This window comes from Heptranchias perlo, chromosome 34 (assembly GCF_035084215.1).
Source record: "Heptranchias perlo isolate sHepPer1 chromosome 34, sHepPer1.hap1, whole genome shotgun sequence".
Classification (NCBI taxonomy): Eukaryota; Metazoa; Chordata; class Chondrichthyes; order Hexanchiformes; family Hexanchidae; genus Heptranchias; species Heptranchias perlo.
Genome location: NC_090358.1, coordinates 25679239 through 25967596, shown reverse-complemented (window position 1 = coordinate 25967596; position 288358 = coordinate 25679239). Strand labels below are relative to the sequence as shown.

The window sequence follows — 288358 nt, the reverse complement described above, 5'->3', positions numbered from 1 at the left end:
CCTAGAAGGGCAGCAAGTACAGCATTGAAGAAGTCAACAATGGGTGATAAAGAGGTGGATAAGAGTTTCAGCAGCAACGGAGGTGAGGTAAAAGCAGAGATGGACAATGTTGTAGAGGGGAAAAGTGGTCTTGATTGAAATCTGAGGAGATAATTGGTGAGATCATGAAATGTGGATCATTCACATCATTTGAAGAATGAAGACCCTACAAGGTAGATACTCTACCTTTACTCTTAATTTAGCATCCTTTCTCCACCACAGGAATCTACCATAGTACAAGAGCTAAAAGTACAGTCAGCCTTGGCTCAGTGGTAGCTTTCTGAGTCAGAAGGTTGTGGGTCAAGCTCCATGTAATCTGGCCTGACACTTCAGAGCAGTACTGAGGGAGTTTTCAGATGAGACGTTAAACCGAAGCCACGTCTGCCCTCTTAGGTGGATGTAAAAGATCACATGGCACTATTCAAAGAAGAGCAGAGGAATTCTCAAAGTGTCTTGCCCAACAATTATCCCTCAACCAACATCACTAAATCGGATTATCTTGTCATCTATCTCAGTGTCGATAGAAATTGTTGACTAGCCACAGCTGTCTATGGCAACACTGTTTTAGCCACATGCAATAATTTTAGCGGAAAACACCTTACACTACAATACAGGTAAATTTACTTCACTTGTATGTTTACTTAACAAACATCTATCACCCTTCAGTAACCAATGAAGAAAAGCAGTCACTACAAAAAACATTAACACTCTGCTTTTCATCTTACCAACAAATGCACAAAAAGGTTTAAGTTCACATGCATAAGCCGTGCGAATATGAGTATTGAGATCACATGCCCAACAATGATGTCTAATACTCATTTTTTATTTAATCAGAAATGCAATTAGCAGCACCTGGAATCCCAATTAACCACATGTAGCTAGTGGCTAATGTATTGGACAACACTACTCTATCTCAATGCTGTTTGTGGCACCTTGCTGTGTGCAAAATGGCTGCTGCGTTTGCCTACATAACAATAGTGACTGCACTTCAAAAGTAATTCATTGGCTGTGAAGCACTTTGAGATGTTGAGGATTTGAAAGGCACTATATAAATGCAAGTTCTTCCGTTTTTAAAAACACCAGAGGCCAGAATAGATTTCAGGGGGGGACGGGGGAGGCTCCTGCAAAGCAACCAAAACATCAGCTGCCTGAAAGTATCATTTGACAGATCCAGTCATGTGTTGGGAAAATCTAGATATTAACACTTGGTAAATATGTAAGGATTACACCATCTGATACTTTTGAAAATATAAATCAATGAGAAAGATTGCGAGGTGTCCAAAAAGCCACTGTACAATTGGTGGAATGACTTTAACTTGACCAGGGTTTCTTCCCTACATGATAGCAGTGAAGAATATCCTTTACTCTCTATTTAGCTCTCTGCTGGTGGTCATTGGTTTGCCTCAGTTCTTTCAGCCATACAAAATAAACAGCATCTTAGACTTCTGAGCATGGGTGACAGGTTAGCTTAGAGCACCTAACGGCGCTTCACCTCTGGTGTAGTGAAGAAAAGAGAACAGCTTCTTGACTCAAACGAAATTCAAAAACCTTTGACAGAAACTCTGGGCATGTCCTAAGGACTGCCTGATCCAAATGCAAGGTTGGACCTGCAGTTTGTGAACTCTGCAATCCAAGGCTAAAGCTAACAGCATAAAAGTCACATGCTCAAAGAGATTGAAATAGTAACTACTTTACCTCTGTTTTGCAAAGATTTAAATTAAGGCTCCAAATAAGAATAGCTGAAGACCTCTCAGAACTCAACTTCCAAAAACATTATGCACAATGGAATAAAAATGGGTGATTCTCTAGGGAACTGTAGTATGTACATGAACAGAACTTGATCTTAAACAATTTCAAATGGATGCTGGAGATATTCCAGGATGCCTCACAAGGTAAGGCTACCGTAGAATCATAGAAGCTTCAGAGCACAAGGAGGCCATTTGGCCCACTTGTGTCTCTGGCAACTTTTTGGTAGAGCAGTCCAAAACTAATTCCACTGCTGCACACTTCCCATAGCATCTGCTTCAAATATTTTTCCACTGAATAAAATTTTCCACATGGCAGATTCAAATCTAGATCACTTCTCCCACAAATAAAGGTTAAACCTCAGGACAAAATCTTAAATGGGACTGTGCACACCTGACTAATCAATAACTGCTGCTCCGTTTGATCGATTGTTACCAACTTCTCTGGTACGGACATCTCATGTGCCACCCCCCGTTTGACGCTGCCAGAACATTCACCACCAGCATGGAAGAGGCCACGAGGCAGTCCCATAACAAGATGGGATAACAACATTAAAGTGCTCCTTAACAGCATGGGCCTTACTGCCGATGAGGCACAAGTGAGAGCCCTGAACTGTAACGGTTGGAAGAAGCTGGTAGCAGCAACATCCTCTTATGGATAAGGCCTCTAGACCATGGTGCTATAGGCCACAATATTGGATGCCTTACATGAAATAGTCGAGGTATTCACTGCCAGTGTAGACTCTCGTCCAAGAATCATCCTTTCAGCATCCAGGCTATCAACTGGAAAGTCTTTGGGTTTGGATATAATATTTGGCCCGTCAACAGTGGCAGAAGATTGTCTGCTATATAGTTGTGGAATCCTGGCCAGATTGTCCAAGAAACATGATTTGGCTAATGGGGAGTTACCAGTGACTTTTGCACCCATCTTTTGCATCACCCATGACCAGAAAAAGGAGGCACCTTCCAACCTCCAGGCTGACAGGCCCTCTGCCCTTGATTAAAAACACAGGAACTGATGATTGTCCAGCGAGGCAAAAGACCAATCTCTGGCTATCCTCTTACCTTGAATTATCTATTGAATCACCTCCATGTGAATCTTCCAATTGTGAGGGTGGATCAGGATATGACTAAATGCCACTGCTAAGTGTTGGACCAATGGTTCAGGCACAAGCGAGTCAGTTGGATTACATCCCCCAGAAGACTGGAGAGTGACACTCTTCTGGTTTGTTGACATATCAGACTAATGTTGTGCTGTTTCCCAGATACATTGTTTTGTCCTGCATCAGGATCGGCCTCAATTGCAAGAAGTTAATATGGTAAACTGTTCCCATGTTGATTCGCACTGTGTCTATACCAGCTGAGACTGACCTTCCCTCCATGTTAGGAATGTGTCTGTTGTTATCAGCTGTGGGGCAAGTTGCTACTTGGTGATCTGTCAGAGTTCAAGCTTTTGCAACATTCTCTTGTTAAAATGGCCCAGTGACAGTTTTCATAAGCAAACTGTGCCCTTCAACATCTGAAATCTGTCTCTATCACTCCACCTTTGCAGAACTAGCACAGCCTGGATATAACAATTAACCCTGATTGCGGTAACTTACACAGTGGATTTTACGGAGGATTTCTACCAAGCCTTCAGTTTCTTTGAAGATGGATAATATCACATGCTAACCTAATCTGTATACAGTAATATAAATCATCAAATTTATTTACAATTAACTGACAACAGCAAAATAATGTAGGCAAATAATGTGGGAGTGGGAGAGGGGTGCATGTCTGCACGGAAAAATTTGGAAAGAACATAAGAACATAAGAAATAGGAGCAGGAGTTGGCCATGCGGCCCCTCGAGCCTGCTCCGCCATTCAATCAGATCATGGCTGATCTTCAATTTCAACTCCACTTTCCTGCCCGATCCCTATATCCCTCGATTCCCCTAGAGTCCAAAAATGTATCTATCTCAGCCTTGAATATACTCAATGACACAGCATTCACAGCCCTTTGGGGTAGAGAATTCCAAAGATTCACAACCCTCTGAGTGAAGAAATGCCTCCTTATCTCAGTCTTAAATGGCCGACCCCTTATCCTGAGACTATGCCCTCCGGTTCTAGACTCTCCAGCCAGGAGAAAACAACCTCTCAGCCTCTACCCTGTCAAGCCTCCTCAGAATCTTATATGTTTCAATGAGATCACCTCTCATTCTTCTGAACTCCAGAGAGTATAGGCCCATTCTACTCTACCTCTTCTCATAGGACAACCCTCTCATCCCAGGAATTAATCCAGTGAACCTTCAATGCACCGCCTCCAAGGCAAGTATATCCTTCCTTAGATAAGGAGACCAAAACTGTATGCAGTATTCCAGGTGAGGTCTCACCAAAGCCCTGTACAATTGTAGCAACACTTCCTTACTTTTGTACTCCAACCCCCTTCAAAAAGAAGTTTGTAAGAGTTTTGCTCAGAGATAGCGAATTAAGTGTTTTTGGAGTGGTTCTTGGAAAAGTGTTTCTCATGTTTAAATTTGGGATTTTTATACATAATCTTGCTGCCTATTTTGTTTTTTCTCCCTAAATGCTGTGAGTACTCTCTCTCAAGCACATAGAAATAAAAGAAATGCAGATACATAACCATTTGGAATAAATTACAAATGATAAAGAACTAAACAATACCAAATATCAAATTTTCATGTAACATACCAAACAACCACTTGAATAATGTAACTTACATTGTTTTCTCAGTTACCTCAGAAAACGTTGAAACGTTCATGTTTTACCCAGCTCATCGATGTGCAGGAATGGAGGAGGGGGGCAAAGCTTACAAACATCAAGGCTGGGCGTGCTCTGTAAGTAGCCAGTTTTGCTATCAGTCAGGAGTTGTAGCCTGTTACCTGAGTTGAGTCTCATCAGTGACAGCGACAACTCTAGAAACCCTCACAATTTCAATTCGCAGGTTTCACAGAGGGATAAGGCTCTCCAATGGAAAATGATGGAGGTATTTCAGAAAAAAAACTTCTCATCACCTGCCCTAATCTCGCCTTCTTTGGCTTGGCATCCATTTTCCTCCTGCCTCTGTGAAGTGCCTGGGGATGTTTTTCTACAATAAAGGCTCCGTAGAAATGAAAGTTGTTGTTGTGGTACTAATAGTGTGCACTGCCCCTTGTTTTTCATGATATTGAGCACCAACTTTTTTTTTATTCATTCATGGGATGTGGGCGTCGCTGGCAAGGCCAGCATTTATTGCCCATCCCTAATTGCCCTCGAGAAGGTGGTGGTGAGCTGTCTTCTTGAACAGCTGCAGTCCGTGTGGTGAAGGTTCTCCCACAGTGCTGTTAGGAAGGGAGTTCCAGGATTTTGACTCAGCGACGATGAAGGAACGGCGATATATTTCCAAGTCAGGTGTGTGACTTGGAGGGGAACATGCAGGTGGTGTTGTTCCCATGTGCCTGCTGCCCTTGTCCTTCTAGGTGGTAGAGGTCGCGGGTTTGGGAGGTGCTGTTGAAGAAGCCTTAGCGAGTTGCTGCAGTGCATCCTGTGGATGGTACACACTGCAGCCACAGTGCGTCGGTGGTGAAGGGAGTGAATGTTTAGGGTGGTGGATGGGGTGCCAATCAAGTGGGCTGCTTTATCCTGGATGGTGTCGCACTTCTTGAGTGTTGTTGGAGCTGCACTCATCCAGGCAAATGGAGAGTATACCATCACACTCCTGACTTGTGCCTTGGTGAGGGCAAGTCACTGGCAATACCTAGCTTTAAAAAAAATCAAGTGAAATGGGGCAAGCTATGTTATCATGTTTGGGTGAGAAACATTTGAGGCATTAGTTGTACCCATCAACAACAGTGGATCGGAAACTGCATTTTGCATAATGCTTAAAGCCTTTTCAGAAGTTGGTGTGGAAATTTCATCCCAACTTTTACGGGTACTTGGTACTTCTAATGCAAGCAGCGTAACATATCTGCGTGGGCCAAATGTCCAATGATGCATTAATGCCCAACAAGCCTACTGAGGTAGCACTCATTGTGCTGAGTATTTAAATTTAAACTATTACATCAAGCCTCCTTTGTTTCTGTTTCTGCCTACTGCTTTTTTTGTTACTTACTCCCTTTATGGCTGCCTTAGAAAGCACATGATTGGGCTCATGGTGCGGCCAAGTGATCTATTTGAAAGCACTATCTGAACTGAGTCTGTAAATATGCCAACACGAATGCTTTTTCTTGCATTGTGAGCCAAAAAGGACAGCAATTCGATCATTTGTTGCTTTTTTGAAGTTTGTTGGCTGGTATTAATCAGTGCCAACGCCTCAAATCCTAATGATGACCAGATTGTTCTTTTGAAGTGCATTGGAAAGTGTCAACACCCTGAGTTCCGAACTAGAAACCTGAAAAGAGAGAAATGTGTGAACTGGCAAATTAAAAAATGAAACATGCAAATTGTGATGGCCTATCTAATCTGACCTAAAAAGTGCAATAACACTGAAGAACTAATCTAATTCGACATGGGGAAATGCAACACAAAGAGCAGAGAAAACCAGCCTTTCAGCTGTGGATACTTGAACCAGCGCTATTGCATTGAGTCTGCGATATATAGGAGTAGGAGGCTGCCTGCAGAGATAACACCCGTGACATCTCCGACATCATTTGTTACATATGCTCAAATGTGGTTGCCATTGAGCCAATCAAACTAGGTTCAACTCCTATTGTGTAAGGAGGATGCTAAATAAAGAATAATATGGTTCTATTGTTGGCACTAAAAAGCTAAATTACAATATTAGCTTCACCTGAAAATAGAATAAAAATTCCTTGGTGACTTAGTTTCCAATGGCACTGAGCCATACAGGCCAAGAGGTCTCATTTTTGATCCCTGATCTGTGCTGAGTTCATTTCAGGTGCGACAGCAGTGGGAACCGAACAACTGGCCTCTCTGGGTGCATGGGGGTGGGGGCAAAGGAAGGAAAAAATCAGCCAGGTCTTCATCCAGATCACCATCCAATTACTTCTGCCACAAAGTCCATTGGACTTGATTGTGAAGCCCCTTGCAGTTAAATATCCTGCCTCATGTCTAGGCTTACTTGGGTACAGTGCGGGTGAGTTACTGGCACCTGTTGAACTGAACCCTAGCATTAATCATTGCCTTTAGCAGAGAAAGAAATAAAGGGGAGAAAATTTGATTGGGGGGCGGGGGGGGTGAAGAGAAGAGAATGATGGCTCTGGGGAGGTCATAATTCAAAAACCAGAACCAGCAGATCCCACTAACAATATCTGAAGTTAATTAATTATGTGTTCCAAATATATTATAATAATATAAGCAGCAAAAGTACAGCACTATTGATGCTTGTAAGTTTACTTATGCTAAACAAAAAATGGACGTTCTCCCACTCATGCTTCAGTGTCAGCGTCAAGGCAGATATAGTTAAATTCCTGGCTCAGATATAGTTTCCTCTACTCTGTCCTAGCTATGTGCCTTAATTCCAGCCTCGGAAACATCAACGTGACTTCCAATTCAACATACTGTTGCGGTCTCTAATTGACAATTATTAATCACTGCCAAACAGCTTGCTCCTGAAAACTATACTCGGTAGAACATTAATAAGTTGGCTGCTAAGGAAATATGGCGTACATCTGCTGCTGTATAACCTATTGTAATGCGCAATTTGAGTAGTTTCCTTGGTTTTAATTTGACTTTACACATTATACAATTGGTGGTGTCATGAGATTATAACAGCATTCAGCTCATTCTGATCTCCACTGTTTGTTAACCCGGTAAACAGTTTTCTAGTAAAGTGCATCCCTTTAAAAATATTTAGAGGGGTTTTATTAAGATAGTGCAGCAGCTGGGCAAAGTTTTCCCCATTTCTTTAAACAGATCCATTAAATTCTGAAAAGCAAAGTAAATGCGAAAAGTTACAAATTGTCTTGTGTAATCCTGGAACAATCGGTCCTGGTTTAATATTTCTTGCACCAACACAATGTTTCTCCCACAACACAGTTGGCTTCAGATTTTTGCCAGCTCGTGATTTAATACATTTCATCTTGTGGCTGTGTATCTACAGCCACGCCTCTCCTAATGTCTCCTTCTTTGGCTTGGTGTCAATTTTTGTCTGATAATGCCTCTGTGAGGGGCCTTGGCACATTTTCCTACATTAAAGGCGTTATATAAATGCAAGTTATTGTTGTTACTGTTAAAACAGTGTTAGTGAGATGAAGGCACAGAGCTTGAAATAGTCAAGTGAAAAAATAAACAGATAAATAAGAGCCTTCCAAATGATCCAACTTCTGTTACTTAAAATGCAGTCAACATTTAAACACACCAGTGGCACTTCTCAGTAAGTTCATAGAATCATAGAATGGTTACAGCACAGAAGGAGGCCATTCAGCTCATCGAGCCCGTGCCGGCTCTTCGTAAGAGCAATCCGTAGCCCTGCAAATTTTTTCCCTTCAAGTGTTTATCCAATTCCTTCTTGAAAGCCACGATTGAACTGAGGCCGATTGGACGATTTGCTGTTTTATGCTATGCAACATGTCTGCTACTGCAGCCCTCTCCTTGAGATTGGCGAAACTTGTATTATTTAAAATACTATTGAGTATATTCACTTTAAATATACGCATTGACTGTTTTACTGCTGGGGAAACCCTATGATCAAATTCCTCTCTGCCGCCACAAGATTCCCCTCCCCGTGGCCCCCCCCCCCACCATGACACCACATGCAGTATGCATATAGCTTGCTATTGCAAAGCAATTTCCATTTCTACCACAATTAGTCAGCACAGCACAGCACCAAAATATTAAAGTGGAATTCTTTCCTTACTCATCTCTAAAAATACCGCACAATACTCCCTGCTTAAATCTCTCAAAGACCTGATAGTGAAGATCTGCACTCATTTCATAAGCAAAAAATTAAAATATATGTATTTAGTCTTGCACAATTAATTTGTAAATAATTAATGAATTTGCACATCATTCCCAATTAGGGACTGATAGCATCTTATATACCAACAGATCCCTTAGAACAAGGGAGACGTTGCCATAGCCAGTTATATTTTTAACTCTAGAGCAGCTCAAATTCATGTCATGTGTCAATTTATTTCCATCAAATTTATACTATATGTAAATTTATTTTCCCTGCTGCAGAACATCTTTGGGTTGGGTTGGGATGGAGGAGGCGTGTTGGAGCAAAATCCTCCTTTCTGAATCTAATGACAGTGTCCCTAGTGATCTTCAAGGCTAGTCACTGATCTGGACTATTCTGAGGATGCTTGCCAGTCACACTACTGTGAGTGCACTATAGACCTCCAAACAGTCAGAGGGAAATAGGAGAGCAAATATGTAGGCAAATTTCTGAGAAGTGCAAAAACAGTAGGGCAGTAATAGTAGGGGATTTCAACTACCCTAATATTAACTGGGACACAAACAGTATGAAGGGTATAGAGGGCGCAAAATTCTTAAATTGCATTCAGGAGAACTTTTTTAGCCAGTACGTAGCAAGCCCAACAAGAGTGAGGGCAGTTCTGGACTTAGTTTCAGGAAATAAGGCTGGGCAGGTGGAAGGAGTATCAGTGGGAGAGCATTTTGGTGGTAGTGATCATAATTCAGTTAGTTTTGGCATTGTTATGGAAAAGGACAAAGATAGAACAGGAGTTAAAGTTCTCAATTGGGGAAGGCCAATTTTACTAAGCTAGGAAGTGATTTAGCAAAAGTGGACTAAAAACACCTACTTGAAGGTAAATCAATGTCAGAGCAGTGGGAGGCATTCAAGGGGGAGATTCAAGGGGTGCAGAGTAAACATGTTCCACGAAGAAAAAGGGTGGGGCTGCCAAATCTAGAGCCCCCTGGATGTCAAGGAGCATACAGGGTAAGATAAGGCAGAAAAGGAAAGCTTATGTCAGATACCGAGAACTCAATACTACAGAAAGCCTAGAAGAGTATAAAAAATGCAGGGGTGAAATTAAAAAGGAAATTAGGAAAGCAAAGAGAGAGCATGAAAAAATATTGGCAAGTAAAATCAAGGGAAAACCCAAAGGTGTTTTATAAATACATTAAGAGCAAGAGGATAACTAAGGAAAGAGTAGGGCCTATTAGAGACCAAAAAGGTAAACTATGTGTGGAGGCGGAAGATGTTGGTATGGTTCTTAATGAATACTTTGCGTCTGCCTTCACAAAAGAGAGGGACGATGCAGGCATTGTAGTTAAGGAGGAAGACTGTGAAATATTGGATGGAATAAACATAGTGAGAGAGGAAGTATTAAGGAGATTAGCATCTTTGAAAGTAGATAAATCACCAGGGCCGGATGAAATGTATCCCAGGCAGTTAAAAGAAGCAAGGGAGGAAATAGCAGAGGCTCTGACTATTTTTCAATCCTCACTGGATACAAGTGTGGTGCTGGAGGAGTGGAGGACTGCTAACGTAGTACCATTGTTTAAAAAGGGAGCAAGGGATAGACCGAGTAATTACAGGCCAGTCAATCTAACCTCGGTAAATTATTGGAATCAATTCTGAGGGGCAGGATAAATCATCACTTAGAAAGGCACGGGTTAATCAAGGACAGTCAGCATGGATTTGTTAAAGGCAGGTCGTGTCTGACTAACTTGATTGAATTTTTTGAGGTGGTAACAAGGAGGGTCGATGAGGGTAGTGCATTTGATGTAGTCTACATGGATTTTAGCAACTGAAACTATATAAAACACTGGTTAAGCCACAGCTTGAAAACTGCGTACAGATCTGGTCACCACATTACAGGAAGGATGTAGTTGCACTAGAGAGGATACAGACGAGATTTACGAGGATGTCGCCAGGATTGGAGAATTTTAGCTATGAGGAAAGATTGGATAGACTGGGGTTGTTCTCTTTGGAACAGAGGCGGCTGAGGGGAGATTTAATTGAGGTGTAAAAAATTATGAGGGGCCCTAGATAGATTGGATAGGAAGAACCTATTTCCATTAGCAGACATGTCAATAACCAGGGGGCATAGATTTAAAGTAATTGGTAGAAGGATTAGAGGGGAGCTGAGGAAAAATGTTTCCACCCAGAGAATGATGGAGGTCTGGAACTCACTGCCTGAAAGGGTGGTAGAGGCAGAAACCCTCAAACTCATTTAAAAAGTACCTGGATGTGCACCTGAAGTTCCTATAAGGCTACAAACTAAATGCTGGAACGTGGGATTAGGCTAGGTGGCTCATTTTCAGCAGCGTGGACACGATGGGCTGAATGGTCTCCTTCTGTGCTGTAAATTTTCCATGATTCTATGATTTCTTTTATTTTCCCCTGGGGCTGTCAGCTAATTTGCCGCTTTGAAGCAATCCTGATAAACCTCCCACATTGATGGGGTGGGGTTTCCTGAGCTAGCAAGATAATGGCTTGACGTCCTTGATCAGCTGTATGACAGCAGGGAGCTCTAATCATGAGGTTTCTGCAGAACAAGGTGCCACTTTGAAGGTGCTGATTCTTCCCATTACCTCCAGATACACCACCTTCTTTTTGATGAAAAGGTCAAGGCCCACATTACTAGGTCTTGGGTAACACTGGAGGATTTCCTGTCTTTCAATTCAGTGGATGAGAAACTAACCACTTTACTTTATTCCAGTATTACTTTAATGAGCCTGGTGACCAAGCACTTAAAGAATGCTAGAGATCAGGCCTAAACACTGACATTACCGAAGAGCAATGGGAAACTATATGGGCTGGATCATGCTGGAACAGGGCATCACACGGCATGTCCTGTTAGTTAGACTTTTCTCTGCAGCCTTCAGCTCAAAATCTTTTTGCGCTGTAACTTGCTGGAAGTGCGAGCTGATAATGGTGCGGCGAGGGCAATGGGGCATCTGGGATCTCAGTGAACGACGGGACCAACAGGTCTACCTCCTTAACCAATGAGAAAGAAACAGAGGAACGACTGAGGAGGAGTCAAATCATGTACAGAAAGAGGAATAAAAAGAGGGAAAGAAAGATTAAGAGAGGAAAAAAAAGAGAAAGGAAAAGTAAGATTTAAAAAAAAATTGACATTTTTTAAATCTCTAAGAACAATTTACCACCTGAAGGAATAAGACTCCACAGTTTAAACTGTTCAATTTCTGGGCTAGAGAGGTTGATTGCCACTACATTAACAATTATTGCATCATTAAAAATGTACTTGTGCTGTTAATTACCAGACTTAACTCTCTGCGGTGAGTTTAATGGAAATTAATGTGCAAATCCAGCAAATTCTTAAAAATAACGGGGAGGCTATGGATGAGATGCAGTTTGTGCAAAGCAAAGAGCGGAGTGGCGTAAATCGACCAGCAATTTCTGGAGATTCACTACTCACGCCGTATTTCTTGATCCCCTAACCTTGCTGATCGATTTGCACATTGCATGTGTCGTTAACACGCCGTTACTTTTCTAGCAAGATCTGGCCCAATATGTACAGTTCCAACCTTATGACAGCTAGTAACCACTTGAGAGAGATAAAGCCAAGATTCTGCCTTGCTTTTATCATACTGCCATACGATTGTGTAAGGGAAACATCTCTTCATTCTCAAATACACGCAACAAGGGTTGTAGCCAGATTGGAAGACTCGTACATATTTTCTGTTCCTGCTCCCTGATTTACTCTTACTGAACAAGAAGTCTTAAGCAAATTGCTGCCATAACTGGAATCGTAGGAGGTAACCTTATGACATGGATTGGTAATTGGTTGGGAGGTAGGAGACGGATAAAGAGGGATAAAGAGAATGTACACTGATTGACAGGATGTGACAAGTGGTGTTCCCCAGGGATCTGTACTGGAGCCTCAGATTTTCACCATATACATCAATGACTTGGATGACGGAATAGAGAGATATATATCCAAGTTTGCAAATGGCACTAAGTTAGGAGGCCAGTGAATTGTGTAAATGGGAGCAGGAAATTACAAGGGGACAGAGACAGATTGAGTGGGCAAAACTGTGGCAGATGGAGTTCAATGTGGGGCGATGTGTGGTCATTCATTTGGATCCAAGAAAGACAAATTGGAATATTTTCTAAATAGCAAGAGACTAGGAACTATTTTACCATCGGGCCATGATCCTGCCCTCACCTGACACCCCAAGGTGGCAGCCGTGGCTCAGTGGTGGCACTCTCGCCAGAGTCAGAAGGTTGTGGGTTCAAGTCCCATTCCAGAGACTTGAGTACAAAATCTAGGCTAGCACTTCTGTGCAGTAGTGAAGGAATGCTGCACTGTCAGAGGTGCCATCTTTCGAATGAGACATTAAACCAAGGCCTCTCAGGTAGTCGTAAAAGATCCCAAAGCACTATTTCCAAGAAGAGCAGGGGAGTTCTCCCCGGTATCCTGGCCAATATTTAACCCTCAACCAACATCACTAAAACAGATTATCTGGTCATTATATCATTGCTGTCTGTGGGATCTTGCTGTGCACAAATTGGCTGCCACGTTTCCTACATTACAACAGTGCCTACACTTCAAAAGTACTTTACTGGTTGTAAAGCGCATTGGAACATTCTAAGGTCATGAAAGGCATTATATAAATGCAAGTCTTTCTTTCTTTTTCTTTCATATACACATCCACTTCCAGCAGGGCTCCTGGAGTGATAACTCTGGCAGATTTTCCCCTCCCTGACCCAGAGGTACTGACGCCAGTCGTAATGTATCAGTTGAGGTCAGCTAGCCGCAACATAAGGTGGGGGTCGAACCTGGGATCTTCGTGGCCTCTATGATGTTGCGATTCAATACTTGGCTCTGGGTGGAATAAGCACCCATTACCTGACAATAGCCAAATCTGAAAAAATGATACATCCCCATGTCTCTGTAAGGACAGATTCCTAGAGTACTGTAAGTGAAACATGCATAGACCTTTTTTTTTTAAAGAGCCTTTTCATACCTCCTAAATATCTCTGCAAACACCAGGACTGAGGAGTTGAGAGGTTTTTATAATTGGAAGCTGTATATTTGCAAATGGACTCTCTCGCCCTTAAATATGGGATGTTTTGCTGGCAAGAGAGGGGAGCGATATCTTAACAATTGTGAAATTTGTGTTCATCAAAGTGAAAAGTGTTAGTGTCAGGATTGGAGCACCTTCCATTTTGGCCATCCAGTTTCTGCATCAACCAGGTCATGTACAGCATGGTTAAAACCCCGGTCCGGATGGATTGTATCTGGCATATTAAAAGAAGTGAGTGAAGAGATAGAAGAGGCACTATTACATATATAAAAAAATTCATTAGGAAAAGGAACAGTGCCAGAGGACTGGTGGATAGCTAATGTGATTCCTATATTTAAAAGAGATGGAACCAGTCCAATAGACCAATATAGACCAATTAGCTTAACGTCGGAGGTCAAAGCTGTGATAGAAAAACATCTAGAAACCGAAAGTATTATAAAGAATAGTAAGCACAGATTTCAGAAGGGAAGGGCATACTTGACCAACCAAATTGAATTCTTTGAAGAAGTAACAGAAAATGTAGACAACAGTAACGCAGATGTAATATATTTGGATTTTCAAAAGGCCTTCGATAAGGTATCGCATAGTAGACTCGTGACTAAGGTCAGAGCATGTGGAGTCAGGGGTCAAGTAGCAGACAGTAAGCTGGCTACAAAGCAGAAAACAGAGAATAGGGGTTAAAGGCAGTTACTCAGACTGGCAAAAGGCAGGAGGTGGTGTTCCACAAGGATCGGTGCTGGGACCACTGTTATTCACCACTTACATAAATAATTTAGAATCGGGAATCAGAAGTACAATTTCAAAATTTGCGGACGACATCAAATTGGGGGAGTATTGTTAATACCGAGGAGGACCGCGACAAAATACAGGAAGACATTAATAAACTTGCAGAATGGGCGTGCAATTGACAAATGAATTTCAATATAGATAAGTGTGAGGTATTACACTTTGGTAGGAAGAATAAGGGGGCCATATACTGCTTGGATAATAAGAGTCTAAATGGGGTAGAGGAGCAGAGGGATCTGGGGGTACAGATACATAAATCACTAAAAGTAGCGACGCAGGTTGATAAGGCCATAAAAAAGCAAACCAAGCACTAGGGTTCATTTCTAGAAGGATAGAATTGAAAAGCAGAAAAGTTATGATAAACTTGTATAGAACCTTGGTTAGACTTGGAGTACTATGAACAGTTCTGGTCTCCATCTTATAAAAAGGATATCAAGGCACTGGAGAAGGTACAAAAAAGATTTACTAGGATGATACCAGAACTGAGAGGTTATATCCATCAGGAAAGATTGAGCAGGCTCGGGCTCTTTTCTCTAGAAAAAAGACTGAGAGGTGATCGGATAAAGGTCTCTAAGTTTATGAAAGGGTTTGATAGGGTAGACGTCGAGAAGATGTTCCCACTTGCGGGGGAGACCAGAACTAGAGGCCATAAATATAAGATAGTCACTAATAAATTCAATAGGTCATTCAGGAGAAACTTCTTTACCCAGAGAGTGGAATTTGCTACAACAAGAGTAGTTGTGGCAAATAGCATAAATGCATTTAAGGGGAAGCTAGATAAACACATGAGGGAGAAAGGAATAGAAGGATATGCTGATAGGGTGAGATGAAGTAGGGAGGGAGGAGGCTCGTGTGGAGCATAGACACCGGCATGGACTAGTTGGGCTGAATGGCCTGTTTCTGTGCTGCACATTCTATGTAGTTCTATGTAACTCCATTGGAAAAGCCTAAATACCGGAGAAAAGAAAGGAACGATGGAGATGGTACAGAGGAAGTGTGTTCACAACTGAAGTAGGCTCAGAGTCTGAATAATTGGACCAACCCACTTCCTGTCTTGCATACTGGCCTGGAATCAGCTGTCAAAAAAACAGTGAGGCTACTGACGCTCGCCATTAATTATGCGCAAATCACACAGCAACTTTAGACGAGGGCAGATGCGAGGTTAAACCTGAAAATCCGAAAGTTGCTGTCCGAGATACGATGCTCCGTTGTTAGCTTCGCGAAAATGACATCTCGGTGTCTGCCTCACCATTGAAATACATTGAACAACGTGACGTTCCTGTATTTGCGCGGTAGATACGAACTAAACTCGCCACAGAAAGTTAGGCTTGTCCGTTTCAGTCTAAGTACCGCTTTTAACGGCGGGGTAAGTGTTAATTACTGCTAAATAACCTCTCTGGCACTGAAAATTAACTATTACAAGTGTGGAATCTCACTCCTTCAGGTATTAATTGTTGTTGGAGATTTTTTTAAAAACATAAATTAATTTTTTTTTAAACTTTTCCTTTCTGTCTCTTTCAATCCAATCTTTCTTTCTCTCTCTGTACCTGATTTGACATTGAATTCACCCACTCTAGTTTACACTTCCTTCTCAGTCCTTACGTTGTTAATTTCACAATCCTTCAATCTGATTGGTTAAGATGGTACATAGTTGCTCGTCGAGCTGTTTCCATCTCTCACTTCCAGCGCAAAATATCAAGGCGATTAAACGGGCAAAGGCGGGTCTAACTAACGGCGGGCGCTGCTCGTTGACCAGCAACAGCAAATTCTGGGCCATTATGTCAATCCAACCCCTTGAGTGTGCAACAGCCTAGCAGCACTCAACCAATTAGCATCCTTTAAGATAGGTGTGTCACACTTCATGTTTCAAAAACACTGCAAAGTCTTTCCACTGCACAGCCTCGTTCTAAATCTCGATACAAGCGAATAATCTTTGGGATGTCAAACTCTCATAAAGGATGATTTAAAGAACAGAGTTCAGAGACTGTGTTTACATATTCATTTGTATAGTGAAGTCTACTAAAGCAAGAAGAAACGCAATGGAGTAAATCATGAAATGATTATAAAACAGCATTGTGGATTATGCACTTTTTAATCACAAAACACAAATACTGTTCCTTCGGAGGTTAATATATGTTCGGTGGATTCATCTGAATATTAATTTTGTTAATTTATGCAATGTAGCTTTTGTGTTACTGCTTTCCTTTTGCTTCTCCTGTAAAATTATTTCTCATTTTTTTTTCCACTGCCTTTCGAATGAGATATCAAACCAAAGTCCCATCTGCCCTCTCAGGTAGACGTAAAAGATTCTATGGCACTATTTCAAAGAAAGGCGGTGGAGTTCTCCCCAGCATCCTGGCCAATATTTATCCCTCAATCAACATCACTAAAACAGATGACTTGGTCATTATAATATTGCTGCTTGTGGGATCTTGCTGTGCACAAATTGGCTGCAGCGTTTCCTACATTACAACGGTGATTACACTTCAAAAGTACTTAATTGGCTGTAAAGTGCTTTGGGATGGAGGTCGTGAAAGGCACTATATAAATGCAAATCTTTCATTCTTTCATTTGCACAGCTGGCTTCCATTGTTTCTCTCCACTCGCTGACTCAGATCATAAGTGTGATTTCCCCGGTACCAAAACCCTTAACAATAACAACTGATAACAATTAAGCTTGCCAACTGCGAGGGAAATCTGCAGGTACAAAAGGTCCCAGAACCCCCTAGCTATCAGCTGGGCCCCTGTCGTTCCCATTAATGTGTGTGTTGTTTGCCAATCCTGACTCAAGTTCCTCTCTGTTGGCTGTCTTCTGGCTCTGCTCCTGACTCTTTCCCTTCTTGGTTCATGCTATTGCCTACCTCTCCCCCCCCCCAAACAGATCCCCCAGTCCACCTGCACCATTCCCTTGTTGATTCCCTATCCGGCTGCCACACCAGGCTCAAGTTCTCCTGAAGAGGCCACTGTGTCTGCTGTGCCCACTGCTGGCTCTTGAGATGCCATGCAAGCTGCCTCTCTCTCCTGTCACCCACCACATTCCCTGGGGGTAAACTTCCCACAACTTCCTCCTAGCCCCTCTGACCACTTCAGTGGGTCACCCACTGCCTGGATATTTTGCATCACCCTGCAAAATGGCCATGCTCTGAGAAAAAGACGTTCTCAATCCAGAACCTCATCTGAGATGAGTGCACCAACATCACACAACTGACCAAAACCTGGCTCATAGACATTGATTCCTTCCTCACCCTCTTCCCCCACACGTTCCAATATGTCCCCGCGCTACGTACCATGGCAACATAATGAAGTTCATCTGTGGGTGCCATCTTGTCGTGTCTTCTTACCTCTCCTGTACTTTCCTCATGTTTGGATAACTTACTTCACTGCCCACCCAAGACCACCAGGAACTTCCTTGCTGAAATGTGAAGGGTATTGGTAGAGTAAATAAGGAGAAACTGTTTTCATTGGCAGGAGGGTTTGTAACCAGACGACACAGATTTAAGGTAATTGGCAGAATCTGAAGGGAGATGAAGAGAATTTTTTTTTAATGCAGTGAATTGTTATGATCTGGAATGCGCTGCCTGAAAGGGTGGTGGAAGCAGTTTCAATAGTAACTTTCAAAATGGAATTGAATAAATACTTGAAAAGGAAAAATTTACCGGGCTATGTGGAAAGGGCAGGGGAGTGGATACCTCTTTCAAAAAGCCGGACCAGGCATGATTGGCTGAATGGCCTCCTTCTGTGCTGTAAGATTCTATGATTCCACATCATGCTCTGTCTGCCCTCACTTAGCTTTTGCACCGAGCATTCACCACTTCATTTTTGGTGACTTCAACCTTCAGCTAAACTCAACCTCACACTACATGTCAACCCTTCCACTGACACCCATGACGATCCCTGAATCTTACCTTAGCTCACTTGGTGGCAGTCACCTCTGGGGTTGTGGGTTCAAATCCCAATCCAGGACTATATTTTACATAAATACTGGCATAATCTCTGTATTGCTTTCTTTAATTGTATTACTTTATCATTGTATAAGTCAACGACATAGGTTGGGGGCTGTGTAAAAATAATGTTTATTTTTAATTTTCTTCACCCTCCTGTCCTGAAGGCTTCCTTCCCCACATAAGAATGCACAGAATCAGAAAAGACCATGGTGGTCCAACTGGCCATCCCAGTGACTAGTAAATATCATATCACACTCTCACATTCTTCAGCAAATTTTCTCCAGGTACATATCCAATCTTCTCTTGCATTTACTGACACAATCAGCCCCCACTGACTCCCTGGACAGGCACAGGCATGATGGGCCGAATGGCCTCCTTCTATGCTATAAGGTTCTATGACAGTCAACTCCATATGTTCATCACTCTCTGTATAAACTAGTTAAATCTAAATTCTTCATCCTTCCTTTTCTGAGTTTAAGGCAACACCATCTTCTTGTAGAATGGGTGACTATGTTAAACATATTGATGTTTATCTTGTCTATACTCTTTAGGATCTTGAATACTTCTATAAAATCACACCTGAACCTTCTCTTTACTAGTGTAAACATTCCCAATCTCTACACTCTGCATCTATTCCAGTACCAAGACCTCTTTCTTTCACCTCTACCCCTATGGAGACCCTAATCCATGCCTTTATTACTTCAGGACTCAAGTTCCAATGCTCTTCTTGCCTCAGAACCTAAAACTTTACCCAGATTGTCATGGCCCAAGTCCTCCCCCACACTCCCATCATCCCTATTCTTGAAAATTCCTTTCAGCTTCCCCTGCACCAGTAGATTGACTGTACAATCCTCCTTCTCGTTTTTTAAATTCCACCATGACCTTACCTCACACCTACCATCTCTGCCAGTTGTATGTCCCTACACACACCCTCTGCTCCTCCAACAGATTACTCCTCATTCCCCATTCCCTTTGCTCCATCATCAATGGCCATTTTATCAGCCACCATGCATGTCTCTCAAACTCCACCTTGCCACATTTCTACCTGCCCTTCAACAGACCCCTTAAAACATTTCTCTTTGTGCTTTTGCTCCCCCTGAACTTCTGTTTGTTTCCTTTTCTCTCCTGCTCACTGTTTACAGTTCTCTTCCCGCTGTCCTCCGAGGCGTTATTCTCTCCATGGGGAACGACATACAAATATAAGTTGTAGATCATCAGGAAATGGGAGAAATATCTCCTATTGAATTGTGAGAACTGAATGTGCAGTCACTAGATCATCAAGGATTCAATAATACACCATAGGAAACAGGCACATAATCAAGATCACCTCTAAAAATTAAGTGATCCCAGACAGTTTATGTTTTAGGAAGCTGTGAAAGTGATCGCACCAGGTTTCTAGTGTAATGCTGACATTATGGGCCTGGAGCCGGGAAGGGAGAGTGGGGGGGGAAGATAATCAGACATGAAATCTGGAAGTGAAGTTGGTGGGTCAGAATCTGCGATCGCGACCTTAATGAAGGCAATAAATTTTACTTACAAGTTTTGCGCCCGGCAGCCAGCCTGATTGACAGGCTGGCTGGCTGTCGGGCGGGAATCGGAGGCAGAGATCGTGGGCCGTAGAGGACATGGGGGGGGCCCATTAAGGACATTATGGGCTGGGAAGTGATCAGGTTGCCAGAAGATCGGAGGACGCCATAGAGAAGATCGGAGGTCGGGAGGAGTCAGAGGTATGGAGGGGTCTTCAGCCATCCTGGGGGGGGGGGGGGGGTGGGGGGAAGGTCGTCCGATCGTGGGTGGCCAATCGCACCAGGTGAGCTTGTTGGTCCTGGATGAAGCACTCCTGCTTCTCCAGGCCCACGAGCAGTGCAATATGGATCCGGCCCTTCCCGCCTGCTTTCACCTGCCGAAAATCAGAAGCAACAGGAGACCCGTTCAGGTAAGGTTAAATTTGTTTCATCTTTATAATACACAAAAAAATTAAGTGCCTCAAGTGTTTAAAGTGCCTAAATTATTCCTTTAACTATCAGCCTGCAGGCTTTAAGTAGGGACGGGACTTCTGGGTTTCTGTTGCGCACACATCCAAATACGCCTGGGTTAAACCCGGAAGTGAACGTGTTGGAGCCAGGATGCGGTCCCGCTCCAAAAATCAACTATGTTTACTGCCCACCCGCCTCCAACTCACCTGTTCCTTGGGGTTAAAATTACCCTCTATGACCCTGTTCTGATGGCTCAGTGGCAGGAAGCAATGGGTAATGGTCTTTGTGACTGGAAAGCTGTTTCCAGTGGGGCTCCACAGAGCTCAGTACTCGGACCCTTGCCTTTTGTGGTATATATTAATGATTTAGACTTAAATGTAGGGGGCATGATTAAGAAATTTGCAGATGATACAAAAATTGGCTGTGTGGTTGATAGTGAGGAGGAAAGCTGGAGACTGCAGGAAGATATTAATGGACTGGTCAGGTGGGCAGAAGTGACAAATGGAATTCAATCTGGAGAAGTGTGAGGTAATGCATTTGGGGACGTCAAACACTACCCTGAAGGTGATAGTGGCAGGTACCCTCATCACATTTAAAAAATACCTGGATATGCACTTGAAGTGCGATATCCTACAGGACTACGGACCAAGTGCTGGAAAGTGGGATTAGGCTGGGTAGCTCTTTTTCAGCCGGCACAGACATGATGGGCCAAATAGCCTCCTTCTGTGCCGTAAATTTTTCTATGTTTCTAAAAGCAGGATCAATACCAATTGTCTCCACAGTTGCTTGCAAGCTATGACCATCTCTTCTCCAACTCCCCCAAAACAACTTGCCACACTTTCTAAATGCAAGTAGAAAGTCAAAAACCATTGCACAATTTAACAAAATTAAAAGATATGCTATTTTCTTCCATGTCAATTTCCATTACATTTAGACAACTGTGGTCATAGGTGTTTATGTTTTTCTGTACCCCTCTCCATTACCTCAAGTCAAATTCTTTTCAAATCTATAGATACATTGACAGTGACGCTGATCACCCCATAACATTTCTGAAAGTGACCGGGGGAGAAAAAACATGATGAAGAAGCCATAAAGATGGCTGTTCTGGTTACACTTATGAACTACTGTAAGATGACTGCTAAGCAGGTGTAACAAAGTACCTGTAGCTAAGGACATTATAATACTCGAGTAACAGAGCTGGCAGTCAGGTTATGCTGCTGGCTTCCATTTTGCTGTCTGGCAGGAAAAACACAGCTGTGTATGTGTACTTGCATCCTAATGCTGGTTAAATTTTAATGTTAGCAGAGATCACATGTTCTTTGTTAACATTAAGATTCAAGGGCTTCCCTGCCTGTTCAGCAAGTTTACCCAGTGAGTAGCTGACCCATTTAAGCCAGGAAAGTTCCATGTTCAATCCCTAGTCTGTGCTGAGTTAGCTGATCTCACCATGTGTGGCTATAGGGGTACATTTGGGCTAAGTGTCCCAGGGTTATGGTGGGGGCATAGGTACAGGAGCAGGCCATTAAGCTCCTCGAGCCTGCTCCGTCATTCAATTGATCATGGCTGATCTGTATCTTAACTTCATTCACCCACCTTGCTTCTCTATCCCTTAACACCTTTTCCTAACAAAAATTATCAATCTCAATTTTGAAATTTTCAATTCACCTAACCGCAACAGCTTTTTGGGAGAGTTCCAGATTTTCACTACCCTTTGAGTGAAGAAGTGCTTTCTGATTTTTTTGTGTGTGCGTGCGTCAGATGGGTCGGATAGACATGGTTGACCAGCTCACTGCTCAAGTTCACATGAAAAATGGCTACTGGGGTGAGGTGCCAGAGAGCAAATAGCATCTGTGGAACAATACCCCAGCAATACTTTCAGAAGAGGACAACACAACACTGAAGAGAAACTCAAAAAAAAGTTTCCGCAGATCATCTGGGACATTTTAAAACTTCACTTTGCACCTGACTGCTGTCATACTGCAGTGGTTATGAAGGCAAACTCCCTCAGTACCACCCCTCCGACAGCGCAGCGATCCCTTGGTGCCGCCCCTCTGACAGTGCAGCACCTCCTCGGTACCGATCCTCCGACAGCACAGCACTCCCTCGGTACTGGTCCTCTGACAGTGCAGCACTCCCTCGGTACCGATCCTCCGACAGTGCAGCACTCCCTCAGTATTGATCCTCCGACAGCACAGCACTCCCTCGGTACTGGTCCTCTGACAGTGCAGCACTCCCTCGGTACCGATCCTCCGACAGTGCAGCACTCCCTCAGTACCGATCCTCCGACAGTGCAGCACTCCCTCAGTACCGATCCTCCGACAGCACAGCACTCCCTCGGTACCGATCCTCCGACAGTGCAGCACTCCCTCAGTACCGATCCTCCGACAGCGCAGCGCTCCCTCGGTACCGATCCTCCGACAGTGCAGCGCTCCCTCGGTACCGATCCTCCGACAGCGCAGCGCTCCCTCGGTACCGATCCTCCGACAGCGCAGCGCTCCCTCGGTACCGATCCTCCGACAGCGCAGCGCTCCCTCGGTACCGATCCTCCGACAGCGCAGCGCTCCCTCGGTACTGATCCTCCGACAGCGCAGCGCTCCCTCGGTACCGATCCTCCGACAGTGCCGCACTCCCTCAGTACTGCAATGAACTATCAGTCTAGATTTATGTCTAGGGAGTGGGGACTTGAACCAACGACCTTCTGACTCAGAGGCGAGAATGCGACCAACTGAGCCATGGAAATGTAGATTACATAACCATTTGGAATAAATTACAAAATAAGAATTAAACAATGGCAGATGTGAAGTGTTCATGTCACGCTGCAGGGTAAGTGCAGCACTGGGACTGCCTGTTGTTTAGTATCCGGGGGTGGGGGGAATGAGCGGCAGGCGAGTGCCGCAGGGAGCCTGGGCCCGTGGGCCCACAACTCCGCGAGGCGAGGCGAGGCGCAGAGCCGCCGCCTCCACACCCCACTCACAGTGACACCGCGGCCCCATTAATCACCGAGAATCATCTGCTTTAACTCACTCTGGCGCTCCCGCCTACAGCAGCCTCTCCACCTCTCGCCTCCTTTCCCCCCCCCGCCCCCCCGTTACCATTGGCAACGGCGGAAGTTCCAATGCCGCGGGTCGAAGGGCAAAAACGCCGTCGGTTGCCGGGGGAACGGAGCGGTCTGTTGCTAGGACGCCGCGGTCGCCGGCAGAGCTTCGCCGGCCTCCCGCATTTCAAAAGACATTTCCTCCAACTCGTCGCAGCCACGAAATAGTTTGCTGAAATGGGCGAAAGGACGTACAACTCCTCGGTTCTGCTCCACAACTGGTTTGAAGACATTGCCCTGGATCAGGTGAGGATGCTGAGTGTGTGGGGACGGCCCGCTAGAGCTTCACATCTGGGGAGGAAAGCTCTAACCTTATCCCCCCCCAACACTAACCCCATTACTCTAACCACTAACCCAACTCCAAACCTCTAACCCCATCCCCAACCCCAACTCCTAAACCTAACACCAGCCCTTAATCCCAACTCCTAACCCCAATTCTAACACCCTCGCCCCAAACCGAAATCCCCAGTACGAAACCTGAAATTTTGCAGTGTCATAGAATCTTACAGCACAGAAGGAGGCCATTCGGCCCATCGTGCCCGTGCTGGCTCTTTGAAAGAGCTGTCCAATTTAGTCCTGCACCCCTGCTTTTTTCCCATAACCCTGCAAATTAGTCCTCTTCACGTGCATGTCTGATTGCCTTTTGAAAGTCGCTGTGGAATCTGATTCCACCGCCCTTACAGGTGGTGCGTTCCAGACCTTAACAACCCTCAGTGTGAAAAAATTTCTCCTAATTTCTGCTCTAGTTTTTTTGCTAATTATTTTAAATCTATGACCTCTGGCTACCGACCCACATGCTAGAGGAAACAGTTTCTCCCTACTTGCCCTATCAAATCCCCTCATTATTTTGCATACCTCTATTAGGTCTCCCCTTAACCTTCTCTGCCCTAAGGAGAACAATCCCAGCTTCTCCAATCTCTCCACATGACTGAAGTCCCTCAACCCTGGTATCATCCTGGTAAACCTCCTCTGCACCCTCTCCAAGGCCTTGATATCCATCCTAAAGTGTGGTGCTCAGAATTGTACACAGTACTCCAACTGAGGCCTAGCTGGTGATTTGTAAAGGTTTAGCATGACTTCCTTGCTTTTGTATTCAATGCCCCTATTTACAATACCAACTATCCCGTACACTTCCTTAACCGTCTTATCAACTTGTCCTGCCATCTTCAAAGATTTGTGAATGTGCACTCCCAGGTCCCTCTGCTCTCACACCCCTCTCAAAATAGGACCATTAGATTATACTGCCTCTCCATGTTGTTCCTCCCAAAGTGCATCACTTCACACTTATCGGCATTAAATTGCATCTGCCATGTGTCTGCCCATTTTACCAGTCTGTCCATGTCCTCCTGAAGTCTGCTACTAACCTCCTCACTATTTACTGCGTTGCCAAGTTTTGTAACATCCGCAAACTTCAAAATTATACTCCCTGTGCCCAAGCCAAGATCATTTATATATAACAAAAAAAGCAATGATCCCAATACCGACCCCTGGGGGACCCCACTGCATACTTCACTCCAGTCAGAAAAACATCCATTCACCACTACTCTCTGCCTCCTATCCCTTAGCCAATTACATACGCAATTTACCATCGTCCCGTTAGTACCATGTGCTTCTATTTTCTGAATAAGTCTGTTATGTGGTACTTTATCAAATGCCTTTTGAAAGTCCATATATACAACATCTACTGCACTACCTTCATCAACCCTCTCTGTTACTGCATCAAATATCTCAATCAGGTTATTCAGGCACGATTTGCCTTTAACCAATCCATTCTGGATGTCCCTTATTAACCCATGCTTCTCCAAGTGAGAATTAATTTTGTCCTCGACAATGGTCTCTAGTAGTTTTCCCACCACTGATGTTAATCTGATTGGCCTGTAGTTACCAGGTTTATTCCGCTCCCCTTTTTTGAACAGGGGTGTAACATTTGCAATCCTCCAGTCCTCTGGCACCACTCCCATATCCAAGGAGGATTGAAAGATTGTGGTCAGAGCTTCTGCTACCTCCACCCTAGCTTCCCTCAGCAACCTAGGATGCATTCCATCTGGACCAGATGACTTGTTAACTTTGAGTGATGTCAACCTTTTTAGCATCTCCTTTCTATCTATTTTTATCCTATCCAATATCTCTGCTCCCTCTTCGACTGTGACATTAACTTTATCCTCTTCTTTTGTGAAGACAGATGTAAAGTCCTCATTCAGTACCTCAGTCATGCCCTCTGCCTCCACAAGAAGATTTCCTTTTTTGTCCCTAATCGGCCCCACCATTCCTTTAACTATCCTTTTACTTTTTATATGTTTATAATAGATATTTGGGTTCCCTTTTATGTTACCCACTAATCTTTTCTCACATTCCCTATTTGCTCTTCTTATATCCTTTTTCAATGTCCCCCTGCACTCTCTGTATTCTGCCTGATTTTCTACTGTATTCTGTACCTGATAATTGTCATAAACCTCCTTTTTCTATTTTGTTTTAACCTTTATATCCTTTGTCATCCAGGTAGCTCAAGCTTTGCAGGCCCATCTTTCCTGGTTTGTACCTGAACTATCTCCACCTTCACGATCTGCCATTGCTCATTTACTGTTTTCTTGGCCGATCTTTGTTTCCAGTCCACCTGTGCTAGATCCCTTTTCAAATCACTGAAATTGGCTCTCTTCCATAGAATCATAGAAATTTAAGGCACAGAAGGAGGCCATTCAGCCCATCATGTCTGCGCCGGCTGAGAAAGAGCTACCCAGCCTAATCCCAGTTTCCAACTCTTGGTCCATAGCCTTGTAGGTTGCGGTACTTCAAGTGCACATCCAAGTACTTTTTAAATGCGATGAGGGTTTCTGCCTCTACTATCCTTTCAGGCAATGAGTTCCAGACCCCCAACCACCCTCTGGGTGAAACATTTCTCCTCAACTCCCCTCTAATCCTTCTATCAATTACTTTAAATCTATGCCCCCTGATTATTGACCTCTCTGCTAAGGGAAATAGGTCCTTCCTATCCACTCTGTCTAGGCCCCTCATAATTTTGTACACCTTAATGAAGTCTCCCCTCAGCCTCTTCTGCTCCAAGGAAAACAACCCCGGCCTATCCAATCTCTCCTCATAGCTGCAATTTTCAAGCCCTGGCAACATTCTTGTAAATCTTCTCTGCACTCTCTCCAGAGCAATTACGTCCTTCCTGCAATGTGGTGACCAGAACTGCGCACAATACTCCAGCTGTGGCCTTACCAGCGTTTTGTACAGTTCCATCATTACATCCCTGCTTTTGTACTCTATACCTTGACTAATAACGGAGAGCATTCCGTATGCTTTCTTTACAACCTTATCTACCTGTACTGCCACCTTCAGGGACCTGTGCACATGCACTCCAAGGTCCCTCACTTCCTCTACCCATCTCAATATATTCCCTTTTACTGTTTGCCCTCCCTAAGTGCATTACCTCACAGCTAAAATTCTCCAGTCCTGGCAACATCCTCGTAAATCTCCTTTCTAGTGCAATCACATCTTTCCTGTAATGTGGTGACCAGAACTGTACGCAGTACTCAAGCTGTGGCCTCACTAGTGTTTTATACAGTTCTAGCATAACTTCCCTGCTCTTATATTCTATACCTCAGCTAATAAAGTAAAGTATCCCGTATGCCTTCTTAACCACCTGTCCTGCTACCTTCAGGGATCTGTGGACATGCACTTCAAGGATCCTCTCTTCCCCTAATCCTCTCAGTATCCTCCCATTTATTGTGTATTCCCTTGCTGTGTTTGCCCTCCCCAAATGCATTACCTCACACTTCTCTGGATTGAATTTCATTTGCCACATTTCTGCCCACCTGACCAGTCCATTGATATATTCCTGTAGTCTACAGCTTCCTTCCTCACTATCAACAACAAAACTTCTATATCTGCAAGCTTCTTGATCATGGCCCCTACATTTAAGTCTAAATTATTGATATGTACTGCAAAAAGCAAGGGCCCTAGTACTGAGCCCTGTGGAACTCCACTGGAAACATCCTTCCAGTCACAAAAACACCCGTCGACCATTACCCTTTGCTTCCTGCCACTGAGCAAATTCTGGATCCAACTTGCCACTTTGCCTTGGATCCCATGGGCTTTTACTTTTCTGACCAGTCTGCCATGTGGGACCATGTCAAAAGCCTTGCTAAAATCCATGTAGACTACATCAAATGCACTATCCTCATCGACTCTCCTTGTTACTTTCTCAAAAAATTCAATCAAGTTAGTCAGACATGACCTTGCCTTAACAAATCCATGCCGACTGTCCTTATTAATCCGTGCCTTTCTAAATAACGATTAATACTATCCCTCAGAATTTTTTCCAGTAATTGCCCACCACCAAGGTTAGGTTGACTGGCCTATAATTACTTGGTCTATCCCTTTCTCCCTTTTTAGACATCTTAAACGTTTGCAGTCCTTCAGTCCTCTGGCACCAGGATTGGAAAATGATGGTCAGTGCTTTCACTATTTCCTCCCTTGCTTCTCTTAACAACCTTGGATACATTTCATCCAGACCTGCCGATTTATCTACTTTCAAGGATGCTAAACCCCTTAATATTTCCTCTCTCACTATGTTTATCCCATCCAATATTTCACACTCCTCCTCCTTAACAATGTCTGAATTGTCCCCCTCTTTTGTGAAGACAGACACAAAGGGCTCGATATTAGGAGGGAGGCGGGTTGGCAGCGGGGGGTCGACTGGACGCGTGGGTAACGGGCCCAGTGAATTTGGGGTGCTCCGCACGCGATCGCAGCCTAATTGAAGGCACTTAGCATGGCTTCCGGGTTTCCCCTTCCAGACCTGTGCAGCGGGCGCCCTGCACACCCACATCAAAGGCTGTCAGCAGGAGGAGCCCTATTTAAAGGGGCAGTCCTCCAATGCTCCTCCTGCAGCAAAGAACCAATTTTGGATCATTGAGCAGGCCAGAGGCAAGGCTGCTCCAAGGTTCTCTGACTCCTCACTCCAGGTGCTGCTCGATGGGGTGAGGAGGAGGAGGGAAATTTTTTTGCCATCGGATGGGAGGAGGTGTCCTCCCTCCGCCACCAAGAAGGCCTGGCTGGAGGTGGCCGAGGAGGTCACCAGCAGCGGCATTGTGTCCAGAACCTGGGTCCAGTCCAGGAAGCGATTTAATGACCTAACCAGGTCAGCCAAAGTGAGTATACTTACGCATTCTCCCACACTCTGTCTTCCACATCACCTGCACCACCACACAACTCCTTCTGCACTGCCACCACAACGCTCTCGCATCACTCCTCACATCCACTCAACCATCATCCTCACCTTGCCTGCACTTACTCACCAGTTCCCATTCAAACATTACCACGCAACCCAATCCTCATACAATCTCATGGCTATGTCTCACATGCACCCGCCCACGCATCTCCCTCACACTCACCCCCACCCACACCAATGCATGCAGCGTGTCACCATGCAACCATCACTCAATCACACCTCTGTGTTTTGCCTTGATAGGAGAAGAGATGCCAGAATGCCCAGGAGAGGGCAAGGACCAGAGGGGGCCCGCCACACCAGGTGGTCTTAACAGATGCGGAGCAGCAGGCACTCGAAATAAACTGGACGCTGGAGTGCCTGTCCGTGGCAGACGCCGAAACTGGGAGTGCACAAACGGCTGGTGACAGAAATCTAACACTCAGCACTCATGATAGCGAATGATCTTAGCATCACTTGGCATCTGCAGCACCTCAACATTTGTCCACATGCTTAATATTGCTTTCTGTTCTCTTGCAGGGCCATCTGCGAGCGCCGTGACGGCGGAGGGCGATTCCTCAGAGGACCTGCCAGCCTCTAAGGGTGCATCGTCACATCTGAGGCAGCCATCCACCAGCGCAGATACACACACCTCGGTGGGTCCCCGTCCTCACTTAGTTGGGCTTGCACATGGTGAGTCACCACGCACATGTGAGCACGAGCAGACCCTGGTGGCAGGGGCAGCCGTGGAGAGTCTGCGTCGGTGGGAGCACTCTTCTCCAGGCTCTGCTCAGCTGGACCCAGATGCTGAACCTTGGGGGCCAGCCGAGAAAAGGAGAGTCATCGAGGGCCAGCAGCACATCGCCGAGGTACTGGAACAGTTGCCACGCGCACTCTCCACAATCGCGCAGAGGATGGAGGAGTCCAACTCCTGCATGAGTGGAATACTGTCACATGGGCGTGAAGACATCTCTGAGATAGTGTCGCGGGTAGGTGCGGGAATGTCTGCGATGGAGGAAAGGCTAGCCTCCATCGAGCTTCAAGCACGGCTTAACAATGAGTCCATTCAGGCCCTGACAATGGCCGTTCGGATTCAGGGTGAGCAACATTCTGCCACCTTAAACAGGCTGACAGATACCTTACAACTGGCCTTCCAAGTCTTCACACAAGTCCTCCAAACTGCCATCCAGCAGAGTGAAAGGAGTGATGTGGGCCTGGGCCAGAAGAGGGATGATGATGAAAGGGGACATGGAAGTGGGGACACCACTCAAAGCGCTCCCACGTCTCACCCGTTGCCCCCCTCTCAACCAGTACCCGCAATGCTGCCCCCTCCCCACGTGGCTGAGGTGGAGCAGTCTTTGGAGGAGCCCTCACGTGCACCGAAACCCAGAGGGCGTCCGCGCAAAGCATCTCATCGGTCAGGGCATGGACAAGAGCAACCTGCCACTACCTCTGCTGAAGCCACAGGGGTAGCACCACATCGGGGTTCCCGTAAACGTAAGGCAAAAGTTTTGTGAGCACAAAGGGGGTGCACAAGGGTGTAAGACAAAATGTCATGTTTTTGATTTACTTTTGTTTGTTTTGCAAAAAATCATAAAAAATTGTTATCACCACCACTGCCACATCTTTGCAAATCATGTCTGGTTTGTGCAATAATGCCCTTTCCTGAGGATCACCATGAAGACCCACAACTGATGCTACCCATTGTGTCACTGCAGAGTGGGTGTAGGTGTATTTGCAGGGCTCTTTTGTGCAGGCGACTGAGAGACGCCGGCGATGTCCCCGGTGGCACCCTGGAAGGATGTGGAGGAGAATTGTTGAGGGCAGTGGTGACGTTGACAGCGATAGGTAAGAAGATGGTGCTCGGGCCAGCCGGGAGCAGCTCGGCATGAAGGAGGCTGCAGATGACCACTCTGAGCCTCCGTGTGCACTTCTGCTCAGAGAGGTCCAGGAAGCTGAGCCTCGGTCTGTGGACCCTGTGGCGAGGGTAATGCCTTCTGTGACGCATCTCTCTCTGCGGTTACCCTCCCTCCTGCTGTGCAGGTGGATGTGTCACAGCACTGTGTTGTGGAGCTCCACGTGTCAGAGGTGAACTGCATGGCCGGTGAGGCTGGTGAAGCTGTTCGTCCTCCAAGGAGGTCATGACTGCATCTATGGCGGCCCCTATCTGGAAGATGTACATTTGAGGGGGTCCGCAAGGTAGGTAAATGTGTCTGCACACCGGGGTTGTGGTTGCAAGTTGGTGAATTTTAGTTTTAGGAGGAGGGTGGTGCAAGCCAAAATTTGTCCAAAGTGACAGAGTGGCCTCCTGCAATGAGTGAGGGTCTCCCCACCCCCCCACCTGTCAAATGGACCTTTGCAGCTGCCACAGGCTGGTGGCTGCAACACGTCCATTTCAACTGGGAGTGTTTCCCCCAATATGTGAAACACTCTCAGTTTAGATGAAAATCCCAGCCCTCCTAAAATATCCTATAAATCAGGTCTCCTAACAACCTGAAGTATCAAAATAATTGCCTTAAGTGGGATCCCGCTGGCTTTAATTGCCGGCGGGAGTCCCGCATGCGGGGGCTGCGTGCGCATCTAAGTGCGTCACTGGGGAACCTGGAAGTGGGTGGCTTGGAGCCGGGCTCTGGACCCGCCCAGGGAATCCCCAATTTTCGGACCCCCCCCCCCCCGGCCACGAACGCACCCACTCGGACGTCCGAAAACCAAGCCCAAAGTATTTATTAAGAACCATACCCACGTCTTACGCCTCCACACACAGGTTAGCTTTTCGGTCTCTAATAGGCCCTACTCTTTCCTTAGTTACCCTCTTGCTCTTTATCTTTGGGTTTTCTTTGATTTTACTTGCCAATATTTTGTCATGCCCTCTCTTTGCTTTCCTAATTTCCTTTTTAATTTCAGCCCTGTACTTTCTATACTCCTCTAGGCTTTCTGCATTATTGAGCTCTCGGTATCTGACATAAGCTTCCCTTTTTTGTCTTATCCTACCCTGTATGCTCCTTGACATCCAGGGGGCTCTAGATTTGGGAGTCCCACCCTTTTTCTTTGTGGGAACATATTTGCTCTGAACCCTCATTATCTCCTCCTTCAATGCCTCCCACTGCACTGACACTGATTTACCTTCACATAGCTGTTTCCAGTCCACTTTTGCCAAATCACAGCTCAGCTTAGTAAAATTGGCCTTTCCCCTGTTGAGAACTTTTACTCCTGATCTATCTTTGTCCTTTTCCATAACTACGCTAAATCTAACTGAATTATGATCACTGCCACCAAAATGCTCTCCCACTGATACCCCTTCCATCTGCCCAGCTTCATTCCCTAAAACTAAGTCCAGAACTGCCCCCTCTCATTTTTAAAAATTCATTCATGGGATATGGGCGTCACTGGCAAGGTCAGCATTTATTGCCCATCCCTAATTGTCCTTGAGAAGGTGGTGGTGAGCTGCCTTCTTGAACTTCTGCTGTCCGTGTGGTGAAGGTTCTCCCACAGTGCTGTTAGGTAGGGAGTTCCAGGATTTTGACCCAGCGACAATGAAGGGCATGTTATGTACTGGCTAAAAAAGTTCTCCTGAATGCATTTTAAGAATTCTGCGCCCTTTTACTCTGATTCTATCCCAGTTAATATTAGGATTGTTGAAATCCTCTTCTGTTACTGCCCTATTGCTTTTGCACTTCTCCGAAATTTGCCTATATATTTGCTCTTCTATCTCCCTCTGACTGTTTGGGCGTCCAGAGTACACTCCCAGCACTGTGATTGCACCTTTTTTGTTCTTCAGTTCAACCCATACGGCCTCATTTGATGATCCTTCTAACTTTTCATGCCTCACAGCTGTAATTGTTTCTTTAACCAATATTGCGACCCCCTCCCCACCTCCTTTTTTATTCCCCTTTCTATCTCATTTGAAAACCCTGTAGGGATGGGTATTTTCACCGTTGATTTTTCTTTGTCCCTTTCCATAACTACTTTAAACCTAATTATATGATCACTATTACCCAGATGTTCTCCCAATGAAATGCACTCCACTTGCCCTACTTCATTCCCCAGAACTAGATCCAGCACTGCTTCCTCTCTCGTTGGACTAGAAACATACTAATTAAGAAACTTCTTAAGAATTCTTCACCCTCCTTGCCTTTTACTCTGTATTTTCTCCAATCTATATTGGGGTAATTGAAGTCCCCTATTGTTACTGCGCAATTGTCATTGTGACATTATCGATGATGCAGGTCAATCGCATTGTCAACAGTCACTCAGTTTTATATATATATATATATATAAAATGCAGTTACTTGTGCTTTGATTGGGCATTTTTAGCTCCACTAATACTTGCATTCATATAGCGCCTTCATTATACAAAGTAAAATGAAGTGAAATGTGGTCAAATTAAGTCAAATGAAGTGGAATGGCGTCAAATGAAATCAAATGAAGTGAAATAAGAACATATCAGCATAAGATCATAAGAAATAGGTGCAGGAGTAGGCTATACGGCTCTTTGCCCTTCACAAAAAGGGGTCAGGAAGATGGGCGCTGAGCCAGGGAAGGAGAGTTTAAGATGGGAGGGCAAAATCTTGGTCCAAGAGATGGGTTTTGAGAAGGTTTCTAAAGGCGGAGAGAGTTGGAAAGGTTTAGGGAGCGAGTTCTGGACAGCAAGACCAGTTGAAGGCTCTGCCACCAATGCTGGGAGCGAGGGAGAAGGGGATAGACAGAAGGTGTGACTTATAATACAAAATAGGATACGTCCAGCGGCAACAGCATTGTCAATAGTGGTTTCCAACCCTAACCGCTAATCCTAAATGTAAACTGTGCAGCGCCAATAACGGAATATGGGACAGACTGGTGTCAATAATCATTGTGATGGCACAGACGATGCAGGTCGGCTGCATTGTCAATAGTCACCAATATAAAATAGTGCAAAAATGTATGCTAGTGGGCCTAATTCCAATGAGGATAATGCGATCCACTTCACCAGGGGTCCCCACAAAGCAAAGTGCTCCGGAAGGCAAATATAACTGGCTGCTTCTGGCAATGATGGGTTCTGTTAGAGGCCATTTTCTCTGCCTGAATTTTTTGAATTGCTGACCTCTACGTGTTTCCCCTCACATCCAATATGTAGATTTGTAGCCAGAAAAGTTCAGATTGAAACTTTAGTGCGATTGTGCATCTTAAGCTGTGCAGAAGTTGCCACCAGTGGTCTTGATCCAACTTATAATGTAAACAACAACATTATGTAGCCCCTTTAATGTAGGAAAATGTCCCATGGTGCTTCACAGGAGCATAATCAGACAAATAATAGACAAAAGGAGATATTAGGAGGGGTGATTAAAAGCTTGGACAAAGAAGTAGGTTTTAAGGAGGGTGTTAAAAGAAGAGAGAGGTTGGAGAGGTGAAGTGGTTTAGGGAGGGAATTCCAGAGCTTTGGGCCCAGATGGCTAAAGGCACAGGCAGCTATGCTGGGCCAAAGGGAGTGGGCGATGCGAAAGAGGCCAGAATTGGAGGAACACAGATTTCTCAGAGGGTTGGAGGAGGTTACAGACATAGGGATTGGCGAATCCATGGAGGGATTTGAACACGAGGATGAAAATTTTAAATTTGATGCATTAGTGGACCGGGAGCAAGTGTAGGTCATTGAGCACAGGGGTGATGGGTGAACAGGACTTGGTACATGTTTAGATACAGGTAGCAGAATTTTGGATGAGCTCAAGTTTATGGAGGATGGAAGATGGGAGGCTGGCAATGGAATAGTCGAGTCTGGAGGTAACAAAAGCATGGATGAGGGTTTCAGCAGCAGATGGGCTGAGACAGGCAATGTTCTGGAGGTGGAAGTAGGCGGTCTTTGGGATGGATAGGATAAGTAGTCAGAAGCTTAGCTCAAGGTCAAATAGGACGCCAAGGTTGCAAACAGTCTGGTTCAGCCCCAGACAGTGGCTGGAAAGGTGATGGAATCAGTGGCAAGAGACCAGAGTTTGTGGCAGGGGCCGAAGACAATGTTTAATTGTAGGACGTCAGGCTTATCCAGGACAGGATATCGGACAGGCAGGCTGACAACGTGGAGGCAGTTGAGGGTCGAGAGAGGTGGTGGTGAGGTAGAGCTGGGTGTCTTCAGCGTACACGTGGAACCTGACGTGATGTCTTCGGAAGATGCTGCCGAGGGCACAAATCGTTGAAGGTGGCAAGGCAGGTTGAGAAAGTGGTTAAAAAAGTATACGGGATCCTGGGCTTTATAAATAGAGGTATAGAGTACAAAAGTATGGGAGTCATGATGAACCTTTATAAAATACTGGTTCAGCCACAACTGGAGTATAGTGTCCAGTTCTGGGCACCACACTTCAGGAAAGATGTAAAGGCCTTAGAAAGGGTGCAAAAGAGATTTACTAGAATGATTCCAGAGATGAGAGACTTTAGTTACATGAATAGACTGGAAAAGCTGGGGTTGTTCTCCTTGGTACAGAGACGGTTGCGAGGAGATTAGATAGAGGTATTCAAATCATGAAGGGTCTAGACAGAGTAGATAGAGAGAAATTGTTCCCATTGGCGAAAGGGTCAAGGACCAGAGGACATAGATTCAAAGTGATTGGCAAAAGAACCAAGGGTGACTTGAGGAAAAACTTTTTTACACTGCGAGTGGTTAGGATCTGGAATGCACTGCCTGAGGGGATGGTGGAGACAGATTCAATCATGGCCTTCAAAAGGGAATTTGATAAGTACTTGAAAGGAAAACATTTGCAGGGCTACGGGGATAGGGCGGGGGAGTGGGACTAGCTGGATTGCTCGTGCATAAAGCCGGCGCAGACTCGATGGGCCGAATGGCCTCCTTCCGTGCTCTAACCTTTCTATGATTCTATGAGGGGCAGCGTGTAGATGAGAAATAGGAGGGGGCCAAGGATAGATCCTTGGGGGACTCTACAGGTAATGGTGCGGGAGTGGGAAGAGAAGCCATTGCAGGAGATTCATTGGCTATGACTGGATAGGAACCAGGCGAAGGCAGTCTCACAGCGGGATAATGGAGGAGAGAGGGGTTAAAGGAGGATGGTGTGGTCAACTGTGCCAAAAACTGCAGACAGGTCAAGAATAATGAGGAGGGATGTTTCACCATGGTCACGGTCACATAGGACTTCAATTAGGGTCGCTTTAGTGCTGTGGCAATGGTAGAAACTTGATTGGAGAGGTTCAAACATGGAAAACATGAGAGAAAGGTGGCCACAGATTTGGAGGCGACAGCACATTTAAGGACTTTGGAGAGGAAAGGGAGGTTGGAGATGGGGAGGTAATTTGCAAGGACAGAGGGGTCAAGGTTGGGTTTTTTGAGGAGGTAGGTAATGACATCAGATTTGAAAGGGAGCGGGACAGTACCTGAGGCAAGGGAACTGCCTACAATATCAGCTAAGATGGGGGCCAGGAAGGGAAGTTGGGTGGTCAGCAGTTTGGTGGGAATAGGGTCGAGAGAGCAGGAGGTGGGTCGCGTGGACAAGATGAGCTCGGAGTGGGCATGAGGGGAGATAGGAGAGAAACTAGAGAAAGATGGAATTCAGGGCCAGGGCAGGAGGTAAGCTTGGCTTGACGGGCAAGGGAAAGGGAGGGATGCGGCAGAGGCAGCTGAACGAATAGTCTCAATCTTAATGACAAAGAAGTCCATGGGCTCCCCGCACTTGTTGTTGGAGGTGAGGGTGGTGGGGGCAGGGGTGAATTATACAGGATGAATTAATTCACCAGCAGCCTCACCACATTGCAGAACCAGTGGAAGTGGTTTTACAATACGGTGAAGCTGCTGGTGCTTTGAATTTCAGTAACAAACTTACATAAGAACATAAGAAATAGGAGCAGGAGTAGGCCAATCGGCCCTTCGAGCCTGCTCCGCCATTTAATAAGATCATGGCTGATCTGATCCTAACCTCAAATCTAAATTCATGTCCAATTTCCTGCCCGCTCCCCGTAACCCCTAATTCCCTTCACTTCCAGGAAACTGTCTATTTCTGCTTTGAATTTATTCAATGATGTAGCTTCCACAGCTTCCTGGGGCAGCAAATTCCACAGACCCACCACCCTCTGAGTGAAGAAGTTTCCCCTCATCTCAGTTTTGAAGGAGCAGCCCCTTATTCTAAGATTATGCCCCCTAGTTCTAGTTTCACCCATTTTTGGGAACATCCTCACCGCATCCACCCGATCAAGCCCCTTCACAATCTTATATGTTTCAATAAGATCGCCTCTCATTCTTCTGAACTCCAATGAGTAGAGTCCCAATCTACTCAACCTCTCCTCATATGTCCGCCCCCTCATCCCCGGGATTAACCGAGTGAACCTTCTTTGTACTCCTCGAGAGCAAGTATGTCTTTTCTTAAGTATGGAGACCAAAACTGTATGCAGTATTCCAGGTGCGGTCTCACCAATACCTTATATAACTGCAGCAATACCTCCCTGTTTTTATATTCTATCCCCCTAGCAATAAAAGCCAACATTCCGTTGGCCTTCTTGATCACCTGCTGCACTTGCATACTAACTTTTTGATTTTCTTGCACGAGGACCCCCAGATCCCTTTGTACTGCAGTACTTTCCAGTCTCTTGCCATCAAGATAATAACTTGCTCTCAGGTTATGCACTTTGACAGGAAAAACCACACATTTTCCAATATTGTATTTAATTTGCCAAATCTCCGCCCACTCACCCAGCCTGTCAATATCCCCCTGCAGGTTTTTTATGTCCTCCTCACTCTCTACTTTCCCTCCCATCTTTGTATCATCTGCAAACTTCGATATGTTACGAATGTAGATGGTCCCTATACTCACCAATAAGAACGGAACTAACCATTAATTTTGGTATTTTGAAAAAGTGTCTCATACAACATCATCATGTTACTACGATCACTGTCCTTAATTAGTACTTAATCTATTTTGAGCTCCAAGACCTGTTTTTTGATTCAATTCCCTTTTAACAGAAAGCACATTGGAGAAACTGTCAGATACAATTTTTATCCAACTTCATCGTATGCTATTCAATCAAATCCACCAATGAGTCTTTGAGTGTTTAATTCCTCACTTCAGCTTTTTGGAACGTGTTAAAGAGTTTAAACAGAAAATAGTTGTGTGTGCACCAACCACAAACTATAGGTGGAACATACCCATTACCAAATGTTCAATTCATCAAATTTCCGTAACAGTATATTTAATTGCAGAAACAAGAGAGCACGTAGTGGAATGTAAAGTCTGTAGTCGTCTGACCAAGATATACTTTGTATATTTTGAATTTTGGTAATGGACATAATTAACGTCGGCGTGTACATCCCTGTGTTAGTACAATTTGGGATGTTTTACTGAATTTGCAATAGTTTAAATAGTATTGTGACATCATACAGTGTGCCCAGTGTTCATACAAATGCCACATTCACTCAGACAGTGAGTCTGTATAATATTATCATGGTATCATATCATAGTAGGTACAGCACAGGAGGAGGCCATTCGGCCCATCGTGCCTGTGCCGGCTCTTTGAAAGAGCTATCCAATTAGTCCCATTCCCCTGCTCTTTCCCCATAGTCTTGTAAATTTTTTCCCTTTGAGTATTTATCTATTTCCCTTTTGAAAGTTACTGGTGAATCGCTTCCACCATCCTTTCTGGCAGTGCATTCCAAATCATTACAACTCGCTGCGTAAAAAGTGTTTCCTCATGTCGCCTCTGGCTCTTTTGCCGATCACCTTAAATCTGTGTCATAAGAACATAAGAACATAAGAAATAGGAGCAGGAGTAGGCCAATCGGCCCCTCGAGCCTGCTCCGCCATTCAATAAGATCATGGCTGATCTGATCCTAACCTCAAATCTAAATTCATGTCCAATTTCCTGCCCGCTCCCCATAACCCCTAATTCCCTTCACTTCCAGGAAACTGTCTATTTCTGCTTTGAATTTATTCAATGATGTAGCTTCCACAGCTTCCTGGGGCAGCAAATTCCACAGACCTACCACCCTCTGAGTGAAGAAGTTTCTCCTCATCTCAGTTTTGAAAGAGCAGCCCCTTATTCTAAGATTATGCCCCCTAGTTCTAGTTTCACCCATCCTTGGGAACATCCTTACCGCATCCACCCGATCAAGCCCCTTCACAATCTTATATGTTTCAATAAGATCGCCTCTCATTCTTCTGAACTCCAATGAGTAGAGTCCCAATCTACTCAACCTCTCCTCATATGTCCACCCCCTCATCCCCGGGATTAACCGAGTGAACCTTCTTTGTACTGCCTCGAGAGCAAGTATGTCTTTTCTTAAGTGTCCTCTGGTTACCGACTCTTCTGCCATTTGGAAACAGTCTCTCCCTATTTACTCTGTCAAAACCATTCATGATTTGAATACCTCTACCAAAACTCCCCTTAACCTTTTCTGTTCTAAGGAGAACAACTCCAGCCTCTCTAGTCTCTCCACATAACTGAAGTCCATCGTCCCTGGTACCATTCTTGTAAATCTTTTCTGCACCCTCTCTAAGGCCTTAATATCCTTGCTAAAGTGCGGTGCCCAGAATTGAAGTTCTTTGGAATTGGAAATTCTTTGTCTGCATTCATATCTTAATATTTTTCTTCTTCCTGTTCCATGTTGATGGCACAAGAGACAGCCAATTTCTTCCACTGCTTTTACATCCAGCAGATTGTGCTCTGGGCTTTTCTGTAACAATGACCCTTCTTTTTAATGTGGGCAGGTTGTTAGCCTGACTCACAACCTGCTACAAGGGGATGCTGCTCCATTCCCATCAGGCGCGAGTCCTGTACTGAATGTCTTCCCAGTATTCAGAGGCTGGAGCTCTGGTCTCCACTTGCTGGGGCTATCTGGAGTGGGGTTCGAACCCATAACCATTGGACTCAGAGGTGGGCGTGCTATCACTGAGCCAAGGCTCACTCCCAGCTTAATGTTTAGTTTTAAAAAGCAGATGTTCTCACCTTTACAATTGTGAACCATACCATTTTATCTTGCGTATGGAAGCTTTTAAAATCCTCAATTTTTTGCAGCCTTTAAATTGTTTAAAACTGCTTCATATGCAGCATTAAACCAACATTTGACGACTTGCGCACGGACTCCATCTAGTGGCTTTACATCATGGCATCATAAAAAATGATTCAGAGGGAGTCATTTTCTGAGCACTTACCTGCAGTGAGGAACTTTGCCATCTGCCAACATATAGCAAAAACTCTTATTTTTTTATTCGTTCATGGGATGTGGGCGTCGCTGGCAAGGCCGGCATTTATTGCCCATCCCTAATTGGCCCAACCATCTTCAGCTGCTTCATCAATGACCTTCCCTTCATCATAAGGTCAGAAATGGGGATGTTCGCTGATGATTGCACAGTGTTCAATTCCATTCGCAACCCCTCAGATAATGAAGCAGTCCGTGCCCGCATGCAGCAAGACCTGGACAACATCCAGGCTTGGGCGGATAAGTGGCAAGTAACATTCGCGCCAGACAAGTGCCAGGCAATGACCATCTCCAACAAGAGAGAGTCTAACCACCTCCCCATGACATTCAACGGCATTACCATCACCGAATCCCCCACCATCAACATCCTGGGGGTCACCATTGACCAGAAACTTAACTGGACCAGCCACATAAATATTGTGGCTACAAGAGCAGATCAGAGGCTGGGTATTCTGTGGTGAGTGACTCACCTCCTGACTCCCCAAATCCTTTCCACCATCTACATTCACAAGTCAGGAGTGCGATGGAATACTCTCCACTTGCCTGGATGAGTGCAGCTCCAACAACACTCAAGAAGCTTGACACTATCCAGGACAAAGCAGCCCGCTTGATCGGCACCCCATCCACCACCTTAAACATTCACTCCCTTCACCACCGGCGCACAGTGGCTGCAGTGTGTACCATCCACAGGATGCCCTGCAGCAACTCGCCAAGGCTTCTTCGACAGTACCTCCCAAACCCGCGACCTCTGCAACCTAGAAGGACAAGGGCAGCAAGCACATGGGAACAACACCACCTGCACGTTCCCCTCCAAGTCATGCACCATCCCAACTTGGAAATATATCGCAGATCCTTCATCATCGCTGGGTCAAAATCCTGGAACTCCCTTCCTAACAGCACTGTGGGAGAACCTTCAACACACGGACAGCAGCGGTTCAAGAAGGCGTCTCACCACTACCTTCTCAAGGGCAATTAGGGATGGGCAATAAATGCTGGCCTCGCCAGCAACGCCCACATCCCATGAATGAATAAAAAAAAATCACATACTTTAATTTTCAGGCCCATGTCTGTCTAACTTTTGTTTCCTATCAGGGAGGGAACCAGTCAGCTACCTTTGGTGGTCTGAATCTATAACCATTTGTGATTTAAGTGAGAGAACTTGAGTGCCTATTGGGATAGAAAGTTCAAATAAAGCAGTCTCTTAATCACAATTTGTTTTGGTCGGCTGGGTTTTAGACATGCACAAAATCTCCAAACCAATCTACTGTGAATTCCACACAGATAGAATTTCTGTTTGTTCATTATGGAGTGCACTGTCTCCCCAGTGGCATGCACTTCTTTTACCCAAGTCTAGAGGCCTTAAGGGGCTGGTTAGTAAAGGGACCCCTAAATATGTCATCGCTGGGTCAAAATCCTGGAACTCCCTACCTAACAGCACTGTGGGAGAACCTTCACCACACGGACTGCAGTGGTTCAAGAGGGTGACTCACCACCACCTTCTCAAGGGCAATTAGGGGTGGGCAATAAATGCTGGCCTCGCCAGCGACGCCCACGTCCCATGAACAAATAAAAAAAATATGTGCATGGGTAGTACTGGAGTTTAACCAGCTAAATCTGCACACCTTGCCAGCACAGAGCACTGGCAAGCTCCGCGCTGTCCAGTTAGCATCACTGTCTATTAGGGCATTGGTTTGTGGGGCTATCTGGAATTGAGCAAGAAGAATTCCAGTACCCAGCAGAAAAACATTATCAAGAGATGCAACATGAAAAACAGTGAAAGCACTTACATTCAGGGAAGACATCAGTTACATTGGAAGCATTTTATACTAAACTTTTAGCTAAATACTAAATTTTTTACACTTTAAAACTATCAGCTACAGCCAAAACAGTCAAGCTTGCAAGAATCTCAGGGCCACTCAGTAATGATTGTTCTGCTGCACCTCCTTGTTGCTGCCTCCTGCTCCATGCCCCTTTAATTAGCCTCAGACCTTTAAGGCCTGAGATGTGCTCAAACTTCCTGTCACCAGGGTGGCCTGCTCCATTTGTGTGCCTCCACAAGTGCACAAAGTCCATTCTTCCATCCCAGTGAGCACCAGTTCTTTCCGCTCACATTGCCTGAGCAGCGCACCGCCCAGGAAAATCAGCGTCGATATGTTATCAACCCCAGATTTCTTGCAACATTGTCTTTAACTGGTTCTACCGCATCTCTAGTGGACATATCTAGTGGACACCCATTTTCCTTTCAGCGTGCAGTACTTTACAGTTACATCTGTCTCTATTCCACCCGTTTATAGATTATATCTTAACTCCTTTTGTAGACCCCTGGGTAACCAATACTACCCAGGTTAGTATTGCCTGTAAATTTAAACAATCGTTAGTGAGTTTCTGAATCCAAGTCGAGTTAATGACTGGGAGGGGCACGAGGCAGTGATCGGGAGGGGGCGGAGGCAGTGATCGGGAGGGGGCGGAGGCAGTGATCGGGAGGGGGCGGAGGCAGTGATCGGGAGGGGGCGGAGGCAGTGATCGGGTGGGGGGCCGAGGCAGTGATCGGGAGGGGGCGGAGGCAGTGATCGGGAGGGGGCGGAGGCAGTGATCGGGAGGGGGCGGAGGCAGTGATCGGGAGGGGGCGGAGGCAGTGATCGGGAGGGGGCGGAGGCAGTGATCGGGAGGGGGCGGAGGCAGTGATCGGGAGGGGGCGGAGGCAGTGATCGGGAGGGGGCGGAGGCAGTGATCGGGAGGGGGCGGAGGCAGTGATCGGGAGGGGGCGGAGGCAGTGATCGGGAGGGGGCGGAGGCAGTGATCGGGAGGGGGCGGAGGCAGTGATCGGGTGGGGATCGAGGCAGTGATCGGGTGGGGGTCGAGGCAGTGATCGGTTGGGGGCCGAGGCAGTGATCGGGTGGGGGGCCGAGGCAGTGATCGGGTGGGGGTCGAGGCAGTGATCGGGTGGGGGGTCGAGGCAGTGATCGGGTGGGGGGCCGAGGCAGTGATCGGGTGGGGGTCGAGGCAGTGATCGGTTGGGGGGTCGTGGCAGTGATCTGGTGGGGGTCGAGGCAGTGATCGGTTGGGGGGTCGTGGCAGTGATCGGTTGGGGGCCGAGGCAGTGATCGGGTGGGGGGTCGAGGCAGTGATCGGGTGGGGGGCCGAGGCAGTGATCGGGTGGGGGTCGAGGCAGTGATCGGTTGGGGGGTCGTGGCAGTGATCTGGTGGGGGTCGAGGCAGTGATCGGTTGGGGGGTCGTGGCAGTGATCGGTTGGGGGGTCGAGGCAGTGATCAGGTGGGGGGCCGAGGCAGTGATCGGGTGGGGGTCGAGGCAGTGATCAGTTGGGGGGTCGTGGCAGTGATCTGGTGGGGGTCGAGGCAGTGATCGGTTGGGGGCCGAGGCAGTGATCGGTTGGGGGTCGAGGCAGTGATCGGGTGGGGGTCGATGCAGTGATCGGGTGGGGGGCCGAGGCAGTGATCGGGTGGGGGGTCGAGGCAGTGATCGGGTGGGGGGTCGAGGCAGTGATCGGGTGGGGGGCCGAGGCAGTGATCGGGTGGGGGGCCGAGGCAGTGATCGGGTGGGGGTCGAGGCAGTGATCGGTTGGGGGGTCGTGGCAGTGATCTGGTGGGGGCCGAGGCAGTGATCGGTTGGGGGTCGAGGCAGTGATCGGGTTGGGGGTCGAGGCAGTGATCGGGTGGGGGGTCGAGGCTGCGATCGGGTGGGGGGTCAAGGCAGTGATAGGGTTGGGGGTGACCAGGGGCCAGCAACTGCCTGTGGTTTTAATGTGGAGCTGGGAGGAGCACTCCTGCACCTCCCAGCTCCGTATTCAGGTAAGTATTTTAAAAAACATACCTTTTCAGAGGCACTTTAAGGACCATCGGTTAGGCTGCATGTAATCTAGTTTCCTTGAATGCAGCAGGCCCAGCGCTGTCTGCGATTGGGGCAAACCAATTTGTTAAAGGAGATATCAAACAGGTGTAAGACACTTTTTTGCATATGTAAAGGAGCTAATGCCTGTTTCAGGCGCAGGCCCTGGACGCCTGTTTTGATGCCTATACCAATATGGTGGGCGGCGCACTTCCATCTCAGAATGTGCGCATGCCGCCCACCATATTAGACAAGCGGCATGCGCACATTGGCACCCATTTTGTGCCTGTCCGAGCACAGCGTCATCCAATTTCTAGGCTAGTGTTTCTGAATATTCAGAATCTCTTTTGGAAATATGCTGCCGTACAATTATGTCTTGATGAAACTGAGGCCTTGTAAAAGTACCAATTTGGGCTAGTCTTTGCTCACTATTGGACCTAATTCTGTAAATGTTGGTAATGCTTTGATTATTGATCTATTCATTTCTTCCTTGGAGGAAAATCTCGCGAGTCATTCATCTGAGTATGGATAGGCATGCAGCCATTTAAATGTAGATGTGCTGCTATTATTTGATTTCTCAACATTCTTATACTGAAGCAAAGCCACTACAGTCTCTGCCTGCATTTCGGAACAAAGGAACTTCTTTGGCATTCTTAAATCACAGGATATGCATAACTGAAGTTTGATGGGAACAAGAAAGGCGATCTGGCATCATTATCATCACCATCTGGGTAGATTGCTTGAATAATTGTGGGGTAGAATGATCACTTCAAAATGTTCCTTTGAGCTTTTTAATTTCTCTTATCTTTATACTGTGCGCTTGTTACTTCTACTGCTCACAGTGACCCCTTTGTGTGACTGATGCAACATTGCCTTTGTACTGCATGAAAACCCTTTTGAGATGCAATGTTATTCTTTTAAAATGGCCTGTTTAATTCAAGTTACCACAGCAATATTTTTTCAAATCAAAAAATCAAAAAAAAACCTGTAAGTGCTGGAAATCGGAAAAGAGAAAATGCTGGAAATATACAATAGATCACTTAACATCTGGGGAGAGAGCAGAGAGGTTTATTCCTCGGGCCAGGCTGTTCAGAGTAATTTTTCTACTTCCACTGTTGTTACTTTGCTCGTCTCCGCCCTTACCTCAGCCCACCTGCCGCTGAAGCCCTCATCCATACCTTTGTCACCCCCCCAGACTTGACTATTCCAATGGCCTCCCATGCTTCTTCCTCTGGAAACTTCAGCTCATCCAAAACTCTGCTGCCTGTAACCGATCAAAGAAATCAATGGAAAGGAAAATTGCGAGAGATGTAAAACGGGCTGCCGACTCATTGTCATCTATTTTACACTATCGCACAAAGTCAAGGTCACCCCATTTTGTGGTGGCTTTTGGTCATACAGCCACAGCTTTGTGCGCTACTATATTCAGGTGAGGTGTGATGTGTCCTTCATGCTTAGTGCTTGAGCTATGTGGGGACTGTTACTGATATCCTGAAACTTAGCCTTTGTTAATGAAAATATTGAGCTCCAGACTATGAGCACAATAGTCCATGTGCTTCATTTTATAAATTGTAGAGCATTAGGAAAAGTCAAGGAAGAGAAAAGGCCATTTGGCCCACTTAAATTCAATCATCTGTTACTTCACCTAGCCGAGCATCCAATTCCATTTTGAACACCTCTAATGTATTTGACTCCGCTGTTTTACCTGGCAGATTATTCTGAGCATTCATCACCTTTTGATTAAGAAGAATAACGAACTTGCATTTATATAGCACCTTCCACATCTTCCGGACATCCCAAAGTAATTCACAGCCAATGAGTTTCTTTGAAATGTAGTCACTGTTTTGTAGGCAAATGCAGCAGCTAATTTGCATACAGCAAGGTTCCGCAAAAGCAAATGGGATAAATGACCAGTTAATTTGTGTCGGTGATGTTGATTAATGAAGCGATATTGGTCAGGACATCAGGAGAACTCCCTGTTCTTCTTTGAAAATGTGCACGATAGACATTTTTTTCTAATATCTTTTAAATGTTCCTTTCCACCAATTTCAATTTATGTCCTTAGATCCGACTGGCCTGATTTACCCTGGAGTAATATTCTGGGTTCACCCAGTCTACCTTTAATAATTTCTATACCTCGATGAGGTCCTCTCAGACCTTTTCTCTAGATTGGAGAGGGTGTAGAGGAGATTTACCTGAATTATACCAGGGATGAGGGACTTCAGTTACGTGGAGAGATTGGAGAAGAGAAATTTAAAAGGAGATTTAATAGAGATGTTCACAATTCTGAGGGGTTTTGATAGAGTAAATAAGGAGAAACTGTTTCCACTGGTGGGAGAGTCAGTAACCAGAGGACAAAAGAGAATTTTTTTATGCAGCAAGTTGTTATGATCTGGAATGTACTACCTGAAAGGGTGGTGGAAGCAGATTCAATAGTAAGTTTCAAAAGGGAATTGAATATATATTTGAAAAGGTGGGACTATCATTCTGTAATTGCAGAGCATCAGCTTCTTTAATCTTTTCTCAAAGGTCGTCCTTTTGCACTTGGGATCAGTTTTATTGCACTTCTTTGCAACTTTGCCAATACACATATGTCCTCTTTGATGCATTTTGCTCTGAATTTCTGTCTGTTTTAGGCAGTCAACAGAGAAAAATGCATTCCTAAAGGCTCCAGCTAAAATCTGCCACAAAAAACCATACCTGAATTCTCCTTCCATAAAAGTGCCAGTTCCTTTTTAGCCCACAAGCCTGTCCCACCATATTGGATAAGGCTTCTCTGTAAGCGCCCAGACCGTACGGCGGAACTATGGAAAATACTGAATAACTTATTCAAATTAGAGCCCTGTGCTTCATGGAGGACCCTTTTCTGATTTTGGTATGTCCCAGTGCCTGACTCACCATGTGCTAAACTCGCCCAGCAATTCGTGGCAGAAAGGACCCTTCACCAGTGCTATTTAAAGGGATCGTGCAGGTTATTTTTAGAGGTTAGTTGCTGGTTTATCATTTCAGGCTGCTGGTTAACTTCTGAAGCATTCCTGGCTGTGATTCCGGAAGCCACTAATGTCCTTAACAGCTCTTCCTGGTGTCTTGATGCTATTCTGTCACATACTCCAGGGTGTTTAGTAGGTCATGAGAGACTTCCTGCAGTGTGTTACAGTGCAGTTATTGGACTCCTCCCACTTCTCCATCATCTCAACCATAAACATGGAAACCGTCTCCAATGCCTGCATATGAGATCAATGCTCCTGAATCGTTGTTCTTTTGAAGACTGGGCTCCTTAGATCTGGGTCCCCGGGCTCCTCGGTCGAGGGCAATGTCCGTGGAGGAATGGCACTCTCCCTTTCTTCCAGTCCCAGGTCCTCACTCTCGCTTAGTGCGCAGTAATTCGCTAGTGACACTTTGTCTGACTTTCTAACTAATTCCTTGCAAGTGGGTGTCTCTGTGCTAGTGGTTGTACAGGTAAGGTACCAGGATGGAGAGTTGGTAAGAACATGGCAGCAGTTGTTGATCTGGAAGTGCCCAGGAGGTCATTGGAGTGGATGGCCTCTTCCTCCAAGACACCCCAACGATATGAAAGACAGAAGAGCTTGTTTAGCTGTGCACACAGTGACATTTGCCCTCGAAGAAATAGAGGTCTTAGTGTAAGAGCATTACAATATTTTAAGAAAGCCCAAGAAGTTGAAACAACGTATGCTGAGCCTTGCCCAGCCTTTACCAACTTTCTCTTGCCAGCTCACCTCCAACTTCACTCTCTCCTACATTCTCACCTGTCCATCTTCCTATTAAATCTAACACCTCATCTTAATCTAAAAAAACCTCTTAAACTAACACCTTCTTTCCTGTGGACTTGGAGGGTTGAAATTGGACATGGTTGGGACCCAGAAACAGGCAGTATCGCATCGGTCGCCCGTTAGACCCCTGTCCCCGATATTCAGCCTCATTGAATTCAATAGAAATGAGTATCGGGTGTGTGGTATAATGGGAGGCAAAAGTGATTCCACCTGTTTTGAGTCCCCGCCCATGGCCAATTTCACCCCAAGGGTTTTCAGTGATGGTGGTCCTTCCGCAGTTGTCCTTCTTTCCCGAGGCTACTGCTCCTTCTGCCATCTTGCTGAGAAGTGATATTGCTCTTCAACTGGCTACAGACTTTTAATGGCAGCACCAGAACCGTATCCCCCACGCCTAGCAGCCATAAACCAGCATAGGGTGGTTTTCTGGCCTCCAAATCGCCCTGAATGGCTAATGAGGGTTCTGGGAGGAAATTGTGAGGGGTTAGTGGTGGTTTCAAATGGGTATTAGGATTGCCTTGCCCCAAACCTGCCAATGGGAGGGAAATCCAGGCCATGGAGCGCAAAAATTGTACACAGTACTCCAAGTGGTGTAAAGTTTTATTCATGGGCCCTAAAAATGCAGAACACAATTTTTTTTAATATCTTACAGGATCTTCTTAAAGACTTTATGTACAGGAAAGAACGAGGGGAGCTTCTGATACAGAAGATGGGCTCTTACAAAGAAACTCTACTGAATAAGGTGAATTAACTGTTTCAAACTTAAGATTTTTGTTTCCGAGAGAGAGTCATTTTCATCAGTTAATGATCACAGTTGTTATAGAATCATCTCATGGTACCTGTATCAAATACAGCATAAATAACCTGTATTGTACTTTATAACCCCGCAGCTTGGTATAAATCAGTATTATTCACTGAAACAAGTTGCTATTTAAATCCATTTAGTTTTAGAGGCATTAAAATGGGCAGTTATATGTCAGCTGGCCATTTGTTGGCATTACAGGTTGGCAGGGCCAGGATCAATGCTCGTATTGTTAAAATGTTTAAAATCAGTCTTCATTTCTCCTATAATCTTGGGTATGATTGTGTGCCTGTTACAATTTGGGCTTCCTCCCACCAGTTTCAGCTTGTGCTCACAGCAGACAGGCAGTTTTCCTAAGCAGATCAAATCTCCTATGAAGTGAAACCTGCGCCATGAAAGGTATACCGTCCCGGGACTAACATTTACCCTTTAATTGCAGTACAATGTACCAAAGGTTACGTGGTCTACCCACCATGCTCTCCTGCCTGCTCTGAAAGGTGGAAATACCGAGCACACACTAAGATCCACTTTAAGTGCCCTCGCCTGACGTTAATGTTAACAGGAAAAGCGGTGCTGGCAAGCCACTCAATAGTCAGCCGGTGCCACTGGCTCAGAAAATTATAATAGGGAGAAGCGATATGGCGCCCCAGGATCCGGAAGTGTCGTTGAGCCGCTGTCTATGCTGGGTTCATCCCACTGGTCAGGTCCCTTAGCAGCAGGGAGACTAAGGCCAAGGAAATTCACAGTGTGGGAATCCCTCAACCTCCATCCCACCTCCGCCTCCTCCGATATCACGGGCCATGTTTGGGACAGGTGAAGGTTGTGTCCGCCATAGTCCCCATCGGGAATTACCGGCACCACGCATTCGAGGTGGAAACCTGCCGTTTCCAGTCCGGCTCCATTGGGCTACCTGCACCCGACTTTTGCCAGGAATTCACTACTGGGGCCAAAGATTTTCAGCCCCAGCAAGTTACTGACGGTACAAATACTTAGAAAGCAACAAAGACTGAATCAGGTCTCAACATATATATAAAAAAATACAGAAATATTCTCTATTTGACGCAGGAGGAAAAGCAGGTGCCCATGTGTCAATTTGGTGGGGGGCGGGGGTTGGGTGGGAGAGGGGGAAATCAAATGTTGGATAAACTATCTTTTAAAACCTTTTTGGATGTTTTTGGAGTACTCAGAACAATTTTGGTTCCTAACTTTTCCCCCCTATTGTTTAACAGCAGATGTAGCAAGAAAATTTTATGATCATGAAGCTTTCATTTACTTTATATTGGAACTCAACAATCTGTGTCTTAAATCTATCTTTTAGAATTTGCTTATATCATATAAAGGATCTCCAAGCTTTAAACGGATGAAATCTTACATTTGGATCTAACATGTTTTTTTGAAGTTGCAGCATATTTTATGAGGGAATAGAGAAGAGAGGAGTAATTAAAGCACAATGCACAGCCATAAAAGGATGGGATGTTTTCTATAATCATTCATAGATAGGACAGTATTCATAAAAGTGACCATTAAAGTGTTGTGTTTATGCCAAAAAGTTAAGGCCCAACTCTTCGATGGCTCAGCTATTTAAAGGAGTGTGAGCAACAAAGCCACACAGACCAGAAAGGTCCCAGATTCAATCAATGCTCTGTGCTAAGATGGCTTATCTTAGGGTGGTAGAATTGGACTTTTCATCTTTGGGTTAGGAAGGGGAAACATCAGTCATGGTTCCCGCTCCTTGTAGTGGGGGGGTGAATTTTAACTCATCTGCTAAGCGGAAACCGGGTTGGGGGACAGTTAAAATGCAACGGGAGACTTACCTGCTGGCCTCTTGCCCTGATCCTAATTTTAAATTGCAGGAGCCAAGGACACCCACCCAAAGCCTTGTTTAAATATGCAGATTGGGCTGCGATGACGTCATCGGAGTCCGACTGCAATCTTAACTCCAGGCCTACATGCCAGGCCAAATCATTGGATCAGGTCCCCAGTGACGGCCTCCTGCCGCCCAAAATCCCGCTCCCACCTCCGGGCCGCTTAGCTCTTCCCGCCGGGTTCAGGTGGGAGACTGTCTCTGATTATGCAGATGAGGCCTCGGAGTTAAAATCTCCTGGGTCTCATGCTGCGGTGTGCCGGAGGGCTTCCTGTCCGCCTTGCCCCCGACTGCACCGTTCCCGCTCATCCTTAAAATTCTCCCCCCCCCCCCCCCCACCCACCCGCTTATTTCTATTGAGCGATCCCTCCTGCAATTGTGCATATGTGGATGTCAAGTGAGGACAAGACCAAGCTTGGCTGTGATACCGTCCAATAGTCTGCCAATGGAAGAACCATAGGACTTGACTGCACAGAAGGGAGCCAATTGGTCCTTTGTGTCTGTGCTGGCTCTTAGCTAGGGCAATCCAAAACTAATCCTACTGCCCTGCCTTCTCTCCATAGCCCTGTATCGTCCTCTGTTAAATACATTCATCCACATTTCCCTTAAAAGATGCGATGATCTCTGCCTCAGCTTCTCCCTGTGGCAAAGTATTCCATGCTCCCAATAACTTCAACAATGCTCGCTATCCAGGCTCACAGCTATGGGGCACTGGGACCTGTGGCGCTGTACTCTAACAAGGAGTCAACACCTCAAGAAAGGAGATAGGCAGGGAAGAAAATCCAAATGAACACAACTGTGACTGACAATACCCCCTCAATTGTCAACTTTCAGTCTGGTTCAGTGATAGCACTCTCACCTCTAATCAAAAAGCTGTGTGTTTGAGCCCTACTCCAGGATTTGAGCACATAATCTAGGCTGCCACTTCAGTAAAGGAGTATCAGAGGTATGGGGTGTGCACTGTCAGAGGTATGGGGGGTTAAATTGGATAATCCCTAAAAAATGGGCGTGGGGATCGCAGTATGCGATTAACCCATTCATTGAGTTGCAGGCGGTATGTTAAATTGGTGCTGCCTGCTGTTTTACATGATTGCTGCGTGCAGCCAGCGCTACCTGCGCTGTTCATTACCTGCACGCATCAGCAGGGGGCCCTATATCACGAGTGGCTAGCGCTACTTAAAGGCAGCCTGCACCTCTTAAAGGAGATAAAATTGAACAATTTCAGCTTCTGCTGATTGGCTTATTCACATTCTGTACTGAGTCTACAAAACAAAGGGTAAAACCTTGGGATAGCTGAAAGCCTCATCAAAGCTTCTGCTAAGCTTGGAAAATACAACAAAGTACAATTGTGCTGAACATGCAGGGGGAAATCTTAATCTCATTCTAAGCTTGTGGTAATTGTAAACAATTTTACAACACCAAGTTATAGTCCAGCAATTTTATTTTAAATTCACAAGCTTTCGGAGATTTTCTCCTTCCTCAGGCAAATGTTTTGCCTGAGGAAGGAGAAAATCTCCGAAAGCTTGTGAATTTAAAATAAAATTGCTGGACTATAACTTGGTGTTGTAAAATTGTTTACAATTGTCAACCCCAGTCCATCACCGGCATCTCCACATCATAAGCTTGTGGTAGGCATTTAATAAGTGAGGTAAAAGGCTTCAGGCTACCAAAATTACAGCAAAAACATTGACAGTGTTCATAGTAATATACATTGGCATTTGTCTGCTTAATTTTTATTTTAATAAACCCTTTAACCAGTATTCATAGACTGTATGGCTTAATTTAAAAAGGAATAAAAGTTTGCTTATATCACAGCGGTGAATGTAATGCCAGTGTGATTAGTCACTTTTCTTTCCTAGTCTCACACATGCTTTTGTCCCCTTTACACAATAACTCAATGACTATGCAGACCAAGAAGGAGCCAGGTTTACCCCAGTCTATGTTGAATTAGCTGAGAAGGTAGTGGTAATGCTCCAATTGGCCTTAGTTTCACTTAGTCCCTTGCTTGTGTGGATGGTGAGTATAGAGCTAAGTTCAGAGTTGATGGCCATCACAGTTAAATAGCAGATGGAATCATTGCCCAATTGACTCATGAAGAGCTGCTAGTTGGACTTCCGGGACATCACAGCAGTCCAGCAATCTGTTCTCCAACAGATCACCAGGATTGCTGAGGCGCCGCCCCAGGAGAGTGGCAGTGGCTTCATGGAAGAGGAACCTGCTGTCCTCTCTCAGGATGACGGCATTCCTGCTTCCACCCCTGCCACTCTGCCAGTGCCCTTGCTGTTGCCTGTCAGCCAGCCAGCCCAGACTGCTGCAGCCCAGGCTGAGATGGTGCAGTCTGAAGTCGGGCCCTCTAGGCCCAGAGCTGCTCGAGGTTGTCTCCAAGGCCATCTGCACGCTCCTCAATTGAAGGTCAGCAGCCTTCCACCACCCATGCTGCAGCTGCTGGGGAAGCACCTCATGGGAGCACTAGGAAAATTAAAGGCACACGAAAGACAGGCACTAAGGGAACGCACAAGGGTGAATGGTTTCATTTTATATGCATAATTTAATGAGTGAATTGATAAAATTGGGTTTGAATTTGCATTTGGTTTTGGTAGTGGTTTTTATTTCTGCAGTGAGCTTAGGGTGGAACCAATATGTGTTGTCAGAGAGAGGATGATGCGATAGTCAGTGACAGAGGAAAGGTAAGGTGTGTGGGACTGTTGGTGAATGGGGAGGTGTAGCTGAGGTTTCTGGTATCGCTCATGAATATTCTGATCACGCAGAGCCCTGGCAGACACGGCCTGTCTACATTGTAGCCTCCCTTCCTCTTCCTCTTCCTCCGCTTGCTCTTGTGCTTCCTGCTCCTCCTCCTCCCTTTTCTAGCAGCTTGTCCTGCTCTGCGCGGCCTCTCTTCATTGGGTGGAGTGTGGAGTTGCAAAATGGCAGCAGTGGCTTCAAATCAGCGTTGCACATTGACTCGCGTCATAATCTTCCTATTCTGCATACTGCCAGCTGTCATTAGGTGCGCGTGCGCATACCCCTTTACCAAGATGGCGTCCTGCGTAATTCCTGTCGGAAGTGTGCACTCGCATCTCAGACCCCATTTTCGAGTCTTAGTTGACCACATAGCGCCTAAAAAATGGGCGCTACACGGTCCAATTTAACCCTCTTGGTCTTTCGGATGAGGTATTAAACTGAGTCTGCCTACTCAAATGGATGTAAAAGATCCCATGCACTATTCAAAGGAGAGCATGGAGACCCAGTGTCCTGGCCATCTTTATTCCTCAACCAACACTGCCAAAAACAAATTACCTGGTCATTTATCTCATTGCTGTTTGTGGGACATTTCTGTGGGAGAATTGGCTGCCAAATCTGCCTATGTAACAACAGTGACTATGTTTCAAAAGTAATCGATTGGCTGTGAAGCACATGTCCTGAGGACCTGAGTAATCTCATTGGTAACCTTCAGAAGTAGAACATAGCACAGATGAGTGAAGTTGTTTTCACCAAGCTAAGGCTAAAGGCCATTTGTGGTATTTGCAAGGCCATTCTTTGAGGAACCCTATCTGCAAAGGGACATTGATGCATTGGGGAGAGCTTAGAGAACAATAGGAATGACACCAGGAGCCAAACTAAAGCGTTATGAGGATAGGCTAATAGAACTGAATCTGCTTGCCCGTACAGTTCTGCGCTTTACCTGTCTCCTCTCCTCAAGCGCTGACATGTTTTGATATGGTTCTGTGAGCATTGACCATTAGGTACCCTGTTCAAATGACATTGAACATTGACATGCCAGTCAAGCATTAGAACCAAGCTTGATCCCGGTCTTACCCAATGTCCACAGATATGCACTTTCCAGCAGACATTATTAGATGGAAAATCAGGAATGATAAACATGGCTACTTTACCCCTCCCTTTCTGAGACTAATTGCAGTGGCTGTATCACTCTGACCTGACATCAGCTTATGCAGCATAGACCAAAGGTGAGGTGAGAATTTCTGCCCATGACATCAAGGCAGCATTCGACCGAGCGTGACATCAAAGATCCCTAGTAAAAGTGAAGTAAGTAGTGATCAGGGGAAAACTCTCCAGTGGTTGGAGTCATACCTGGCACTAAGGAAGATGGTTGTGGTCGTTGGAGGCCAATCATCTCAAACCCAGAATATTGCTGCAGGAGTTTCTCAGGGCAACGTCCTAAGTCCAACTATCTTCATCAGTGACCTTCCCTCCATCAGAAGGTCAGAAGTGGGGCTGTTCACTGATGATTGCACAGTGTTCAGCTCCATTCGCAATTCCTCAGATATTGAAGCAGTTCATGACCACATGCAGCAAAGACCTGGACAACATCCAAGCTTGGGCTGATAAGTGGCAATTAGTATTCATGCCACACAAGTGTCAGGCAGTGATCATCCCCAACAAGAGAGAGCATCACCACCTCCCTTGACATTTAATGACATTACCATCACCGGGTCCCCCACTATCAACATCCTGAGGGTCACCATTGACCAGAAACTCAACTGGACCAGCCACATAAATGCCATGTCTACTCAAGCAGATCTGGGTATTCTGCAATTGACTACCTGAGCATTGGCCTTAAAGGATTAACAGTTAAGCATCGCAGCCTTGTTCCAGACCCCAGACTATCTGTGAGCAACATCATGGGAGACCAATTTGTTATATATTACACCTCTGTGAAGTGCCTTGGATGTTTTTCTGCTATAAGCACTATTTAAATGCGATGCAAATTATTGGTACTATGATGTCATTACCTGGAAATTGATTGTTAATTATATGAGTAAATAAACTTGCCACAATCATTAATCCTTCACAGTAGACATTATCATGCACCAACAGCACAAGGGGACTGGCCCATCACTTTCCACTATTACTGCTGCAATCAGGGAATCAAAGGATTCAAAACTGAATAAAATGACCTCCATGAAATTCATAGTGTGATAAAACTAAATAAATAGCCCAGGCTCCACTTTCACAATTCATGACATCATGTGACATCAAATCCTTGTAATAAATTCCAGGCAGCCATTATTTTAGATTTATTTCACATTAGACATCATTACCTGCATTAACAAGTAGTTTTCTTCTAATTTATTTAGACTGAGCTTGCCAAAAGCCGCGATGGATATGTTCATTTTGGTGACATGGTGTTACTTATTAATCCTGGTACTGTAAACAAAAATGCGGCCAACCTCCATTTACCTCGTAGCCCCATGGCATTGACTCTGAATGTCGATCAAAGCAGATTCATGGCAAGTTCACGAGTTGAATCACCATGTGATGTGTGTGGCAGCTTGGAGTTAACCCCCTGTATCAGAAATACCTTTGTTATTACAAGGTGAGGAGACTGATTTTTAATTCTGTCAAATATGATTGTTCTGTATTAAGAAAAGCTGCTGCTCTGTTAACAGCCAATCTTTTATGTAAAAGGTTTTCGTACAATAATGATTATAGTAACTGCGCTACAGTTGCTACAGTCTACATTTAATTCAAAGTTGCTTAATTTAAATTCATTTGAATTGAAATTGTGCAAAAAAAAAGGCCTCGTGCTATTTTATTAAAATTACTTAATTCTTACTATAGATAATTCAGTTGTTTTTTTTGAGTAAAAACAACTTTGAATCAACAAGAGTAGACTATATTATGTAAGCTGCTCGCGCCGCAACTACATCACAGAGCTACAATAGAAATACATAAAAACTGCAGTCAGCAGCATAACTTTGTTAAAAACATTCAGTAATCCACACATTTGTATTTTGAAGTGACACAGGTTGAAGTATTAGTACTGTTCATGTGACTGAGGAAAACAATAAATATAGTTTGGCGCAGTGACACAGCACATCAGCGCCTTAACCTATTGTCCTGTCAAATGGTAGGAGGCAGGTTCACAGCCTCTGTGTGAGGCTCCAATTTCGATTATGCCAGGAGGTAAAAAAAATTGAGCCGGGGCCAGCCATTTTTCCACATGGAGGAGATAATCGACATTCAATGGCATTACCATCGCCGAATCCCCCACCAACAACATCCTGGGGGGTCACCATTGACCAAAAACTCAACTGGCCATATAAGTGCAATGGCTACTAGAGCAGACCAGAGGGTGGGTATTCTGCGGTGAGTGTCTCACCTCCTGACTCCCCAAAACCTCTGCACCACCTAGAAGGCACAAGTCAGGCGTGTGATGGAATACTCTCCACTTGCCTGGATGGGTGCAGCTACAACAACACTCAAGAAGCTCGACACCATTCAGGACGAAGCAGTCCGCTTGATTGGCAGTCCATCCACCTCCTTAAACATCCACTCCCTCCACCACTGGCGCACCGTGGCTGCAGAGTGTGCTGTCTAAAGGATGTATTGCAACAACTGGCCAAGGCTTCTTCAGCAGCACCTCCCAAACCCACGACCTCCACCACCCAGAAAGACAAGGGCAGCAGGTGCATGGGAACATCATCACATCCCAGTTTCCTTCTAAGTTACGCACCATCCTGATTTCAACGTCACTGGGTCAAACTCCTGGAACTCCCTACCTAAGAACATAGGAACAGGAGTAGGCCATTCAGCCCCTCGTGCCTGCTCCACCATTTGATAAGATCATGGCTGATCTGTGATCTAACTCCATATACCCGCCTTTGGCCCATATCCCTTAATACCTTTGATTGCCAAAAAGCTATCTACCTCAGATTTAAATTTAGCAATTGAGCTAGTATCAATTGCTGTTTGCGGAAGAGAGTTCCAAACTTTGACTACCCTTTGTGTGTAGAAATGTTTTTTAATCTCGCTCCTGAAAGGTCTGGCTCTAATTTTTAGACTGTGCCCCCTACTCCTAGAATCCCCAACCAGCGGAAATAGTTTCTCTCTATCCACCCTATCCGTTCCCCTTAATATCTTATAAACTTCGATCAGATCACCCCTTAACCTTCGAAACTCCAGAGAATACAACCCCAATTTGTGTAATCTCTCCTCATAACTTAACCCTTGAAGTCCAGGTATCATTCTAGTAAACCTACGCTGCACTCCCTCCAAGGCCAATATGTCCTTCTGAAGGTGCGGTGCCCAGAACTGCTCACAGTACTCCAGCATTGTGGGAGTACCTTCACCACACGGACTCCAGTGGTTCAAAAAGAAGGTGGTTCACCACCACCTTCTCAAGGGCAACTGGGGCAGTAAATGCCGGCCTTGTTAGCATCACCTGTTTCCCGAGGATGAATTAAAAAAAAATATAGGCTGCTCACAAGCAGCCAGGGAAGCTTTATTGGCAGAGGTTCAGGAGCAGTTCGCCTAGCTTTCTTTGGCCAGGAAGAGATCTAAAGAAAAGGGGAGAACACTAGTGAAGAATTATGTTTTAAAAATATTTGAAGAAATGTATATATTTGCATACAATGAATAGTCAGTAAGCCAGGCAAGGCAGATCCGCCCAAATCCAATGCATTAAAAGTAATTCACGCTTTGTTGGTTTGACCCAGACACTTTTTTAACTTAAATTGACTGCAGTCCATGCACTTCTGAAATAATTGTCCTTTATTGGATTTCTGGATTACGAAGATTCCGTTAGTTTTACCAACTTTAGAAGGCAGCCGATGTCTCAGTTTAAATGGGGTGTCAGACTTTGATTTCCAGACTCACGTTGGTAGATGTAGAGATTCTTTAGAATAACCCCCATCAATGGCAATTCCACAGAACAATGCTAGTTGGACAAGTGTAGCAAGGCATAGTGGGAGCTATGAGTGCCGGTCTTAGTTGCTCCATCTTTGGCCTAATTTCTTTTGTTTACGGTATATATCATTAAAGATGCTAATATTGTACTGCTTCTGGTTATGGGACACATATACTTTTCTTGGTTACAACAGTCGTTGGGCAAACTAGATAAGTGAGGCAGAATGGATCAGTCCACTATAAGTGACTTGCATTGTAACCTTTTTAAAATGACAACATATTTGTGTTGTATAAAACAGCTTCTGAAGTAGATAGTAATGTAGCTTGGATTTAAGTAAAATCCTAAGCTGATTGATAAAATACATTGTAACATTACACTTTTATTGGCTGTATGAAATATAAATGTTTGCATTTTGTAGACTCACACTAATCATTTTGTTTGTCAGTCTTGATGGCAGTTGTGTTGGTGACCCTCTCCGATATGGACAGAGCTTTGCCCTCAGAACAATGGAAGGGATTGCTGGGCAGGTACATTAACTCGTGATTTGCAGTAGATTTCTGATCAGTTTCCAAAATCTAACATAGTTCATATAACAAACTGATTGCCGCCTGTAAGAATAAACAGAGGATGTAGTTGTGGATGAATGCTTTATTATTTATCCTCATGACCATTGCATTAAGCCACAAACGATTTTCTTTTACAGCTGTATCTGACTAGTGATCTCAAATTATTTCTGAAGTTTGCCAAAAAATCTCGGATGCAGCTAGTGAATTTGACAGACCAGCTCTCATTTCTGAATAGTTGGCAGGTCCTGTACTTGGACCCACAGATGCGCCTTGAATACGACGGATACCCAGTGCTAGTATGTACATTTTAAAATTATTCTGTGTTTTATTAAGGATGGTTCTTTAAACCAATTGTTATAATCCCCTTCAATATTATAAAGAGTAAAGATTTTCTATGATTTACAATTTGTATTATAGGATTCCCGAGTAGGGTACTTTATAAGATGTTCTGATAATAGGTAATCATAAAACAGATTCTAGATCTGCCAAATGCTTATAAACTGAACATTATAGGGAGCTAATGTCAGACATTTAAATAGAACCATAGAAGGGACCCATTACTGTATCTGCTGACTCTGTGTCAGAACGATCCAAAGCTAATCTCACGTGCTCTCCCCACGGCTCTGCATCTTCCTCTGCTTCAAATTATTATGTATTCAGGGCTATCAAAACTGCACAAATTCTAGGAGTGAGATTTTTAGTTGTGAGTCAGCTGCATAGCTGAGGTGTTGCTTTGTGCCAAAAACATGGGTAAAGGTAGAAAGCTGCACCCATTATGTGGATCTATCCATTAATCCAAGTTCAGTGTCCTATTATTGTTGATGCTGCTGCTTTAAGTTAATTATGTTTTTAGTTACTGTTTAAAGACCAAATCACCTTCCTGGTAGCTATAGAAAGAAGAACATTCAGCCAATCACCCATTATAAGTCGCCTGGAAGAAGGGATGCCATACCAGAAAGGATTGGCATTGATCGTAGTATAAAAGTCAAAGTTTGAAGTCAAAAAGTAAAGCTTTTAAACCAAGAAAGTTAAGCATTTAAAAGTTAAAACGATCATTGGTGCCTGATTGTTCCACCATTCACATTCACATTCACTAGAACCAATGCTTTTCTTGATATATATTAATGACTTGGACTTGGGTGAACAGGGCACAATTTCAAAATTTGCAGATGACTCAAAACTTGGAAGTGTAGTGAACAGTGAGGAGGATAGTGATAGATTTCAAGAGGACATAGACAGGCTGGTGGAATGGGCGGACACGTGGCAGATGAAATTTATCGCAGAGAAGTGCAAAGTGATACATTTTGGTAGGAAGAACGAAGAGAGGCAATATAAACTAAATGGTACAATTCTAAAGGGGGTGCAGGAACAGAGAGACCTGGGGGTATATGTGCACAGGTCATTGAAGGTGGCAGGGCAGGTTGAGAAAGCGGTTAAAAAAGCATATGGGATCCTGGGCTTTATAAATAGAGGCATAGAGTACAAAAGCAAGGAAGTCATAATGAACCTTTATAAAACACTGGTTCAGCCACAACTGGAGTATTGTGTCCAGTTCTGGGCACCGCACTTTAGGAAGGGTGTAAAGGCCTTAGAGATGGTGCAGAAAAGATTTACAAGAATGATTCCAGGGATGAGGGACTTCAGTTACGTGGATAGACTAGAGAAGCTGGGGTTGTTCTCCTTAGAGCAGAGAAGGTTGAGAGGATATTTGATAGAGATGATCAAAATCATGTGGGGTCTAGACAGAGTAGATAGAGAGAAACTGTTCCCATTGGCAGAAGGTCAAAATTAGTATCCACTTGGAGAAGCAAGGATTAATCAGGGATAGTCAACATGGCTTTGTCAAGGGAAGATCATGTCTGACTAATTTGATTGAATTTTTTGAGGGGGTGACTAGGCGTGTGGATGAGGGTAACGCAGTGGATGTGGTATACATGGATTTCAGTAAGGCCTTCGATAAAGTCCCGCACAGGAGACTGGTCAAGAAGGTATGAGCCCATGGAATCCAGGGTGCCTTGGCACTTTGGATACAAAACTGGCTTAGTGGCAGAAGGCAGAGGGTGATGGTCGAAGGTTGTTTTTGTGACTGGAAGCCTGTGGCCAGTGGGGTACCACAGGGATCGGTGCTGGGTCCCTTGCTGTTTGTGGTCTACATTAACGACTTGGATATGAATGTAAAAGGTATGATCAGTAAGTTCGCTGATGATACAAAAATTGGTAGGGTGGTAAATAGCGAGGAGGATAGCCTCAGTCTGCAGGACGATATAGATGGGTTGGTCAGATGGGCGGAACAGTGGCAAATGGAATTTAACCCGGAAAAGTGCGAGGTGATGCACTTTGGAGGGACTAACAAGGCAAGGGAATACACAATGAATGGGAGGACCCTAGGCAAGACAGAGGGTCAGAGGGATCTTGGTGTGCAAGTTCACAGATCCCTGAAGGCGGCGGAACAGGTAGATAAGGTGGTAAAGAAGGCATATGGGATACTTGCCTTTATTAGCCGAGGCATAGAATATAAGAGCAAGGAGGTTATGATGGAGCTGTATAAAACACTGGTTAGGCCACAGCTGGAGTACTGTGTGCAGTTCTGGTCGCCACACTACAGGAAGGATGTGATCGCTTTGGAGAGGGTGCAGAGGAGATTCACCAGGATGTTACCAGGGCTGGAGCGCTTCAGCTATGATGAGAGACTGGGAAGATTGGGTTTGTTTTCCTTGGAGCAGAGGAGGCTGAGGGGGGACATGATTGAGGTGTACAAAATTATGAGGGGCACAGATAGGATGGATACTAAGGAGCTTTTTCCCTTCGTTGAGGGTTCTATAACAAGGGGGTATAGATTCAAGGTAAAAGGCGGGAGGTTTAGAGGGGATTTGAGAGGGAACTTTTTCACCCAGAGGGTGGTTGGAGTCTGGAACTCACTGCCTGAAAGGGTTGTGGAGGCAGGAACCCTCACAACATTCAAGAAGCATTTGGATGAGCACTTGAAATGCCATAGCATACAAGGCTACGGACCAAATGCTGGAATATGGGATTAGATTAGACAGGGCTTGATGGCCGGCGCGGACACGATGGGCCGAAGGGCCTCTATCCGTGCTGTATAACTCTATGACTCTATGACTCTAAGGTCGAGAACCAGAGGACACAGACTTAAGCTGATTGGCAAAAGAACCAAAGGCGACATGAGGAAAAACTTTTTTACGCAGCGAGTGGTTATGATCTGGAATGCATTGCCTGAAAGGGTGGTGGAGGCAGATTCAATCATGGCTTTCAAAAGGGAACTGGATGAGTACTTGAAGGGAAAAAAATTGCAGGGCTATGGTGAAAGGGTGGTGGAGTGGGACTAGCTGGATTGCTCTTGCAGAGAGCTGGCATGGACGCGATGGGCCGAATTGCCTCCTTCTGTGCTGTAACCATTCTATGATTCTATAATGATTGAAAAGATCTGACTATTTTGTCAGCTATTTTCAAACATTAAAAATCACACTAGTAGTGGGAGGCAGTGAACAGCATTCCAATGCATGGAGCTGAGGGGTTTGTTGAGCATATCAACAGCTCTAGAAGTATTGTGGCAAGTTGAGAGTCAAAGTCTAGGCAATTGAGAAACGGTCGTAAGTGGGTTGGCAGAGAACCTTTTCCATGGGTAGATGCAGAAGAAAGTGGGATTGATGAAGGATAGTGGATATGGGTGGTAACGGATACAAGTAAGTGAACGGAACTAGCCTTACTGGTGGTCAAGATCACAGGGATAGAGAGGTCAGGGGAGATGCCAAGGTTATGGGTGTGACCATGAATTTTGACAAGAATTTATATGGAAGGAAATGGTTTAGAGAGCATAGTTTGGTGGTGAATTCAGAGCCAATAGTGTGTGCCATAAAGGGCTCTGCCTTAGATGCCAAGGGAGGAACAGATGCGGGTGGTGGGCACACTCACGGAATCGAGCATGGCCCAGCAGCAGAGAGTAAGTAGGCAAAGGAGTGATGGCGGGTCAGGGCAGGTTGATGTCAGAGAGGGGTGTTGATAAAAGATGGCATGGCTGGGCAAGAGGAAAAAGAGCAGAGACGAGAGCAGAGCCTAAGGAAAGTCGGAGAAGAGGAATAGTAGTAGAGGGCTCTGGTCTGGATTCATAACCAAGGTGTGCCCACAAGTGGATACAAATAAGTCCTGAATTGCATAGGTGTGGTGGAGGTAATGATGTACCTTTAACCTGTGTTTATCTCCCTTCACAAGCCATCTGGCTGCTGTCAAAAGTGGTGCTAGCATTACTGTTGCTTTCTTACACTATGACAAATTTTCCTCTTGCTAACTCAGTCCTAATTTTGTAAAAAAAACAAAACTGCTGTAAAAGTAAAACTATAAAAATGAGTGGATAATGATACAAATGCTACATAACTATGGCAACCTGACTACTTTTTGACTGCATTATCTAAATTGCCACTTCAGTGTAGTGCTGATGGACTGCTGCATTGTTGGTGGTGCCAACATTCAGATGAGACATTAAAGCATGGTCCCGTCTGCCTACGTAGCTAGACATAAAAGATTCCATGGTGCAATTTGAAGAACAGGGCGTTCTCTTGATGTCCTGGCCAACCTCCCTCAGCCAACACCACCAAACAGATTTACTGGTCATTTATCTCATTTGCTGTTTGTGGGATCTTTGTTGTGAAACACTTTGGGATGTTCTGAGGACATAAAGTGCATTGTAAATTCAAGTTCTTTATTACCAGGGATGTCTGATCTGTTTGGAAAGTTGTAAACATCATATTTTGCCATTGTTGAATCTATTCCCACTGAACACCTGACCACCCAACCTTTCTTCCTGACCTCAAGCTAGCTGATATTCTAAATGGATCCCTCTCCTCAGCACTGCCCCTTCCCCCTTTCAGAACCTCCATCATCACCCCCTTGTTAAAAAAACAGACCCTTGACCTCTCTGTCCTCACTAATTACTGCCTCATCTCCAATCTCTTCTTCTCTACAAGGTCTTTGATCATGTTGTTGGCTCTCAGATCTATGCCTAACTCTCCCGCAACTCCCTGTTTGAATCTCTCCAATCAGATTTCCACCCCTCCTACAGCACCAAAATGCCACTCTGTGATCATGACTGTGGTTCATTATCCCTTCTTGTCCTCCCCAGCGCCTTGCAGCCTCCATCATGGTCAACCACGCTATCCTTCAACACCTCTACTCTGTTATTCAGCTTGGTGGGATGTCCCTTGCTTGGTTCCATTCTTATCATATCTTGGGTATCTCTAGCAATGGCTCCTCCCCCGACTCTTGCAACAGCACCTTAGAAATTCCCCCAAGCGTCTATCCTTAGCTCCCTCCTCTTCCTCATCTCCATGCTAGCCCTTGGTGACATCATCTACACACATGTGGTCAGCTTGCACATGTACGTCCATGACGCCGAACTCGACCTCTCCACCACCTCCCTCGCCCCTCCACTGCCTCTGTGCCATCAGACTGTTTATCCGACATCAATTGTTAGCTGAGCTGTAATTTCTTCTAACTAATCGGGAAGACTGATGCCATTGTCTTTGGCCACTGCCACAAGCACTGCACCCTCACCACTGACTCCATCCCCCTCCCTGGATGCACAAGACTGTTTGCAACCTTAGCATCCTATTCGACCCTGAGCTGAATTTCTGACCCCAGGTCCTCTGCATCATAATAACTTCCTACTTGCTAGTCTGTAACATCGTCCATCTCTTCCACTACCTCAAACCATCTGCCATTAAAACTTTCATTCTTACCTTTGTCACCTCCACACTCAGTTACTCCAATGCTCGCTTCGCTGGGCTCTTATCCTCCACCCTTCACCTCTGAATCCTATTCCACATCTAGCCCTGCTCACCCATCACTCCTGTCCCCACTGACCTTCATGGGCACCTGGTACCCCCATACCTCAAATCTAAAGTTCTCATCCTTGCATTTAAATCCCTCCATGGCCTCGCCTCTCTTTTATCTCTGTAACCCCCTCCGGTCCTACAACAAACTCTCCCCTGTACTCGTTCTGCCCCTGACTCCGGTCTCTTTTGTACCTGCCCCTTCCTATTGCCCCACCATTGGCAGCAGTGCCTTCAGCTGCTAGGGTCTTGCTCTCTGGAATTCTCTCTCTGTCTCCATCTCCCTCTCCTCCTTTAAGATTCTCCTTTTAACCCACCTCTTTGACAAACCTTTTGGTTACTCTTCCTAATCTCAGCTTCTTGCCTGGCATTAATTTTTCCTTATGTAGCTTGGAAATTTTTCTGTGTTAAAGCTCCTATATAAATTCCATTTATTGTTGATGATGATTAAAGTTTTTAACTTGAAGGCCTCGATCTCTCCCAAGAAACTGGGTTTAGTCTTGATTTTTTTGCCAAGAGCTGTGACTCTGTGAGCTGAATTCGGTTTGTTCAGTCTGAGCATGTGCAGTGTACCTACTTGGCCAATGTGTGTCAGTACTGTTCAGTCAGCTGTACGAATAGGATTTTCTTTTTTTGCCCGTTAGCCCTTTCTGCTCAATAGCTTTTCTTCAAATAATTTAGAAAACAAGAGGACAAATTTCCAAACCTTCACTGGGATTTAAAAAAAAATAAAACAGTATGTGTATTTGTGTATGTGTGAGAAAGATTAAAAATTAGAATTTTCTGATTACACAAATTTTAGCTATTGTTTTGTGTTTTATAAATTTAGGATGTGTTTAAGTTGAGGGGGAGAGAAAGACACACAGGCCCCAATATTACCAGGGAGGCGAGATGGCAGCGGGGGCGGGGCGAGTGGGCGTGTGGGTAACCCGCCCAGTAAAATCCGTCCGTTCCCCACGCGATCGCGGGTAAATTGAAAGCACTTACCATGGCTTCCGGGTGTCCCGTCGTCAACCTGTGCAGTGGGCGGACTGCGCACCCGCATCACAGGCTGTCAGCTGGAGGAGCCCTATTTAAAGGGGCAGTCCTCCAATGCTGCTCCTGCAGCAAACAACCAAAAGTACAGAATGGAGCAGACCAGGGGAAAAGCTGCTCCCAGATTTACCGATGCCTCACTCCAGGTCCTACTGGATGGGGTGAGGAGGAGGAGGGATATTTTCTACCCAGCGGACGGGAGGAAGTGGCCTGTCTCGGCCACCAAGAAGGCCTGGCTCGAGGTCGCAGAGGAGGTCACCAGCAGCAGCAACGTCTCCCGCACATGGATCCAGTGCAGGAAGCGCTTCAATGACCTAACTAGGTCAGCCAAAGTGAGTATACTTACTCATTCTCCTACATTCTGTCTTCCACATCACCGTCCCCACTCCACAACTCTTTCTGCACTGCCAACACTACTCTATCACATCATTCCTCATACCCACTCAAACCTGATCCTCAACTTACCTGCACTGACTCACCTCCCCAGTACTCATCCCACTGTCACAGGGACGTGAGGGCATCTCTGAGATAGTGTCACGGGTAAGTGCGGGAATGTCTGCGATGGAGGAAAGGCTAGCCTCCATCGAACTTCAACCACGGCTCACCAATGAGTCCACTGAGGCCCTGACAATGGCCCTTCGGACTCAGGGTGAGCAACTTTCTGCCGCCTTAAACAGGCAGGTAAATACTCTGGCACAGGCCTTAAAAGGCTTCACACATGTCCTCCAAACTGTCGTCCAGTAGGGTGGTAGGAGTGATGTGGGCCTGGCCCAGGAGAGGGGTGATAGCTAAAGGGGATGTGGAAGTGGGGACGCCATTCAAAGCACTCCCACGTCTCACCCGTTGCCCCCCTCTCAACCAGTACCCGCAAGGCTGCCTGCTCTCCAGGTGGCTGAGTCTGCCCCTGCGCAGGTGCAGGTGGAGCAGTCTTTGGAGGGGCCCTCATGGGCACCGAAACCCAAAGGGTGTAGGCCCAAAGCATCTAATCGGTCAGGGCATGAACAATAGCAACCTGCCACTACCCCTGCTGCAGCCACAGGGGAAGCACCACGTAGGAATACTCGTAAGCGTAAGGCAAAGGTTTTATGAGCACAAAGGGGATGCACAAGGGTATTTGACGGTTTGTCATGTTTTTTATTTATATTTGATTTTTGTTAGTGGCACATTAAATATTATTATTGTCACCACTGCTGCCAAGTCTTGGCCATTCTTGACTGGCTTGTGTAATAAGTCCCTTTCATGAGGTTCACCATGAACACCCACACTTGATGCCACCCATTGGGTCACCCTACAGTGGGTGTATGTGTAGTTGCACGACTGTTTTGTGCAGGTGCCTGTGGCGCAGCACTGTGTTGTGGAGCTCCACGTGGCAGAGGTGGACGGCGTGCCTGGCGAGGCTGGTGATGTTGCTCGTCCTCGGATGAAGTGATGAATGCAGCTATGGCGCCTCCCATCCTGACGGTGTGAGTTTGAGGGGGTCCGCAAAGTAGGTAAATGTGTTTGCACAGCAGAGTTTAGGGTATAAATTAATAATTTTGAGTGGAAAGACAAAGGTGTTGTGGCCAATACTTTGTCTGAAGTGACAGAGTTGCCCTGCTGCAATACATGAGGCTTTCCCCCCACCTGTCAAATAATCCTTTGCATCTCCCACTGGCTGCTGGCTGAAACATGTCTGTTCCAACAGAGAGTGTTTCCCACAGCACGGGAAACTCGTGGAGGATCCTTCAAAATTGCACCCCTGCCAAAATCTCCACTCAATGAGGTTTGTCAAGTATCTAAATAACTATGTGAAGTAGCATCCCGCCGGCTTTAATTGCCAGTGGGAGTCCCGCATGCAGGAGCTGTGCGCGCACCTGAACGCGTCACTGGGGATCCCGGAAGTCAGCGGGTTGGAGCCGGGCTCCGAACCAGCTCCAGAATTCCTCCATTGTAGGAGCCCCCAACACACCGGCTCGGCCATCCAAAAATGGGCCCCACAGACACTGAGGTCAGAGAGAGTGAGACTGGGATCAGAGGGAAAGAAAGAGAGGGGATGACAGAGGAGAGAGAGTGTGTCTTTCTTCATTTAATGTTACTTCAGTTTTCAAAAAAAGTTGACGTTTGAACCCAATTAATTAGCCCTGATTTTACTTGGAGCGGGAATCAGGCAGGGTGGGGGTGGGGCGGGAGGGAGTGGCTGATGCAAGCGGCTAACCGTCCTGACCTCGAAAGCATGAGGCCCATGAGATGTTAACTCTCGGACCTCATCTGCATGCCCCCCCCCCACCCACCCCCCCGCCCCCGGCAATTTTGCGCCCAAAACCAGCGGCAAGTGGCAGCTGACTGGGAACACAATGTCGGGAGGGAGGAGGCCACCACCGGGGACCGAAGGAACGGTCCCCAGAACTCAGGTAAGTCGTGGGATGGGGGTTTCAGGAGGGCTTCGTAATCGTCAGCGTGGAGGGATGGTGGGGGTGGGGGGTGGTGGGTGGTGGTGGAAACCCAGGGCAGAGGTGTTCTAAACTTTCCTTGTGGGGCCAGGAGGAACACTCCTGGTCCTCCTGGCCCCACAGGGAAAGTCAAATAAAGTAAAAATAGATGACTTTTTTGGACCTCTTTAGGACCTAACTCATCTTCTCACTAGATGGACCTGGTGGGAAAGCCATAGCCATTTCCCCACTCAGGGGCATGGTTAAAATAGCAGTCAGGCCCCAATGCCATCGGAGTCTGATCTGCAAATTTGAAGAAGGACCCCGCTGGTTTCAAGTAGGTCTCCTTCTCGCCTGCTCAGAAGAGCATGTTAAAATTTTGGCCTGTTGGATTGGTGTGGGACATCAGTCCCACGTGCGACTTTAACTGCCTGCTCACCTGGTTTCGGCAGAGCGAGCAGGGTTAAAAATCATCCCCGTTATCTCACCTGTGTTTTGTTAACAGTTAGAAAAAGTCAATGCGAATCACTTACATCTATAAGATATGGATTCTAATTTCTAACTCCTATGGGAAAGAGGGGAAGAGAGAGAGAAATATATAAGTAGAGAGAAAGGCAAGCAAGTAGTTTTTTTTCCTCATTCTAATTTGATTTTTAAATTTTGAAAGCAAACACAAGGGGGATAATTTTAACCCCAAAGAACAGGTGTGTTGGGGATGGGTGGGAGGTAAAAATTATAGTTTTTTGGAGAGGGACCGTAACCCGGCTCCAAAGTGCCCACTTCCAGGTTTAACACAGGCATGTTTGGATGCACACGCATCCGAAACCCTGAAGTCCCGTCCCCACTTAATGATGGCGGGCGGATTGTTAAAGGGGCAATGTACCTCATTCCCATAACTGAGGCACTTAATTTTTTGTGTATTAAACAGGTAAAACAAATTTAACCTTACCTGCACAGGTTTCCCACCGTTTCCGATTCTCAATAGGCGAGAAGGGCTGGATCCATGAGGTGAGTGCCTTTATTGCACTGCTTGTGGGCCCGGAGGAGCAGGAGCGCTTCATCCAGGTCCAACAAGCTCACCTGGCGCGATTGGAGCCAGCGGTCACCCCTCCCCCCCCCCAAACCGCGATTGGCTGACCCCCACCCCCCCCAGATGGTGGACCCCCCCAATCGTCTCCAACGCCCCCCAACCAAGATCTTCTCCACGGCCCACGATCTCTCTCCTCTCTCCTCTCCAATTCGCGTCTCCTTTCCCTCCCGAGAGGCAGCCAGCCTGTCAATCTGACTGGCTGTCGCATGGGAAACCTGGAAGCACAAATACTTACCTTTAATTGAGTTGCGATCGCAGATCGCAATGCATTCACTTGACTTCCAGATTCCCCACGCAAACATCTACCCACCCGCTAGGTTCCCGGCTCCGAGCTAAAATCATCAAAGTCTCTGTGAGCAAAACAGATAGGAAGGCAGGGGAAGAGGCCTCTGGCCTCTAACCTCTAGCCACCTCCGTGGGTGGAAGCGAGTGGGATTTGAAGGACTGGATGGAGGGTTAAGGGTGAGGCAAGTGACAGTGGAGCAAGGGGGAGGGCAGGATACAGGGCTTGAGTGGGTAGTTCAAAGGGGAAGAGGTAGGGGTAGTGATGGGAATAAGGAGTTGGTAGGAAGATAAATGCATAGTGGGAAGGTTAAAGGATAGGGGTTGCGATGGAACTGAATGGGTGGAGAGAATCACAAGTGATTGGGGGAGGTATGGGAAGGGAGCCACTGAGGGCCACATTTTCTCCACAACCCACACCCCAAATGCAGTCTGCAGTCCTGGTAGTTTCTTTCCCCGCCAACACCATGCCATGTTTCAGTGGAAAAGAAAATCGGGCTCGTTGCAAATTGGGCTGCTGATTCACCATCAACCCATTTCGTGCTACTGGTGTTGACCAATTTCACCCCTCCCCGTGTAAACTGCTTTGAAAGAAAACAATTGCATTTATATGGCTCTTATCACATCTTCAGCTTCAAACCCAATAAATTACTTTTCGAAGTGTAGCCACTATTATGTAGGCAAACACAGCAGCCAATTTGCACACAGGTCCCAGAACAGCAAATTAAGCTGCTTTTGATGATGTTGGGATAAATATTGGCCAGGACACCTCCTTGCTCTCTTTCGAATAATGCCGTAGGATCATCTACATCCTGAACAGGCAGATGAAGTCTCAGTTTAATGTCTCATCAAAGGACAGCACCTCACAATGCACCACTCCCTCAGTATTCCACTATGTGTTAGAATAGCTTACAGTCTACTCTCGATAACTTACAATCATTTTGTGTGTTACAAAAAAATTGAATTATCCAATAGTTTGAATTAAGCACCACAAATAGCACAGTAAAGTGGGAATATTAGTGCTAAAAGAATCGAATTATTTGAGAGTTGTATGTGCTGATGTCTTGGAGTGGGGTTTGAACCAACATTGTTTAGAGGTGAGCATGCTGGCAAGTGTGCTAACCTAACACTTGAGATGCTTTGTTAGGAAAGGATTTACATAAACACAAGTATTATTAAGATCCCTGAATTTAAAAGAACTAAAAATGCCATCACATCCAAGAAATTCAGTGCAATGAATTAGCTTCAAGGTGTCATAGAATATATTAACAAATGCCGTTCTAATCTCATTATTATGGGAAATGTGCCAGCTACTGAAATGTTCATTCATATTTTTAGTAAAATGAATAATCCCTCGCCAATAAAGTACATTAGGAGATGTTTTACTTAGTCCTCATTGTACTATATATTGGATTTATTACTTTATTGCTTTTGATTTCTCTAGGCAAATGAAAAAGTAATTATCAACCATACCCGCACAAACCAGGCTTTAGCAGCTCTCCAGAAGCACTCCTTCTGGTAAGTATTTGTTTACCAAAAGACCAACCGTGAGTGATCATTTCTACAGGTTCACATTATGAATTTATTTGTATTAACTGACAGTCTCAATAGAAACATAGAAACAGGAGTAGGCATCCAGCCCCTCGAGCCTGTTCTGCCATTCAATTAGATCATGGCTGATCTGTCACTTAACTCCAACTACACACCTTGGTTCCGTAACCCTTAACACCCTTACCGAACAAAAATTGATTAATCTCAGTTTTTAAATTTTCAATTGACCCCCAGCTTCAACAGCTTTTTGGGGTGGACAAATGTAAGGAATCTTACAACACCAGGTTATAGTCCAACAATTTTATTTTAAAATCAGTCCATCACCGGCATCTCCACATCATAGCTTTTTGGGGGAGAGAGTTCTAGATTTCCATTATCCTTTGTGTGAAGAAATGCTCACTGACATCACCTCTGAATGGCCTAGCTCTAATTTTAAGTTATGCCCCCTTATTCTGGACTCTCTACCAACAACAGCAACAACAATAACTTGCATTTATATAGCGCCTTTAATGTGGTAAAATGTCCCAAAGCGTTTCACAGGAGCGTTATCAAACAAAATTTGACACCAAGCCACATAAGGAGATATTAGGACAGGTGACCGAAAGCTTGGTCAAAGGTTTTAAGGAGCATCTTAAAGGAGGATAGAGAGGTGGAGAAGTTTATGGAGGGAATTCCAGAGCTTAGGGCCTAGGCAGCTGAAGGCATGGCCGCCAATGGTGGAGCGATTAAAATCAGGGATGCGCAAGAGGCAAGAATTGGAGGAACGCAGATATTTCGGAGGGTTGTAGCGCTGGAGGAGGTTATAGAGGTGGGGAGCGGCGAGGCCATGGAGGGATTTGAAATCAAGGATGAGAATTTTAAAATCGAGGCGTTGCCGGACCCGGAACCAATGTAGGTCAGCGAACACGGGTGATGGGTGACCAGGACATGGTGCAAGATAGGATACGGCAGCAGAGTTTGGATGAGCTCAAGTTTATGGATGGTGGAAGATGGGAGACCAGCCAAGAGAGCATTGGAATAGTCAAGTCTAAAGGTATCAAAGGCATGGATGAGGGTTTCAACAGCAGATGAGCTAGGGCAGGGGCAGAGTCACGCTCCCCTCCAAGTCACATACCACCCTGACTTGGAAATATATTGCTGTTCTTTCATCGTCGCTGGGTCAAAATCCTGGAACTCCCTACCAGCAGCACTGTGGGAGAACCTTCACCACACGGACTGCAGCGGTTCAAGAAGGCGGCTCACCACCACCTTCTCAAGGGTAATTAGGGATGGGCAATAAATGCTGGCCTTAAGCCAGCGACGCCCACATCCCATGAATGAATAAAAAAAAGAGGCGGGCGATGTTACAGAGGTGGAAGTAGGCGGTCTTGGTGATGGAGTGAATATGTGGTCGGAAGCTCATCTCAGGGTCAAATAGGACGTCAGGATTGCGAACGGTCTGGTTCAACCTCAGACAGTGGCCAGGGAGAGGGATGGAGTCGGTGGCTGGGGAATGGGGATTGTGGCGGGGTCCGAAGACAATGGCTTCGGTCTTCCCAATATTTAGTTGGAGGACATTATTCTCATCCAGTCCTGAATATCAGACAAGCATTATAGAGTTTATAATTAAGGATAGAGTGACTGAACATTTTGAAAATTTTCAGCTGATCAGAGAGAGCCAGCATGGATTTGTAAAGCGTAGGTCATGCCTGACGAACCTGATTGAATTTTTTGAAGAGGTGACTAAAGTAGCGGACGGGTAAATGTCTATGGATGTTGTTTATATAGACTTCCAGAAGGCATTTGATAAAGTCCCTCATAAGAGACTGTTGGCTAAAGTTGAAGCTCGTGGAATTGAAGGCAAATTATTGACCTGGTTTGGAAATTGGCTGAGCAGCAAGAGACAGAGAATAGAGATAATGGGCAAGTACTCAAATTGGCAGGATGTGACTAGTGGGTCCCACAGGGATCTGTGTTGGAGCCTCAACTACATTGCATTTATTAACGACTTAGATAACGGGATAGAGAGCCACATATCCAAGTTTGCCGATGACACAAGGATAGGCAGCATTGTAAGCAGTGTAAATGGAAGCATAAAATTACAGAGGGATATTAATAGATTAAGTGAATGGGTAAAACTGTGACAAATGGATTTCAATGTAGGCAAGTGTGAGGTCATCCACTTTGACCCAAAAAGGATAGATCAGAGTATTTTCTAAATGGTGAAAAGCTTGAAACAGTGGAGGTCCAAAGAGACTTAGGGGTCCATGTACATAGATCATTAAAATATCATGGACAGGTACTGAAAATAATCAAAAAGGCTAATGGAATACTGGCCTTTATATCTAGAGGACTAGAATACAAGAAGTTATGCCATAACTATTCAAAGCCCTGGTTAGACCACACCTGGAGCACTGTGTTCAGTTCTGGGCAGCGCACCTTAGGAAGGATACATTGGCCTTGGAGGGAGTGCAGCGTAGATTTACTAGAATAATACCTGGACTTCAAGGGTTAAATTACGAGGAGAGATTACAAACTAGGGTCATATTCCCTGGAATTTAGAAGATTAAGGGGTGATTTGATCGAAGTTTTTAAGATATAAAGGGGAACTGATAGGGTACATAAAGAGAAACTATTTCCGCTGTTTGGGGAGTCTAGGACTAGGGGACATATCCTAAAAATTAGAGCCAGGACTTTCAGGAGTGAAGTTAGGAAACACTTCTACACGCAGAGGGTGGTAGAAGTTTGGAACTCTCTCCGCAAACGGCAGTTGATGCTAGCTCAATTGTTAATTTTAAATCTAAGATTAATAGATTTTTGTTAACCAAAGACATTGGGCGGATTTATGGAGTTAGGTCACAGATCAACCATGATCTCATTGAATGGCAGAACAGGCTCGAGGAGCTAAATGGCCTACTCCTGTTCCTATGTTCCTAAGAAGTGTGACAAATCAGGGAAAGTGAAGGGGTCGAGGGAGTTGGTGGTGAGGTAGAATTGGGTGTCGTCAGCGTACATGTGGAACCTGACGTGTTTTCAGATAATTTTGCCGAGGGGCAGCATGTAGATGAGAAATAGGAGGGGGCTGGGGATAGATCCTTGGGGGACTCCAGAGGTAACGGTGCGGGAGCAGGAAGAGAATCCATTGGAGATGAATCTCTGGCTACGACTGGATAGATAAGAATGGAACCAGGCAAGCAAAGTCCCACCCAGCTGGACGACAGAGGAGAGGCATTGGAGGAGGATGGTGTGGTCAACCGTGTCAAAGGTTGCTGACAGGTCGAGAAGGATGAGGAGGGATAGTTTACCACGGTCACAGTCACATAGGATGTCATTTGTGACTTTGATAAGGGCCGTTTCAGTGCTGTGGCAGGGACAGAAATCTGATTGGACAGATTCAAACATGGAGTTGCGGGAAAGATGGGCACAGATTTGGGAGGCGACAACACATTCAAGTACCTTGGAGAGGAAATGGAGGTTGGAGATGGGGCGGTAGTTTGCAAGGACAGAGGGGTCGAAGGTGGGTTTTTTGAGGAGGGGGGTGATTTCCGGAAGATTTGAAGGGGAGGGGGTCAGTGCCTGAGGAGATGGAACCGTTAACAATGGGGGCCAGGAAGGGAAGTTAGGTGGTCAACAGTTTGGTGAGAATAGGGTCGAGGGAGCAGGAGGTGGATCTCATGGTCAAGATGAGCTCAGTGAGGGCATGAGAGGAGATAAAGAAACTAGAGAAAGATACGAGTTCAGGGCTAGGTCAGGGAAATATTTTCTCTCTCGCCTATCAACTTTAATCGTCTTAAACACCTCAATTAGATCACCCCTCAATCTTCTATACTCAAGGGAATACAAGCCTATCCTATGCAACTTGTCCTCATAATTTAACCCTTTCAGCCCGGTATCATTCTAGCGAATCTGCGCTGCACCCCCTTCCTGAGGTGCGGTGCCCAGAACTGAACGCAGTACTCTAGATGGGGTCTAACCAGAACTTCATATAACTGTAGCATAACCTCCACCCCTTTGTATTCCAGCCCCCTTGAGATAAAGGCCAACATTGCATTAGCCTTTTTAATTAATTTTTTGTGCCTGTCCACAAGCTTTAAGTGATTTCTGTACATGGACTCCTAAATCCCTCTGCTCCTCCACAGTCCCTAGCTTCTTGCCATTTAGAAAATACTCTGATCTATCTTTCTTAGGTCCAAAGTGGATGACTTCACACTTCCCCACATTGAACTCCATCTGCCCACAGCTTTACCCAATCATTTAATCTATCAATGTCCCTTTGCAACTTTCTGATCCCATCTACACTATTTACTATGCCACCCAACTTGGTGCCTTCAGCAAACTTGAATATACGACTCTCTATTCCTTCATCCAAGTCATTTATAAATATAATGAAAAGCTGAGGCCTCAGTATAGATCCCTGGGGGTCACCACTGGTCACATCCTGCCAATTTGAGTACATGCCCGTTATCCCTACTCTCTCTCTCCTGCCTCCTAACCAATTCCCTATCCATGTCAATAAGTTGCCTCCAATACCATGCTTTTGTTAAAAGTTTCTTATGTGGAACCTTCTGGAAGTCCATCTAAATAACATCAGTAGACACTCCCTTATCTACCACGTTAGTTACCTCCTCAAAAGATTCAACTAGGTTTGTTAGACATGACTTATTCTTCACAAATCCATGCTGGCTCTCTCTGATTAGTTCATAATTGTCCAAGGGCTCAGTCACTCTGTCCCTAATAATACTCTTATCGTGTAGATTCAATTTTAAGCTGGAATGGTTTACAGGCGGGTGGGGGAGCGGAGAGCAGGGCAAGTGCAAAGCACGCTCACTGATCTAGATTTCAGGCCTGAGGTATTTAATGTTTTCTTTTTTAGTTACACTTTGGACACTTTGAAGTGTGATGGATGCAATATACAGGTAGGGTCTCCTCATTAGCATGGGCCGTAACAGCTCAGTGGGGCAGAAACCCATAACACAAAATCTGTCACTAACTGTTCATGATTGGTCACCTATTAAAAATGAATGGAAGAGCCACGCAAGCCCAATTGTGTGAAAAAGGCTTCACCCCCGCCAACATTTTGCTGAAGAAGAAAACCATCACCCTTGAGTTCACGAATGGTCAAATCTAAACCGCTCAGAATACTTTGTGTACTATTTACAGGGCAGCGTTTGGAAGAGAGTTTGAAATCACTACCCACACCTTCCTTGATAGCCATCGAGTTGAAGAAGACTTGAACCATTGGGTTATTGTCACTGGGAATCCCTCCATCCCACACGGCACCATGTTTCAAGCGCCTCCACCAATTTGTGATGACCCAGAACCAAAGAGCAAGCGGAGTCCGGGCCCATCTGACTGCACCAATCAAGTAAGAAGTGACTCCCACTTGTTATCATAAGGAGCTTTAGCTAATATACCTCCTGATCGACCATGATTCATCTGAATAGGAAAGCATCACTCCCCCCTTCTCCCCTCCCCCAGCCTGAAACTCTGTAACCAACTTTGGCAATTCCATATCTGAGCCTCGTTTGCAAGGAATATTATCAACCATAGAACATTTGTGAAAGCTGCAAGCTTCTGCCATTTCATGTAAAATGTCATCACGTTCAATGTTGAGCATTTCTAAAGTGATCAAAACACAATAAAATACAGGAAAAGACAGGCAAAGATTAAATAAGGACAAATGTAGAAGTGTATGATTGCATTTATTCTTTTAATAAATCAGCTAATTGTCCAAGAGAAATTGTTGTGTATTTTGCATTCTTCAATCCATGCAAGTTGAATAGCCGTATTCACACCGAGGGAATGTAGTAAAATGGGATCACGTTGAGGGGATTTGACTTTGTCGATAATGGGCTGTCAATGAGGATTCCTTACAATTGACCTCAGCTCTTAACAGTGAATAATCAATTAGGTTCCCCGTTACTGATTGCTATCAGGTGAGCACACCCCCTCCCCCCACTGGAAATTGTGTAGGTGTCAGGTGAATGTAAGGAATCTTACAACACCAGGTTATAGTCCAACAGTTTTATTTTAAAATCACAAGCTTCCGGAGATTATCTCCTTCGTCAGGTGAGTGAGTGAAAGGTTCTCAAATCGCATATCTTATATTAGGCTGGGACACGCTCACACCAATCAAAGGTGTTGTTGGTGTTCAGACAGGTTAGCCACGGAAAACAGTACTGAATACACAATGGGTCAGATTACAAAGCCAGAGAGAGAAAGAGACCCGAAAGGCAGTGAGAGAGAGAGAGAGAGAGAGAGAGAATGTCCAGTTGTATTAAAAAGAGATAACTTTTTTTTTCCCCTGCTGGTGGGGTTACGTGTAGCGTGACATGAACCCAAGATCCCGGTTGAGGCCGTCCTCATGGGTGCGGAACTTGGCTATCAATTTCTGCTCGACGATTTTGCGTTGTCGTGTGTCTCGAAGGCCGCCTTGGAGAACACTTACCCGAAGATCGGTGGCTGAATGTCCTTGACTGCTAAAGTATTCCCTGACTGGGAGGGAACCCTCCTGTCTGGCGATTGTTGCGCGGTGTCCGTTCATCCGTTGTCGCAGTGTCTGCATGGTCTCGCCAATGTACCATGCTCCGTGGCATCCTTTCTTGCAACGTATGAGGTAGACAACGTTGGCCAAGTCACAGGAGTATGAACCATGTACCTGGTGGGTGGTGTCCTCTCGTGTGATGGTGGTATCTGTGTCGATGATCTGGCATGTCTTGCAGAGGTTGCCGTGGCAGGGTTGTGTGGTGTCGTGGACGCTGTTCTCCTGAAAGCTGGGTAATTTGCTGCGAACGATGGTCTGTTTGAGGTTGGGTGGCTGTTTGAAGGCGAGTAGTGGAGGCGTGGGGATGGCCTTAGCGAGGTGTTCGTCGTCATCGATGATATGTTGAAGGCTGCGGAGAACATGGCGTAGTTTCTCCGCTCCGGGGAAGTACTGGACGACGAAGGGTACTCTGTTGGTTGCGTCCCGTGTTTGTCTTCTGAGGAGGTCTATGCGATTCTTCGCTGTGGCCCGTCGGAACTGTCGATCGACAAGTCGAGCGTCATATCCCGTTCTTATGAGGGCGTCTTTCAGCATCTGTAGGTGTCCATCGCGTTCCTCCTCATCTGAGCAGATCCTGTGTATTCATAGGGCCTGTCCATAGGGGATGGCCTCTTTGACGTGGTTAGGGTGGAAGCTGGAAAAGTGGAGCATCGTGAGGTTGTCCATGGGCTTGCGGTAGAGTGAGGTGCTGAGGTGCCCGTCTTTGATGGAGATTTGTGTGTCCAAGAAAGAAACCGATTCTGAGGAGTAGTCCATGGTGAGTTTGATGGTGGGATGGAACTTGTTGATGTTATCGTGTAGTCTCTTCAGTGATTCTTCGCCGTGGGTCCATAGGAAGAAAATGGATGAACGGACACCGAACAACAATCGCCAGACAGGAGGGTTCCCTCCCAGTCGGGGAACACTTTAGCAGTCAAGGACATTCAGCCACCGATCTTCGGGTAAGCGTTCTCCAAGGCGGCCTTCGAGACACACGACAACGCAAAATCGTCGAGCAGAAATTGATAGCCAAGTTCCGCACCCATGAGGACGGCCTCAACCGGGATCTTGGGTTCATGTCACGCTAAACGTAACCCCACCAGCAGGGGAAAAAAAAAGTTATCTCTTTTTAATACAACTGGACATTCTCTCTCTCTCTCTCTCTGCCTTTCGGGTCTCTTTCTCTCTCTGGCTTTGTAATCTGACCCATTGTGTATTCAATACTGTTTTCCGTGGCTAACCTGTCTGAACACCGACGACACCTTTGATTGGTGTGAGCGAGTCCCAGATATGCGATTTGAGAACCTTTCACTCACTCATCTGACGAAGGAGATAATCTCCAAAAGTTTGTGATTTTAAAATAAAACTGTTGGACTATAACCTGGTGTTGTAAGATTCCTTACATTTGTCCACCCCAGTCCATCACCGGCATCTCCACCTCGTGTCAGGTGAAGGCAGAATTGACTGGGAGAAACAAAAACTATATAAGATTCCTGCTGCTTGATCCATTGATCCTGCATTCCCAGTTACATAGAATTACATAGAATGTACAGCACAGAAACAGGCCATTCAGCCCAGCAGGTCCATGCTGGAGTTTATGCTCCACACGAGCCTCCTCCCACCACTATTCATCTCACCCTATCAACATAGTTTTCTATTCCTTTCTCCCTTATGTGTTTATTTAGCTTCCACTTAATTACATCTATGTTATTCGCCTCAACTACTCCATGTGATAGTGTGTTCCACATTCTAACCATTCTTTGGGTAAAGAAGTTTCTCCTGAATTCCCTATTGGATTTATTAGTGACTATCTTATATTTGTGGCCGCTAGTTTTGGTCTCCCGTCTCTACGTCTACCCTATCGAATCCTTTAATAATCTTAAAGACTGCTATCAGGTCACCCCTCAGCCTTCTTTCTTCTAGAGAAAAGAACCTCAGCCTGTTCAATCTTTCCTGATAGGTATAAAGTTGAATGGGAGCACAGTTTGGAGAATCAACACTACAGTGTTGTAGCCCTATCTCTAACCTGTGTTCCCATCGAGCAGCGCTCTCCGTTGGGAGCACAGGCCTACTGAATTTATCCTTATTTGTGAGAGATTTGGTTAATTCAAAAAGTTATGCAGGACTGAAAGCTTGTTTTTCATATTATAGAAAAAAAGACTTGTATTTTTGTTAGGCAAGGGCATTAAGGGTTACGGAACCGAGGCGGGTAGATGGAGTTAAGATACAGTTCAACCATGAACTAATTGAATGGCGGAACAGGCTCGAGGGGCTGAATCGCCTACTCCTGTTCCAATGTATTTATACAGCGCCTTTCACAACCTCAGGACGTCCCAAAGGGCTTTACAGCCAAAGAAATACTTTTGAAATGTAATCACTGTTGTAATGTAGGAAGCATGGCAGCCAATTTGCGCACAGCAAGGTCCCACAAACAACAATGTAATAATGACCTGATAATCTAGTTTAGTGATGTCGGCAAGGGCACTGGAGAACTCTGCTGCTCTTCCTCAAAATACTGTCATGTGATCTTTTACCTCCACCTGAGAGGGCAGACGGGGCCTCAGTTTAATGTTTCGTCCGAAGGATGGCACCTCTGACAGTGCAGCACTCCCTATCATAAGTCATCTCCACATCATAAGTACTGCACAGAAGCTTAGATTTTGTGCTCATATCTCTGGAGTGGGGCTTGAACCCATAATCTTCCTGACTCCAGAAGCAAGAGTGCTACCACTGAGCCAAGGCTGACACCTGATTAATGAAACTGTGACAGCATTTATACTAATAATGCTGGTAACACTACTTCTGTACTTTTTCTGTTACAAATAATAGAAAGTGATTAAACCTTTATTTAATTGCAGGATTTACTAGTGTTACTGTTAATAGGATCAAAATACCTGGGTGATTGTGGCCACCTCAAATTCTCTCTTTGCACCAACACTGTACACCAAAACAAATCCCAGCCAATGTTAAAATACAGGGCAATAAATGTTGCCAGGGTGGAAATGCTTTCTGCAGTTCCTGCTACTAGCCACATGATGTTGCCAGTTTCTTGTTTTAAAATTCAGAGCTGGAAATTAGAGCATGAGAAACTGAAGGCGTACAGAGAAAGAAAAACAGATAGACAGGAAGACAAACAGAAAAACAATGAGAGACAGAAGGAATCATGGACTAGTACAGAAGCAGAGAGACAGTTACAGGAAGAGAGAAATACAATGTTAAAATAATTGTCCTTGAGCAATTTGGACAGTAAAATGTTTTACAGTTTGAAATATTTCTCAAACTTTTCTAATTGATATTATGCATCAGAAAAGGCCAGAAAGCTCAGCTAGTTAACACATTGAGGAGTTGTGCAGTAAAGACCAGAAAAATTCCAGGCAGAATCGCCAACATGTGCTGAGGTAGTTAATATCAGTCGAGATAGTTGTACTATAATTGGCTCTACATTAGCCTCAGTGCAACTGGCTGAGGGAAGAGAAAATTTATTATGGTTTACACTTCTGATCACTATCCAGAGACCCCCCGCTGGATGTGCGTACGGAAGAACATTGGGTGAGGATAGAAACTTGCTCTGCTGTGATGCTCCACACAGTTGAATAGCCTTACTATTTAAGCTCCCACATGAAGAATGGCCACCAGGACAAAATAGTAGATTAATAGGGTACCTGAATCTAAGCAAACGCATCCTATCAAGCAGTCAGGTGCTTGCTCTGCTCCATTAATGTATTCATTTGTTGCTGTGCCTACTGCTCCATTTATTTATTAATTTGTTGCTGTGTCTCCTGCTTTATGAATTTATTAATCTGTTGTTGTGCCTGCTGCTCTTTGAATTTATTGATTCATCAGTGTGTACTGGTCCATTAATTCATTGGTGCCTACTGCTCCATTCATTTGTTGCTGTGCTCGATCCTCCATGAATTAATTTGTTTACTGGTCCATTGATTTCTTCATTAGTTGTTCTTCCCAGTCTCCATTAATATATTGATTGTTGGTGTGACTGCTGCTCTTTGAACTTATTGATTCACTTGTGCCCGCTACTGTATTAATGTATTAATCATTAGTGCTTGCTACTTAATTAATTTATTATTTTGTTGCTGCACTCCATTTATTTATTGGTGTCTCCACTGCTCTATGAATTTGCTGTATGAATTGAATGGTGCCTGCTGTTCAGTTCATTTATTGATTTGTTTGTGTGCCTGCTGCTCCATTAATTTTTTTTGGTGTGCCCACTGGTCCATAAATAAATTAATTTACTACGATCCACTTCTCCATTAATTTGCTGGTGCCATTTCTATACTAATTTAATTCACTGATGCCCACTTCTCTCTTAATTTACTAATTCAGCAGAATGATACTGGGGCTAAAAGGGTTATGTTTGAGGACAGGTTGCATAGACTAGGCTTGTAATCCCTTGAATATAGAAGATTAAGGGGGTAATCTAATTGAAGTGCTTAAGATGATTAAAGGATTTGATAGGGTAGATAGAGAGGAACTATTTTGTCTAGTGGGAGAGTCCAGTACAAGGGGGCACAACCTTAAAATTAGAGCTAGGCCGTTCAGGGATGATGTCAGGAAGCACTTCTTCACACAAAGGGTAGTGGAAATCTGGAACTCTCTCCCCCCTTAAAAGCTGTTGAGGCTGGGGGTCAATTGAAAATTTCAAAACTGAGATTGATAGATTTTTGTTAGGCAAGGTTATTAAGGGTTACGGAACCAAGGTGGGTAGGTGGAGTTAAGATACAGATCAGCCATGATCTAATTGAATGGGGGAACAGGCTCGAGGGGCTGAATGGTCTGCTCCTGTTCCAATGTTCCTAATTAGCCGGTGCCCACTGCTTTATGAATTTATTGATTCAATAGTGTCTGCTGCTTCATTAATTTAGTAATCACCAGTGCCACTTAGCTGTGCTGCAGTGTTCATAAGTATCTTTTCATTGTTAATGAGTCATATGCCTGGGATTTGTGTTGGTTTCAGTGGGTTCTGCTTTTCTGTTGTGATTGAATGTTCTCAAGAAAAAACATTTTGTTCTAATTTAAGTTCTCCAGTTTATTCCGATATTTTAAAAAAATTTCCACGTTATTCTATTAGTAGCTTCTGTATCTTCCACAATTTTAAGGGTGTACTGTCATTGCATTTGTTGGGACATTGGGTAGATCTTGACTTGGTCCCATAGTATAAAACAGGTGATAGCGCGTCACCAGCACTGTAGATAAAAATCAGGAGGGATGTAAAACAGACTGCCGACTCACTATCACCCACTTTACACTATCACCCATTTTACACTATCACCCATTTTACACTATCACCCACTTTACACTATTGCACAAAGTCAAGGTCTACCCCATTGAGCTAAAACTTTTCAACGCTGCACAGGTCTTGACTCCCTGTGTACAACACCACAGGATATCAACCAGTTATATATCAAAAGTCTTACATATTGTGTGTACTTCTTGTGACACTTTCCCAAACACGCTTTCTCTGTCTTACTTTTTCCATCACACCTTGTTGATTGGCTCAAAGTAATACAGCAAGAAAGAGGTAAGGAGCGTCTGAATCAGGGGTGAGAAAAGTAGTTGGAAAACTACCAATGGGAAGCTACTATAAAAGCAACCAATCTGAATGACCTGTCTGGAGACTTTACCAATAAAAGAAAGAAGATGAACCAATCAACTCACTCAAAATGTTGTAGGAAAATTAACTGAAGATTCTGATGGATTGTTAACAAAACTTTGAAAGGACGAGAGTTTAGCTCAAAACTGGCTTTAGTGTTAGGCTTTACAAGATGGTCAAAATATGTAGTCAGATTCTTCAGTGCAAATAAAGGCAATGTTCAGGGAAAGCCTTTTGATGTCTAGGCTGCCAGAAAAATATTAAGATCTAGATGTACCATCACAAGGACTGGCCTGTAAGATTAAATTAAAGGACAGAATTTCCCTATTAAATCTGCAGCCCATTTTTGACTTAAGCCACACCCACTGCAGATCTACCCCGAGATACCAGAAACGTCTAGTAGAAAAGAAAGACTTGCATTTCTATAATGCCTTTCACGGCCTCAGGGTGTCCCAAAGTGCTTTACCGCCAATGATGTACTTTCGAAGTGTAGTCACTGTTGTAATGTAGGAAACTAGGGCACAACTCTAGCTGGGAGATTGTAAAGTATTATAAAGACTGGGAGATTTTGCGGAAATTAATTGGTGAGAAGCTGAGAGAACCTTGAAACCTTGAACTGGTCGTTCCGCCAAGTAGCTCCCAGGAACTGATAAGCAGGTCATTTCTGTAAGAAACCAGCTAGAACTAGCAGAATGACAGGTCATTCATCTAAGAAACTAATTAGTCTGAAACTGAGTTAGAGTGCCTGAAATTGAGTGACAGAGTGCCTGAAATTGAGACCCAGGGTATTTATGAGGAAACGGAGCAAACACATGGGACCTGAAACTGTGAGTAAAACTGACTAAGAACAAAGTAGGATGCCTGAAATCAACTAGCCAAGTTAGTTTGACTAGAAACCAGCAGAGTATTTATGAAAAATCAAATTTGAGAGAGTAGTTTTTGAAAGAAATTAGCTGTGAAACTCAAACTGAGTGAGTAGTATTCGGTGTTTGCACAGAACAGGGTACAAATATGAGTATTTATAACCAAAGTTTGACCCTTGATAAGGGTAAATGAAAGAAAGAGCTTGCTTTCATACAGTGCCTTTCACAACCTCAGGTCGCCCCAAAGCACTTTACAGCCAGTTAAGTACATTTGAAGTGTAGTCACTATTGTAATGTAGGGAAACGTGGCAGCCAATTTGCACATAGCAAGGTCCCACAAACAGTAATGTGATAATGACCAGATAATCTGTTTTAGTGATGTTGGTTGAGGGATAAGGACACTGGAGAGAACTCCCCTGCTCCTCTTCAAAATAGTGTCATGGGATCTTTTACATCCACCTGAGAGGGCAGCGGGGCCTCGGTTTAACGTCTCATCCGAAGGACAGATGTTTTACATTTAACATGGACTGTCCTCTGTTAGTGTACCAAGGTAGACTGGTTATTTAGCATTGACAGAATGTTAACCTTGTCATCAGAATTGTATTGTTAATAAAAAAAATGACATTAGTTTGTAATTTCTCTGTCTAGCTTCTTCTTTGAAAGTTCAGCAAGACAAAGCTGACTCATTCAATCAGGGGTACATTATGGGGTAGATTTTCACCTTCACTGCGTGGGGTGTAATCTGGAGGGTTGTATAACGGGCAGGCAATCCGTTCTGCCAGATAACCACTCAGGAGGTGAAGATGACATCTATCCCTATGCGTCCAAAGAAAGGGGGCTTAGCTTGTGTAAATTGTTAGCATAAATTGACCTGGTTAATGTAAGACAGCTCAAGTGAGTCAAAATTCCCTAGACATGGATAATACCCTCCAGACAGTCCTTTAATGAGGGGTTGGATAATTGTCTGGTGCCGTGCAATTAATGTCCTCTTGCAAAGTTTACAGGTTTAACTATCAACAATTTTCTCCAATTTTATTGAGGATTTATTCATCCTGGATGGTGAAAGGATCCATTTCTTATAATCTTTCTTTCTTACAAGGTTCTTTCAAAATATTTTCATCCGCTATTTTCTTTCTCAGCAACTGAAATTTTACATTTGGATACAAACACATTTAAACTTAATTATAAAGTTTTGGGAAAATGGTCAAAAGATCCAGAAACATGAGAACCTTCACCTTGCCACATGCTTTCAGTTGTTATTCGCAGCTAGTTAATTCAAGAAAGCCACTGGGGGCAATTAAAGCTGGTCAGAGATGAGCACTACCTGGCAGCTTAAACAAAGGGAAAGATTTTCTTGTTCACACTCCCCCAAGAGCTGTGACAGGATATCCTAACTTGCAAGATTTACAAAGGCCAAAGTGAGAATTTGCCTCGATGCAACATTATTGCACGATCTCAGGACTTCCCAAAGCGATGGAGTACTTTTGAATTATAGTCACTGTTGTAATGTAGGAAATGAGGTAGCCAATTTGCACACAACAAGGTCCCACAAACAGCAATGTGATAAATGATCAGATCACCTGTTTAAGTGATGTTGGTTGAGGGATAAATATTGGCCAGGACATTGGGAGAACTCCCCTGCTCTTCCTCAAAATAGTGCCATGGGATCTTTTACGTCCACCTGAGAGGGTAGATGGGGCCTGTTTTAACATCTCATCCAAAAGACGGCACCTCTGACTGTGCAGCATTCCCTCAGTACCACACTGGAGTGTCAGCCTAGAATTTTTTGCACAAGCCTCTGAGGTGGGGCTTAAACCCACAACCGTCTAGCTCAGAGGCGAGAGTGCTACCCACTGAGCCATAGCTGACTCAATGGGCTCGATATTAGCAGGGCAGCGGGTTCTCAGCGGGGGGTCGACTGGGCACGTGGGTAACGTGCCCAGTGAAATCAGTGTGCTCCGCAAGGAATCGCAGGCTAATTGGAGCCACTTACCTGTGCTTCCGGGTTTCCCGCTGGTAAGCTGCGCGGCGGGCGGACTGCGCATGTGCAGCAAGGTCTGTCTGCTGGAGGAGCCCTATTTAAAGGGGCAGTCCTCCATTGACTGAGGCTGCAGAAAATAGGAAAAATTACAGCATGGAGCAGCCCAGGGGGAAGGCTGCTTCCAGGTTTAATGATGCCTCACTCCAGGTATCATTAGATGGGGTGAGGAGGAGTGGGAGGACAGAGATCTTCCCCCCAGCGGGCGGGAGGAAGCAGCCTGTCTCTGCCACCAGGAAGGCCTGGCTCGAGGTGGCAGAGGAGGTCACCAGCACCACCAACATATCACGCACCTGCATACAGTACAGGAGGTGCTCCAATGACCTCAGTAGGTCAGCCGAATTGAGTACACTTACTCATTCCCCTACACTCCGTCTGCCACATCACCGCCCCCCACCCCACATCTCCTTCTGCACTGCCAACACTACTCTGTCACATCACCCCTCACACCCACTCAAAGCTCTTCCTCATCTTACCTGCACTTACTCACCTCACCAGTACTCATCCCACCACTACCACTCAACCCAATCCTCATACAATCTCATGGCTCTATCTCATACTCACCCTCTCATGCATCTCTTTCACGGTCAGCCTCACTCAACCTGCCACTACCTGTGCTGCAGCCACAGGGCATGCATCAGATATGTGCAGTAAGAAGCGTAAGGCAAACATGTCGTGAGCATGAAGGGGATGCACAAGGGTGTTTGAAGGTTTGTCATGGTGTTTACCTATAATTAATTTCTGATCAACTCATATAATATATTATATTGTCACCACTACTGCCACGTCTTTGCAAATCTTGTCTGGTTTGTGCAATAATGCTCTTTCCTGAGGATCACTATGAAGACCCACACCTGATGCCACCCATTGTGTCACTGCAGAGTGGGTGTAGGTGTATTTGCAGGGCTCTTTTGTGCAGCCGACTGAGAGACGTTGGCGATGTCCCCGGTGGCACCCTGGAAGGATGCGGAGGAGAGGTTGTTGAGGGCAGTGGTGACTTTGACAGCGACAGGTAAGAAGATGGTGCTCGGGCCAGCCGGGAGCAGCTCGGCATGAAGGAGGCTGCAGATGTCCACGACTACATGTCGAGTGACTCTGAGCCTCCATGTGCACTGCTGCTCAGAGAGGAACAGGAAGCTGAGCCTCGGTCTGTGGACCCTGTGGCGAGGGTAGTGCCCCCTGCGAAACATCTCTCTCTGCGATTGCCCTCCCTCCTGCTGTGCAGGTGGATGTGTCACAGCACTGTGTTGTGGAGCTCCACATGTCAGAGGTGGACGGCGTGGCCGGCGAGGCTGGTGATGCTGTTCGCCCTCCGAGGAGGTCATGACTGCAGCTACGGTGGCCCCCATCCGGAAGATGTACATCTGAGGGGGTCCGCAAGGTAGGTAAATGTGTCTGGACACCGGGGTAAGTGTGAAAGTTGGTGAATTTTATTGTTAGGAGGAGGGTGGTGGAGGCCAAACTTTGTCCAAAGTGACAGAGTGGCCTCCTGCAATGAGTGAGGGTCTCCCCCCTCCCAGCTGTCAAATGGACCTTTGCAGCTGCCACAGGCTGGTGGCTGCAACACGTCCATTCCAACTGGGAGTGTTTCCCCCAGTACGGGAAACAGTCTCAGTTCATTGCAAAATCCCACCCCTCCTAAAATATCAGCTCAATCAGGTCTGTAAACAACCTGAAGTACCTGTTTAAGTACTTTAAGTGGCACCCCGCCGGCTTTAATTACCGGCGGGAGTCCCACATGCGGGGGCTGTGCGCGCATGTCAGCGTGTCACTGGGGAACCCGGAAGTGGGCGGGTTGGAGCCGGGCTCTGGACCCGCCCCGGGAATCCCCAATTTTCGCAGCCTCCCCGCCACGAACGCACCCGATCGCGGGTGCTAAAATCGAGCCCAATGTTGAAAACAATCTAAAGAGGTCTGGTGTTCAAGGGGTTAATTAATTGACCTGGCTTATTTATTCAGGAATCTAATAATCAGGCCTTTATAAATCTCTCACTAACATAAGCATCTTTCTGTGACCAGATATAAATTATCAATGAAAGGAATTCAGAGAAAATGGCATTTTTTTCACTTGACTGTGTGCTTTACTATATAAGTTAAAATACGCCATTCCTTTAGGAAATGGAACATTGTGTGTGACAGCGCCTGCTTCAGGGCACGAGCTCTACACAGTGATGTAAGAATATTATCACAAACAACACAGTTGATGCTGCAAACTAACGTGAAGAAAGACCATATGCTAATTTTCACCTGGGGCAATTTTCGAACCTTTTAAACAGTAAAGGCTTTATGATCTCCCTGTGCTGTTCATTGTGCAAGTATGAGGCATCCTTAAATTAGATGTAATTCCAAAACAGTCCTGCCCGTATCCTATTCTCGCTCGCCCATCAGCCTGGTCCTTGCTGACCTACATTGGCTGCTGGTCCCCCAATGCTTTAAATTTAGAATCCTCAGCCTCACGTTTAAATCCTTCCATGGCCTTGCACCTCCCTATCTCTGTAATCTCCTTCAGCCCTACAACCCCACCCAAACTCTGTGCCTCTCTGGCCGTTTGTGCACCTCCCCCCCACCCACTCTTCGCCCCACCATTGGCAGCCGAGTCTTCAGTCATCCAGGCTCAATGCTCTGGAATTCCCACCTTAAACTCCTCCGCCTCTCCAACTCCCCTCTCCTTGTTTAAGATTCTCCTTAAAACCCACATCTTTGACCAATCTTTTGTTTACTCCTCCTAATCTCTCTGTCTTCGCCTCAGCGTCCACTTTTGTCTGATTACGCCTCTGTGAAGCACCTTGGGACATTTCTTCTATGTTAAAGGCGCTATATAAATGCAGGTTGTTGTTGTAATAGTTAATGAACTTTGTTTCAAGAGGGTCTTGGTACTTTGGTAAGAATTCATCATTATTTAAATATTTCTATTTATTTTTTTATTCGTTCACGGGATGTGGGCGTCGCTGGCGAGGCCGGCATTTATTGCCCATCCCTAATTGCCCTTGAGAAGGTGGTGGTGAGCCGCCTTCTTGAACCGCTGCAGTCCGTGTGGTGAAGGTTCTCCCACAATGCTGTTAGGTAGGGAATTCCAGGATTTTGACCCAGCGACGATGAAGGAACGGCAATATATTTCCAAGTCGGGATGGTGTGTGACTTGGAGGGGAACGTGCAGGTGGTGTTGTTCCCATGTGCCTGCTGCCCTTGTCCTTCTAGGTTGTAGAGGTCGCGGGTTTGGGAGGTGCTGTCGAAGAAGCCTTGGCGAGTTGCTGCAGTGCATCCTGTGGATGGTACACACTGCAGCAACTGTGCGCCGGTGGTGAAGGGAGTGAATGTTTAGGGTGGTGGATGGGGTGCCATTCAAATGGGATGCTTTGTCCTGGGTGGTGTTGAGCTTCTTGAGTGTTGTTGGAGCTGCACCCATCCAGGCAAGTGGAGAGTATTCCATCACACTCGTGTCTTGTGTCTTGTAGATGGTGGAAAGGCTTTGGGGAGTCAGGCGGTGAGTCACTCGCCGCAGAATACCCAGCCTCTGACCTACTCTTGTAGCCACAGTATTTATGTGCCTGGTCCAGTTAAGTTTCTGTTCAATGGTGACCCCCAGGATGTTGATGGTGGGGGATTCGGCGATGGTAATGCCGTTGAATGTCAAGGGGAGGTGGTTAGACTCTCTCTTGTTGGAGATGGTCATTGCCTGGCACTTGTCTGGTGCGAATGTTACTTGCCACCTATCAGCCCAAGCCTGGATGTTGTCCAGGTCTTGCTGCATGCGGGCACAGACTGCTTCATTATCTGAGGGGTTGTGAATGGAACTGAACACTGTGCAATCATCAGCGAACATCCCCATTTCTGACCTTATGATGGAGGGAAGGTCATTGATGAAGCAGCTGAAGATGGTTGGGCCTAGGACACTGCCCTGAGGAACTCTGCAACAATGTCCTGGGGCTGAGATGATTGGCCTCCAACAATTTGCATGAAGGGGGCGTGCCATAACTCTCTTCTGGCTAAATCACCTATTAAACATTTGGATATGGTAGCCTAGTGGTTTTGGCACTGGACTAAGAACCCAGAGTGAGTTAAAGTCCCAACCAATAAATTTGAGACCTAGGAGTAAATTTTAACCCGGAGTCGAGAAGAGCGCGTGAGCGGGGGAATTCCTGACGGGAAACCCAGAAGTACAGGTTTCCTGGATGTCCTTACAATTTTAATGTAAGGACGTCTTTTATTTTTTTTTGTCGGTTTCCTGCCCGACAGGCCGGCCAGATTGACAGGCTGGCCACCAGTCGGACGGCAGAGCAGCCAGGAAGCAGATGCTAGAAGGTAAGTCTTAAATGGGGGAGGGGGGGCTCGGGGACAGGAGTCATTGGCGGGGGGGGGCAGGACTCATCACGGGGTCAGTCATCAGGGGGAGTCATCGGGGCGAGTCATAGGGGGTCTGGGTCATCAGGGGGGCCGGTCATCAGGGGGTCAGGAGTCATCAGGTTTGGGTTGGAGATCCAGTGGGGGGGGGGTTAGAGATCGTCAGGGGGGTCGGGGGTCACCGGGGGGGTCAGAGATCATGAGGGCGATTGAAGATCATGTGGGGGTTCGGGGGGGTCACTGGGCGGTGGGGTTGGAGATCCTGGTGTGGGGTCAGACCTGAGGGGGATCGGAGATCATTGCGGGGGGTGGTTGGCAGATCGCGCGTGTGGGATCGCTGCAGGTAAGCTTGTTGGGCCTGGGGGAAACACTCCTTCTCCTTCCAGCCCACAAGCAGTGCAATAAAGGCACTTACCTGCTGATCCGGGCCTTCTCGCCTCCTCTTACGTGGCGTGAAGCAGAAGGCCCAGGAATCCCGGCCCACAGGAGTTAAAAATAAAAAAGCTATCAAAATGGAGGCCCGCAGCCTCCTTAAAAGCTTCCACTGACTGACCCGCCTCCTGAGAATGGGTTGGTCCTCCACCCCCTGACCCGCCTCCTGAGAATGGGTTGGTCCTCCACCCCCTGACCCGCCTCCTGAGAATGGGTTGGTCCTCCACCCCCTGACCCGCCTCCTGAGAATGGGTTGGTCCTCCACCCCCTGACCCGCCTCCTGAGAATGGGTTGGTCCTCCACCCCCTGACCCGCCTCCTGAGAATGGGTTGGTCCTCCACCCCCTGACCCGCCTCCTGAGAATGGGTTGGTCCTCCACCCCCTGACCCGCCTCCTGAGAATGGGTTGGTCCTCCACCCCCTGACCCGCCTCCTGAGAATGGGTTGGTCCTCCACCCCCTGACCCGCCTCCTGAGAATGGGTTGGTCCTGCACCCCCTGACCCACCAACGTTAAAACCGGAAGTGGACGAGTTGGGGACGGATTTTAGTTTTTTACAATTTTTGCCTTCCCACCAGCCCCCAACCCACCTGTTCGTGGGGTTAAAATTTAGGCCCTTGTGCCAGAATATAACCATGAAAGTTTGCGGGTTGTAAAAGCCAAGCTGGTTCACTAATATCTTTCCGCGAAGGGAGCCTGCCACTCTTACTTGGTGCTGGCCTATATGTGACTCCAGTTGCACCCTATGTGGTTGACACTTAATGCTCTCAGAGCAACTGGGGAAGGGCAACAAATGGGGCAGGAAATAATCATTAAGGAAAAGGTTGGTAAGGTACTGTGGGTATGACAAAGTGGGGCTTTGTTATCAATCAATGCGCAAAAAAAGAGACCGCAATATGGCGAGTGAATTTCCTTGCTATATTTTCGGTGGGTGATATCGTGGCCTTGGAAAAGGTTCAGAGGAGAGCTATGAAAATGATTCATGGCTTAAAGAACCGTAGTTACTCAGATAGGCTTAAGGAGCTGGGTCTATTTACTCTCGAGCAACGTAGGCTTAGAGACGACCTGACAGGTTTATAAAATAATGAGAGGGCTGGATAGCGTCCCTATCGATAGATTATTCCAGTTTGCCAGATTGAGGGGGACCAGGGGACATGTGTTTAAACTATTTAAGAGTAGGAATAGACTGGGTGTTGGGCGGTTCTACTTTTCCCAGGGAGTAGTGAACCTCTGGAATGTGTTGCTGGCTGGTGTGGTGGGTGCTGACTCTCTGCCTTCGAGAGGGAGCTGGACTGGTTGCTGACTGGGGCAGAGATCGCATCATATTGCTTCACACTGTCTTTGATAGGCTCAGACCACCGGCAGATTTTCCATACCCCCCTCTCCCCCTCCAATACCCCATTCGTAGTGAGGTAATTGGTTGAGACGTGGGAGACAGAGAGTAGGGATAAAGGGAACGTTCTCTGATTGGCGGATGTGTCAAATGTTCCCCAGGGATCTGAATGGGACCTCAGCTTTTCACCATTTATATCAATGACTTGGATGAAGGAATAGAGAGTTTCATATCCAAGTTTGCAGATGACACGACGTTAAGAGGCACAGTAAGTTGTGCAGATGGGAGCAGGAAGTTACAAAGGGACATGGACAGATTAAGTGAATGGGCAAAACAGTGACAGATGGAGTTTAACATGGGGAGGTGTGAGGTCATCCGATTTGGATCTGAGAAAGATAAATCGGAATATTTTCTTAATGGTGAGAGACTAGGAATTGTGGAGGAGCAAAGGGATTTGGGTGCCCAGGTACACAAATCACTAACAGCTAGTGCACAGATGCAAAAAGTAATCAAAAAGACTAATGGAATGTTCCCTTTATCTCAAAGGTGTTGAAATACAAAAGTGAGGAAGTGATGCTTCAGTTGTACAGAACCTTGGTTAGACCCCAACTGGTTTGCTGTGTTCAGTTTTGGGCACCGCACCCCTTGGAGGGGGTACAGCACAGATTCAGCAGAATTATACCAGGGCTTAAAGAGTTAAATTATGAGAATAGGTTGTATAAATTTGGTTTATATTCCCTTGAGTTCAGAAGGTTGAGGGTGATCCAATTGAGATGTTTAAATTAATAAAGGGATTCAATAGGGTAGATTACAGAGGAACTATTTCTACTGGTGGGGCAATCCAGAACAAATGAGGCATAATTTTAAAATTGGAGCTACACAAAGGGTAGTGGAGATCTGATTGTTGAAAGGACCATGAGGTCTTAAAGGTAAAGTTTCACTGCTTGGACAGATTGGGAGGGGCTCTGCAGTGTGCTCCGGATCGTGCATAACAAATAGTTGCAGTCTGCTGTCTGCTGTGCTCTTCAGAACTTTGCCATTCAAAAGGGGCGGACTTTGATATTTCTGGTGAGGAGGCCCTGGACCTGATGGAACCAGAACTAAATGGAGGAGGGCACCATGGGGACCTGCACTCAGAGGACTCCTCAGTGGCTGGTGCAAAGGGCATCAGTGCACATCTCATCACTGAAGTCTTCCCTTCTCTGTAACAAAGTCTATCTATGACACCAGCACCTTACCTCCTTCTCCCCCATTTTCAAATAAAAAGACACTCCCTCAATCCACTGCCCAGCCTACAACATGACAACACATCAGCACTCTTTGCCCCTACATGAGTGTTCCAGTGATCATCACGAGTGAACAACTCAACACCAAGTAAGGGACTGGTGTCCTGTATAACTCTAAGCTCCATGAATAACAAGGCGCCATGTCAGTGCACATTGTCCTTTAGTACAATGAAGCCCAAAGCGAACAGAAGCCAACCTACTCTTTCCTAACACAGTACTTCCCCTGGGTGGCTCCACATGCTTTTCTATCACCTATTCTAGTGTTTCTCCTGGGTACAACCTAGGATTGCGAGAGGTGGTTGGCTGCTCGTGCTCTACCAGATGATCACGGGACTGAGGTGGCCTTCTCTTCATGCCAGCTTGTTCCTGCCAGGGAGCCGCGGAATCTCTGGAGCTTGTCCCTGGGCTGCCTGGTGTCGCCTACCGTGATCCCCAGCCGTGGTGCTCTGAGGCTGAAGGCTAGAGGCTTGGCATGTGCTGCTGTCCTTGGAGGCGGCAGTATTAGGCAGGTTATCTCCAGCAGTTGCCATTCCACTGACCCATGAATCTGTGTCCCCACTAATCAGGGGGATGACTGGTCAACACCAGCTACCAGATGCTGTAAGCTCTAAGAGACACTAATATGCATCACGATCACCATGGTCTTAAATCCGCTACCCAGGTCGCTCTCTATTCTCTCGCCTGTTGCCACCAGAGCTGCCAACTGTGCGCTTCCGCGGAGCTGGAGACAGTGAGTGGTCCCTGGCCGCTTGTTAAATGGCAGTCTGTTGCTGATTCCAATGAAGCTGCCACACACTCTATTAGTGCCTACAGTGGAGACAAAGCTTCCTTGTAGCTGCTACAAATGAGAACTGTAGATGCGAGTCACACTGCCAGTTGCTGTATATCCTCAGAGACTGAGCCCAGAGCCTGTATGTAGGTACAATGGGGGTCATTTTAACCAAACTCACCGGGCAGGAATCCCATGGGATTGGGAAGAACGTCGGTTTTACACTCCGCCCGATATTACTCTCTATTGACTTCAGTGGAAAGTAATATCAGGTGGGAAATAAAACCAGCGTTGCACCCGACCCCGTCAGTTTTCCGACGGGCGAGTTAGGTTAAAATTGCCCCATTAATATTGTTCCTCGAGCATCCTTCCTTTTCTGGTGAGTACCCATGAATTCAGGGGCCCACGACTCTGAAACTGTTGGTAACCTTCTCAATCTCCGTTGGGAACACTTTCCATCCTCCGATTCCCACATGATTTGTGAATCACCCGATGCCACATCCTCACCGACACTATCGAATTGCCCCTGGGTGAAAGTATCTGAGCTGGTGCATGGGAGTGAAGAATCAAGTGATGCAGAGGCTGAGTTGGAGGGGATTAAGGCAAACTAACAGGAGGGAAGAGGTCTGTATGGGAACTTTTGGGTGGGCTTCAGTCTATCTTCATCTTCATCTTCCTCTTCATCATCATCCTCTTTGTCTTCCTCATAATAATCAAAGTTGACATGGAGGTAGTTGTGCTTGTGCTGTTGTTCCTCCTCCTTCTCCTCATCATCATCATCTTCCTCCCGCTGCTCCCCCAGTTGCAGTGATGGATCTGCAGGAAGGAAGGTACAAGCTAAGAATGGGTGGGTATCACCCTCTTGGGATAAAGGAGACAGAGAAGGGGGTGGAAGCTTTTGCCATTATCGATCTCCACAGGGATCCCAGGGCAACAGTGCAAGTGTTGGTGCCTGCGATATGTCGCTGATCTCGCCATCGCCCATGGCAAGAGCAGAGTATCTCCCCACGAGCCTTCTCTTCGTTGGGCATGAGTTGTTTTAAGGTGAGGATGTCCCTCTGCTGACCTACCTTTCGCAAGCATTGTGCACCAATTTTCACCTGCAAGAAGACTGAGTAAATGAGATGAAGGCTGACATTTGAGCAGTGGGAGAGCACAAGTAATAGATGGGGGGGGGGTGGTGTATCACCCTGTTAAAGTGGAGGAAGGGGTTTATAGGGTTGTGCGTGTAAGTAATTGCTCTTAGGGAAGATGGGCAACCTGAATGCAGGATTCGGAGTTCAAGCTCCTCTTAACCAGAGTGCATTGTAAAAAGTTCCATGTACAAGTGTTCATTTACGAGGGTGAAGAGTGCACTGCTGCCCAGGGTGGGCAAGAAAGAAAAGGGAGAGTGTCTAGTGGTGTTACCTTGCCTGCCCTGTTGAGATCATTGAACTTCTTGCGACAATGGCCTGTATTCCTGCGGGTGAGCGAATTGTCACTCAGTGCCAGTGCCACCTCATTCCAGGTGGCATAAATGAGAGTCCTGGCGGGTTTTCTGGCAAAGATACCCAGGCGTCTGTGCTTCCTCAGCTCTGTTTCCTTCAGGAAGGTCTGGGAGCCCGAGCCTGTAATATTCTGTGTTCTTCTGCCTGGGCGCCATCTCCTGCTGCCGTGTTTGGCTGCTTGATCCAGCAGTTCCTGCTGTAGGCATTCTGGGAAAGCATGATTAAAAGATTGATGAGACGTGCGGTGAAGTTATCTGAGAGTCAAGTGCGTGAGCCAACCTCTGCTCCTTCTTTACCTGGTTGTCCCCCTGCTGAAATGTTCAGCCTGAACTGTTTCTTTAAAGGCTGCACTATAAATTCCATCCACTTCAGCAGATTACACCCTTTTTACAAGGGATTTACACCAATCACGGCTCCAATGGGTATGCAAATGTGCTGCCCAGGAAACTCGTGTAAATACCTCTCCAGACCGTCGGTGTAAAAGCAGCGCAAATCACTGTGAGGAAATTCACCCCCACATTGGAACCTGATATACAAACATATGAAAATGATGGGAGGAAAAGACCAGCTGGTCCATTAAGCCTGCCCCACACTCATGATGGCTGGAGCATCACGGCTATTCACATCCTACCTCACCCCCCCCCCCCACCCCACCGCAGCCACGTAATCTCCTGGGAGAGGCAAAAAAAAGAGAAAAACCCAAGGTCAATAAAGGAAAAAAATTCCAAAAAATTCCTCTCTGATCCCCTCAGGCGATCTTTTCTACAAAAAAAGATAAGAACAGATTTCAAGCTGTACTTGTTTAAGAAAATATGTAACAAATCGACCAGGAAAGGCAATGTGGCCCAGCCACGATATTCTCTGCCCAGACCATGTACAGTTTGTCCTCTCATTGACTACAGCCAATCCACTCCAGCATCCTGAGAGAGGTAATAACCACACATAAAAAACATCCCCCTCAAAGGGTGGGAATCTAACCATACAACAGACATTAAACTCTGATTAGTTGCATTCCCCAGATGACACATCAATTGTTATAAGATGGATAGCCAGGGGGTGAAGGATAGAATACTGGAGCCTGGTCTTCAGTTGCTTCCAAGCCTTTATTCACACAGCTCCACATTTACACCCACACCACACCCGAGATCTTATAAATGTATACAGAGAGAGTTCCCAATTGATACCCACCACCTGAATACAATTAACACTAATTAATATAATTCACATGTATACAATTAACATCAATGAGCCCTATAAGTCAGGAGCCATTGTGTTCCATAAAGTAGGGATGTCCAACATCTGATCTTCAAAGTCCAGACAGCTCAGTCCCATTTGTTCTTATATTTCTTAAATGATGGTTTTCCATGTTTGAGTTTCATGGATCAGGAAGTCTGGATGGGGGTGTATTTAGCAGCATTGGGGGCTAAATCCTAAATCAGACACCAAGATCTGATAGCATCAGCAACTTGAGATATATGGTATTTAATGGGAGCATTGATTTAAACTTTATATGTAATCCACAAGGCTCCATGGTATGGTCCTTATGCAACCCAGAATGGAGTTACTCAATACATTATTGATCACTTTCACAAGGAGTGTATTCACATGTCCACTGCTCCGAGATGGGGCTGGGTAGATGGGAGGTTCCTTTTAGCCTCTGGTGTTGCTTCAGATTTGTTACTTTGTACTCATGCAATCACAGACTAGATCTGTTTACATCTACAATATCTATTCCTCTCATCGTTTTAAAGAATTATTTCCATCTCAACCCTCTTTTTCTCCTGTGAAAAAATATCAACTTTTAGGAGCTAAATTCTGGAATAACCCTTGTCCTTCTCTGAATTCCCCTCAGTGCATCAGCATCCTTTGGAAGGTAAGGTTCCCAAAGTGTGCACAACAGGGGTAATTTTGTGAGGTTTGTTAGTCTCAGGCTGTAGTAATAGATAAGGAGGTACAGATAAAGGGGTTAGTTGATTGCCTTCAAAGTGAGAGAACTGAAGCAGCAACAAGATTTCTGCAATGTTTTTTGTCACCATGTACTTTATATGGACAAGAGTCAGTGCGAAATGACAATCTCCATGTCAGAGAACATACTCCCATCTCTGACATGCCATAATCCACTGGACCAACAAATACCTACAATGCAGTCCACCGTGGAGGGAATGGCCTCTGCAATTGCAGTTGCTGTACTGTCTCACTGCCTGTCTAACATTTTTGTGATGTGGAGATGCCGGTGATGGACTGGGGTGGACAAATGTAAGGAGTCGTACAACACCAGGTTATAGTCCAACAGCTTTATTTGAAATCACAAGCTTTCGGTGCTTAGCTCCTACATCACCTGACGAAGGAGCTAAGCACCGAAAGCTTGTGATTTCAAATAAAGCTGTTGGACTATAACCTGGTGTTGTACGACTCCTTACATTTAACATTTTTGTGGATGTCAGAACGTCCTCCAACTCATCATTAGCAAATCCCATACAGTTCTCACCCTAACCCCAACTTCCCTCTCTGACTGCTTGCTTAGGCTGAACTAAATAAGCCTGAATAGGGACAGATTTACATCGGCTCACCCTAACCCTGCTTTACCTGAAGACTGCAGTTGGACTTGAGTCCCTGAGGGGACCTCCTGCATATTGCTGGTAAGTTGCCGATACTGTTCACCACAGGCTACATGCTTATTACAGTGCATGGTTACAAGCTATGAGGACCTCCCTTTACAATGGCTGCCCTGGAGAGGTCAGTGAACTTTTTCCAGTATTGAGGAATCGTGCGAGGGCCGCTGAAGGTGGTACTCAGGCCAGGGCCACCTCCTTCCATTGGGTCTGGATCGTGCTCCACGTGGTCCTAAGACTTGCCAACTCTGGTTGGATGTATTCTGGGAGGTTTCATCACATGATCTCCTGCCTCCAACAGCCCTGCCCCCAATGCTCCCGCCATTGGTTGCCCGACACGTCCATCCAAGCAGCTCACTGCCTTCCCAATCAATTGAAAAGAATCACCCGATTGGATGATTCTTGACTGTCAATCAATGACAAAAATACGCTTTTTTAAAAATGCACCTATGTCTTTTCTCCCGAGTTGCTCGCACTTGTGTCCAGGAGATTAATCTTTAATTCCTTTAGACTCCAGGATAACCCAGGATGGTTGGCAAATCCTGGTGATTCTCCTTCAACAGTAACAGCTCAGCTGAAGTGTTTTTCAAATTTGGGGACTCAGTGCCCTGAAAGGAAGGGAAAGGATTTGCATTTCTATAGCGCCTTTCACAACCTCAGGACGTCCCTAAATGCTTTACAGTCAATGAAGTTCTTTTGAAGTGTAGTCACTGTTGTAATGTAGGAAACACGGAAGCCAATTTGCGCACAGCAAGATTCCACAAACAGCAATGTGATAATAACCAGATAATCTGTTTTAATGAAGTTGGTTGAGGGATAAATATTGGCCAGGATACTGAGGAGAACTCCCTGCTCTTCTTCAAAATAATGCCATGGGATCTTTTACATCCACCTGAGAGGGCAGACAGGGCCTCAATTAAATGTCTCATCCGAAAGAAGGCACCTTCGACAGTGCAGCACTCCCTCAGTACTACACTGGACTGTCAGCCTGGAATATGTGCTGAAGTCCTGGAGTGGGGCTTGAACCCACAACCTTCTGCCTCAGAGATAAGAGTGTTGCTACTGAGCCATGAAGCAACATCCTCAGTCATTGAAATGAGATAAATTCTCACAGGCGCAAAATGTCTGTCTTGGCTTCTTTCAGTTGCTGCGCCAACACACTTACAGAGGTCGGGTCACCAGTCCGAGCATAAAGATGGGAGAGCAGTTCATCGAGGGGGCTCTCCTGCAACAGGACGCAGTGTTAACGTAAATATAAAAGCGCCTGTTGCTTTCAAAACCCCACAGCCTCCAATAACTGCTTGTAATATCATACACAACATAGCATCTCAAACAGCACTCTGCATCAGTAGAAAAGTCACGCTGTTAATAGAAATCCGGACAGCACTTAGATTGCAGAAGTTAGGAAAGGTGACTGAAGGCTTGATCAAAGAGATAGGTTTTAAAGGGGCTTTTGTGGATGGGGAAAGATGTAGCAAAGTGGAGGGGAAGAGTTCCAGAGAGAAGGGGCGTAATGGCTGAAGGGTCGACTGTCAATTGTGGATTTGGGAGGAGGGGTCTTAAGGTACTCTAAGCCAGCGTAGGATAAGCAGGGAGGAACCAGGGTTGTGAGCTATGCTGTAGGGCTTAAGGATATTGAAGAGGTAGGGTGGGGTGAGACTAGGGACAGATTTGAGGATGAGGATTTCAAAATCAATGGGATGGGGATGCGAAGGTCAACAAGGACAGGGGAGATGGTTGAGCAGGAACGGTGGGATTTTGGTTGAGTTGGAGTTTGTAAAGGGGCAAGGGCAGAATGTCAGTGAGGATCAAACCAGGAAATGATGAAGAGTGGATGAAAGTATCAACAGCAGTGGGGGTGAAGCAGGCAATACTATGGAACCGGATCTGGGTAGTCTAATCGATGGAGAGAACGTGGAGTTTGAAGCTCAGACACCTGTTCAGCCCGGCCAGTTAATCTGTTGCAGGTGCTGCTGCGTAAGGCTGTACTGTTGGCCAGGACACTAGGAGAACTCCCTGCTCTTCTTCGAATGGTACTAGGAGATCTTTAAGATCACCAGAACAAGCTGTCAATCAAAAGATGCCACCTTTAACAGTGCAGCATTCCCTCAGCATTACACTGAAGTGTCACATGATGGGGTATCAAGGCCCTGGAGAAGGTCCAGAAGAAAGCAACCAATATGATTTCCAGTCTTAGGGTTCTTAGTTATCAGGATAGGCTCAGTTAATAATAAGTGCCAGGCAATGACCATCTCCAACAAGAGAGAGTCTAACCACCTCCCCTTGACATTCAACGGCATTACCATCGCCGAATCCCCCACCATCAACATCCTGGGGGTCACCATTGACCAGAAACTTAACTGGACCAGCCATATAAATACTGTGGCTACGAGAGCAGGTCAGAGGCTGGGTATTCTGCGGCGAGTGACTCACATCCTGACTCCCCAAAGCCTTTCCACCACCTACAAGGCACAAGTCAGGAGTGTGATGGAATACTCTCCACTTGCCTGGATGAGTGCAGCTCCAACAACACTCAAGAAGCTCGACACCATCCAAAATAAAGCAGCCCGCTTGATTGGCACCCCATCCACCACCCTAAACATTCACTCCCTTCACCACCGGCGCACTGTGGCTGCAGTGTGTACCATCCACAGGATGCACTGCAGCAACTCGCAAAGGCTTCTTCGACAGCACCTCCCAAACCCGTGACCTCTACCACCTAGAAGGACAAGAGCAGCAGGCGCATGGGAACAACACCACCTGCACGTTCCCCTCCAAGTCACACACCATCCCGACTTGGAAATATATCGCCGTTCCTTCATTGTCGCTGGGTCAAAATCCTGGAACTCCCTTCCTAACAGCACTGTGGGAGAACCGTCACCACACGGACTGCAGCGGTTCAAGAAGGCGGCTCACCACCACCTTCTCAAGGGCAATTAGGGATGGGCAATAAATGCTGGCCTCGCCAGCGACGCCCACATCCCGTGAACGAATAAAAAAAAAATAGAGACTTTTACATTGGAGAAATGTAGACATAGAGGAGATCTGATTGAGGTTTTAGAATGATGAAGGGAATAGATTCTGTCCAAGTGGATAGATTATTTGTGCTAGATAGATATGGGAGAACTAGGAGGTTGTGTGACTGGGGTGTGGGGGAAAGGGGCCTAGATCAAGTCTTGGGAAATTAAGGACACTGAACATGCCCGGACTGAACATGCTCAGACTGACCAGACAAATTCAACTCACAGAATCACAGCTCTGAGCAAAAGTATCATGTCCAAACCCAGGGTTTTTGGGAGAGGCTGAGGCCCTCAATTATTTTTTTTAATGAAGGCATTAAAAGATACAAAAGACAAGTCATTAGATAAATGTAATACATTTATTGTGAAATATGCAATTTTTGTTTTTTTGTTTTGTTTAAACACTTGTTTGGGACATTAAAACTTTCAGTTACTGAAAAAACATGGCAGATAAAAAAAATTACAGAAAACATTTTGAGTAATTTGTGGGAACCCAGTGGTCAGATTGTGCAATTGCAGGAGAAGTTTACATAAGAAAAACCCATTATAAATGTTGACATTTTAAGTTATTATACAAGAAAGTTGACACAAAAAAGTGTTGCCAAAACATGACAACATGAAGTCAAGTTGTGCAGACAGGAAATGCACTCAGATGTAAGATTGTTAAGATATTATAGAAATATCGGGGGAATTTTAACTGCCAGAGCATTGGGCCAGCCGAACGCATGGACAGACCGTCTGGTAAAGTCAGCGGGAGGCCCGGTCCAATTTAATGGCTGGGCCTCATTGAAATGCAATTGATGAGCTGCCTGCCTGAAACGAGCATCCAGAGGCAACTCGTTGGGTTACGGCCGGTGTAATATCCTGGAGGGTGCCTGACCAACAGTTGGGTAAGTTGTCGGGAGGCGTTTGGGAGGGTACCGGGAGCGAGGTGGGGCGGGGGGGGGGGGGGGGAGTCCAGGGTGGCAGCAGCCCGAAATCCTGCTCCTCTTGGCCCCTCAAAAATAAGTTTGTTAACCTAATTGGTTATTTAAACAGGAGCAGTAACTTGTCTCACCATAGTGTATTTATGCTGAATTAATCATATTTTGCCCCCTCCCCACTGCTGAAATGTTAAGTTTCCACATTTTAAATGAACCCTCAGAAATCTCTGACCCACCTGAAATAACGAAATGAGGTTGGGCTGAATGGCTGGCAGTGGGATTTCTGGGGTGACAGTGGGTCTGGGTCGTAGTGTGGTTTCAGTACTCTCTCTCCCTTTCTCTCTCTGCTTCTCTCTCTCTCTGCTTCTTTCTCTCTCTCTCACTGTCTCTCACTCACTCTCTCTCCCTCACACTCCCTCTCCCTCTCCCTTCTCTCTTTCCTTCTCTCTCGCTCTGCTCTCTCTCTCTTCCCCTCTCTCTCACATTCCTCTCCCTCTTCCATTCTCTCTTCTTCTCTGCTTATCTCACTCTCTCTTTTTCTCTCTCTCTCTGTTTATCTCACTCTCTCTCTCTCATTCTCTCTCTCTCACTGTCTCTCTCTCATTCTCTCTCTCTCCTTCCCCTCTCTTCCCTTCTCTCTCTGCTTATCTCTCTCTCTCAATCTCTCTCTCCCTTCTCTCTTTGTTTATCTCAGCCTCTCTCTCACTGTCTTTCTCTTACTCTCTCACTCTCTCTCTCCCTCTCCATCTCCCTCTCCCCCTCTCTCTTCCCTTCTCTCTTGCTCTACTTCTCTCTCTCTCTTCCCCTTTCTCTCTCTGCTTCTCTCTCTCTCTGCTTATGTCACTTTCTCTCTCTCACTGCCTCTTTCTTTCACTCTCTCACCATCTCCCTCCCTCTCTCTCTCCCCTTCTCTCTCTGCTTCTCTCTCTCTCGCTCTGCTTATCTCACTCTCTCTCTCTCACTGACTCTCTCTCTCTTCCCCTCTCTCTCTCTTGCTCTCTGCTTCTCTCATTGCTTGTCTGACCCTCTCTCTCACTCTCCCTCTCCCCTTTCTCTCTTCCCTTCTCTCTCTCCCCCCTCTCTCTCACTCTCTCTCCCTCTCTCTCTTCCCCTTTCTCTCTCTTTTCCTCAGAAGCCAGGCCAGAGGAGAGAGCACTACTGATAAATCTTAAGTTGTATAGAGTTCTCCAATGTAGGCCTGTACAGCCAGGCTTGGCCTGATCAGTAAACAGCACAGCTTGACCTGAGCTGAAATCAGTAAGGCAGGGTCCAGGGACAAGAGGGAGCAGATAGGCCTAGGGTGCAGTGTCAGAGTTAGGCTGGGAGTGAGGGATTGATCCTTGATAACCGATGATAATGGGCATGACTTTGGCCTGGAAAAACGAGTGGGTTATGGGCGCGGGGGCAGTAACAATTGCAAAAATCTAAAACCTTCCCCCAACCTGCCTCAACCCGCCCATTTCCAGTTTTCACGGGGGCTGGACGAGGGGCAGGCGACCAACCCGCTCTTAGGAGGTGAGTTGGGCATTAAAAGCTTTTAAGGAGGCTTCAGGCCTCCATTCTCAAAGCTGATTTGATTTTAGCCCCTGGGGGGGCGGGATTCCCAGGCTTTCTCCTTCATGCCATGTGAGAGGAGGCAAGAAGGGCCGAAGCTGCAGGAAAATGCCTTTATAGCACAGCTTGTGGGCCCGGAGGAGCAGGACTGCTTCCCCCAGGCCCAACAAGCCTACCTGCAGTGACCCCCCCAACAATCTCCAACTCCCCCCACGATCTCTGACCCCCCCCATGATCTCCGACACTCCCATGATCTCTAATCCCCTGCAAACTCCAACCCCACGATGACCCCTGGCCCTGACCCCCCAATGACTGACCTCCCTGATGACTGACCCCCCCGATGACTGCCCCCCATCCTGATGACCAACAGCCCCCCCGTTGACCGACCCCCTGGTGACCCCTGACCCCCCCAGTGACCCCCGACCCTCCTCCTCACCGATGACCTCCCCCCAATCTCCCCCTGATCACGTCCCTTTCCTGGCTCTTCTCCCGTCCGACTGAGAGCCAGCCTGTCAATCAGGGAAACTGGCAAAAAAGAAAAAAATGACGTCCTTATGACAAAATCGTGAGGACATCTGGGAAACCCTTACTTCAGGAATTTCACCTCCACACCCTTCCTGGCTCCGGGCTAAAATCATGCCCAATGTATTAAATCAAATGGTTACAACAGTCACTCAGGTCACAGATCCATGAGCTCACTGTGAGAGGACACTCAATCATTTTAAAGAGGCAGATAGATTGTAGATCACCAAATAAGACACTTTTATGGATGCAGAAAGCCAGTTACTGTCATTAAAATGTCATATACATGGGATGAAAAGGATAGGAATAAAGTAGCATGGAGCACCCAGGTATTCATCCTGTCAGGCAGGGGAGAGGGAGGGTGCTTCGTAGATTCAACATTTCCCATCTGAAGCCATGGGTTGACAGTGGCATGCCTTCCTGACTAACTGTAGGCCATTTCACAATGAGAACCAGGAGCCATTATATCTAGGGTTGCCAACCCTTAAGGATTGTCCTGGAGTCTCCAGGAATTAAAGGTTAATCTTCAGGACACTGCTGCAAACAACCCAGGAGAAAAATCATATGGGTATTAAAAATATTTTTGTTTTTCTTTAAATCTTCTTTAAACATTTTTGTTTGTTAGTTATAAAAAATATTGGAGATGGGAAAGAAGCCTGTTTGACTGACAGTCAATCATCCAATCGAGTAACAAAGAACCTATTTGTTTTCCGATTGGTGGGGGAAGGCGGGGCACCGTAAGGATGGACATGTTGGCGACCAATGACGGGAGTGTGGGGGCAGGGCAGTTGGAGATGGGAGGTCATGTGATGAACCCTCCAGGAACACATCCAACCAGAGTTGGCAACCCTACCTCTGGATCAGAGGAGGGAGAAGAAGGAAGAGTGTGAAAGGGAAGGAATTGAGTCCTTCAAATTTGGCCAAGGCAGGTTAAGGAGTCGCAAGGGAGATGGATTCGTACCTTGGCTGCCAATTTGCATCAGTCCGGCTTAGAAGGCTCAGCAGGGCGGACCCTGTGTCGGTGAAGGAGGCTTAGTGTTGACAAGTTACAGGCAGCAAGTCAGGGACGGGAGCATAACCGAAGGAATGTGTCTTGTTTCAGCTTCAAGCGTGAAACTGTTTTACTTTGACTATACAGTTTCACAGCATGTTGACCCCACAGACTCTGACAGGAAGCCCACCCAAATGTGATTTTAACCTGGAGGACGGGGATAAATATCAGTGCAGGAAGAGGCAATTGACGTTATTTTACTGGCAACTTTTCACCTGCAGCTGTACAATCAGCCTGCAGAAACATTCTCGCAAAGAGTAATGAGGAGGCTCAATGACCAGTCCGTAAATCAGGAGGCCGAGAGACTCGGAAAGTCTAATAGACAACCTCGAGTAATCCCTGATATGAGCAGAGTCAGCTGGCAAGTGTCAATAGACATGAAAGGATAATGAACATTTAACAGAGCTGAGCCAAGTATTAATAAAAGTCTTGATATAAGCAGGGGATTTCAAGTGTGGTCTAACAGTTGGACAACATCACATAAATACCCATAAACCCATAAATATCCTGGAAAGGTTTGTAACTGTGCACTGCAGTTCCAAACCTACTGTGGAGCACAGTGAACACATCTCTCCATGATATGACTGTTATCTGCAGGTTATAATATGCTGGAGCCAGATAACAAATAATTCAAATGGTTGAATGAGACATTAAACCGAGGCCCCGTCTGCCCACTCAGGTGGCCGTAAAAGATCCCATGGAACTATTTCAAAGAAGAGAAGGGGAGTTCTCCCTGGTGCCTTGGCCAATATTTGAAGTCTCATCCAAAAGACAGCACCTGTGACGATGCAGCACTCCTGCAGTAGATAATATACTCCTGGAGTGGAGCTTAATCCCATGACCTTCTGACTCAGAGGCAAGAGTGCAACCACTGAGCCAAGGCTGACGCTTGAGTTATCTGGGAAGGACACTGAAGTGGTCGGTGTGAGTGGGGTCAAGAAGCAGTAGGAAATATTTCTGCAAAAGAGAAGGGATTGAGGGATATGGCGAGAAGGAGGGGTTGATCTGAGGGAGTCGGAGAGGAATTTTGCAAAGTAGTTTTTCCCTTATTGGCCCTGGGTTCTTTTTTCTCTGCTAGGAGACTACATGGCTGAGGGGTTGGATGGGAGGTGGCGGGGGGGGGGGGGGAGGGAGGAACTGTTTAGTCATGGTGGTCTGGCCATCGTGGTGTGGGGCAGGCTCGATCAACCAGTTGGTCTTTTCCTGCCCGTCAATTTTGTATGTTTGTATGTAAAAAGGAGCAGTTTGTTTGGCAACTGGAAGTTTTGGGAACAGGACTTTTCCTGTTCCCAAAACTTCCAGTTGCCTATTTGTTTCCTTGCTTTTTGACTCAATGCTGTGGGCAAACTGCAACCACAATCACAGCCTGGACTCACCTAGGCCGATACACAGAGTCCAGAATGGACCTTAAAGGCGAATAAGGCTGAGAGTGAACTTCTGCTGCATCTGACACAGGAGGCAACATGGGGTCTGGGTGGGGACAAGCTTCACTCGAATAAAATAAATTATTTTTAAGAAAGTGGCAGAAAGCTCCATCAACAGCCCAGTTAGTAAGCGCATTGTGGAACTGAACTACCCAGAAGATCCCAGGCTCAGTCCCCATTCTGTATTGAGGCAGCTGGTCTCAGCCAGGGTGACAGTAGGAGTTCTCGAATTGGCCTCAGCTCCCCTGGGCTAGGGAGGAAGATAAGCAGCCAGGGTTCCTGCTCCTGATCACTATTCAGTGACCTCCGCTGAAAAGTGGGCATGGAGTTGCTCTGAGGACAAGATTGACTTTGGCTGTGAAGTACACCATAGCTGAATAGTCTGCTGACACTCTTTGTCACTTGGGTTGGAACTTTACTCCATCAAAATCCTGCACCTTCAGTAAAGAAGGGAGTAAATCGGGGGAGGGGGAATGAGAACCAAATGGTGGAGGTGGCTTACCTGCAAAGCATCCAGTCGTCCTATTGACAGATCACAATCATAGAGCTTAGCGTGACAGGAGCACACATCAGGAACGTGGGGTTGGAGGACAGGGCGTCTGGTTCATGTCCCGATCAAACTCCCTATCTCTGTAACCTCCTCCAACCCTACAACCCTCCGAGATCTCTGTGTTCCTCCAATTCTGGCCTCTAGCGCATTCCTAATTCTAATTGTTCTACCATTGCCGGCCGTACCTTCAGCTGCCTAGGCCCTATACCTCTCCGCCTCTCTACCTTTCTCTCCTCCTTTAAGATGCTCCTTAAAACCTTCCTCTTTGACCAAGCTTTTGGTCACCTGTCCTAATATCTCCTTATGTGCCTCAGTGTCAAACAATGTTTGATAACGCTCCTGTAAAGCGCCTTGGGATGTTTTACTATGTTAAAGGCACTATATAAATGCAAGTTGTTGTCGTTGTTTAAGAACACTATTGGTCGATGCCTGTGGACAGGCTAGAGGCTGGAGGCTGGTGTCTAGTGTGAGGATTCATTCAGAAATCTATAGGTGCCAGTCGGAATCAGCAATGGCCCTTTGGGTTGGAAAATTGCAAATGTCACTCCATTATTTAAGAAGGGATGGAGAGAGAAACCAGAAAACCACAGATCTGTTGGTTTAACATCAGTTGTGGGGAAGTTACTGGAATCTATCATCCAAGACAGAGTAACGGAACACATGGACAAGTATCAGCGAGTCGGCATAGATTTGCGAAGGGTAGGTTATGTTTGACTGATCTAATTCAATTTTTGAAGAGGTCACTAGCATGGTGGATAAGGGAGGGAATATGGATGTTGTCTATATGAACTTCCAGAAGACATTTGATAAATTTCCACACAAGGAATTATTATCAAAAATGAGAGCGTATGGATTTGGAGGTAACCTTAGGACATGGGCTGGGAGGTAGGAGACAGAGAGTTGGGATAAAGGGAACACTCTTTGATTGCCAGAATGTGCCAAGTGGTGTTCCCCAGGGATCTGTACTGGGGCCTCAGCTTTTCACCATATCTATCAATGACTTGGATGAAGGAATAGAGAGTTGTATATCCAGGTTTGCAGATGACACCAAGTTAGGAGGCACAGTAAGTTGTGTAGATGGGAGCAGGAAGTTACAAATCGACAGAGACAGATTAAGTGAGTGGGTAAAACTGTGGCAGATGGAGTTCAATGTGAGGAAGTGTAAGGTCATCCATTATGGATCCAAGAAAGACAACTCGGAATATTTTCTCAATGGCAAAAGATTAGGAACCGTGGAGAAGCAAAAGGATTTGGATGTCCAATCACTAAAAGCTAATGCACAGGTACAAAAAGTAATCAAAAAGGCTATTGAAATGTTGCCTTTATCTTAAAGGGGCTGGAATACAAAGGGGAGGAAGCTATGCTTTAGTTGTACAGAACCGTCTAGAGAACTCAGTGGTAGCACTCTCGCCCCTAAGTCAGAAGGGATTGGATCAAATCCTACTACAAAGAGTTGAGCACATAATCTAGCTGGCATTTCAGTGTAGTACTGAGGGAGTGCTGCACTTTCGGAGGTGCTATCTTTTTGGATGAGATGTTAAACCATGTCTGCCCTCTCAGGTGGAGTTCTCCCAGTGTTTTGTCCAATATTTATCCCCCACCAACACCTAAAACAGATGATCTGGTTTTTTAATCTCATTGTTGTCTGTGGGACTTTGCCGTCTGCAAATTGGCTGCTGCATTTCCCTACATTGTAACAGTGACTATACTTCAAAAAGTACTTAATTGGCTGTAAAGCTCTTTGGGACGTCCTGAGGTTGTGAAAGGCGCTATATAAATGCAAGTCTTTCTTACTGCATTCCATTTTGGGAACCGCACCGCAGGGAGGATATATTGGCCTTGGAGGGGGTGCAGCACAGATTCACCAGAATGATATTGGGGCTTAAGGTATTAAATTGTGAGGACAGGTTATATAAACTTGGTTTGTATTCCCTTGAGTTTAGAAGGTTGAGAGGTGCTCTGATCGAGGCATTTAAAGTGATAAAGGGATTCGATAGGGCAGATAGAGAAAAAGTATTTCCTCTGGTCAGGGAACCCAGAACAAGGGGGTAAAATCTTAAAATTAGAGCCAGGACATTTAGGGGTGATATCAGGAAGCATTTTTTCACACAAAGGGTAGTGGAAATCTGGAATTCTCTTTTCCCCCAAAAGGTTGTGGATGCTTGGGGTCAATTGAAATTTTCAAGACTGAGATAGGCACATTTTTGTTGGGTAAGGGTATCAAGGGATATGGAGCAAAGGTGGGTAAATGGGGTTGAAGTACAGATCAGCCATGATCTGCTTGAATGGAGGAAGAGGTTTGAGGGGCTGAATGGCCTGCTCATGTTCCTATGTTCCCATGATGCTGAGACTTTATAATAAATGTGTTCTTGGGATGTGGGTGACACTGGCAAGGCTGCATTTATTGCCCATCACTAGTTTCCCTGAGGACATTAATAACCAACCAGGTGGTGTGGGACTGGAGTCACGTGTAGGCCAGGCCAGGTAGGGGTGGAAAGTTCCCTTTCCCTGAGGGGCATTACAACAATCTGCCAGCTTGTATGATCATTTTCTGGTGCCAGCCTACTTCACAACTTGCCATGATGGGACGATGGGCTCACACCCTCTGGGTGCCCAGTCCAGCACATCTGCCATGAGGCTACCAACCCCAAACATGATGAACTCTGTGCCATTAAAGGGGTAATTTTCTGAACTTGTGCTCCTGATTGGCAGCTTCGCCCTCTCTCTGTGAGCAAAGCTTTCTGCCAGGAGCACAAAGTCAAAAAAGTTACCTCTTAAACAGTCTATTTTAATAAAGCGTGGCTCAGCATTGCAACAAAGATTACTTATTTACAATTTACATTTGCTTCTGGTGCGTGTTCATTCAGCAAGGGGTTGAAGCAGGTAAACCTTCTCAAATCATGACCTAAAATATATCTAAACGTTCCGAAGAGCAGACTGATCCTCAGTGCAACAGCAGTGGAAATTTGTTATTGTTCATTTTGGTTCTTCAATATCTATAATATATTAAAGTCCTGGGCGTAGCATATAGCACTTACTTCCTGTGACACATTCCCTGTGACACCTGTGCTGTCACATAAAGCAGCATGGAAGCGATTTTCAACTCCCGGCCTCCCGTTTCCAGCCTGAAAAAAGCGGGTGTCTGGCAGTAGTACCTTGTGGGGCTGGGGGGGGGGGGCATATCGGTCACCCAGGGTCGCCAACCCTCCAGGATTGTCCTGGAGTCTCCAGGAATGAAAGATTAATCTCCAGGACACTGCTGGGAGCAACACCCGGGAGAAAACTCATAGGAGCATTACAACAAAAAAGGTGGGCTTTTTTCCATTTTCTTTGAACACTTTCATTTCTTAATTATAAAAATATTATAAACAATTTTACAACACCAAGTTATAGTCCAGCAATTTTATTTTAAATTCACAAGCTTTCGGAGGCTTCCTCCTTCGTCAGGTCATTTACCTGACGAAGGAGGAAGCCTCCGAAAGCTTGTGAATTTAAAATAAAATTGCTGGACTATAACTTGGTGTTGTAAAATTGTTTACAATTGTCAACCCCAGTCCATCACCGGCATCTCCACATCATAAAAATATTAGAGATGGGGACAAAAAGCCGGTTGAGTGGGCGGGGCAGTGATGTGATTAAACCTCCAGGAATATGACTAACCAGAGTTGGCGACCTAACCCCACTGGTGCCCAATGCCAGCCTGATGCAATTTTTAAGCATGCCTGTAAATGAGTGAGCAACCTGCCTGTCTGAAACAGGTGGGAGGCTGCTCAAATATGCAAATAGGGTCCGCCCATTTATACCAGGTGGAAAGTGGCCTAACCAGCGGTCCTTTAAGGGACCATTAGAGGCTGCTCAGAACACGGCCCAGGAAATCTTTAATTTTTATTTTTGTGGGGCCAGGGGGGGCAGGAGCGCTCACCCTGGGCCCACAAAGAAACACTGGCCCGCTGCCGGATCGATCGTGGCCTCCGCTTGGTGCCCGCAGCTCGCCGGTGGCATTTAAATTAGGCCCGAACCGAAAGAGGGCAGGAAAAGTCAACCAAGTGGATTTGGGGTCATATGTAAGCCAGACTGAGTCAGGTCCCCTTCCCTGAGGGACATTAGTGAACCAGTTTGGGTTTTTATGACAATCCGGCAAGTTTCATGGTCATTTTATCTGGTGCCAGCCCACAAATTACCAGATTTATGGAATTCAATTTCACAACTTACACCAGTAGGATTTGAACTCATGACCTCTGGATTGTGAGACCATAGACTGCTGCAACTGATTATGAAAACTAAGTTGCACCAAGCCAGGTCATCTTCACTGTAACGTGCAGCCATAGAAATGACCAATGCATCTCAGATAATCAGCAAACCTGTTCCCTAATTTGTCTCCTGCTCACTCCTACTCGACAATGATAACACTATTGCTGCTCTGCTGACAAGTTCCTTCATCTGACAGGGATACTGAGTTGGTGAAAATGATTTATTGATAAGGCATGTTTTCTGTTCCTCAACTATTTTCCCCCCAAAAATTATTGTCATAGATTACTGATTAATTTGTTGCAGAATTTCTCCATTTGTAGATTATGGTGAAATCACTATAGAGCAGGGATGTCTAAACTGAGACCGGTAAGCCACATACGGAGAACTCTGCATTTCTCCAATTCTGGCCTCTCGTGCCTCCCCCATTCCCTTTGCCCCACCATTGGCGGCCGTGCTTTCAGCCCTAATGTTGGAGTCTCAGTAAAGGAAGATATAGTTGAGATATTGGATGGGCTAAAAATTGATAAAGAAGAGGTACTAGAAAGGCTGGCTGTACTTAAAGTAGATAAGTCACCCAGTCTGGATGGGATGCATCCTAGGTTGCTGAGGGAAGTTAGAGTGGAAATTGCGGAGGTACTGGCCATAATCTTCCAAACATCCATTGATACGGGGGTGGTGCCAGAGGACTGGAGAATTGCAAATGTTACACCCTTGTTCAAAAAAGGGTGTAAGGATAAACCCAGCAACTATAGGCCAGTCAATTTAACCTCAGTGGAGGGCAATCTTTTAGAAATGATAATCCAGGACAGAATTAACAGTCACTTGGATGAATATGGATTGATTAGGGAAAGCCAGCACGGATTTGTTAAAGACAAATCGTGTTTAACTAACCTGATAGAGTTTTTTGATGAGGTAACAGAGAGGGTAGATGAGGGCAGTGTAGTTGATGTGATGTATACGGACTTTCAAAAGTTTGATAAAGTGCCGCATGGTAGGCTTATCATCAAGATTGCAACCCATGGAATAAAGGGGGTAGTAGCAACATGGATACAGAATTGGGTAAGTGACAGGAATCAAAGAGTAGTAATGAACAGTTGTTTTTCGTATGGAGGGAGGTGTACAGTGGTCGGTGCTGGGACCACTGCTTTTCTTGATATAAATTAATGACTTGGACTTGGGTGTACAGGGCACAATTTCAAAATTTGCAGATGACACAAAACTTAGAAGGGTAGTGAACAATGAGAAGGATAGTGATTGACTTCAAGAGGAGATAGACAGGCTGGTGGGTTAGGATAGACACATGGCAGATGAAATTTAGCGCAGAAAAATGCGAAGTGATACATTTCGGTAGGAAGAACGAGGAGAGGCAATGTAAACTAGAGGGCACAATTCTAAAAGGGGTACAGGAACAGAGAGATCTGGGGGTATATGTGTACAAATTGTTGAAGGTGGCAGGGCAGGTTGAGAAAGCAGTTAAAAAAGCATACGGGATCCTGGACTTTATAAATAGAGGCATAGAGTACAAAAGTATGGAAGTCATGATGAACCTTTATAAAACACTGGTTCGGTCACAACTGGAGTATTGTGTCCAGTTCTGGGCACCGCACTTTAGGAAAGATGTGAAGGCCTTAGAGAGGGTGCAGAAGAGATTTACTAGAATGATTCCAGGGATGAGGGACTGTAGCTACGTGGATAGACTGGAGAAGCTGGGGTTGTTCTCCTTAGAACAGAGAAGGTTGAGAGGAGGTTGATAGAGGTGTTTAAAATCATGAAGGGTCTAGACAGAATAGATAGGGAGAAACTGTTCCCATTGGCAGAAGGGTCAAGAACCAGAGGACATAGATTTAAGGTGATTGGCAAAAGAACCAAAAGTGACACGAGGAAAAACTTTTTTACGCAGCGAGTGGTTAGGATCTGGAATGCACTGCCCGAGGGGGTGGTGGAGGCAGATTCAATCATGGCTTTCAAAAGGGAACTGGATAAGTACTTGAAAGTAAAAGATTTGCAGGGCTACGGGAATAGGGCGGGGGAGTGGGACTAGCTGAATTGCTCTTGCATAGAGCAGGCACGGACTCGATGGGCCGAATGGCCTCCTTCCGTGCTGTAACTTTTCTATGATTCTATGGTTCTATTCCAAGCTCTGGAATTCCCTCTCTAAACCTCTCCATCGCCCACTCGTCCTTTAAGACGTTCCTTAAAATCTACCTCTCTGACCATGGTCACCCCTCCAAATATCTTCTCCTTGCGCTCGGCTTCAATTTTTGTCTGATTGCGCTCCCCTGAAGCGCCTTGGAATGTTTTACTGCGTAATAGGCGCTATATAAATGCAAGTTGTTACTATGACCCCTTGAATCCTGGATATTTGGTCTTCTTAACCCCATTTGTGCTTGTATTTCTTATTGACTGATTTGTCCTGTTTGAATTCTGAGGGCCTGGAGGTTTGACAAAGGTTGTTCTTAGTGCTGTAGCCTCAATGGTGGATAAATCCTAAATTGGAACCTCAAGATTTGTTAGTATTAGCAGCTGAAAATATGTGAAAATTAGTGGGAACATTGAATTAAAATTGTAGAGGCAACTTTCCCAGCTGAGAATGTACATTGGACATTTGGCTACTCTCTGCCCCATATGGTCAGACAGTTGTTGGCAGTATATACCTGAATTTGTGATTTACTATCCCAGTGGGTGAGGCTCCCAGCCAGGAGCATGAAGTCAGAGATTCATCTCTTATATGTGGCTCTCACAGCTCGATGGCAGACACCTCTGCGACTCAACACAGACAAGACGTTTGGAGACCTCGGCTAAAGAGCAACTCATTGACAGTCATAGCACTGGGTGAAACGTAGTCGTTAAAGGGGCCAAGAATGAGGGGCCATAGATACAGGATTAAAACGTAAGAGATTTAGAACTTATTTACACAGAGAGTTGTGAGGATGTGGAGTTCACTTCCAGGATCAGTGGTTGAGGCGGAAACTGAGGGTGAATTTGGTCTTTGCCAGTAGTGCGAATCGGGCCCATAGCGAATCGCAGCCCGCTTTACATCACGCCTGATTTCCTTATCCGTTGAAGTCAGTTCAGGCGTGGTGTAAAACTGGCTGCTGATTCGCTATGGGCTCGATTCGCTCTACTGGTAAACTCCAATACCGCCCCCCCGCCCAACATTTTGTCAAGATGAGGTCGGATGAAGGGAAAAGGGTTAAAGTGGTAGGGGAACAGGGCGGGTAAACGTGATTGGACGTATTTGCTCGCGTGGAGCGTAAATGCCGACACAGACTGGTCGGGCCGAATGGCCTGTTTCCTTCTTGTAACTTCTGTGTATTTCTATGTGAGCTCCTATTAAGGCAAACCTCGGCCTGTGGAAACTTAAATAGGAGCAGGAAAAAAAATCCATTTTGGATTTACAAAGTATTTTCCTGTCTAACTTTGTATTTTATACATGACAAGAATATGGTGTTAATTGTGGGTGAATTTATAAGGTACAGTATACCACTGATATAACTACGAGTAATGTTGTACACTATGCAATAACTGACTTCCTTTTTAAAAAAAATTACATCTCCAAGGAACAATATATCACAAATTGTGTCTTAAGTTAGTAACGGAACATCATTTTGCCTGCTCAATAATTTGACTTTTTTCCACTAAGAGTACATGATTGGTTTCAGTGTTCCCTCTGCATGTGGCAGACTGACTGAATCACACCTCTGTGCTCGGTCTGTTTGCTTTGGGCTGTCTTTCTATGTTGTAATTCACAGCAGGCGTACCACTACATAGAGTTTATTCAGAAACATCTGCCCAGAAGTGCTCTGGCGAACTCTATGAAAGGCGTTATTTACTTGTGTTAAACAAGCCCAGTTGACGGGTGTGTTTCAAATTCCCAGATGAATGATTTGCATTATGGGCCAGAAACATAGGTGAGGTGTTTATACCCCCGTCATACTGATGAAATAAGCACAACACGGGGAGCAACTGTTGCACAGGACAGAAAGTTTCAAGTTATACTGAGAATGTTGACAAACTTTTCACGATCCGACAATACAGAGTTAAAGCTTTTGGTATTTTGGAGTCAGATATACGTCAGTGAAAGTCCCAGGGAGAGGCTGTGGTCTCTCATTCGCAGAAACAGGGCCACAATTCAGTCCAGGCACAGTAAAATAACAGAGCTCTTTCATACCCAGCCGCCGTTAAGTGGGGAATGGGTAATTGGAACAGCCCAATCTAAATCATACAAGACCTCTGACTAGGATAAAAAAAAAAATAACCTCAATTTCTGTTCAGGCTTTCTGCAACCATCACTCTTAACTAGAGTTCAGCCAGAGGAAAGTAAGCTTGAGCATTGCCCTCAGATCTGCTGCAACAGGGGTCAAACAGAAGCAGGAGAGGAATTACTGCTGATGGTCGATGAAATCATCCAAACGATGGTAAAGAGAGGTGCTGGTTAAGTTTGAGACCTGCGAGGGTAAGTCAAATTCTGAATGTTCTTTCATAGTACTTACTGTGGACCTATTTGTTTTGGAAACTGAATGAACAGATTTGGTTTATTGTAAGCATATTGGAGGGCTCACACATCGCTGTAATACTTATACTGTATAAATGTGGTGTGGATGTAAGGGTTATGGATCACAGGATCACCAGGATCGGACTGGGTCGGACAGGCTGATTTCAAAGTCCGCTCTCTACTAACAGCTGCCTATGTAAAAGTACAGAGACTGACAGAGGAGGAGAGGTTGCACCAAGCACTTGCCTGATTCTCTTAGCTGTCTGTCCAATAACCTTTTTTTAAAATGTGCTTTTATTATAAAAATTGAATATAGTGACCATTTCTTTTTGATATACTGAATTTCGTTCTCTGACCCTGCAATTTTCTCTGCTTGTCTTCCGACTTTTGGATGAGATGTTAAACCGAGGCCCTGTCTACCTGTTCAGGCGGATGTAAAAGATCCCGTGTCACGTTTCTGAAGTGGAGGGAGTGTCCTGGCCAACATTCCTCCCTTAATCAACACCACCAAAAACAGATTGACCAGTCATTTATCTCATTGCTGTTTGTGGGACCTTGCTGTGCACAAATTAGCTGCCACATTTGCATACATAGCAGTAACATAGAAACATAGAAAATAGGATCAGGAGTAGGCCATTCGGCCCTTCGAGCCTGCTCCGCCATTCAATATGATCATGGCTGATCCTCTATCTCAGTACCATATTCCCGCTCTCTCCCCATACCCTTTGATGCCGTTTGTGTCTAGAAATCTATCTAGCTCATTCTTAAAGTGAATTGGCCTCCACAGCCTTCTGTGATAGGGAATTCCACAGGTTCACCACCCTCTGAGTGAAGAAATTTCTCCTCATCTCAGTTCTAAATGTCCTACCCCGTATCCTGAGACTGTGACCCCTCGTTCTGGACACCCCCCCCCAGCCAGGGGAAACATCCTCCCTGCATCCAGTCTGTCTAGCCCTGTCAGAATTTTATATGTTTCAATGAGACAAGCACTTCAAAAGCACTTCATTGGCTGTGAAGCACTTTGGGATGTCCTGAGGACATGAAAGGCTCTGTATAAAGGCAAGGCTTTTTATCTCTTTACTTCTGACGCATTGCCTTTAGTTCCACAGGAACCCAAGTTATCATCCTTCACATGTGACTCTTGAAGTGTTGGTGGGCCATTCCACTGTGGCAGACGTTATCTCCAATCAGGATCCAGTACTCACCCACACTTCCTGCAGGGGTGGTTGGGTAGTAATCAGAAGTTTGGACCCCTGGCTCGTTCTTCCTCTCCATAGTCTGGGACGCTGAGCCTAATTGTAGTTTCCCTGTCACCGTAGCTAATTCAGTATAGACCAACTATCAAATGGGAAACTGCATAGGCCAAGGATCCAACCAGGGCTCTCTATGATCGGATGTAAAGTACTTTGGGACGTCCTGAGGTCGTGAAAGACGTATTATAAATGCAAATCTTTCTTTTAGTTTTTATCTGTGTGGGTCAGCACCACCCATATTTTGTTTTGCCCCTTCCAGGAGATCGCATGGCTCTGGATGGGTAGGGAGTGTCTCGACCCGATGCACAAGAGCATTACCACTGTATGGGACAGGCTAAATGGACCTGCTGGTCTTTTCCTGTCCGACATTTCTCGTATGTTTGTATGTTTGTATTTACTCACTAGGTTACTGAGGAATTGCATGCTCTTCACTTTGAAAAGATTTTTGGGGAACATAGGAACATAGGAACAGGAGCAGGCCATTCGGCCCCTTGAGCTTGTTCCACCATTCAATTAGATCATGGCTGATCTGTATCTCAATTCCATTTACCCGCCTTGGATCCGTATCCTTTAATAACCTTGCCTAACAAAAATCTATCAATCCCAGTTTCTAAATTTTCAATTGACCCCCAGCATCAACAGTTTTTTGGGGGAGACAGTTCCAGATTTCCTCTACCCTTTGTGTGAAGAAATGCTTCCTGACATCACCCCTGAACGGCCTGGCTCTAATTTTAAGGTTATGCCCCCTTGTTCTGGACTCCCCCACCTGAGGAAATAGTTTCTCTCTATTTAACCCATCAACTCCTTTAATCATCTTAATGTTTGTGCCAAACTCCCAGTGTGGAGCTTAGATTGTCCAATTGGTGTTGGTTTAACAGTGGCAATAACCCATTGTTCTTAAATTTATTACCGCCGGCATTAAAATAATGCAGATTGGAAAATCTTTACAAGTTATTATGGTATAGTTTGATTTTAGCTTACTTAACTTATTAAATTGATATTTTACGTACGTTTACTGAAACATATCTGGTTGACATGCCCATTATTCAGAGCACAGCCAACCTATATAAATACAGATGGACAAACATTAACATATCACTCTTTTGATGTAGGGGTAGACCCTGACTGTGTGCGATAGTGTGAAACGGGTGATAGTGAGTCAGCCGCCCGTTTTACATCAAATCAATGGAAATACATTTTTTTTTTTTTTTTTTCACATCGTTCACCTGACGAAGGAGGAAGCCTCCGAAAGCTTGTGAATTTAAAATAAAATTGCTGGACTATAACTTGGTGTTGTAAAATTGTTTACAGAAATAAAAATCAGGAGAGATGTAAAACAGGCTGCCGATTTACTATAAGAACATAAGAAGTAGGAGCAGGAGTAGGCCACACGGCCCCTCGAGCCTGCTCCGCCATTCAATCAGATCATGGCTGATCTTCGACCTCAACTCTACTTTCCTGCCCGATCCCCATATCCCTTGATTTCCCTAGAGTCCAGAAATCTATCTATCTCAGCCTTGAATATATTCAATGACTGAGCATCCACAGTCCTCTAGGGTAGAGAATTCCAAAGATTCACATCCCTCTGAGTGAAGAAATTCCTCCTTGTCTCCTTGTCTTTAATGGCCGACCCCTTATCCTGTGACTGTGCCCCCTAGTTCTAGATTCTCCAGTCAGTGGAAACAACCAAACAACCTCTCAGCCTCTACCCTGTCAAGCCCCCATATAATCTTATATGCTTCAATTAGATCACCTCTCATTCTTCTAAACTCCAGAGAGTATAGGCCCATTCTACTCAACCTCGCCTCATAGGATAATCCTCTCATCCCAGGAATTAACCTAGTGAACCTTCGCTGTATCACCTCTAAGGCAAGTATATCCTTCCTTAGATAAGGAGACCAAAACTATATGCAGCACTCCAGGTGAGGTCTCACCAAAGCCCTGTATAATTGTAGTAAGACTTCTTTACTTTTGTGCTCCAACCCCCTTGCACTAAAGGCCACCAATCCATTTGTTTACCTAATTGCTTGCTGTACCTGCATGTTAACTTTTTGTGTTTCTTGTACCAGGACACCCAAGTCTCTCTGAACACCAAAATTTAATAGTTTCTCACCATTTAAAAAACATTCTGTTTTTCTATTCTTCCTACCAAAGTGAATAACCTCACATTTCCCCACATTATTCTCCATCTGCCACCTTCTCGCCCACTCACTTAACCTGTCTATATCCCTTTGCAGACTCTTTGTGTCCTCCTCGCAGCTTACTTTCTCACTTAGCTTTGTATCGTCAGCAAACTTGGATACATTACACTCAGTCCCTTCATCTAAGTCATTAATGACGATTGTAAATAGCTGAGGCCCGAGCACTGATTCTTGCGACACCCCACTAGTTACAGCCTGCCAGCCTGAAAATGACCCGTTTATCCCTACTCTCTGTTTTCTGTCCGTTAACCAATCCTCTATCCGTGCTAATATGTTACCCCCAACTCCATGAGCCCTTATCTAGTGTAGCAACTTTTTATGTGGCACCTTATCGAATGCGTTTTGAAAACTCAAATATACTACATACACTGGTTCCCCTTTATTTACCCTGTTAGTTACACCCTCAAAAAACTCTAATTATGACCCGTTTTACACTATCGCACAAAATCAGGATCTACCCCACAGACTTGAGCTGGTAAAGAGGATTTTTAAATTATTATTCATTCACGGGATGTGGGCATTACTGGCATGGCTGCAATTTATTGCCCATCCCTAGTTACCCTGAGAAGCAGTGTGATGCAACTGACTGGCTTGCTAGGCCATTTCAGAGGGCAGTTAAGAGTCATGTTGGTGTGGGACTGGAGTCACATATAGGGCAGACTGGGTAAGGATGACAGGGTGCCTTCCCTAAAGGACATTTGTGAACCAGTTGGGTTTTTTACAACAATCCAATAACTTCATGGTCACTATTACTGATGCCAGCTTTTTATTTCCACAATTTTTAAACTTCCATGGATGGGATGTGAACTCACATTCTCTGTGATTACTAGTCTCGTAACATAACCACTACATTACCATACCTACGTTTAATCCACATGGTCATATATTAAACCATGAGAAAGCATTATTTCCACTTGGCAGAAACCAAATTCAGATTCGGGTAGTTATCATGTCAATACTGCAAAATGGGACTCAGTTTACAGAGAAAAGGGACTTGAACCTGCAATGTGCTGGAAGCAGTGACTGTACATCAACATCCACTCTACATTGTGTTAACTTTGTGAATTCACTTTTTACAACAACTTGCATTTATATAGAGCCTTTAATATAGAATAATGTGTCACGGTCCTCCATGGAGGCCAGGAGATGCTAAGTCAAAGAAAGGGCTATTAGGAGGGGGGGGACCAAGAAGCTTTTTTACATAGGTAGGTTTTAAGGAGGGCCTTAAAGGAGGAGAGGGAGTTGGAGAGGCAGAGGGGTTTCGGGAGGGAATTCCAGAGCATGTGGCTGAAGGGAGGGGGGTGATGCACGAGTACCTGGAGTCAGAGGAATGGGAAGTTCAAGGGGAGGGGAGGGGAGGGTTGTACTGCTGCAGGAAGTTACAGAGTCAGGGATGGGTGAGGCCATGTAGTGATTTGAAGAAAAGGACACGAATTTTAAGATGTTGGGGGACCGGGAGCCAATGTAATCAGCAAGAGCGGGGGGTGCTGGGCAGGATAGGGTACGAAAATCAGAGTTTCAGATGAGCTGAAATTTATGGAGGGTGGAGGATTGGAGGCCGGCCAGGAGAGCAGTGGAATTGTGGAGTCTGGAGGTGACAAAGACTTTAATTGATAGCAAACAATTAACAGGAGTGAGCAGCAATGAAACAGCAATGAGCAGAATTAGTGAGACACACTGTAATAAGATGGACTTTGCAAGTGTTGATTGATAGGAGTAAGCAACTAACAAGGCTTTAGTGAGGACTGCAGTTATACTGCACTGCGAGGTAGATGTTCAACTTACCGCCTGGGTGATTTGCCCGCCGTTATAGAAACCTGATTTTCACTTCTATTAGAATCAATGGGAATGAAAATGGGGAACTTTCTATAACGGGAGCCCAATCTGTAACGCCAGTTTCACGCCCAAGTGGCAAGTTGAAATCTACCCCTACCAGTGTAAGACTGAGTGAAACTATAAACTGTAGAATACAGAGCGCACATGGAAGCACCCTAGATATACCACGGGCTGTGCCTGGCCGTGCCTCTGTGTAATACACACACACACACACACACACACACACACGGAGCTCCACAGACCCCTTGGATACTTATTGGATAGGAGAGTGTAGGTGGCATCATCCATTTTCTCATCACACTGAACTGGAGTTATACTACATGCAGTGCCAAGTCCGAGAGGTGTGAGACAACCTCTGTGAAGCAATGTCACACCAATTGATTTTAGTGTGTTCTGGAGTTGGACCAGAATAGAAAGAAGAAAGAAAGAACTTGCATTTATATAGCGCCTTTCACGACCTCTGGACATCCCAAAGCGGTTTACAGCCAATGAAGTACTTTTGAAGTGTAGTCAATGTTGTAATGTAGGAAATGCGGCTATCAATTTGCGCACAGCAAGATCCCACAAACAGTAATGTGATAATGACCAGATAATCTGTTTGTTAATGTTGTTGGTTGAGTGATAAATATTGGCCAGGACACCGGGGAGAATTCCTCTGCTCTTCTTCAAAATAGTGCCATGGGATCTTTTACGTCCACCTGAGAGGGCAGACGGGGCCTTGGTTTAACGTCTCATCTGAAAGGTGGATCAGGACTTGACTCTTGAGTCAATCTGCTACTTTTACATCTGTCTTTGCCCTCGTCAACATTTATCCCTCAAGCAAAACGGATGAACCGGTTATACATCTCACTGCTCTTTGTGGGATCTTGCTGTGCACCCATTGGTTGCCACTTTTTCCTACGTAACAACAGTGACTGTACTTCGAATGTAAGTTTGAGTGAAGTGCTTTGTGACATCTCTGAGACATGTGATAAGGCTCCATATAAATTCCTTGTTTTCAAAATGCAAGTAAAACCGCTCCCAGTGATATGAAGTGCCTGTACAGCCGCAGCAATTGACAAATGAAAAGTGGCCCACAACACATCAAATCATGAAAGTGAAGTTAACATCCAGGACATACAACTTTCACCTGTGAGAGGAGGAGAACACATTCTGTAGCTCAGTGAATCAGCAGTGTTATATCGCGGGCAAAAGGCCTCGGTATCTTTAAACAGGAAACGCACGCCTTGCTTTCCACAGCCAGTTCTCTTGTGACTGAAAAGCACCTTAAATAAATCAAACTACAATTTTCCAGAAAGTGCATTTTCGGGTGGAGACAAGCCCGAGCAGCCAGAGTGTTTCATTGAGACAGCAGTGAGCCTGTGACTGGATGAATCATCAGTTGTTTTATAGGCTCCTGTTACAGGTCTGGTACATTTATGGCTCCAAACTTAGCACTGGGGAGAAGCTGAAAAGTAGCGTGACATGGAGATTTACAAACCAGACGCCTGCTGTAATTAGCGTGATTTTAAATACAGAAATAAATGAACTTTTAAAAGAAAGGACTTGCATTTATATCGCACCTTTCACGACTTCAGGACGTCCCAAACGCTTAACAGCCAATGAATTACTTTTGCAGTGTAGTCACTGTTGTTATGTAGGGAAACACAGCAGCCAATTTTGCACAGCAAGATCCAACAAACAGCAATGTGATAAATGACCTGATAATCTGTTTTTATCGAAGAACAGCAGGGGAGCCCTTTCTTTTAAAAGTTCATTTATTTCTTTATTTAAAATCACACTAATTACGGCAGATACTGCTTTGGGACGTCCCGTGAAAGGCGCTGTATGAATGAAAGTCTTTCTTTCTTTACCTCACCTGCCACCTCAGGTATCGGAAAATCGTTGCCGCCATTTTTCGCTTTGGGTTGGCAGCAGGCGAGGTATATTACCGCTGGCACGGACTGGGAAAATGTACCCCGTAATGTAAATGCAGTCTGAATCCAGAATCAGGGCCTGAGCTCTCACTGGACTGAAGCAGAGTGAGGCTTCTTGAAGAAAGAGTCAGTTGGCGGAGTCCAGCACGTGAGTGCAAAAGACAAGGCTGAAGCGTTTGCAACCATCTTCAGCCAGAAGTGCCGAGTGGATGATCCATCTCAGCCTCCTCCCGATATCCCCACCATCACAGAAGCCAGTCTTCGACCAATTCGATTCACTCCACGTGATATCAAGAAACGGCTGAGTGCACTGGATACAGCAAAGGCTATGGGCCCCGACAACATCCCAGCTGTAGTGCTGAAGACTTGTGCTCCAGAACTAGCTGCGCCTCTAGCCAAGCTGTTCCAGTACAGCTACAACACTGGCATCTACCCGACAATGTGGAAAATTGCCCAGGTATGTCCTGTCCACAAAAAGCAGGACAAATCCAATCCGGCCAATTACCGCCCCATCAGTCTACTCTCAATCATCAGCAAAGTGATGGAAGGTGTCGTCGACAGTGCTATCAAGCGGCACTTACTCACCAATAACCTGCTCACCGATGCTCAGTTTGGGTTCTGCCAGGACCACTCGGCTCCAGACCTCATTATAGCCTTGGTCCAAACATGGACAAAAGAGCTGAATTCCAGAGGTGAGGTGAGAGTGACTGCCCTTGACATCAAGGCAGCATTTGACCGAGTGTGGCACCAAGGAGCCCTAGTAAAATTGAAGTCAATGGGAATCAGGGGGAAAACTCTCCAGTGGCTGGAGTCATACCTAGCACAAAGGAAGATGGTAGTGGTTGTTGGAGGACAATCATCTCAGCCCCAGGGCATTGCTGCAGGAGTTCCTCAGGGCAGTGTCCTTGGCCCAACCATCTTCAGCTGCTTCATCAATGACCTTCCCTCCATCATAAGGTCAGAAATGGGGATGTTCGCTGATGACTGCACAGTGTTCAGTTCCATTCGCAACCCCTCAGATAATGAAGCAGTCCGAGCCCGCATGCAGCAAGACCTGGACAACATCCAGGCTTGGGCTGATAAGTGGCAAGTAACATTCGCGCCAGATAAGTGCCAGGCAATGACCATCTCCAACAAGAGAGAGTCTAACCACCTCCCCTTGACATTCAACGGCATTACCATCGCTGAATCCCCCACCATCAACATCCTGGGGGTCACCATTGATCAGAAACTTAACTGGACCAGCCATATAAATACTGTGGCTACGAGAGCAGGTCAGAGGCTGGGCATTCTGCGGCGAGTGACTCACCTCCTGACTCCCCAAAGCCTTTCCACCATCTACAAGGCACAAGTCAGGAGTGTGATGGAATACTCTCCACTTGCCTGGATGAGTGCAGCTCCAACAACACTCAAGAAGCTCGACACCATCCAAGATAAAGCAGCCCGCTTGATTGGCACCCCATCCACCACCCTAAACATTCACTCCCTTCACCACCGGCGCACAGTGGCTGCAGTGTGTACCATCCACAGGATGCACTGCAGCAACTCGCCAAGGCTTCTTCGACAGCACTTCCCAAACCCGCGACCTCTACCACCTAGAAGGACAAGAGCAGCAGGCGCATGGGAACAACACCACCTGCACGTTCCCCTCCAAGTCACACACCATCCCGACTCGGAAATATATCGCCGTTCCTTCATCGTCGCTGGGTCAAAATCCTGGAACTCCCTTCCTAACAGCACTGTGGGAGAACCTTCACCACACGGACTGCAGCGGTTCAAGAAGGCGGCTCACCACCACCTTCTCGAGGGCAATTAGGGATGGGCAATAAATGCCGGCCTCGCCAGCGACGTCCACATCCCATGAACGAATAAAAAAAAAAGTTTGGGCCTTGACAACCAAGTGTTGGCGCGAAGCCGAGGCTGCTTTACATCATCACTAAACCTAAGCGTGGAAATGCACCCTGAGATTGTACCTGTAATCCTACACTGACCCATCTAGTGTACAATATTTAATTGTGTGTACAGGCAGGACCTCGGAGGGGGGGGAACATTCAACTTCATGGGGGGCGTAAAATGGGCGGTAGCGAATCAGTCACCCGTTATATGCCCCGTCTTACTTTCCTTCCCATTGACTTCAAGGGCAGGGCAACACTAGGTATCTATTGGACAGTTCCAGTTGTAATAAATTGGATAGCCCGGTGGTGAAGGATAGAATACTAGAGCCTAATCTTCAGTTGCTTCCAAGCCTTTATTATCAGAGATCCCCATTACACACACAGCACCCCCTAGATAAGCTCTCTCCTATAAATGGACACAAGAGAGTCCCCAGTTGATTCGCACCACCTGAATACAATTAACACTAATTGATATAAATCACATGGATATAATTAACACCAGTACCCCAGTGAGTCCTGTCCCCCCCCTTGATACCCCTGTGGATGTTCACCCATTTCTCTCTTTACACTATCCCTGTGTCCTGAACTGCCCAACACCGCCTCTTGTGTGAGCACATTGTGGAGAGTACAATCCAGAACCCCGTTCACCCTCTCCGAGGCTGTGGAGTGAGGCCACTTGCTGCTTGAGTTCAGAGACCCACCCTGATCCAGAGATTCAGTTTTCCAGCACTTAGTGTAGATGATCCACATCAAGATCATTAATAAAAATAGTAAACGGCAATGGTCTGAATGCCGTTCCCTGCGGGACAACACTGGGGACCAGTCTCCAAACAGATCCAAATCCAACTACAACCACTCTCTGCCTGCGAGCTTTCAGCCAGTTCTTAATCCAGCGCATTAGATCGCCACTAATACTGGAGGCTTTCATCTTGTAGAGAAGCCTTTTATAAGGAACCTTATCAAAAGCCTCATACACAATCTGTAGATTGAGGGAGTGGAAGCCATTCCTGTTGAGGAAGTTGAGGGGGTTTCTCTGTGGGAGCTCACAAAGCATCGTCGGTGCTTTGTATTGTGCCCTGAACCTTGGGGAAACTGACAACCCACTGGAACTGGATTGGCGTATCTCGCTGCTGCCTTGCTGTGATGCCAAAGATGATGAATTTGCCAGCTCTCCTGTAAGGTGCATCAGTCACTTGATGAATGTGGGCCCGCACTGCAGCCTGGCTGATGTAGCAGAGATCGCCTGTGGCTGCCTGAAATGGGCCTGTGTCATAAAAGATAGTGAGGTGGTCACCTTCATAGCCAGAGAGAGAGAGAGCAGGTGTGGGCAGGTCCTCATGCAGCAGGTGGCAAAGCGACCCCATTGCACTCGTTATACACATCTCCTCAATAAGGCTCTCATGACCTGAATTGCCTGTATATTCTATGGGGTTTGGGGGGTGGGGTCATCCATTTCCTTAAATGGTACCTGACTGCTCCTTCTCCTTCATGATAATGGCAGACAAGGAGATGTCCTTAAGGAACGGCCATACCCACTCCTGAGCAGCCCTCACTGTTGGGTATTGGGGGAGACTGAGAAGCCCTCACTGTTGGGTATTGGGGGAGACTGAGCAGCCCTCACTGTTGGGTATTGGGGGAGACTGAGCAGCCCTCAATGTTGGGTATCGGGGGGGACTGAGAAGCCCTCACTGTTGGGTATTGGGGGAGACTGAGCAGCCCTCACTGTTGGGTATTGGGGGAGACTGAGCAGCCCTCAATGTTGGGTATTGGGGGAGACTGAGCAGCCCTCAATGTTGGGTATTGGGGGAGACTGAGCAGCCCTCAATGTTGGGTATCGGGGGGACTGAGCAGCCCTCAATGTTGGGTATCGGGGGGGGACTGAGAAGCCCTCACTGTTGGGTATTGGGGGAGACTGAGCAGCCCTCACTGTTGGGTATCGGGGGGACTGAGCAGCCCTCAATGTTGGGTATCGGGGGGGACTGAGAATCTCCTGGTGGTCACACACTCAGAAGCAAGTCCGGGTTTGTGTGGGCCGAATGCCACAAAAGTTGTGGCAAAAAGTAATTCCCAGCTGCAGAAATCACCGCTAAAACTCTCCAGGCCTCAGACACTCCTCGCCTCCACCTGGCTCAGCTGATCCTGGCAATAGCCGCACCTTATAACTCCCCGTCTAACAGACATGGACTACACTCCGAGTGTAAAAGCAGGAAACTCAGAGTGCCATTGGGCCTCATTATAATATATGTAAATGAGTTCATTCAGGACACAGTGGGCGGGTCGAGGGAAGGGCCAAAAAATACAAGGGAATTCGGGATTGGGGAGTGATAGAATTTGAGGCAGGTACAACGGAATTCAGGAGGGGGACAGAATTTGAGGCAGGTAACCAGCGTAAATGGCTCCTGCTCCATTTTGCTGGCAAAAAAATGTTACTCGCCCGTATGACATACCAAAGTTACACCAGAAACAGCATGGAATTTCCAGCCTTCTGTCCAAGCTGAGTTTTGCACATGGTCCTGAACAGCTTGACTGTGCAAATGTGGAGTAAATGTGATCAAAATATCACGTCTAACTGTTTTATAGGACTGTCTGTCACTCATGCTGTACCAGGCACAGTGCCCTCTGGAATGGAAGTTCCTCCAATTTAATTCAAATTGAATGCGGCCTTGTTCAATTTATTGGGTTGACATACGCCTTCCTGTTTAGCGGTCACAATGGCACATTGCCCACAGAGAGGAAACTTTTACAAAATTCCACCTGTGGATGGAGTGAAACACACAGCAGGCACTGAGTCATCAGATTTCCTTCGACATCCTATTTTACAGTTGGCACCATCATGCAGGTAGAATGTTTTAAAGAAAGAAAGACCTCGCATTTATATAGCGCCTTTCGCTGCCTCAGGACGTCCCAAAGTGCTTCGCAGCCAATGAAGTACTTTTTGAAGTGTAGTCACTGTTCTGATGTAGGACACGTGGCCGGCAATTTGCGCACAGCAAGATCCCACAAACAGCAATGAGATACATGACCGGATAATGTGGTTTAGTGATGTTGGCTGAGGGACAAATGTTGGCCAGGACACCGGGGAGAAGTCCCCCTGATTTTATAGGTTTGTAGGCCAATCCTCAATTGGTAAGAATCCTGTCACAAAAAGCTAATTTCACAATTTAAGTTAAAATAATAGACCTCAAACATCCTGGAGTCAGGAAAAATAAATAAAACATTAACTGAATGATTAAGAGATCGAAACCTTGGAGCTTATAGACAGAATGGCATTTCTTTTGATTTGTGATAGGGGGAGACAAGCATTTGAGGACTGTGCATGTGGCATTGACGAACTAAAGTAAGAGATATAGGGGGTGGGGTTGGGGATAATCAGCCTTTTAAAGTGGAGGAAGGAGTTTTAAGGTTGCACATGCAGGTAATTGGGGGAGATGGGTAGCCATAGAGTGAGATTCTGAGTTAGTGCCCCCTTTAACCAAAGAGTATTGTGAAGGGTTAGTTGTACTACTGTTATTTTTAGAGGATGAGGAGTGTGCTGGTGCTAAGGAAGGAAAAGGAGAGTGGCCAGTGTGTTACTTTGCCTGCCCTGGTCAGGTTGTTGAATTTTTTGCGGCACTGGTCTGCAGTCCTGGGGGTGACAGGAGTTGGCAATCAGTGTCAGTGCCAGTGCCACCTCCCTGCACGTGGCACGAGTGACGCTTTTGGTAGGATTCCTGCCAGGTACGCCCAGCACTCTGTCTCTCCTCTGCTCTATTTCATCCAACAGGGTTTGCAGGTCGGACCTTTAATGAAATTGTGGTATCTTCTCTGTCCCACTGCCTTCTTGGGCTGCCTCGCCCAGGTTTTCCTGTGTTAGACAATCTTGAAAAGTGGCACAAAAACAGTCATGAGACGTCCAGTCAAGTTGACGGACAGCAAACTCACTGAGCCAAGCACTGTTCCTTATTTACCTGCTGCCACCATGACTTGATGGTGCAATTGTCAGCCAGAATTGAATTCAATAAACCTGATAGTTGTTGGATTGGCACCAGAAAATGACCAAGAAAAGCTTTCAGATTGTCATAAAAACCCAACTGGTTCACTAATGTCCTTCAGAGAAGGGAACTTGCCACCCAACCTGTTCTGGTCCACATATATCTCCAATCCCACATTACATGGTTGACTCTTAATGCCCTCAGGGACGGGTAATCACTATTGACTTGCCAGCATTGCCCACATCCCAAAAACAAATTTATAAAGAAAATGGCATTTTAAAGGCTGCACTCTAATTTGCATCCACCCCAGCACATTTCTCCTGTTTTACACTGGTTTTACGCCAATCACTACTCGAAAGGATAACCAAATAAGCTGATCCATGAAACTCCAGTGTAAATACATCGGCGAGCACAACTCACTTTCCATTGGCTGCGTGGACTCTCTAAGCCAGAAGTATTTATATCAAACCAGCAACGATTAGTCAATTCACCGAATCTGAACTGAAGACCCTCTGATTGCTTGTTTCCACTACCTGTATATTGGGAGAGTAAATAACTTTAAAAGAAAACCTGTAAGGCTAATTTTTAATTCATTTCAGATAATACAGCCATGCTGAACCATAGGGGAAGCTCAAGTATGAAAAGTAATTAAAGACAGCGATTTGAAAGTTAGTCTCCAACATTGCAGCCTTTCCCGTTCACTATACTGAAGTATCGGCCTAGATTATGGGCTCAAACCCCAGTACTTAGCTTGGATCCAAAACCTTCTGACCCAGAGCTGAGACTGAACCAAACTGACCACTGTATAGAAGCTTGCCCTTCTTCTTGTTCTCTTTTCCCACAGTGACCCACAGCTCAGCTTCTGTTCTACTTGTAACATTATCAAATCTCCCATATCCCGCACAGCGAAAGAAAAAGAAAGAACTTGCATTTATATAGCGCCTTTCACCACCTCAAGACGTCCCAATGCACTTTACAGCCAATTAAGTACTTTTGAAGTGTAGTCACTGTTGTAATGTAGGAAACGCAGCCAATTTGCGCACAGCGAGATCCCACAAACAGCAATGTGATAATGACCAAATCATCTGTTTTAGGTGTTGGTTGAGGGATAAATATTGGCCGGGACACCAGGGAGAACTCCCATGCTCTTCGTTGAAAGAGTGCCGCGGGATCTTTTACATCCACTTGAGAGGATAGACGGGGCCTCAGTTTTACGTCTCATTTGAAAGGCAGCACCTCAGACAGTGCAACACTTCCTCAGTACTGGGAGTGTCAGCCTAGATTTTGTGCTCAAGGCTCTGGAGTGAGACTTGACCCCACAATCTTCTGACTCAGACGCGAGATGGCTAACATAGAATCATAGAATCTTACAGCACAGAAAGAGGCCATTCATCCCATCGTGTCTATGCCAGCTCCTTGAAAGAGCAATCCAATTGGTTCAACTCCTATCTATGTCTTGCTAACTAATCTTGCCTTCATGCATTGTGCTTTCTTATGCTTATTTACTGTGCGATGTACGGACTCTATATGAGGCAGATTTGCAAGATGAGGCTTTCAGATCCAGAGACTTACCCGTGAAGGTCAGTGTGCCTGAGTTGCAGCGTTCCTTATTTTTAATGACCAAAAAATACAGAGCGCCATGAATCGAATGTACTAAACTACCCTCCCAATTACCCAGTCGGTGCTCCCAGCTAATCAGGATCTCTGCCAGGTGCCTTGTCTTGCAAACCTTGCCCCTATATGAACTCTACCACAACAACAATAACTTGCGTTTATATAGCACCTTTAACGTAGTAAAACGTCCCAAGGTGCTTCACAGGAGCGTAATCAAACAAAATTTCACACCGAGCCACATAAAGAGGTATTAGGACATGTGACCAAAAGCTTGATCAAAGAGATAGGTTTTAAGGAGTGTCTTAAAGGAGAAGAGAGAGGTAGCGAGGCGGGGAGGTTTAGGGAGGGAATTCCAGAATGTAGGGCCTAGGCAGCTGAAGGCACGGCCGCCAATGGTGGAGTGATGGAAATTGGGGATGCGCAAGAGGCCAGGATGTGTGGAACGCAGAGATCTCAGAGGGTTGTAGGGCTGGAGAGATAGGGAGGGGTGAGGCCTTGAAGGGATTTGAACATAAGGATGAGACTTTTAAATTCAAGGTGTTGTCGGACCAGGAGCCAGTGTAGGTCAGTGAGCACAGGGGTGATGGGAGAACGGGACTTGATGCAAGTTAGGATACGGGCAGCAGAGTTTTGGATGAGTTCAAGTTTATGGAGGGTGGAAGGTGGGAGGCCGGCCAGGAGATCATTGGAATAGTCGAGTGTGGAGGTAACAAAGTTAATGGATGAGAGTTTCAGCAGCCATTGGGCTGAAGCAAGGGCAGAGACGGGCGATGTTACAGTGGTAGAAGTAGGCGGTCTTGGTGATGGAGAGGATATGGAGTCAGAAGCTCAGCTCAGGGTCAGATAGGATGCTGAGGTTGTGAATAGTTTGGTTCAGCCTCAGTCAGTGGCCAGGAGATAGAGTCGATGGCTAGGGAATGGAGTTTGTGGCAGTGACTGAAGACAATGGCTTCGGTCTTCCTAATATTTAATTGGAGAAGGACGTCATAAAGTGCTTTACAGCCAATGAAGTACTTTCGAAGTGTAGTCATTGTTGTAATGTAGGAAACGTGGCAGCCAATTTGAGCACAGCAAGATCCCACAAACAGCAATATGATAAATGACCAGATATTCTGTTTTAGTGTTATTGGTTGAGGGGTAAATATTGGCCGGGACACCAGGGAGAACTCCCCTGCTCTTCTTCGAAATAGTGCCATAGGATCTTTTATGTTCACTGAGAGGACAGATGAAGCCCCCGTTTAACGTTTCATCTGAAAGATGCCACCTCCGACAACGCAGCACTCCCTCAGCACTCCACTGAAGTGTCAGCCTAGATTTTGTGCTCAAGTACCTGGAGTGGGAATTGAGCCCACGACCTTTTGACTCAGAGCACCACTACTGAGCCAAGCATCCCTTTCACAGAATGTCTCCTGACTGAAAGTCCTGCATCTGATCCCCAAAGGTCACCATGAGAAAATCCAGAGTACTTATGCATCTCTACCATTCGAACCTGGCCAACTGCCCACCACCTACACCCCACCCTCTAGCTCCCATAGCCAGCTCAAGGGATTGGGGAGCACTACAAGAGTTGCTGTACAGTCCCCGCTGCTCTGACTGAAGGAGCGATATTATTCTGGGGGTTTTAGGGTACGCACCCCCTGGATCTGTGCATCTTAAGGCATATGTATAGAAGACTATAATCTATTTTATTCACAGACCTCTTGCACGCGCAGTCGTTGGGGTAGATTCTAACCAGCAGTTGGTCGACCGGCAAATCCCGCCAGCCCGACTCTCAATAGTTCCGACAACATTTTAAGGGCCAGGCCTCATTAGCAGCAGGCCGGCAGACTGCTGACGCAAATCGACGCCCTGGAGGAGCCCGGCAGGTCCAGGCTGTACCAATATCGGGCCAGCTCCGGGCCGTACCAATATCAGGCAATAGGCCAGCTTCGGGCAGTGCCAATATCGGGCCAGCTCCAGGCCGTGCCAATATCGGGCCAGCTCCGGGCCGTGCCAATATCGGGCCAGCTCCGGGCCGTGCCAATATCGGGCCAGCTCCGGGCCATGCCAATATCGGGCCAGCTCCAGGCCGTGCCAATATTAGGCACCCAGCTCCGGGCCGGAGGAAGGTAGGTCCATGGGGGGGTGGGGGGGGCAGGTAGACCCGGTGCAGTGGTGGCCGAGGCTGGTTTGTGACGAGCACTCCTGCTCCTCCCGGCCCGACAAAACAAAGTAAGACTTTCCCCTGGGCTCCTCTTCAGCTGGACCACCAATACGATGTCACAGGAGTCCGATTTTCAGACTACTGCCACTCCATTTCCGCAGGGTGGGAGCCCTCAATATATACCCCCTAGAATATTACAGCGCAGAAAGAGGCCACACTCTCACAATCCTCTCTCGTAGTATCCCTCACGTACTCTGTCCAGCTCACAACCCCTCAAACATCTGTCTCACTAACAATCCTCTGGCACTCACACTTGCAATCTCGAATTTAAGTGCAGAAGGAGGCCATTCAGCCCATCTTCCATGCTGTCTCCCACTTACTTGCATATTCTCTCTTATGTAGTCTGTCAAGCTCACAATCTTCTTTCACACTCTTACGCTCACACTCTCCCTCATACACACAGTCCTATTGGCCACACACTCTTGTACACTCGCGCACGCTCCTCAGACATATCCTCTTTCACATACATGCAATCCCCTTTCACATATACTCAAAATCTTCTTGTATTCTCTCTCACAATGCTTCTCTTGCATGGTCTATCTGGTGAATGTGAAGCAGTATGTGATACACCCCTTCAAGGATGAGAGCGAAAGAGGATAAAGAAAAGATTTATTGAGAAATAGCTTTTAAAAAGAGAAAGAAAGAGTGAGTACCTGCTTCAGGAACAGCGATTTCATTGTAAAAGGTTCTTTGATCAGTTTGTTTATTACTCACTGTCAGGATTTGGTTTATAAGCTTTTTCTGCATAAGGACTAAGGTTTTGGGGTAACGTCTCCCTAATGTCTGATGTGAAGTGAAATGAGAAACTCGTTTAGAGAGAACACCTTTACGAGTTAGTTAGGGACGGCCCTCAGCAAAATCCTCCTGTCTGACGAGTAATCTTCACTCGAAACTAGACGCCACGGAATCCTCTTTAGCTGCTTCTTTTACTTGATCTTTTCAACAAATAAAACCGCACAGCGCTGCACGTTATGGGCTGTAATAAATCCTTATAATCGTGGCAGCTTGAACTCGTTAAAAGGAAAAGTTCCTGGATCAACACAGCTGAAGGAAACTAAAGATGCACCAGGGTCACCGAAACAGTCACAGCGCCAGCTGAGGGACTGTGGGGCAGCAGACAGCGGAGGGTTCCATTTTTATCACGGGGAGGGGAGGAGCCGTGACCTAACCCATTCGCAATTTTTCCAGGTAGGTGGGGGGAGGCAAGTCCTTCTCATTCCCCACCATCCCGCCTCCTAGGAACATAGGAACAGGAGTAGGCCATTCAGCCCCTCGAACCTGTTCTGCCATTCAAGTAGATCATGGCTGATCTGTATCTTAACTCCATCTACCCGCCTTGGTTCCATATCCTTTAATACCCTTACCCAACAAAAATTTAGAAATCTCAGTTTTGAAATTTTCAATTGACCCCCAGCCTCAACAACATTTTGGGAGAGAGAGTTCGATATTTCCACTACCCTTTGTGTGAAGAAGTGCTTCCTGACATCATCTCTGTACAGCCTAGCTCTAATTTTAAGGTAATACCTCCTTGTTCTGGATTCCCCCACTGGAGGAAATAGTTTCTCTCTATCTACCCTATCAAATCCTTTAATCATCTTAAAACACCTCAATTAAATCACCTCTTAATCGTCTATACTCAAGGGAACACGTCTAGTCTATGCAACCTTCTACAGAAGACAGAGGGTGGTTGTAGAGGGTTGTTTTTCAAACTGGAGGCCTGTGACCAGCGGTGTGCCTCAGGGATCGGTGCTGGGTCCGCTGTTATTTGTTATTTATATTAATGATTTGGATGAGAATTTAGGAGGCATGGTTAGTAAGTTTGCAGATGACACCAAGATTGGTGGCATTGTGGACAGTGAAGAAGGTTATCTAGGATTGCAATGGGATCTTGATAAATTGGGCCAGTGGGCCGATGAATGGCAGATGGAGTTTAATTTAGATAAATGTGAGGTGATGCATTTTGGTAGATCGAATCAGGCCAGGACCTACTCCGTTAATGGTAGGGCGTTGGGGAGAGTTATAGAACAAAGAGATCTAGGAGTACAGGTTCATAGCTCCTTGAAAGTGGAGTCACAGGTGGATAGGGTGGTGAAGAAGGCATTCAGCTTGCTTGGTTTCATTGGTCAGAACATTGAATACAGGAATTGGGATGTCTTGTTGAAGTTGTACAAGACATTAGTAAGGCCACACTTGGAATACTGTGTACAGTTCTGGTCACCCTATTATAGAAAGGATATTATTAAACTAGAAAGAGTGCAGAAAAGATTTACTAGGATGCTACCGGTACTTGATGGTTTGACTTATAGGGAGAGGTTAGATAGACTGGGACTTTTTTCCCTGGAGAGTAGGAGGTTAAGGGGTGATCTTATAGAAGTCTATAAAATAATGAGGGGCATAGATAAGGTCGATAGTCAAAATCTTTTTCCAAAGGTAGGGGAGTCTAATACGAGGGGGCATAGATTTAAGGTGAGAGGGGAGAGATACAAAAGGATCCAGAGGGACAATTTTTTCACTCAAAGGGTGGTGAGTGTCTGGAACGAGCTGCCAGAGGCAGTAGTAGAGGCGGGTACAATTTTGTCTTTTAAAAAGCATTTGGACAGTTACATGGGTAAGATGGGTATAGAGGGATATGGGCCAAGTGCAGGCAATTGGGACTAGCTTAGTGGTATAAACTGGGCGACATGGACATGTTGGGCCGAAGGGCCTGTTTCCATGTTGTAAACTTCTATGATTCTATGATTCTATGATTCTAACCTGACCTCGTAATTTAACTCTTTTAGCCCTGGTATCATTCTGGTGAATCTGCACTGCACCCCCTCCAAGGATAATATATCCTTCTTGAGGTGCGGTGCCCAGAACTGGATCACAGTATCTCCAGATGGGGTCTAACCAGAGCTCTGTACAGCTGTAACATAACTTCCTCTCCTTTGTACTCCAGCCTCGTTGAGATAATGGCCAACATTAGCCTTTTAAATTATTTTTTGTTCCTGTCCTGTCCTGCCCTCCCTTCCATGTTTGGGCTAAAGTTGAGACTTACTTCATTCCACTGCCCCCCACCCCCCAAAAAAAAACGTTGTCCTGTGTACGACCCATTGCAGTTTAAATTCTGCTGTGGCTTTCTTTGGTTTCGAGGGCACCTCATACCTGTAGGATTCACAGATGTCCTAATGTTGCCTTGGATCACGATAACCATGTCTCAATATATACCTGTGAAGAAATCTCCAACCCTCTTCCAAACCATGTGATTTTCCAGTTCTTTTTGGGAGGAGTTAACCAGCACAGGATGCTCCATTTATCCACTGATTTCTACACAGACCTGACTGCTACGTTCTTGAGTCTTTTCAAGTTTCAGCCGTGGCTCAGTGGGTAACACTCTCACCTCTGAGTCAGAAGGTCATAGGTTCAAATCACACTCTAGAAACTTGAACATATAATCCAGGCTGATAGTCCTAGTGCAGTACTGATGGAGCGCTGCACTGTCAGAGGTACCGTCTTTCAGATGAAACGTTAAACCGAGGCCCCGTCTGCCCTCTCAGGTAAACATAAAAGATCCCATGGCACTACTTGAGAAAGAGCATGGGAGTTCTCCCCAATGTCTTGGCCAACATTTATCCCTCAACCAACACCTAAAACAAATGAGCTGATCATTTATTTCATTGCTGTTTGTGAGAGCTTGCAGTGTGCAAATTGGCTGCCATGTTTCTTACATTATAACTGACTACACTTCAAAAGTACTTAATTGTCTGTAAAGCGCTTTGGAACGTCCTGAGGCCGTGAAAAGCGTTATATAAATACAAGTCTTTCTTTCTTTCTTACCCTAGATTATGTTGGCTCTCATATCTTAGATAACTCTGAACTCCCCAAACCTATGAGAGTTTCTATCCTTACTTCAAGATCTTAGAATCATAGAATCATAGAAGTTACAACATGGAAACAGGCCCTTCGGCCCAACATGTCCATGTCGCCCAGTTTATACCACTAAGCTAGTCCCAATTGCCTGCACTTGGCCCATATCCCTCTATACCCATCTTACCCATGTAACTGTCCAAATGCTTTTTAAAAGACAAAATTGTACCCGCCTCTACTACTGCCTCTGGCAGCTCGTTCCAGACACTCACCACCCTTTGAGTGAAAAAAATTGCCCCTCTGGACCCTTTTGTATCTCTCCCCTCTCACCTTAAATCTATGCCCCCTCGTTATAGACTCCCCTACCTTTGGGAAAAGATTTTGACTATCTTAGGTAAGCTTATACTAACAAGCCTGGGAAACAAACAGTAAACTCACACTGGTAATTGCTATTAGCTAGCGGACTGAGTCATCAATAGTGTTATCAAGCTACATACTTCACTACGATATCACTATATACTTCACTATATTTTTTTTTCAAAAAATATACTTTATTCATAAAATTTGCAACAATACATACAATACAATTGTCATATCACATTCCAAACGTACACAATACAGATTATACAATTTGCAGGTTCAATGAACACATTGGACATAATTACAGTTCATGACACTCTAGGGTGCCTCATTGCATCACAATCAATACAGATGATTCATTACAGATTCATTACAGGTACATTACATTTCATTACATAAGTTTGAATTTTACATTCTGCCCGAGGGGGTTTTTCCCTGATTGCAGCCCCTCGGTATACAATGGCGGGAAGGCTCTAAACGGTTGCCTTTCCCCACAGAGCCTTTGCGGTGGCCGCACCCAGCTTGAGTGCATCCCTGAGCACGTAGTCCTGGACCTTGGAATGTGCCCATCTGCAACACTCAGTCGAGGACAGCTCCTTGCACTGGAAGACCAGCAAGTTTTGGGCAGACCAAAGGGCGTCTTTCACCGAGCTGATGGTCTTCCAGCAGCAGTTGATGTCTGTCTCGGTGTGCGTCCCCGGGAACAGCCCGTAGAGCACAGAGTCCTGTGTTACGGAACTGCTCGGGATGAACCTGGACAGATACCCCTGCATCTCTCTCCAAACCTTCTTTGCAAAGGCACATTCCAGAAGGAGATGGGTGACGGTCTCGTCTCCACCGCAGCCTCCTCGGGGACGCTGAGACTCCAGGAGTGCATGAAGGAACTGACGGGAAGGGCCCTTCTCACCACCAGCCAAGCTAGGTCTTGGTGCTTGCTTGAAAGCTCTGGCGATGAGGCATTCTGCCAAATAACATTGACAGTCTGCTCGGGGAACCAACCGACAGGATCCACCGTCTCCTTTTCCCGCAGGGTCTCGAGGACGTTTCGTGCGGACCACTTGTGGTCAAAGGTATTTTTCTGCACAAACTTTTCCACGAAGGACAGGTGGGGCGGAACGGTACAATTTCACTACTTCACTATATCACTATATACTTCACTATATCACTATATACTTCACTAGATCACAACATGCTTCACTATATCACTATATACTTCACTAGATCACAACATGCTTCACTATATCACTACATACTTCAACAGTGCCCCTCTCCCCTGTGATCTCTCCACTGAGCAGGACAAGAGTAGCAAATTCCCATCTAAGACACACACCATCCTGACTTGGACATATTTAGGCATTCTTTCAATGTCGCTGGGTCGATATCCTAGAATTCCTCACCTAACAGCACTGTGGGAGCACCTTCACCACTCGGACTGCAGCGGTTCAAACACCACCACCTTCTCAGGGCAACTGGGGATGGGCAATAAATGTGGATTCAGGCTGTATTCATATTCCATATTCTATAAATGTGGCCGTGGCCAGTGTTGTTCACTTCCTGAGAACAAATTTAAAAGAGTACTTGTCCTCTACCTCCATAAGCTCCCACTCCAGTCTTTGAAATTGTTAACGCAGCACATTTTAGGTTTAAAATATTAAACAAATTTATTTTACAAATAATGAATAAGCACATAAGTAACAGTTATCAATTATATATTAAAAATGTTAAATGGGTTGCAACATTCCATTTCAAAATGCATTGAAGACTCCAGTCAGGCTTTGTGTGGCAAAACCCAGAGGAAACATGTCTGCCTTTACCCGCAGTACCATTCCCACCTCTAGGTGAAGCTGTGATGGGAGTTGCCAATGCAGATGTCTCCTTCTTTTGATCTCCCACATTGACTCAATTTTTTGACGTTTTCTCCTAACCAGCAGAAAGCATTGGCCCCTTCCCCTCCTTTTCCCTATGCCTCTACTCTTCTCCTCTACCTCTCATATGCCACTCTCTTCATTCCCCCACCGGTCCCTATACCATTCCTTTTCCCTCTGCCCTCTCACTTCCACGTCCCCTAACACTGTCCCCATCCCCACTCCTTTCCTCCTCCTCTCCTCTTCGTTCTTTCCCTTCTCTCCTCCCCTTCCTCCCTCACCTCCACTTCCCTCTCACATCATCTTCCCCTTCATCCTCCCATCTCTCACCCTTCCTTTCCCTTTTCCCTGTCCCCAGACCTGCCTTTCCCCTCCTCTTTCTCCCTCTATCCTATCCCCCTCCCCTCCCTCTCCCATCCTCTCCAGCTTTCCCCTCCTCTCCCTCTCCTCTCCTCTGCCCTCTCCCCCCTCTGCTCCCTCCTTCCCCTTCCCTCTCTCTCCTCCTCTTTCCCTCATCACCCTCTCTCTTCCTCTCCTCTACCCCCAGATCTCGATGCTATGGTTAGAATATAAATACAGCCTGAATCCAAAGTCAGGGTCCAACCCGACACCAGGATGAAGTGGGGTGAGAGGAGTGAACACTGCATGGAAAAGGGAATCTCACTTAGCTTCAACTGGGCATCAGTTTGAGCTGTAGCATTTTATTTAAGCCCCAAGTTTAACATTGTTACAAAGTGGTTTTAGCATCGAACCAACACTAGACTTGATATGTACAGATGCAAACAATATCTAAACTCCTATCACTGATGTACAATATTGAAGCCTTGACACAAGTTGGAGCTGCACTCCTCCACGCCCTGAGCCATTGTGAGCAAACTCGCTGGCAGGCTGCCCAGTGCATCTAGCATTTCTCGGTGTCTGCCCACCAGCCTTCTTCTGTAGCCTGGGCCCTCGAAGTCAGCAGCTGAGTCCTCTGCAGCAGAGCGAGTGTGTGATGTCGCCCTCCGGTGAGTTGCCACCTGTGGATCCTATCCCCCTGCCCTAGCTCCTGCGCACTTATGCCCGGTGATTCACCATGTGAAGACCACCTCTTTAGCCTAACCTCTAAAGTACTCGTGGTGCCAGTCTCTGAGCTGATGGTTACGAGGGTGAGATCGAGTGACGGTGCATCTTCAGGAAGGCTGGCCTCCTCTTCCTCCACTGGCAGAGGGGTGTCAACATTTTCAACGCCTGAAATGAAAGAGAGGGACAAGGGTTAGCTTCTGGTGTGAAGGGAGAACAGAGAGAGAGAGAAGTGGCTGCAGTTTGTCATGCAGAGTGTGTCGGGTGAGATAGAAGTAAGAAGGGAACAAGAAGATGAGGATGTGAAGAAACCCTGTGCGATGTCTCCTCCAGCGTTGCCGCTCACCACGGCCATGACTCTCCACCTGCCTGTGATGGCCAGCATGCTTTCTTCCCCAGGGGAGAGGGTGTGGAGGCAGGCTCGGCCTCCTCCGGTGCCAGCCTCCTGGCGCAGATCGTGGGCAGCTTTCTCCTGCAAGACAGGAGAGTGTTAGTGACATCTTTGTGAGGTGTTTAGACAATGTGCCTATTATAATGGAATAGCTGGTATGCAGTGTGTAAGATGTGAGGTGCAGGGAAGTGAGCGTTACAATAGTGGTGAGTGTGAGGAGAAGGAAGTGGAGTGAAGTGTGGTGCAGTGATTGTAGGAGAGTGACGGAAAGCTGGAGAGGAGAGTATTGTAAGGCTGGAGGTGTGAGCAGAGAGTAAGGGAGCTGTAGTCTTACCTTGACAACTCCGGTGAGGGCATTGAACTTTTACCAGCAGTGCAACCATGTACTGGGAGCTAAGCTCCCGGCATTAACCTCCTCGGCAACCTCTTCTCACTGGTGGCAGAGGACTTTCTACCCACTGTGGGGGGGGGGGGGTGTGGTGGTGGTGGGGGGGAGAGGATCTCCCTCCTACTGTCCATGGTCTGCACCGGGGCCTCCGAAGCAGCATCGGAAAACTTGGTGCACGATCGGCCGGGTCTGGCAGCCATTTCTCTATTCCCAAGTGTTTCCCTGGTGTCTGCAGTCAGGGTGCACCTCCCCTTTAAGAGGTGCTGGCTGCCTTTAAGTGGCATCAGCGAGGCCCAATATCAGGCCCCACTTAAACAGGCATGCAGCCAATGAATAGCGTGGGCAGCGTTGGCTGGACGCCTGAGTCAAAACAGTGAGCAGGCAGCATGAATATTACGTGTTGCCTGGGCCGACACCACCAGGTGCTTGCAATGCGTGCCATGCCCCCCTGTAGATCCGTTTTTTGGGCACGATCCATTATTTAGACCCAAGACGTTCCTGTGTGCTGGGAGTATTTATAGGCAGTCATGGGGCAACCATGCGCTGTTAATAGAGAAAGAGGCCATGATATATTTTTCAGATCTGCAGCTACTGTGGGGTTTTGTTCGCCTTAACCTTCGTTCTCTTTACATTTGCAGACGGTGTACATTAGCTTTAAAAGGGATAAAGGTGTTTCTTCATGCTGGTGAAGACAGAGAAAGGAAATTCGACAGAAATGCTTTACTCTTGCAGCAACAGACAGAAAAAAAAGGACACTGCCTCTGGCCAGAAAAGTCAGAAAAGCACTTTAGGTAAAAGCAACAAGAAATCCAGAAAGTTTGGAGTCATTTCCAGAACATTCTTACTGTGCAATTCAAAGAGCAGCGATGACAGAACTAGCACTGAGGAAAATGATTCAGCTTCAAAGGACAGGGCGCCTGAAGGTGCCAGTGATTTATCTATAAATGGACCCACATCACAAGCCATATCACAAGCCCAACACAAAACCTCGAATTTCAAGGTCGCTGCGATTCAAAGTGAACTGAAACCGGGTGGAATTGGTGAGTCTGGACTGGATATCGGCAAAGAGCATCCTGTTAAGGTAAGTACATTGTACAGACAGGCACTCAATAAACAGAAACTGCACATACTGGAAATCTGAAACAAAAGCAGAAAATGCTAGAAATGCTGCTCTGGTCAGTCAGTCTCCGTGGAGACAGGTTACGGTGTTTTGGATGTAACCCTTCGTGATACAGTTAACCCGTCACTTTACAAGAGTTAACCGAACCTGCTGCGTTTTTCCAGAATTTTCCGGTTCTTAATATGGATGAGTACTTTTCTCCCCCCTTCAGAAGTTTGCATTATCAAAAGTCTGGATGTTTAACAGCTTAACATCGAGCCGCTGTAACTAAACATGCGCCAGTGAGAGGGAATCCAGAGAGAGTGTCCACCGTGTATAATGCATCAACTGCCGCATCACACTGATGGTATAATGGGCCAGAAATCACTCCCGAAGTAACAGAGGAACTCAGCAGCGCTCTCCGTTGCTGGTGGTGAATTGAAGGAGCAAGTTCCCGGGTTCGCACACGCGCGCTAAAACACGGAAATCGTGAATTTGCTCCTACTGGTTCGCCGGTGATATGACAGCTGCAAATTAAAGGGACATCGCACGCTGCAATCAGAGAAATCATTGAAAAATCACAAACTTGCTTATCTGCCCAGCTGGAAAGTAACTAATCACACCACCAAACACTTAAAAATACCAGGTCTAAACTAAGTTTTAAAAGTGCGGTTAGTCTTAATGACTGCCAAACAACTAAAAAATACATTTAAAAAATGTGGAGTCTCATTACTCCTTATTTTAATAGTTTTTGGTCATTAAAAACAAATTAAAAATTAATAAATTAATTTTTTCTTTACTTTTCCCTTCTGTCTCTTTAATTTAATTCAATTATTTCTTTGGCTTTTTATATAAAAAAAATAATTTTTATTTACAATGACTTCCAGAATACTAACTTTAACTGAATGAGGTCTGCTTGCCTGCTTGTGGCTGTGACTTCTCTTCCTGACAGATTTTGTGGGCGTGCCTTCTACTCTCACAGACTGTTCCATGTGCGTCACCTTACGCTGCTCAGAGGCTGGGTTGATAGCGCACAATTTTTTAAAAGTTCAAAATCAAGCAAGTCGATGCCCCAGAGCCCGCAGTGAGTACGTCCGTTAATTTAATTCACAGGAGCTGCAGCGAACGCTGTCTTGCCACTCTGCACTAGTTCTGGCCCAATGTGCCCCATCTAATAATTCCCTTTAAAAGCAATGGAATAAAATCCAAGTTCCAGAGGTTCTCCATTTGAAGAGCCCCCAGCAGAGGCTGCAAGTATCTCACTACTGATGAAAGTGCAGAAGGAATCAGGCCTTTCAATGAACCATTTTGAACATGATAAACTGTTTACCACCCTGAGCTCTGCCATTTACACCATTTGTTTATCAGAGGCTGACCGATGGTGATTGGTTTATTGGTGGAGCAGATACATTACAAATCTTTCCAGATATACATAATGTCCATTTGGCCTCATTTGTGTAATCTGCCGTGGAAATCCGTGTTATACTGCCAGCAATATGATAATTTAATTTTATATAGTAAGGATTTTCATGGAATCATAGAATGATTCAGCACAGAAGGAGGCCATTTGGCCTCTTTGTGCCTCTTTGAAAAAGCTATCCAATTAGTCCCACTCCCCTGTTCTTTATAATCGAATGCATCTGTATTGACCTGATTACAATGGCAAACAGTTAAGTGAATTTGTTGATAGTCAGATTCCTCCTGCTTGAATTTAGAGGGGTGAAATCCTAGGCCTCCTCAGACCCTCTGATCTGTGGAGGGGAGGGGTGGTGTTGGTACATGATCTAGTCCCAGCTTCAGGACGCTGCCAAACTCATTAACATGGCGTTACAGGGTCTTCACCTGCAGGCCCTGTCCATTTAGAAAAGCCCCAGAAATTCAGGGGAAACCGAGAGTGGACAGAGATAAAACATAACAGGTTTACGACCCTTTCCCTCCGCAGCATCTGGGAAAAGAGCATAACTCAGGCAAGGCACAGAGGAACATCAGGGCCGAGATTTACTGATAAGAAGAAGATAAGCAATAAATCTACCACAAACAGATCAGTGTTCATTATTATGGAATCTTTTGTACAAAACTACAATAAGCCTCATTGTGTAAGGATACACTTTCTATGTTGGTCATATTTTAAAATGATTTTATGGAACTAACTTCTCCCAGTAAAGTAAAGCTTTGTTCATTTGATATGCAGACTGTTTTTCCTGTCCCCAGTATGAAGTTGGATTTTGCGGCACATTGCGGCACATTGATTTAAGTCATGCAAATTCTCCAAGAGTTTCTAGAAAATTGTGCAAAAGGTCATGTGGTTTGGAGGGTGAAAATAGCAATATGTGGAGCTAAATAGCATAATAATAATGGATAGAATACCCAGAGAGAGGTAATATTGGATAGAATACCCAGATATGGGTAACAGTGGATAGAATACCCAGAGAGGGGTAATAGTGGATAGAATACCCAGAGAGGGGTAATAGTGGATAGAATACCCAGAGAGGGGTAATAGTGGATAGAATACCCAGAGAGATAATAGTGGATAGAATACCCAGAGAGAGGTAATAGTGGATAGAATACCCAGAGAGGGGTAATAGTGGATAGAATACCCAGAGAGATAATAGTGGATAGAATACCCAGAGAGGGGTAATAGTGGATAGAATACCCAGAGAGAGATAATAGTGGATAGAATACACAGAGAGGGGTAATAGTGGATAGAATACCCAGAGAGAGATAATAGTGGATAGAATACCCAGAGAGGGGTAATAGTGGATAGAATACCCAGAGAGATAATAGTGGATAGAATACCCAGAGAGGGGTAATAGTGGATAGAATACCCAGAGAGATAATAGTGGATAGAATACCCAGAGAGATAATAGTGGATAGAATACCCAGAGAGGGGTAATAGTGGATAGAATACCCAGAGAGAGGTAATAGTGGATAGAATACCCAGAGAGGGGTAATAGTGGATAGAATACCCAGAGAGAGGTAATAGTGGATAGAATACCCAGAGAGAGATAATAGTGGATAGAATACCCAGAGAGGGGTAATAGTGGATAGAATACCCAGAGAGGGGTAATAGTGGATAGAATACCCAGAGAGAGATAATAGTGGATAGAATACCCAGAGAGGGGTAATAGTGGATAGAATACCCAGAGAGGGGTAATAGTGGATAGAATACCCAGAGAGGGGTAATAGTGGATAGAATACCCAGAGAGGGGTAATAGTGGATAGAATACTCAGATATGGGTAATAGTGGATAGAATACCCAGATAGAGGTAATAGTGGATAGAATACCCAGAGAGAGATAATAGTGGATAGAATACCCAGAGAGAGGTAATAGTGGATAGAATACCCAGAGAGAGGTAATAGTGGATAGAATACCCAGAGAGAGGTAATAGTGGATAGAATACCCAGAGAGGGGTAATAGTGGATAGAATACCCAGAGAGAGATAATAGTGGATAGAATACCCAGAGAGAGGTAATAGTGGATAGAATACCCAGAGAGAGGTAATAGTGGATAGAATACCCAGACAGGGGTAATAGTGGATAGAATACCCAGAGAGGGGTAATAGTGGATAGAATACCCAGAGAGAGGTAATAGTGGATAGAATACCCAGAGAGAGGTAATAGTGGATAGAATACTCAGAGAGGGGTAATAGTGGATAGAATACCCAGAGAGAGGTAATAGTGGATAGAATACCCAGAGAGGGGTAATAGTGGATAGAATACCCAGAGAGAGGTAATAGTGGATAGAATACCCAGAGAGAGATAATAGTGTATAGAATACCCAGAGAGATAATAGTGGATAGAATACCCAGAGAGAGGTAATAGTGGATAGAATACCCAGAGAGAGGTAATAGTGTATAGAATACCCAGAGAGATAATAGTGGATAGAATACCCAGAGAGAGGTAATAGTGGATAGAATACCCAGAGAGAGGTAATAGTGGATAGAATACCCAGAGAGATAATAGTGGATAGAATACCCAGAGAGCGGTAATAGTGGATAGAATACCCAGAGAGAGATAATAGTGAATAGAATACCCAGAGAGATAATAGTGGATAGAATACCCAGAGAGGAGTAATAGTGGATAGAATACCCAGAGAGGGGTAATAGTGGATAGAATACCCAGAGAGAGGTAATAGTGGATAGAATAACCAGAGAGGGGTAATAGTGGATAGAATACCCAGAGAGGGGTAATAGTGGATAGAATACCCAGAGAGGGGTAATAGTGGATAGAATACCCAGAGAGGGGTAATAGTGGATAGAATACCCAGAGAGAGGTAATAGTGGATAGAATACCCAGAGAGATAATAGTGGATAGAATACCCAGAGAGGGGTAATAGTGGATAGAATACCCAGAGAGGGGTAATAGTGGATAGAATACCCAGAGAGAGATAACAGTGGATAGAATACCCAGAGAGGGGTAATAGTGGATAGAATACCCAGAGAGGGGTAATAGTGGATAGAATACCCAGAGAGGCGTAAAAGTGGATAGAATACCCAGAGAGGGGTAATAGTGGATAGAATACCCAGAGAGGGGTAATAGTGGATAGAATACCCAGAGAGAGGTAATAGTGGATAGAATACCCAGAGAGATAATAGTGGATAGAATACCCAGAGAGAGGTAATAGTGGATAGAATACCCAGAGAGAGGTAATAGTGGATAGAATTCCCAGAGAGATAATAGTGGATAGAATACCCAGAGAGAGGGAATAGTGGATAGAATACCCAGAGAGGGGTAATAGTGGATAGAATACCCAGAGAGGGGTAATAGTGGATAGAATACCCAGAGAGAGGTAATAGTGGATAGAATACCCAGAGAGGGGTAATAGTGGATAGAATACCCAGAGAGGGGTAATAGTGGATAGAATACCCAGAGAGAGGTAATAGTGGATAGAATACCCAGATAGGGGTAATAGTGGATAGAATACCCAGAGAGATAATAGTGGATAGAATACCCAGAGAGAGGTAATAGTGGATAGAATACCCAGAGAGGGGTAATAGTGGATAGAATACCCAGAGAGATAATAGTGGATAGAATACCCAGAGAGAGGTAATAGTGGATAGAATACCCAGAGAGAGGTAATAGTGGATAGAATACCCAGAGAGGGGTAATAGTGGATAGAATACCCAGAGAGGGGTAATAGTGGATAGAATACCCAGAGAGAGGTAATAGTGGATAGAATACCCAGAGAGGGGTAATAGTGGATAGAATACCCAGAGAGAGGTAATAGTGGATAGAATACCCAGAGAGAGATAATAGTGTATAGAATACCCAGAGTGATAATAGTGGATAGAATACCCAGAGAGAGGTAATAGTGGATAGAATACCCAGAGAGAGGTAATAGTGTATAGAATACCCAGAGAGATAATATTGGATAGAATACCCAGAGAGATAATAGTGGATAGAATACCCAGAGAGGGGTAATAGTGGATAGAATACCCAGAGAGAGATAATAGTGAATAGAATACCCAGAGAGATAATAGTGGATAGAATACCCAGAGAGGGGTAATAGTGGATAGAATACCCAGAGAGGGGTAATAGTGGATAGAATACCCAGAGAGAGATAATAGTGGATAGAATACCCAGAGAGGGGTAATAGTAGTAGAATACCCAGAGAGGGGTAATAGTAGATAGAATACCCAGAGAGGGGTAATAGTGGATAGAATACCCAGAGAGATAATAGTGGATAGAATACCCAGAGAGGGGTAATAGTGGATAGAATACCCAGAGAGAGGTAATAGTGGATAGAATACCCAGATAGGGGTAATAGTGGATAGAATACCCAGAGAGATAATAGTGGATGGAATACCCAGAGAGAGGTAATAGTGGATAGAATACCCAGAGAGGGGTAATAGTGGATAGAATACCCAGAGAGATAATAGTGGATAGAATACCCAGAGAGAGGTAATAGTGGATAGAATACCCAGAGAGAGGTAATAGTGGATAGAATACCCAGAGAGGGGTAATAGTGGATAGAATACCCAGAGAGGGGTAATAGTGGATAGAACACCCAGAGAGAGGTAATAGTGGATAGAATACCCAGAGAGGGGTAATAGTGGATAGAATACCCAGAGAGAGGTAATAGTGGATAGAATACCCAGAGAGAGATAATAGTGTACAGAATACCCAGAGAGAGATAATAGTGGATAGAATACCCAGAGAGGGGTAATAGTGGATAGAATACCCAGAGAGGGGTAATAGTGGATAGAATACCCAGAGAGGGGTAATAGTGGATAGAATACCCAGAGAGGGGTAATAGTGGATAGAATACCCAGAGAGAGGTAATAGTGGATAGAATACCCAGAGAGATAATAGTGGACAGAATACCCAGAGAGGGGTAATAGTGGATAGAATACCCAGAGAGGGGTAATAGTGGATAGAATACCCAGAGAGAGATAATAGTGGATAGAATACCCAGAGAGGGGTAATAGTGGATAGAATACCCAGAGAGGGGTAATAGTGGATAGAATACCCAGAGAGGCGTAATAGTGGATAGAATACCCAGAGAGAGGTAATAGTGGATAGAATACCCAGAGAGGGGTAATAGTGGATAGAATACCCAGAGAGAGGTAATAGTGGATAGAATACCCAGAGAGAGGTAATAGTGGATAGAATACCCAGAGAGATAATAGTGGATAGAATACCCAGAGAGAGGGAATAGTGGATAGAATACCCAGAGAGGGGTAATAGTGGACAGAATACCCAGAGAGGGGTAATAGTGGATAGAATACCCAGAGAGAGATAATAGTGTATAGAATACCCAGAGAGATAATAGTGGATAGAATACCCAGAGAGAGGTAATAGTGGATAGAATACCCAGAGAGATAATATTGGATAGAATACCCAGAGAGATAATAGTGGATAGAATACCCAGAGAGGGGTAATAGTGGATAGAATACCCAGAGAGAGATAATAGTGAATAGAATACCCAGAGAGATAATAGTGGATAGAATACCCAGAGAGGGGTAATAGTGGATAGAATACCCAGAGAGGGGTAATAGTGGATAGAATACCCAGAGAGAGATAATAGTGGATAGAATACCCAGAGAGGGGGAATAGTGGATAGAATACCCAGAGAGGGGTAATAGTGGATAGAATACCCAGAGAGGGGTAATAGTGGATAGAATACCCAGAGAGATAATAGTGGATAGAATACCCAGAGAGGGGTAATAGTGGATAGAATACCCAGAGAGAGGTAATAGTGGATAGAATACCCAGATAGGGGTAATAGTGGATAGAATACCCAGAGAGATAATAGTGGATGGAATATCCAGAGAGAGGTAATAGTGGATAGAATACCCAGAGAGGGGTAATAGTGGATAGAATACCCAGAGAGATAATAGTGGATTGAATACCCAGAGAGAGGTAATAGTGGATAGAATACCCAGAGAGAGGTAATAGTGGATAGAATACCCAGAGAGGGGTAATAGTGGATAGAATACCCAGAGAGGGGTAAAAGTGGATAGAATACCCAGAGAGAGGTAATAGTGGCTAGAATACCCAGAGAGGGGTAATAGTGGATAGAATACCCAGAGGGAGGTAATAGTGGATAGAATACCCAGAGAGAGATAATAGTGTACAGAATACCCAGAGAGAGATAATAGTGGATAGAATACCCAGAGAGGGGTAATAGTGGATAGAATACCCAGAGAGGGGTAATAGTGGATAGAATACCCAGAGAGGGGTAATAGTGGATAGAATACCCAGAGAGGGGTAATAGTGGATAGAATACCCAGAGAGAGGTAATAGTGGATAGAATACCCAGAGAGATAATAGTGGATAGAATACCCAGAGAGGGGTAATAGTGGATAGAATACCCAGAGAGGGGTAATAGTGGATAGAATACCCAGAGAGAGATAATAGTGGATAGAATACCCAGAGAGGGGTAATAGTGGATAGAATACCCAGAGAGGGGTAATAGTGGATAGAATACCCAGAGAGGCGTAATAGTGGATAGAATACCCAGAGAGAGGTAATAGTGAATAGAATACCCAGAGAGGGGTAATAGTGGATAGAATACCCAGAGAGAGGTAATAGTGGATAGAATACCCAGAGAGGGGTAATAGTGGATAGAATACCCAGAGAGAGGTAATAGTGGATAGAATACCCAGAGAGGGGTAATAGTGGATAGAATACCCAGAGAGGGGAAATAGTGGATAGAATACCCAGAGAGAGGTAATAGTGGATAGAATACCCAGATAGGGGTAATAGTGGATAGAATACCCAGAGAGATAATAGTGGATAGAATACCCAGAGAGAGGTAATAGTGGATAGAATACCCAGAGAGGGGTAATAGTGGATAGAATACCCAGAGAGATAATAGTGGATAGAATACCCAGAGAGAGGTAATAGTGGATAGAATACCCAGAGAGGGGTAATAGTGGATAGAATACCCAGAGAGGGGTAATAGTGGATAGAATACCCAGAGAGAGGTAATAGTGGATAGAATACCCAGAGAGGGGTAATAGTGGATAGAATACCCAGAGAGATAATAGTGGATGGAATACCCAGAGAGAGGTAATAGTGGATCGAATACCCAGAGAGGGGTAATAGTGGATAGAATACCCAGAGAGATAATAGTGGATAGAATACCCAGAGAGAGTTAATAGTGGATAGAATACCCAGAGAGGGGTAATAGTGGATAGAATACCCAGAGAGGGGTAATAGTGGATAGAATACCCAGAGAGAGGTAATACTGGATAGAATACCCAGAGAGGGGTAATAGTGGATAGAATACCCAGAGAGGGGTAATAGTGGATAGAATACCCAGAGAGAGGTAATAGTGGATAGAATACCAAGATAGGGGTAATAGTGGATGGAATACCCAGAGAGGGGTAATAATGGATAGAATACCCAGAGAGAGGTAATAGTGGATAGAATACCCAGAGAGGGGTAATAGTGGATAGAATACCCAGAGAGAGGTAATAGTGGATAGAATACCCAGAGAGGGGTAATAGTGGATAGAATACCCAGAGAGAGGTAATAGTGGATAGAATACCCAGAGAGGGGTAATAGTGGATAGAATACCCAGAGAGAGGTAATAGTGGATAGAATACCCAGATAGGGGTAATAGTGGATAGAATACCCAGAGAGAGGTAATAGTGGATAGAATACCCAGAGAGGGGTAATAGTGGATAGAATACCCAGAGAGGGGTAATAGTGGATAGAATACCCAGAGAGGGGTAATAGTGGATAGAATACCCAGAGAGGCGTAATAGTGGATAGAATAACCAGAGAGAGGTAATAGTGGATAGAATACCCAGAGAGGGGTAATAGTGGATAGAATACCCAGAGAGGGGTAATAGTGGATAGAATACCCAGAGAGAGGTAATAGTGGATAGAATACCCAGATAGGGGTAATAGTGGATAGAATACCCAGAGAGGGGTAATAGTGGATAGAATACCCAGAGAGGGGTAATAGTGGATAGAACACCCAGATAGAGGTAATAGTTGATAGAATACCCAGAGAGGGGTAATAGTGGATAGAATACCCAGATAGAGGTAATAGTGGATAGAATACCCAGAGAGGGCTAATAGTGGATAGAATACCCAGAGAGAGGTAATTGTGGATAGAATACCCAGAGAGAGATCATAGTGGATAGAATTCCCAGAGAGAGGTAATAGTGTATAGAATACCCAGAGAGAGGCAATAGTGGATAGAATACCCAGAGAGAGATAATAGTGGATAGAATACCCAGAGAGGGGTAATAGTGGATAGAATACCCAGAGAGGGGTAATAGTGGATAGAATACCCAGAGAGGGGTAATAGTGGATAGAATACCCAGAGAGGGGTAATAGTGGATAGAATACCCAGAGAGGGGTAATAGTGGATAGAATACCCAGAGAGATAATAGTGGATAGAATACCCAGAGAGAGGTAATAGTGGATAGAATACCCAGAGAGGGGTAATAGTGGATTGAATACCCAGAGAGATAATAGTGGATAGAATACCCAGAGAGAGGTAATAGTGGATAGAATACCCAGAGAGGGGTAATAGTGGATAGAATACCCAGAGAGGGGTAATAGTGGATAGAATACCCAGAGAGAGGTAATAGTGGATAGAATACCCAGAGAGGGGTAATAGTGGATAGAATACCCAGAGAGGGGTAATAGTGGATCGAATACCCAGAGAGAGGTAATAGTGGATAGAATACCCAGATAGGGGTAATGGTGGATAGAATACCCAGAGAGGGGTAATAATGGATAGAATACCCAGAGAGAGGTAATAGTGGATAGAATACCCAGATAGGGGTAATAGTGGATAGAATACCCAGAGAGAGGTAATAGTGGATAGAATACCCAGAGAGGGGTAATAGTGGATAGAATACCCAGAGAGAGGTAATAGTGGATAGAATACCCAGATAGGGGTAATAGTGGATAGAATACCCAGAGAGAGGTAATAGTGGATAGAATACCCAGAGAGGGGTAATAGTGGATAGAATACCCAGAGAGGGGTAATAGTGGATAGAATACCCAGAGAGGGGTAATAGTGGATAGATTACCCAGAGAGGCGTAATAGTGGATAGAATACCCAGAGAGAGGTAATAGTGGATAGAATACCCAGAGAGGGGTAATAGTGGATAGAATACCCAGATAGAGGTAATAGTGGATAGAATACCCAGAGAGGGGTTATAGTGGATAGAATACCCAGAGAGGGGTAATAGTGGATAGAATACCCAGATAGAGGTAATAGTGGATAGAATACCCAGATAGGGGTAATAGTGGATAGAATACCCAGAGAGGGGTAATAGTGGATAGAATACCCAGAGAGGGGTAATAGTGGATAGAATACCCAGAGAGAGGTAATAGTGGATAGAATACCCAGATAGGGGTAATAGTGGATAGAATACCCAGAGAGATAATAGTGGATAGAATACCCAGAGAGGGGTAATAGTGGATAGAATACCCAGATAGAGGTAATAGTGGATAGAATACCCAGAGAGGGGTAATAGTGGATAGAATACCCAGATAGAGGTAATAGTGGATAGAATACCCAGAGAGGGGTAATAGTGGATAGAATACCCAGAGAGAGGTAATAGTGGATAGAATACCCAGAGAGAGATAATAGTGGATAGAATACCCAGAGAGAGGTAATAGTGTATAGAATACCCAGAGAGAGGCAATAGTGGATAGAATACCCAGAGAGAGGTAATAGTGGATAGAATACCCAGAGAGGGGTAATAGTGGATAGAATACCCAGAGAGGGGTAATAGTGGATAGAATACCCAGAGAGGGGTAATAGTGGATACAAAACCCAGAGAGGGGTAATAGTGGATAGAATACCCAGAGAGGGGTAATAGTGGATAGAATACCCAGAGAGGGGTAATAGTGGATAGAATACCCAGAGAGAGGTAATAGTGGATAGAATACCCAGAGAGATAATAGTGGATAGAATACCCAGAGAGGGGTAATAGTGGATAGAATACCCAGAGAGGGGTAATAGTGGATAGAATACCCAGAGAGAGATAATAGTGGATAGAATACCCAGAGAGGGGTAATAGTGGATAGAATACCCAGAGAGGGGTAATAGTGGATAGAATACCCAGAGAGGCGTAATAGTGGATAGAATACCCAGAGAGAGGTAATAGTGGATAGAATACCCAGAGAGGGGTAATAGTGGATAGAATACCCAGAGAGAGGTAATAGTGGATAGAATACCCAGAGAGAGGTAATAGTGGATAGAATACCCAGAGAGATAATAGTGGATAGAATACCCAGAGAGAGGGAATAGTGGATAGAATACCCAGAGAGGGGTAATAGTGGATAGAATACCCAGAGAGGGGTAATAGTGGATAGAATACCCAGAGAGAGATAATAGTGTATAGAATACCCAGAGAGATAATAGTGGATAGAATACCCAGAGAGAGGTAATAGTGGATAGAATACCCAGAGAGAGGTAATAGTGTATAGAATACCCAGAGAGATAATATTGGATAGAATACCCAGAGAGATAATAGTGGATAGAATACCCAGAGAGGGGTAATAGTGGATAGAATACCCAGAGAGAGATAATAGTGAATGGAATACCCAGAGAGATAATAGTGGATAGAATACCCAGAGAGGGGTAATAGTGGATAGAATACCCAGAGAGGGGTAATAGTGGATAGAATACCCAGAGAGAGATAATAGTGGATAGAATACCCAGAGAGGGGTAATAGTGGATAGAATACCCAGAGAGGGGTAATAGTGGATAGAATACCCAGAGAGGGGTAATAGTGGATGGAATACCCAGAGAGATAATAGTGGATAGAATACCCAGAGAGGGGTAATAGTGGATAGAATACCCAGAGAGAGGTAATAGTGGATAGAATACCCAGATAGGGGTAATAGTGGATAGAATACCCAGAGAGATAATAGTGGATGGAATACCCAGAGAGAGGTAATAGTGGATAGAATACCCAGAGAGGGGTAATAGTGGATAGAATACCCAGAGAGATAATAGTGGATAGAATACCCAGAGAGAGGTAATAGTGGATAGAATACCCAGAGAGAGGTAATAGTGGATAGAATACCCAGAGAGGGGTAATAGTGGATAGAATACCCAGAGAGGGGTAATATTGGATAGAATACCCAGAGAGAGGTAATAGTGGATAGAATACCCAGAGAGGGGTAATAGTGGATAGAATACCCAGAGAGAGGTAATAGTGGATAGAATACCCAGAGAGAGATAATAGTGTACAGAATACCCAGAGAGAGATAATAGTGGATAGAATACCCAGAGAGGGGTAATAGTGGATAGAATACCCAGAGAGGGGTAATAGTGGATAGAATACCCAGAGAGGGGTAATAGTGGATAGAATACCCAGAGAGGGGTAATAGTGGATAGAATACCCAGAGAGAGGTTATAGTGGATAGAATACCCAGAGAGATAATAGTGGATAGAATACCCAGAGAGGGGTAATAGTGGATAGAATACCCAGAGAGGGGTAATAGTGGATAGAATACCCAGAGAGAGATAATAGTGGATAGAATACCCAGAGAGGGGTAATAGTGGATAGAATACCCAGAGAGGGGTAATAGTGGATAGAATACCCAGAGAGGCGTAATAGTGGATAGAATACCCAGAGAGAGGTAATAGTGGATAGAATACCCAGAGAGGGGTAATAGTGGATAGAATACCCAGAGAGAGGTAATAGTGGATAGAATACCCAGAGAGAGGTAATAGTGGATAGAATACCCAGAGAGATTATAGTGGATAGAATACCCAGAGAGAGGGAATAGTGGATAGAATACCCAGAGAGGGGTAATAGTGGATAGAATACCCAGAGAGGGGTAATAGTGGATAGAATACCCAGAGAGAGGTAATAGTGGATAGAATACCCAGAGAGGGGTAATAGTGGATAGAATACCCAGAGAGGGGTAATAGTGGATAGAATACCCAGAGAGAGGTAATAGTGGATAGAATACCCAGATAGGGGTAATAGTGGATAGAATACCCAGAGAGATAATAGTGGATAGAATACCCAGAGAGAGGTAATAGTGGATAGAATACCCAGAGAGGGGTAATAGTGGATAGAATACCCAGAGAGATAATAGTGGATAGAATACCCAGAGAGAGGTAATAGTGGATAGAATACCCAGAGAGGGGTAATAGTGGATAGAATACCCAGAGAGGGGTAATAGTGGATAGAATACCCAGAGAGAGGTAATAGTGGATAGAATACCCAGAGAGGGGTAATAGTGGATAGAATACCCAGAGAGATAATAGTGGATGGAATACCCAGAGAGAGGTAACAGTGGATCGAATACCCAGAGAGGGGTAATAGTGGATAGAATACCCAGAGAGATAATAGTGGATAGAATACCCAGAGAGAGTTAATAGTGGATAGAATACCCAGAGAGGGGTAATAGTGGATAGAATACCCAGAGAGGGGTAATAGTGGATAGAATACCCAGAGAGAGGTAATAGTGGATAGAATACCCAGAGAGGGGTAATAGTGGATAGAATACCCAGAGAGGGGTAATAGTGGATAGATTACCCAGAGAGAGGTAATAGTGGATAGATTACCCAGATAGGGGTAATAGTGGATAGAATACCCAGAGAGGGGTAATAATGGATAGAATACCCAGAGAGAGGTAATAGTGGATAGAATACCCAGAGAGGGGTAATAGTGGATAGAATACGCAGAGAGAGGTAATAGTGGATAGAATACCCAGAGAGGGGTAATAGTGGATAGAATACCCAGAGAGAGGTAATAGTGGATAGAATACCCAGAGAGGGGTAATAGTGGATAGAATACCCAGAGAGAGGTAATAGTGGATAGAATACCCAGATAGGGGTAATAGTGGATAGAATACCCAGAGAGAGGTAATAGTGGATAGAATACCCAGAGAGGGGTAATAGTGGATGGAATACCCAGAGAGGGGTAATAGTGGATAGAATACCCAGAGAGGGGTAATAGTGGATAGAATACCCAGAGAGGCGTAATAGTGGATAGAATAACCAGAGAGAGGTAATAGTGGATAGAATACCCAGAGAGGGGTAATAGTGGATAGAATACCCAGATAGAGGTAATAGTGGATAGAATACCCAGAGAGGGGTAATAGTGGATAGAATACCCAGAGAGGGGTAATAGTGGATAGAATACCCAGATAGAGGTAATCGTGGATAGAATACCCAGATATGGGTAATAGTGGATAGAATACCCAGAGAGGGGTAATAGTGGATAGAATACCCAGAGAGGGGTAATAGTGGATAGAATACCCAGAGAGAGGTAATAGTGGATAGAATACCCAGATAGGGGTAATAGTGGATAGAATACCCAGAGAGGGGTAATAGTGGATAGAATACCCAGAGAGGGGTAATAGTGGATAGAACACCCAGATAGAGGTAATAGTTGATAGAATACCCAGAGAGGGGTAATAGTGGATAGAATACCCAGATAGAGGTAATAGTGGATAGAATACCCAGAGAGGGCTAATAGTGGATAGAATACCCAGAGAGAGGTAATTGTGGATAGAATACCCAGAGAGAGATCATAGTGGATCGAATACCCAGAGAGAGGTAATAGTGTATAGAATACCCAGAGAGAGGCAATAGTGGATAGAATACCCAGAGAGAGATAATAGTGGATAGAATACCCAGAGAGGGGTAATAGTGGATAGAATACCCAGAGAGGGGTAATAGTGGATAGAATACCCAGAGAGGGGTAATAGTGGATAGAATACCCAGAGAGGGGTAATAGTGGATAGAATACCCAGAGAGGGGTAATAGTGGATAGAATACCCAGAGAGATAATAGTGGATAGAATACCCAGAGAGAGGTAATAGTGGATAGAATACCCAGAGAGGGGTAATAGTGGATAGAATACCCAGAGAGATAATAGTGGATAGAATACCCAGAGAGAGGTAATAGTGGATAGAATACCCAGAGAGTGGTAATAGTGGATAGAATACCCAGAGAGGGGTAATAGTGGATAGAATACCCAGAGAGAGGTAATAGTGGATAGAATACCCAGAGAGGGGTAATAGTGGATAGAATACCCAGAGAGGGGTAATAGTGGATCGAATACCCAGAGAGAGGTAATAGTGGATAGAATACCCAGATAGGGGTAATGGTGGATAGAATACCCAGAGAGATAATAGTGGATGGAATACCCAGAGAGAGGTAATAGTGGATAGAATACCCAGAGAGGGGTAATAGTGGATAGAATACCCAGAGAGATAATAGTGGATAGAATACCCAGAGAGAGGTAATAGTGGATAGAATACCCAGAGAGAGGTAATAGTGGATAGAATACCCAGAGAGGGGTAATAGTGGATAGAATACCCAGAGAGGGGTAATATTGGATAGAATACCCAGAGAGAGGTAATAGTGGATAGAATACCCAGAGAGGGGTAATAGTGGATAGAATACCCAGAGAGAGGTAATAGTGGATAGAATACCCAGAGAGAGATAATAGTGTACAGAATACCCAGAGAGAGATAATAGTGGATAGAATACCCAGAGAGGGGTAATAGTGGATAGAATACCCAGAGAGGGGTAATAGTGGATAGAATACCCAGAGAGGGGTAATAGTGGATAGAATACCCAGAGAGGGGTAATAGTGGATAGAATACCCAGAGAGAGGTAATAGTGGATAGAATACCCAGAGAGATAATAGTGGATAGAATACCCAGAGAGGGGTAATAGTGGATAGAATACCCAGAGAGGGGTAATAGTGGATAGAATACCCAGAGAGAGATAATAGTGGATAGAATACCCAGAGAGGGGTAATAGTGGATAGAATACCCAGAGAGGGGTAATAGTGGATAGAATACCCAGAGAGGGGTAATAGTGGATAGAATACCCAGAGAGGCGTAATAGTGGATAGAATACCCAGAGAGAGGTAATAGTGGATAGAATACCCAGAGAGGGGTAATAGTGGATAGAATACCCAGAGAGAGGTAATAGTGGATAGAATACCCAGAGAGAGGTAATAGTGGATAGAATACCCAGAGAGATAATAGTGGATAGAATACCCAGAGAGAGGGAATAGTGGATAGAATACCCAGAGAGGGGTAATAGTGGATAGAATACCCAGAGAGGGGTAATAGTGGATAGAATACCCAGAGAGAGGTAATAGTGGATAGAATACCCAGAGAGGGGTAATAGTGGATAGAATACCCAGAGAGGGGTAATAGTGGATAGAATACCCAGAGAGAGGTAATAGTGGATAGAATACCCAGATAGGGGTAATAGTGGATAGAATACCCAGAGAGATAATAGTGGATAGAATACCCAGAGAGAGGTAATAGTGGATAGAATACCCAGAGAGGGGTAATAGTGGATAGAATACCCAGAGAGATAATAGTGGATAGAATACCCAGAGAGAGGTAATAGTGGATAGAATACCCAGAGAGGGGTAATAGTGGATAGAATACCCAGAGAGGGGTAATAGTGGATAGAATACCCAGAGAGAGGTAATAGTGGATAGAATACCCAGAGAGGGGTAATAGTGGATAGAATACCCAGAGAGATAATAGTGGATGGAATACCCAGAGAGAGGTAATAGTGGATCGAATACCCAGAGAGGGGTAATAGTGGATAGAATACCCAGAGAGATAATAGTGGATAGAATACCCAGAGAGAGTTAATAGTGGATAGAATACCCAGAGAGGGGTAATAGTGGATAGAATACCCAGAGAGGGGTAATAGTGGATAGAATACCCAGAGAGAGGTAATAGTGGATAGAATACCCAGAGAGGGGTAATAGTGGATAGAATACCCAGAGAGGGGTAATAGTGGATAGAATACCCAGAGAGAGGTAATAGTGGATAGAATACCCAGATAGGGGTAATAGTGGATAGAATACCCAGAGAGGGGTAATAATGGATAGAATACCCAGAGAGAGGTAATAGTGGATAGAATACCCAGAGAGGGGTAATAGTGGATAGAATACGCAGAGAGAGGTAATAGTGGATAGAATACCCAGAGAGGGGTAATAGTGGATAGAATACCCAGAGAGAGGTAATAGTGGATAGAATACCCAGAGAGGGGTAATAGTGGATAGAATACCCAGAGAGAGGTAATAGTGGATAGAATACCCAGATAGGGGTAATAGTGGATAGAATACCCAGAGAGAGGTAATAGTGGATAGAATACCCAGAGAGGGGTAATAGTGGATGGAATACCCAGAGAGGGGTAATAGTGGATAGAATACCCAGAGAGGGGTAATAGTGGATAGAATACCCAGAGAGGCGTAATAGTGGATAGAATAACCAGAGAGAGGTAATAGTGGATAGAATACCCAGAGAGGGGTAATAGTGGATAGAATACCCAGATAGAGGTAATAGTGGATAGAATACCCAGAGAGGGGTAATAGTGGATAGAATACCCAGAGAGGGGTAATAGTGGATAGAATACCCAGATAGAGGTAATCGTGGATAGAATACCCAGATATGGGTAATAGTGGATAGAATACCCAGAGAGGGGTAATAGTGGATAGAATACCCAGAGAGGGGTAATAGTGGATAGAATACCCAGAGAGAGGTAATAGTGGATAGAATACCCAGATAGGGGTAATAGTGGATAGAATACCCAGAGAGGGGTAATAGTGGATAGAATACCCAGAGAGGGGTAATAGTGGATAGAACACCCAGATAGAGGTAATAGTTGATAGAATACCCAGAGAGGGGTAATAGTGGATAGAATACCCAGATAGAGGTAATAGTGGATAGAATACCCAGAGAGGGCTAATAGTGGATAGAATACCCAGAGAGAGGTAATTGTGGATAGAATACCCAGAGAGAGATCATAGTGGATCGAATACCCAGAGAGAGGTAATAGTGTATAGAATACCCAGAGAGAGGCAATAGTGGATAGAATACCCAGAGAGAGATAATAGTGGATAGAATACCCAGAGAGGGGTAATAGTGGATAGAATACCCAGAGAGGGGTAATAGTGGATAGAATACCCAGAGAGGGGTAATAGTGGATAGAATACCCAGAGAGGGGTAATAGTGGATAGAATACCCAGAGAGGGGTAATAGTGGATAGAATACCCAGAGAGATAATAGTGGATAGAATACCCAGAGAGAGGTAATAGTGGATAGAATACCCAGAGAGGGGTAATAGTGGATAGAATACCCAGAGAGATAATAGTGGATAGAATACCCAGAGAGAGGTAATAGTGGATAGAATACCCAGAGAGGGGTAATAGTGGATAGAATACCCAGAGAGGGGTAATAGTGGATAGAATACCCAGAGAGAGGTAATAGTGGATAGAATACCCAGAGAGGGGTAATAGTGGATAGAATACCCAGAGAGGGGTAATAGTGGATCGAATACCCAGAGAGAGGTAATAGTGGATAGAATACCCAGATAGGGGTAATGGTGGATAGAATACCCAGAGAGGGGTAATAATGGATAGAATACCCAGAGAGAGGTAATAGTGGATTGAATACCCAGATAGGGGTAATAGTGGATAGAATACCCAGAGAGAGGTAATAGTGGATAGAATACCCAGAGAGGGGTAATAGTGGATAGAATACCCAGAGAGAGGTAATAGTGGATAGAATACCCAGAGAGGGGTAATAGTGGATAGAATACCCAGAGAGAGGTAATAGTGGATAGAATACCCAGATAGGGGTAATAGTGGATAGAATACCCAGAGAGAGGTAATAGTGGATAGAATACCCAGAGAGGGGTAATAGTGGATAGAATACCCAGAGAGGGGTAATAGTGGATAGAATACCCAGAGAGGGGTAATAGTGGATAGATTACCCAGAGAGGCGTAATAGTGGATAGAATACCCAGAGAGAGGTAATAGTGGATAGAATACCCAGAGAGGGGTAATAGTGGATAGAATACCCAGATAGAGGTAATAGTGGATAGAATACCCAGAGAGGGGTTATAGTGGATAGAATACCCAGAGAGGGGTAATAGTGGATAGAATACCCAGATAGAGGTAATAGTGGATAGAATACCCAGATAGGGGTAATAGTGGATAGAATACCCAGAGAGGGGTAATAGTGGATAGAATACCCAGAGAGGGGTAATAGTGGATAGAATACCCAGAGAGAGGTAATAGTGGATAGAATACCCAGATAGGGGTAATAGTGGATAGAATACCCAGAGAGGGGTAATAGTGGATAGAATACCCAGAGAGGGGTAATAGTGGATAGAATACCCAGATAGAGGTAATAGTGGATAGAATACCCAGAGAGGGGTAATAGTGGATAGAATACCCAGATAGAGGTAATAGTGGATAGAATACCCAGAGAGGGGTAATAGTGGATAGAATACCCAGAGAGAGGTAATAGTGGATAGAATACCCAGAGAGAGATAATAGTGTATAGAATACCCAGAGAGAGGTAATAGTGTATAGAATACCCAGAGAGAGGCAATAGTGGATAGAATACCCAGAGAGAGGTAATAGTGGATAGAATACCCAGAGAGGGGTAATAGTGGATAGAATACCCAGAGAGGGGTAATAGTGGATAGAATACCCAGAGAGGGGTAATAGTGGATAGAATACCCAGAGAGGGGTAATAGTGGATAGAATACCCAGAGAGGGGTAATAGTGGATAGAATACCCAGATAGGGGTAATAGTGGATAGAATACCCAGATAGGGGTAATAGTGGATAGAATACCCAGAGAGGGGTAATAGTGGATAGAATACCCAGATATGGGTAATAGTGGATAGCATACCCAGAGAGGGGTTATAGTGGATAGAATACCCAGAGAGGGGTAATAGTGGATAGAATACCCAGATAGAGGTAATAGTGGATAGAATACCCAGATAGGGGTAATAGTGGATAGAATACCCAGAGAGGGGTAATAGTGGATAGAATACCCAGAGAGAGGTAATAGTGGATAGAATACCCAGATAGGGGTAATAGTGGATAGAATACCCAGAGAGGGGTTATAGTGGATAGAATACCCAGAGAGGGGTAATAGTGGATAGAATACCCAGATAGAGGTAATAGTGGATAGAATACCCAGATAGGGGTAATAGTGGATAGAATACCCAGAGAGGGGTAATAGTGGATAGAATACCCAGAGAGGGGTAATAGTGGATAGAATACCCAGAGAGAGGTAATAGTGGATAGAATACCCAGATAGGGGTAATAGTGGATAGAATACCCAGAGAGGGGTAATAGTGGATAGAATACCCAGAGAGGGGTAATAGTGGATAGAATACCCAGATAGAGGTAATAGTGGATAGAATACCCAGAGAGGGGTAATAGTGGATAGAATACCCAGATAGAGGTAATAGTGGATAGAATACCCAGAGAGGGGTAATAGTGGATAGAATACCCAGAGAGAGGTAATAGTGGATAGAATACCCAGAGAGAGATAATAGTGTATAGAATACCCAGAGAGAGGTAATAGTGTATAGAATACCCAGAGAGAGGCAATAGTGGATAGAATACCCAGAGGGAGGTAATAGTGGATAGAATACCCAGAGAGGGGTAATAGTGGATAGAATACCCAGAGAGGGGTAATAGTGGATAGAATACCCAGAGAGGGGTAATAGTGGATAGAATACCCAGAGAAGGGTAATAGTGGATAGAATACCCAGAGAGGGGTAATAGTGGATAGAATACCCAGAGAGGGGTAATAGTGGATAGAATACCCAGATAGGGGTAATAGTGGATAGAATACCCAGATAGGGGTAATAGTGGATAGAATACCCAGAGAGGGGTAATAGTGGATAGAATACCCAGATATGGGTAATAGTGGATAGCATACCCAGAGAGGGGTAATAGTGGATAGAATACCCAGATATGGGTAATAGTGGATAGAATACCCAGATAGAGGTAATAGTGGATAGAATACCCAGATATGGGTTATAGTGGATAGAATACCCAGAGAGAGGTAATAGTGGATAGAATACCCAGATAGAGGTAATAGTGGATAGAATACCCAGAGAGGGGTAATAGTGGATAGAATACCCAGAGAGGGGTAATAATGGATAGAATACCCAGATAGAGGTAATAGTGGATAGAATACCCAGAGAGGGGTAATAATGGATAGAATACCCAGATAGAGGTAATAGTGGATAGAATACCAAGATAGAGGTAATAGTGGATAGAATACCCAGAGAGGGGTAATAGTGGATACAATACCCAGAGAGAGGTAATAGTGGATAGAATACCCAGGGATGGGTAATAATGGATAGAATACCCAGAGAGAGGTAATAGTGGATAGAATACCCAGAGAGGGGTAATAATGGATAGAATACCCAGATAGAGGTAATAGTGGATAGAATACCCAGATAGGGGTAATAGTGGATAGAATACCCAGAGAGGGGTAATAATGGATAGAATACCCAGATAGAGGTAATAGTGGATAGAATACCCAGAGAGGGGTAATAGTGGATAGAATACCCAGAGAGGGGTAATAGTGGATAGAATACCCAGATAGGGGTAATAATGGATAGAATACCCAGATAGGCGTAATAGTGGATAGAATATCCAGAGAGAGGTAATAGTGGATAGAATACCCAGATAGAGGTAATAGTGGATAGAATACCCAAGAGAGGTAATAGTGGATAGAATACCCAGAGAGAGGTAATAGTGGATAGAATACCCAGAGAGAGGTAATAGTGGATAGAATACCCAGAGAGGGGTAATAGTGGATAGAATACCCAGATAGGGGTAATAGTGGATAGAATACCCAGAGAGGGGTAATAGTGGATAGAATACCCAGAGAGGGGTAATAATGTATAGAATACCCAGAGAGAGGTAATAGTGGATAGAATACCCAGATAGGGGTAATAATGGATAGAATACCCAGAGAGGGGTAATAGTGGATAGAACACCCAGAGAGGCGTAATAATGGATAGAATACCCAGAGAGGGGTAATAATGGATAGAATACCCAGAGAGGGGTAATAGTGGATAGAATACCCAGATAGGGGTAATAGTGGATAGAATACCCAGAGAGGGGTAATAGTGGATAGAATACCCAGATAGGGGTAATAGTGGATAGAATACCCAGAGAGGGGTAATCGTGGATAGAATACCCAGGGAGGGGTAATAGTGGATAGAATACCCAGAAAGGGGTAATAGTGGATAGAATACCCAGATAGGGGTAATAGTGGATAGAATACCCAGATAGGGGTAATAGTGGATAGAATACCCAGAGAGGGGTAATAGTGGGTAGAATACTCATGGGAAAATATTTGAAAATCCCAAAACACAACACTCTTTTTCAAATGATGTCATGGGATCTTTCACAGCTTAGTTAACAGCTTAACTGTGTGTGAACATCTATCCAATAGCAACCATAACATGATCAAGTTCAATGTAGTGTTTGAAAGGGAAAAAAGTGAATCAGCTGCTAAGATTCTAGATTTGGGTAAGGCCGACTTCAATGGGATGAGACAGAGACTGTCCACGGTAAACTGGGCAAATCTGTTAATGAGTAAAACGACTGATAACTAGTGAGAAATGTTTAAAGAAACATTTAACGAGATACAGAATCGGTTTATACCCCTGAGGGGCAAGAACTCTACTTGCCAAAACAAACAGCCATGGACAACTAAAGAGGTAAGGGACAGTATAAGACATAAGGAAAGGGCATAGAAAAAGGCAAAAAATGGCACAGATCCTGGCAAATGGGAAAGATACAAAGATCAACAAAGGGTCACATAACAGATAGTAAGAGCTTCAAAAAGGGAGTATGTAAAAACTTGCAAGTGGGGTGACATGTAGCGTGACATGAACCCAAGATCCCGGTTGAGGCCGTCCTCATGGGTGCGGAACTTGGCTATCAATTTCTGCTCGACGATTTTGCGTTGTCGTGTGTCTCGAAGGCCGCCTTGGGGAACGCTTACCCATTACGCTACATGTAACCCCACCTGACGTAGAGTCATCCAGACTCAAGTCGTGGTTGGCTTGTTCTCCATACACAGATGCGGCCGGACCTGCTGCGATTTCCAGCAAAAAAAAGTTATGTTTTTAATACAAACCCCAGCATCTGCTACATTTGACCCCTTGTGACCCCACCTCAGTATTCTTGGATGTAATGTTTCCCTGACTAACCTGTTTGAACACCATTCACTCCTTTGATTGCTGTGATTATCTCTCTGCCGAGGTGTGATAAAGGGCAGTTAGAAAGATTATCTGTAATCACCAGGCATTGTTCTCTGACTATATATGCTGTGCCTTTATGCATCTCTTCACTTCACCTGACGAAGGAGCAAAGCTCCGACAGCTTGTGATTTCAAATAAAGCTGTTGGTATATAATCTTTCAAAGTTCTCTAGATTCAGGAACTGTCCCTCTAGATTGGAAAATTGCACATACCACTCTGCTTTTTAAGAAAGGAGAGAGAGGGAAACCAGGGAATTATAGACCAGTTAGCCTAATATCTGTTGTGGGGAAAATGCTGGAGTCTATAATTAAGGATAGGGTGACTGAACACCTCGAGAATTTTCAGTTAATCAGAGAGAGTCAGCATGGATTTGTGAAAGGTAGGTCGTGCCTGACAAACCTGATTGAATTTTTTGAAGAGGTGACTAAAGTAGTGGACAGGGGAATGTCAATGGATGTTATTTATATGGACTTCCAGAAGGCATTTGATAAGGTCCCACAAAAGAGACTGTTAGCTAAGATAGAAGCCCATGGAATCGAGGGAAAAGTATGGACTTGGTTAGGAAGTTGGCTGAGCGAAAGGCGACAGAGAGTAGGGATAATGGGAAGGTACTCATAAAATTACAGAGCGATATTGATAGATTAGGTGAATGGGCAAAACTGTGGCAAATGGAATTCAATGTAGACAAATGTGCAGTCATCCACTTTGGATCAAAAAAGGAAAGAACAGGATACTTTCTAAATGGTAATAAGTTAAAAACAGTGGATGTCCAAAGGGACTGAGGGGTACAGGTATATAGATCATTGAAGTGTCATGAACAGGTGCAGAAAATAATCAATAAGGCTAATGGAATGCTAGCCTTTATATCTAGAGGACAAGGGGGCAGAAGTTATGCAAAACCCTGGTTAGACCGCACCTGGAATACTGTGAGCAGTTCTGGGCACCGCACCTTCGGAAGGACATATTGGCCTTGGAGGGAGTGCAGCGTAGGTTTACTAGAATGATACCCGGACTTCAAGGATTATGTTACGAGGAGAGATTACACAAATTGGGGTTGTATTCTCTAGAGTTTCGAAGGTTAAGGGGTGATCTGATCGAAGTTTATAAGATATTAAGGGGAACATATAGGGTGGATAGAGAGAAACTATTTCTGCTGGTTGGGGATTCTAGGAGTAGGGGGCACAGTCTAAACATTAGAGCCAGACCTTTCAGGAGCGAGATTAGAAAACAATTCTACACACAAAGGGTGGTAGAAGTTTGGAACTCTCTTCCGCAAATGGCAATGGATACTAGCTCAATTGCTAAATTTAAATCTGAGATAAATAGCTTTGGGCCAAAGGCAGGTATATGGAGTCAGATCACAGATCAGCCATGATCTTATCAAATGGCGGAGCAGGCACGAGGGGCTGAATGGCCTACTCCTGTTCCTATGTTCCTATGTTCACATTCAACGGAATGGGCAGACTGGGGCCTTAGTTTAACGTCTCATCTGAAAAATGGGATTTCTCTACTGGAAGTTGTATAATAATTGATTTTTGGACAATTTTAAAGTTATGATCTAGATTTTGTCTTTGAAAATTTAATATTATTAGAAAAAAAGAGATTGGAAGCCATCAATGGACGATATGGAGGTTTCAAGATACTTTGCTGAGATAATGCAGGCTTTAAGAGACATGTTTTGAAATATAAAACAGTCCTTCACTGTTGCAGTATTAATTTCCCCCAATCTACTTATCAATTTCGGGCCACTTTCATATATTCAGACTAACTAACCAATGAGTGATTTAAAATAAAAACAGAAAATGCTGGAAACACTCAGCAGGTCGGGCAGCATCTGTGGAGAGAGAGAGACAGAGTTAATGTGTCTGGTCGATGACCTGTCATATCTTCCTAGTAATTAGGTGGCACTTGCTCAAAACATCCCTTCAAACAATTCTGATGCACACCCGAAAGATTAATCTGTTTTTTTCAGAACCTCTATGAATTTCTGAAATTTTCTGTCTTTAATTTCAGATTTCCAGCACTTGCATTTTTTCCCCCTTTTTGATGAAGTTAACCTGTGCGGAGGAGATGGTCTTTTGCCACCTTTAGCTCTGCATGTGGACAAATGGGTGCTTGAGATAGTCACTCCTTATAAGCCCGAGGAGTGCCTATAGTAAATATAACTGGAGTTTGGGGCACAGATTTCTACCAGTGTGCGTAAAGGTGCACATAGATCGATGATAATGGTAAGTTGGCACAGACCTATGCCCGCCATATCTGAAACTCGTGTGTGCCCCTGACAATTCGCCCCATATGTGTTTCAGCAGGAAAATCTCTGCACTGGGATTGCACATTTCGTTCTCTTTACACTTCGACCACAAATTGCTGATAAATTTTGCACTTATTAAGTAGTAAACCATTTTGGCATAAATGTACTTTTGAAACTGAATTCACTGTATTTGCCCTAAGTTACTTGGATATTATGAATTTGCCTCGCTGCATCTAAACGACATGCATTGCTTTGACAGGAGCCCGCACTGGGTACCTGGAGGCTGTATATAGCCGCGGGAGAAAACGATCTGGGGATTCGGATCACCGCGGACGGGAACGGACCTTCTGCAATAACGGTTAGCCATGTGATCAGCGGAGGAGCTGCCGACAGGTAATTCCCTCGAGGTGTGGGTCGTCCCTGCTTTGCCGAAGGTTTGCCTGCTGTTCAGTTACGTCAGATCAGTGCGTGACCTCAGTTAGTGCAGGTGGTTGAATTTTACGATGGCGTTCAGAGATAAATGAAGCTGGAAATTACCACGATTGTGATGCACCTGTACCAAATTTCCCTCCCTGCTATTAATTCCGTGATGGGATGAAAATCAGGTGGGTTCTATAAAGGGCGGGCGATCTGCACTGCCAGATTACACTCCAGGAGGTAAAGACAAAATTCTACCCCTCTGTGTTTCTAATAGCACTAAATAGAGTCCAAAATAAAGGATAAATTTTACACATTTGTACTCCTGGGATGGGCTTCCCTGTCAGGAGCGTTTATCAGGAGTCGGGCATAGCGGCCAGCAGGGTCTCAGGACTTCCCTACATAATGGGCAGTAAGCTCCACACTGCGAGCACAATTTTGCAAACTTACCCCTCAAGTCTATAGAGTGCTTCAATGATCCAACAGATATTGGTAGATTGTTCCGATTTAACAGACTGGGGAGGACCAGGGGACATGCATCTAAACTATGCAAGCGTAGGAATAGCCTGGATGTTGGGCGGTTCTACTTTTCCCAGGGAGCAGTGAGCCTCGGAATGTGTTACCGGCTGGTGTGGTGGGTGCCGACTCTCTGCCTTCAAGAGGAAGCTGGACCGGTTCGTGACTGGGGCAGAGATTGCATCATATAGAAGGTAAGTCCCTTTATAGATAACACTCGGTCCGTGTAATCTCCTGGACTGGTTTCAATCCCATGAGGGGGTCAGAGAAGAATTTTACAGGGTATTTTTTCCATTATTGGTCCTGGGTTTTTTCTCGTTTTTTTTGCCTCTCCCAGGAGATTACATGGCTGAGGGAGGATGGGTGGGACTGTCTGGTCATGATGCTCCGGCCATCATGGCTGTGGGGCAGGCTTGATGGATCAGTTGGCCTTTTCTTGCCCCATCAATTTCATATGTTCGTATGTTCGTGCTGCTGGTCACTTGTAAAATGCAGTTCTGGTCTGGTGCAAATTCAAATTGACGTGAGATGGCTTCCTGGACAAGGGTCTCACTAAGTGGTTTCATACAGCCACCTTCCTGTTACTATGTTCTTGCGTTGATGCAAATGTGGAATATAACTGCGCCCTAAATAGTAACAGTGGTTAAAGAGCTGTGGACCGAGGGGTGTGAGGAGTCTGGATGTGACCAAATTCTTGAGCCAGCCAGCCAGCCATCCCATGCGGTGAGGAGCCACACAACTTGGTGTGAGATTTCTTCCCAAACACCAGTGTAAGCTTTTGTCTATTTTCTTAAACTTTAACTTTAGTTACCCTTTTTATTCCAAAGGGAGCTGGTTAGTAATTGAGGGGTAAATGTTCCCTCTCACACTCAGGTGACTAATATTCCGCACTAAATGTTTTAGTTTCTGATTTTTAGACGTTTTTTCTTCTTCCTTTTTGGTTCACTTCCTCATGCAATGCACCATGAGATGAGTGCATCTCCATCTCTGTCTATGCCGCTCTTTACTTGCCTTCTATGAGGTCTGCACCCTAGTGTGGTCTATTTTTCCTCCCTCCTGTATGAAGTGCCTTTCCTCTGCTTGATGTCGGCCCCCGTGATGGTATAGCTGTCACAGGGTATTCAGCATGGTTATAAACACACGTTAGAGCACCAGTGCTTTGCCCATCTCAACATTCTTCTCCCAAAACTACATTTTAGATATTCTAGGAATACTAGGAATTAAGAATAATACAATTCTTTGATTTTTTTTTAGAATAATTATCATTGAAAACTTTTGTAGACGATGGATAATAGAAAAGAATAGAGCCGGACCATTCGGGGTAATGTCAGCAAGCATTTCTTCGCACAAAGGGGAGTGGAAATCTGGAACTCTTTCCCTCAAAAAGCTGTTGAGGCTGGGGGTCAATTGAAAATGTCAGAACTGAGATTGATAGATTTTTGTTAGGCAAGGGTATTAAGGATTACGGAACCAAGGCGGGTAAATGAAGTTAAGATACAAATCAGCCATGATCTAATTGAATGGCGGAACCGACTCAAAGGCTAAAGGGCTGACTCCTGTTCCTATGCTCCTGTGATAATGATCCTGAGGGGCTGGGCTGTGGGAAGGTGAGTCACCAATAACCTGCTCACCGATGCTCAGTTTGGGTTCCGCCAGGACCACTCGGCTCCAGACCTCATTACAACCTTGGTCCAAACATGGACAAAAGAGCTGAATTCCAGAGGTGAGGTGAGACTGACTGCCCTTGACATCAAGGCAGCATTTGATCGAATGTGGCACCAATGAGCCCTAGTAAAATTGAAGTCAATGGGAATCAGGGGGAAAACTCTCCAGTGGCTGGAGTCATACCTAGCACAAAGGAAGATGGTAGTGGTTGTTGGAGGCCAATCATCTCAGCCCCAGGACATTGCTGCAGGAGTTCCTCAGGGCAGTGTCCTAGGCCCAACCATCTTCAGCTGCTTCATCAATGACCTTCCCTCCATCATAAGGTCAGAAATGGGGATGTTCACTGATGATTGCACAGTGTTCAGTTCCATTCGCAACCCCTCAAATTATGAAGCAGTCTCAGCCCGCATGCAGCAAGACCTGGACAACATCCAGGCTTGGGCTCATAATTGGCAAGTAACATTTGCGCCAGATAAGTGCCAGGCAATGACCATCTCCAACAAGAGAGAGTCTAACCACTTCCCCTTGACATTCAACGGCATTACCATCGCTGAATCCCCCACCGTCAACATCCTGGGGGTCACCATTGATCAGAAACTTAACTGGACCAGCCATATAAATACTGTGGCTACGAGAGCAGGTCAGAGGCTGGGTATTCTGTGGCGAGTGACTCACCTCCTGACTCCCCAAAGCCTTTCCACCATCTACAAGGCACAAGTCAGGAGTGTGATGGAATACTCTCCACTTGCTTGGATGAGTGCAGCTCCAACAACACTCAAGAAGCTTGACACCATCCAAGATAAAGCAGCCCGCTTGATTGGCACCCCATCCACCACCCTAAACATTCACTCCCTTCACCACCAGCGCACAGTGGCTGCAGTGTGTACCATCCACAGGATGCACTGCAGCAGCTCGCCAAGGCTTCTTCGACAGCACCTCCCAGACCCACGACCTCTACCACCTAGAAGGGCAAGAGCAGCAGGCACATGGGAACAACACCACCTGCACGTTCCCCTCCAAGTCACACACCATCCCGACTTAGAAATATATCGCCGTTCCTTCATCGTTGCTGGGTCAAAATCCTGGAACTCCCTTCCTAACAGCACTGTGGGAGAACCGTCACCACACGGACTGCAGCGGTTCAAGAAGGCGGCTCACTACCACCTTCTCAAGGGCAATTAGGGATGGGCAATAAATGCCGGCCTCGCCAGCAACGCCCACATCCCATGAACGAATAAAAAAAAGTTGTGACTCCTCCCATTCCTGAGGAAAGGGAGGGGGACATTGACCACATAAGGCAAACCGTAGAAGGTTCTTTGGAGAGGGATATGGAAGGCAATTCTTTTTTAATATTTGTTCTCAGGATCTGGCTGACACTGGCAAGGCTGCATTTATTTCCCATCTCTGGTTGTTCTGAGATGGTGGTGATGGTTCTTCTGTATCAGTGGGTGGTTTGCTAGGCCACTTCAGTGAGGATTAAGATTCAACTGCAGTATGGACCAGAGTTGCATATAGGACAGGAGTAATCCAATTGGGTTTTATGTCAATCAGTATCTTTCATGAGTAAGATACTGATCAGCTATGATCTGATTGAATGGTGGAACAGGCTTGAAGGCCTGAATGGCCTACTCCTGATAATGGTCATATTTCCATCTGGACATAGTTATTGCGTTGATAGTCTGATACCTTAACCACTACACTTCCACACCCTACTGTTGCAGTTGTTGGTTTGTTTACCTATTATTATTAAATATACTCTCTTCTATGTGTTTGAAGCTTTGTATGGAAGAAACTGAAGACCCTGGTTTCTGTTTTTTATAAGGGTCTTCACAGTGTGCACTTTGAAAACTGAAAACATTCTTTACTAGATAAAGATCTTGAAATTATGCTGTGCAATATTTGCATCTGAATGATTCGACGGTTGTGTGAAATTCCTTTGTCTGCTCTTTTAACCCATTTATTTTACCAATAACTCACAGTGTTTATTCAGGGTCGAAGAGCTAAACACTTGGATTAACTCGTCTGTACCACCAATCATTTGTTAAAACCTCATGAAACTTCAACATAAGTGAACTCTTATATTTGCTGACATTCTAATGATCAGATTCACTCCCAGAACTTACAAAGACAAGCCTTGTGTATCCTGTACAGTACAACGGTTCCTGTCTTCTCCTATTGCATATGATGTGGCGATGCCGGTGATGGACTGGGGTTGACAATTGTAAACAATTTTACAACACCAAGTTATAGTCCAGCAATTTTATTGCATATGATGCAGTGTACAAAAACAACACCTTGTATCACATGTGATTAATTATTCTTCTACAAGGTTTTTCTAAGTATTAATTTGAGGCTTTTGTTAAATTATATTTAGAGATGGACGTCTCAGGCCCGGAGACAAACTGCTTGAGGTGAATGGGTCCTCACTGACTGGACTTTCATTCCAAGAGGCTGTTTCTCTAATACACTCAACAAAAGGCTTGGTGGATTTGGTTGTTGCAAGCATAGTAAGTTACATAAGCTTATTAAAAATTACTTTATTGCCGTGAATGTACTCTACCCTAATAGAAAGCCTTACTAGGACGCTCCTTGTGGAAGTTATGTTCCAGTTATATAAAGTTCTGGTTAGACTGCAAAACCTGGTGTTATTTTGGTGATACCTGGTGTTAACTGTCCCTGTGTTCCTATCTTCCGCCTTAGAATCGTCCTCAAATGTAATATGTTTTATCGCTTGTTTTTCTCATCACCAGCAGATTTCCCACTGTGTTGCTAATGGTGAGTTAGAAGCTGCAATGTTGCAAAGTGTGGGAGGGGGTTGTTGGGGTGTAGTAGGGGTGCACGTGACCAATGAAAGAATTTGGAAAGAAGATTGAGCAACATGTGCTCAGATGTTTTTTTCCCCCTTTGTTGCTGGAAATGAAATAAGTAGTTTCACTCACCCACTGCAGGTAGATAAAGAAATAAGTTTGTCATCCTCACATGTCACAGTTAAATTAATAAACCTGTGCATGTAATATGCTGTTTTTAAAAAAAATGAATGTAATATGTTGTTGTGTAAATAAACAATACCTTAAATGTAGCTACCTGTCAAAGTTGCTTCCGATAAAGTTCAAAAGGTCATGCTTCACCTTATTTCGATGTTTTTAAACATAAGAAAGCAAAATCTCAGTTACCCTCACAGTCCGTAACAGCTTCCAAGCTCTTAGTGCTGTAATCCTCAGTCCTTTTCCATCACAGTATGGGTTGGAATGAACAAACAGCAAGTCTTGGCACGCTCTGTGAATGGCAGTCTTGCTCTCAATCACATAATAAATCTGGTGCGATTTGTGCCTGCCCAGCTCCAACATTTGTTGTTGGTTAGATTCAAACAGGGGGTGATGTCAGGAAGCACTTCTTTACACAAAGGGTAGTGGAAATCTGGAACTCTCCCTCCCAAAAGGCTGTTGAGGCTGAGGGTCAACTGAAAATTTCAAAACTGAGATTGATAGATTTTTGTTAGGCAAGGGTGTCAAGGGATATAGAACCAAGGCGGGTAAATGGAGCTGAGATACAGATCAGCCATGATCTAATTGAATGGTGGAACAAGTTCGATGGGCTGAATGGCCTGCTCCTGTTCCTATGTTTCTATGACTGCTTGCAGCGAATGACACTGGTGGATTCTGGGAATTGTAGGCTGCTACTTACTTGAGCCTCTCGATTCAGCTGAGGGTGATAGCTTTGGGAAGCCCCATGAACCGAAGTTTAAGGCTCTGACAGAAAAACATTGTCAGGGATATTTCAAATACACAAAAGGCAGCTCTGTATGTCATAAGGTGTTGCCTGAGCAAATGTTCCCTTTAACATTCAGGTGACTACTTCAATAATTTTCCAGTGAATTTGGAATTTTCTTATGCCTTTATGTTAGAAACCACATTTCCAGAACTAAGGACTGAATTACAGAGAGAGCAAGAAGCTGGCCAAAAGGAAAATATATTATGTGCTCTGACTGGTTTCCTTCTGCTCCTTCCCATTGGTAGCTGTTTGCTAAGCTTATTACTGAGCTGTAGTTTTTGAACTACATGAGTGATAGTTTTTGTTCCCACCTGCTACTTGTTCATTGCTATATTCCTGACCTTCATTGTGATTTGTTACTCTTTTATGAATATGAAATTTGAGCAAGTGTGACACGGAAATTTCCATGTGTACAAGCGAGACACCTGGACTGTGACTCCTGAAGTGTGAGAAACAAAACATGCTAAATGTAAAACTTTTATATCTCTAAATTGTTCCTTCACTATGTCAAGCAAACTATCTGGCCATGAGTTTGGTAGATCACCTTCTTGCAGGGATCCCTCTGTAAATGCTGCATGGCAGAGGAACCACCTGGGCTGACACACCCTCGACTATTTCAATCCCTGTTCATTGCTTCCCTCTATGTTCAGCAACTCGCCGTGTGGACGACTAACTGCCAGCCCACATCCTGATCTAATCTAATCTGTTCAGTGATACACCAGTTGTTGCTTTGAGATCTCTACGATTCTGCAAATGTGCAGAAAATACTTGTTTTATTCCAAGCTATTACTACAAACAATGACGGACAGGAAAAGACTCTCTGGTCCATCCAGCCAGTCCCACACAATTACAATATATACACTCCCCACCCCACCCAAAACCATGTGATCTCCTGGGAGAGGTGAAGAACTAGCTAAAAACCCAGGCCAACTTGGGGGGAAAAAGTCTGGGAAATTCCTCTCCGACCCCTTTGGCGATCGAAACTAGTCCAAATCATCAATCTGGCCCTGAATTCTAAGCATTACATAATCTACCTTTTGTAAGAGGTGACCTCCGCCCCAGCCTGAAACAGGTCCAGCTCTCGCTTGAAGGAATTCGGCAAATCGGCATCCACAGCACGAGCCGGCAACCTGTTCCACAGGTCTACTATTCTCTGGGAAAAGAACCACCTCCTAACATCTAACCTCGATCTGGCCTTGTAAAACTTAAAATTGTGACCCCTGGTCCTCCCTAACGTATTTAATTGGAGCAAACTGTCAACTGGAACATAATCTATTCCTTTCATCATCTTATAAACCTCAATCAGATCACCCCTAAGTCTACGCTTCTCTAAAGTGTAGAGTCCCAGCTCTTTTAGCCGATCTTGATAACTAAGATGCTTTAAGCTGAGAATTAGTCTAGTGGCCCTCCTCTGCTGGTCATATAAAACAAAATGAAAACTATCAAACTGACATTTGGTTACGGCATCATCAGAATTACTATGACAACAAATCCAACAAATATAAATTATATTTAAATCAATTAATTCTGCCTCATGGAAGGGAACTGAATGTTAAATGAGGAACACGAACCGACTTTCTTTGGTAAAATCTGTACCTGCCACTTCTCATTATCACTGTTCTGTGCGTCTAAAAGCGACTGTGACTCTCAGTATTAACTGCAAAATAAATCTTGTCACAGCACTTCAGATAACAGCTTCCAGCAACGTAAATTCTGTGGGATTGACAGTGCTGAGAACGGGACAGCAGTTACACTGGAGTCAGCGGGTACACGACACCATTGGGCCCGACCATTAAAGACATCGCAGACAAATTCCTTTCCGCAAACACAGCCCTGGAATTATAGGATTTGCAGCACAGAAAGAGGCCACTTGGCCCATCGTGACTGGCTCTTCAATGGGAGTTGTTAGCTGTAATCCCATTTTCCTGCCCTTTCCCCATATCCTTTTATAATCTTTCTTTTCAAATACTTATCCCATGCCTTTCAAATACTTATCCCATGCCTCCGTCGCCATTTGTGGTAAAGCATTCCATGTTCCAATAACTTTGTATGTGCAAAAACATCTTTCTTCACTCTATTAATGATAACTCTCTAAAGCTTTTCAGAATTTTGAAAACCTTTAATAGATCCTCTCTTGACCTTCTCTGGTACAGTGAGAACAGTTCCAATGTTTTGAGCCTTTCAGATGCCAACATAGTCTACAAACTCTAACGCTGGCCTGTCTGATCATACTGTAGAGGACACGTTGGCTTTTGGCACCATCATCCACCGACGTGGGGTTAGCTTCCGCACACACTGACGACACCCAGTTCTACCTCTCCGATATCTCTCTCAGCCCCTCCACTGCCTCTATTCTGCCGAACTGCTTGTCCAACATCCATTTTGGATAAGTCGCAATTTCCTCCAGGTAACATTGGTACGATCAAAGCCATCGCTGGCAAAAACGCCATACCCTTCCCACCAATTCCATCCCCCAAATTCTCCATTCATTTGACTCTGACCTCTTGTGCAGCCCCCTCCTCCCTTCGCCCCGCCTTTGGCAGTCATGCTTTCAGTCGTCTAGGCTCATGCTCTGGAATTTCCCTCCCTGAACTCCTCCTTCTCTCCATCTCCTTCTCATTTTTCTTAAGACCCTCCTTGAAACCCACCTCTTTGACCGAGCTATTGGTCACCCATCCTAATGTTTGGCCTCCATGTTTGTCCGATCCTGCCTCTGTGAAGTGTCTTGGGATATTTTACTATGTGAAAGGCGCTATATAAATGCAAGTTGTTGTTGTTGTAGATCATGATGAAGGGAGAAGATGGAAGTAAAATGTACATTTCTAGCAATTTGGTGTCTTTGTGTGATTAGTGCTTGTGACTGTCGTCTCTCAGAGAAGGAAGATATTAGAGCTATTACGAATTAGCTGTATGATTTCCTGAGAGCAAGGCAAGAGATCACAAAGAGCTTTATTGTGCCATGCCAGATGGAGGGCACTCGCTTTTTTGGAAGAGGTTGGTGATGGTGTCCTGTCTGATGGCACGTGATGCGGACAGCGAGGTGTCGAGCAGCCTCTTCTCTCTCCTGGGCTTCTTCGTGGTGAGCAGGGGATGGGTCCCTCCACTTTATTGCTCTTCATTTTCTGTGCTTGGAAGGCCCAATCTCTTCATAATGGCCAGAATGTGAAGGATGCAGCAAGTTATTATGATTCTGGACTGGACTGCAGAGCTCCCCCTGAGCTGAACAGGCACTAGGAACGGGAGTGGAGAATTCCGGTGGTCCGTTCAATGATCCTGGTGACACCCGAGGCCTCATTGAACCTGTTTTCAGCCTCTGTCCTCGGATGGCGAAAAGGTGTCATCAGCCAAGGCTGAAGCAGGTAGCCCTGGTCTCCCATCAGCCACCCTGTCAGAGTGCTCTGGCTGAGCAGTGTAGGTATCCTGGACTGTCAGAGAATAAACACATCGTGGCAACTCCCCGGGTAGGAGGCACCGACAGGCAGAATGAGGAGACATCATTCCCTATCTGGACATTCAGGAAATTAAATCCCTTTCTGTTGATGAAGTTGATGGGACTTTCAGACAGGCCTGAATAGCCGCATGGGCAGTATCAACGGCATCCTGCTCTTGTGGGAATCCAATCACTTAGAAGAAGCTGATGGCTCTCTCTCTCTCTCTCTCCTCACTGTCTCTTTCTCTCTCTCCCACTCTCTGCTTTACTGGATCAATGTGGAACTGAAAGCACTCAGAAAGGTGCCTGAACAGAACATCTGTCACCTGCCTCGTGCAGCGATGAACTGCTGACTGACTGATGTGACTAATGGAAGTATCCAGATGCATTCACAGTCACAGACCAGGCAGTGCCCCTGGTGGGAAGAGGCTGCAAGTTAGGATCTGACAGTGGGCATATCTCCGTGACGATGTCAGGGGAAAACGCAGCCTACTCAGACATTGCCTGTAGGTAAAACCCAGACAGGACTTCCATAGTCTGTAGACCCTGTGGTGCAGCTATCTGTGGGTCAGGTGTTGTCTGCATGTGTGATGCCGCACTCTCCTGGCTTCCATCCTTTTATCTCACCACCCTCCTCCACAATCACAGGAACAATGGAATCCCCATAGGGAAACCCGTGATTTCACTGTGCAGAGATCCCTTTAAATTCTCAGCAAGTTTCACAAAATGACTTTAAATACTCAGAAACTGCAACTTCAAGTTAATGGAAGTGACTCCCACCATAACAGAATTCCACTCCAGTGACCCCCCGCCTTCCTAACCTCCTCCCATCTGTGGGGCATCATACAGGCTCAGGGCGTGTGCCACCTTTATAGGTGGACAGATCAGGGTCACAGTGGATTGCCCCGACACTGCCTGAAAATGTTTTTTCTTTAAGGGAAATCCAGGCCTGATTTTCAAAAGGGCATTTTTTTATTTGCGTGACTTATCCACGTGTTACACAATTTGAACAAAATTCTCCAAGGCTTGCTGTTATCAAAGAGTATGTAGCTCATGTCCTCACATGTTCCAGGACAATTGGGCAAGTGATGTAATTTGTATGTCAGGTTATGTTTGGATCAGTCAACAACAACAGCAAATTGCATTTATATAGCTCCTTAAAACGACCCAGGGCGCTTCACAGGAGTGTTATCGGACAAAATTTGACACCGAGCCACATAAAGAGATATTAAGACAGGTGACCAAAATCTTGGGTCAAAGAAGTAGGTTTTAAGGAGGAGACAGAGGTGGAGAGGCGGGAAGGTTTAAATAGGGAATTCCAGAACTAAGGGCCTCGACAGCTGAGGGCACGGCCGCCAATGGTGGAACAATGGAAATTGGGGATGCGCAAAAGGCCAGAACTGGAGGAGCGCAGAGTTCTCAGAGGGTTGTAGGGCTGGAGGAGGTTACAGAGGTAGAGAGGGATGAGGTCATGGAGGGATTTGAACACAAAAATTAGAATTTTAAATTTGAGGCATTGCTGGACCAGGAGCCAATGTAAGCCAACAAGCATGAGGGTGATGGGTGAATGAGTTAGGATAGGATATTCTAGATGGTTCTGAATAATTTCAGAGGTCTTCGTTTAGTATTGTATTCTCTCAGATTGGCATTCTGTTAAGTTCACTTTGTTCTCCTTTGGCTACAGGATTTCTTTCCCAGTTAGACTATTTTCTATGTTGTCCTGTCAGAGAAGCCTAAAGGACTAAAGCTGAGTTTACTTTCCCCTGAATGGAAACTTTTGGTTCTTGTTTTTCAAATTGCTTTCCTTTACTCAGTTAAAAATGAGCCAACCCTTCGACAAAGCTCCTGGTCATCCCAATGGTCCAACTGTGAGAAAAAAGCATCACTTCAGAATCGTGTCCAAGCTAATCTACACAGTGGGTGGGAAGCAGCCTGCAGTGTGTCTGATGCTGAACCCCTGGTGTTGGAGGAATGAGGTCAGACTGTGGAGGTGGAGGAATTCCCCCACAGCAAAGCCCATCAGTGAGGCAGTTCTGCACGCCGGGAAATGTTTACATATGCGGTTTAGGAGCGTAGAGTGATTTCCCATCAAATGTGGGAACTGAGGCTGGATATGACCTCATTTGTCAATGTTTGCATCTACCATGGGTCTCACTTGGCAGTAAGGCTAACTCTACATAATCTAAATTAAATCCCTTAAAATGAAAGATAAATACAGTCATTCCCACATATAATAAACACCATTGTGCCTGTCTAACTTTTGTACTAAATGAATGTTACATAGAATTACATAGAATGTACAGCACAGAAACAGGCCATTCGGCCCAACTGGCCTATGTCGATGTTTATGCTCCACACGAGCCTCCTCCCACCCCTCTTCATCTCACCCTATCAGCATATCCTTCTATTCCTTTCTCCCTCATGTGCTTATCTAGTTTCCCCTTAAATCATCTATACTATTCGCCTCACCTATTCCTTATGGTAGCGAGTTCCACATTCTCACCACTCTCTGGGTAAAGAAGTTTCTCCTAAATTCCCTATTGGATTTATTACTGACTGTCTTATATTTATGGCCCCTAGTTTTGGTCTCCTCCACAAGCGGAAACATCTTCTCTACATTTACCCTATCAAACCTTTTCATAATCTTAACAACCTCTATCAGGTCAACTCTCAGCCTTCTCTTTTCTAAAGAAAAGAGCCCCAGCCTGTTCAATCTTTCCTGATCATTATAACCTCTCAGTTCTGGTATCATCCTTATTCAATCTATATGGGGGTAGATTGAAATAAATATCGGCAGTGATCGCCCGTCCAGTGTCTAAGTTGAGTTTCCCGATTCCACTTTAATCGCCCTTTATGTTTTTATTATTAGTCTTAAATTTATTCCCCCTTGTTAGTGATTCACCAACCAGTGGAAATAACCTTCCATCATCCAAAACTTTGAACTTCTATAAGATTTCCCCTTAACCTTCCCTGCCTCAGTGAATACAGCCCAAGCTTTTTAACTCTCTCATCAAGACGATATCATCTAATCCCCGATATTATCCTCAGGAATCTACAATGCACCTTTTCTATGGTGTTGATACCCTTTTCGTAATAAGTGTGCAAAACCGTATTCTGTACTGAGAGTTCCCAGCACTTTCTGTTCTTATTTCAGATTTTCAGCATCTGTAGCATTTTGCTTTGTTTTTAAATGTGTTAACTGTAAGGTCAAGAAGCTTTATGCTTTTCCAGCTTTAAGCCAACAAAGGTACTCACAATTTTGTGCTAAGTCCCAATACTTACTGTGTTCCCTCTGTACTTTCAGCAATTTACAGAACACGAGCGGCCCGAGTCACCGAGAAAATGCAGCCCTGCCTCAGACTCAACCTCACCTCCAGGGGATAAGAAGGAAAGTCAGGAGGCTTCCCGTAACCAAGACGCCTGTGAGGAGACCACATCGCAGGCGTGCACTAAGTTATGCCTCAGCCAGTCTAACTGCTCCTTTACTCTACTTGACATATTACGGGTCAGGAGATCCTGAGGGTGAAATTCAACTTTGGCCGAGGTGGTAATGGATTGGCCGCCCGCCATACACCCCGCCCGCCATACACCCCGCCCGTCGTACACCCCGCCCGTCGTACACCCCGCCCGTCGTACACCCCGCCCGCCATACACCCCGCCTGCCATACACCCCGCCCGTCACACACCCCGCCCGCCATACACCCCGCCCGTCACACACACCACCCGTCACACACACCGCCCGCCATACACCCTGCCCACCGTACACCCCGCCCGTCATACACCCCGCCCACCGTACACCCCGCCCACCATACACCCCGCCCACCATACACCCCGCCCGTCGTACACCCCGCCCGCCATACACCCCGCCCGTCATACACCCCGCCCGCCATACACCCCGCCCGTCGTACACCCCTCCCGTCGTACAACCCGCCCGTCGTACACCCCGCCCGCCGTACACCCCGCCCGTCATACACACCGCCCACCATACACCCCGCCCACCATACACCCCGCCCGTCGTACACCCCGCCCGCCATACACCCCGCCCACCATACACCCCGCCCACCATACACCCCGCCCGTCGTACACCCCGCCCGCCATACACCCTGCCCGTCGTACACCCCGCCCGTCACACACCCCGCCCGTCACACACCCCGCCCGTCATACACCCCGCCCACCATACACCCCGCCCGTCACACACCCCGCCCGTCACACACCCCGCCCACCATACACCCCGCCCACCATACACCCCGCCCGTCGTACACCCCGCCCGTCACACACCCCGCCCGTCACACACCCCGCCCGTCATACACCCCGCCCGTCACACACCCCGCCCGTCACACACCCCGCCCACCATACACCCCGCCCGTCATACACCCCGCCCGTCATACACCCCACCCGTCGTACACCCCGCCCGTCACACACCCCGCCCGCCATACACCCCGCCCGTCGTACACCCCGCCCGTCGTACACCCCGCCCGTCGTACACCCCGCCCGTCACACACCCCGCCCGTCACACACCCCGCCCGTCATACACCCCGCCCGTCACACACCCCGCCCACCATACACCCCGCCCGTCATACACCCCGCCCGTCGTACACCCCGCCCGTCACACACCCCGCCCGCCGTACACCCCGCCCGTCGTACACCCCGCCCGTCGTACACCCCGCCCGTCGTACACCCCGCCCGTCGTACACCCCGCCCGTCATACACCCCGCCCGTCGTACACCCCGCCCGTCGTACACCCCGCCCGTCATACACCCCGCCCGTCGTACACCCCGCCCGTCGTACACCCCGCCCGTCGTACACCCCGCCCGTCGTACACCCCGCCCGTCATACACCCCGCCCGTCGTACACCCCGCCCGTCATACACCCCGCCCGTCATACACCCCGCCCGTCGTACACCCCGCCCGTCGTACACCCCGCCCGTCGTACACCCCGCCCGTTGCACACCCCACCCGTCACACACCCCGCCCGTCGTACACCCCGCCCGTCACACACCCCGCCCGTCACACACCCCGCCCGCCGTACACCCCGCCCGCCGTACACCCCGCCCGCCGTACACCCCGCCCGTAGTACACCCCGCCCACCGTACACCCCGCCCGCCATACACCCCGCCCACCATACACCCCGCCCACCATACACCCCGCCCGCCATACACCCCGCCCGTCATACACCCCGCCCGTTGTACACCCCGCCCGCCATAAACCCCGCCCGCCATACACCCCGCCCGCCATACACCCCGCCCGTTGTACACCCCGCCCGCCATACACCCCGCCCGCCATACACCCCGCCCGCCGTACACCCCGCCCGTCGTCTACCCTGCCCACCATACGCCCCGCCCGCCATACACCCCGCCCGCCATACACCCCGCCCGTAGTACACCCCGCCCGCCGTACACCCCGCCCGCCATACACCCCGCCCACCATACACCCCGCCCACCATACACCCCGCCCGCCATACACCTCGCCCGTCGTACACCCCGCCCGTTGTACACCCCGCCCGCCATACACCCCGCCCGCCATACACCCCGCCCGCCATACACCCCGCCCGTTGTACACCCCGCCCGCCATACACCCCGCCCGCCATACACCCCGCCCGCCGTACACCCCGCCCGTCGTCTACCCTGCCCACCATACGCCCCGCCCGCCATACACCCCGCCCGCCATACTCCCCGCCCGTAGTACACCCCGCCCGCCGTACACCCCGCCCGCCATACACCCCGCCCACCATACACCCCGCCCGCCATACACCCCGCCCACCATACACCCCGCCCGCCATACACCCCGCCCGTTGTACACCCCGCCCGTCATACACCCCGCCCGCCATACACCCCGCCCGCCATACACTCCGCCCACCATACACCCCGCCCGTCGTACACCCCGCCCGCCTTACACCCCGCCCGTCACACACCCCGCCAGCCGTACACCCCGCCCGTCACACACCCCGCCCGCCGTACACCCCGCCCATCATACACCCCGCCCGCCATACACCCCGCCCACCATACACCCCGCCCGTCGTACACCCCGCCCGCCTTACACCCCGCCCGCCTTACACCCCGCCCGTCACACACCCCACCCGCCATACACCCCGCCCGTCGTACACCCCGCCCGCCTTACACCCCGCCCGTCACACACCCCGCCCGTCACACACCCCGCCCATCACACACCCCGCCCGTCACACACCCCGCCCGTCATACACCCCGCCCGCCGTACACCCCGCCCGCCGTACACCCCGCCCATAGTACACCCCGCCCGTTATACATAGTGTGTGATGGGTGGGGTGCATGACCTAAGGGTGCTTAAGGGGCAGGGTGCATGACGGGCGGGGCGTATAAAACGGGTGGTCATTCCACCAAAGATGAATTTTACCTCCCTTATGTCCTATAATTTGTTACCACCAGGAACGTAAGGAATGAAAAATCAGGAAATTAATCTGTGTGGAACTTGATGATTGCAACTTTTTGATGAATTTTTGCCAGTGCACGAAAGTGGAATTTTGTCACTCGTTGGCACTCTCGCTTCTGAGTCAAAAGATTGTTTGATCAAGTCCCACTCCAGAGACTTGAGCACAAAATCCAGGCTGACACTCCAGTGGAGTACTAAGGGAGTGCTGCACTGTCGGAGGTGCCGTCTTTCAGATGAGACGTTAAACCGAGGCCCCGTCTGCCCTCTCAGGTGGACGTAAAAGATCCCATGGCACTATTGGAAGAAAAGCAGGGGAGTTCTCCCCAGTGTCCTGGCCAATATTTATCCCTCAGCCAACATTGCTAAATCTGTTATCTGGTCATGATATCATTACTGTTTGTGGGACCTTGCTGTGTGCAAATTGGTTGCCAGGTTTCCTACATTACAACAGTGACTACGCTTCAAAATGTACTTCATTTGCTGTAAAGCGTTTTGGGACATCCTGAGATCTTTTTACAGCATGCTCAGTTCGGATATAGCAGACGTAAAGTGTAAAGTGTAAAGCTCCCTCCTCTTGTAGCCGATCAATGAGGTATGTGCCTGGTCACTGAAGGTCTAGCAGAAGGTGCCCATGGCAGTCTGGTGGTGCTCCATCAGTGAGTGTGTGTCCAGTCCCTTGTGATGGGACATCTGTCCTCTGCCAGGGAGGCTTTCACTCCGTCCTGGGTCAGAGGAGGTGGCCTTCATTTTTTAAAATTAATATTTTGAATGTTACGGCCTCCAATGCTTTTATATTCATGTTTTGCTTTTGATTTTCTGTAGGAATACAATACAGAAGGCTTGGTTGGAGTGGAGTTAGATAAAGGAAAGTTTTTAAAAACCCTTTGTCCACAGACTGCATTTTCGTGCCGAAGGACTCGATGTAATTCAACAGGTAAATGACAAACGACGAGAAAATATGGGACAAAATGGAGACAGATACACAAACATACAAACAATGACGGACAGGAAAAGACCGTCTGGTCCATCCAGCCTGTCCCACACAACCGTGATACCTTGTGTATCACAATATATACACTCCCCACCCCACACCATGTGATCTCCTGGGAGAGGCGAAAAACCAGATATAAATTGAAACGGCTTGGTGTAATTCTCTCAATAAGAAATGTTTATCGCTGACTATATCTACCTCCCCAGCACTGGAGCTATTTCTGTGCAAATTGTTTAAACAGTTCATAATCAACTGGTGTCATAATCAGAGTGTATTTCACCAATTTATATATATCTATATCCAACATTTCTGTAAAGGAGTCGTACAAGACAATGGGAGCACTTTTTTTCATATAGAAGACTGATGATTAACCATGAATGATGGCTGCCACTCTCTGTGGCACTGTAGCTGGCCATTTCTCTTCAGTGCTTCTATCCCATGCAGGGGAAGATATTGACTTTGTGCGATCGTGTAAAACGGGTGATAGCAAATCAGCAGCCCGTTTTACAACCCTCCCCGTTTTTATTCCCATTAATTTCAATGGTCTGCCGACTAGCCCCCGTTTTACACTATCGCACAAAGTCAATATCTGCCCCGTAGTGTCTGCTACGCTCTGAAGGGCTGTGCGTACACAATAAGGGCCTCACAGGCCTGTTAACACTGCTAGCCCATAGGTAATGGAATCCATGAACTGCACCGTATAAAACGCAGTGCTCAACCCCAATGTCACGTAGTTGTGCAACTTTAATTATGAGTCCAGCCAGTGCTCTTCTATCACCCCAGATGTACTGGACTGTGGGCCCTGTGGTTTTGACCTGTTGCTAATATTAGATCACCTTCTGTCTTCCAATGACTTACAACTTGTATTTTTGGCAGGAGTGAATTCCTACTGGCTGGACAAAAATGTTGATTCTCTGGTTGCTACGAAACAGGGTCCCTGTAGAAATCCTCCAACTCATTCACTTTGTGGCAACAGGAAATCTCTCTCTCAACAGCTGGAAGCTCCAGGAGGTGCCCATGTAAGATGTTCCAGAGAGCCTGGTCAGGAAGCGTGACGAACAGAATTTCCACGATTCCTAAACCACAGATTGAGCGTCATTAAGACAGATTGTATCACAGTAATGTTTCATTATGTACACATTTTCTTTTTAACTTAATGTGAGATCTAAATTATTTAATAGCTGGCAGTCGTGGCTCATGTCTTCTGAGTCAATAGGTTGTGGTTTCAAGCCCCATTCCAGAGACTTAAGCACAAAATCCAGGCTGACACTCCAGTGTAGTACTGAGAGAGTGCTGCACTGTCAGAAGTGCTGTCTTTCAGATGAGACGTTAAACTGAGGCCCCATTTGCCCTCTCAGATGAACGTAGAAGATCCCACGGCACTTTTCGAGGGAGAGCAGGGAGTTCTTCCCAGTGTCCTGGCCAATATTTATCCCTCAACCAACATCACTAAAACAGATTATCTGGTCATTTATCTTAAGAACATAAGAACATAAGAACATAAGAAATTGGAGCAGGAGTAGGCCAATCGGCCCCTCGAGCCTGCTCCGCCATTCAATAAGATCATGGCTGATCTGATCCCAACCACAAATCTAAAGAACACAAGAAGTCGGAGCAGGACCCGGCCACATAGCCCCTGGGCCCTCTCCGCCACCCACAGGGCATTGACCGATCCGAACTCAGCTTCATGTCCAATTTCCTGCCCGCTCCCCATAACCCCTAATTCCCTTTACTTCTAGGAAACTGTCTATTTCTGTTTTAAATTTATCTAATGATGTAGCTTCCACAGCTTCCTGGGGCAGCAAATTCCACAGACCTACCACCCTCTGAGTGAAGAAGTTTCTCCTCATCTCAGTTTTGAAAGAGCAGCCCCTTATTCTAAGATTATGCCCCCTAGTTCTAGTTTCACCCATCTTTGGGAACATCCTTACTGCATCCACCCGATCAAGACCCTTCACAATCTTATATGTTTCAATAAGATCGCCTCTCATTCTTCTGAACTCCAATGAGTAGAGTCCCAATCTACTCAACCTCTCCTCATATGTCCGCCCCCTCATCCCCGGGATTAACCGAGTGAACCTTCTTTGTACTGCCTCGAGAGCAAGTATGTCTTTTCTTAAGTATGGAGACCAAAACTGTATGCAGTATTCCAGGTGCGGTCTCACCAATACCTTATATAACTGCAGCAATACCTCCTTGTTTTTATATTCTATCCCCCTAGCAATAAAAGCCAACATTCCGTTGGCTTTCTTGATCACCTGCTGCACCTGCATACCAACTTTTTGATTTTCTTGCACTAGGACCCCCAGATCCCTTTGTACTGCAGTACTTTCCAGTCTCTCGCCATTAAGAAAATAACTTGCTCTCTGATTTTTCCTGCCAAAGTGCATAACCTCACATTTTCCAATATTATATTGCATCTGCCAAATCTCCGCCCACTCACCCAGCCTGTCTATATCCCCTTGCAGGTTTTTTATGTCCTCCTCACTCTCTACTTTCCCTCCCATCTTTGTATCATCTCCCATCTTATTACTGTTTGCGGGGCCTTCCTGTGGGCCAGTTGGCTGCAGCATTTCTCTACGGCCTTTGTAAAAAAAAAAAGGCCCACTCGTAGCTCCCACGATGACCCAATGGGTGAAGGAACAATCTGTTTAATGAGGGAGGGCTCGCATTGGGAATGTAATTTTGTGAAATGATCCTTTTAATGCGTAGCTGAATAAAATAAAATTGGTACTTGTATTGAAACCCATGCACGGTGGAATCCAGTCGTCACACCGTATCAGAGGGTGGCGATCCCACAACACGCACTGCACTGCTGGGCAGTGCTGCTCAGGACTATCTGGCATTTTAAACAACCGAGGAAACCCCTGCACAGCCTGCCACGCTGCTGTGTTAGCGTTGTAATGCACTTTTGTGCTGCTCATTGCTATCAACCCAAAACCAGCACTCTGATTAAAAGCTGGCACAGCCTCTTCCCCATTTTCACCGATGTGCTGCTCAGAGCACTAGTCTTATAAAAAAGAATGTCAGTGTTTTCATTTTGTTCCGTTCATTTAAATCCAGTGAACAGGTATATAAGGCAATCAAAATGGGTAATAGAATGTTGGCCTTTATCTCAAGAGGGCTGGAATACAAAGGGGAGGGAGTTATGTTTCCGATGTACAGAGCCTTGGTCAGACCCCAGCTGGAGTACTGCATTCAGTTCTTGGCACCGCATCTCAGGAAGGATATATAAATTATGAGGACAGATTGCATAAACTTGGCTTGTATTCCCTTGAGTATAGAAGATTGAGGGGTGATCTAATTGAGGTGTTTAAAATGGATTCAATCGGGTAGATTAAGAGAAACCTCTGATGGGGAATCAAGAACGAAGAGACATAATCTTAAAATTAGAGCTAGGCCATTTAGGATGGAAATCAGGAAGCATTTTATCACACAAAGGGTAGTGGGAATCTGGAACTCTCTCCCCCAAAAGGGTCAATTGGAGCTTACAAGACTGAGAACGATAGATTTTTGTTGGATCAGGGTATCAAGGGATATGGAGCAAAGGTGGAAAAATGGAGTTAAGATACATGATCTAATTGAATGGTGGAGCAGGCTCGAGGGGCCGAATGGCCTACTCCTGTTCCTATTTTCCATTCATTGTTCTCAATCCAAAACCGACATTCTGAGTGTGGCTGTTTAAAGTGCTGGTATCTGCCCAGCGGGGCAGAGTGTTAGTGTTCAAGCTTTCGCTCAACATTTTTACCTTGTGGTCCCAGCAGTAAATCAACTTTCATTAACCGAGCGAGTCTACTATGAACTGGGCTGGGTGAAGGTGGGTGGGAACACTTTGCTGCAACCTCACCAGTTGCCCACCGTGTACATGAAAGGTTACAGGGGGGAAACTTGACCTTTTTGGGGCTAGGATGTAAATAATCGCCAGGGTGGAAAGCTGAGAGGGAAATCGGGCATGTCCCTTTACGGATGTACAGTCCTGCCCAATTTTCTGTGCCCTATGTAATCAGCATCATACTTGATCCTGAGCTGAGCTTTTAACACCATACCCCCTCCACCATGAAGACCACCTACTTCCAACTTCGTGATATCGCCCATCTCCGTTTCTGCCTCAGACCATCTGCTGCTGAAACCCTCATCCATGCATTTGTTATCTCCAGACACGACTATTCCAATGCTCTCCTGGCTGGCCTCCCACTTTCCACCCTCCGTAAACTTTAGCTCAACCAAAACTCTGCTGCTCGTAACATGACCCCCACAAGACCCGTTCGCCCTTTGCTCACTGACCTACATTGGCTCCCAGTCTGGCAACGCCTCAGATTTAAAATTCTCATCTTTGTGTTCAAATCCCTCCATGGCCTCACCCCACCTGATCTCTGTAACCTCCTCCAGTCCTACAACCCTCCAAGATCTCTGCACTCCTCCAATTCTGGCCTCCTGCGCAACCCCGATTTCCATCGCTCCACCATTGGCGGCCATGCCTTCAGCTATCTAGGCCCTAAGCTCTGGAATTCCCTCCCTAAATCTCTCCAGATTTCTACCTCTCTCTCCTCCTTTAGGACTTCCTTAAAACCTACCTCTTTGATCAAACTTTTGGTCACTTGTCCTAATATCTCTTTATGTGGCTCCGTGTCAAATTCAGTCTGATAATCGCTCCTGTGAAGCGCCCTGGGACGTTTTGCTACATTAAAGGTGCTATATAAATGTAAGTTGTTGTTGATGTTGTTGTCCAGGTGGTTATTTACACCCAGGCGAAGAAGTGGAAAAGCTGTTCCAATTTCTTCAGCAGCCTTCCACCAAAATTGTTTCCTTATCAATTGGGAATTAAAATGATGTGCCTGAAATTCTTGGGGTTTCAGAGCTGATTGGTGTTTATTGTCGATGGGATTTTCCCTTTGTGACGCGTGGTCTTTTCCTACAGACTATCACTAGAGCCGGTCGATCTCTAAGTTCAGCCCATTTAATCCACTCGTGCTACAGTGCGCCGCCCTCAGTCATTTCAAACATTGTTTTGATGAAAGGTCAAGGAAAGGTAAGGCACGCCATCTCCAGGACCTGATGGTTTCTACCCCAGGGTATTAATAAAAGGAGGTGAGGAAATTATAGATGCTCTAGTCATGATCTTTCAAAACTCTTTCGATTCAGGAATTGTCCCCGTAGATTGGAAAACTGCCAATGTCACTCCATTATTTAAGAAGGGTAAGAGAGATGAACTAAGAAATTATATTCCTATTAGTCTTAACGTCTGTTGTGGGGAAGTTACTAGAATCTAGTGACTGAGCACTTGGACAAACATGAACTGATCAGAGAGAGCATGGATTTGTAAAGGGTAAGTCATGTCTAATGAACCTAGGTGAATTTTTTGGGGAGGTAACTAACGTGGTAGTTAAGGGAGTGTCTACTGATGTTATTTAGATGGACTTCCAGAAAGCATTCGATAAGGTTCCACATAAGAGACTGCTAACAAAAATGAGAGCACACGGAATTGCACATAGTGTAGTGGAAATCTGGAACTCTGTCTCCCCAAAAGCTGTTGAGGCTAGGGGTCAAATCAAAATTTCAAAATTGAAATTGATAAATTTTTGTTAGGCCAGGGTATTAAGGGTTACGGAACCAAGGCGGGTAAGTGGAGTTAAGATTAGCCATGATCTAATTGAATGGCGGAATAGGCTCGAGGAACTGAATGGCCCACTTCCTTCCTATGTTCCCATGTAAGGAAACGAAAAGAGGGAACACATGAAAATGCTTTGCTTTTAAAGTTGCTACTTAAATGAACATCACACAGTGCAAGTGTTATTACAATTAGGAGGCCATCATGCAATGAATGATTACATTGCTATGTTAACTTGTACTCAGCTCACCTGGGGTATAAGTTTGTCTGGGCCTGCTTTCAGGCCTAGAATCAGCACTGGCGCAATCAGCGGGCACCCCAGCCGGGAGGCCCGAGGCCTGGCTCGAGATTGGGCCTCAGGCCTCAATTTGAATCATTTGGGCGAGCTGCCGGTACTTGTCGCACCTCCACGGGCAGCTCGCCCTTCTCTGAAAAGCAATTTCGGGTCACGTGCCTCGCCGGCAGTGGCTCTCGAGGAAGTGGCGGGGAAGGGGGTGGAGGACAGCAGGAGGGGGAACGATCCCGGCCGCCAGCAACTGTCCGGAGTGTCGTGGAGCTGGGAGGAGCACTCCAGCTCCTCCTGACTCCACATGAATTTTTTTAAAAAATGTACTTACCTTTTCGGTGGCGGCCTCTTGCTAAACCTGAGAGCAGGCCTGACACCTGCTCCGCTCAGGACAGCCCAATTTCCCTCATGGTCCTAAACCAGGCCCTTATTAGGACCTGTTTTAAGCAGCCAATTTTGGGTCAGGTATTTTTCAGGCGTCCTTGCGGAGTGGGACATTTGTCCCCGAAATTGGTTCTTATTGTGCCCGTTTTATGCCCGTAAAACATATATAACCAGGTCCAATTTCTATCCCATAACAACAGTCCGTGCGCTTCAAAATAATTTATTGTGTGACCCGCTCTGAGACATTTGAATGTGACAAGGCGCTAGAAGAATGCTAATGTTATAATTTATCATTTCTGAGTGTGGTCTGCGGTCTAACTGAGGAATGTGATAACTATCGTCCTTCCAGGGTTTGGGCTTTAGTGTGGTCGGAGGAAGAGACAGTGTTTATGGACCAATGGGAATCTTTGTAAAGACGATATACCCGGAAGGGACAGCTGCTGCTGATGGCAGGCTGAGGGAAGGTATGTAAACTCTGGAGTAACGGGGGACTTGTGCGCGTTGTTCTCTCAGGTATGTAAACTCCAGAGTAACGGGGGGACTTGTTTGTGTAGTTCTCTCAGGTATGTAAACTCTGGAGTAACGAGGGGAGTTGTGCGTGTGTTCTCTCAGGTATGTAAACTCCAGAGTAACAGGGGGACTTGTGTGCGTGTGTTCTCCCAGGTATGTAAACTCTGGAGTAACGGGGGACTTGTGCGTATCGTTCTCCCAGGTATGTAAACTCTGGAGTAACGGGGGACTTGTGCGTATCGTTCTCCCAGGTATGTAAACTCTGGAGTAACGGGGGACTTGTGCGTATCGTTCTCCCAGGTATGTAAACTCCAGAGTAACAGAGGGAGTTGTTCATGTCGTTCTCTCAGGCGCGCTGTAACAGAGAATGTTTTTGGAAACCAGTCGGCTGATTAAAGCATTCGGCAACTGTACATTGAAGTGAACATTTACATATAGATTCTAAGGAGCCATTATATCTAGGGGTGGCCAACCTTCCAGGATTGCCCTGGAGTCTCCAGGAATTAAAGGCTAATCCTCAGGGCACTGCTGCGAGCAAATCCAGGAGAAAAATCATAGGGGTATTAAAAAATTGTGTTTTTAAAAAAATTTTCTTTGAACACTTTTGTTTACTGGTTACAAAAATATTGGAGATGGGAAAAAAGGCTGTTTGACTAACGGTCAAGAATCATCCAATTAGGTAATGAAGAGTCGATATGAAGAGCTCCAAGGGTTAGATTATGAGGAGAGATTACATAAACTAGGCTTGTATTCCCTGGAATATAGAAGGTTAAGGGGTGATTTGATTGAGGTTTTTAGGACTTTGAAAGGAATTGATAGGGAAGATAGAGAGAAACTTTTTCCGCTGGTGGGGGAGTCTAGGAAAAGGGGACATAACACTAAAATCAGAACCAGGCCATTCGGGAGAGAAGTTAGGAAGCACTTCTTCATGCAAAGGATGATAGATGTGTGGAACTTCCTCCCACAAAAAGCAGTAGATGCTAGCTCAATTAATAATTTTAAATCTGAGATCGGTAGAATTTTGCTAGCCAAGGGTATTAAGGGATATGGAGCCAAGGCGGGTGGATGGAGTTAGGATACAGATCAGCCAAGACCTAATTGAATGGCAGAACAGGCTCAAGGGGCTGAATGGCCACCTCCTGTTCCTATGTTCCTATTCGCTTTCCAATTGGTGTGGGAAGGCGGTGCACCGTGAGTCTGGACATGTTGGACGACCAATGGCAGGAAGTCACAGAATCATAGAATGATACAGCACAGAAGGAGGCCATTCAGCCTATCGTTCCTGTGCCGGCTCTTTGAAAGAGCTATTCCAACCAGCCCCACTCCCCTGCTCTTTCCCCATAGCCCTGCAAATTTTTCCATTCAAGTATTTATCCAATTCCCTTTTGAAAGTTACTATTGAATCTGCTTCCACCGCCCAGGCAGTACATTCCAGATCATAACAACTTGCTGCGTAAATTTTTTTTCTTCATGTCGCCTCTGGTTCTTTTGCCAATTACCTTTAGTTTGTGTCCTTTGGTTACCGACCCTTCTGCCACTGGAAACAGTTTCTCCTTATTCACTCTATCAAAACCCTTCATGATTTTGAACACTTCTAGCAAATCTCCCCTTAATCTTCTCTGCTCTAAGTAGAACAATCCCAAATTCTCCAGTCTCTCCACGTAACTGAAATCTTTTATCCCTGGTACCATCCTAGTCATGTGATGACACCTCCAAGACTATGTCCAACTAGGGTTGGCGATTGTATAAATTTGCAGGGCTACGGGGAAAGGGCGGGGGATTGGGACTAACTGGATTGCTATTACAAAGAGCCGGAGATACACTGAAACATCCACCACTGCGCTTGCGCTGGGAACGTTGTGGGTCAGGGGGTTGAGGCAGCTCGTTTGGTGTCTGGGGAGTAGTTAGGACGGGGAACAGGGGATGGAGATTGGCGGGTAAAGCCATACGGTCATGTCTGTTGGGGTGGTTTCCCTTCAAGGTCAGTGGGTGGGGAGCTGTGCTGAGCTGGAGGAGGGTACAGTTTGAGCCTCCAAGAAGAGGTCCCAGACTGCTTGGCGTTTCCAGACATCCCTCATTCAGTCCGGCACATCTCCCACACGTTCTTCGGCCCCACTTTGGATGTGGGAAGGGGTGTACTTTACTGCAGAGGGGTGGATGCAAATACTCACAGCTATTGGTTGTGCTAACCTTCTCATTACAGGAGGCCCTCCATCACAACCAATTACAGCAAGCATTGAGCTGGGTCCTCTGAGATTGCAATGCTAGTCATAGGAAAATAGGAATTGCTAGACAAAAAAAGGCCAAGGTCCATTTAGTTCGCCTTCTACCATCCTGGTAGTCACAAGATACAACAATAATGGAGATATTGACTAATCACAGCAATCAATCTCTATCAATTAGTCTACAGCAGACTCAGACATGAGGTAAGGAAACCCCCAGCGGTGGAGAGCTTTGGGAACCATGGACCTAAAGTCATCTTTATCCTCCCAAACCTGTTATACTCACCACACGTCATGTCTCAAACTACTCCTATACATGACACGTGGTGAGTGTAACACGCTGTCACTGTGCTGCCTTACATAGTCAAATAGCCTACCCACATGAAGAATGGGTGAAGTAGCAGAGGTCAAACTGGGGCTTGTGGATCCAGTAGTCTCCCCGACCGCTATCCAGAAAGGCTGGATGTGGCATCACGCCCAAAATATGTGGACGAGGAGGCCGTTCCAGCCACATCCCCTCCAGCAGTCACCTAGTACAACAGGATGTCATTTGTGGAGCTTTTATGTGGGGTGGGTTATGTCCGATGGATAATCTTCAGTTGGGCTTTGTGCATTTGGCTGCTGGTGATGATGTTGAGGATTTGTGTGAGGGTAGACTAAAATATACAATGGCTTCAGAAAATATATACGTGAACGTACGTTTTTTGAGGATGCAATTAAAAAAAACACTTTGCAAATTTTTGATCTCATTCTCGAGATGACCAATTGGCTTAATTTTCAGTTTAAATTCACAAAACCCTGCAACTGTTGATTAAAATTGTACTTCTGGCACCTCTCTGATAGCTCAGTTTCTAAAGGCAATGTACAATGAGTAAAGAGACCAGGATATCCCAGGTTCAAACCCTGTTCTGTGCGGAGTTTGATCATTTCAGTGGGATGGTATCAGGCACATTACAATTGGCCTGAACACCCAACAGAGGGAGGGAAAGATCAGTTCCTGCTCACTATTCAGAGACCCGTGTTAGTCAGTGTGCAAGTGGATGTAGAGTGAGGACAGGATCAGCTGTCACTGTGCTGCCTTACATAGTCAAATAGCCTACCCACATGAAGAATGGGTGAAGTAGCAGAGGTCAAACTGGGGCTTGTGGATCCATGACCCATCATGGTTTCAGGAGAGGAGGGGAGAACAGTATAGCGGGGAAAGAAAATTGTGCTTTTCACAGTTAGTGTCAGTGTGATGCCAAACTTCTGGACTGTAAATCGGTTCTGAACTGATTCCAAAGCGAAGCACAGTGAAGACCCCTTTCTCCAGGGTGTCTCATTCTGCTTCGGTTTGGGTCAGTTCCAGGTTCAGGCTGTATTTACAGTATAACTGGAGCATCGGTGCAAAATGAATCCACTTCACACCAACGCTACATTTGCAGTGTGAATGCAGCCTAAGTGTTACTTTTAAAAAACATAAAATGATAGACAGGTTTTAGGTTTCAATGTGCCCTTCCTTAACCGATTCCCCCGTCTCTCCAGCTGGACTTCAATGACACCAATTCAGTAGCTTCTCTCCCTCCCCCAACAACATTAATACATCTTGGGTCACAGGTAGGAAAGACGTCATTTCCTCTATTTGACTAATTATGCCAGATTTTAATCAGTAGTTAAATGAAACCTGTCAGCCTTATGTTCAAATCCCTCTGTGGCCTCAACCCTCCCTACCTCTGTAACCTCATCCAGCCCTACAACCCTTCAAGATCCTCTAATTCTAACCGCTTACGCATATCCCACTCCCTTCGCCCCACGATTGGCGGTCGTGCCTTCAGCCGTCTAGGTCCGAAGCTCTGCAATTCTCGTCCTTAAACCTCTCCCCCTCTCTCTCCTCCATTGCTCCTTAAAACCCACCTCACTAACCAAGGTTTTAATCACCACTCCTAATATCTCCTTCTTTGGCTCAGTGTTCATTTTGTCTAATTACATTCCTGTGACGTGCCTTAGGACGTTTGCCAACATTAAAGGTGCTATATAAATGCAAGTTGTTGTTATTGTTGAAAGTATTATTATACTCTGTGCACTTTCTGTGAGATGGAATGAATTACCATGGACGAATGAAGCGCCAGTCAGAACACACCTGCAAATGTGCTACAGAGCAAACTGTTAAGCTGCTAACTGTGCATTGCTGAAATATGCTAATTGTGTATTACTGAAATCTGCTAACTGTGTATTGCTGAAATCTGCTAACTGTAAATTGCTGAAAACTACAAACTGTTCAGTTCTGAAATCTGTAAACTGCAGATTGATGAAAACGACAAACTGCATTTCCGAAATCTACAAACTGTATATTGCTGAAAACTACAAACTGTTCATTACTGAATTCTGCTAACTGTGCATTGCTGAAATCTGCTAACTGTGCATTGCTGAAATCTGCTAACTGTTCATTGCTGAAATCTGCTAACCGTGCATTGCTGAAATCTGCTAACTGTGCATTGCTGAACTCTACTAACCTTGCATTCTGAAATCTGCAAATCATGCATTGTTGAAATCCACTAACTCATGAGTGAGATCTGCTAACTGAGCATTGCTGAAAACAACAAACTGTACATTACTGAAATCTGCTAACTGTGCGTTGCTGAAATCTGCTAACTCTGCATTATTGAAATCTGCTAACCATGCATTGCTGAAAACTACAAATTGTGCATTTCTGAAATCTGCTAACTGTAAATTGCTGAAAACTACAAACTGTTCAGTTCTGAAATCTGTAAACTGCATATTGATGAAAACTACAAACTGCATTTTCGAAATCTACAAACTGTATATTGCTGAAAACTACAAACTGTTCATTACTGAAATCTGCTAACTGTGCATTGCTGAAATCTGCTAACTGTGCATTGCTGAAATCTGCTAACTGTGCATTGCTGACATCTGCTAAATGTGCATTACTGAAATCTGCTAACTGTGCATTACTGAAATCTGCTAACTGTGCATTGCTGAAATCTGCTAACTGTGCATTACTGAAATCTGCTAACTGTGCATTGCTGAAATCTGCTAACTGTGCATTACTTAAATCTGCTAACTGTGCATTGCTGAAATCTGCTAACTGTGCATTGCTGAAATCTGCTAATTGTGCATTACTTAAATCTGTTAACTGCATTACTTAAATCTACGATCGGTGCATTGCTGATATCTGCTAACTGTATATTGATGAAAGCTACAAACTGCATTATCAAAATCTCCTAATTCTATATTACTGAAATCTACAAACTGTTCATTACTGAATTCTGCTTACCTTACACTGCTGAAAACTGCAAACCATGCATTACTAAAATCTGCTAACTGTGCATTACTGAAAATACCAAACTGTGCATTACTGAAATCTGCTAGCTGTATATTACTGAAAGCTACAAAATGTTCATTACTGAAATCTGTTAACTGTGCATTACTGAAATCTGCTAACTGTGCATTGCTGAAGTCTGGTAACCATGCATTACCGAAATCTGCTAAATGTGCATTACTTAAATCTGCAAACCTTGCATTGCTGAAATCTACTAACTGTGCAAAGCTGAAATATGCAAACTGTGCATTGCTGAAATCTGCTAACTGTGCATTTCTGAAATATGCTAACTGTGCATTGCTGAAAACTGCAAACTGTGCATTTCTGAAATTGGAAAACTGTGCTTGCTGTAATCTGATAACTGTGCAATGCTGAAAACTGCAAACTGTGCATTGTTGAAATCTGCAAACTGTGCATTGCTGATATCTACATATTATGCATTGCTGAAATCTACAAATCATGCATTGCTGAAATCTGCAAACTGTGCAAAGCTGAAATATGCTAACTGTGCAATGCTGAAATCTGCAAACTATGCATTGTTGAAATCTGCAAACTGTGCGTTTCTGAAATCTGCAAATTATGCATTGCTGAAATCTGAAAATCCTGCATTGCTGAAATATGAAAATCCTGCATTGCTGATCCCTGCAAACTTGCTAGTGATGCTGTGCAGTGTGCTTTTCATTTTGATTGGCTTTTCTGAAAGTGTGGGACTCTTTGTGCACCCAGAAGGCGTTGCATTCACGTGCTCCTCACAGACACCACTTCTGCTTTTTGCAAGTAAACACATTGAAGCCTGAGTTCTTAATGGTGTCAATTGATAAGTTTATTACCAGATTCAATATGCAAATACGCTGACTCCTGCTTAAAACAGATGAGCTAATCACGAGATGCCTCGAGATGTATCATGTGGAAGTTTTTACACTGTAATACAGAGAAAATGTATGTCAGTTTTCTCTTTGAGATTGAGGATGTCTTAAAAGATATTCATGTTAGAAAGAAAGATTTGCATTTATATAGAGCCTTTCACAACCCCAGGATGACTGAAAGCGCTTTACAGCCAATAGTGTATTGTTGAAGTGTATTTTGTAACATGTAGCAGCCAATTTGTGCACAGCAAGCTCCCACAAACAGCAATGAAATAAATGATCAGCTAATCTTGATGTGATTTATAATGAAATCTTACTTTTCAGTTAGATTTAGCTCACATGGGTTTAAAATCCCCACTACAGCCAGAAGCTGGTGGAAGGGGGCAGGAGGAGATGTGCATTCAAGCCAAGAGAGATGGACTGATCTGTAAATGATACCTGGCTTCCGCTGAGACAGTAGAAGCTTATTTAGACCTTCCTCTGAACCACCCAGACCTGGATCTCATTGTGACCCGATGAACCTATTCATTTAGACAGCAGCAGTGGATGGCTCCTCGAGGCTTCCATCTGGGAAGGGTCGGGGGGTTCTACTGGCCGACCCCCGGACAGGGAGGGGTCAGAGATCAAACTGCTAACCACCTATCCAGCAAAAATAGAAAGGGGACAGCTAAACACCACAAAACAAGCTGTTGAGGGAGACAGACAGAAGGTAAACGTTCCTTAAGAAGAGGGCCGACTAGGTCCAGAGAGAGACAGTCAGATTTAACAGTAAGGCTGACGAGGAAAAGTTAAACTCGCCCACTAACAGGGATGTGTGGCGTGCTTTATTGTTTTATATACTAGGGGAAGTGTGATAGAAGAAGTTAAAAGTCTGGAATCACTACTCAGGTGTAATCTAGATGAACCAGCTTCTTGATTTTTAAAAGATAACTTACCAAACTGTTAGGCTGTAACACTCATTAAGGTACACACTAAGGTGTAGCACACTATGCAGTTTTTCACTATGCAATTTTCAGTGGGGGTGATTCTCACCGTCACTCAGATCACACACTCGTTATAGAATTCACCCAATTTTTATTTCCATGGACATCAACGGGCAAATCACTCCGCCAGTTCACTGTCCAAGTAGTGATGGTGAAAATTAGCCCCATTGTTCTCAGGGGAAATAAACTGTTGTAGATTTCAGCCGTCTGGGGTCAGGGGCACAGTTGTGATATTTTGCCGCTTGGTGGACTGTTTAAACTGTCCTGTTCCTTTAAGACCATTGGACAGGAAGTGGTCAGGAAACAGACACATTCAGCGTCAATCACAGACTAATTGGCAAAAGAACCAAAGGCGACATGGGGAAAAACTATTTTACGCAGCGAATGGTTAGGATTTGGAATGCACTGCCTGAAAGAGTCTTGGAGGCGGATTCAATCATGGCTTTCAAAATGGAATTGGATAAGTGCTTGAGGGAAAAAAATCTGCAGGGCTCTGGGGAAAGGGTGGGGGAGTGGGACTAGCTGGATTGCTCTTGCAGAGAGCAGGCACGGGCTTGATGGGCCGAATGGCCTCCTTCTGTGCTGTAACCATTCTCTGATTCTATAAATGTCGAAGTAAGTTTCTGTAGATTGGCAGCTGCCTATAAACGCACAGGTCCTGCCATTGTGAGGAGACCAGGTTAAACAGATCAGAAAGACCACGACTGTGACTTTCTCGTTCTGTATACTTTTGACACTTTGAAATGTGATGCCTGAGTGTGACATCTGAAGTGTGACTTCCGAAATGTGACAGAAATGCATTAGTTGGAAGACTTTTGTATATGCAGCTCCCACCACTTAAAACGTCCACATTTAAAACAGGCAGTCATTTATATCAGCCAAAAAGCGCTAATCATTATCTATTTGCATTAATGTCAATTTCAAAGTTACCGGTTATAGCGTCTTAAGTGCTCCGTTTATTTCGGGCAGAAATGGCTGTATTTACTCACTAATTCGTTAACATGTACTGAAAGGTAATGAAAGAGCCTTATTAAGGCAGACTTCACTTCCCTTAGGCTTCCACTTCTTCCACAATTTAAAGTACAGGCTCAGTATCCCCGAACACTGCCTCCAGATTGTTCTCATCTTCTCTCCTATTCTTTCCAACCTTTGCCGTGTTCACTGAACTTTCTCAAGTAGAAAAAAAAACCAAGCGAGATAGTAGAGACTGAGAAAGCTGACCCGCTCCTGAAAAACAGTACTGACGTTTTAACTGTCCTCTCTCTGGCAATTATATAATAAAATATATTCTTTTGAAAATATAACTTTTTATTTTCACCCCATTGAAATTATGGCCGATATAATTTTAAATGATCGCTGGGCAAAGCCACTGATTGAGATTTTCATGGAAAAAATGGGTCTAATTACAGACACCGGCAAAATACAAATTCTGCTCAGCCACTCCAGGGCAACTAATTTATTAAAATGGTTTTTAATTTTATTAACGCTTCCATGTTATAGTGGGCAAATTATATTTGCATAGATAGATCTGTTCATATTGTCAATCTTTCACTGTGCAGGAGATGAGATACTTGAGGTGAATGGAGTGTCTATGAATGAATTAACCCACGATGAAGCTATACAGATATTTAAGGTTAGTCTGTTGGTTATACAGTGTAAAACTTTCACTTGTTAATTGAAAAGCGATAAAAACAGAACTTAAATGTGTTTTTTTCATGTAGCAAGTAAGGAAAGGTGTACTCACACTAACAGTCAGGACTTGTCTAAAGAGCCCCAGCCTCACTCATGGTCAATCAGCAGCATACCTGGGCCGCTCATGGTCGATCAGCTCTAACGCTCACATCAGTAGAGGGAGCCGTTGGAGCTCGGAGCTGGATAGCACGCTCTTCCTGCAAAAGACTCCAAATCCTAACGACAGAATAATTATGGAAGTCACTTTATACAAAGGTAAGCAAAAGAATGTTCCAGCGATAAATTATAAGTCAACCAAGCCTTGACTGAATTTACCATTGACTACCTGATGTTGTACGGTGGGCTAATGGATTAGTAACCCAGAGGTCATGAGTTCAAATCCCACCACAGCAAGTTGTGAAATTGATTTCAATAAGTGATAGCGAATTGGCAGCACATTTTACATCTCTCCCGGTTTTTATTTCTATTGAAGTCAACGGTAATAAAAATTGAGAGATGTAAAGTGGGCTTCGGATTCAATTTCACTCATTTTACACTATCGCACAAAGTCAGGATCTGTCCATGGGAGTGGAGCTTCACTCGGTTACCCATTAAATATACACATGGACTCCTTAAATATACACACATAGATCCCTTAAATACACACATAGACCCCTTAAATACACACATAGACCCCTTAAATATACACATAGACCCCTTAAATACACACATAGATCCCTTAAATATACACATGGACTCCTTAAATATACACACATAGATCCCTTAAATATACACACATAGATCCCTTAAATACACACATAGACCCCTTAAATACACACATAGATCCCTTAAATACACACATAGACCCCTTAAATACACACATAGATCCCTTAAATACACACATAGATCCCTTAAATACACACATAGACCCCTTAAATACACACATAGATCCCTTAAATACACACATAGACCCCTTAAATACACACATAGACCCCTTAAATACACACATAGATCCCTTAAATACACACATAGATCCCTTAAATACACACATAGACCCCTTAAATACACACATAGACCCCTTAAATACACACATAGATCCCTTAAATACACACATAGATCCCTTAAATACACACATAGACCCCTTAAATACACACATAGATCCCTTAAATACACACATAGATCCCTTAAATACACACATAGACCCCTTAAATACACACATAGATCCCTTAAATACACACATAGATCCCTTAAATACACACATAGACCCCTTAAATACACACATAGATCCCTTAAATACACACATAGACCCCTTAAATACACACATAGACCCCTTAAATATACACATAGACCCCTTAAATACACACATAGATCCCTTAAATATACACATGGACTCCTTAAATATACACACATAGATCCCTTAAATATACACACATAGATCCCTTAAATACACACATAGACCCCTTAAATACACACATAGATCCCTTAAATACACACATAGACCCCTTAAATACACACATAGATCCCTTAAATACACACATAGATCCCTTAAATACACACATAGACCCCTTAAATACACACATAGACCCCTTAAATACACACATAGACCCCTTAAATACACACATAGACCCCTTAAATACACACATAGACCCCTTAAATACACACATAGACCCCTTAAATACACACATAGATCCCTTAAATACACACATAGATCCCTTAAATACACACATAGACCCCTTAAATACACACATAGATCCCTTAAATACACACATAGATCCCTTAAATACACACATAGACCCCTTAAATACACACATAGATCCCTTAAATACACACATAGACCCCTTAAATACACACATAGATCCCTTAAATACACACATAGACCCCTTAAATACACACATAGATCCCTTAAATACACACATAGACCCCTTAAATACACACATAGATCCCTTAAATACACACATAGATCCCTTAAATACACACATAGACCCCTTAAATACACACATAGATCCCTTAAATACACACATAGACCCCTTAAATACACACATATACCCCTTAAATACACACATAGATCCCTTAAATACACACATAGATCCCTTAAATACACACATAGACCCCTTAAATACACACATAGATCCCTTAAATACACACATAGATCCCTTAAATACACACATAGATCCCTTAAATACACACATAGATCCCTTAAATACACACATAGACCCCTTAAATACACACATAGATCCCTTAAATACACACATAGATCCCTTAAATACACACATAGACCCCTTAAATACACACATAGATCCCTTAAATACACACATAGACCCCTTAAATACACACATAGATCCCTTAAATACACACATAGACCCCTTAAATACACACATAGACCCCTTAAATACACACATAGACCCCTTAAATATACACATAGACCCCTTAAATACACACATAGACCCCTTAAATACACACATAGACCCCCCCCCCTCCACCGAATATATACTCATACCCCTTAAATATAGTCACAGACCCCTTAATGTACACACAGTCACAGTGGTATTTATTCAGTTGGGAAAGTTTCACCAGATCGTAATTTTACTGGGACTATAGTTTGAATAAAAAATAAACCGAAGCTCGGTGTTAAACTGGACTGTTCCACCTTCCTCCACATCCTTCATTCACCCACTGAACCCTGAGTCCAGTTTTATTATTAACTGTTAATAATTAATCTCCACTGGCACTCCCCAGCCTTCCGATTGACATCTTAAATGTGAGCCTTAGCTCAGTGGGTAGCACTCTCGCCCCTGAGTCAGAAGGTTGTGGGTTCATAATCCTACTCCAGAGGCTTGAGCCCATAATCCAGGCTGACACTTCAGTGCAGCACCGAGGAAGTGCTGCACTGTCAGAGGTGCCGTCTTTCAAATGAGATGTTAAACTGAGGCCCCGTCTGCCCTCTTAGGTGGATGTAAAAGGTCCTAATGCACAATTCAAAGAAGAGCAGGGCAGTTCTCCCAGTGACCTGGCCAACATTTATCCTTCTGCCAGCATCACTAAAAACAGATGATCTCATTGCTGCTTGTGGGACCTTGCTGTGTGCAAATTGGCTGCTGTGTTTCCTACATTACAACAGTGACTACACTTCAAAAATGCTTCATTGGCTGTAAAGCACTTTAGGACGTCCTGAGGCCGTGAAAGGCGCTATATAAATAGAGCTATATAAGAAGCCTCTCAGCCCTGGACTGTGTCGTCCTGCAGATAGTGGTAACCAGGTGAAAAATAACCAGATACATTCATGGAAATGATGAACCTATATAAGATAGTTAGATAGCTCAGAAAATATTTTAACAGTAAATCTTTGATGTAGACGTTTCAGTTGGCTGAAATCTAATCCTCTTCACTTCACAGGGTAGATACTAGGAACCAGCATTGGCTGCAGCTGGGGTGGGCACAGTGGGTGGGGTGCAATGTATAGCCTCTAACTTCACTTCTGTTTTCTTTCCCCCAGAGGATGGTGTTGGTTTGGGAATTGGATTGTGCAGTGTGTGCACACAGCTGCATGCTTCCGGCATTTATATCCACACTCTCTCTCCCGGATCGGTGGCACATCTGGACGGGAGACTCTGGTAAGAGATGAAAGTATACGGGATAAATTTTCCGAGACTCTGCTCCCCGGCACAAGAGTCTCGCTCTGCGTGAGTGCTGATTTGGAGAGTTAGGCAGGGCTCGGTGCGGCCAATTTGCAGGGCTTCCGATCTTCGGTTGGAAATTCGAGAGTGCCAGGAACTGGGCTTAATGCCCTCTGCAACCAGTTCTCCAATTGGCATTACCACCCACAAGATTCCACGTTGGGAGCAGAGTCTCCATATAATGCCAAATGTCTTCAGAAAGGAATATTCGGAGCTCTGAGATTTTGGGGGAGATGTAAAGGGTTATTCCATGACCAAGCGCTCCCAGTGGGGAGTGATGCTTGAAGGGAGCACATCTCAAAAATCGTGGCGAGCAGCCTGTGATCGTCCGTCTCTAATGGATGGAAAATCATGGCCACTGTACCTGGGAATTCCCAAGATATACTCCCTGCGATCGGTACTCCACACTGGGAGTGCTAGATGGTGGAATTACCCGTTTAATGTGCCCTATCTCACTGATTGTGGGTTTAATGAAAGCTAACTCGCAGGGATGCCCAACTCTACTCGATGCAATTTTTTTGGAAGGTTGGGTGAGTGACAGTTAATAAAATGTACAGGGAATAATCTCACTGAATCACCCATATACAGCACCTTCAATGTAGCTAAACTACCCTTTCAAGATATTAAGGGGAACTGATAGGGTGGATAGAGAGAAATTATTTTTGCTGGTTGGGGAGTCTAGGACTAGGGGACAGAGCCTAAAAATTAGAGCCTGGACTTTCAGGAGTGAAGTTAGGAAACACTTCTACACGCAAAGGGTGGTAGAAGTTTGGAACTCTCTTCCACAAACAGCAGTTGATGCTAGCTCAATTGTTAATTTTAAATCTGAGATTGATAGATTTTTGTTAACCAAAGGTATTAAGGGATATGGGGCTAAGGCAGGTATATGGAGTTAGGTCACAGATCAACCATGATCTCATTGAATGGCGGAACAGGCTCGAGGGGCTAAATGGCCTGCTTCCATTTCTATCTGGTTGGGTGGGGTGGGGGTGGGTTGGGGGGTGCTCTGGGTGGGTGGGGGGGTCTGTGTTGGAGGGGGCGGTCAGGGTGGGGCAGGTGCTTCATATCTGAGGAGATTAGCAGCCTGACTGTGAGCAGCATTGCCGAGGCTGCGGAGAGGATTGTTGATGAGCACAAGGAGCCTTCGGCATTCAGCCCTTCAGTTGAGAGGAACATTCATTTTTCAAGCTCAGGAGGCTGGAGCAGGCAGAGGTGGGAGGAGAGCGATGCTTTCTGGGCTGCAGTTTTTTTCCAGCAGGGTGTTTGCTATTTTTTAAGGTCCTCCATTCCTGAGGTGGATCGTATGTTGCAGTGAAAGAAAGATTTAGCATTTACATCAATATAAATTTTCCCTTCAGGAAATTGCACATTAATTTGAACGAATGGTCAGTCACAGGCCGAGTGTGCAATTGCACAATTTACTCCGTCGCACATCTGTCCCAAAGCAATTCACAACCAATAAATTATTTTTGAAGTGAAGCCAATTTGTGTACAGCAAGCTCCCACAAACAGCAAACGAGAATGATCAGGTAATCTGTTTTTGGTGGTGTTGGTTGAAGCAGAAATGTTACTCAGGACATCAGGGAGCGCTCCCTGCTTTTCTTCAAGTAGTGTCATTGGACCTTTTACATCCACTTCAACTGGTAGATAAAGCCTTGGTTAAACATCCCATCTGCAAGAGGGTACCTCCGACAGTGTAGCACTGAAGTGTCGGCCGACATTACGTACTCAAGTCTCTGGAGTGGGGATTAAACCTACAACATCAGACACAGAGGGCAGAGTGATACCACCGAGCCAAGCTTGCTTTCTCGCAGTATTTCAGTTCCATTGGGATCGATTTTCACTGCCTTCGCCGGGATCGGAGACCTTACCCTCCCCCCCACCATTAACACCGGTGATGTGGCTGGCGCCATTTTCAAACAGGCCTCCTGCCGGGAGTCCAAACACCGCCTGTTTCAGGCGATAGGCCACTTACAATATGGAAATCGGAGCCCTGTGACATAAATAGGTGGGGACTAGTTGGAGGCTCCACGTGCTCAGTCCCACCAGTCCCACGGTGATTGTACCGTAGAGGCCCGGCCAAAGGTAATTGTGGAATTATTCTTGTGGGCCCCAGTGGAGCAGGAGTGCACCTCGCAGGACCCACAAAAATAATCTGGGCCGCTGTCCCATTACCCCCACCCTCAGCGGTGATGATCCCCCCACTCCCCGCGATTGAAACCGCCCCGAACCCCCACCTCACTCCCCCACCCTCCACCCTCTGTGATTGCACCCCCACACCCACCCCACCCACACCCACCCCCCTGACCCCAACCCCCCCCACCCTCCGCAATTGCAACCCCCCTCACCCCCACACGCAACTTACTTTGCTAACAGCTGCCCCGGCCCGATCTTGAGGCCTCGAGATGAGCTGCACCGGGACACTTGTTTAATGCCCACAGCTCACCTGCCAGATTTAAATGAGGCTGGGGCCTCAAAATTGCAGGGAGCCTCTTCACGGCCGGAATGGGCGGTCAAACAGCGGTCTGTTGCCCAATGTTCAAAATACACTCCAAGCTGGGCCGACCAGTTCATGATATCACTACAGGTCCATAATACTGATTTTATATATCACTGTGGTACTTTCGGGACGCTTTTCCGTGTTAGCGTTGCCATATCAGGAAATTGCTGGCGTGCTCCCCTGAAAGTTCCGTCCATTAAAATGGATGGGAAATCGGCATGGTCCCGATATTATATGGCCAGTGAGCGAGGCCGTGCAGACCTGGAGGATCTGCCCTTTTGCCTCTTGTTATTTCCTCTTCCCTTTTGTTGTGTGGGGTTCTCCCTCTGCCCCGTGACCAAAAGAGAAGAAACATAACTGATTCCCAGGCCTCTGCGAATATTGTGCTGGAACGGGTCTCAGAGAACCGCACGAGAGCAGCCTGTGTTAAAATTGGATAGCCTTGTGGTGAAGGACAGAATACTAGAGCCTGGTCTTCAGTTGCTTCCAAGCCTTTATTCACAGAGTTTCCTCTTGCACACTCCACACCCTAGCTAAGCTCTCCTATAAAAAGGATACAAGAATTGTATACCCACCATCTGAATATAGTTAACACTAATTGATATAAATAATACAATTAACAGCCTGGTACGTTACTATTTACTGTCAGTCTCTCTCCTTCATTCGCTATCTCCCCTGACAGGCTCAGCAGCTTTAGGTTGACAATCTGCCAGGAGAATCAATATAATGGGCCATTGTATTACCCTCTCTTCACATTTCTTTATGCTGAGGGTCCTGATAGCTGGCTGTACGTTTCACAATGTTGCCGTACATTTATGCAGGTCTGGATACAAACATATTGTCCTTTAGTTAAATATGAGAAACTTTTCACTGTGTTTTTATTTTCTGCTGTAGGTGTGGTGACCAAATTTTACAAATTAATACGACAAATATCCACAATCTGACGCTGAATGAAGCTCACGCCCTTCTGCAGCATTGCAAGTCTGGACCTAATGATCTCATGGTCAGCAGGCACCCCGATCCCCTGGTAAGAAACCAAGGAAAGTGGACCGAATTCAGATGGTGCAGATGAAGGTAAAAGGAGGGATTTGAACTTATTCCCGCCCGTTGGGAACCTGAAGGGATCGGGTGCAATGTTGGTTTTACACCCGCCTGATTTCACTCTCCTTTGAAGTCAGAAGCGAGTAATATCGGGCGGGGTGTAAAACCTGTGTTCCACCTGATTTCCTGCCCGGCGAGTTAGGTTAAAATTGCCCCCCAAAGAGTTTCTTGTGGTCTCTGATCACAACTTGCATTTGCTCGTGGCTTTAAGGCAACGAAACATCATAAGGCTTTTCATAAACAGGCATTGAAAAAATGGACGCTGTCCCAAGAAGGGAGAGATTAGAAGAGTTGAATCTTGGTCGAAGAGATGGGTTTGGAGAAGGTGCAGAGAGATTGAGTGAGAGCTTCAGGGAGTAGGATCAAAGCAGCTGAAGACTCGCTCATCAAAGATGGATGAAGGTAGGTGGGGGATGCACAAAAGGCAGGAATTAGAGGAAGTGTTTGGGAGGGAATACAAAGATATAGGGCGGGGGAGATTGCAGAGATTGGTTGGGGTGAGGCCATGGAGGGACTTAGGCAAGGTGTGGATTTTAAGTTTTGTTACATAATATTGGATGTCTGATTTAATACGTTCAGTAACAGTATAACTGCGCAGAGTAAACTCGGAGAGACTGTGGGACCTTTGCCAGGGTCCTTGAGCATGAGTCCGAGAATCGGGGCGACAAGGTTATAGCGCTGTGTCTGACTCACTGCCATCCAATGATGCTGCGTGGTTCAACAAATGTTACCTTATATACACTTTAAGAACACACCATTGTCAGGTGCACGTATTCACTCCAAGCTCGTCACATGACTGTCACTAAGTCCTCACTTTTTTTTATTCGTTCATGGGACATGGGCGTCGCTGGCAAGGCCAGCATTTATTGCCCAACCCTAATTGCCCTTGAGAAGGTGGTGATGAGCCACCTTCTTGAACCGCTGCAGTCCATGTGATGAAGGTTCTCCCACAGTGCTGTTAGGTAGGGAGTTCCAGGATTTTGACCCAGCAACGATGAAGGAACGGCGATATATTTCCAAGTCGGGATGGTGTGTGACTTGGAGGGGAGTGTGCAGGTGGTGTTGTTCCCATGTGCCTGCTGCCCTCGTCCTTCTAGGTGGTAGAAGTCGCGGGTTTGGGAGGTGCTGTCGAAGAAGCCTTGGTGAGTTGCTGCAGTGCATCCTGTGGATGGTGCACACTGCAGCCACTGTGCGCCGGTGGTGAAGGGAGTGAATGTTTAAGGTGGAGGATGGGGTGCCAATCAAGCGGGCTGAAACAAAATTCACAGAGGAGTGAATCTCATGATAAAGCTGTTAAATGTCATCAACCTGAAAAAGCAACCACTCAATTTAAAAGGAGACAAAACCCAGTTCAATGTTAGAAACAGTTTATTTACAGTTAGTGACGGTTACTATCACACATCACAAGCCCTGGATGGTGTCGAGCTTCTTTCAACACCAACAGCTTGCATTTATATACCGCCTTAATATAGGAAAACGTCCCGAGGCGTTTACATTATTAAATCTCTCTATTAGAATCATGGAATGTTCCAGCACAGGAACAGGTAATTTGACCCATCATGGGGCTAATTGTCACCTTTATGGTTTGGGTGTCAAACTGATGGAGTGGATTGGGGTGGGGGTGGTTCTATAACAGATGGGCAATTCCCTCTGCCCGTTTACTGTCCAAAGCAGTGAAGGTGAAAATTACCCCTCAAGTCTGCGCTGGTATTTTTCTTCACATGGGAGGCCCAATCTAATCTCACTCTCCAGCTCTCCAATCTAATCTCACTCTCCTGCTCTCCACTCTAATCCCACTCTCCAATCTAATCTCACTCTCCTGTTCTCCAATCTAATCCCACTCTCGTGCTCTCCAATCTAATCCCACTCTCCTGCTCTCCAATCTAATCTCACTCTCCTGCTCTCCAATCTAATCCCACTCTCTTGCTCTCCAATCTAATCCCACTCTCTTGCTCTCCAATCTAATCCCACTCTCTTGCTCTCCAATCTAATCCCACTCTCCTGCTCTCCCCACATGGGAGGGCCAATCTAATCCCACTCTCTTGCTCTCCAATCTAATCCCACTCTCCTGCTCTCCAATCTAATCCCACTCTCCTGCTCTCCAATCTAATCCCACTCTCTTGCTCTCCAATCTAATCCCACTCTCCTGCTCTCCCCACATGGGAGGGCCAATCTAATCCCACTCTCTTGCTCTCCAATCTAATCCCACTCTCCTGCTCTCCAATCTAATCCCACTCTCCTGCTCTCCAATCTAATCCCACTCTCTTGCTCTCCAATCTAATCCCACTCTCTTGCTCTCCAATCTAATCCCACTCTCCTGCTCTATGCACTTGGGAGGCCCAATCTAATCCCACTCTCCTGCTCTATGCACTTGGGAGGCCCAATCTAATCCCACTCTCCTGCTCTATGCACTTGGGAGGCCCAATCTAATCCCACTCTCCTGCTCTCTGTCCACATCTCTTTTTGAGCCGGTGGGAATGACGTCACCTTTGGTGGGTGGGAGTTAAAATTCGTGGAGAGTCAGACCACCACCGAAGAACCACGGAAATGATCCCTGGCAAGGTAAATAAGGATTGGGGGGAAGGGGGGGTGCGATTGAGGGAGGGGGAAAGCCCAGGGCAGTGAAGGCCCAAGATATCGCAAATTGCTTGTAAAATAACGGGGAGCCTAACAGCGCTCATGGTTATTAATGGACAAATCGAAGAGCAAGTTCCAGTGACCGCACATGTGCAGTCAAACGTGGAAATCCGGAACTTGCTTGTCCTGACTCTCTGCTAATCTGACAGTTTCGCGTTAAAGAAATATCACCGGCACAAATCAATGGACCAGCGCGAACTTGCTCTCCCGCCCAGCTGGAAACTAACTAATGTCGCCAGAAAAAAGGTACTTTGAATTATATCAGGTCTAAACTACCTTTTAATGGTATGGTAAGTATTAATGACTGACAAACAAGCTCCCTGGTACTGAAAAGTAACTTTTAAAAATGTGGACTCTCATTACTCCCAATTTTAATAGTTTTTGGACATTTAAAAAAAATTTAAATTAAAAAATTTAAAACTCTTTTTTTACTTTTTCTTTCTGTATCTTTTATCTCAGTCTTTTAATCTTACCCCCTCTTTATTTCACTTTCTCTGACTGATTTTATAGTACATTTACTAATTTCATCTGACACTTCCTGGTTCTTAGTTTGTGCGGGTTGTGAATGAGCTTCACTTCCTGGTTCTCACAGTGTGGCTCACTTCAAGTTGATTGGCGGAGGGGACAGAGGGATCCTTTCCTCCTCTCACAGCTCAGAGAAGCCCGGGGACGATCGCTGCCCTTCCTGCAGCTCTCAATTAAAGCAAATTGACGTCCAAGAGCCCACAAAAGGTTTGTGGGTGAGTTAGTTATTTACCAGCGGTGGGCGAGTTGTACTTGCCGCTCAGAGCAATTTCCGGCCCATCCCTGTGGAGACAGGAGGAGAACTCCTGCACCTCTTGGCCCAAAAGGAATCTTTAAAAATTATAAAATATCTGATTTACCTGGTTGCGATGATGTCATTGGAACTCGACTTTGCCTTTGAAATTCGGCCCCTGCTGCTCTGGGGCAGGTGGCCATTCCATGCCTGAATGTTGGGGCGGGGGCGGGAATGGGTCTTGAATGCGACACCGACTCCCTCGCCATCTTAATCCCCCCCCCCCACCCACACTGTTCCCGCTGGGCGGATGGTTAAAATGAGCCCTTCTGTGTGTACCACCAATATCACGTAGCTCCTTAATCTGTGTGTGAAAATCCAGGATTGTAGCTGGACTGAGCTGAATATATGCCATCAAATAATTGGACCCAAACAATGTTTCCAAGCCAAACCTGGGCCAGAGCAGTTTAAATGCTGGGTAGTTTAATGCCGAAATCTATCTGGTACAACAGCACCACAAGATAGCACATAAACAGAATATTTGGAACGCAGCCAGAGAAGACCATTATTTGTGCTGAGGTACTGTTCAATGTTAATTGTATCCATGTGATTAGTGTTAATTGTATTCAGGTAGTGTGTATCAATTGGGAACTCTCTTTTATCCATTGATAAGAGAGCTGATCTCGGGTGTGGTGTGGGGGTAATGTGGATCTCTGTGAATAAAGGCTTGGAAGCAACTGAAGACCAGGCTCCAGTATTCTATCCTTCACCTCCGGCCTATCCAATTTGTAACACTTAACTCCTGCCCAGAATTGTGATCTGTCCTCTTCTTTGTCACGGTTGTCAAGGCTTTTATGGGGTAAATTTTACGAGTTAGTGGTGCTGGCTCAGAGCTTCGCGTGACAGGAGCACGTGTCAGGAGTTCAGGCCCATAGCCACGCCCATTTCTGACCATTGCAGATGAAAAATTATGTAGGCAGCAATCAGACAGTCTGACCTCCGAACCTGAATCCTGTCATGTGACACTCGGCGCTGGTAACTCTTGTAACAACTCTGGTAACTTGTACGATTCGCCCATTTGTTTCTGAGGGTAACGGGACTGAACCTTTCAACAGGAAACAAAAATCAGCAGTCGGTTTAGTGGGGCAGATTTTTGCCTTTACCCCCTGGGTGTAACGTACTGAACGAGCACAGAGAGGAAAGTCCAGCGGGAAGGATCACATGCTGCCAGCAGAACCTCATTGGTAAAGGGTGAGTCATCCTTCCTGCAAGATTTTCCTCGCTGCCCTCCGGACAGGAGATGGTCAACACCCAGGCATCAAGCATATAAACATTTCCTTCAGAAACATGGATATAGCTTTTAACAGTCATTACTGATCGGTGGAAATCATTAATATCTCTAGTTCTCAGGTTGGTACAGTCTGTGGATTTGTTCCCATATTCTCTGACATTCAGTAATAGGACTTGATCAATGAACAATAATGAATGGTTGGCTTTGTATTCGCAGGTCTCTGAACAGCAATTCAATGAAGCAATTTTACAAACCGTTGAAAGTGCTAGATTTAATAAGGACAGCTATCCATGGAACGTCCAAGGTAAGGGCTTCTTAAGTTATCTGAGAGAAATAAAAACTCTTAAAATCATTGCAAGGCCTTACAGTAAACAATAGAGTTTTGCAGCACAGAAGCCATTCAGCTCAACCTTCCTATACTGACTCTCTGAAAGAGCTATCCACCTAGCCCCATTCCCCTGCCCTTACCCCGTACCCTTTTAAAGTTCTCTTCTTCAAATATTTATCCATTTCCCTTTTAAAAGCTATTGTGGGTTCTGGTTTAATACAGTTTCTGGCAGGGAATTCCATGACCTAACAACCAACAATAACAGCAACAACAACTTGATTCATGTAGCACCTTTGATGTAGATGAAGGTCCCAAGGCGCTTCAAAATGGACACCGGGCCAAACAAGGAGATATTAGGAAGGGTGACCAAAATCTTGGTCAAAGAGGTAGGCTATAATGAGGGTTTTAAAGGAAATGAGGGAGGTCAAGAGCTTCAGGAAGGGAATTTATGAGAGTGGGACACCGAGGTGGCTGAAGGCACGGCTGCCAATGGTGGGGGGGCAAAGGGAGGGAAGATGCATAAGAGACATTGGAATGGGATGATTGGGTGGGTGGAGTCAATGTGCCCTCTAATTTTTTTCGGCCATGTGTGGAATGAATTTGGGTTTGTGCACTGATATAAAGGCTGTGTGTGCCACTGTAAAAAAAAATCACAACTTTGAATAGAACATCCTTTTAAGAAAACATTATTCAGGGTAAATAACAAACATAGAAACATAGAAAATAGGAGCAGGAGTAGGCCATTCGGCCCTTTGAGCCTGCTCCGCCATTCAATATGATCATGGCTGATCCTCTATCTCAATATCATATTCCCGCTCTCTCCCCATACCCCTTGATGCCATTTGTGTCGAGAAATCTATCTAGCTCCTTCTTAAATATATTCAGTGACTTGGCCGCCACAGCCTTCTGTGGTAGAGAATTCCACAGGTTCACCACCCTCTGAGTGAAGAAATTTCTCCTTATCTCAGTCCTAAATGTCCTACCGCGTATCTTGAGACTGTAATCCCTCGTTCTGGACCCCCCCAGCCAGGGGAAACATCTTCCCTGCATCCAATCTGTCTAGCCCTGTCAGAATTTTATGTTTCAATGAGATCCCCTTTCATTCTTCTGAACTCGAGTGAATACAGGCCGAGTCGACCCAATCTCTCCTCATACGACAGTCCTGCCATCCCAGGAATCAGTCTGGTGAACCTTCGCTGCACTCCCTCTATGGCAAGTATATCCTTTCTTAGGTAAGGAGACCAAAAGTGCACACAATACCCCAGGTGTGGTCTCACCAAGGCCCTATATAACTGCAGTAAGACATCCTTGCTCCTGTACTCAAATCCTCTTGCAATGAAGGCCAACATACCATTTGCCTTCCTAACTGCTTGCTGCACCTGCATGTTGACTTTCAGTGACTGGTGTTCAAGGACACCCAAGTCCCTTTGTACATCAACATTTCCCAATCTATCACCATTTAAATAATACTCTGCCTTTCTGTTTTTCCTTCCGAAGTGGATAGCTTCACATTTATCCACATTATACTGCATCTGCCATGTATTTGCCCACTCACTCAACTTGTCTAAATCGCCTTGAAGCCTCTTTGCATCCTCGTCACAACACACAATCTCACCTAGTTTTGTGTCAGAACAGTGTCAAAACAGAACAACTGTACAAAACAATGGACTCCCCAAAGCCCTTCTACCATCGACAAGGCACAAGTCAGGATTGTGATTGAATACTCTCCACTTGCCTGGATGAGTGCAGCTCCAACAAACCCACAAGAAGCTCGACACCATCCAGGACAAAGCAGCCCACTTGATTGGCACCCCGTCCAACACCCTAAACATTCACTCCCTTCACCACCGATGCACTGTGGCTGCAGTGTGTACCATCCACAGGATGCACTGCAGCAACTCGCCAAGGCTTCTTCGACAGCACCTCCCAAACCTGCGATCTCTACTACCTAGAAGGACAAAGGCAGCAGGCACATGGGAACATCACCACCTGCATGTTCCCCTCCAAGTCACACACCATCCCAACTTTCAAATATATCGCCCTTCCTTCATCGTCGCTGGGTCAAAATCCTGGAACTTCCTTCCTAACAGCACTGTGGGAGAACCGTCACCACACGGACTGCAGCGGTTCAAGAAGGCGGCTCACCACCACCTTCTCCACGGCAATTAGGGATGGGCAATAAATGCTGGCTTTGGCATCGACGCCCACATCCCATGAACGAATAAAAAAACAATTTAATGTTATATTGACTTATAAATTTATATAATTTGTGAAATTGGTTTCTTAAGTTGCACTGGGATTGAGTAGACCAGTCTTGTTATATTTTATTAAAAATTATCTGATGGGATCGATTCCAATCAGCTTTTTGTTGAATCAGCTTAATGACTCTGATTCAAACAGAAATTAATCGTGTGCAATCAGAATTTTTAAATTGAATCAGAAAAACAGCTGTCAAATCAGTCAGTGTGAATTTGGGGATAGGGAACAGTTTAATTAAAGCTCCCCCCCCCTACTCCCCTCCCACTGCCACTGAATTCTCAGCAGGGTTTAAAAAATTATTGCATTCCAGTTGTACATCTTGCAGGTCTCATTAGTTTTGGCTGCCTCTATGTAAGGGAGGGAGCAGTTTGGTCATGAAGAACCTGAACTGAGGGAAGCAACGGACAAAGATAAAAAGAGACAATCCTTGGGGCAACTGAGGGCTTTTGGATAGCAGTTGTATAAAACAATTTATAATCAAAACAATGAAGCTGATTTAATTTACCAATGTGATTGGAAAGTCTTTTTTAGCACAATCGTAGAAGGATCTTTAATACAGAATTACTTCATTTGTAATTATGAAATATGGAAATTGATAAACGTTTATTACAATATGTCACGTAATTTGGGTTCATTTGTGGTTTACTTCAGAAGCTAACGTCAAATAGGACAGTGACAAAAACTGTTAATTGCACTAATCGTAGACTCCCTCCGATGTTATTTGTGACCAATGCCTTAAGTATGTTTGACTGTAGACTAAAGAAACAGTTCTCCACAATTCGCACTAGAGGTGAAAAGCTTTCATTTAATTGAACGCATCTCCTCACGCTTTACTGAATCCTTGTGTGCTGAAGTTTTCTGATTGGAAACTCAAATCAGTTAAATCATGAAAGGATGGAAATGTTTATGTATGTACTGATCGAGCTGGCCGAGTCCTGAAGGACATAGCTGCCGGACTGGGCCTGCGGCAGGTGGTGAGCGAACCAACACGAGGGAAAAACTTACTTGACCTCGTCCTCACCAATCTACCTGTCGCAAATGCATCTGTCCGTGACAGTATTGGTAGGAATGACCACCGCACAGTCCTCGTGGAGATGAAGTCCCGTCTTCGCACTGAGGACATCATTCAACGTGTTGTGTGGCACTAATACCGTGCTAAATGGGATAGATTCAGAACAGATCGAGCAGCTCAAAACTGGGCATTCATGAGGCGCTTTGGGCCATCAGCAGCAGAATTGTATTCCAGCACAATCTGTAACCTCATGGTCCGGCATATTCCTCACTCTACCATTACCAACAAGCCAGGGGATCAACCCTGGTTCAATGAGGAGTGTAGAAGAGCACAGTATTGGTAGGAGTGACCACCGCACAGTATAAACGTTTACACTATTTATCCTATATATATATATTAATAAATATATATAAACTTTTACACTCTTTGTCCAATTAGTATATACTTTTACATATATATAAACTTTTATTCTATTTCTTCAACATAAACTGTTAAACTATTTTTTTAATATATTTTATATGTATAGATATACATTTACACTTTGTCCAATGAATATATATATATATATATGTATCCATCCATTGGACAGTATACTATTTGTGGAGACCGGTCTCTGAGCAGCTGTACTACTGACCCGCACCAGATGCCGACATCCACAGTACAACGCTCCCGTCGAACCTAACTTTAACTCCCACCCTTGCTGCAAAGTGATTGGTAGCTGACGTCACCTCAGCAGCGACTCCACAGAGAGCATTGGTTTGGTGCGCGGACGGAATGATTGCGTACGTGGCACATAACGAACCGCTGCACAGCGACGCACGCGCGCAGCTTAGAGGGAACAGTGGGTGGAGGTTATAGTTTTTAAAAATTCGTTCATGGGATGTGGGCGTCGCTGGCGAGGCCAGCATTTATTGCCCATCCCTAATTGCCCTTGAGACGGTGGTGGTGAGCCACCTTCTTGAACCGCTGCAGTCCGTGTGGTGAAAGTTCTCCCACAGTGCTGTTAGGAAGGGAGTTTCAGGATTTTGACCCAGCGACGATGAAGGAACGGCAATATATTTCCAAGTCAGGATGGTGTGTGACTTGGAGGGGAACGTGCAAGTGGTGTTGTTCCCATGGTACTGGAGAACGTTACAGAAATAGGATAGGGCGAGGCCTTGGAGGGGATTAAAGACAAGGATGAGAAATTTAAGTTTGAGGCAGTGAGGGACTGGGATTCAATGTACAACAACAAGGCCAGGGTGATGATTTTAAATGTATCTCATCTAAATTACAGTCACCAACCAGTGGACATAGTTTTTCCCAACTTACTTTTAACAAAACCCTTCATGACTTGGAACACCTCAATCTACAGAGAAACTTCACAGAGCTCAATCAAAGTCATCAGAACTCTTCAAAAATATCATTAGGAGAAAAAAAATACATAATTGTGCCATTTTGCTGTTTGCCCCAACTTGCCCTGGGTGTGTGGGAGCCTTTCAAGATCATCGGGTGTGAGATGACGCAGCTTTCCTTTATCCATCAACTATATTATTTACAGTCAATGAAAGAACTTGCATTTATTTTGCACCTTGTCACATTCTCAGGATATCCCAAACCGCTTCACAACCAATGGCAATTTGCACATTGTAAGATCCCACGAACAGCAAAAGAATGAATGACCAGACAGCCTTTTTTTTTTACTGGTGTCGATTGAGGGAGGAAGGTTAGCCAAGACAGTGGAAGAACGGCCATCTCTTCCTTCAAACAGTGCCAGGGGAACCAGCAAATGAATTGGATCGGAAAGCTTCTTAGGCAAACAAAAAGACTTTGCTTAGCAATTTGTTGCAAATTAGAAACTGTAAACAGTGGCCCTGTGAGATAGATAATACATTTTTGGAGGTTCTTGTATTCAACCCAATGGTCCTTTCTCCCTACAGGCTCTGTAAAAATGCCACTTTGCATTGTCTTGTTCATCAATTGAAGATCACACTTTTTCAATCTGTGTTTCCTAGTCTTGAGTGTGTACCTATCCTGCCTGCACCAGCTAAACTGTTTCAACTCTTCCCTCATTCCCTTGAAGTTGACCATTTTAAAGTGGTACATCTGAGTACTGGTCTATCCCAGATCATTTCAAATGGAATCCTATTATGGATTGTCCTGTCTCCCTGGGGTGCCACGACTTCCATTTCCAATATATTATCCAGGACACTTTCCATGACCAAGTTGAGATGTGAGGTACCTTACTCTGCATCCCTAACACTCTGGGTCGGAATGCTGTCCTGCATTGCTTTCACTAGCTCAGATTCTACAATGCTCGAGCACTTCATCTTTATATGAGGTTGGCCATTAGTATGAACTTTCTGTTCTCATGCCCTTCCTTTTCTCTCTTCGTAGAGTAACCTGTCCTCCTGTTTGTTTTGGCGGTCTATAATAAACCCTGTAATTATCGTGGCTCCCTTCACACTACATACTTCCAGCAAGACCATCTCATTGGAAAGCCAAATGATCTACTTCCTTTACCTCCCAGGTGTCCCTAACATATTGAGCTGTTCCACCTCCTTTCCTGTCCGTCCTTCTGGAACACTCTAAACCCTTGTATGCTGGACTCATCTCCATTATTATGAGTTAATCATGCTTCCGAGATTCAGGAAATCAACAACAACAACAACAACTTGCATTTATATAGCACCTTTAACTTGGTAAAATGTCCCAAGGCACTTCACCGGAGTGTTATCAGTCAAAATTTGACACCAAGCCACATAGGAGATATTAGGACAGGTGACCAAAAGAGGTAGGTTTGGTCAAAGAGATAGGTTTTAAGGAGCGTCTTAAAGGAGGAGAGAGAGGTAGAGAGGCAGAGAGGTTTAGGGAGGGAATTCCAGAGCTTAGGGCCTAGGCAGCTGAAGGCATGGCCACAGCATCTCAAATAATTAAGTAAATCAGACGGGTTGGGTGTCAAAAAGTGTTCAATGCTCTGTATCCCCATGTTTCAGGCATTAATTCCTGTGTGCCACCTTAAAGAGGTTTGAAAACTTTTAATCCCAATTGTTGTCAGCTTAGTGAGTTTATTTTAGATGCTTCCATGATTACGGGGCTTCACTAAGATTGTAACTTTTTTTTAAGGCCTAAGGAAAAACGAAGCCTCCTGGCACAGGAAACAAACGTGGGAAAAATGTACAGACAGAAGTTTCATCAAAAAAGCTCAGAAGCCAATGACTCGTTCCAGCAGTGACAGCAGTTACTTTAACAGTGCAGCCACTAACACCGGCACCATCTTCTACATAAACCATAGCAAAGGCCTTCAGGCAGAAATACATAGCTCTGATGGTCAAATGGACACGCAGAGTGACACAGTTGGCTTGCCGTCGGAGAATGGGCCAGAACAACAGTGCAACCTCAATAGGGATTTTTATTTAGTTAAAATTAACGGTGAGGAGCTTGATAAGTGTGCGACAGAAAGAAGTGACAGAAACATCAATGATTCAAAGAGGATTCGTCCACCAACTCCACCACCGAGGACCTTGAGCAGCCAGAACAGCCAGAAAAAGGATCAATTTACCACAGAGGTGAATGGAGATCTACACATGAAGAGAAAGACTGGACAATCCCAGGATGGGCACTGTCAGGTGAGACAAAATCCAAACAGGTTTACAACTGCAATATGTGCACGGACTCACGGAATGGGCCTATTGATCAGGCTTCTTATGGTTTTACCACATGATGAGTGGTGAATCTCAGCCAAGAGATCATGCTAAACAAGAGGCTAGACCCTTCTCAGTAGCAAGCGAGGGGAAAATGGAAAGTAAATCCTTAATTCTTGCAGGGTCGTTCCTGCCAGCTGGTATAATCAGAGGGTCGGAACAAGGTAACTTGCTGTCTCTCTTAGCTCAGCTATGGTGTATGATGCTGAGGGAGTCTTAAAGAAGATGGAAGAAAATAAATAAAAATGGGGCAAGTAAAATAGCCTGGTAACTTTAATAGCAGAAAGACAGACCCAGTGAGGATATGGTCTCAGTTCCCAGCCCTGAGCGACAGCCGCTCTGATCAGGATTTTAACTGGTTTCCAAGCAAGGGACGAGATGAAACATCTCGGAAAGCGGGAAGGAGCGGAGTCGGGAAATTAAAATTTACCTTGGCCCGCACGGAAAAACTATGGAGAATGCTGAATCTCCAACTTTCCCATTGGTCCAGTTGAGGGAAGGCATTGCCAAGATTAGAACACAACAGGGAAGGAATTATCTTGGGGAAAAACAAGAAAATCCACCCCCATCCTGTCACCTTTTTTTTCACCTCATTTTCTCTCCCCATCTTCAGCGTTTCTTTCTCTTCTTTAGTTCATTCTCTCCCTTCGTGTCTCGGCAGCTGTAGTCGAAACCCTCATGATTTTCTTTCCGTTGCACCGTAAGCTACTGTATTAAAAAAAAACTGTTCATATTTGCCTTGTTTTAAATTTCACTTCTGGTCTCTGTGAGATCCGTCTGACATCCTGTCACCAATGTTATATTTTTTTTAGGTCTTTTTAAATCTTCTTACTCTAGACTACTTCGAGTCTCATCTAAGATCATTCTCGTGGGTGAGTCCAACTCTTTGTGTCTTTGACAGTGCCTATCCTTGCCTTGCGATCCAGGTTTGCATTTGTTAATGGCCAACCCTGCCTGATAATTGCTTTTAGATATTGGACTATCTTACGCCTCGTTAAGATCGAATTTTCAGTGGAACATCACACCGAACCGTGTTTAACGTTTAAAGTTAGGAAGCCAATTTAGTAAGCAGACTATGAACAAGCAAATAATCTAACAGACATGAAACAGTTTTATATAATTACAGTAGAATTTCTTTTGTCCATCTCCCCCAGATTAAATAATAAAAGATTGCGATTATAAGAGTTAAACTAATCCTTTATAAATGATTTTCCAATATGTTTCTCTCGCGAGATTTTCAAACTGCCCACTGCTGACAAGTTTCACTTTTTTTTTAATATCCTGGAGAAAAGTTATGAGGACTTCATGGATTTTGAATAATTGAGGAAACAAAGTTGAAAAATACAAACTGAACCAATCATGAAATTTATACCGATGTGAAAGTCGTGTCTTAGTTTTCCTGTCAGGCCAGATACCAGTGAGATTATAATAAACTCTGTAACACTGGGGTAAATTTAACCATTCCCACCCGGGGAGATGGGACAGATCAGGTCAGACATCTGTTCTACACCTGATTTTATGCTCCATGGTTAATGGAGAGTGAAATCGGACGGGTGTAAAGCAGGAGTCCAACCTGAATCTGTCTCGATCCCCCCGCGCAGGTCTGGTTAAAATGATTCCCATAGTGTCAGGATAGAGTGTCAGGTGTAAAACTTTGGCTTTAGCTGACTGTTAAGTACAATGACTGAGTTTTAATAAAGCAGCTGCCAAACCAAAACCTAGAGGAAAATATATCGGTGGGGGTCGGGAGGGGGTGCGGGGGGGGGTGGGGGGATTTGAACTGCCAGCCTGTTTCCGGCGGGATTGCCACCTGTCCGCAGCACAATGAGGTCACTCTGATTTTAACCACTGCTTCTCATTAACATGCTGCTGGCCAACTTTCTGCTCAGAACTGTTGCCCTGTGGAAATTCAGGCCGCCCGCCGGCACTCAGGTAAGTGTGGAGACTGGGGTTCCGGGGGAAGTCTCGCGGTATGGAAGCGGCGGGAGGGGGAGGGGGGGGAAGTCCGGGGGTGGAGGGGAGGGGTAGTCCGGGGGCGGGGGGAGGGGGAGTCCAGGGGAGGGGGAGTCCAGAGAGGGGGGAGGCAGTGTCCGGCGGGGGAGTCCAGGGTAGGGGGGAGTGGGAGTCCAAGGAGGGGGGAGGGGGAGTCCAGGGAGTGGAGTAGGGGGAGCCCAGGGAGGGCCCTGGGGGATGGAGGGGGAGTCCGGGGGCGGGGAGAGGCCGTGTCTGGGGGTAGGGGAGGGGGAGTTCAGGGCAGGGGGTGTCCGGGGGGGAAGGGGTAGTCCGGGGGGGGGGGGGGGGGGGGGAGTCCAGGGCAGGGGAGGCCTAAACCTTCCTTGTGGTGCCGGGAGGAGCACTCCTGGCCCAACAAAGGAAAGTGAAAAAAAAACCTACCTTGAGCGGCCTCTTCTGCTTCCCAGTCTCTCCTCACTTGGCTTGACCTGGCGGAATTGCTCAGGTTGGAGTTAAAATTGCGGTCGGGGCCCGATGATGTCATTGGACCCTGATCAGCATATTTAAAGAAGGACCCCGTCTTGCCGCCTGTTCGGAAGAACAACTTAAAATTGAAGACGGCGGGACATCGGCGTGTAAATCACTTGGCCGATTTTAACTACCCGCCCAGTTTCCGCCGGGTGGGTGGGGTTAAACTCCACCCTATCCTCATTGTCATAATCATCCTTTGCTGTGCTGTAACCTCTTCAACAACATCAGAAAGAAACTCGCTGGACAAGGTCCAAATAAATTGCAACTGGCTTCCTCATGAGTGAAGATGGTGTCTTTTCCCTCAGTGCTCCCCCTTGGTGCTGGTGTATTGTGTACAATCTGTAACCCCAAAACTGTGACTTCTTCCAAGTGATTCCCCACTTGGATGGTCCTGCACCCCCTTGTGCAGGTTGCTGAGATGTCCCTGCAACTGATTCAACCACGTGTGCAGCTCCTGCCCATTTTTCTGACACATCTTCCATCACTTGCACAGGGAATTGGATGGACCGATTGTGGCATCATCTTCCAGGGACAACAGCCTCACCTGTGCCTTCTCCAGCTCTGGGCTGCTGCTGGGTAGGGTTGCCAACTCTGGTTGGACGTAGTCCTGGAGGTTTCATCACATGACCGCCTGCCTCCAAAGCTCCGCGCCCCCACACTCTCGCCATTGGTCGCCCGACATGTCCATCCTCAAGGTGCACCGCCTTCCTACACCAATCAAAAAGTGATGGACCCTTCATTACCTGATTGGATGATTCTTGGCTGTCAGTCAAACAACACTTCTTCCCATGTCCGATATTTTTAGAACTAATAACAAAAGTGTTCAAAGAAGTTTTTTTTTAAAAGCACAATTTCTTTACAGCCCCCACGACTTTTCTCCTGGTTGTTGCTCGTAGCAGTGTCCTGGAGATTAATCTTTAATTCCAGGAGACTCCTGGGCAATCCTGGAGGGTTGGCGACCCTACTGCTGAGCCGTCTCTCAGCATCCCACCTGAGCTGTGAGGGCGGACCTCTGGGTGGGAATGAGGTCTGTGAATCCCTGCGTCAGAGTTCGCTCAGTCCTCTGCCCCAGCAGATCAAAACCAGTCAAGACAGCCTCTTGTCAGATGTAACTACAAGGCCTAGAAATGTTGTCCAAGGATGCCAAAATGGTGCTGAAATCTCTCAGTCTCCTCAGCACAAAAAAAATTAACTAAATGATGAATAATAACTAAGCAAGTAACTAAGTAAGTATTCTACCAGTGCCAGCTTACGAGCACAACATAAGAATTTACATTTAAGCTGTGCTCTGGATGGTTATGTAGCTGTGCTCCCCAAACAACAGGGGCTTTGCACCAAATAAATTTGCTGCACTACTTCCGATATAGTTATGAAAACTGAAAACTAGACTAGCAGTGTGGGACCTTAGCGTGGGAGGCTGCTGTACTGGTAGATGTGGTTAAGTAAAAAGTACAATGAGTGAAATCAGATAAGTTGTAATGGCAGTGTTTAAATGTTACAAACTGTGTGCACTGCATTCCTTGCGATGTGACACTGCCTTTTGGTACAAAATGAATTCTTGTAATCTTATTTTTTATTTCTGGAAAAGTATATATTTATATTTTTGTAAGACTTGCCCTTGGTTTGAGAAATCAGTTATAATCATAGATGAACATAGAATCGTACAGCACCTCTCGGAGGCCATTTGGCCCATCTTGCCTGTGCCGGCTCTTTGAAAGAGCTATCCAATTAATCCCACTCCCCTACTCTTTCCCCATAGCCCTGCAAGTTTCTCCTTTTTGAAGTATCTATCCAGTTCCCTATTGAAAGTTACTATTGAATCTGCTTCCTCCGCCCTTTCAGGCAGTGCATTCCAGATCGTGACAACTCTTTGCGTAAAAAAATTTCTCCTCATCTCCCCTCTGTTTCTTTTGCCAATTACCTTAAATCTGTGTCCTCTGGTTACCGACCCTCCTATCACTGGAAACAGTTTCTCCTTATTGACTCTATCAAAACCCCTCGCAATTTTGAACACCTCTATTAAATCTCCTCTTAACCATCTCTGCTCTAACAATCCCAGCTTCTCTAGTCTCTTCATGTAGCTGAACTGAAGTCCTTCATCTCTGGTATCATTCTAGCAGTTGTGTGCTACAAGCAATTTTGTGGAAACTTGCAGCAAAACACTGGTGTAAGTCTGGCGTAATGCCAGCTCTCAGTGTACAAGAACGAGGTAAATCAGGCGTAAGTCACTTACGCTGGTTTTTACCCTAGGCCCGAGTTTCCACGGTCTTTTGCGCCAATTCCGCGAAACCTCTGCCAAAACCCACTGCCGCTCAGTGACATAGAAACATAGAAAATAGGAGCAGGAGTAGGCCATTCGGCCCTTCGAGCCAGCTCCGCCATTCAATATGATCATGGCTGATCCTCCATCTCAATACCATATTCCCGCTCTCTCCCCATACCCCTTGATGCCTTTTGTGTCTAGAAATCTATCTAGCTCCTTCTTAAATATATTCAGTGACTTGGCCTCCTCTGCCTTCTGTGACATAGCTCCGCCCCCGTGCAAACGAGCAGCTCACATGAATTTCCTGAATTTACACTAGTTTTCAGCGGGCGTGACCAAAGTCACTATTTGTTAAGTTTTACACCGATTTTTCTTTGGGGATTTTATTTTATTGTTTTTTACTGCATTGTATTTTTTGTATCTTTAAATGTTATTTTATGGCATCAGAAAGTGATTAAAAAGCTTCACGACTACACTTTTTTGAAGACGCTGTGCCTGATGTGCATAAATGATGGTTTGACAGCTTCAAACTTTAATTTTCATAGATGAAGAGGGACATAAATAAGGAACATGCTGCGTGATCCTCGGGCCCCGATTGCGTATGCTGATTTCCGCCGGTTTTGATGATTCAGCGTATACTAATGAGACTGGCCGGAAATTCTGGTGTAAAAACCAGCGTTAAGTTTTGGTGTGTCTTTTGATTTCCGCCAATCCAGGAAATTCTGGGCCCAAGGCGGTTAATATCCTGAACCCTTGTAAAAAGAAAGACTTGCATTTATATAGCGCCTTTCATGACCCCAGAGCATCCCAAAGCGCTGTGCAGCCAATGAAGTACTTTTGAAGTGCAGTCACTGTTGTAATGTAGGAAACACAGCAGCCAATTTGTGCACAGCAAGGTCCCACAGAAAACAATGTGATAATGACTAGATAATCTGTTTTAATATTGGCAAGGACACCAGGGAGAACGCCCCTGCTCTTCTTCAAGATAATGCCATGGGATTTTTTTACTTCCACCTGAGAGGGCAGACGGGGCCTCAGTTTAATGTCTCGTTTGAAAGACAGTATCTCCAACAGTGCAGCACTTCCTCAGTACTACACTGGGGTGTCAGCCTAGATTATGTGTTCAAATCTCTGGAGTGGGGCATGAAACTCACAACCTTCTGACTCACGGCTGACACCTTACTAAGACAGGAGAAATGCTTTATGAATCTCATTGTCCAAATGCAGTGGACCATCCAAAAGTGTTTAGCCAACTGTCATCTACGCAGTTTGAGAAAATTGCTCAGTCCTAATGAAGTCACTAGTTGAATGATTCATATCAATTACCTACTCAGTAGATGATTATCTAACACCTATGCAGTCAGTAAGTCGCTACATGGAAGAGGCAGATCTAATGTACCTTTGAAATTAGGGTTTCCTGTTTGTTTCACAGGAAGTAAGGAACCTACAGCCACAAGAGGATGAAGCAGTTTCCATTCACAGCGACTTCTTCACCCCAATACCTCCCGGAGACCGAGATCAGCGTCTAAATTTCCCCGATTCCTATCAGCTGGAATTAAGAGGAGCAAATATAGGTACGTTTTCAATTGAAACTGTAGGGGCATTAGATGGGAGAGAGGAGAGGGCACAATGCTGTTTTTTTTAATGTCTAAATTTTAAACGCTTGAAGTTATTAAACTTCAAAGAGCGGAAAAAATGATTTGCCACGAATCTTATAAAGGAATTGTAGCAATTTATAGGAAACAAAAAAAAAGAACTTAACTGGGTGGAGGCTTTTTAATAAGTGGCAATGCTTAAATATTCGTGTTAAAATGCAAGTGTTAAATGAGACGGCAAGCTCTCATTTTATATTTAGAAAGGTTTGTGGGATCCTGTAGCATTACAGTTGACACTACTGAGTCCTGATATGACCCTGACACTCTGAGCTACATACTTCAACTGAGTAGAATACATCGGAATTTTAAACTGCTACGGTTTGACTTTTTAACGGAGAAAAAGGTTTTCTTACGCTATTGGATGGAAAGGCAGTCGTTACTCTTTCTCTTGTGGATTTTGCACACTGGTAATCAAATTTAAAGGGACTTTGCACAAACATTTGCGTCAGTTTTGCTGGGCTCGGTTCGAAGCTTGCATCGTTACGCAATGTTAAATGATCGGTTTTTGAGCGATGTTATTAACTGATTGCTTTTTACAATGCAGCGAACTGCCCAGCGACTACAAGGCCTCTGCTGAGAAGGCAGGCGTGCGTGGCTTCTTTCTGTGAGGGTGAGAAACAGGAAGTCTGTGTTAGAACTGCTGAGGACACAGAAAGCTGCCAAAATAGCTCTCGTTTGGAGATGATTGAAGACTCCGGGGGTGAAGCAGCCCACAACGTAATGGCAGAGCACCAGCCCACTGCAGAATCACAGGGACTGACAGAAAATCAGGATGTGCCTGCGAGCAAACACAGTCTGTGCATCGATGGACACTCTGACGGAGGAGCTTCTGTTGACAACTGTAACTCAAACTCCACTGCTTCCAAATCAATTGCTTCGCACGAAAATAAGACCAAAGAGACATTATCTTCGCCTAATGAGTTGGAAGGGATCGCATCCATGGATGACCTAAAACTAATTCTAACCGACTTAGCGGTAGAGGGAAGAGCATCGGAATTTTCACCCTGTGTTCTCACCTCTCCTTCTCAGTTGAGAGGATCCGGTCAACGCAAAATGGAGACATTTCCAACCGAAAACTCTGCAGAACAGGCAAGAGCAAAGGCCTTTGTGTCTCAAACTGATAGGGATTGGGCTTCTCCGAGGCTTTGTCCCACAGATGATTTGCAGCTGAAAGCAGAGGCTGATGTCACGATGCCAACAAACAGGAGGTCCGGTGAAACGACGAATGTGAAGAAAGGGCCACGTGTGGCTCCCAAGCCAGCCTGGTCCCGCCAAAGTCTGAAAGCTTTAAAAAGCGGGAAGCAGGTCGATGGCACTGTGACGAAGAGCAACGAGGAAAGGGGCCTCACTTCACCTAGAAGTTTAGCTCCACGCGTCCAATCCATCAAACAAAAGATCCATTCTTTTGAAACGCTCTCTAGTCCGGATACTCTGGACAAAGGGAACAGAAAGGACACTTGCTCACCGACTCCGGTTTCAGGTAAAACCGTGGAAAGAACAGCGTCTGCGCCGAGCGGTGAACGAGATTCAAAAGTAAGGCCTTTATCTCCAGTGGGTTTCAAGCAGCATCTTGATAATGGGAAAGTATCACCCATAGCCCAGAAGGTGGTTAATGAGGTATCACCAGTAGTCCAAGTAGCCAAGCCTCCCTCAACATCTGGTCCCAGGAGAAGTAATAGTGCAAGTAGTGAACTGTCCACCTCACTGTCAAGTTCCCCACCGACGCCATCACAAGTGATAAAATCACCTGGGCTACGAACTAGAAGTTTCCCACTGTCCACCAGTTCCTCATATGAAGTTTGTGAAGTAAAAGCATTGAGAGAAGGAGCACTCTCAGCCAGCAGTGATAAAATACATACCATCAGCAAGCAAGTGTCATATGCTCTGATGAAAAGTGTACTTGCATTTCCTCAGTCACCAGGATCTTGGTGTGGAAGCCCATGGAACACACGGCCTGCATCTCCTCACACTCCGTCCGATGAAGACTTGTTCTGGGCTGAAAGGTCCCCTTTATCGTCGCCAACAGTTAACAATTATCAGCTGGAGAAAGGTTTCTCTCTCAGGTAGGATCTATGAATAACTTAGCAATGTTGGAGAACAAAGATGCATTATTTTGCTCTTTGGCCTAAATTAAAAGCTGGCCTCTGCCAATGCAGCTCTGTGACATCCATTGTTGGTGCTCAAGAGTAACAGGGAGTCAATTCATGTTCTGATGCTCCTTCCCTCTGAGGAAGGCTAATTGAGATTAAGTCATCATTAAGTGGCAAACCATGGGGCATACTCTGCATCCCTCCCTTCCCACTGTGCAGAACAATGAAACCTTTAACTTCTGATATGTATGTAATGTAATTAATTTTACAGATTGCATATCGCCTCTGTTACAAATATAAATATCCATTTGCACCAACAATTGTGACCTTGCAGCATATTTAAACGCAAAACCATTGAAGCGAACTGTATAAATGGCACTTCAGTTGGTTTTATTTTTGCTTCTGAGGCAGACGATTGGAAGTTCAAGCCTCATTCTAGGAGCAGGTAATCCAGGCTGATGTTCCAGTGTAGTATCGAGGGAGTTCTGTATTGTCAAAAGTGCCACCCTTTGGATATGGTGTCAAACTGAGCCTCTGCCCTGGTGGCTCATTCAGGGGCATTGTGTTCCTGGAGTGGTGTCTTATTGGACAAGAGAGTGGGTTGGAGAATAGGGGCAATGGTGTTATAGCCCTATCACTGACTCACGTCCGTGTCTGGTGAGGCTCCGCTCTGGAAGTTCAGAATTTGCCCTTAAATATTCCATGATACTATTTGAATAAAGGCAGGGATTCTCCCAGTGTCTTGGCCAACAGTGATCCCTCAACCAACCATTAACCAGCATTCAGGTTACCTGATCAATCATCTCATTGCAATTTGTGGATCTTGGTGTGTACAAAATTGTCACATTTGTCTCCATAACAACTGTCACTGCACTTTATGGTAAATCATTGCCTTTTTTTTTCTAACTAGTTATGTTTCAGGAGAAAGAAAATATTCAAGGATTTGGGGAAGAGGCAGGAAGGTGGTCTTGAGATCAACCAAAAAGGGGTGGGATTGTCAAGCCTTTTCTACCCCTGAAGTTTCCTATGTTCCTAAAAGAATGTGGTAGAAATAAAAGTCAGACATACCTTCCCAGTCATGTGGCCTTGGTAGCAAATGACACAATAGTGTGGTCCTGGTACAGGTAGCTGGGTGCCAGCGGCCAGTGAAAGACTGTCATGCTTTTTAAAAATATGGTGGGGATCTAACTGCCCCCACAGGATTTGGCCATCTGGAGGCCCCAAAAAAGAACAGGGCGATAAGGAAGGACAGCCCTATATCAAGAAGAGGGCCACTCAGAAATTGGTAAGAAAGACAGAAGGAAAGAACTTGGATTTCTATAGCACCTTTCAAGGCCTCAGAATATCCTAAAGCACTTTTGAAGTGTAGACACTGTTATAATGTAGGGAAATGTAGCAGACAATTTGCGCACAGCGAGGTCCCACAAACAGCAATGCGATAAATGACTAGTTACTCTATTTTTAAGTGTTGTTGAGGGATAAATATTGACCCGGACATCGGGGAAAACTCCCCTGCTTTTCTTCATGGTATCTTTTACATCCACCGGAAAGGGTAGATGGGGCCTCAGTTTCACATCTCGACCAAAAGATGGCACCTCCGACAGTGCAGCACTCCCTCAGTACTGCAGTCGGAGTGTCAGTTTGGATTATGTGCTCAAGTCTCTGGAGTGGAACCCACATCCTTCTGACTCAGAGTTGAGAGAGCTACTACTGAGCCACAGCTGACAGTAATATAAATGGCCGTTCAGTGTCTGAATCGCTCCTCAGGTCCTGTGATCACATGATGGGAAGGACCCTAATTTAAATGAAACTTATGGGTTTAATGAGTCTTGCACACAGATGGTGCACAAGTTTCCAGCACATAAGCCACGAATGCCATTGTGTTATTAGCCCCACTATCTGATTACTGCTTTATTCACTCCCTCAAGTCACAGGGCAGGAAACCCATGCGTACTTGGGGACCTGTAGTATAAATGAGTTAGTGCTGTATGGAGCCCTGTAATATGAATGAGCTAGTGCTGTATGAGGCCCTGTACTGTGAGTAATTTAAGAACTGTTGGTTGGACCAATGGGCAGAAATATGATTTTTGCTCATCATCCTAAATGGAAAACATTTTCGTTGCATTCGTAGAAGAGATTGTCCCAGGAAGTGGACAAATATACCCATGGGTGGGTCACTTAACTTGTGGCTAGGACCTTAGCTCTCTCTTAGCTTCAGCGATGACTGTGCACTGTTCACTCCTAATGGGTCTAATTCCTCTATGGTAACATTTGCACACCAACGATGAGTGTGCACTGTTCTCACTCCTGATGGGCCTGATTCCTCTATGGTAACATTTGCACACCAGCGATGAGTGTGCACTGTCCTCACTCCTGGCTGAAGAGAAAGTTAAATAAATCTCATCTTGGTTTCTTGAGGTTTTGGTTACTTACTGAGTTTCTTTAAAAGCTCGTGTAGTTTTCTTGCATAAATTAACTTTCGCTGGAATGAAAGTGTGCTTTCTGTTCTAGTCTTGCAGAGTTCAGAGTCTGCACTATCAATCTAGCAGATGAAAATCGGAAGGAAGATGGTAAAAAGGAACGCTCCTCATCATTATCTTCCTGCGTCTCCGCCCAGTCGGTTATGTCCTTGATTCCTGCAGAAGAACTGGAGAAACTGATGGAGGAAGTGAAGAGTCTGGATGAAGAAACCTTAAAGGTTAGAAGGTTGAGTAATGAATGCATTGCCATGGCATATAGCTGATACTGACCACAGGACGCACTCTGTCACTTTAAGAATAAATATTAAAGGGCCCTCGGGAACAGAAATGTGGGACTTGTAAACTAATGGAGACTCCATGATTGGCGTGTAATACAAATCAACTACAGTCTTTGTAATAATGCTGTTGGTTTGATGAGTATTATTGTTACGATCTTCATCTAGATGCAGAGTATCTGTTACCATATCCCTACTCCCTCCCTCAGCAATAGGATAACAGTGCTTCACTAAACATGCTTGAGAACATTTGTCTACCTTATAATAAGGGTGCATGTAGAGTTATATTACACATAAGGGGTATTATTGTGATGTTCCTCTCTTGCTGTGCAGTCTCGCTAGATAGGAACACAGGTCACAGAAGTGGCCCTATAATGTTGTAGACCAGTCTCCAGCCTACGAATGTGGCTCCACATTGGGAGCAGTGTCATATAACGTTTCCTATAGTGAAAACCCAGAGGGCCACACTTCTGGTTCCTTATCTGCAATGTGAAGCTTCCATACTCATTTTACTTTTTATCTAATTTTGTGTATTGAACAAACAAAACATTAAGATGTATTTTTTTGGGGGAGGAATAACCTTACATTCTGCACAGAATAGGTCTTTTGTACTTCTGACATCATTTGTTCTCTCGTGCTAATTTCAAACCACTTGCTGATTGACCCTCCTACAGCATTAATTCACCATTTCCCACTATGCTGCCAGCTGTGAAATTACAGGAAGCTGTGTCACTTCCCATGTCAAAGAGAAGCTTATAAAATCCACACACTTAAAATGATCGAAAAGTCAGCAATGCGGTGAATTGATCACGTGGGCCTCTGCCCTGATTCTCTGACGTCTGCTCCCATGAGTGAGGCTCAGGACCTGGTGTGGAGCCCTGCCATATTTACCCTATGGGCATGTCGATTGGTTGGGTCAGTTTTTATTTTTGCAAAAAATGTTTTTTCTTTGGTTACTTTTTAGCAAAAGGAAATAGTAGGATGTGAGGAAGTGATTGTAGAACCTGGGGGAGTGGAGCATGTGGAAAATTATCTGTAGGATGAGGGCGTGTCTGTAGGACATTTGAGCCAATCAACATGCTGAACACCCTCCAGGCGTGTCAGACGCATTCCCTCATCCTATAGACACGTTCCCCTCATCCGATAGACACATACCCTCCTCCTACAGACAAGTTCCCTCATCCGATAGACATGTTCCCTCATCCGATAGACACATCTCCTCATCCTATAGATACTTTCACACATCATATAGACACTCTCCCTCATCCTATACTTTCCCATATCCTACAGACATGTTCCCTCATCTTATAGACATGTTCTGTAATCCTATAGATACTTTCTCTCAGCCTACGGACACTTTCCCTCAACCTATAGACATGTTCCTTTATCCCATATACACTTTCCCTCATCCTGTAGAAATGTTCCCTTATCCTATAGATACTTTCCCTCATCCTACAGACACGCCCCCTCCTCCTATCGACACTTTCAAAGAGAGATGAATGATCAGTTGAGGAAGAAATGTTTGGCCAGGACGCATGGGGATGGTGCCAGAGGACTGGAGAATTGCAAATGTTACACCCTTGTTCAAAAAAGGGTGTAAGGATAAACTCAGAACTACAAGCCAGTCAGTTTAACCTCGGTGGTGGGAAAGCTTTTCGAAATGATAATCCGGGACAAAATTAATGGTCACTTGGACAAGAGTTACAAAGCAAATCCAGCACAGATTTGTTAAAGGCAAATCGTGTTTAACTAACTTGATTGAGTTTTTTTGATGAGGTAACAGAGGGTCGATGAGGGCAATGCGGTTGATGTTGTGTATATGGACTTTCAAAAGGCGTTTGATAAAATGCCACATAATAAAGCCTATTGAATTTCAGCAAAATTGAAATTCATGGAATAAAAGGGGCAGTGGCAGCATGGATACGAAATTGGCTAAATGATAGGAAACAGAGTGTAGTGGCGAACGGTTGTTTTTCGGACTGGAGGGAGGTGTACAGTGGTGTTCCCCAGGGGTCGGTACTAGGACCACTGCTTTTTTTGATACATATTAATGACTTGGACTTGGGTGTACAGGGCACAATTTCAAAATTTGCAAATAACACAAAACTTGGGAGTGTACTAAACAGTGAGGAGGATAGTAATAGACTTCAAGAGGACAGACAGGCTGGTGGAATGGGCGAATACATGACAGATGAAATTTAACGCAGAAAAGTGCAAAGTGATACATTTTGTCAGGAAGAATGAGGAGAGGCAATATAAACTAAATGGTACAATTTTAAAGGGGGTGCAGGAACAGAGAGACCTGGGGGTATATGTGGACAAATCTTTAAAGGCAGTAGGACAAGTTGAGAAAGCGATTAAAAAAGCATACGGGATCCTGGGCTTTATAAATAGAGGCATAGAGTACAAAAGCAAGGCAGTTATGTTGAACCTTTATAGAACACTGGTTTGGCCACAGCTGGAGTATTGTGTCCAATTCTGGGCACTGCACTTTAGGAAAGATGTGAAGGCCTTAGAGAGGGTGCAGAAAAGATTTACTGGAATGGTTCCAGGGATGAGGGATTTCAGTTATATGGATAGACTGGAGAAGCTGGGGTTGTTCTCCTTAAAGAAGAGAAGGTTAAGAGGAGATTTGATAGAGGTGTTCAAAATCATGAAGGGTTTAGATAAAGTAAATAAAGAGAAACTGTTCCCATTGGCAGAAGGTTCGAGAACCAGAGGTCACAGATTTAAGGTGATTGGCAAAAGACCCAAAGGCGATATGAGGAAAACCTTTTTTACACAGCGAGTAGTTGTGGATCTGGAATGCGCTGCCTGAACGGATGATGGAAGAAGATTCAATCATGGCTTTCAAAAATGAATTGAATAAATACTTGAAGGGAAAAAAATTGCAGGGCTACGGGGAAAGAGCAGGGGATTGGGACTAACTGGATAGCTCTTACAAAAAGCCGGCATGGGTTCGATGAGCTGAATGGCCTCCTTCTGTACTGTAACCATTCTATGATTCTATGGCTCTATCACTTGAAATCGTGTTCGCTAGTAGAACTTTTCAACAATTGCTGTTCATCACATTTTTTTGTTGACAAATGCAGACTGGTCATCAGTGAATTTTAGCTTCACATAGGGAAGAGCTGTCAGCTGGTGAATGAGCCCAATTTGGCATTTGAGATACCAAATAAACTGTAAGGAACAATCAGAGATTACAAATTCAAGATTAAAGCAGAACAGCCCCATCAATGGAAATGACAAAATTAACATATTTATGAGCAGTGATGAGGTTGACTATATCTATGTTTGTATTGGCACTAGATAATAGGCTAGAGATCACCACAAGGTACTGTTTACATTAACAATTTGGACTTGGGAACCAGAAGTACAGTTTCAAATTTTGCGGATGACACCAAATGGGGGGGGGGGTATAGTTGGCATGTAATTGGCAAATGGATTTCAATGTAGATAAGTGTGAGGTGGTGCATTTTGGTAGGAGGAATAAGGAGGTCACATACTGCTCGGATAATAAGATTTTAAATAGGGTAAAGGAACAAAGGGATCTAGGAACACGAAAAGTAGCGATGCAGGTTAATAAGGCCATTAAAAAAAATCAAACGAAGCACTGGGGTTCATTTCTAGAAAGATAGAATTGAAAAGCAGAGAAGTTATGTTAAAATCGCATAGAACCTTGGTTAAACCACATTTAGAGTACTGTGCACAGTTCCGGTTTCCATATTACAAAAAGTATATCGAGGCATTGGAGAAGGTGCAAAAAAGATTTACAAGGATTGTACCAGAACTGAGAGCTCATATCTATCAGGAAAGATTGAACAGGCCTGGACTTTTTTCTTTAGCAAAGAGTAGACTGAGGGGTGACCTGATAGATGTATTTAAGATTATGAAAGGGTTTTTGATAGGGTGGACATAGCGAAGATGTTTCCACTTGTGGGGGAGACCAGAAGTAGTGGGTCATAAATATATGATAGTCACTAATAAATCCAACAGGGAATCAGGAGAAACTTCTTTACCCAGCGAGTGGCTAGAATGTGGAACTCACTACCACATGGAGTAGTTGAGGCAAATAGCATAGATGCCTTTAAGGGAAAGGTAGATAAGTACTTATGGGAGAAAGGAATAGAAGCATACGCTGTTAGGATTGGATGAAGTAGGGTGGGAGGAGGCTCGTGTGAAGCAATAAAACCGACATAGACCAGTTCCTGATTCTGTGCTGTAAATTCTATGTAATTCTATGTAGTCAGCGTGGGTCACTAATGTCGGTAGACACTTTCCCACATCCTATAAACACTCTGAGTTAGAGAGTTGCGGGTTCAACCTCAAACTAGGAGTTTCATAATGCAGGTTGACACCCTAGTGTAGAGTTGAAGAGGTGTAGCATTATTGGAGCTGCAATCGTTCAAATGCAACATTAAACTAGGGCCCTGATTGTCTGTTCTGATGGTTTAAGTGGATGTTAAAGATCCCATGACATCATTCAAAGAAGAGCATTTGTCCTCAACCGTCAACACCAAGTTTAAAAAATCTGGGAATATAAAGTTGGTATCAGTAAAAGTGACCATGAAGTTTGTCGTAAAAACCCAACTGGTTCACTAATGTCCTTTATGGAAGGAAACCTGCCGTCCTTACCTGGTCTGGCCTATATGTGACTCCAGTCCCACACCAAAGTGTTTGACTCGTAACTGCCCTCTGAAGTGGCCTAGCAAACCACTCACTTGAATCATTGTGGTTCAAGAAGAAGGCCCACCACCACCTTCTCAGGGCAGCTAGGGATGGGCAATAAATGCCGGCCTTGCCAGCGACGCCCACATCCTGAGAATGAATATGAAAAAAAAGCACTAGTCATTCATCGCATTGCTGTTTGTGTGGGACCTTATCATGTGCAAAATGGCTGCTGTGTTTTCCTACATAACAACAGTCACTGCATCCCAAAGTAATTAATGACATGTAGTGCTTTGAGATGCTTCCGAAAGACACAGTATGGTGCTATATAAATGCAGATCTGCTTTCCTTTTTACTGTGGCTCAGTGATAGATCACATTCCTTTCTCAAAGGGTAGCCCCTTGGTTTAAATGGTGACGTCCCTGATTTCCACAAACAAGCCCCTGTGCCTTGACGGCAGAGATTGCATGATTCTGCTGCCAGTGCAGAGCCTCAGTGTGATGTGAACACAGGCTGGCGGCCAGAAATCCCACTTCCCACAGCAGAGCGGGCTCCCCAAGAATTTTGGGGGCCATAATTAAATCAGGATTATCTGGCTTGCATGTCAGGAATTCCTGTACGCAAACAGCTGCCGATTTGGGGAAGATTGGTGCCAGAATACAACAGTTTCAAACTTTCTTGTGTAACTAATTGTAACGCACACCGTGGGGCAGGTGATGACTTTGTGCGATAGTGTAAAACGGGTGATAGTGAGTCAGAAGTCCATTTTACATCTCTCCCTGTTCTTATTTCTTTTGACTTCAACAGGCTGCCGATTGGCAATCACCCGATTTATACTATCGGACAAAGTCAAGACCTAACCCTCCAAACTCTGCCTGGTCCAAACCAGTTATTATTTATAAAGAGAATGTTTGGCTTTGAATGCTCTAAATTCCTGGTGAATGAAGCTTTAACTAAAGACTTACATTTATATAGCACCTTGTCACTGTTGTAATGTAGGAAACGCAGCAGCCAATTTGCTCATATATGATAACGATCAGATAATCTATTTTTAGGTGTTGGTTGAGAGGTAAATATTGGCCAGGACACCGGGGAGAGCTCGCCTGCTCTTCTTCAAAATAGTGCTGTAAGATCTTTTACACCCACCTGAGAGAGCAGGTTTAAAATCACATCCAAAAAATGGCACCTCTGACAGTGCAACACTCCTTCAGTACTGCACTGGAGTATCAGCCTTCAATCAAGTCTCTGGAATGGGACTTGAACCCACAACCTTCTAGACTCAGAGCCAAGAGTGCTACCCACTGAGCCACAGCTTGGTAAGCGACTGTGAGAACCAGCTGATGATAGATACTCACAGAGTAAAAACCTCATTAAAATCATCTTTACTTTGCAGCAATTCGAGGACATTCATGTTGTGGTCCTGCACAAAGAAGAAGGGTCTGGACTGGGATTCAGCATAGCTGGAGGTATAGACCTGGAAAATAAAGTGACAACCGTGAGTACCGTCAGTAAGGAAAATCCAGCAGAAGTATGTGTGTGTGAAGTGAAAACATTGCCTGTGACATGACTGTTGTCCATCTGGTTCATACTTGGAAAAATATATCCAGTAGCCTATTCCCAGGCAGAGATTCTATAAAAGTCTTTGACTGCGTTCATTTAATCCAAAATGGTGGATTGCTCCCCTTTTGGGTGCATCGACCATTGGTTGGATGAAGGATGGACTTCTCCCACCAGGTGGTTAGTCATTTTTGTCACCAGGGAAGTCCAGAGGGATGCAAAGACCTCACTGCTTTGGTAGGACTGTCGAGATAGGGGGACTGGCTCTGCCGAGCCCCTTTAGTTGTTTCAACCGGACAAGGGATCAGAACTCGGGAGTCTGTGAAAGGATCCCTAGATCCCACTTCCCAAAATAAGCGTGAAGTTAATATGTCCATTAGAATAAGATAAACCTACTGCAAGCAAAATGTTTGCATTTATAAATGGAGTTAGTGGGCCCGGGTGGAATGGTACCTTGTTTTTAAAATGTTAAAAGGATTCAATAGGATAGATATAGAGAAACTATTTCCTCTGGTGGGGGAATCCAGAATAAGGGGAAATAATCTTAAAATTAGAGCCAGGCCATTCGGGAGTGGATAAAAGGTCGTGGAAACTCTCTCCCTTTATAGGCGGTGGATGCTGGGACAATTGAAGCTTTCAAGACTGAGATAGATTTTTGTTGGGTAAGGGTATGGAGCTGAGGTTGGAAAATGGAGTCGAGGTGCAGATCAGCCACGATCTGAATGAATGGCAGAGCAGGCTTGAGGGGCTGAATGGCCTCCTCCTGTTCCTGCCTTTAACAATCTCGCCTGATTGAATTCCTCTTCTTAAGCTGAGACTTGCACATTGGCCATTCCCTTTCTGCTGATAGTCGCTGAGAGACATGAGTATGGGATCTGAGAGTTTTCTGTCTACGCAGTGCCGGAAAGAAATCTTGCCCCACCGCCAACCTATATCACGGGCAGCATGCCCGCCATTTTAAGTCTTTGACAAAAAATTAAAAGTCAGCTAATTAACTTGAAGATAATTTTATTTTGAAGTAAAGGATGACAGCGCAGATTGAAGCACTGTGCTCCTAGGACAGATCTATGAGGGCCCAATGTAATCCAGGTTCTCTATCCTGACTCATTCTAAATCTAAAATTCAATAACACCTACTACTGCACCAAGGGAAGGGATGTCTATTTCTAGAAACATAGGAACAGGAGTAGGCCATTCAGCCCCTTGAGCCTGTTCCACTATTCAGTTAGATCATGGCTGATCTGCATCTTAACTCCATTTCCCCACCTTGGTTCCATATCCTTTAATAACCTTGCCTAACAAAAATCATTCAATCTCAGTTTTGAAATCTTCAATTGACCCCCAGCCTCAACAGCTTTTTGGGGGAGAGAGTTCCAGATTTCCACTACCCTTTGTGTGAAGAAGTGCTTCCTGACATCACCCCTGAATGGCCTAGCTCCAATTTTAAGGTTATGCCCCTTGTTCTGGGCACCCCCAACCAGAGGAAATAGTTTCTCTCTATCTTCCCTATTAACTCCTTTAATCATCTTAAACACCTCAATTAGATCACAACAACAACCACTTGCATTTATATAGCGCCTTTAACATAGTAAACGTCCCAAGGCACTTCACAGGAGCGATTATCAAACAAATTTTGACACCGAGCCACATAAGGTCAGGTGACCAAAAGCTTGGTTTTAACGAGAGTCTTAAAGGAGGAGAGATGGAAAGGCGGAGAGGTCTAGGGAGGGAATTCTAGAGCTTAGGGGCTAGGCAGCTGAAGGCACGGCAGCCAGTGGTGGAGCGATTAAAATCGGGGTTGCGCAAGAGGCCATAATTGGAGGAGCGCAGAGATCTCGGAGGGTTGTAGGAGGTTGAGAGATAGGGAGGGGCAAGGTTATGGAGGGATTTGAAAACAAAGATGAGAATTTTAAAATCGAGGCATTGCCAAACCGAGAGCCAATGTAAGTCAGCAAGCACAGGGATAATGGGTGAACGGGACTTGGTGTGAGTTATGATACGGGCAACAGAGTCTTGGATGAGCTCAAGTTTATGGAGGGTGGAAGGTGGGAGGACAGCTAGGAGAGCATTGGAATAGTAGAATCTGGATGAGGGTTTCAGCAGCAGATGAGCTGAGGCAGGGGTGGAGATGGGCGTTGTTACGGAGGTGCGTATAGGCGGTCTTGGTGATGGAGAGGATATGTGGTCAGAAGCTCAGCTCAGGGTCAAATAGGACAGCAAGGTTGCGAACGGTCTGATTCAGCCTCAGCCAGTGGCCAGAGAGAGGGATGGAGTCGGTAGCCAGGGAACAGAGTTCGTGGTGGGAACCGAAGACAAAGGTTTTGGTCTTCCCGATATTTAAGGAGGATATTTCTGCTCATCCAATACTGGATGTCGGACAAGGAGTGTGACAAATCAGAGACAGTGGAGGTGGTGGTGGTGAGGTAGAGCTGGGCGTCATCAGCGTACATGTGGAACCTGACGTTGTGTTTTCGGATGATGTTGCCGAGGGGCAGCATGTAGATGAGAATAGGAGGGGGCCAAGGATAGATCCTTGGGGGATTCCAGAGGTAACAGTGCGGGAGCAGGAAGAGATTCTTAGGCTATGAATGGATAGATAGAAATGGAACCAAACGAGAGCAGTTCCACCCAATGGAGGAGAGGCAGTGGAGGAGGATGGTGTGGTCAATCGTGTCAAAGGCTGCAGACAGGTCGAGAAGGATGAGGAGGGATAGTTTACCACGGTCACAGTCACATAGGATGTCATTTGTGAGTTTGATAAGAGCCGTTTCAGTGCTATGGCAGGGCGGAAACCTGATTGGAAGGGTTTCAAACATGGAGTTGCGGAAAAGACGGGCACGGATTTGGGAGGCGATAACATGTTCAAGGACTTTGGAGAGGAAAGGGAGGTTGGAGATGGGGCGGGACAGAGGGGTCAAGGGTTGGTTTTTTGAGGACAGGGGTGATGATGGCAGATTTGAAGATCAGCCCTTAGTCTTCTATACTCATGGGAATACAAGCCTAGATTATGCAACCTGTCCTCATAATTTAACCCTTTTAGCCCCGATATAATTCTGGTGAATCTGCGCTACACCCCCTCCAAAGTCAATGTCCTTCCTGAGGTGCGAAGCCCAGATCTGAATACAGCACTCTAAATGGGGTCTAACCATAACTTTATATAATGTATGTTCGTATTGTAATGCCGTGACATACATTAGTTTGTTGAAAGCTCTTAGAATGGCGCAGATGATGTGCTGAGGCTGTTGTTTGGTCACTGAGAGGAGGCGGAGTGCCCGGATTGCTAACAAATTTGGTGTGAACCATTTTCTACCTCCCTCCTGCGCCAACAGGTTCACAGGGTGTTTCCCAACGGACTGGCAGCCCAGGAAGGAACAATTCAAAAAGGAGATGAGATTTTGTCAATCAATGGACAGTCGCTGAAAGGTGTGACTCACAACGAGGCCCTGGCTATCTTGCGCCAGGCTCGCCTGCCAAAACAAGCGGTGATTGTGATCCACAAGGCCAGGGAAGGTGAAAGCAACCTCAGCACTTCAAGCGAATGCTCATCAACTGAGAATCCCACAAGCTCAGGTCAGCATTTCCTTAGAGATAATTTCATTTCAATTCTTACTTTTGCAAACAGGCTTGAACGCGTCTCTACAAACCTTCCTGGACCAATAAAAGTCGCAGCTTTTGTTTGCCACGCTGTCTGGACAACGAGGCACTATGAGTGGCACTGTACAATTGGCCGGAGGTGTCCCTGTAGGGTCGGTCCAACCCTGCCAGGAACGGGTGTGTCCGAAATGAATCAGTCCTCCTAGTTCCAACCCACTGATTCAGATACAAGTCCTTCAAGCAGATATAAACTATGCAAAAATCTAGAATAACTCTAGCAGTGGTCATCATTGTCTCGTTGACCTGCTTGTCGATCAGTGCACTACCCCTAGAGTCATGGGGCAGGCTTGATGGTCCAGCTGGTCTTTTCTTGCCCGTCACATTCGTATGTCGTGAGGCTGTCTTGCTCCCTCGCTGTCTTGTATCTGATCAAGAATAACTCTAGATAGGTCTGATAGTTTAGTGAATCTACTGACCAGGCCTTTGCTGTTATTACTTACAGCTGCGGAAGATAAATTGAACACTTTCACCGTGGAACTTGAAAAAAACGCGGCGGGAGTGGGCTTCAGTTTGGAAGGGGGGAAGGGCTCCATTCACGGAGATAAACCTCTGATTATCAACCGAATTTTTAAAGGTAAGCAAAATAGCAGGCTGACCGGCTAAGTTGTGGTTTTTACAAATATTGGTTACAGTATATGAGTAATTTGAGATGTGACATGTGGTAAGTGTTGCATGCTTGGGAGGAACAGGTGAATTTGGACCTATGGGGGTAGAAATTGGTTATGGCCCATTTTTGATGCATAACCAATGGCGCACGGACAGCGGGAAGTCTGAGACTCACCTGAAATTGGGCCGCGGGCCTCATTTCTATAATTTGGATGAGCTGCTGGCGCTTGTCAATGTGATCTGAGGCAGCTCAAAAGGATGAATTTCGGGTTGCTTGCCTCACCGGCAGTGGCCTTTAAGTCCCGGACAGCGGGTTGGGGAGGATAGCGGGAAGGGGAGGGTGATCTTGGGCTGGTAGCAGCCCTCGGGAGTGCTGTGGGTCCAGGAGCAGGATTGCCGAGTGGAGCAGATCCGGCACCAATATGGGGTCAGAAGTCTTTCAGGCATTTTTGGGATGCGAGGCATTGCCCAGAAATTGGTACTTTACAGCTAATGGAATACTTCTGAAGTGTAGTCACAGTGGTAATGAGGGGAAATTGCCTTAAATAGCTGATTATCTCTTCCGAATGGAAGCCTATTATACTAAAGGGGTCATTTTATGACTGAGCGCTCCCAATAGGGAGTCTTCCCAGCTACTCCCTGGCGGTACAGTACCTGGGTCTACAATGACTCACACCCGACTTTCCCTTAGTCTCCCTGAACAAGAACAGGAACTCACTGAGTGTAGGCACAAGCCTGGCTATCCTTAAATACTATTTACGAAGTACGTCATTGAAACTGTACAGCTTCACCTTGCATTTTCAGAGTCTTGTTTTGAATTTAACGAAAGGTCATTTTTTTTCATTCCTCCCCCCTCCCCTCACAGGAGGAGCAGTTGAACAGAGCAACATTATCCAGCCTGGAGACGAGCTGCTGCAAATAAACACCACCATCCTGCAAGGTCTTAGCCGCTTCGAGGCTTGGAATGTCATCAAATCCCTGCCGGATGGCCCCAGCACAGCAGTAATTAGAAGAAAAGGTCCCATTTCTAGCACAGCCAAAGCCACAGAGGTGTCACAAGATGCTGAATAAAGCTCCTAATAACCAACTAAGGACCTACTAAATTTACAACAATGACATCTCTTTCACATAATTCAGTGAAGCTAGAATGTGGACTATGTACTAATGTCCACTGGGATGCACCGTGACAGATGGAAGTTATTAGCCTTTTAAACTGGCTCTTCCTGTAAACAGATGGAAGTTTTATCTCTATTAAGTAATCTTATTCATCCATAGCGAGCAACTCAGATTCACATCGTGCCAAATCCAGGCTCACATTCACAACTCTCGCACACACTCAATTGTCCAGCATACTCCGGTAGATATGGAGAAGACTTCAATCAGGACATCAGGCACCGTACGACTCATTTCATTATACTGCAGCACATCCTTTTCAGTGCCCATTTATCAATAGGTGGAGCACAATAAAAGCTTCATGAATTGCTAATGGCCAGTTAGCTGTGGTTATTGCCACAGGTACACAAACACCCATTTAGTTTTGTATGCTCCACATGCAGGGTTGTAGACTGAGGTTATACCCAGTAGTTAAAGGCAGGGGAGTGCATTAAATGCTCAATAAAGAATGTGGAGTTAAATTACTGAGGCTCAAGACAGTTATGAGGGAGGGGGAAAAAAGCAAAAAGTGTAGAACTGAATAAACTCTGGCTTAGACTGTTCCCAGCCTCGGTGTCCTATTCAACACTGAACTCAGCTTCCGGCCCCATAGCTTCATCACAAAGACCGCCTACTTCCACTCTCGTACCATCGCCGGCCTCTGCTTCTGCCCCAGCCCATTTGCTGCTGAACCTCTCATCTGTGTTTTTGTCACCTCCAGACTCGACTTTTCCAATGCTCTCCAGGCCAGCTTCCCTTCATCCATCCTCCTTAAACTGAGCTCATCCAAAACTCTGCTGCCCGAATCCTATCCCGCACCAAATTCCACTCACCCATCACCCCTGTCCTCACTGACCATTGGCTATTTGACTCCATCGCCCATCATGTTTAAATCCCTTCATGGTCTCACCCCATCCTATCTCTAACCTCCCCCAGCCCTACAACCCTTCCCCCAAAACTCTCCATTGCTCCGCCACTGGCCTTGTGTATCCCCCCCCCCCCCCCCACCATTTCGCTGCATCATTGGCAGCCGTGCCTCCAGTTGCTTAGGCCCTATGCTCTGGAATTCTCTCGCTAAACGCCTCTGGCTCTCCCCATCCCTCTCCTCCTCTATGACCCACGACTTTGACCAAGCTTTCCTCACTCCTCCGAGTATCTCCTCCTTTCATTCAGCATCCATTTTTTCCTCTGATTACGCCTCAGTGAAGCACCTTGGGACATTTTCTACATTAAAACAGCTATACAAATGCAAGCCGATGTTAATTACAAATGCTAACTTGTTCATATTTAGCTTGCGTGCATATTTTACTTCTGAACAGAGGTTAATTGAAACATTATAATGGAAACCGGAAGCTGGGGCAAGCCATAAGATAACTGAATAATTCAGAGTACCTGGCTGTTTAATAAGAATCTCCATCCTATTCCAGGGTACTGTGACAATTACCTGATTATCTAGGAATAAAAATGCAAATACTGGAATTCTGAAACAAAAAGGGAAAATGCTGGAAGTACAGAGATCAGTTCAGGTTAGATGCATTTAAGGGGAAGCTAGATAAGTACACGGGTGAAAGGATTAGAAGGTTATCCTGATAAAATTAGCTGAATTAGGGTGGGAGGAGGCTCGTGTGGAGCATAAACACCGGCATAGATCAGTTGGGCCGAATGGCCTGTTTCTGTGCTGTAAATTCTATGTAAAAAGTCAGCATCTGTAAAGAGAAAAAGATAGGTTACGGTTTCAGAGAACAAAGGTTTGCACCCCAAATGTTAACCCGTCCTTTTTCTTTACAAATGCTAACTGATTCGTTGTGCATTCCATTATTATTGATTTTGTACCTGATCACTTAAAGCTTTGATGTGTTAAGATTCTGACCAACTGGTTAACGATGATAAAACCCTCCGCTCTGTACTTGAATCGTTTCCTCAGTTTCCGTGTAATCATGAACAGCACAGTGCATTTGGTCGTTCCTGCAGCAGGGCTGTGCTTTCAAAAATGGTTCACTGTTTAATTTCTGTTGCGAATTCGTGTACCAATTTCACAAATAAACTCCAGCACATGTCGGCAGTCTGGGACCAATGACTGGGTTGAAGCCTAACAGTTATTGCAGTACTATAGCAATGTAATACGGAAATAAAGAACTTACATTTATTTAGCACCTTTCACGACCTCAGGATGTCCCAAAGCGCTTTACAGCCAATGAAGTACTCAAACAGTACTGCTACCACATTTGTAGCTCCTTAAGCCTCTACTCTTTCCAACTTGCTCGGTGTGAATTTCAGGCAACAGATACTCTTGTTATGTGGATTTCTCAGTAATTTGGGTAGCATGGTGAAGGGCTTTTGTGCACATCAGACTTGGGTGACCAAAAATTAAGCAAAACAAATTCTAAAACCATGTAAATAAAAAAAAATTCTACCGATTTACAAGGAAATTTACAGAGAAGGTGCCTCAATGACACCAAGATTGGTCTTTTGCCATTTATTGTCTGAAGACGTCTATAGGAGGTAAGTACAGCACTGAAGCTACAGAGGCACAGTAGGGCTGTAATCTCTCGGGTTTCCCAAACTTAAATTGTACTCTGCACGTGATTGAACAGCAACACAAAGTGCCATCATTCCAACACAGCCTCATTGCTCCGTGATATCTGGGGACAGTAGCCCCTCAGTGCCAAAATAATAAAAACCATTACAGGAAACAAACTTTCCTACAAACGTCAAATATTTTGTTCAAAGTATGGAAATTGTAAGAGCTCCAAAAGATCACTGAGTTTTGAATCATACTTTGTCAATATACATGTCCAGACTGGGACTAAGTGAGAGTAAGGGAGGCCAGAAGTTATTTGGAAAGTGGTCTAAATTTAAAAAAAAACACAATTCATTTTATAGCCATGGCAGCAGAAGTAAAGGTGCTTTTGAAATTATTTTTATATTACAGAATTTACCACAGGGGTTGCTGTTATATGGATACTGTTGTAAGAAAGGGCACTTTTTAGATCAGGCAAGGAGTACATGCTGCATCTGTTGTAGCCACAAATACAGCTCACCTGCAAGCAGTTACAGCCACATAGAACTCAAAGGAGCATCATCAGAGGTAAAATTAGTTTTGGCGATTCTTTCCCCCCGACCACTCTAGATTTCAAAATGGCAGAGTGGATGCCAAATGCATTTGTTTAAAGTAAGACTTTTCTTTAACTTGTTGGCCAAAAAGGATTTTGATACTGTAGAAGAATTTGCAATGGTCACAATCAGCAGTCAGGTTGAAAACGTTGAGTTTTTAATGGGTCTTTCCAGCATGAATTGCCAAGCACACAGTAACTTGCAGCACAGGGACAACAGTTTCTTCAACTTGTCAAGCTACGAAAGGAGACACTGTCAAATAAATAAGCGATTTACCAATAACACGAAATCCAACATCATAACCCATTAAAGAAAAGTGCAAGTAAAAAAAAGTCAATCTCAAATCACAATTATATACTAAAATTTCTTAGACCCAACAAAAAACATCCTTGTAATAAATATGGATAGACACTTTGACATTAACATAAACATACAGTATGCAGTTTAAAAATGAGCTGTGCGAGCACACATTACTGGCCTATTGTGTATTCAGAACTAATGTCCGTTCTAAATGCTGGTGCAAGTTAAATTCCCCTTTCATTAAAAAGGTAGAATTTAAAATTCAACCAAATTCCATACACTTGGAATGTTTTACAGATCGCCATCCTCCAGGAAATAAAATCCAATAGATTTGTGCCAGTTTAAAGGGTGGGGGTTAATAAATTAAAACGGCAAACAATTAAAATAAATATATACATCACCAGTACTCAGCACTTGTAGAGATGCAAGACTTAAAACATTCGTGTAACTGGAGATTTTCTTGCATGGAGCATTTCTCCACAGGTGTAACTATATTGTTTGTACCATATACATGCAAGGTAGTGAATTATTGGGAAGCATGTTGCTTGAAAAGATGAATATGTTCCATAACATGTTTCTAGCATTGTCTTCTGTGCAGCCTTCCTGGAGAACACTAATATCGGGCATCTGGTAAGGTGGTTATCGAACATTAATACCCCTTTGGAACCTTGTCGCACTCGTTTTATAAACAGGAGTACTGTCGTGTGAAAGCTGATGTGTTTTGGAGGGACTACTTCCAGTATTTGTCTTCGCGTTCAGAAGTTAGACTCCACTCTCTACCTTTCAACACCAGTTACGCTAAAGTTAAGGAGCCTTACTCCAAGGATACTGCAAGCTCTGTGACTCTGTACGTAGTTCAAGTTCTGCTCCAGGATAATACTGTAGAACAGGCTGTGCAGAGGTTCTTGTAATAGCAGAAAGTTTTGAAGGACCCGTCATACTCCAGTGGCCGGAATACTTTGCTCTAATCTAGCACTCCCATTCTACATTTCCCCAACAGTTAACTGATCCTGCCCCATCAGAATCATGTTTAAATAAGGGCCACTATTTGCTAAACATCCCTTTGTGCTCTAAACAATAGAAAAATACAAATATTTAATGATTATTTATTGTTGGGCAAGTTATTAATTTTAGTTTAGGAGTAAAAAAGTATATATATTAAATCTTAGTACATAAAGACATTTTCAATTAGATATCCAATTAATGGAAAAATATTTAAATGCTTTTTTAACAAACTGTTTAAATTTATTATCGATGCCAATATATAGCTCAGTCCATTTTGGTCCTCACGTCACAATTTGAAACTATCCCATTTTCTTTCTACCGATCAGTCCATGTCCTAAAATAATTGTAGAAATGTTTATTTTTTATTTGGAAAGGTGGAAAATTAAGTCCGAAAATCCCCTCAAATCGAAAACTAAGGAACAATGTTCAATGTGGCAAAACTAAATCAGAGGATTTGTGGGTGAAGTGGTGGGGAGAAGATAGAGGGAGATTCATCAAGCTTTAAAAGTCTTCACGGCTTTTGCCAGATTGCTGTAAAACTCAGCCATACTAGATGGAAAGAAAGAATCCACCACAGATTGTGGGAGATACCCACCAAGATCAGTCTGAAAGAATGTAGTCAAGCGAGTCTTCCGTGGTTCCCTGAAAATGAAACACACACATTTATATATTAATCCTAAGATGTTTTATAAGTACATTAAGGGTAAGAGGATAACTAGGGAAAAGATAGGGCCCATTAGGGACAAAAATGGCAATCTGTGTGTGGAGCCGGAAGATGTAGGAGGGTTCTAAATGAATTTTTTGCATCTGTTTTCACTATGGAGAAGGACGACGTAGACATAGAAATACGGCAGGGGGACTGTGATATACTCGAACATATTAACATCGAGCGGGAGGAGGTATTGGCGGTTTTAGCAGGCCTAAAAATGGATAAATCCCCAGGCCCGGACGAAATGTATCCCAGGCTACTGTGTGAGGCAAAGGAGGAGATTGCGGGGGCTCTAACACATATATTCAGAACCTCTCTGGCCACAGGGGATGTGCCAGAGGACTGGAGAACCGCTAATGTAGTACCATTATTCAAGAAGGGGAGTAGGGAAAAACCGGGGAACTACAGGCCAGTGAGCCTAACATCAGTGGTAGGAAAATTATTGGAAAAAATTCTGAAGGACAAAATTAGTCTCCACTTGGAGAAGCAAGGATTAATCAGGGATAGTCAACATGGCTTTGTCAAGGGAAGATCATGTCTGACTAATTTGATTGAATTTTTTGAGGGGGTGACTAGGCGTGTGGATGAGGGTAACGCAGTGGATGTGGTATACATGGATTTCAGTAAGGCCTTCGATAAAGTCCCGCACAGGAGACTGGTCAAGAAGGTACGAGCCCATGGAGTCCAGGGTGCCTTGGCACTTTGGATACAAAACTGGCTTAGTGGCAGAAGGCAGAGGGTGATGGTCGAAGGTTGTTTTTGTGACTGGAAGCCTGTGGCCAGTGGGGTACCACAGGGATCTGTGCTGGGGCCCTTGCTGTTTGTGGTCTACATTAACGACTTGCATATGAATGTAAAAGGTATGATCAGTAAGTTCGCTGATGATACAAAAATTGGTAGGGTGGTAAATAGCGAGGAGGATAGCCTCAGTCTGCAGGACGATATAGATGGGTTGGTCAGATGGGCGGAACAGTGGCAAATGGAATTTAACCCGGAAAAGTGCGAGGTGATGCACTTTGGAGGGACTAACAAGGCAAGGGAATACACAATGAATGGGAAGACCCTAGGCAAGACAGAGGGTCAGAGGGATCTTGGTGTGCAAGTTCACAGATCCCTGAAGGCGGCGGAACAGGTAGATAAGGTGGTAAAGAAGGCATATGGGATACTTGCCTTTATTAGCCGAGGCATAGAATATAAGAGCAAGGAGGTTATGATGGAGCTGTATAAAACACTGGTTAGGCCACAGCTGGAGTACTGTGTGCAGTTCTGGTCGCCGGACTACAGGAAGGATGTGATCGCTTTGGAGAGGGTGCAGAGGAGATTCACCAGGATGTTACCAGGGCTGGAGCGCTTCAGCTATGACGAGACACTGGGAAGATTGGGTTTGTTTTCCTTGGAGCAGAGGAGGCTGAGGGGGGACATGATTGAGGTGTACAAAATTATGAGGGGCATAGATAGGATGGATACTAAGGAGCTTTTTCCCTTCGTTGAGGGTTCTATAACAAGGGGACATAGATTCAAGGTAAAAGGCGGGAGGTTTAGAGGGGATTTGAGAAAGAACTTTTTCACCCAGAGGGTGGTTGGAGTCTGGAACTCACTGCCTGAGAGGGTTGTGGAGGCAGGAACCCTCACAACATTCAAGAAGCATTTGGATGAGCACTTGAAATGCCATAGCATACAAGGCTACGGACCAAATGCTGGAATATGGGATTAGATTAGACTGGGCTTGATGGCCGGCGCGGACACGATGGGCTGAAGGGCCTCTATCCGTGCTGTATAACTCTATGACTCTATGATCTAAATACAATTGCTGGCACCCACAATCCAGCTTTGCTCCGACACTCAACTATTTCCCAAACAAAGCTCCGAGTAAGCAAATCTCTCATGTCTTCCTGCTGTAACACAATCTCCTTTACTCACAAATGTGAATGAGATGGGAGTACTAGAAGTTAACTCTTCCAACAGTCCTGATATAATGGGGGCAAGTTTCCAATGTCACATTTTGCTGGTGGTTTACTAATATCCAGAATAGCAATTTTACTCAATAAGAGCAACTTTGTGTGGATACAGGTTCCCAATTTCTAACATAGTTTGAAAGCTGGCAAATATCTCAAAAATAGAAATTCAGGCCATTATTGAGTAGTTGGATCTAATCAATTGAACTTGTGTGATAGTTTCCAGTTGCTTGCACGCATCAGTCTTTAAGTTGAGTATGGAGCTGGTATAAACAGGTCAAACTCAGCAAAACGGCATTTTAATCATATTATGGCTGCCATCATTCATTTGGTTGGAACAGGACATTAGGGTTAATCTGTCACCAATCACAATTAAGTGAGAAGCACTCAGTTCTCACATACTGACCCAATCAGAAAAACTTGCACCAAAAGGGAAATGGACACATGCATATGCAAAATTACAGGATAAAATTATCTGCCATGTTATAGGTTACCCCAGCACTCATTCCATTGTCTGAACCTCTGGTTACCTTTATGCTTAGTGAAAAACATCGATGACAATGGGGACAAAGGTGGAGATGTTGATTTAAAAGTAGTTATTGATTTCTTTGAGCTAGTGCTAAAGATGCAGTCTGTATATACTACATTGCTTTAACATGGTGCACCACTGTAATCGAGGCCTTGAGTCTAGGGTATCCGTGATCTTTCCAATACACCCTCAAACCAGTGGAGGCACTGCATCCTCCCTGCTCAGTGATTCACCACCTTGTGGCGATCCAAATGTCTCTCTCCCCGTGTTGGTGCTTGATATAATTGTGTAAGAGGTTTGTGTAGTTTCTGGTGCAGTAGTTCTCTGCTGTCCAGATGGTGCAAATTTTTTTGGTGATGACAATATCCGCAGGGAACCACAGATGTGGACTGGTGCACAAGCGTCATAATTAATGCTCATATTGGGGTATTAAGAAACAGATATTGGTGTACATGGAGCTAATAATGAGTAATGGCGTACTTTCCAACTATTGTGCAGCACGCTTGATACGATGTCTGCCCGCAACAGGGAAGAGAATCTGCTACTCCTACCTCGTCTGGCCTACATGTTACTAGTCCACACAATCTCATTGACTCAATACCCTCTGAAATGGCCATTCAGTTGGCAGGGCAACAAGGGATGGGTAATGAATGTGGCATTGTCAGTGTCACCCACATCTCAAGAGCTAATATATAACATTGAAGGGTGGGGGGGGGGGGGGGGGGGAAATGGGCATTAGTTGGTGAATAAGCCAGGTTCAGCCTCTGAGTGCCACAGCTTTCTCTGTGCTTATCATCACGATAATGTCTGTGCCTCTCAGCTGGTTGTATTCACGCTCTGGCAAATTGAAGCCAACTTTATCTTCACAAGTCTTTTCACGGAACAGTTTCACACTTCCCTCCAGGATTTTGATTGGTGGAGAAGGCATTCAAGTAGCTACTTTCTGCTCCGAGGCAAGTGTAGGAATGTGGAGGTCACGTGATGAAGATCCTTCCCCTCCTGGACAATACCTCTTGGATAATGGGCAACAATCCCATTCATGAATTAACCACCAGTCAGCCTGTGATTTTACAATAGTCATGTCATTGAATTCAGGGATGTTATAAATAAAAATTCAAACACTTTTGCATGACAGTTGAGTGTCTTGGATTTATAATTATCAGGATTATGGTCACGCATAAAACTGATTTTGGGTTAATCTTTCCTTTTCACTATAATGGAAAAAAATTAAACATCTGCTCACTGAGAAACAAGACAGTTTCTCGAAGAGAAGAAAATTGTAATATTCAGTTGCAAAAGATCGAGAGAAGTTAAAAAGGACCCTTACCCTGGAATGGGAGCACAGAAACATCCACAGGGATGGTTGAATCCTCTCACATAGTGAGGCTTAGGGGGGCAGCCAGGGTGTTCCACATTAGTAGCTGTGAAGAAAACAGGATATCTGCAGTCACTTCAAATAACGAGAGCACAGAACACTCAGCAGACTCAAAGGAACGTGAAAACTACATGCAATCAAAAGTTTACATTCTGAATTCATTGTTCTACTGTACAGCCTTACACAATTGGCAGAATATCGTATGAACCAAGCTACTATACAAATTCAAACCTACACTTATTGTATTTAACATGGAATTCAAGGTAAGTTTTTCACATCTCAGCATTTTATTTTGTGTTACTTTCTCATTACAGGCGGACCAGGTTTTGTGTGCTAGTTACCATTTGAGGATATCGTCCCATCTTCATATTGTTTGATTAAAACGACATCCACAAAATCCCTCGGAGAGATTATGCCCACTGCCGCTGATGGTGTAACAGTCCTGTAGACAGAAACAGCCTAGAGAGAGATAGTACAAACAATCTCAACACAAGTCCAGCACTTCATTCATCATCCATTTCTGTTGTGCAGCTGCAGAAAATGAATATGACAAATGCTTTTCACATATTTTCAGATGAATTCTCGAACAGGGCACCATGCTTCTTAAACATTTGCCTTTATCTGAGGTTATTCTAAAAGGACAGCAATGCTGCAAAGTACTGTCACTTTCAAAGTAGATTCTAATATGCAAAATGCCCAATACCATTTATTAACTAACAGACCTCATGGGTACTCTTGGACCTGGTCGTGACGTTTAGCTGCAGACTTGGCCATTTCTTTAAATGGGAAAAGCCAGGTTAATTACAGATACTTTTAAATAGCTGAGGTTAATCAGAGGTCAATTGTAACTGTAAATTTCAGGCTGCAGGACAACGACTGTCCTTTTTAAAAAAAGAGATTGCTTTGTATCGGTGACAAAGTGTGATATCTGGTGTGTGACGGATGCATGCTAAACACAATATTTATTACAGAGAAAAAGAACAAAGAGACAGAGACAAAGAAAGAGAGAGAGAATAGACAGAGACAAAGAAAGACAGACACAAAGAAAGACAGATAACCACTGACATTTACAGCACAGAAGGAGGCCGGTCAGCCCATTTTGTCTGTGCTAGCTCTTTGTTAGAGATATCCAAAACTAATCCCACTGCCCTTTATCTTCCTCTGCTTCAAATATTTATCCAATTTTTCCTTAAAAGTTGCAATGGTCACTGCCTTAACTACTCCCTATGGCAAAGTACTCCATGCTCTAACAATCCTAAGAAATGCCAACGAGAAGAAATAGTCTCTGACTTAACCTCTCTCCTCCCCCAGTGACTATTTTAATTTGATGATCCTTGTCAATGACCCCAGCAGGAAATAGTTTTTCCTTATTCACTATCAAAACCTGTCATAATTTTAAAACTTATATTAAATCTCATCTTAGTCACCTCTGTTCCAACAGAAATAATCCTGGTATCTCAAATCTCTACTCATAACTAGTTCCTATCCTTGGAATCATCCTGGTGAATCTGTGTTATATACTCTTGATGACTTTAATTTCCTTTCTATATTGGAGTGCCCTAAACTGCACATCAAACTGTCGTCTAGCCATTGTTTTGTACCAATTTATCATTAACTCTTTGCAGTCCATGCCCCTATTTATAAAACCCAAAATGTTACTAGCCTTTTTTATGACAATCTAGTTGCACTCACAGGGATTTATGTATTTGCACCCCAGGCTCCTCCACTCCCTTCAACATCTTTCCATCTGCCTTATACTCTGATTCCTACCTTTTCCTCTCAAAAATGCACGACCACACACTTTTCAACATTAAATTGTATCTGTTACTTGTCTGTCCATTCCGCTAACCTATGTCCTCCTCACTGTTTGCCAAACCCATTACTGATATTGTGCTGCCTATGCCCAAGTCAAAATCATCTGTATCTACAGAAAAGTAGACGCAGCACTGACCTCTGGGGTACGTCACTTCCAACCCATCTCCAGTCCAAGCAACACCCACTAACCCTTTGTTTCCTGTCCGTCAAACAACTCTCTATCCCTGCTGCTACATTTCTTCTTGTATCATAGGCCTGAATTTATGTAATTTACCTTCTCACATACAAGGCCAGAGTTCTGATCTTCAGCCTGAATAGAATTAACTGATTACAGATCTCATATAAATGTGAGGTGGTGCATTCCGATAGGAAGAATAAGGAGGCCACATACTCCCTGGAAAATAAGAATCTAAATGGGGTAGAGAAACAAAGTGATCTGGGGGTGCAGATATACAAATCACTAAAAGTAGCGACAGAGGTTAATAAGTCCGTAAAAAAAAGCAAACAAAGCACTGGAGTTAATTTCTAGAGGGATAAAATTGAAAAGCAGAGAAGTTATATCAAACTTGTATCGAATCTTGGTTAGACCACATTTGGAGTACTGTGCACAGATCTGGTCACCACATTATCGAAAGGATATAGAGGCACTAGAGAAGGTGCAAAAAAGATTTACAAGGATGATACCAGAACTGAGAGGATATACTTATCAGGAAAGATTGAACAGGTTGGGGCTCCTTTTTTTTTTTGAGAAAAGAGAAGGCTGAGGGGTGACCTGATAGAGGCCTTTAGGATTATCAAAGGATTTTTTTTATTCATTCATGGGACGTGGATATCACGGGCAAGGCCAGCATTTATTGTGCATCCCTAATTGCCCTTGAGAAGGTGGTGGTGAGCCGCCTTCTTGAACTGCTGCAGTCCATGTGGTGAAGGTTCTCCCACAGTGCTGTTAAGAAGGGAGCTCCAGGATTTTGACCCAGTGACGAAGAAGGAACGGCAAGTCGGGATGCTGTGTGACCTGGAGAGGAACGTGCAGGTGGTGTTGTTCCCATGTGCCTGCTACCCTTGTCCTTGTCCTTGTCCTTGTCGTTGTCCTTCTAGGTGGTAGAGGTCCTGGGTTTGAAAGGTGCTGTCGAAGAAGCCTTGGCGAATTGCTGCAGTACACATTGTGGATGGTACACACTGCAGCCACTGTGCACCGGTGGTGGAGGAAGTGAATGTTTAGGGTGGTGGATGGGGTGCCAATCAAGCGGGCTGCTCTGACCTGGATGGTGTCAAGCTTCTTGAGTGTTGTTGGAGCTGCACTCATCCAGGCAAGTGGAGAGTGTGATGGAATACTCCTGACTTGTGCCTTGTAGATGGTGGAAAGGCTTTGGGGAGTCAGGAGGTGAGTCACTCCATAAGACCATAAGAGATAGGAGCAGGAGTAGGCCATTCGGCCTCTCGAGCTTGCTCCGCCATTCAATGAGATCATGGCTGATCTGATTTTTACCTCAACTCCACTTTCCCGCCTTTTCCCCATAACCTCTGACTCCCTTACTGATCAAAAATTAGTCTAACTCAGCCTTGAATGTATTCAATGACTCAGCCTCCACAGCTTTTCGGGGTAAAGAATTCCAAAGATTCACGACCCTCTGGGAGAAGAAATTCCTCCTCATTCCACTCGCTGCAGAATACCCAGCCTCTGACCTGCTCTTGTAGCCACAGTATTTATATGGCTGGTCCAGTTAAGTTTCTGGTCAATGGTGACCCCCAGGATGTTGATGGTGGGGGAATTCAGCGATGGTAATGCCGTTGAATGTCAAGGGGAGGTGATTAGATTCTCTCTTGTTGGAGGTAGTCATTGCCTGACACGAATGTTACTTGCCACTTATCAGCCCAAGCCTGGATGTTGTCCAGGTCTTGCTGCATGCGGGCTGAGACTGCTTCATTATTTGAGGGGTTGCGAGTGGAACTGAACACTGTGCAATCGTCAGCAAACATCCCCACTTCTGACCTTACGATGGAGGGAAGGTCATTGATGAAGCAGCTAAGGTGGTTGGGTCTAGGACACTGCCCTGAGGAACTCCTGCAGCAATGTCCTGGGGCTGAGATAGGGTAGGCGAAGAGAAGATGTTTCCACTCGGGGGGAAACCAAGGGGGGCCATAAATATAAGATAGTCACTAATAAATCCAATGGGGAATTCAGGAGAAACTTCTTTACGCAGAGAGTGGTTAGAATGTGGAACTCGCTACCACAAGGAGTAGTTGTGGTGAATAGCATAGATACCTTTAAGGGGAAGCTGGATAAACACATGAGGAAGGAATGTGAATGCTGAGTCATTGAGTATATTCAAGGCTGAGATCGATAGATTTTTGGACTCTAGGTGAATCAAGGGATATGGGGATTGGGTGGGAAAATGGAGTTGAGGTCAAAGATCAGCTATGATCTTAATGAATGGTGGAGCAGGCTCAAGGGGCTGTACGGACAACTCCTGCTCCTATTTTTTATGAATAGAAGGATATGCTGATAGGGTTAGATGAAGTAGGGTGGGAGGAGGCTCGTGTGGAGCAAAAACACCGCCATGGACCAGTTGGGCAGAATGGCCTGTTTCTGTGCTGTACATTCTATGTAAAAAAAAAACTTTTGAATGGACTAATCCACTGTTTATTTATCAATTAGACACTGTAGCTTTAAAGGGACAATTTAGCACCAGAGTGATGTGTTTTACAATGTTCCTGTCCTTTTAGTGCATCGTTAGGCCACAGGCAGTGGCACAGATAAGTAATTTGAAGGTTATATAAGGATAGCAGTATTACATGGTGTAATGCAGAATGCATTATTCCGCTGTTCAGGACAAAATGAATGGTCGTTAAAAGTAAGTAAATTAATATAAATAGATTGAATTGTGTATAGAGATTGAAATTCAATTTAAATATCAAATTGCTAAATATTAAGATTTTATATAATCTATAGCTTTAGGAATAAAAGAAATGTCCCTTAAAATAAGGGAATGTAAAATATACTAAACTGTATATTAAAATATAAGTTGCATAAAGTATTTTATACGATTTGTATACAGTATTATATTCTAATGAATATCCCATGGCATTGCTCAGACTAATTTGGACGAAGTGCTATTTCTGAAGTTCATTCTATCGGTGATTGAGTGAAAGGATATGCTGCTTGTGGGACCTTACTGTTGCAAAACTGGCTGCCAGGTTTTCTGCATTACACAGTGACTTCATTGGTCATAAAGCGCTTTGGGAAGTCCTGAGATGGTGAAAGGCACTATATAAATGTAAGTTCGTTCTTCTTTACTTTCTTGTTCTTTTAAAAGGGAAATTTGAGGGTTTGGTTGAGGTGTGGAGGACGGTGAGGTGAAAGCTAAAGCAAACAATCCTGGGTGAAACATCAGGAGGAAAAGCAGCACTGGGACGATCCATTTATTAGCACCTATGCTACAGCGTTTTATGCAAAAAGTCCAAGGAGCCATTTATTAGCATCCATGCTACTGCAGGTGTCTCTTCTCTCTCTGCTGTCCCTTCCCCTGTAATAACCTTGATGTAAAGCAACTGCTCCCATCTAATAGGCCACAGGTAGAAGGAAAACAAATGCGGCAGAAGCCCAACAAATAGAATCGATAAGCAGGGAACAACGAAACACCAGGCCTCAACAAAAATGTTGATGAACCCACAGCAGAGTTTAAATTTGAAATATGTAATCCTAGTGTGTGTCATCTTAAAAAGTGCATTTGAGCATGGGATATTTATTAGAGAATACCAAGGTTGAATTAGAGGATGGAAAAGATTTTTCTGAGATGATTTAATTGATTCATTTAGGTAATTTTGCTGTAGCCTGCTTCTTTAAATAATAAGTTAGTACAAGCAAATACATTCATGTAGCATTGAAAGAGGTGGAATACATTTTCGTGACCCAATGAAGTTGAAGAAAATTTAGATCTATTAATATTTTTGGACATTATAAGGGCAAGGATAAATGTGACTGAGAACTGTTACACAAAGTATTACAGAAGGAAAGTGACGGTACACACTACACTCAAGACTTTTAACATAACTAGTAAATCTCTCGTAGCGATGTCAGGCGATGAGCTGTTTTATAAAAGGTGTAACTCCTCTGCAGTCTGAAACGAATGGTGGGTGGCCAGTCTGGCTTTGATTGACAGGACAATTAAGTTCGAGACATTGTGGAATGCTCTTAGAGAGGCAGCTGAAACACAGAACCTTTTAAGACTGTTTTGCATCAATAAGAAACAGAACTATGTGCTGGAGGTAGGAGGAGTAATGCATCCTAATTGTAAAAATTATTGCTCAAAAAGTTAAATTTTTTTCTCTGTTTTAACCAGTTGTTTATAAAAATTTGTTTCAATTTAATTCTGTGACCTGCTGCAGTTCTTAAAAGTGGAACTGAGGCTGAGGGCTAATCATGAGAGAATAACCCAATCATTTGCCTATGTTTCAATAAATTTGGCCTTTTAATGGCCCAGAATTTGCTGTCAAAATAAAGGTGAGGCTAATGCGCTCACCGTCACAGCGACTTCAGGCGAGGGGCAATTGCCCGGTTAAACGTGGAAATCTAAAAGTTGCTGTCCGAGATGCGCCGCTCAGCCGTTAGCTTCACGAAAACAGCATCTCGCTGTCTGCCTCACTATCGAAATACATTGAATGCCGTGAAGTTGCTGTATTTGTGCAGTAGATATGAACTAAACGTGCCACAGAAAGTGAAGTCTTGGCCATTCCCGTCTAAGTACTGTTTTTAATGGTGTGGTAAGTGTTAATTACTGCCAGTCAACCCCTCTGGCACTGAAAATTAACTGTTACCAGTGTGGAGTCTCATTCCTTCAGGTTTTAATTGTTGGAGTTTTTTTTTTAAATTAAAAATTTTGTTTTTACTTTTTCTTTGTCTTTTTTTCCCTCTCTTAATCCAATCTTTCTTTCCCTGATTTGACATTGAATTCACTATTCTAACTTACACTTCCTGGTTCTGACCTTGCACTGTTCATTTAACAATCCTTCAACCTGATTAGTTAAAAAGATACCCAGTTGCTTGCCCTGTTCACTCAGATCCCAGATGCCCTGTAGAGGGCACCGCACCATTCCCATTTCCCACTTCCAGCAACTCGCAACGCAAAATATCAGCAACTAAATGCGCAAGAGCGGGGGGAGGACACTGTTCGTTGAGCAGCTACTGCAAATTCTGGGAACAAATTTGATTATGATTAAGAGCGAAAGATGGATGACTGTAAATGTGACAATAGTGATACAAGAAGTGTTACATTTACAAGAGGTGAAAGATTTTTAATATAGAATCAATACATAGATAATTTTATTGATTTAAAAAAATTCTTCAGCAGTGAGCCATGAGATGTGTAAGTAGCATGGGAAGAGAGACTGGGTAGTGAGGTTACATGCATGGTGAATGCCAAAGCACTGGGGATCAATGTGAAGACGAGCTTGGGTGAATGGGATCTTGGGTGAGGGAGCTGAGCATCGGTTGCTGCAAAGGAGACCAGAACTCCAACGGAATATGGAGGAAGTGGAATTTATAGCTGGTTATTAAGGTGGTAGGTTGGAAAGTGGGATTTCAGGCAGGCAAGCAAGCAGTGGCTGCCAGAGATGAGCACTCTTGCTTCAAGTCCCACTTGCCCACCTAGTCTCTTGGAGTAGATGAACAAAGGGTTGAGTGAAGGGTGCTTTTAATGGTGATAGGATTTGTAAATGGAAATGGCCTATGGAAAAAGACCTGGGGTGCTAGGGAAGGCATAGAAGCCAGTGTAAATTGAGGATGAGGCTGAATAGACAGGGGTAAGCCTCATGGAGAAAATGTTTTCCAGGAATTTAGAAAAAAAATGTGCAGAACAACAACAATTTTATTTAGAATTGATTAATTTTGATGGGTTTGTTATCTTATAAATGTTAATTTCACCCCTAAATTAACATCATTCGAGATATTGGATAGAGAAGGAAAGATACAAATAAGATTAAACTAAAATCTTATATATTTTTTGGCCTACACTATGAAAAGCCAAACCCTAAACAGATGGAGTAAGGATAAAAAGCTGTTGCCCCATAGTATATGCACAGGTTTATTTACGTATTCAAGTGTGTTATATGTGGAAACAAATTTATCTATCTTCTAGTAATTTGTAGAAACCAACCAAAAAGGTGCTTGGAGTCTGGGGAGATCTCCCACAAAGTTATTTCCAAATTTTCTCACTGAAAATGTGCACACCCCACACACAACATAATCTGATTCACCATAAACAACGCATGATTTTTTTATATATATAGGAGGAAGCAGGACAATGCACATGTACTGTCAGACCCAATGCCACAACTGGCCTGCTAATTAGCATCCTGCTGATTTTACTAACAGGTAGCAGCTCTCATTTTATGGTCAGAATAATCTGTAATGCAAATTTACTTCCACTGTCAATCTAAGTAGAAAGCTTGGATCCACAGTATATGCAAATGTGCATTACAGACTACTCTAACCATAAGATGAGGAGTGCTACCTGTGTTAGTTTCCCTCAGTCATATCAAGTCAACACCAACCTCCACCCCCCCACCCAACCTCCACACCCTCCTCCTCCTCCCCATCCCACCCACTACCCCCTCCCCTCACCCACCCTTCACCCCTATCCCTGATTCCTGTTTCCTGCCAGTTATTCGACCATAGTGCAGGCAGTTACAGCTGCCATATGCCGATCAAATGCACCTCAAAGTCGACCTCCCCAAGGACTCTATGCCAAGTTGTGAACCATACATGTGAAAAGTCCATCAAAACCTCCTCTCCTACATTAGGAGTGGCCACTAAAATCTGATGCAAGCACCTGCAACTTCATGACAGACCTGAAATTGGGGGTTCAGTACATCTTCCAACTTACCAATGGAAGAGCACTTTGTTAAATTCTCCTTTTACAAAAATACAGTTGTTGACGAGTGTCATAGATTGATGACAGAAAATATTTCGTCACACTTTGTGGGACATTACAAACTAAATAAGCAAGTATTGTTGCCGTTCAACTGTCTAAAAAGTAGGATGATAAAACCATTTTAAAACCAAATTCTTCTTGCAAGTCAAATCAATCATGGCCAACAAACTTACATCATCGATAGTCTCAATCAGCTCAAATACTTTAACATTTTTGTCCCACTTCACTCTTAGCCCATCAGGCACTGGTTTTAGGCACTCCCAGACCTCCTGTGGTGCAGCTTTAACTATCCCTTCACCTTTGTACCTGAATCAAAGACCACAAGAGGAGAAAGGGAAAAGTATCAGAACAGTAATTACTTATACCAATAACTGATAGGCATTTTGTAACTGACAAGTATTGCGACCTCTTTTCAAACTGTTAAAATGTTGCAGTGGGATAGGAAGGGGATTTCCTGCAGTTGAGGTTAAGGCACATTGTTGGTGCAGAGCACAGGAATCTTTACTCTGCATACAATCCATACTAACTGCATACTTTTGAAAATCACAACTATGTAAAAACTTTTGCAAATCACATTAAAGGAGCAATCCACCTCAATCCCTAAAATAATTTAGGGTGTGGTTCTTTAAAATGTTAGTTTTAGCAAAGGATTGAACACATTCCCTCCAGTTACTGGGTCAGGCTAGGGCATGGGCCACTAACCATTTTACAGGAATTCAGATTGGATGAAAATGCAAACTGGACTGGATTACAGCTAATTCGTCACTGCCAGTTTACACGGTGGTGATCACGGAGGCAAACTCAAGGCAACAATTTCCTCAGACCCCAACATCTCCAATTTAAAATTCGCGTCCATTGTGTTTAAATCTCTTCATGGCCTCGCCCCTCCCCATCTCCGTAACTGCCTAAATTCCCCCCACCCCCTGAACTCTGCATTCCTCCCATTCCAGCCCTTCACTCCACCATTGGCGGCCGTGCCTTCAGTCACCTATGCTCCATGTTCTGGAATTCTCTCCCTAAACCCCACTGCCTCTCTACCTCCCTCTTCTCCTTTAAGACCTTGCTTAAAACCCCTCTTTGACCAAGCTGTGGGTCATTCCACTTAATATCTCCTCCTTTTGCTTGACATCCATTTTCACGATTACATCTGTGTGAAGGGCCTTGGAGCATCGTTCTATGTTAATGGCGCAGTTTATATGCAAATTGTTGCCGTAATGCATGTAGGTGCGACCACAGTTTGGCCACTGGTGATCTCATTCTTGCCAGGTTTCTGCTCAGGATTTGGATATGGGACACTCAGTACACCAGTTTGAAGCCTGTGTTTTTTTTTATTCGTTCATGGGATGTGGGCGTCGTTGGCGAGGCTGGCATTTATTACCCATCCCTAATTGCCCTTGAGAAGGTGGTGGTGAGCCGCCTTCTTGAACCGCTGCAGTCCGTGTGGTGAAGGTTCTCCCACAGTGCTGTTAGGAAGGGAGTTCCAGGATTTTGATCCTGCGACGATGAAGGAACGGCGATATATTTCCAAGTCGGGATGGTGTGTGACTTGGAGGGGAACATGCAGGTGGTATTGTTCCCACATACCTGCTGCTCTTGTCCTTCTAGGTGGTAGAGGTCGCAGGTTTGGGAGGTGCTGTCGAAGAAGCCTTGGCGAGTTGCTGCAGTGCATCCTGTGGATGGTACACACTGCAGCCAATGTGCGCCGGTGGTGAAGGGAGTGAATGTTTAGGGTGGTGGATGGGGTGCCAATCAAGCGGGCTGCTTTGTCCTGGATGGTGTCGAGCTTCTTGAGTGTTGTTGGAGCTGCACTCATCCAGGCAAGTGGAGAGTATTCCATCACACTCCTGATTTGTGCCTTGTAAATGGTGGAAAGGCTTTTGGGAATCAGGAGGTGAGTCACTCGTCGCAGAGTACCCAGCCTCTGACCTGCTCTCGTAGCCACAGTATTTATATGGCTGGTCCAGTTAAGTTTCTGGTCAATGGTGACCCCCCAGGATGTTGATGGTGGGGGATTCGGCGATGGTAATGTCACTGAACGTCAAGGGGAGGTGGTTAGACTCTCTCTCGTTGGAGATGGTCATTGCCTGGCACGAATGTTACTTGCCACTTATCAGCCCAAGCCTGGATGTTGCCCAGGTCTTGCTGCATGCAGGTTCGGACTGCTTCATTATTTGAGGGGTTGCGAATGGAACTGAACACTGTGAAATCATCAGCGAACATCCCCATTTCTGACCTTATGATGGAGGGAAGGTCATTGGTGAAGCAACTGAAGATGGTTGGGCCTAGGACACTGCCCTGAGGAACTCCTGCAGCAATGCCCTGGGGCTGAGATGATTGGCCTCCAACAACCATTACCATCTTCCTTTGTGCTAGGTATGACTGGAGAGTTTCCCCGATTCCCATTGACTTCAATTTTACGAGGGCTCCTTGGTGCCACACTCAGTCAAATGCTGCCTTGATGTCAAGGGCAGTCACTCTCACCTCACCTCTGGAATTCAGCTCTTTTGTCCATGTTTGGACCAAGGCTATAATGAGGTCTGGAGCCGAGTGGTCCTGGTGGAACCCAAACTGAGCATCGGTGAGCAGGTTATTGGTGAGTAAGTGCCGCTTGATAGCATTGTCGATGACACCTTCCATCACTTTGCTGATGATTGAGAGTATACTGATGGGGCAGTAATTGGCCGGATTGGATTTGTCCTGCTTTTTGTGGGCAGGACATACCTGGGCAATTTTCCACATTGTCAGTTGCACCTCCGTATACAGCCAGTATGAATGAACACATGAAAATAAGCAAATAGAGCAACTCTAACAATGCAGAGATTGTAGTTGAGGAGGAGGAGTGTGAAATATTGGATGGGATAAACACAGTGAGAGAGGAAGTATTAAGGGGATTAGCATCTTTGAAAGTAGATAAATCGCCAGGCCTGGATGAAATGTATCCCAAGCTGTGAAGAGAAGCAAGGGAGGAAATAGAGGAGGCTCTGACCATCATTTTCCAATTCTCCCTGGCTACTTGCGTGGTGCCAGAGAATTGGAGGACTGCAAACGTTGTATCATTGTTTAAAAAGGGAGAGAGGTAAATCGAGTAATTACAGGCCAGTCAGCCTAACCTCGGTGGTGGGCAAATTATTGGAATCGATTCTGAGAGACAGCATAAATCGTCATATAGAAAGGCACGGGTTAATCAAGGACAGTCAGCATGGATTTGTTGAGGGAAGGTAGTGTCTGACTAACTTGTTCGAATTTTTTGAGCAGGTAACAAAGAGGGTCGATGAGGGTAGTGAGTTTGATGTAGTGTACATGTATTTTAGCAAGGCTTTTGACAAGGCCCCACATGGCAGACTGGTCAAAAAAGTAAAAGCCCATGGGATACAAGGGAGAGTGGCTGGTTAGATTGAAAATTGTCTCAGTGGCAGGAAGCAAAGGGTGAAGGCTGACGGGTGTATTTGCGATTGGAAGGCTGTTTCCAGTGGGGTCCCTTGCTTTTTGAGGTATATATTAATGATTTGGACTTGAACGTGGGGGGCTTGATCAAGATGTTTGCGGATGATATAAAAATTGGCCGTGTGGTTGATAGTGAGGAGGAAAGCTGTAGACTGCAGGAAGATATCAATGGACTGGTCAGGTGGGCAGAAAAGTGGCAAATGGAATTCAATCCAGAGAAATGTGAGGTAATGCATTTGGGGAGGGCAAACAAGACAAGGGAGTACACAATAAATGGCAGGATACTGAGAGGTGTAGAGGAACAAAGGGACCTTGGAGTGCATGCCCACTGATCTCTGAAGGTAGCAGGACAGGTAGATAAGGTGGTTAAAAGGCATATGGAATACTTTCCTTTATTAGCTGAAGCATGAATATAAGAACAGGGAGGTTATGCTAGAACTGTATAAAACATTGATTAGGTCACAGCTTGAATACTGCATACAGTTCTGGTCACATTACAGGAAAGATATGAATGCACTTGAGAGGATACAGAAAAGATTTACGAGGATGTTGCCAGGGCTGAAGAATTTTAGCTATGATGACAGGTTGGATAGGCTGGGGTTGTTTTCTTTGGAACAAAAAGGGCTGAGGGGAGATTTAATTGAGGTATATAAAATTATGATGGGATTAGATAGAGTGGATAGGGAGGACCTATTTCCCTTAGCAGAGGGGTCAGTGACCAGGGGGCATAGATTTAAAGTAATTGGTAGAAGGATTAGACGGGAGCTGAAGAGAAATTTTTTCACCCAGAGGGTGGTGGAGTCTGGAACTCTCTGCCTGAAAGGGTGGTAGAAGCAGAAACCCTCAACTCATTTAAGTAGTACTTGGGTGAGCACTTGCCATAACCTACAGGGCTACGGACCAAGTGCTGGAAAGTTGGATTAAGCTGGATAGCTCCTTTTCGGCCGGCAGGGGCACGAGCACGATAGGCTGAATGGCCTTCTTCTGTGCCGTAACTTTCTATGATTCTAACCAGGCATCTGATTTTCTCCTGGCAGTGGGCACTATGCGTCGAGTTTAGACCTGGAGATGAGGACCATATTTCCAATCCATACCCATGCAGGAGCTCCCATCTACATTAGTAATCAGACAACAATGTCAGTCCTTCTACATAGGCCACAAGCAGACAAAAATACCTCTACAGAACAAGCAAAATTTCAAAAATGTTGTCAAACACTCAGAATGTGCAAATAGGCTTATGAATCAGTTCAACAGACTAAGTATTGTGATCATAGGAATAGGAGTAGGCCATTCAGCCCCTTGAACCTGCCCTGCTACTCAATTAGATCATGGCTGATCTACACCTCAACTCCATGTACCCATCGCTGCTCCATTTCCCTTGATACCCTTCCCTAACAAAAAAAAATCTATCGATATTGGTCTTGAAAGCTCCAATTGATCCCCCAGCTACCACAGCCTTTTGCTGGGGGGGGGGGGGGGGGGGGGGGGGGGGGAGAGAAGAGGAGAAAGAGTTCCAGATTTCTACTACCCTTCATGTGAAAAAGTGCTTCCTTATTAGGAGGATCTGTGCACAATGGGAGGCTCAGTACATATTTATGCCCCTTCTGACCATTGAGAGTTGACATAAATCTGTTTAATGAAAAATATTAGTGGGACAGAACTATGCTACACTCATTGGAGTTGATTCTATAATTTAAAATCCCATACCACCGGCAATGAAAACTCCCAGGTCGGCAGAAAATGGTGCAAGTTACCCCACAATCTGCTTTATCAGATCTGCTTTCAGGGAGGATTGCTCCTTGAACAAATGAACAATAAACATACATTCATCGCCACACTCACAAGTTTCCGGAATATTCTGATGATGGTCTCCAGAAGACACAAACATCATTCTACCAACAAAGAAGAAAAACATTTAGATGATTAAATTTTATATTTTGTACAGAAAGTCTCTAAACTTACATCACAAAGACACACACTCCTTTCAGGCATCAAAGAGTGTGAATGTCTTAGGAACAAATGACTCAGGATAGTCTTTGGCAGTGTTTAAGAGGCCTGTGTATTGTGCCTAAATGGTACAATGTTCTATTCATTGCGTAATACTTTTAAAAGCAGGTTTGGATCGAGCCAAGTGATGGGGATCATTGTGCAGTGGCTAACTAGTTAGTTGCTGTTTAGATTTTTTTACTGTTGTGAATTAGAAGAAAAGTAAAAAGGAAAACAAATTAATTGTGGCACCGCCTAAGGATGCATTCACACTACAATTAGAGTCAATGTGAAGTAGTTTAGTCTTGCACTAACGTCACAGTTATACTGTAATGCAGCCAGAGTCTGGGGACAGGACCCAACTTCAAGGAGCGGAGCGAGACTTCCTGGAGGACCCTGACACACAATTTACATTCCATGTTTAGTATGGATGCGAAGCAGGAACTGCTTCATAACAAAGCTAAATTGCAGGCTGAATGTCTTGTAAATGCAACATTTTTAGTGCCAGAGGGTAGAGAAAAACCACGGTAACAAAAATTTTATAGATATTCTGTGACCAATATGACTGCTTTATTCCAATGTGATTCAGTAAACTCCTACTGTAGGCTAGGAAAGATAAAGTTTCAGATTACACTGAATAGCCAAATCAATAAGTAAATTCGTCCGTAACCTCCCAAAATAAACCTTTGCATTTATGTTATTCCCTACACTAGACTGTCCCCACTGTAGGTATCTCCGGGATGATAGTGGCCCGGAATTTGCTTATAAAATAACGGTGAGGCTAACAGCAGAAACCCGGAAGTTGCTCGAAGAGATTCCTTGCTCCTCCAAAAGCTGCGCAGGAAGGACAGCTCGCCAGTGAAATAAATGGACCAGCGCAAAGTTGTTCTCCTGCCCAGCTAGAAACGAACTAATCTGCACAGAAAAAGGTATGTTCAGTTTTTTTTTAGGTCTAAGCTAACTTTTAACAGCGTGGTAAGTCTTACTGATTACCAAACCACCTCTCTGGCACTGAAAATTTACTTTTACAATTTAGGAGTCCCATTCCTTCTGATTTTAATTGTTGTTGGACATTTAAAAAAAACATTTTTACATTTTATTTACTTTTTTCTTTGTCTTTTATCTGTCCTTTAATTCAGTATTTCTTGCCCTCTCTTTATTTCACTTTCTCTAACTGATTTTACACTTAATTTACTGTTGTAGTTTGCACTTCCTGGTTCCGACGCTGCGTGGTTTGTCAAGGATGCTTCAATCTGGTGGTTGAGGGGGCAGACAGTTCCTTTCCCCGCTCACAGACGCCCGGCAGAGGACGCTGCACTTTTTTCACCTCCCCATTGCAGGAAGTTGGCGCCCAAACCCCATGAACGAGTAGCGGGTGCCGTTCGTTCGCCGCTCAGCGCAAATTCCGGGCTGCATCATGATGAGCAGGAGACCCAGGGTAACAAGTAGAGACTTGTATGAGTCATTGTTAAGGGCGTGAATATTGTGTGTTTTCATGTCCAGTAGGGGTCTTAAGGGCAATATAGGAAGATTACATAGAGTCATGCACAGTGGTTTTTATAAAATGAGGATTTATGTGGACTACAGAAAATAGAATCTAGTCCTTAGAAGTCTAAATTAAACCAAATTATTTGAATTGTGCTAACTCCCAACAAATAATTTTGTTGCTCAATTTTTTGTCCTCTTGTAAATTCTAACTGGCCAATAAAGCAGCATTCAGCCTGCTTGCATGGTTCAGCCAACAGGTCTTGGCGTTCTGATTGAAGATTTAATGAGGCAACAGCACCAAAAACAGCCCTTTCCAAACCTCCAGGCCCACAAGATCCAAACAAGGCAAACCAGCAAATGAGAAATATGTGCATAAAACTCTATCCTCCTTTAAAACACTCCTTAAAACCTACCTCTTTGACCAAGCTTTTGCTCACCTGCCCTAATCTTTCCTTATGTGCCTCGGTGTAAAATTTTGTTTGATAACACTCCTGTGAAACGCTTTGGGACGTTTTACTACATTAAAAGTGCTATATAAATGTAAGTTGTTGCTGAGTTACCTAGGCTTTGTGGGCAGATTGCCAGGACTCATGGTCCACGTGGCCCATGTTTTAGAGCTTGGACATGCCTGATCTAGCTGATATTCCTTTAGAACAGATACAAGGAACAATTACAAACTAAAAACTGCATGGCGGGAAAAAGTGACTAATTACAACAAATCTGACATTTACATCAACTTTAATTTGCAAGGAAAAAATTGCAGGGATATGGGGAATGAGCAAGGAAGTGGGACTAACTGGATAGTTGTCAAAGAGCCGGCACAGACTCGATGGGCTGAATAGCCTCCTTCTGTGCTGAATCATATGGGGAATTGTGAAATTATATCCACTTTGGTAGGAAGAACAGGAAAGCAGAACATTTTTTAAAAGGTGAGACACTAAGAAATGTTGGTATTCAGAGGGATTTGGGTGTCCTTGTCCACGAATCAAAGAAAGCAATTAGGAAGGCAAATGGTATGTTAGCCTTTATTGCAAGGGGTTTGGAGTACAAGAGTAAGGAGGTCTTGCTGCAATTATAGAGAGCTCTGGTGAGACCACACCTGGAGTACTGTGTATGGTTTTGGTCTCCTTACCTAAGGAAGGATATATTTGCCTTAGAGGGGGTGCAACGAAGGTTCACTAGATTGATTCCTGGGATGAGAGGATTGTCCTATGAGGAGAATGGGCCTATACTCTCTCTAGTTTAGAAGAATAAGAGGTGATCTCATTGAAACGTATAAAATTGTTAGAGGGCTTGACAGGGTAGATGCTGAGAGGCTGTTTCCCGTGGCTGGAGAGTCTAGAACTAGGGGTCATAGTCCCAAGATAAGGGGTCAGCCATTGAGGAAAAAGTTCTTCACTCCGAATTATGCATCTTTGAGCATCCACAGCCGTCTGGGATAGAGAATTCCAATCGTTGAGTATATTAAAGACTGAGATCAATAGATTTTTAGACACTAAGGGAATCAAGGGATATGTTGATAGGGCGGGAAAGTGGAGTTAAAGTAGATCATCAGCCATGATCTTATTGAATGGCGGAGCAAGCTCGAGGGGCCGTATGGCCTACTCCTGCTCCTATTTCTTATGTATCATTCATCTCTTAAGAGTTAGGGTATGATTAAGAACAGCCCCAATCTATAGCTTGGACAGTCTGATGGATCAGTGACAACTGGTTCTAGTTTTGCAACACTATGAACAGTTAGCAACAGAAATGGGGATTAGCAGTGGATAATTAAATGTAAAATAAACAAAAAACTGCAACTTCATTGTTTCTACGCACATCACTTTTGGAAAATTGAACATCCATCTCAGTTCTCGTCAGCAAGCTACAATTAGCGGCGTTTTAAATGCAATGCTAGCCCTGCAGTGCCATCTTCATCCAAGTGGGTTACTGCAGTCTTGCTGCTGGGATCGGCCTATACATGGGGCTGGAGGTGGTTGTAGAGGAAGGGAGAAGACTGTGGAGAGACTTGTAGGGGAGGACAGAAATTCTGAACTTGATCCACTGCAGCACGGGGAGCCAATGGAAGCTGATAAGGACAGAGGTAATAGGGGAGCAGAACATCGTGTGGGATAGGATGCAGGCGGTAAGGATTGTGAATGAGCTGCAGTTTATAAAAGGTAGGATTTGTAAGATCTGCGAGGAGGATGTTTAAGCAATTAAGCTGGGAGGTGACAAACGTGGCAATTTCAGCAGTGGTGAGAGTGATGCATGAGCACAGGTATCAGTGTTAAGAACTGGAACCAGCTAATCTTGGTGGTGAAGTATGAAGCACAGCTCAGGGTCAACCAAGACACTCTCACCTCCCCATCCCATGTACACGGTCAGGTTCAGCCTCAGCGAGCAGTCAGGTACAGGAATGGAAAAAGGTGCTAAGTTGCTTGCTTGATGTTAAATTGAAGAAAGTTCTTGCTCACCAATGCAAGATAAGCAGTGTGACCGCACAGTGATGGCCACACAGTCAAGGAGGGTGTCAGAGAGGTAGAGCTGGGTGTCATTAGCCATGTCTGGCAAGGGGCAGCCTGCAGACAAGGATAAGTAGGGGGACAAAGATGAAACTTTGAGACACATTAACTACGGTAGGGGAGGAAGGCGAAACCATTGCAGGAGATGAACCATGAGGGCGGTACCATGGAGGTGGACCACAGTGGAAAGAGTTAATTGTCATGGAGAGATAGGGGAGGACATGGGGGGGGGGGGGATAGTTCCCCACAGTTATAAAAGATGCTGTTGGTTACATAGTCCAAGTGGCAGCCTAGTTAACTGTGGGCAAGGGTGAAACTCGACTGCAGGGATTCAAACAAAGAGCAATGGGTTGAAACGAGCATACAGCTTTGGTGGCAATGACACGTTGGAGCAAATGGAGGTTAGAGTTAGTTAGTTGAAGAGGGATAGGTAAAGGGTGGGGTTTTTTTGAGCAGGGGTACTGATGATGCTCTTCAAGGACAGGAGAAAATAGAGTATGAGGAACAAGGCCCTTTGGTGCTGTCAGAAAGCATCGGGCCAAGGAGAGGTACTTGTGCGGTGAGCAGCTGGGTCAGGAGGGAAATCAAGGGCACAAGAGGAGATGAGCTTGATGAACGGAGGGAGAAGAGGGAACAGGATCCAACTAGATCTGGCAGTGAACAATCAGGTCAGTCGTGCACCAGGGTCACTCAAACCTGCGACTATCAGATTTAAGGGCACGGAGGTGGGAAATGCATCGGTGGGGGGGGGGGGGGGGGGTGGTGGGAGAGGAATTAAGAGACAGTGAGGGACTTAGAGGGGATGTCAAACCACATTTACTTTTATGAAGTCTGTAAACCTCAGATGTACTCACTAAAATTACACATCATACAGAATTCATTCTCAGTAAAATCCAATAATTTAATAAAAGTCCTTTACCCAAATGTCTAAATGACTGTCCTTTGCCAGTCTACTAGACAATGTTTTAGTTTAGAAGACAATAGTTTCACTTCTAAATCATATTCATTTAATTCTATATTATTAGTATTTAGCATTGGATTGTGCTGCAGTCTGATTGTGATCAGATCACTGAAGTGAAAGTAATGCTGCTTCTTTGCAGTTTTATTGAAGCACGCCATTAAGATGATAGATACTCCCTCAAGGTGACCAAAACCAGCAGCTCGATCAACAGTCAATACTAGGATTTCATTTCGGCGCCCTCAGTTGAGAGTCCAACACACTTAACTTTTGGAGCCACTCAGTCAAATAGAGGTCATAGGCAAAATCTTAACCAAAACCATTTATAAATCACAAGATACTACTGGACCACTCATGATTTTCAAAAACAAAAGAGAAAATACTGGAAACAGATCAGTCAGAGACAGACAGGTGAGTGTTTCAGGTGCACTGAAGTGGACTGACTCAGCATTTCCGGTTTTTGTTTCAGATTTCCATTTTGATTTTCAACACTGCACAAATTAGATTTCAAAATTCAGAATCAGTTTGGTTGCCTTCAAAATCTTTTGCAGAAAAACTACAATTTCAAAAGAAAATTCACAACACAATTTCTATAAGATAGACTGACCTGAAAACGTTGTTTGCAGCAGAATTGGTTGAGCACGAGTGAACATAGCCACAGCCCCCTAGGGCTCACTGTCTCCTCAACCCCCTCACTGCAGCTATCCCTCCACCCGCACCCGCAACCCTGCACCGCTTCCTTAACTTTGTGGCTGCTCTCTTTCCCTCTCACCCCCCCACCCTGGCTGCTCCACGAGTCCCCCCCATCTCTCTCATCCCCAACCCTCTCTAATAATCCCGCGCGCCCCCCTCTCACTCCCCCATCCCCGCCTGGCCCCCTCTCCCTCCCCCATCCCTGTCCGTCCATCCCCCTCCCACACCCATCCCCCGCCCGGGCCCCTCACCCTCACCCATCCCCGTCCATCCGTCCTCCCTCCCTTCCTCACCCATCCCCGTCCGTCCGTCCTCCCTTCCTCACCCATCCCCGTCCGTCCGTCCTCCCTCCCTCACCCATCCCCGTCCTCCCTCCCTCACCCATCCCCGTCCTCCCTCCCTCACCCATCCCCGTCCTCCCTCCCTCACCCATCCCCGTCCTCCCTCCCTCACCCATCCCCGTCCTCCCTCCCTCACCCATCCCCGTCCTCCCTCCCTCACCCATCCCCGTCCTCCCTCCCTCACCCATCCCCGTCCTCCCTCCCTCCCTCACCCATCCCCGTCCTCCCCCCCTCCCTCACCCATCCCCGTCCTCCCCCCCTCCCTCACCCATCCCCGTCCTCCCCCGCCTCCCTCACCCATCCCCGTCCTCCCCCCCCCTCCCTCACCCATCCCCCCCTCCCTCACCCATCCCCCCCCCTCCCTCACCCATCCCCCCCCCTCCCTCACCATCCCCGTCCCCCCCCCCTCCCTCACCCATCCCCGTCCTCCCTCCCTCCCTCACCCATCCCCGTCCTCCCTCCCTCACTCACCCATCCCCGTCCTCCCTCCCTCCCTCACTCACCCATCCCCGTCCTCCCTCCCTCCCTCACTCACCCATCCCCGTCCTCCCTCCCTCCCTCCCTCACTCACCCATCCCCGTCCTCCCTCCCTCCCTCACCCATCCCCGTCCTCCCTCCCTCCCTCACCCATCCCCGTCCTCCCTCCCTCCCTCACTCACCCATCCCCGTCCTCCCTCCCTCCCTCCCTCACTCACCCATCCCCGTCCTCCCTCCCTCCCTCACTCACCCATCCCCGTCCTCCCTCCCTCCCTCACCCATCCCCGTCCTCCCTTCCCTCCCTCACCCATCCCCGTCCTCCCTCCCTCCCTCACCCATCCCCGTCCTCCCTCCCTCCCTCACCCATCCCCGTCCTCCCTCCCTCCCTCACCCATCCCCGTCCTCCCTCCCTCCCTCACCCATCCCCGTCCTCCCTCCCTCCCTCACCCATCCCCGTCCTCCCTCCCTCACCAATCCCCGGCCTCCCTCCCTCCCTCACCCATCCCCGGCCTCCCTCCCTCCCTCACCCATCCCCGGCCTCCCTCCCTCACCCATCCCCGGCCTCCCTCCCTCCCTCACCCATCCCCGTCCTCCCTCCCTCCCTCACCCATCCCCGTCCTCCCTCCCTCCCTCACCCATCCCCGTCCTCCCTCCCTCCCTCACCCATCCCCGTCCTCCCTCCCTCCCTCACCCATCCCCGTCCTCCCTCCCTCCCTCACCCATCCCCGTCCTCCCTCCCTCCCTCACCCATCCCCGTCCTCCCTCCCTCCCTCACCCATCCCCGTCCTCCCTCCCTCACCCATCCCCGTCCTCCCTCCCTCCCTCACCCATCCCCGTCCTCCCTCCCTCCCTCACCCATCCCCGTCCTCCCTCCCTCCCTCCCCCATCCCCGTCCTCCCTCCCTCCCTCCCTCACCCATCCCCGTCCTCCCTCACCCATCCCCGTCCTCCCTCCCTCCCTCACCCATCCCCGTCCTCCCTCCCTCCCTCACCCATCCCCGTCCTCCCTCCCTCCCTCACCCATCCCCGTCCTCCCTCCCTCCCTCACCCATCCCCGTCCTCCCTCCCTCCCTCACCCATCCCCGTCCTCCCTCCCTCCCTCACCCATCCCCGTCCTCCCTCCCTCCCTCACCCATCCCCGTCCTCCCTCCCTCCCTCACCCATCCCCGTCCTCCCTCCCTCCCTCCCGTCCCACCTCCCTCACCATCCCCGTCCTCCTCCCTCCCTCACCCATCCCCGTCCTCCCTCCCTCACCCATCCCCGTCCTCCCTCCCTCCCTCACCCATCCCCGTCCTCCCTCCCTCCCTCACCCATCCCCGTCCTCCCTCCCTCCCTCACCCATCCCCGTCCTCCCTCCCTCCCTCACCCATCCCCGTCCTCCCTCCCTCCCTCACCCATCCCCGTCCTCCCTCCCTCCCTCACCCATCCCCGTCCTCCATCCCTCCCTCACCCATCCCCGTCCTCCATCCCTCCCTCACCCATCCCCGTCCTCCATCCCTCCCTCACCCATCCCCGTCCTCCCTCCCTCCCTCCCTCATCCCCATCCTCCCTCCCTCACTCACTCATCCCCGTCCTCCCTCCCTCACTCACTCATCCCCGTCCTCCCTCCCTCACTCACTCATCCCCGTCCTCCCTCCCTCACTCACTCATCCCCGTCCTCCCTCCCTCACTCACTCATCCTCGTCCTCCCTCCCATATCCCCTCTCTCTCAAATCCCACCCCCCACGTTCCGTCTCCCCGTCCTCAACTCTCATATCTCCTCTGACCATTCCCTCCCTTCTCCTCTCCCACCCCCCTCTCTCATATCACACCCCACCTCTCTCTCTCTCATATACCCCACCCTCTCATATCCCATCCTATCTCCATACTCCACTCCCCGTCCCCTCACTCCCTCCTCTCATTCCCCCCCCTCTCTCTCATATCCCACCACCCCCCCCTCTCATATCCCCGTCCTCCCCCTCCCTCCCATATCCCCGTCCTCCCCTCCCTCCCTCCCATATCCCCTCCCCCCCTCCCATATCCCCGTCCTCCCCTCCCTCCCTCCCATATCCCCGTCCTCCCCTCCCTCCCATATCCCCGTCCTCCCCTCCCTCCCTCCCATATCCCCGTCCTCCCCTCCCGTATCCCCGTCCTCCCACCCATATCCCCTCCCTCCCGTATCCCCGTCCTCCCACCCATATCCCCTCCCTCCCGTATCCCCGTCCTCCCACCCATATCCCCTCCCTCCCGTATCCCCGTCCTCCCATCCCCTCCCTCCCTCCATATCCCCGTCCTCCCATCCCCTCCCTCCCTCCCCTCCCGTATCCCCGTCCTCCCCTCCCGTATCCCCGTCCCCCCCCTCCCTCCCGTATCCCCGTCCTCCCATCCCCTCCCTCCCTCCCTCCATATCCCCGTCCTCCCCTCCCGTATCCCCGTCCTCCCCCTCCCTCGTCCTCCCCTCCCGTATCCCCGTCCCCCCCTCCCGTATCCCCGTCCCCCCCTCCCTCCCGTATCCCCCCCTCCCGTCCTCCCCTCCCTCATCCCCGTCCTCCCTCCCTCATCCCGTCCTCCCCGTCCTCCCCTCCCTCCCGTATCCCCGTCCTCCCGTATCCCCGTCCTCCCCTCCCCCCCCGTCCTCCCCTCCCCCCGTCCTCCCCTCCCCCCCGTCCTCCCCTCCCCCCCGTCCTCCCTCATCCCGTCCTCCCTCATCCCCGTCCTCCTCATCCCCGTCCTCCCTCATCCCCGTCCTCCCTCATCCCCGTCCTCCCTCATCCCCGTCCTCCCTCATCCCCGTCCTCCCTCATCCCCGTCCTCCCTCATCCCCGTCCTCCCTCATCCCCGTCCTCCCTCATCCCCGTCCTCCCTCATCCCCGTCCTCCCTCATCCCCGTCCTCCCTCATCCCCGTCCTCCCCGTCCTCCCTCATCCCCTTCCTCCCTCCCATATCCCCGTCCTCCCCGTCCTCCATATCCCCATCCTCCCTCCCATATCCCGTCCTCCCCTCCCTCCATATCCCCATCCTCCCTCCCATATCCCCGTCCTCCCCTCCCTCCCATATCTCCGTCCTCCCTCCATATCCCCTCCCTCCCTCCCATATCCCCGTCCTCCCCTCCCTCCCTCCCATATCCCCGTCCTCCCCTCCCTCCCTCCCATATCCCCTCCCTCCCATATCCCCTCCCTCCCATATCCCCTCCCTCCCTCCCTCCATATCCCCTCCCTCCCTCCCTCCCATATCCCCTCCCTCCCTCCCTCCCATATCCCCTCCTCCCTCCCTCCCATATCCCCTCCCTCCCTCCCATATCCCCGTCCTCCCCTCCCTCCCATCCTCCCATATCCCCGTCCTCCCCTCCATATCCCCTCCCTCCCTCCCATATCCCCGTCCTCCCCTCCCTCCCATATCCCCTCCCTCCCTCCCATATCCCCGTCCTCCCCTCCCTCCCTCCCATATCCCTCCCTCCCATATCCCCTCCCTCCATATCCCCTCCCTCCATATCCCCTCCCTCCCTCCCATATCCCCGTCCTCCCCTCCCTCCCTCCCATATCCTCTCCCTCCCTCCCATATCCCCGTCCTCCCCTCCCTCCCTCCCTCCCATATCCCCTCCCTCGCTCCCGTATCCCCGTCCTCCCCTCCTCCCATTTCCCCGTCCTCCCTCCCATATCCCCGTCCTCCCCTCCCTCCCTCCCATATCCCCGTCCTCCCCTCCCTCCCTCCCATATCCCGTCCTCCCCTCCCTCCCTCATCCCCGTCCTCCCCCTCCATATCCCCGTCCTCCCCCCCCCCCTCCCTCCCCTCCATATCCCCGTCCTCCCTCCCGTATCCCCTCCCTCCCGTATCCCCTCCCTCCCATATCCCCGTCCTCCCTCCCATATCCCGTCCTCCTCCATATCCCCGTCCTCCCTCCCATATCCCCGTCCTCCCCTCCCATATCCCCGTCCTCCCCTCCCATATCCCCGTCCTCCCCTCCCATATCCCCGTCCTCCCCTCCCATATCCCCGTCCTCCCTCCCATATCCCCGTCCTCCCCTCCCTCCCTCATCCCCTCCCTCGCTCCCGTATCCCGTCCTCCCCCTCCCTCCCTCCCGTATCCCATCCTCCCCTCCCTCCCGTATCCCCATCCTCCCCTCCCTCCCGTATCCCTCCCTCCCCTCCCTCCCGTATCCCCTCCCTCCCCTCCCTCCCGTATCCCCTCCCTCCCGTCCCCCCCCTCCCCTATCCCTCCCTCCCCTATCCCCTCCCTCCCCCCCCTCCCCTATCCCCTCCCTCCCTCCCCGTCCGTATCCCCTCCCTCCCTCCCCGTCCGTATCCCCGTCCTCCCCTCCGTATCCCCGTCCTCCCCTCCCGTATCCCCGTCCTCCCCTCCCGTATCCCGTCCTCCCCTCCCGTATCCCCGTCCTCCCCTCCCGTATCCCCGTCCTCCCCTCCCGTATCCCCGTCCTCCCCTCCCGTATCCCCGTCCTCCCCTCCGTCCGTATCCCGTCCTCCCCTCCCGTATCCCCTCCCTCCCGTATCCCTCCCTCATCCCCTCCCCTCCCGTATCCCTCCCTCATCCCCGTCCTCCCCTCCCGTATCCCCTCCCTCCCCCCGTATCCCTCCCTCATCCCTGTCCTCCCCTCCCGTCCCCCCCCTCCCCGTATCCCTCCCTCATCCCGTCATCCCCTCCGTATCACCCCCCTCCCGTCCCCCCCCTCCCCGTATCCCCCCCTCCCGTCCCCCCCCCTCCCTCCCGTATCCCCTCCCTCCCGTCCCCCCCCTCCCCGTATCCCTCCCCCCCCTCCCCGTATCCCCTCCCTCATCCCTGTCCTCCCCTCCCGTATCCCCCCCCTCCCTCCCGTATCCCCCCCCTCCTCCCGTATCCCTCCCTCATCCCTGTCCTCCCCTCCCGTATCCCCCCCCTCCCTCCCGTATCCCTCCCTCATCCCTGTCCTCCCCTCCCGTATCCCCCCCTCCCCGTATCCCCGTCCTCCCCGTATCCCCGTCCTCCCACCCATATCCTCTCCCCTCCCTCCCATCCCTCAGTACCCCCCCCCGCGGCCGGCACTCACCGTCCTCTTGCTCGCCCTCCAGCCGCTCGCATCCTTGCTGTAACTCAGCAGCTTCTCGGCCACCGAGTCGGCCACCGCTCTGTAATTCATGCCGCCGGTCAGCTGAGGTGGGGGGGTGGGGGTGGGGGTGCGGGGCGGGTCCGGGGCAGCCGCGGAGCCCACAGCGGCCTCAGCCCACCTTCAGCGGCCGCTCGCACCCCGAGGTAAGGCGGCCTCCTGCCGAGCCGTCAGGCAGCACGGTGACGGGCGGCCGCCGCGCTCTCCCATCTCCGCCGCCGCCCTCCCGTCCGTCCGGTCCGTCCGTCGGTTGGTTGAGGCGCCGCCGGGCGGCACGCTGGGAGTTGTAGTCCGGGCGCCCCGCGCCGACCACTGACTTCCTTCCGGAGCGAAAGGCATGCCGGACTACAACTCCCGTGAGGCCGCGCGGCAGGACCTCCCCGTGATTGACAGGTCAGGCAGCCAATCACATGAGCCTCGTGCTGAGCCAGATGCTGCAGCGAGTCTTTGCATTGCAACCACCGGCAATGTGTGATGCAGGCACTTGGTTTTGGTTTGTTTGGTTTTTAGTGTTTAAGCACACCCCACACCCCCCCCTTCTTATAAAAGGGGGGCCTAATACACAACAAAAAAAAAATGTGTGATGCAGGGGCGCTCCCACCTGATGAGTAATTACCTCAGAGCTTTACTTGCAGCCAATTCCTCACTTGCAAAGCCGCTAGCTACTCAATGCTTACTCATTGCTCCATCCCAGAGGCAGCAGTGATGGTCCCACTTGTCCTCAGCCAGTCAGTTGCAGCTCCACCTCTCATTAAAGACACTGCCACCACTCTCCTTTTTCTTTTTTTTCTCTTTTTTTACCAAATTAGGCCCCCCTTTTATCAGAAGAGGGGGAGGGTGTGGGGTGTGCTTCAGTACTAAAAACCAAACAAACCAAAACCAAGTGTTCAAATCAAAATTTTATTATCCTCGTTCAGGATGCACTCCAGCCCCTGCGGTGCCCACCGGTCGCGGAAAGCCTCATGCGTACCGGCAGACATCTCCAGGGCCACCCGGGCGCGGAGCAACCCGCGAAAGAGAGGCAGACAGGCCGAGCGACCGCCCCCCACGGGCCGCGAGCATCCTGGACCTGTGGATGGCCACCTTGGACAGGCCCAGGAGCGGGCCCACGAGGACGTCCGCCGACCTGCCCGCCTCCCCTCCTCCTCACCGGGCGGCCAAAGATCAGGAGCGTGGGACTGAAATGCAGCCAGAACCTGAGGAGCAGCCCCTCCAAATAATGGAACAGGGGCTGCAGTCTCGCACACCCAGTGTACAAGTGAAAAACGGACTCCTCCAGGCCGCAGAAAATGCAAGCGGCCTGGGTGACTGCCACCACTCTCCTGATTATTGTCATTTTTTTTTTATATAAAGGAGTGTTTATTCATTGGAGAGATTATTTTTGAGCAGGTGCGGCCAGTGAAAGCTACAAGAACTCAGCTGCAACGATGTCACTGGAGAAATTCACTTTTTTTGATTAACTGCCGAAACTCAACACATGTTTGAGGGTCTCCAAACTGAGGTATTGAGCAATACACGCAGGTTTGCTCTCTCTCATATATATATATATATATATATATATTAATATATTAATGACCTGCTCTTGGGTATACAGGGAATGATTTCGAATTTTGCAGATGACACGAAACTCCGAAATGTATTAAACAATGAGGAGGGTAGTAACAGATTCCAGGAGGACAAAGACAAACTGGTGAAATGGGCAGACAGTAGCAAGTGAAATTTAACACAGAGAAGTGTGAAGTGATGTATTTTGGTAGGAAGGATGAGGAGAGGCAATATAAAGTAAATGGTACAATTTTAAAGGGGGTGTAGGAACAGAGAGACCTGGGGGTGTATGTACACAAATCTTTTAAGGTGGTAGAACAAGTTGAGAAGGTTGTTTAAAAAGTCATATGGGACCCTTTGCTTTATAATTAGAGGCATAGAGTACAAAAGCAAGGAAGTTATGCTAAACTTTTATAAAACACTGGTTAAGTCCCAGCTGATGTATTGTAGCCAAGTCTGGACACCACACTTTAGGAAGGATGTTGGCCTTAGAGAAGGTGCACTGGAGATTTACTAGAATGGTACCAGGGATGAGGGACTTCAGTTAGGTGGAAAGACTAGAGAAACAGGGGTTGTTCTCCTTAGCGTAAAGAAAGTTACAGGGCGATTTGATAGATGTGTTCAAAATCATGAAGGGTTTTGATAAAATACATAAGAAATAGGAGCAGGAGTAGGCTATATGGCCCATTGAGCCTGCTCCGCCATTCAATAAGATCATGGCTGATCTTCGACCTCAACTCATTTTCCCGCCCGATCCCCATATCCTTTGATTCCCCTAGAATCCAAAAATCTATCGAGCTCAGTCTTGAATATACTCAACGACTGAGCATACACAGCCCTCTGGGGTAGAGAATTCCAAAGATTCACAACCCTTTGAGTGAAGAAATTCCTCCTCATCTCAGTCTAAATGTCCATCCCCTTATCCTGAGACTATGCCCCCTAGTTCTAGACTCTCCAGGCAGGAGAAACAGCCTCTCAGCATCTACCCTGTCAAGCCCCCTCAGCATCTTATATGTTTCAATGAGATCACCTCTCATTCTTCTAAATTCCAGAGAGTATAGGCCCATTCTACTCAATAAGGAGAAATTGTTTCCAGTGGCAGAAGGGTCGGTAACCAGAGGACACAGATTTAAGGTAATTGGCAAAAGAACTAGAGATGAGATGAGGGCATTTTTTTTTTACACAGTGAGTTGTTATGATCTGGAATGCACTACCTGAAAGGGTGGTGGAAGCAGATTCAATAATAAATTTCAAAAGGGAATTGGATAAATACTTGAAGCAGAAAAAATTGCAGAGCCACGGAGAAAGAGCGAGGGAGTGGATCTAATTGGATAGCTCTTTCAAAGAGCCGGCACATGCACGATGGGTTGAATGGCCTCCTTCTGTGCTGTATCATTCTATGATTGCATGGACTACTAGCCTGAATCAGAAGGTTGTGGGTTCAAGTCCCATTCTAGAGGCTCGAGCATGTAATCCAATGCTGTACAGAGGGTGTGCTGCACTGTCAGAGGTGCCGTTTTCGGATGAGACATTAAACCGAGACCCCTTCTGCCCTTTTAGGTGCGTGTAAAAGATCCCACGGCACTATTTGAAGAACAGCAGGGGAGTTCACATTGCTGTTTGTGGGACCTTGCTGTGCACAAATTGGCTGCCATGTTTCCCGCATGACACCAGTGACTACACTCCAAAAGTACTTCATTGGCTTTAAAGCACTTTGGGATGTCCTGAGGTCATGAAAGGAGCTATATAAATGCAAGTCTCTGTATTACAAAAAGGATATAGAAGCACTGGAGAAAGTGCACAAAAAATTTAGAAGAATGATACCAGAACTGAAACGGTATAACTTTCAGGAGAGGCTGAACAGGCTGAGGCTCTTTTCTCTAGAAGGGGAGGTGACCTGTTAGAGGTCTTTAAAATTATGAGAGAGATTGACAGGGTGGACATGGAGATGTTTCCACTTGTGGGGGAATCCAAAACTAGGGACCATAAATATAAAATAGTCACTAAAATCCAAGAAGAAATTCAGGAGAAACCTCTTTACTCAAAGAGTGATGAGAATGTGGAACTCGCTACCACATGGAGAGGTTGAGGCGAATAGTATAGATGCATTTATAGGGAATCTGGACAGTTACATGAGGGAGAAAGGAAGGATATGTGGATAGATGAAGTAAATAGAGTGGCAGGAGGCTCGTATGGAGCATAAACACCGGCACAGACCTGTTGGGCCTAATGGCCTGTTTCAGTGCTGTAAATTCTATGTAATATGTGTGTAAGTCCTTTATCTTCCCTTTCCTTTCCCTGCGTGTAGAGGCACACCCCACCGACTCAAGTCCAGAGAGTTTAGGTGTAGATTGGCATGAGCCAAGATTTAGGGACCCCCAAGTGTGTGCGGGGGAGGTGGGGGGGGTTTAACCGCTGTGGTTCAACCAACTAAAACCAAGCAGAGCACAGTTAGCTTCCCGCTCCTTGTCCAGCATCCAGATGCCAAACATCCCTGTTCAGCGTGGACATTCAGTGCTTGGACTCAGTGTCATTTGCCTGGGTGCGCAATGTTACAAACTGGATAGTCAGGGGGTGAAGGATAGAATACTAGAGCCTAGTCTTCAGTTGTTTCAAGCTTTTATTCACCGAGATCCACATTACACGCCACACCACACCCTAGATCAGCTCTCTTATAAAGGGATATACGAGAGTTCCCAATTAATACGCACCACTTGAATACAATTAGCACTAATTGATATAAATCACACTGATACAATGAACAGACTTTTTGTCCCCATCAGAAAGTTCTGTAGATTTGCGGCAGGTGCATTAAGCCCCGGCCACAAGCAGGCGGATATGTTATGACGCTATGCAAATGAGGGGATATGTCTTATTATGTATTTCCTGCCATTTGTGCCCTGACACAGCTGGCTTCAAGGAGTGCCTGTGCACCTCTGGCATCCAGCACTGGTGGATTTAAACTTTAACTGGTTGTTTTCCTCGATTGCAGTGATTCATTGTTTCATACAACTTTTGTTTGTCTGACACGTGAGGACCAAAATTCCTCTCTTGCCCCAAAAAACGGCTGAGAATCCTGTAGATTTTCAGTACTCCTGAACTACTAATGAAAATACACCATTTTGTGCTGCGTGATTGTTCGGGGAAAAAGATTTTGTTAGCTGTATCAAAAACTACAATAATCTTTTACTGCTTCACAAGGAGTTAATGAGCCACTTAATCAGTATAAATATTGAAAGCTCTGTTTATCCAGCAGTGGAGATGTGTAATTGTAGTAGGAAATGAATGAACAATAGCAGAGATGACTCTCACTGTGTGTAAGAGGCACTGCATGTGCTCAGGGGCCCTAGTGCCTGTCTGCTGTGTTCCTCACGTGTCCTTGAAGTGTAAACAATTTTACAACACCAAGTTATAGTCCAGCAATTTTATTTTAAATTCACAAGCTTTCGGAGGCTTCCTCCTTCCTCAGGTGAACGATGTCGAAATGAAATCCTCGAAATGAAATCGCATTTATAATTCACAGAACAATGCTTGGTGATTACAGACAGTTTTTTCAACTGCCCGTTGCCAAGGCAATCAGTGTGCAGACAGACAGGTGTTACCTGCCAGGTCTCAGAATATACAAATCACCAAAAAAAACAACAAACAAAAAAAAACAGAAATAGAGAGGTAGAAACATAGAAAAGACAGCAACTGACCCGTTATATTAAAAACAGATAACATTTGTTCGCTGGTGGGGTAACGTGTAGCGTGACATGAACCCAAGATCCCGGTTGAGGCCGTCCTCATGGGTGCGGAACTTGGCTATCAATTTCTGCTCGACGATTTTGCGTTGTCGTGTGTCTCGAAGGCCGCCTTGGAGTACGCTTACCCGAAGGTCGGTGGATGAATGTCCATGACTGCTGAAGTGTTCCCCGACTGGGAGGGAACCCTCCTGTTTGGCGATTGCTGCGCGGTGTCCGTTCATCCGTTGTCGCAGCGTCTGCATGGTCTCGCCAATGTACCATGCTCTGGGGCATCCTTTCCTGCAACGTATGAGGTAGACAACATTGGCCGAGTCACAGGAGTATGAACCATGCACCTGGTGGGTGGTGTCCTCTCGTGTGATGGTGGTATCTGTGTCGATGATCTGGCATGTCTTGCAGAGGTTACCGTGGCAGGGTTGTGTGGTGTTGTGGACGCTGTTCTCTTGAAAGCTGGGTAATTTGCTGCGAACGATGGTCTGTTTGAGGTTGGGTGGCTGTTTAAAGGCGAGTAGTAGAGTAGCTTTCAGGAGAACAGCGTCCACGACACCACACAACCCTGCCACGGTAACCTCTGCAAGACATGCCAGATCATCGACACAGATACCACCATCACACGAGAGGACACCACCCACCAGGTGCATGGTTCATACTCCTGTGACTCGGCCAACGTTGTCTACCTCATACGTTGCAGGAAAGGATGCCCCAGAGCATGGTACATTGGCGAGACCATGCAGACGCTGCGACAACGGATGAACGGACACCGCGCAACAATCGCCAAACAGGAGGGTTCCCTCCCAGTCGGGGAACACTTCAGCAGTCATGGACATTCAACCACCGACCTTCGGGTAAGCATACTCCAAGGCGGCCTTCGAGACACACGACAACGCAAAATCGTCGAGCAGAAATTGATAGCCAAGTTCCGCACCCATGAGGACGGCCTCAACCGGGATCTTGGGTTCATGTTACGCTACACGTTACCCCACCAGCGAACAAATGTTATCTGTTTTTAATATAACGGGTCAGTTGCTGTCTTTTCTATGTTTCTACCTCTCTATCTCTTTTTTTTTTGTTTGTTGTTTTTTTTGGTGATTTGTATATTCTGAGACCTGGCAGGTAACACCTGTCTGTCTGCACACTGATTGCCTTGGCAACGGGCAGTTGAAAAAACTGTCTGTAATCACCAAGCATTGTTCTGTGAATTATAAATGCGATTTCATTTCGAGGATTTCATTTCGACATCGTTCACCTGAGGAAGGAGGAAGCCTCCGAAAGCTTGTGAATTTAAAATAAAATTGCTGGACTATAACTTGGTGTTGTAAAATTGTTTACAATTGTCAACCCCAGTCCATCACCGGCATCTCCACATCCTTGAAGTGTGACTGAGATAAAATGTTCATTTTTGACAGTGGCAATGGTTCCTTCACAGCAGCCTGATTAACTATTTTGACAGGCAGTATTAGGGTTGTCAACCCGCCAGGATTGTCCTGAAGTCTCCAAGAATTAAAGATTAATCTCTCAGACACTGCTGCGAGCAAACCCGGGAGAAAAATCGTAGAGGCAGTAAAAAAAATTTTGTGTTTATTTCTTCTTGTTCGAACATTTTGGTTTATTGGTTATAAAAAAATATTGGATGATTATTGACTGTCAGTTAAACAACCAATTTTCCATCTCCAAAGAGTCTGTTCACTTTCCAATTGGCCTTGGGAAGACTGTGTGTCGCAAGGATGGACATGTTGGGCGACCAATGGCGGGAGCATGGGGGCGGACAGTTAGAGGTGGGAGGTCATGTGATGATACTTCCTGGAATACATCCAAACTGAGTTGGCGACCCTACCTGTCTGTAGTCAGTTATGAATTTTAATATTTTATGTTGCCTAGTTCATTGTTTGGCAAAATAAAAGTGCACGTGCATTTTACAGGAGTAATTATTGGCCTTCATTATTCTGACAGGGAGCTCACCCGCTGGGATCACATATTGGAAATTCAACAACAGCAGACCACATTTTACTGATTACTGAATCTTCCACCTGCGAAGGAAGAATACATTTATTTCCCACAGCCAAGCTGGGCCTTCTCCTTGAGTAGTAACTCATCTAATTCACTAATCTGGGGACAAAGGAGCTGCAACTTGACCTTTTTACCTGCAGTTTCCCTGTCAGATGGTCATGGTGAGGTCCATTTTAGTCCGGAACAGGGGTCTCGAGCGAGATACCAGAACTGAGAGAATAATTATCAGGAAAGGCTGAATGGGCTGAGGCTCTTTTCTCTAGAAAAGAGAAGGCTGAGGGATGACCTGATAGAGGTCTTTAAAATTATGAAGGGTTTCGATAGGCTGGACATAGAGAAGATGTTCCCGCTTGTGGGGGGACCAAGACTAGGGGCCATAAATATAAGATAGTCACTAATAAATCCAATAAGGAATTCAGGAGAAACTTCTTTACCCAGAGAGTGGTTGGAATGTGGAACTCGCTACTACAAGAAGCAAGAAGTAGTTGAGGAAAATAGCATAGATGCATTTAAGAGGAAGCTAGATAAGCACATGAGTGAGAAAGGAATAGAAGGATATATTGATAGAGCGAGATGAAGTAGAGTGGGAGGAGGCTTGTGTGGAACATAAACATCAGTTGGCCTGTTTCATAAGAACATAAGAAATAGGAGCAGGAGTAGGCCATTCGGCCCCTCGAGCCTGCTCCACCATTCAACAAGATCATGGCTAATCTCCTATCTCAACTCCACTTTCCCGCCCTTTCCCCATATCCCTTGATTCCCTTCGTATCCAAATATTCATCGATCTCAGTCTTGAATATACTTATCAACTGAGCATCTACAGCCCTTTAGAGTAGAGAATTCCAAAGATTCACAACCCTCTGAGTGAAGAAATTCCTCCTCATCTCAGTCCTAAATGGCCGACCCCTTATCTTGAGACTATGACTCCTAGTTCTACACTCTCCAGTTGGGGGAAACATCTTCTCAGCCTCTACCCAGTCAAGCCCTCTCAGAATTTTATATGTTTCAATGAGATCACCTCTCATTCTTCTAAACTCCAGCGAATATAGGTCCATTTTACTCAATCTCTGCTCATAGGACAACCCTCTCATCCCAGGAATCAATCTAGTGAACCTTCGTTGGACTGCCTCTAAGGCAAGTATATCCTTTCTTAGGTAATGAGACCAAAACTCTTCACAGTACTCCAGGTGTGGTCTCACCAGAGCCCTATATAATTGCAGCAAGATCTCCTTACTCTTATACTTCAATCCCCTTGCAGTAAAGGCTAACATACCATTTGCCTTCCTAACTGTTTGCTGTACCTGCATGTCAACTTTCTGTGATTCGTGTACAAGGACACCCAAATCCCTCTGAATACCAACATTTCTTAGTATCTCACCTCTTTAAAAAATATTCTGCTTTTTTATTCTTCCTACCAAAGTGAATAATTTGACATTTCCTCACATTATACTCCATCTGCCACCTTCTCGCCCACTCACTTAACCCGTCTATATCCCTTTGCAGTCTCTTTGCATCCTCCTCACAGCTTACTTTCCCACCTAGCTTTGTATCGTTAGGAAACTTGGATACATTACACTCAGTCTCCTCATCTAAGTCATTAATGACGATTGTAAATAGCTGAGGCCCAAGCACTGATCCTTGCGGCACCCCACTAGTTACAACCTGCCAACCTGAAAATGACCCGTTTATTCCCACTCTCTATTTTCTGCCCGTTAACCAATCCTCAATCCATGCTAATACATTATCCCCAATCCCACAAGCCCTTATCTTGTGTAACAACCTCTTGTGTGGCATCTTATCGAATGCCTTTCCGTGCTGTAAATTCTATGTAACTTACACCCAATATTTTTAGCATGTTAAAGAGCCAAACTGCAAATCCCTGATTATGACAAACGATATGTGACTATGTTGTTTTAAAAAGAAATCAGAACGCTATGCTGAGGTACTAACTAAATATAAAATCAACCAAGAGTTTCATTCAAAAAATTCTGTTTGATATGAAAATATTAAAGAAAGTAAAATCCTTCACTTACTCTCAGAGCGGCACCCCCAGCATTTTAAGGCCCGATTTGAACTCCCCAGCGGGAGTGGTGCGACGGGGGGTCCGAGACAGACGGAAATCCGTCCGGCCCACCGCAGCTCGAAGCCCGGGAGATTTTAATGGTCGGGCCTGATCTGCATAGGCCTCGTCAGTCTCCCACCGAACTCGGCTCGAAACGCTAGCTGGCGAGCGGGAGTGGTGTTTGGCGGCAGGAAGCTGCCTGAACGAATGGCCCCCAGCACTCAGGTACGTGTTTGGGATGGGGTGCTGAGGTCATCATAGTCGGGTGGAGGGGGAGGGAAGCCCAGAGTGGGGGAGGCCTAAGGTTTCCTTATGGGGCTCGGACGAGAACTCCTGCTCCTCCTGGCCCACAAGGAAACAAAACCAAAACAAAATTCACTCGCCTTTCTAGGCCTCTTCTGGCCCAAGCTCCACTTGCCACCAGCTTGGCCTGGCGGGGAAACCACGACACCTTCCCCACGCAGGGTTCGGGTTAAAATTGCAGTCAGGCCCCAATGACATCATCAGATCTGCAGTACTGCATTTAGTTTTGGGCACTGAATCTCAGAAAACCAAATAGTGTGAGTAGCTGAGGCGAGTAGCATAGCTGCATTTAAGGGGAAGCTAGATAGGTACATGAGGGAGAAAGGAATAGAAGAGTATGCTGATAGGGTTCGATGAAAAGGGGTGGGAGGAGGCTTGTGTGGAGCATAAACACCGGCATAGACCAGTTGGGCTGAATGGCCTGTTTCTGTGCTGTACATTCTAAGTGATCCTATGTTGTGTTATAGAGTAACTCGGGTTACATTGGGTCTCATTATATTACTGCTCAGCTACTGTCTGATAGACATCATCGCCCAGGGCTGCAAAGGGTCGCCATGATCTCCCAAAAGCCATCCATTCATTCTGTAGGGATTGTGGAATGGCCAACTGCTGTAGACTGAAAGGTCCTGGGGAAATGGACACTGATGTGCAGCATGGTGTTTGTGTGGTCAATAATCACCTGCACATTTACAGAGTGCCACCCCTTCCTGTTCATGTAACATTGGTATTCACAGGGGGTGCCCCAATGACCACATGGGCACCATTGATGCTCTGCACTCTTGGAAACCATGCCGGGCTCAAAAAGTCCTGTGGTCTCTCCACTGCTGGCTCCTTTCCGCTGAGGAAGTTAGAATCACAGAATGATACAGCACAGAAGGAGGCCATTCAGCCCATCGTGCCTGTGCCAACCCTTTGAAAGAGCTATCCAATTAGCCTCATTCCCCTGCTCTTTCCCAAGAGCCCTGCAAATTTTTCCACTTCATGTATTTATCCAATTCCCTTTTGAAAGTTATTATTGAATCTGTTTCCATCACCCTTTCAGGCAGTGCATTCCTCATCACAACAACTCACTGCCTAATTGTTTTTTTTCCTCGTGTCACCTCTGGTTCTTTTGCCAATCACTGTAAATCTGTGTCCTCTGGTTACTGACCCTTCTACCACTGGAAACGGTTTCTACTTATTTACTCTATCAAAACCATTCATGATTTTGAACACTTCTATCAAATCTCCCCATAAACCTTCTCTGCTCTAAAGAGAACAATCCCAGCTTCTCTCGTTTCTCCACGTAACTGAAGTCCCTTATCCCTGGTACCATTCTAATAAATCTCTTCTGCACCCTCTCCAAGGCCTTGACATCCTTCATAAAGTGTGGTGCCCAGAATTGATCATGATACTCCAGGTGGGGCCTAACTAGTGTCTTATAAAGGTTTAGCATAACTTCCTTGCATTTGTACTTCATGCCTCTGTTTATATAGCCCAGGATCCCGTATGCCTTTTTAACAGCATTCTCAACT

At 45.6% G+C, this 288358-nt stretch overlaps 3 protein-coding genes and 1 long non-coding RNA gene across 6 annotated transcripts; 2 read left to right on the top strand and 2 right to left on the bottom strand.

Moving 5' to 3' along the window:
* Nucleotides 1–23502: 23502 nt before the first annotated feature.
* Nucleotides 23503–76301, top strand: cfap161 (cilia and flagella associated protein 161). The gene is made up of 7 exons (XM_067971618.1): nt 23503–23731; nt 48143–48232; nt 55256–55494; nt 58253–58334; nt 58511–58669; nt 70476–70549; nt 75722–76301. The coding sequence occupies exons 1-7, from the start codon at nt 23663–23665 to the stop codon at nt 75954–75956; spliced, it is 948 nt and encodes a 315-aa protein (XP_067827719.1). The 5' UTR covers nt 23503–23662; the 3' UTR covers nt 75957–76301.
* Nucleotides 76302–115382: 39081 nt separating this feature from the next.
* On the top strand, nt 115383–244626 carry il16 (interleukin 16). Its single transcript, XM_067971617.1, has 23 exons — nt 115383–115602; nt 141081–141523; nt 167572–167705; nt 172285–172417; nt 180416–180553; nt 184338–184449; nt 185383–185525; nt 189425–189535; nt 191134–191248; nt 200244–200317; nt 200406–200631; nt 203849–203966; nt 207424–207556; nt 212532–212619; nt 219020–219522; nt 220410–220469; nt 225777–225918; nt 226544–228062; nt 230601–230787; nt 236906–237007; nt 240398–240638; nt 241165–241296; nt 242194–244626. Exons 2-23 carry the CDS (start codon nt 141122–141124, stop codon nt 242397–242399), a joined length of 5019 nt encoding a protein of 1672 aa, XP_067827718.1. The 5' UTR covers nt 115383–115602; nt 141081–141121; the 3' UTR covers nt 242400–244626.
* Nucleotides 209020–223357, bottom strand: LOC137301900 (uncharacterized). The gene is made up of 3 exons (XR_010958388.1): nt 221992–223357; nt 220175–220305; nt 209020–212129 (listed from the first exon to the last, which is right to left on the bottom strand). It is a non-coding gene; the product is annotated as an uncharacterized lncRNA (long non-coding RNA).
* On the bottom strand, nt 236874–277462 carry stard5 (StAR related lipid transfer domain containing 5). Of its 3 annotated transcripts, none has more exons than XM_067971615.1 (7): nt 277125–277462; nt 265501–265550; nt 260388–260520; nt 251809–251926; nt 251420–251513; nt 247495–247541; nt 236874–236986 (listed from the first exon to the last, which is right to left on the bottom strand). In XM_067971615.1, exons 1-7 carry the CDS (start codon nt 277212–277214, stop codon nt 236964–236966), a joined length of 555 nt encoding a protein of 184 aa, XP_067827716.1. In that variant the 5' UTR covers nt 277215–277462; the 3' UTR covers nt 236874–236963. The 3 variants fall into 3 exon arrangements, with proteins under 3 accessions (XP_067827716.1, XP_067827717.1, XP_067827715.1); XM_067971616.1 differs by lacking the exon at nt 236874–236986 and adding an exon at nt 245730–245846 and having other exon boundaries at nt 277125–277461; XM_067971614.1 differs by lacking the exon at nt 236874–236986 and having other exon boundaries at nt 245730–247541; nt 277125–277461.
* Nucleotides 277463–288358: the final 10896 nt, after the last annotated feature.

Coding starts and splice junctions, on each gene's coding strand:
- cfap161 (XM_067971618.1), top strand. CDS start 23,663: ATGGGCGAAAGGACGTACAACTCCTCGGTTCTGCTCCACAACTGGTTT. Junction 23,732..48,142: donor AAGACATTGCCCTGGATCAG/GTGAGGATGCTG, acceptor AATATCTTACAG/GATCTTCTTAAAGACTTTAT. Junction 58,670..70,475: donor ACGACGGATACCCAGTGCTA/GTATGTACATTT, acceptor TGATTTCTCTAG/GCAAATGAAAAAGTAATTAT.
- il16 (XM_067971617.1), top strand. CDS start 141,122: ATGCTGGTGAAGACAGAGAAAGGAAATTCGACAGAAATGCTTTACTCT. Junction 184,450..185,382: donor GACTCGATGTAATTCAACAG/GTAAATGACAAA, acceptor TATTTTTGGCAG/GAGTGAATTCCTACTGGCTG. Junction 191,249..200,243: donor TGATGGCAGGCTGAGGGAAG/GTATGTAAACTC, acceptor TTCACTGTGCAG/GAGATGAGATACTTGAGGTG.
- stard5 (XM_067971614.1), bottom strand. CDS start 277,214: ATGAATTACAGAGCGGTGGCCGACTCGGTGGCCGAGAAGCTGCTGAGT. Junction 251,927..260,387: donor TGATTGAGACTATCGATGAT/GTAAGTTTGTTG, acceptor ATCTCTCTCTAG/GCTGTTTCTGTCTACAGGAC. Junction 247,542..251,419: donor TTCTGTGCTCCCATTCCAGG/GTAAGGGTCCTT, acceptor TTTCATTTTCAG/GGAACCACGGAAGACTCGCT.